The 218,199-nt window shown below is 39.8% G+C and overlaps 2 protein-coding genes and 1 pseudogene across 8 annotated transcripts; 2 read left to right on the plus strand and 1 right to left on the minus strand.

Annotated features, from left to right (window-relative positions):
* Positions 1–13,614: 13,614 nt before the first annotated feature.
* man1a2 (mannosidase, alpha, class 1A, member 2) lies at positions 13,615–161,231 on the plus strand. Of its 6 annotated transcripts, none has more exons than XR_010930680.1 (15): positions 13,617–13,928; positions 15,396–15,928; positions 50,681–50,942; positions 71,012–71,108; positions 93,022–93,140; positions 103,975–104,055; positions 126,474–126,568; positions 128,423–128,546; positions 131,109–131,202; positions 143,596–143,711; positions 144,948–145,167; positions 146,821–146,993; positions 152,350–152,465; positions 156,832–158,295; positions 158,893–161,231. XR_010930680.1 is itself a non-coding variant. In XM_067604299.1 (15 exons), the coding sequence occupies exons 3-15, from the start codon at positions 15,615–15,617 to the stop codon at positions 156,965–156,967; spliced, it is 1,947 nt and encodes a 648-aa protein (XP_067460400.1). In that variant the 5' UTR covers positions 13,938–14,078; positions 15,099–15,249; positions 15,396–15,614; the 3' UTR covers positions 156,968–161,231. The 6 variants fall into 6 exon arrangements, 5 of the variants coding, with proteins under 5 accessions (XP_067460401.1, XP_067460402.1, XP_067460398.1 ...); XM_067604299.1 differs by lacking the exon at positions 13,617–13,928 and adding exons at positions 13,938–14,078; positions 15,099–15,249 and having other exon boundaries at positions 156,832–161,231; XM_067604300.1 differs by lacking the exon at positions 156,832–158,295 and having other exon boundaries at positions 13,615–13,928.
* An 18,309-nt stretch (positions 161,232–179,540) lies between these two features.
* Positions 179,541–183,669, minus strand: LOC137193102 (acireductone dioxygenase-like; annotated as a pseudogene).
* A 7,530-nt stretch (positions 183,670–191,199) lies between these two features.
* On the plus strand, positions 191,200–198,587 carry tent5c (terminal nucleotidyltransferase 5C). 2 transcript variants are annotated; one of them, XM_067604303.1, is made up of 2 exons: positions 191,200–191,302; positions 192,853–198,587. In XM_067604303.1, the coding sequence occupies exon 2, from the start codon at positions 192,875–192,877 to the stop codon at positions 194,021–194,023; it is 1,149 nt and encodes a 382-aa protein (XP_067460404.1). In that variant the 5' UTR covers positions 191,200–191,302; positions 192,853–192,874; the 3' UTR covers positions 194,024–198,587. The 2 variants fall into 2 exon arrangements, with proteins under 2 accessions (XP_067460404.1, XP_067460403.1); XM_067604302.1 differs by lacking the exon at positions 191,200–191,302 and adding an exon at positions 191,311–191,625.
* Positions 198,588–218,199: the final 19,612 nt, after the last annotated feature.

Consider the following 218,199-nt stretch of genomic DNA (forward strand, 5'->3'; position numbering starts at 1 on the left):
AAAAAATATGGATGCCTGGTAATTAAAGATAGATTGTGATTTAGCGATTCTTTTATAAGAGCATAGCCCTTTACTCCCTGATCTTTGATTCATTTTCCAGTTTGTTTATAGGATAATATTATACATTTTAACTGTAATTTTAAAATGTTGATTAAATCGTTTTCCCCAAAAAAACATGCAGAATAGATGGTAGTAGTTTTTTCCACCCTGAGTGGTGTAACAACTGAAGTCTATTCAGATGAGCACATCAGCATTTTTTCTCATCAGAATAATGAAGGCTGGACATTCAGAGAACACTTAAGAGATATTTTAATTAGTTAAGTAAAAGAAAGACAAAAATTACATTTTTAAATGTGAGGAAACTCAAATCCACACTCAATTATTGCATATTTAAAACATCATGGAAATGTTTTTACAGTTCATCAAGCCTGATAGTTCCTCTACAAACCACCAGGTGACAGTAGAGAGCTAGTTTTCCCTGCCTGCTCATCCAGAACTAATGATCATGTCCCTTTGACTGTGCCATTAAGTTTTCTGTGCTTGTTCCTACAAATCATTCATAATCAGCGTTCTCAAAAGCCGTCTTTACCAGAGCCAGCCTAATCTAAGAGGCTGCTGATGAATACTGCATTATCATGAGAAATGTCTTAAGCGGTTTAAGATTGACTCTCTTAGTATGAATGTTTGATGAATGGGGACCTGTTCCACTAAAGCCCATCACAGAGGAAGTTACATCAGCAATGTCAATGGTGACATTGCTTAATCACACAGTAATTGTTCAGTTACAGCAAATTGGAAAATGAGTGATTACTTGATGACCATTCAAGTGGAAGTCAATATTTGGAGGAGAGGGGTTTCAGACAGGAAGTGGAGGTCACAGAGGGCAAAGACACACACTTACTCACACACACATTTCCATTAGCTGAGGGCAGGTGTGGGTTAAAGATGACGGAGTAGTTCAAAAGCTGTCTTTATTATTGATTTCTCACTTCCTTCACTCCCTCCCTTACTTACTTTGGACTCAGCCCAGTAGTAACTGAGCCATCTGACACACACACCAAACTGAACAAAGACAGTGCACTGCAAATGGCGCAATGCTCACCGCGGCTGTGAACCCAAGAGAGAAGGACTAATGCCAGACTTCATAAACCTTCACCTGCCATTGAGCTCACGAGTAATGTACCTTGTAATTGGGAGAACCAACGATCATGATACAATATTGTCTCCCAGGCGCGAGACATCTTTTCTTATGTTTAATCTTTTACATTTGGTGCATTTTATGTTTTCATGGTTTACGTGTCATGCTTAACCAGAGAGAGTTACAGGATGTGCAGCATTAAAATAAGCCTCAATTTCTCCATCTTAACAGGCAACCAGATGAAAGACAAGCAAAGATTTTTTTTAAAAACATGCCCTGTGACAACATATAATAATCATAATCATAATAATACCTAACAATAAAGCACATAACACATTTCAACTGTAATATCACATGAAACACATTTCACAAGTAAAGATCAAATAAAAGACAATATACTGTATAAAGGTGTTAAGATGACTGTGTAGCAGATGGATTTTCAATGCAGGAGGCTTGAGTCAGAGTTGAGTTGCAGACCAACCAGGTATTTATTTCTCCATCAATGATCATATAAATGGAGAACAGACATTGTTCTTGAATCTGTTGACCACAAGCAGCATGTGGCTCTGACAGCAGCAGAGCTTGATGGGAACTAGGAGCCTTGTATATCTTGACATTGACATCGACATCACAGTATATTGAACCCTGGCCTTTACCTTACATCAAAAACCTATTAAACACAACAAATACATACAAATCTACATTCACATTTATTCACATTCAACACCCCTCACTAATCTAGTACTAGATGACACAAAGCTAGAAGCTTGACATGTATATGTATGGCTCAGTTATGGAATTAGTTGATTGATATGGAAGAAAGTAGGTTGACAAAACAGATATTTATCTGGGATAAACAAATTATTGGTTTTTGGTCAAAAGATGTGTGCACATTATTCTGCAACTCTGGGTTTGATGAGGCTTTTTTTTGATAACAAAAAGCTTAACATTTGTTTGTTCAGAGGAAAGGGCAGTGGGCTGAAGATATATGGACTAAACCAAAGCTGTATATTTACGATATTTACGACCAACATGGAATCTTACAACAAACCACATCAAACTATATCATTGTCCCACCTGATGAAATCGGAGGGGTGGGGGGCAATTTTATATGCCAGTAAAACAATTTGCTTGAGTGGTGAAAAGGCTGCTTCTTTAAAGACATTTAGCATATACGTATTGTCTCTAAACAAAGAAGTGCTCATTTTAGCCATGGAGTGGATCAAATGTGTCATTTTACCGACAAAGTGATATTCAAATTTATAGTATTGTTCTATTGTGACAACAAATTTATGTTCTCATCAAAAACAGACAAGATATCACATGATTTACACATGTTTCCTATGTATTTTCTTAGTATACAGAAATATATAAAGTGGCACAAAGCTTATAATATGATACAGGTTCAGATCAGTGCTGAACACTAGAAGGATTGAACACTAAAAACATTCACAGATCTAAAAGTGTGGGTTCACATCAGAAAGTATTAATGCATGTATCAAATACACGACTTACACACTCTTTTCTATATGTACGACATACAAAATATAATCTAAAAAGCTGACATGTTAACACTAGGGGTGTTAACATGAACACAAAACTCACGGTTCGGATCGTATCATGGATTTGAGTCGCGGATCAGATCATTATTAGGATCAGTGGGAAAAAAGAGGGGAGACAAATAAAACTTTATTTTCCATTTATTCTGTAACACACTTACAGCCAGAAACAGCAAGGAACTTTTGCCCATGGTCTTAAATGAAAACAACATTTAAGATGTCCAATGTTTAAATAAAATAAAATAAAATATTCAATGCTCAGTTATTGCAATATGATGCATTCTTCTTTTAAACAGTGAATGAAACAGCCTCTGTCCACATCATCAAAACTTGATGATAACAATCATTCACCGCTAACGTCAGTTAGCAGCTAGATGCTAATACGCTGCTCAGCTGCAGCACATTAAACAGCAGGTAAACATAACTCAAATGTCACATCGGACCCAAATTAGATGCTGGTTTGATCGTTGCTCCTCAAAATCCCTGTTAGCGACAGGCTGTCTGTCCATGACTTGTACTTAGAGTAGTTTGTTTACTTTGTCTTAAATGAGACATTAAATTTTGCAACTAATCTGCAGTTCATATGCCTGCCGAACCATGGGGGGCGATCCCTACGGATCATGGATCAACTACAATCCGTTACACCACTAGTTAACACTTGTTATTCTAGTTACTTTAAGCTTATTACTCAATATACGGCTCAGCTTAAAAACGAACTAAAGAAACTGTCAGAAGCAAGCAGCCAGACCTCCTGCACTCATTCACTAATCACATAACATCAACAGGTGACTGAACAACCACTCAATTAAAAACGAATGAATGAGTCCAGACAGCTCACTGTAACTTCAACAAGCAAACTAATGTTACCCACAACACATTATATGATCTCTACTGCATTCTTATTAAGGAGATAAATTCACACAACAGCCACAGAGAGAGACATTTAACCATCAGAGATGAAATTAGCGACCAGAGAGACAGAGAGAGAGAAGCTGTATCTGACTCATGTTATCTGACATCTTCTCTCTTTCATGGAGATGAAGTATTTATGTCATAACATCCATTTGTGACTGTTGGTCATCTTGTATGTTAGTCAACAGAACTTTATGACTGCTGCTTAACCAGTCTGATATCATTAGCAACAATGACAAACAAGCTAACTCTCCTGGTTGTTTCTCCGGTTGCTTCTCTCTCCAGCCTCCCCAGCAGCGTCCTGCTGCTGCTGCACTGCACAGTCCAGATAATTTCTCCCATTAGCTTAACAACAGTCCTTAACAGTCCTTCCATGGATGTATAAAGAGTCTTTTAGGCTGCTACAACAAGCCAGCTGTTGCATTGGCTAACGTAAGGAGCTATCTACTGCTGCTACTCTGCCTTACAGTGGAGAGAATTTAAGGTGAAATCTGGAAACTATCATTGGACCAACTTGATGTCAATATTGCATTCTGGTTGTTGATTGGTAAGGGAGGACAGCCTCCCTTGGAACGTCATTTTACGTGTCATGGCCAATCACAGATTAGCATGAAGAAAAATGAAATACATTAAGTCCAATGTAAGAGATCTCGCCCTGCAGAGGTCAGCAGGCACCCGTCCTCCTCTGTCCCCCACTCCACCTCCACCAATTGCACCGGAAGATGCATATTTTGTGAAAGTGTGGTGTCTTGTTAGCCCATGTGAAATGGGCTCAATGTTTGGCATGACATAGAAATATTTTTTTTAAACTAGGTACATCCTGGAAACTTTGGATGAGTGTTCAAACACCTTGGGGACTCTTTAAACCCGAACACCCTGGAGAAGAGACGTGACAGCAGAGGTAAGTGATTTGAACAAAGACTCTACTTTGCACTATTATCTTTAATTAGTGCACAACCTATAGCAACAGTTAAACATTTGATTCCATCATTTTGCCAAGACTGTAAACTCCAAACTGTGTTTTCCTCCACAGGGCAGTTAGATCCAGCTACACTGTCTACAAAGCACACCACAAATATAGTGCATATAAAAATGTGAACTTAGTAGATTGCATTCTACCCCATAAGTTTGTGCAATGATTTCCTTTGCCAATGAAGAATGAAATATATTGATTTGACTTATATGTCAATGACAAATTTATACTATATACTGATTTTTGTAATGATCCTTATTTGGGAAAAGTAGCATTAAATCAGTGATTGGACATGGTGCTCCCAATTGAGGGTGGGAGAAAAATAATCCCAAGATATTTGAGTCTAAGATATCTGAGTTTAACATTTATGGTTAAGTGAGCTGATTAGATTTGAGTAACTGAGTTGTCACACCATTTCACTGCTCATCCATCCTGTGTCAGAAAGTGATGAGACTGGGTTTTCTGCTTTGACAAAAAATGACAAAATCTAAAAAATGGGTGAGGTGTACCTTTTTAACTTGATGATGATGATGGTGGCATATATTTATTCAAAATTCAAGCTGCTACTTATATTAAACTTGTCTAAACAAAGAGTGATCAAAATGTTAGTGATAAAACAAAATCCTTGGAGCTTAGCGTGCAGTCATCCTCTCTTTGTAAAATCTAAAAACTGACTTAAGTTTCAAAACCAGACGAAGACACAACACTTATAAAGAGGAGAACATAAAGGAAAATAAACTCTGGTTGAGGACGGAGGCACAGGTAACCTACCACAGCATCATGTCACCTTAAATCCAATGTTTTGACAGCACTTGACATGGTTCTCTGAGAGACACTTTATCTCTGGGCTGCAAGAGAGTAGCACTGGCTTCTATCATTGTCAAGATGGCACACACACACTCTGTACATCGAAGGTCACCTGAAATGCACTGAGGGAAAAGCTGCTCTAGGATTGTGAACACGCTGTTACAGAATTCCCTGCTGGAGAATTCCTTTGTGTTAAATTGTGAATAATTCATCTTGATTTGTTAAAATTAGTGTGGTGTCAATAATTCATAGGTATCACAAAATCTAGTTTCCAGGGCAAGTTATGCAACAAATGAAGCAGCCCCATCATTCAGACTTGCCCCCCAAAAGCACTGAAGGCTACTCTATTGCTAGTCTGTCACATGAGCCTTAATATTGCTGACACAGAAATGCTTATAACATCAGAAATGTCCTTTCTTCTGTATGATGTGTGCGTGCATCGGCCTCTGAACAAGAGAAGCTGAGAGACAACAGGTCATTCAGGTTGAACACTGTGTAACCTGATTATAGACAAAGAGGTTAGGCCACAGTCATGACAGTAATACACTTACTGGGCTCTAAATGGAGCCTAACCTGCTTCAACTGGAAGGTAGTGGAGTTGGTAAAAGCCAATAATGCTTGTGTGTTTGGAGCTGCTGCTTTCTAACTGCATGGACACAATAACGCCGATGTAGCCATGTTAAGACAGTGGTTTTCAAATCACACATACACCATTTGAAAACAGTTACATGAATTCAGTAAATATTCTTGATTTACTAAAAGGTACATTGTTTACTGCTATACATACTGAACATTGTAATATGATCCAATACATAAAGGCTGACCATATCCTGGAACATGACTATGAATTCTGACTCTTCTAGATGTGTCCGTTCAACATATGACTGTTGTAAAAGTGTTTCATCTATGGTGCAGGTATAAAATGAGCGGTATGGAGACACTTACAAAGATCACTATGATGTTGTGTTGATGCTGTTGTGTGACTGTCTGTCTGAAAATGATTTTAAAAGTTCTTTTTCCTCTATGGACTTGATACTTTATGGTACCTTTTCAAACTAGTTACAAAGTGCTTTACAAGGTTATATGAAAAGTCAAAACCATACAAGAGAACAATTTCAGGGAATGTACAAAAACAGAAAATTAAAACAAAGTAAAGTTTCAAAAGAAAACATGTAAAAACCATTGCAGTAATAACTTATGAGTGAAAAGTTTTTCATAAAGTGTCTCTGACTCAGCTGACCTAATTCCTAATTCCTTAATACGCTCCACCCCCACCCCTCCGCCCCCTCCCCGCCTTAATAATGGAATTTTTAACAGCATTGGGTTTCCAGACCTGAGCAGCCCTGGTGTAGAAAATGGGGTTAAAAGATGAGAAATATACACGGGTCAAACAATGGAGAGTTTAAAACTAACTGAAATGATCTTTAGCTGTATTCTAAAACACACAAACAATATAACAAGAAGATGTCTGCATGTCTGATGTCTGCGGAATGCTGTTGTAATAAAATTGTAAAAACCTTCACATTTATTCAATCTGTAATGAAGAAATCCTTGCATCATCAAGGTTTCTTATGGGATTAGCGACCCACTGAAACAACAGCCAGGCTAACACACGTACAGAACTGAAACTGTGTGGATTACTTTTTGGCGTAAATTGCATAGTATAATAAGATTAAGTGTAATTTGTCATTCCACCTTTGCCAGCCCATAAAGCCATAAGTCACTGACATCATGAAACTGGATCTTCTATATTTTAAAGATATTTAATAATGATATTATGGTTAACCATGTGTTTTCAATTGGATATGTACTGTTTTCCAATAACACCCTAGAAATGATTGATCACACTCACTGTGCTGTGGGATGCAGAGTCACAGAACAACAACAGACTTGAAATACTTTAATAAGACTGAAAAACACAATATATAATGATGTAATACTGTAAGAGGATCTGTGTGGGACAAGGAACAGACATATATTGATCAGTGTAGATCAATGACAAATAAATAAATACATTACAGTACTTATCAGTAGACAGAGAGGTTGGAAATATAATAATACCGTAAAAAGAGCATGTTTGTGTTCAAATCATAGACTACAGTATGTTGCACTACTTTGCATACTGAACAAAATAACAAAATACTGAAATGTACAGTGGTTGTAACCAGAAATCATCATTTTGTAAACATGTGTATGAGTATAATGCGGCTTAATGGTACAATTTATTAAAAGTGACACAGAAAGTAAGTGAAATAATGCTTTAATGTCCCCAAAAATTAGACTCTTTATCAGAGATACAGTCTGCTGTCTTGTCTTTTTGTTTAATATTGGAAACATTGGGTTTGGGTAGTTAACAGTCTTTCTTTCAGTTAAACCTACACCTAAAATTGTAGCCTAATAATTCTTGTGAAGGTTTGGTACAGTCTGTCCCACAATGAGCGAGATGGGACCACCGCTCGTTATCCATACACTACTTCATGGAGAGGACGCAGCCATGTGGACAGACCTCTGTTTATCTACCCATAATGCCACATTCTCCGCAGAGGCTCACAATCACTGTTCTTTGTGGTGTAGGAAGACACCCTGCTGTGCCGCACCATTAACTGGAATGTCAAAAATCAGGAGTGGCGTTGAGCCCCCCCTGCACTAAATGCAGTTATCGCCACTAGAGCGTGGGATTGACAGGTCCGACACACACACATTTCCTCTACAGACACACACTCGTACACATACACTTGACACTGTCCACCAGAGCCAGGGGTTGCGGTTGACCTTGCCCATTCGCTGACAGCCAGGTTCCCTCAGGTGTGCTGGTGCTGCACGTCATTCACAGGGTCGAAACTGTTATAATTCATCATGCCGTCCTGTCAAGCTAGGCGCTGATGGACGGGCAGATTTTGGTTTACCAGCTGAAATATAGCATCTCATGTCATGCCAGGGCCTCCTGTAAACAGCTACTTTTGTTTTGTTTTCTGATTATTCTTCCTCATTTCCGCTAAGGGTATGGAATGAGTGTTTTGTCTTTGCAGCATTGTTCTTTGTGGGTGTGAAACGTGTGATAAATCCCTCCCAGTCCAGCGATCCATCCCTCTGACAATGATAATCAGAGATGCGTTGAAGCAAAGGACACCTTAGCTTACCACACACCCTCCTTCCCTGCAACTTGGCTCTGATTTGGAAACTGTCAGTCTATTTGTGTCTGCTCAGCTCTTTTGGGGTTTTTTTGTGTGTCTCCTCGCACCCACACCAAACCTGGTGTCAAGCCTAACCGGCTGTCCTCGCTGAGCGGAAAGGGTACTCATGGTGATGCCTCTCCAAAGGGAGGACTTCACAGTGATTACGACGCTGCACACCGCAGCACTGCCACTAATTCACACACTGAGGGGTGTCCTGTAAATCAACTGCCCCAGTGGGCCTGTTGTTGCTGCGGAGAGTGAGGCCGGGGCTGGTGGCAGCTCAAGGACCAGCTGATGGACACAGTGGCTGGATGTCTCCACACTCAGCAAAACGCTAGCACTGTCTTTATGGTTGGACTTTATACATGAATAGATTACCTGTCAGAGAAAAGCTCACTTTGGTATGTGGCCTGACAGAGTCACAGTGCAGACTAATTGCCTGCTAACCTCTACTTCAATATGGAGCAGTGAAATTCTATCTATCTATCTATCTATCTATCTATCTATCTATCTATCTATCTATCTATCTATCTATCTATCTTAATGAATGACTTCGGTGATCCCCTGACTTTTCATCTAGCTCCATCATGAGGTCAAAATTCAAAAATTTGTTCATGAGCAAATAGCTGCATCCTCAGCTGCACTTGTATTTAGTGCTAATTAGCAAATGTTAGCATGGTAGCACGCTAAAGTAAGACGCAATTTCACTGTCAGCATGTTAGCATTTAGCTGAAAGCACCACTTGTGCTAAGAGCCGCTAGCATGGTTGTAGATTCGTAGTCTTCCTAGTTCTTTTATTTGATCAGGTTTTGAAACATCCATCTCTTAGATTTCTGTCTCTGCCCCAGTACAATAGAGGTGAATGGAATTTTATTTGTGGTTCTCATAGTTTTTTAATTAACAGCAGAAACTATTTTTTATCCACTCTGGACACTCATTGTGGATTTTAGGTCTCACAAATCTCATTGTGGATTTGTTTTTATTGGACCTATTTTATATGTAAACGAGTCCCTATAAAAACTGTTGAATGTGTGTTTTGTGGATTATCCAGAATAATGGACACATTTCAACACATCAAAATCTGGACAAATTAAACTTAAATCATCTGCAAGGCTAGATAACATTAGAGTTATGTGAGAAAATATGTGTTCCAATAATGTGTGTGAACTGACCCTTTAAGTTACACTTAATGCTTTTTCTTTTTTTCTTTTTTTTTGCACACCACTTATGCTTTCAATCATCCCTTTCCGTGTAATACGCACTTATGTTGAAATGGTGGCTTGTATGTTTATATGACCGCCTTGTTCTCTCCTCTTGTGCAGGTTCTCTACCAGAGGGAGATACTAAAGTTCAGTTCTCCAAGACTCAACGGAGTGGAACAAATCATGGCCACCTCTGTCCATGGCATGTCTTTGAGAGTCTGAGGTTCAGCCAGGTTTGTGGCCTTCACCCAAGTCACACCACAGGACAGCCAGCTATTCAGCAGCAGGAGAAGTGTCATCGCTGAGGTTTCTAACAAATTACACCCTTCACTTGCGCAGAAAGCCAAGCAAGCTCTTGGCTGGGAGTGTGTTCTTGGCCAGGGTAAAGGGAAAACTGCTCTGAGAGTGGAAGAAACGCTCCTGAAAGCAAAGTGACACCTGTCTCATATTCAGCAGTGTCTCTCTGCTGAGACAGAAGACAGAGCACTCATTGTCAAGGCCAGAAAAGGAAAGAAAGTTCTCAGCATTCGCTGATATGATAAACTGTGTCCTTCCCAGCAACACAACTTGTGTTGCTTTTGATAAAGCAGAGTGCATTTGATAAGATTATTCAATTTTGTGAGGGGAGCATTTATGATGTATAGATCCAGGCAGTGTTGTGAACAGATCACTGTGCTTCTGCGTGTAACTGCCAAAACAGGATTAAGACATCAGCTTAATTTCTCTCTCTGATGTCTAATTTTCCTTTTTGATCATTATTTGTATTATAATCTTTTTAATTATTATTCTAGGGTTACACTCTGCAGGTCTTAAGACCATACATGGCTGTGGATGATATTTGCTAGTGCATACGCATGCCCTCCACTTCAACCTGGTGGTAAAGTCTTCACTCCTCATGTCTCTTATATGTAAGGATGTGATGGTTCTCTTTAATGGAGGGAGGGGAACTGCATTTATCAAGGATCTACTTAAAAAAACATCTTTATGCTTTCTTCCTGCTCAGAGGACACAGTTTTTTACAACATGTACAACATGCTTACTATGACTTTGGTTATATTAGTTTTAAATACTATAATCCTTGCACTATTTTTGACTTTAAAAAACACTTGTACTTAAAGGGGGTGCTCCAGTGATATTGTATTGATCTTCCACCAAGTTGGGGGGCTCAATGCAGCAGAGGATGAGATATCTTCACTTTTAGTGCCTAGTGTGGGTTAAGCTCCAAAAACACTGGATCCTACATTTTCCATAATGCAACCACATAGCATCTTTTCATTAGACCCGCCTTGCCAGGTAAATGCCCCATCTTTCAAACTCCTCATCCTCAGTTTGTAACGCATCACAATGACATCATCAGGGTCCTTTCCTCACACTAGTCAAAGCTTCTTCAGAGCCACAGAGGACATAATACAAGTATTTTCAAAGGCTGAGTGGTATTGAACATGACGAGTGAACTGGCCATGACAGTATGTGTGAAATCGTTTGAAGATTGTATAACTTTATGTCCACATCTTGGCTTTGGACGTAATTGCCCATTGTGTATGTTTACTGTGTGTTTGAGAGAAAATCCTTATCTGTTTAAGAATCCTGATCTCTCTAAGACTACCTATTTAAATACGAGGTGGACTAACTAACTGACTAACTGTAGATAATTTCACCCTGCTTAAGCAAATTGCTCCTCGGGGATATAAACATAATCTACATCTCTTTACTTAATTATTATAGGAATACAGTTTGGACTTTTAACTCACGAGTCACCAGCTCTCAGATGACCTTTTCATTGCCGTCTGCACAATGAAACTCGGTGAACTCAGTGTTCATCTTTAGAGCTTAGTCAAATAAGAGCTCAGAAGGTTGAGGAAAGTACCAGAAGACATTTTGTACTCTGTTGCTCCATAAAATCTCTTTAAGCGTGTTAGAGGGAAGTGCTGAGATATGCCTATTAGTCTAATGATGGCAACAAAGACCTCTCTATTTTATGCTGTCTTGTTTTGCTCTATATAGTTGAGTGATTCATAATTTACAGAAAATCCATGCAAAGAAAATGTTTCAAGGATTAGCAGTGGTGCTGCCAAATGTGAAGCCTGTAAACAAAATCTGACACCGCCATCTTCCCCTCTTAGTCCATCTAGTAGCCTCCCAGGATGAAATGGGTAAGATTATGGATCTTTTCTCTCCTGTTAGTTTGCTCGGACGCTCATTGCATACAATATGAATGTGATTGGATTTTCACAGATCTTGGCAGTATGAGTGATTTAGCCATTTATCATCTAAGGGGACAAACTATACAGTTCAGGTCAAAACAAGTGACAGTCTTGGAGGGGATGTGCATCATTTTCACACATCATCTCCAAATTATTTATAACAGTGACATTGTTGTGAGTGTTTTTTCTCTTACAGTGAAATTGAGGGAAGTATTGAATATTAATTGAATCAAGTTAGAATAGCAGTGTGCAAATCCACAAAATCTCTGTGGGACAAGCACTAGATACAAAAAAAATCAATTAAATTGAAATACAAGGAGTACCTGCATACTGGAATCACAGCTCCTTTTAGGTTTTGGATCAACCCTGATCCATCCCTCTGTCATGCATAATATCATAATGGGTGGCATTAACTGGATTTTGACAGAACGTAAGGGAACTGTGTCATTGATCAATTCTACCACCGTCAAAATTACACTAGTTGGTCTATGGGGGGCACTACTAGACCTGCAACTGACCGATTTTTTTTCACAATCTATTAATCTGCAAATTATTTTCACAATTAATTTGGCCAATAAAATGTCAGTATATTGTAAACAAATACCCATCACAATTTCCCAGAAGCCAATGTGATTTCTTTAAATTGCTTGTTTTGTCCAACTAACAGCCAAAACCCAATTTAAACCCATATTAAATTTACAATGATTTACAACTGAGAAAAGCAAAGCAAATCCTCACGACCGAGAAGCTGTAACCAGCAAATATTTGGCATTTTTGCTTGAAAATGTATTTGAATGATTAAACAACTATACAAACTGTTGCCAATTCATTTTCTGTTGATTAATGGCTGAAGTTCTGCGCTACATCAATAGTTTGACTGTAGTTATGAACAGTATTTCAGATGTCAGTATTTCCAGTGGTTTAAAGTGACATTACTAAAGTACTTTGCTTAGCACAATTTTAAGGTAATTATAATTTACATGAGTATTTCCATTTCATAGTACTTTATACTTCTATTCCACCACTTTTCAGAAGTACTTTTTAATTCACATTTATTTGACATAAGGTAGCCTATATGGTCACTAATTATTTAAGATTTTACATACACTGAGATTTTATATGCAGTGCTTATGATCAAGGATTCACAGGATTACACAAGCAATATGTGTAGTGAAAAGCAATGTGGCATATGCTCCTAATGCTGTGGCAAAACACTACTGTGAAAAATAAGATTAAAAAAAACAATATGGGGATCATAATTCAAAATTAAAGGTTATAAAAAAACTTGGCCAAATACGATATTAAAATACTACTTACACCATAATGCGCCAGTAATAATCATTTCATATAAGTTAATGCTGATAATAATTCTGTACTTTTTACTCAAATATAATTAGGAATGCAATACTTCATCCTGAAAAAATCTAACAAAGTGTAATTGGGATTTTGCACAATCGGGTGAATGATGCATCTCACCATGTCTCACCAATTGTGGATTGCACAGCTGCATTCCAGCATTACAAATTACTATCACAGCTTCGAGAGGAAATTGGTCCCAAAGCAAAGTAAAAGTAAAAGTTTCCATGTTAGAATTCTTTTTATCCTTTTTTTTTTTTTTTTTTTTTTTTTACAGTATCTCTACTAAATGAAATTGTCATACGGTCCCTAACGCGGTCAGGCTGAGTAGTTGATGCTGGATCGACGAGCAGCAGCGGTGGCGGCAGCGGCAGCTCCAGTCGGTTCAGTCCGTCGCTGCAGTCTGACAGAGCGGCTGCTCATCATCCTTCACTCCGGCAGTATGTGGCTCTGAACTGACGGTGAACGGTGCAACCCGGGGCGGGTTACGTTACGACAGTGTATCATTCGTGGACATGAGGACACCTGCTACAGCGACTGCTTCGAAAAGACGGACCGGGAATCCTGACTGGCGTCGATTTTCACCGAGCAAATGAGAAAGGTGGTGATGCAGCAGAGCGGCTCCTCACACAAGAGACGACCGCCTCTGTCAGTTGATAACCAGCTAGCTCGCGTTAGCAACGTAGCCACATAGCTAGCATCTGCTCGGCTGCAAAGCGCAGTCTTTTACCACCCACGGGAGCCTAAACGCGTATGTCGGAATCTTTTTTATTCTTTAATCCAATGTTTCTGCTCAAGCATTGCCTGGCAGTTCATTCTCCGCTGTTCGTTTTTCAACCAACGTTAGCTAGCTGGGTAAGGTAGCCGTCTGTACGCTTGTTAGCTAGCATTTTGTATCGGCTAACCACCTCACCCAGACTGGCACTGTCGGAGAATGAACTTGGTATTCTGCGTGGAGACATCAGACCTCCACACAGACCCGATGGAAAACTACTGGATTAAATAAACAGGCTCAGATAAATATTTCTGCTAACATTAGCTGGCTTGACCCGTCGGGGATTATCATGAACGCTTATGTTTGTGTTTTAAAGGGGCTACTCTCCATCCATCCTTCACATTAGCACTTGAAGCAGTTGCTGAGCGGAACCAAACATTTGCACCACATCTTCTCTCTACATATAACTGTCACATGGGAATTGATTAAGCGTATGCCTCTTTAAAATCGTTACGTGCTACAGAGGTATTTGCCTGATTGATTCAAGTTCAGATGTGATACGTGCATGCAGTGTATTTAGCTTGCATGTCCTGCCCCTCTTGCAAAGGGCTGCCACACAACTGGGATTTGTCATTCCAGTCGACTCCGTTGGAAGCAAAGGATGTCTGATGGCAAGCTATATGCTATGCAGTAAAACAGTTAAATAGAAAGCTGGGGTTCATTCTGTAATGTAAGTCCTGACAGAGATACCAGTATGTGCAAAGGGAAGCTGTTTGGTGATGGTCTCACAGATATTACACATCATCTTGATGCCTTAAGCCTGCAGAAAATATGTTGTCGTTTTTCCCATGGTCACAGGATTATGTGTTTTCTATGTGTGTGTGTGAGAGAGAGAGAGGGGGACAGAGAGATTCATTCTCTGACATGACATCTATATTCCCCACAGCATGTGAGAGGATTGTTTATTACTCTGATATTTCAGCTATCACTTGATTTATGACATAGCCCGTTTCTTGAGTTTTCACCACGTGTTTGATTATAATTCTGTGCTGTTAGGCTCAGTGGAAGTCTGTCAGAGAGTGCCAGGTGAGATGATGCTAGTGGTTACAAGGGACATGCTGCCATAGTGGAGAAATGACAACTAAAGGAAAGACTATAAAGAGCATCAGCTAACAGAACACAGAGAATACTGGCTGTCTGTGTGGAGGTAGGGTGATTAAAACGAAGGGAGGAAAAGATCAGATTTTTCTAAAATGGTGGTAAATCTCTAGTAAGCAACCTGTACAACAAAGCGTTAACTTGCCAACTCATTATTTGATGCTAACTCAGTGTTTGTAATTTCCCTTTTTCCAGAATCGTCATGACTATTTTCCTGCTGACCAGTCACTCCTTCACTGAGGGACCTTGGCATTTTTTGGTTTCTGGACTTACCAACGCGGGGATGAGATAATAAAGTCAACCAGCCGGTGCATGCTGCTACAACTCCACCTGTGGCACTTGTAAACCCACCCTACTCTGCCCCCCCCTCCCCCCAACGCTTCCCCAGGTGAAGTTCAGTTCAGCAGTAGAAACATGACGACGCCGGCTCTCCTGCCGCTGTCAGGCCGCAGGATACCCACTCTGTCGCCGGGCGCCTCGTCCTTCCCGCACCACAGGGCTACGTTGAGGCTCTCCGAGAAGTTCATCCTCCTCCTCATTCTCAGTGCCTTCATCACCTTATGCTTCGGGGCCTTCTTTTTCCTCCCGGACAATTCCAAGCACAAGCGCTTTGACCTAGGCTTGGAGGATGTGCTCATCCCCCACATTGACTCACCCAAAGAGGGCAAGCATGCCTCTGGACAAGTGGTCATACATGGACAAGGAGCACATGATGAGCACAGACACAGGTAAGAACCAGCAAAAGTGTTATTTTTTTTTGAGCGTGTTTGGTGTGTGACACAACCCTGTCACTTCTTAAAGAGACTCTGTTTTTTCCTTCTTCTTCTGAAGGATTAAGAAAACTTATTTTTACAGTTAAGATCTTTTAAGTTCTAGTGTTTCTGTTTATTTTTGGTTCCTTACCCAATTTACATCATACATATTTCCTTTTAGGCCATTAAAAGCAGGTGAACTGACACTCATGACTTCTGTCTATTGTGACACCCAGGGATGTGGCAAAGTTTGTAGAGTGATACACTCTCCTGAACATTTAGGTACACGTCAGCATAAGTGTTCCCAAGTCTTCCCTCTTCTTTTTCTACATCCTTTTGTGCAGCTGGGGTTGAAAACTCTCACCTTTTGTGTCTCCATTGGGTGCAATCGTTTGTTAAGCTCTTGTACAACAGAAATTTTATCACCTTGTCGTACTGTCCCATGGGTAGAAGTGGGTGAACTTGATGAGCTAGAACACACAGGCAGTTTAAGAAACTTTAGTAACTGCTTAAACAGCCTCGGAAATGACTGACTCACATGAGCCAAACGCTGGTAAATTTGGGCTGCAGCTTTTACATTTTGTCGTTCGGTTTGTCCACCCTCTTTGGCTGGTCGCCAGCCATCAATTTGACGTGTTTTTTCCCCCTCTTAAATCAAATTCATGTTTGGCTACTCTAAGTGGCTTTTGCTATTTGGAATCCACTGTGCTGGACATGTTTCATGCCCTGCCACCAGACGTTATTCTCAACGGACTAAATTTACTTTCAAGGGTATTCCACCATATTGACATTTCAATACATGCTTTTAGGCCAGAAAACCAGTGCTGAAGGCTATTTTGTAATGTAATGCTTAAGTTAATGTGGTGTATTTTTTTCACAAACATCTAGTTGGCTGTAATGTTAACATTTGGCGCCAAAGTAAGGATACAATTCTTACATTACATTTTAAATGTCAGGCTCAGTGAGTTGTCAGAGTCTCTATTTATTTATAAGTGGTGCACTACCTACCCACAGAATAATCACAAATTAGAATGATTTCTTTCTAATTCTAAAAATAAAAATACCACTTGGATGGCATAACTCATATACATATGAATCATACTGCACTTAAATCTGCATTATGTTATGACAAGAGACCTATGGCTAAAATAAAATGCACAAAATGCCAAACAGTAGGTGGAAAGGGTAATTTTATAGGAAAGGTCTCCTCCATGCTGGTGCAGGAGGTCATTAGTTTTACTGAGTGCTGGGTGAGGTGTTAAAAGCAATTTCTCAAACAGTTTCACAGTGGGGACCATTGCGTGTCGCCTCCCTGTCCCCTGTGGAGCCTTTTCATTTTTCCATCCTGAAAAAGCCTGGGATACTGCCTGCTTGAAATAACGTCATTATTGTCGTCCAGCGACAGTAGCAGACAGAATTGGGCTCAAGTGGTGCCGTGTGTCATGGTCGGACCGTTAAGGGCTTATGGAAACATGAAGGTAGGAGGCTTGGAGATGTTCATGGTTCTCCTGCTGCGGCGGTTTATAACGGGGATGTTAAGTGACTCTGTGATGGAATACAGGAGCAGTTGGAGGAAAACGTGACTAGGTTGCATTTTTGGGCACTTTCTGTCGTCCGCTACCATGTTGCTGCAGTTTTTGACTTGATACATGTCAGTTTTCAGTAGATCCCAGTCAATGTCCTCTGCAAATTTTGAGCAAGCTTTTATCGTTATCGGCTAATACATTCTGATTTGTTTAAATGATGTACAAATTGGTTTTTGGCACAGAGACCCTCCTCAGGGTGCAGAAACAGATAACTGAAGGTATTCCTTCCTCTGTGATGAGCTGAATAATGTTCAATTGGCTCATTGACTCATATTAAAACCCCTGTTCAGCTTTGCTTCCATGTTTTTTTTAATTGCAGGTTGTGGCTAAAGCTCACCTCAATGGGATAAATGACATAGGTATCATGGAGTTTAACCTATACAGTCATAAATAAATGAACATGTCTTTACTGAAATATGTATAGATATTCATTTACTAGCATGATCACTGAAGTGTTCAAGAGCAGGATCAAAGCTGGTAGAATTCTTCTTGTTTTTAGGTTTTATGCTGTGCCAATATGTATCTTGTGAGATAGCCAAACTGAAAAATGAAACTGTTGGTTCTTATCTGGTAAAAACTGATTGCAACCCACTGTCAGTCTGTAAGCTTGGCCAAAGATGTTTTTTAGGGAGTGAAATGGCACTCTGTCATTTTGATATATAAAAACTAAGCAGGGATTGCATGCCATCGCTGTTCACAATTACCAACAGAATGATGAGTCTGTCAGTCAATAAAGTAGTGTTAGCAACCTCTGCATGTTGAGCGGTCGAGCACTGATGGGTAGCTAATGCTAACAGATGGCAAACAACAGCCAGAACTCCACAGTAATGGTTTAAGTGCATCACATTAATATTTTTAATCACCATAATCAGGATCCCTGGACATGCTCAGAGTTGATTAGCAATTTGCTCTGTCACTCTGTGACGTTAGCTAGCATTAGCTAACATAACTTTAGCTCAGCAAACCAAGTGGAGACTGAGAGCTGTCAGCAGAATCAATTTGGATGATATCTGATATCTTCGACTTTAATCATCAGATGTGATTTACCGGCAGTTTGTCATTATATCCATAAGTGGAGAACTATACAGCAGTCTTCATTAGATATAATGGCACTTTGGAATGTAATGACTGAACTACAGTAAGTTGACTTCAAGTAAAATACTGATAAAACATGTGTCAGTGGCATGGTTAAGCCCTAATGATTTTCACCCAAATTAGTTATATCTCTAATGTACAACCACTGAGAAACTCTCAGACTTTTGGACCCTACTGTATGTTTAATATTCATACATAATAAAATTGTATTTTTATATTATTTTTTAGCAATCACTGGATGTACAGCATTCACAGTATTGTTTATTGTCCCACTTGGATGGATTAGTGACCCCTTAAAAAAAATTACTAATGGGCCCATTTGACTCCAGTTTAAGAGTTATGGACCAAAGTGGCTTGTTAATGTAAGATGAAAGAAGCAGCAACTGGAATATCCATTGGATGACAATTTAAGGTTTTAAAGAAGGAGAGAAATAGCTTGAAGATATCTTGACATTAGTTTTATGCAAAGTTGAAGTTTCAAAAATGCATTTAACCTTACCAAAAAAGCATTCATGTGACATGATGTTTAGGCCTGGGCGAGTGATAGACACTTCATCAATAGCAATAAGAAACTGGATCAGTAGTTTCATTAAATGCAACTTGCCACGAAAGCACGTTTGGTTGCGTGGACAAACCCCGAACGTTCAAAACCAGGGTCCGACATAACCGATGGACCGGGGCCAGTAGAACTTTATGCAGGGCAAGCTGATTGGCCAGTCACTGGCCCGTCATGGGTAAGTGAAGTCCTAGAAGCGCTGTGGGCGGCTCGAGCCTTCTCCCAATGCAGGAAGAGGTAGCTCATGTGCCCGCTAATGTTAGACTGCTAGCTTTGGGAGATAACAGAAAATATAGTGGGTGTGTGTAACGTTACTGGCACTAGATAGTCACCTCAGCTTGTGTTGTTTTCTGGTGACGTACCAGCTGTGAGTGTGGCTATGATGCTGCTGCTGTGGGACATAAGCGCATTATTACACCAAATTCTGCTGCGGTTGGATCTTATTTGTGCCGTGTACCTGGCTAACGTAGCGTGTTGTGTAACCAGCTTTTGTAGAGCTACTGTTCCATGAACATAATCGTAATTTAATTGCTGTGTGTAGCTCTGTGTTTCCGTTGCTGCTCTGAATAACTCTTTTTGTCCTTAGCTCATATACACTGGACAGCCAGCTGTGGGACTCTTTGCATTGTTATTTCAAACACAACGTCTCTGCGTTCGTGTGTCTCAAATGCTCTTTACAATTTTGACAGGGTTACTGAAACGTAATTCTTTGTTGATGCAGGGGAACTTCACTGTTGTACATATTATGTATACAATGCATAAATCACCAAAATTATGGGAAAAAAGGAGTTCATTTTCATTTTTTAGCTGCTGGGTCCATGGGGCCAGTAAAACTTATCTACTGGCCAAGTAGGCTAGTGGGGAAAAAATGTTACTTTGGACCCTGTAAACAGCCTATCATCCCTTGATAATAGAGAACGGGTGCTACAAGTGACACGCACAAGCAAACGGCGCGGAGTGAGAAAATGAGTACAGACGTTGAGGAAATTGTTGATTTTTAAAAAAGGACAGGTCAGCTCGCCAGCATGGCAGTTAGTGGGTTAAATTCAAAATAAAGTGGTGAAAGCCAACTTTTTTTCTCCTGGTCTGTATTAAAAATTGGTCATTTAAAAAAATATATTGATATTAACTGAAATGAAACGTTTTATCATGATAAATTTTTCAGCTATATCTCCCAGCCCTAATGATGTTACTTTTTTTTTTGGTAAGGCTGCCTCAGCTGTTCCTCAAATCATTTTTGTGTGCTCCAGAGGACCAGGGTTCAAACAGCCCCTGGAAAATGAGGCACTGTAGCATTTAAAGAGACCCTCAGGAATACAGACAGGCTTGTAATAATTTCACCTTTTACTTTATTTGGTCACAGAAAACCTCACAGAGAACCAGTTCTATGTTCACAAGTCAATGCTGTTAATAGTCTTGTAAAAGCTTTTGAGGGAGCAAAAGTTATTATTAAATTTTCCTTACAGTAATCCATCTGTTGTGGTGAATTTTTGAGATATTGACAGTAATTCAAAATGCCAGACAATATAGGTAAAGGTCTACATGGCTTTACTCACATCTGGCCTGTACCATTATATTGTTCTTCAGTAGGTAAACATCGTTTTTGTGTTATGGTCTTATGTCTTTATAAGGATTCCGCAACTCTTGCAGTTTGTAACACTACTTATATATATATATATATATATATATATAGTAATTAATGCAACCATTCCAGTATAATGGAGGATCATGTTATTTGGTTTGTGCATTTGAAAAAAAACCATTTACAGTAGTTGGGATAATCCTATTCCATGCCAACCACCTTCATTCATAACTATTTTTTACTGAAGTCTGAACACCATCTGACTTTCCGTGCAGGAGGAGGCGTACGAGGAGTGTGTGCAGAGATCGTTTCCACTGGTTAGACCCATATTGTCTGCGTCTCTCTCTTTTGGAGTGGTGGCAGAAGTCTCGTATACCTTTCAGACAGCAGATGCGTGTACAGCGTGGGTCTACTAAATGTGTGTTTGACCTGTGTCGGACCCATTCACGTGAGACAGCTGTCACTCTGCTTCTCAGCAGGCAAAATGATAATATCCATGGACGATGGCATCGCCAGTGGCTGACAGTTATTGATCGCTGAGCCCTTCGTGAGCAGTATACGCACCATCGTAACATTGTAATTTAAAAGGCCTTCCCCAGTCCACACCAACACCGGGGCGCACACACACACACACTACCGGCCAATTCACATAGAAAGAGTTTTTAGAGTCTTTCTGTTGCGTTTAGTGAAGCTTAATCCGCACAGACAGCCATTTAAATCACACGAATATTCTGCTGTGTATGTGTTTTGAACTTATTAACGATATCCTCATTGACTGATCAAGGCTTCCAGTCTGCCTGTGAGCTGCCTGTTTCACTAAAGGCAGATTCCCCTCACTTGCTACGCTTGGTGCGGAAATAAAATCAATGAATCAATAAATACAAACACTGTTGATTTCTTCTCGTGGAGCCGACATGAAAACTATTTTGGTTCGGTAAGTTTCTGCTGTCAGTCAGCCTGGTGAAGACAGTTTAGCAGGCCACTGTCCCCTTATTCAATCAGAAGTTACAGATATATAGTTGCTTTTACATAAGTCATACCTGTTACTTAATGCATACTCAATTACTATATCTTTACTCTATCTATCAGAAGGATCCGTCAAAGGGAACTGATTTGGGAAAAACCCGGGCTGTGCAATATATCAAATCAATTCCATTTTTTTGTTTTTGCACAATGTCTGAAGTATCTACATTGTGAAAATGTAATTATTATAATGTGTAAGATATTTGTTAAGTCAAAAAGTAAGAAAGAAAGTAGCTGCTGCATTAGGTGTTTTGAATCAGGACAGTAATTAGTTGCACTATATGTACACATGTGGCAGTTAATGGACTCTGGACTCTGGGTGTCTCCCTAACATATACAAGAGGGACAGACTGAAAAAGTCTATGACTGCACACCGATCTACGCTCTTGATTTGTGTTTGTTGGCAAGGCGTTATCTGGTCATGAGAGGTGAAGCCACGAGAATCAACTGAACACTATGCAGATTCTATTTTGTGCATTCTGTCCCTGCCACGTAGCCGGGTAGCTAACGTGAACTAGCAGCTGTCTGCAGTCATCAGGCTCGTGTCTTGTCGAAACACAAACAGCAGGAGCAGATGAAAATGTGTTATGGCTGAAACTGATTTTTCAGCCTGATGTCCTTAATCTACTTAGCTGAGGCATCTAGCACTAACAATCCATAGATGTATGGGCTAACCTGAATTTTTTGCTTATGCTTTAAGATATCATGAGATGATGCAGGTCTTTATCATTCTTGCTCAACTGTCTAGCACACAAAGTCCTACAAATAAAACTTTGCTTTCCATATATTCTGTAAAACACTTACAGCAAGGAACTTTTGCCCATGGTCTTCAATGAAAACAACATTCAAGATGTCCAGTGTTTAAATATTAAATGTCAATGTCGGATCAACTACGATCCAAAGTTTCTACTGTGTGTATAATGAGTGTGTACAGAAGGACTTATACCGTGGGTAGGGATAGACAGCTACGCTCCTATAGTCAACCACTTACAAGATGAAGTGGAACACCTTTGGGTGACTATCTGGAGTGCTAGAAATCATTTTAGTGTAATGGCCTGTCAAACATACCGTGAGGCCATTAATGATCCTGCCCTGGTTTGGTTTTGTTCTGACTCAAACAATACAGGACTAGCCAGGAGCAGTGCTCCATTTGTGAAGAGGGCGAGCGTACGTGTTGACAGAGGCACTGACATTTCAGCAGCAGAATAGCCACAGGCGGGTACAGTAGCAATATGGAAGGCAGAAAGAATCCTTATGATATGATCAGACATGTGGACATCATACATGGTATTTAGTTATAAATGTGGACTAAAAATAGTATTTCGAGAGAGGCAGTCTACCTTGCAGAACAGAACATAAATCTACACTACCAGGTGATGAATGACTTAAGACAAGCACATGTGAAGAAACATTTTCTCTGTTGCCTTCATGTAGGGCCGGGTGATAATTAGATGTGATTATCTTTTGCCAACATTCAGTGGAAATGAGTAATTCTGAACAAATTGGAATTTGAATCAATTAGAGTTATTAAAGTTTTACAGGTGTTGAAGTTATGTATGATGCATAACAGTGATGAATTACATCACTGCATGGATTATTGTATATTGATTATGATCTATGTTGGAAAATACGTTTGTTAATATAATTTCATTTTCAACCATATCACCCATCCTTACATTGTAGTTGGCCTGAAAATCCAAATGCAGTATAACATTAGGCTAATTCTTGCATCTCACAACAGAGGCTTGTCCATTTTGACTTACAGTAGCCAAGTTAAGATCTATTCTGTGTTACTCTGTTCAGGTTTGGAAATTACAACATGAGCAACGAGCAGTCATTCTGAGTACTGGCCAAAGTGCCCAGTAGGTTCGACAGGCTTACCATCTGCCACCAAAATTAACCAGTATTTGGCTGTGAACTAGTGCTTTTTAGTCGATATGCAGTTTTCAGTTAGTGTTGTGTAATCTTGAGTTTTGTCAGGACACCTTTTCCACCAGCAGAGGAAAATAAGCAGTTTCATTGAGAAGATTTAATTGATGAAGATTTTCTTTGCTGTGCAACTTCATTTACAGGCCAGGGATTTGATGCAGCAATGGAATACCAGTTTAGGATTCTGTTTCAAATGTCTCAACAACTGATAGGAAAAAATAAAAAATAGCCTCTTAGAGTTGAGTAAATGCTCAAGTGAATGCGACTCCTACTCAAGGCAACATCCTGTTTTCTGAGTGATTATTTGGCCCTACGGTCCAGTAAATATCAGATCATCTACTAAATGGCTCTTCCAGTGGCTGAGTGGATTTGCCTGGGCATCTGTGTGAGTATGAATTTCTCTTTTTCTATGCAAGATGTAATATTCCTCTCTACCCCTGCCTGTCTTTTGTCATAAAATGATATCTGAAAACTAATGAAGGAGACTCTTGTGTCTGGAGGGATTGAGAGTACCATCTGTGAAGACTGTTCCCATCTCACCCCCTCCCTTGAACCCTTCAATTATTCAACCCAAAACCTCTCTACAAAGGTCTAACCTATCACATCATACGGGGTCTGCCGACATGACACCCAACACCTTAGCTGCTGGCAGAAAGACACTGTGGAAGCCCGGTCTACCTGCTATTAGGTGACCAATTTGAGAAAACTGGCTTTGAGCAGTTTGACATTTGATACTGGAAAAAAAAGTTAAAAGATTTATTTAAATAGAAGCTGATGGCACTTTTACTGGAGTAGGCAGTTTGACACCACTGTCAGTGAAGATTATTGAGAGTGAGCAGCACCATCAAAAGAGACAAGTGGAACCATTGCTGATGACTCTGGATAACGTGCTGCTGCAGTTTCTGTGCATCCATGATGCTGATGCATAGATTGGTATGGTACAACATCGGCTTCTGTAGAATTCATACCATACTTTCGGGATTAGGGGTTAAATTTCCGACTGGGGTGAGCCATGTTGTAAGTTTGTGCACTATGATGTCGTTTGCTTGTTTGTGTATTTTGATGAAAATCACTCGACAAATGAATGATGTATAGTTTAACCCCGGGGTTCCCAACCTTTTGAAACTTAAAGCCCACTTCTGATTGTTAAAAAATTGCAAGGACCACCTTCCCAAATAAATAAGAAAAAAACAACATTAGAAAAATAGGAGAGAAACTAAACTGGGCTGTAACAATGTGTTATGCCACTGTCAGCTGTAATGACCAAAATAAATATTGTGTTTGCCCTCAGTGAGACACTCGGGCTTGCTTCTGGGAAATAATGAGATCAAGTCATGGTGGGATGGGTGAGAGGCTGACACACAGAATAGCATTCAAAGTTGCTTTAAGTTCGGTCCTTCCTTCTAGTTTTGTGACTGTCACAATGGAAAACGCTGACTCACATAAATAGGTGGTGGTGAAAGGCAACAGAAATTTGATTGCTGGTTTTGACAGTGAGGGATATTGACTGGCAGCCAGTATCCGGAATGAAGCAAGGTCATCTTGTGTGAGCTGAAGCTTCAGGCTGCTGTCTGCTGATAGTTCCATCAGTTCGTTTTCCAACACAGTGGACGGAGCCATGTCTTCTGGAACAGGATCCACAGAGAAAGTGTCCAAAATCTAAAGATTTCCATGTTGTGGGCTACTGGGAAGTAGTTTGGAACTTTCGTGACAATTTAGTCAAATGGTGGGTTATACCACTGGATATGTTGACATGAACGGGCTTCTGAAGTTTCACTTAGGAGTGAAAACATGTCAGATCGTCCCTCCTTGACTCTCATGTTCCAAAGAATAAGTTTTTTTCTTGAAGCCCTCAATTTTGTCTGAAACCAAAAAAACTGCTGTTTTTTTCCCCTGAATTGATATATTGAGCAGATTTAACTGGTCAAATATATCTGATAAGTAGGTCAGTTTTACACAGAAGTTACCATCAGTGTAATGCTCAGCATGAGGAGAGTGCTACTCTTTCAGAAATGTGTACACTTCTTTTCTCAGTTCAAAAAGGCGATTAAACACATGAAATCCACCTTACTTCACTCTGGCACCAGAGCTGCAAATGATCTGCATCCAGTCTTTCACAGATAGCAGCAAAACACCTTGAGTTGAGCGCATTTTTCTTAATATAGTTAAGTTTTCATTGCCAAGTCCATGACTTCATGCAGTTCTGGTGACATCTGCTTTGTTGCTTTACTTAAGTCTGGTGCCTTCTCTTGGATCTGTTTGACACCACCACACAATGTATTCCTGTCATTGATGCAGCAAAACATCTGCACAGTATTTCGTATCAAGACGTTTTTCTGTGAGGTAATCATTAAGGCAGCGCATTACATTATCTGCTGTTGTTCTGGTGGGAAGCTCTTTGCAAAACAGTAGATCCTCTTGAAGATTACAGTCCCTGCAGTATCTTACAAAAACAATAAAGCGGCATTGCTAACGTCAGTCGACTCGTCCAGCTGTACGGCAAAGTGTGGGCTTGACTTTATTCTCTCCACAAGTTGGCATTTGATGTCATCACTCATGCAGTTTTTCCCTTATGTTCATTCTGTAGCACCGCAGCTAAAGTTTCACACGATCATTAGTATCAGTGGGCTACTAATGATTTCCACTCGCACACTGTGCGAGCAGTATAACACCCTACGTTATAATGGAATTGTTTTGAGTTACCCCCCCGCCCCAAAGCAGTCCACCAAGGGGAAACACTGATCATGTCAACGATTCTTCTGCTCGTGTTGTCTTTGGAGTGGTATTGAGTGAGTTTGGCTGCAGCTGCTTCCCACAGTGACTCTCGTACATAGGCAAATCGTTCCCTAGGCAAAATAAGCTCCTCTGCGATCACACAGCAGCAACCATATAGCTAGCTTTCAAAGTGGTGTATGACTGACTTTTTAATGTTGTGATGACTTTCTTTTGTGTCTGAAGCCCATCCCTTTTCCTTAGGAAATATTCTTTTGGCTTCCCAACACATCCTGGGTGCTTTGTGTTTAAGTGTCTCTGGAACTTCGATGGTTTTAGTGCCTCATTTGACAGGATTTCACTGTAGTCAAAACACTGTGCTTTTGGCTCAGCAACACTGCCTGCCTTTAGGACATGCCAGCTACAGTAAAATGCAAACTTTTACTGTATGCTGATGACTCTTCCTTACTGGTTGCTGGGAAGGATATCCACCAAATTGAGGTCACACATAGCAGAGAGTTAGAAAATGTAAGAGACTGGCTTATAGACAGCAAGCTGTCATTGCACCTGGGCAAAACTGAGTCAGTTCTCTATGGCACTAAGCGTAGGCTGCAAGAGGCAAACAGAATGAAGGTTACATGCAATGGCAATAAAATTGTATCACAGCTTTGTGTAATATACCTTGGTATTGTGCTGGAATAGTCACTCTCAGTACTATACAAAAGTGGCTGTAAACTTAAGTTCCTGTATCACAGAATGAGGCAGTTTGACATTACAACATACAGAGCCTGGCCTGCATGGTACAGTGGCTTGACAACCAAACTAAGGAACAAGATCCAGGTTATGCAAAATAAGATCATTCGTTATTTACTAAATGTATCTTCCAGAACTTATGTAGGTGGGCCTTGTTTCCAGTGCAGCTCAGGGAGGAACAGCTGAAACTCTAAGCACATGTATAACATCATCAGTGGTGCTGCCCCTGACTAGCTGGGCTCATAGATAGTCACGGTCCATACTCAGCAGGGACCTTACTGTGGAACAGCCTTCCACTTAGCATCAAACTGTCAGAATCCAGAGGGCTTTTAGAGGTCAAGTCCGGGCTCATCTCTGTAATTAGATGACCAGTTATATAATGACAGGCAGGTCCTGTGCATATATTGTGTTTTTTCATCATGTTTTTATTTGTGAAATGCTTTCAGGACATATTGATTGTGAATAAAAGGAAAGATATTAGGACAGGGATTGAAGGTTCATATCTGTTGTTTTTATATAAAGGTTGTCTTTGGATTTTTGTTGCTGATTGTTCTAGAGGATTCTGTGGATGTTATGTGTTAGTGTCTGTCCTGTTTTTCTGACATCAGGGACCATGTTGGAAACAAATGTTCTCACTTTTACATGTTATCCCCTGGATTCATTGTCTTTAATATCCATAAGTACAATCAATCAATCAATAAATATGAATCCAAATTTAATGTATTCATAATCATAGAGATCCTCTTTTTGTGGGTCACAAAGAAAAGTCAGTACCCTGCTGTTCCAATACAGAATAATAAAGTATTAACACAACAGTATGAAAGCCCCACATTACAGCAACCGAACTTTAAACAAAACAGCAATAAACACAAAGTGTGTGGTCATAATTCTTCACCACACAGCTTTTACTGGCGCACGGTTGTCTCCCACATCACTTTTTCATTTGAAAAACTGATCCATTATGTGTCACTGCATCCGAGGGAACGTTAGCTAGCTAACAGTGGCAACACATTTGTCTACCTGATGATGTGCCATGATTGGCATGGTGATATTCAAATGTAACTGGTCATTGAAATTATTTATTTTAGTTTAAGGTTTTTTATTTATGTGAATTCTTTATCACATTTAGATAGAATAATAACTAGCTTTGTAAATTACCAAACAAAATAAAAAATGTAATTTTTATCTAAGCATTTGGCAGCACCACTGCCTCCGCAGCCCACTAGATGGCGCTCTGAGGCCCACTGGTTGAGAACGGCTGGTTTAAACACAGCTAAATGTAGAGAAAAATGTACAAGCACAACCTTTTCACACTTTTCCCTCTCATAATGGAGTTTAGTGCTGTGACCACAAGTAACCTGGTTTCACCACTTATTGCCTTGCCAGTTATTGTTAGCGTTGCAGGGCCATAACTTTGCTTTTGCGCTCTGATACGGCCATAAATCAGCATCACAGCCCGCCGGATCATATTTAAGGCCTGGGCCAACATCAAAGTGCACTTATTTATCATATTTAGTATGATCTTAGATATCATTTGTGTCTTCACGCTTCATTCGCCTGTCAGCCACAAAGTAAATCTCCGGTGGTGTGTGGTTTTGTTTGGTGTGTAAGAGACTCCATGCTACGTGCACCTTGCCCAAACACAAACACAAATACACACACACACATATAAGCTAGTTCAACCTGAAAAGGATACCAAGGTGCTTATGAAACAAATGCATACTGGTCTGTAGATTCAACATCTGTAGGCCTAAAGCTATTTTATAACAGCCTCTGTTGTTCAGAGCACATGGAGGGCAGATCGGCGCACATCACCTACATAAAATGGTCTGTTCATACATTCATCACTGCTGTTGAACTGTTTTCAATCTTACATCTTAAGCTAGGCTATGGGTGTGATCGTATGTTGGCGTTTGTGTTTTCATGAACTCTAAAATACAGCCTTAAAGACTACATTTAACATCACTGCAATCTTAGTTTTGTCAGGTTCACCACCATTGCTTAAAAAGTCGAACTATAGCAGTGCATTTTCCACATTCAGAAGCTTTGACTGTCCAGCTGCGATTTTTTCTTCCACTCTGAAAATCAAAAGGCACCTGGTGTTTCCCAAAAAAGTAGATGAAAAACTACATACTGCTGCCATGACGCATCATGACCTCTTCGTGTCGAACAGCTCGTAAAAACCGCTACAGCTGCGAGGACCATCCACGTTTGTAGTTCACTGTAGTTCATCGGGCAGACCATAAAAGAAACATATTTTTCCTCCCTGGGCTAGTCAATTATAAAAATGCATTGTCCTTTTTTTTTTTTTTTTTTTTTGCCTGTGTAACTTGGGAGTACAGACCCTCCAAATTATGTCTGGTTCCTTGCCCAAGTGGCTGGCAGGATACTATAAATTCCAAACTGCAACAAGGATTTGGCATAGGCATCGTTTTTTTGGCATAGGCATCGTTTTTCTCATCCTAATGTTGCTTTACTGTATTTTGTAGTAGAGATGTTCACTGCATTCACGTCTTGCAGCCAGTGAATTACTTTGTACCATCTTCAACATTGTCAACATACGCTCATAAATTGCCATTTGTTAGTCAAACATTTATTTATGTTAAATTTTAGTGACTGTCCTCAGATGTGACCCTCTAAACAGACACTTTAAAAAACCAATACAGAGTCAGATAAAAATATAAAGTGTGAGTTTGAGCTTTCACATAAAGAAACATATTGGCCTTTATAATTCAAGCAGCATAGATTTGACCAATTAACTGACAGAAATCGTACCTGTTGTGTATAATCAGTGTTGCATCGGAAGTGAAATGTTAAAGTATAATTGCTAAGGTTAAAACTTTCAGCATACAGGTGCTAATTTTACCAGTCCTTGTTGCGATGTACATTATAACTCCGTATCATGCTGGCTTCAGAATGGACATCACTACATGTGGAATAAGATATCAACTATAATTTTATCTTTCAGATCCTTGTTCATAGTAATTTCACCAAGACTCATCCCAATTAATTTGTGTGTTGTCATGAGATTTCATCTAGTACAGATGGTATTAGAGCGAGTAGCCTGAAGAATGCAGAGTGGACTTCCATCAAGCATAATCTCCTCATTAACACTGCTGCTTTTTTTTATCAGATCTGCACCCTGTGTGTCTCATTGCTTGTCTTTCCCTTTCATGTTTTGTTTCCTTCTTTCTCATGCGATCAGGATGATGTTCTCTCCGTAGAACACAGCTGCAGCCTCTCAGATTGGCTGAAGAGCTCTGTGTGTGTGTGTGTGTGTGTTAGTGAGAGTGCATGTCTTGGTGCGAGTGAGTTTGTGAACCAGGGTTTTTCCTCGTGCTTATGTTTCAGGCCCTACTACAGGTTGTCATCCTCTCTGTTTAATCAAAGGCTACAGCTTCTGGTTTCACTGATTGGCTTCCATCAAACAGACAGGAGGAACTAATCAGTAAAATCACCTGTTGGAGTGTTAAGTTCAAATAAAAGCTCGCACTCACTCAGTTCTGCATGACACATGGTTTGACACCTCTTGGATATGAAAGTATAATACTGACCCATTTGTGTCCGTTGCACTGCACATCAAAGCTGTGCATGGAATGCTTAGTGAGACTCAAAGTCTTGCTATTCTTTCCAGATATCACCTGATTGAAATCACAATTGTGTTTATTTTATGCATTGATGCGCTTTGTAAGCTTGACTTACACTATATTTGGAAATGAAAACAAAGAGCATTTGTGTCAGCAAAGTAAGGAATGAAAAAGGGTATACATCTGACATCAGAACCAAAACTAGAGTATCAAATTGGCACGAGAATGGAAAGAGTGAAAGAGTGAAAGGCACCTTTTTTGAAATTTAACCCTAAGCCAGAATGATAAAATAGTTTTGGATCCAGTCCAGTTCTCTATACGATGTCATTTTTATGTGATGATTCTGCTGTGTTTGTATTAAAATGGACATAAACTTGTGTAGTACAGAAAGCAGTATGTTTGGGCTGCAGTAGCCTTTGCCAGGGTTCAAATGAGCTCAACAGTCGTGTTGGCAAGCAACCAAATCCTGTTTGGTTTGAAAAAAGAAGATCACTGATGCCTCAGTTAATGACACAAAAAACACATTTGAAGATTTACCAGGAAGTGTTTCCAGAGGAAAGTAGAAATAATAATGTGTCTTTTCTTTTGTGTTTATGGCTGTTTTTGTATAAAGTTGGGTTGCTGTGATGTGGGGCTTTCATGTTGTTGTTCATAATGTATTATTCTGTATAAGAACAGCAGGGCACTGACTTTTATTTGTGACCTACAAAAAGAGGATCTCTTTCCTCTCTCAAACACACACCAGGCAAAAAGTAAGCTTCTTGTCAACGGGCCTCAGCATAAAATGTTAAACCCCAAAATAATCCAGTTAACTAACCGACTGTAATTTTCTAAGACAACTACCTTCAAATGAGTACTAGTTATCTCTCTGCATTTCACTTGCAATTTTACCATCTTTTTCACAACACCCACATGGACAGGCAGCACAGACATCAGCCTTTTCTCTGCTGGTTCTTAGATTACTTGTTGACTCTGAGGGAGCTGATCCAAGACCAAAATGATGACATGGTTATTTGATGGCTAACAGGAAGCTCATTAGTTTTTTTTTTTATGTTTCTGCTCTAGAAAGGGATGATTTTGGGACTGGATGTGGGACATCCCTGGAAAATAATGTGAAATAGAGTGACTATATCTAATGAGCCATTAACATTTAGCATTGTTCTCATTCTGCCCAACTGACATAATGGTTAATACATTTGCAACTTGCGTGTCAGTATGTGTTAGTACAGTTAATATGCAGGAAATATGCCTGATTTTCACTGGAGAAATCATAGTTTCTTTCCTAAATTGAAAGCCGAGGAAAAGCACCTTTTTGGAACTAATAATCCTCTTAACTAATGTCCGATCATCACATTCCAAAGCAGCTGGCTGGAACTGCTGATATTAGAGGGATTATTAGGTGGAAAAATACTAGAAATAACGTGTCAACATTGAGACAAGTAAATGAAAGCTGATGCCTCCCTCCCTCTTGTTTTTGTCTTGTTTCAGCTGCGTTTACTTTCAGTCACTGTTTACCGCATCATTAAAGATGGCATGTTTATAAGTGGCTTTTTTTTTAATCTGTTGACATAAAAAGTGGTTGGAAAATGCTTTCCTGTAGTTTGTATTGTATAGATAGAAACAGAAAGAGCTAAACTGGATAAATTAATACATAAAAATATAAGTCACTGTAATAATCAAACATTAATTTAGCCCAATAAATACCTATCATATCATTTGTTTTTGTCTATAAAGGGGAACTAGCCAATTACAAAGGATCCTAAAAATATTTGCTATGTATTTCTGTCAAAAAATAAACATCAGCCGATATATCTTTCTTATTTTTATTAGGTTGATATTATACATACAGCATATTGAAGCAGAGCCTTGTTGTTTATATTGACTTAACTTTATTTGCACATACAAATGGGAACATGATACAGCAACATCTTGTTTTATTTGTTGGATTTGTACAGATTTGTACATTCCGTATAAAATGTATTTTCACACAAATGTTAAAACATCAGTTAATGTGCACGGCCTGTACGTTTTGCTTTATTGTCTTACATTATCATCACAGAAGCAATGAAGTAGAGAATGACCCACAACAGAACAGAGCAGAGTAAGCGTCAGTCAGTACTGCAACATCCGTGAGGTCATCTTTACTGATAACTGCCTGTGTTGTGTGGGCATGTCTCAGTTCATTATCTGTGGTTAGTCAGAAGGTCGTGCCACACACACTCCACTCACCAGAGATACCAAATGTCAGTCCATTTGGGGGGAAAAAAAAAAGCTATGTTACATCAGCATATAAGGTACTGAAAAATAGATTCTATATGAAGATAATACATGAACACAAAAGATACTGACACAGAGGATTTGTTTAATTGGAAATTGTTGGTGGAAAATTGCTCTTTGTATTCCCGCTCAAATAGAATATAAGAAGAATCAAAGAGAACTGCAATGTGTGGGTGTGCTGCTTGTTACTGTATGTGTAGTAATTATATCAGCAATATTGTAGCTTCTCTTTCAGAATCATCCTCATATAGAATAAGTAAAACAGAGTCTTAAGAGAGATAACGGGACATTTAGTTGTGCTACTACATTTTTTTTTCTCCTTTTTTCTAACACAACTGTGGCAAAATTTTATAATGACAGTTCGACATCATCATCTTGTTTACTTTCAGCCCTACAAACCTTTCCCAGAATGCACCCTGAGGACTTCCAGTTTCACTAAAAATGTCTTTGACTGACCAGATAAATTAAAAGGGAATCTCATATTTTGTTTACAATATTCACCTTTTGGACAACTTCTGTCACATGTAGTGTTTTGGAAACACAGCCACCCCTTTAATTCCACAACCGTCAGCTGTTCTACTTTGCGAGTACCCAGTGCAGCGCCGTATATTTATGTCTTGACAGGAAACTCCTGTAGATATGCTGTCATTCTCTCTGAATTGACAGTGAATGATGATGTGTTGCAGCACTGCACTATGGGAAGGCTCTGAGGATTCTGAGCCATCCAGATGACGCCGAACTTGGCTTTAAATCTCTGCAATTAGTCTGCAGTTGCAATTATATCAAACATTGTGCCTTTCTGCAATAATCATCATACAGAAGATGTACTTTTGTAAACCATGGGCGCTTAGGTCTTTCAGGAGGTCAGGCAAAACCGCAGCAACACTCGATTAGACAGTAGGGGTGTTTGATTGTGGAAAATGTATTGGGTGGTTCAGATTTATACTTTTGAAAACCATGGGAGCTCATGACTTTCAGGAGGTCAGGCAGAACTGCAGCAACACTGGAATAGACAGTAGGGGTGTTTGATTGGTTGAGATTTATGGGCAATAACAATATGGAATTAATCAGACTAGCTATAGATGTTTGGGTGATTAAACTGAAACTCTTCTGCTATTTCAATGATGTCAACAAAACATTTTTTCTGATCTATTTTGATCATCTTTTGAACACCTGCAGTTCCCAGCAGCAGTCATATTAATACAGCAGAAGATCAAAAAGATTTAAAAGATTCTTATGCATACTTGCATGCAGATCTGCCCTGAATAGATTTTTTTTTTCTCTCTGCTGTGACATAGTTTTATTAATTAAACAATATGATTGAAAATGGCAACCATTAAGACTTTGCATTAGGTTGTGAGGATTTATGGTCTTCTAAAGTTTATGAAAATAAATGTAAGAACAAGAATGTCAGAATGAAGGAAAAAATCTTTAATATGACTCACATGAAACGTATCAACACAAGGACAATTCAGACGATTTAGCAGGATTTCCTGACTTAATAAGATGGCATGTCCAGGCTTGACACAATGTGTGGTATCAGTGGAGCCATATATTGATTAAACCAGTTTAATGTTCCCTACATTCGCTCTACTGTCATCTAGCTATATATAGAATAAACAGTTCTTCAGCAAGCCTCACCATGCAACCTCAGCACCAAAAGTCCAAGAAGGAGCATTGAAACTGAGGGCTTCAACATCCTCTAACTGTAAGGTTTAAATGTTATAATTTCAGTTTGGATAAAGTTGACGTTACTGCTACTTTAAATGAAGGCAGACAGGTAGAATCTCAAGCTGCCTGGTGAAAGGTGCAGGTTTGTGAGAGTTTGCAATGAGCTAATTGAAACTAGTTGAAGTTGTTTTCTAAATAAAAACGGACTTGAACACGCAACCAGTGTTGTGCTGTGTTACTGTTGCAAAGCTTCATCTTGGTCGGCAGTTTTACTGTGTGTGAAAGACATGAAGACATGTCTGTTTGTGATACCATTTGATTTGAAAGGTGCTCTGCAATCGCTCAAGGAGACATGCAGCGTAGAGAAACCTATCTAGAATTCTGGAGGTAATTGCCGTTTTAGCAAGGCGTAACGGGTTAGAGCACGATGTAATGAATCACTGCTACTTGTAAAATGACTTTTGTAATGAGTTACAACTAGTATGAAGGAAGGAAACTGCATGGATGGCTCTTTGACATTAGTCGGAAGTAGTGGCGTTGACACATGTATGAAGGATCCAAATTGGTTTTTGACAGCTGATCATTAGCTGGCTCAGCTGATTTTAGATTGATGATTGCTATCATTCCTAAAATCTTGATTGGAGCTTCACTAATAATCTCTGTAGCTCTCGAGATGGGATTGTTGCAGCATTTCTTCCTACATATTATCCGATAACCCCCGGAAAGCAGTGAATGAAGTAAGGAAGTGGGGATGAAGATGAGATGAATGGGAAGGATAACAGGAGGGATGGTGAAACTAGTCATTTCAGTCATTCAGTCATTTTTGACATTGCAAATTGAAACAATTGAAAGAATAAAGAAGCGAGTGTCTTTGGTGTTTAGCCGCTTGTAACAACACACGGGACTAATGTTGGTCTACATGCGTGCTTGTGTGTAAGAGAGAAAGTGCGTGGCACAGGTCAGTAGTGCACATTGAGAGTGTGCCTCACTCTCATTTGTCTTCTCTGAAGTGCTGCAATGGTGACAAGATCTTTTGAAAACCAGAGAAAGAGTAAGAGACACTTGTGTGAATTGGCTTGCATGACAAAGTTTTTAGTGACTGAAGCACAAGAAGAGACGCTGCTCACAAAAAGAGAAACAAGAACAAGAGAGTGGAAAATAGAATCAGAGAAAGGGAGATGGAGACAGAGAAAGACAGACTGAGAGAGGCTCCCAGGACGATGTGACCATGGTTAACTACAAAGCTTCTCACTAAATCCCATCCCTGCCAAACACTGGTGCTGCAGCCCAGCTCCACAATGCTTCCCTGTCAGTTAAAGAAATGGGATCAAAGTGTGACCACTCAACGCCAAATTAAGAATTGGCCCTCAGGTTTCCGAGGCTTCAATTTCAAATAAACCTGTCTGAATTCACATGTGAGTTCACCCCTCTGCTCCATAACCTGTACAATCACACACACTCTATCAGAGCCACACAGGCCTAATAATAAATGTGCCCTGTACCAGCTGTTGGATTTATGATTGGCCTAGTGATGGGGAATGGGGCCTCTGTTGTTATGGCGATTTTTCTCTCAGTGTCATGATTCTTTGGAAACCTTTTGAGGCAATGGAAATCCACAGGAATGCCTGCGTGATGACGATTGTACTAAACTGGGAATCAATGGGAATAAAAGAGTTGAGCTCCATGGTTTTGGCTTGATAATGTGACAGTCTTGGGAGCAGCGCTTTTTGACTGTTTTCACTTACATTTGTTCTGAATAATATTGAATGAAGTAATTTTGTATGTTTTTAAGCTGCCAAAGCATCTGATAATTGTTTAAACTCAAAAAACTTCAGTGTGATTATACATAGAATGATCAATTTGACGATCATTATAGGATTTTTTTTTTTTTTTTTTTGCAAGGAAGAACTTCTCTTTGCTACATCTTACAGTATGTCCTCCAGACAGAAGCTCTAGATGCTCCATAATTCACCATAAAGATAGCGGGCTTTCACTTTAGTTCCCATTTCCCCTCTGATGCCACTTTCAGGTTGTCCAGGCTCAACCCTACAATTACAGTTACCTTTTAGTCTGACAGTAATGCAAATAATTCGATTTTTAAAAAATGCTTGTGTGGAATTGTTTTTGTCAGGCCAAAAAATCAGAAAATGGGAGCATCTGTATGGATGTTTCTCGCCAACGGTTTGGTGACTGAACATCTCAATCATCAGGTTGTTTTCTACACTTATCTACTAAAATTCTTATCTAGCTGGGCAGCAACCAGCCAGGCTTAGTGTTTGTTTTATGGCTGGCCTGTGTTAGCTGCAGGAGATGGACTCCTGTGTATGCTATGCAGGCATTAGTCAGCCAGCCATGATGTAGGTCAGAAGGGCTGGATGTGAACACGGGTACAGCCTGAGTGCTGTCGGGGCTCAGGTGGCCACCTAAAACATACAGAGACATAGATGAATGGATCATGTATGTTTGTACCCATATGTGAGAGAGGAGGACACAGAAGCGAGGAGGGAAAAGCAAGAAACAAGGTCATCTCCTCTCTTCCGGAGATGGATTCATATAACGTTTTCCACTATTAAAGACACTGAGGATTATGTGTTTTAATGAGAAGTCATTCAGCTTAGTATTGTTAAGATTTGAGGTTTGGGTATTGTATTTTTGTAAACTGCCTTGACAGTGTTCAGGCTGATAAGGAATCATGAGGGTGGTGGGGGGGGGGGGGCTGCTGCTCGAGTGAAAACTAAATGATATGAACTGCAGCAGAGACTCGTTGACTGGTAATGTTACAGCACATCTGCTGCGGTTTTGAACTTGTTTAAACATTCATTTACCCACTTTATTTACTGGCAACATGTTGCACACCATTATCACAACCACCAACAGGCAGGGCTCAGACAGCGGCCTGAACATGGGCTACACCCGGTCTGCCCAAGATGGGACAGATAGTGAGTCGGTCCAGCCCAAAATAGCCTTTACATACATATATGTATATATATATATCACAGAGTTTACACGCTGGGACGTGTTCAGCTGTTCACACTGTCTGAAACCAGATGATTTTACCTTTTTAAGGAACAGTCTGACATTAATGTTTTATTGAACATCAACTGAGGTGTGACTCTGCTGTTCATACTGCTGCTGTTTTTCTTTATATTAAATTCACCTCTCATATTATCTGACTCTGACATGAATCCTGCTGTGTGTTTCAATCTGTATGGAAAAGTATAAAATAGTACATTTGAATTACTGCAGCTGATAAATATTATTAATCTAGATAAACAAATAAACAGAGCGGAATGAGAAAACTGTACACTAATTGAGAGAGTTGATAATATGAGTAATATAAGTAAAGCGCTTTTTGATTACACTAAAAAAGTTGATTTTTAGGAAATTACAATATATGAATGAAAAACAGGGTGGGAAAGTACTTTGTGGTCCCCACCAGGATTCATCTGCACTGCTGATAAATACTTTTATCAGTATTTTACTTTGAGTTCACTTCAGTGAACTTAAAACTTCATTATGTAGTTAGAAAACCAAATACTGTGTTCATGTTTTATGTTTTATATGAACATACAATTGAATTTTCCATTAAAGAAAAGGTACAAAATGTTTGTGTATGCTGTCAATTATAGTTCTCAGAAAGAAAGAAAATTGGAATCGGCAGGTCAGACTTTTAGAAGAACGTAATTCAGAATCGGTCAAGTAAATTGCAATCGGTGCATCCCTATAAAAAAGTTCAGCAGCACCCCCCTATGGCCATGATAGCAATGAAGGCAAATCCACAGTGGAGAGATGAGAAGAGATGCTGGAATTGTGAACTGAAAATAAAAGTCATTTGATCACATGTAGTTTCACTTTAACTAACTATATATATCTATGCAGTTTAAACATTTAATACGTTTTCTGCCTTGTACCAAGCAGATTTCTGGAAAAGCTATGAAATGCTATTCTGTGAATGTGCCTTTGCCAAACACATGCCCGTGTTAGGATATGCAAAGATGTATGAGGCAACTAAGAGGAAGAACTGAGAAAGAGAAAGCATGGTGTCTTCGGGTGTTTGTTACTGAGAAGTTGTAGCTAGAGGCAGGAAGTTGTTAGGGCCGAGAGAGAATTGGTAGAATAAAAGAGAGGATGCTATTACACACCCACAGTAAAGCTTGGGAGTGATCTTAGACATACAGCAATGCAGCTTCCATTTGAGCCAAGTGGGTCATGGGGAAAATCAGGGCGTTGAAGCTGTCTGATAGTCCATGTTAAAGGGAACTCCAGGAGCTACAGCTCACCAGAAACAAAAATTCTGCTTCCTTACCAACCTCGAACACGGACCTCTTCTCTTCATTTATGATGTTTTTGGGTGAGCATGAGACAGACATCACTTGAAACTCAGGGGGACTGTTCTAATGAGAGCTCTCTGGTTTAGAGATGCTTGAGAAGAAGCAAACACTCTAGGCTCATGTGTCAGAGATGGACTATGTAAACACTTCACAGAAAAAGGAAGAGACTGAAGAGATTCTTGACTTGAATAGCCCACACACAGGGGTAACGTGAATGGAACCCCATCTTCTTGCACTTCACCTCGTCTTTTAAGATGTATACAGTGGCAGTGTTTCTATAAACCCTCCTTCATGAATTTAGTTTTCCTGCATTCAAACTAAACACAGTGGGAGTCTTTTTGTAGAGTATCTCCTCAAGGACTGAGATGTCTACTATCTTTTCTGCATTACTACTTCTGACTCTTTTGTGAAAGGAGAGAGCAAAATTAGTTTCACCTCCTTAGGAAACTGCAAGACATCAAACACTGAACATTCTTTCAGATCAACGCTTTGCCGCCCTAAATGTTTGGTCAAATTTGATGTGCAACCTTACACATAGCTAATTAGCTTCCCACATGCATTGCACTTTGCCTTGTTGCTTTCATTAATAAAGTGAAGCCACACTTTTGAGTGTTTACAGCAGTCCATCTTTCACTGTTTGCCCTGCGTGCTCGTATCTAAACAAATCGATGTGCTGTTGTGTTGATGCATGACGTAGACGGGTCCTGGCAGACAGCCACGTCCTTGCACATATGTAAACTTTGTTTGCAATAATAAATAAAGGGTTATTGTGTTTAGGAACCGATAAGCAGAGTTGAAATTCAAATTTAACGGGTACCTGGTTCTTGGCATTTTGGATTTGGTTCCAATTTGGAACTGGTTTTCGGTTCACAACCCTAATCATCTCACTGCTGTATGTAGCAGTGATTGACAAGTGGGCATTTAGTATGGACAGTTATGATAACTATCACTTTTGTATGGCTGATTGTTGTTTCTGGTGCCAAGTTATTAAATGTGCTAGTAGTTGATCTAGTAAGTAGTTAGTAAGTAGTTAATCTAATATGGACGTGTGAAGTGTGACATAAAGGTTGCCCCAGATGTTACAGCTGACTGTGTCATTCTGCAAAATTAAGACCACATTAACTTCTTCCAGTCCTGCCCCCCTACCACAGACTCATTTTTTGGGGGGGACAAGGGATGTTTAGTGGGTGATAGCAGGTCAACGGTATATGACACATTAAAGTGGTATACATCATCTGAAAGCTTGGAGCCTGAACATTAATTTGAGATGCAGTTCAGCACTGTGTGTCAAGGTTTTCTAGCCATAAGTCTGTAATAAACATTGTGTTTTGGTTAGGCACCTATTCAAATTTTGAAAGTTCAGAGTTTATAAGGGATTAGAAAAATTCCAATGGTCAAAGGACCCCTTTGAAAATGGCCATGCCAATTTTTCCCTCGCCATCACTTTGGAGCGTTATTTATCATGCTTCCCGCTAGCATGACATGGTATTCATACCACTGGATTCCTTAGGTCTTCTAGTTTCATATGATACCAGTATCTTCACTGTACAAACACTGAGCCCGCTACAGCCTCTGAAAGACAGTAATGTCACCCGTGGACGCTGGGGTCCTCGGGGAATGGAAGAGGTTAAAGAGTGTACAGCCAAGAAAATGACTTGTTTGTTGACACACTTACGCCTACCTTCATGCTATTGTCACTTAACATTACAATTACCTCTGTAAAAGTCTAACCTGATTTTGTTTTTTTGCAAGCTCCTGCTAACTGCACATTTTTAAAATCTAGGACTAATGTTACACCTTCACAGCAGATAGTGGGAGGGATAGCATAAAAAGGATAAGACATATTAGTTAGTTGTGAATTAACTGGACAGAGGTTGGAGGGAGGGCCCTCTGTTTCCAGGGAGGAACCTCAGAAAAGGATCTTCCAAATGATTTTTAAAAAGATTGATCAATGGAATGTAAAAACAGTCATTAGTTTCAGAACTGCTGTCAAACAGTTAGGTAGCTGAGCATTATGTGTTACTTCTAGCAGCTGATGGGACAGTTAGAGCTGCAACGATTAGTCGATATATCGATTAGTCAATCAACAGAAAATTAATCAGCAACTATTTTGATAATGGAATAATCATTTTAGTCAATTTTAAAGCAGAAATGCCACATATTTGCTGGTTGCAACCCCTCAAATTTGAGGATGTGGAGCTTTTCTGTGTCATACATGATGTTAATAATGATAAGTTTCAAATTTTAGATTAGTTTATTTTCTTGACAGGTTATCTAATTGGATGGGAGTAGTTCAGCTGTTATGTTTTACATTGAGAACAGATATTGTAATGTAGTTTCAGGCAAATGGTTCTAGGCTGCAGATCTCTAAAATCAGGGATTTTTTTAACCTTCATTTAGCATGCGACATATTTGCACTGTTTGCCCCATACTAATTTCCATCTGCTGAGAAGTGGACACTAATTAGCCCGCAGAACACCTCTCAGCAATTTTAAGATGTCCGTCTGCACCACTAGATTGTATTCATGTATTCTCCTTTCAAGAGTATATATGACTCTTGTGTGCAGCTGGCACTATATCCAATCTACCTTTGCTCAAAAACGACTGATGCGTAAAGGAGTGAGCTGCAACTGTGAAGCCCATGATGACTCAGAGGAAATCAGCGGTTGATTTAGTTTTTCATGGGTTTGTCAAGGACATGAACACCTCAATGACAGTTAGGCAGTTCATTGACTTTATTAAATTATTTATCAGACTGATCCTCCGGGCACATTACGTTATTCCATGTTTTTCAGTAAGGCTCCTGTTTTGACAGGTCATTATGGCCTGATAGAGGACATGTGTAAAAATATCTGTTGTATACTAGTTAATATTGTTTTCAGAGGGCAGGTTAATGTCACCCACTCATTGACTTCATCAGCTAATTACCTGTTTTGAAAGTATTTTGCACCCACCACCACCACCAACAACGGCAGAATCAAGGTGAGCTGTTGTGTGAAAGGTGTGAACTATTTACTACTAATAGAAAAACTTTTCATTTTAGTATGGAAATTCAGTATGTGAATCATTGGGCAACTCAAACTACCATAATATGTTGCCTGTGATAATGACAGTATAACTAAGTTAATGTGTGATATATTGCAAGACAATTATCTCCGATATATTCTGAATGAAAAGGAAACATATCCCTAAAATGGAAAAAAACATTTTGTTCAAGGCTTGTTGCTCATGATCGCCTTGTGAGAGGGGTTGAACAGGGGAGAAAATATCACAAGCAACTGGAGGAGAAGGTGCAGCTGAAGAGCGAGAATAAGAATGACTGTAACAGGGTTGTAATGACACAGTCTGCTGTAGTTGGATATATTCAGAGGAGTGTTTCCCACAGGATATTGTGAGACTGTGGTGGGTGGATTAAAATGTACATCTTAAAGTTAAACGCATCAGTCTGGTACACTTTGAGAGCAAAATTAAGAAGCTAGATCTATGAAGAACTTTGTGCCTTTGTAAACAGTTTGATGGAGCCGACATGACAAACGTTTTGGGTTGAGTAAATTTCTGCTGTCAGTCAGCCTGCTGAAGACAGTTTAGCCAGCTGTTGTCCTCTCAGCTCCCCAGGAGCTGCTGCTGACAGACGGATGTAAGTCACGTCTCGCTTCCTACGTGGATTCCCAGTCAGCTTTGTTGAAACAAAACACAACGTTAGAGATCATTCATGTTATTATGAGAAGTGTAAAAATATTTCTGGTTCATTATGAAACTGTGGCGGGACAAATTAGACTGTGGCAGGCCTCCATGGTCTAGCTAATTAATGGGAAACACCAAGAGGCATAATTTACATTTAATAGATTGTTCTATATATGTGACAGATCAATTTTTTCTTCATAAATTTTGATTATAATTTTCTATTAATACAAAGGTAGATCTTTCTTTAAATGCTGACTTACATTGTGATTTGTCTGGTTTAACACATCCCATGTTTGTTCCTTTCAGTGTAAAGGTCTTCAATTTCTTATCTTTGTAGGAATTTTTATGTTGCCACTACCACCAGGTAGTGCCTGTGAGCGGGGTGCAAAATTAGCTTTTTTTCCCCACCGGCTAAATGGCTAAGAAACGTTCACATTTTACCAGCCACTCAATAGTCCATTGTTTTTTTGGCTGGTGAGTGAAGCAAACCTGCCAGCCACTTGCATGTTGTACCAGCATTTGGCTGGTGGCTGATGCTAATTTTTTCCCCCGCCTGTGAGTCAGCTAAGCAATGTCATGGTTTGTAGAGCAGCCCCTTAAAAGTCTGGGAGTCCCAAAATGAATCTTGCATTGCCAGTCAAAACATGCTTTTTCAAATTGCATCATTGTCTACAGAACAGAGAATAAAAGCATAAACAGGCTGCAAGGTTTTACAAACCTATCTTGTCTCAGAATGATATACCTGTCAACCCGACTGTAATGGAAATAGGGACACGGTTGATAGAAAAGTATAAACGTGTTGCACCGACACAGACCGCTGTGCTTTGCTTTTGTGCTCTGCTGCTTTCACATCCAAGGCTGAAGGTTTGAGAGGGAGCCTTACAACTCCTGGATCATATCAGACTCCTCAACTGCTTCTTCCACTCTTTTTTTTCTATTTTTCTACTTATTGTCTACTTATTTTACATCATGTAATTCTGTTTTTAGCCAGAGTCCAGACCCTGTGAAGGGTGACGACCAGAGATGAACCCTGTGACAGCGGTTTCACGAGGTTCAATGTGGGTTGAACACGCTTTGCTCAGAGTGTAAAGTGAGTCACTGTCACTTGAAGTAGCAATGAGGCTAGGAGACGATGGCGTTTCAGTTGAGAGAGTTTTTGTCATCTCTGCAGTGCAGGCAGGTTTATCAGTGCAGCAGTATGTGAACGAGGGATGATAGGGTTGTCCAGATCAAGTTTTTTTTGGACCAGATCCTGATCTGAGTCCTTTAATATTGGGTATCCGCTAATACTGTACTGGACATTGAAATAACTACTAAATTTGGCACACATTATTTTTCACACTTCTTGCAATGCTGAAGGTCCTGGTTCAAAACTATTGAGTTGATAAGTTTAAATTGTAGATATGATATGAATGTAAATGTAACTGGGAGAACGTGACTCCTGAAATTGACCTGGCATGATCAGCTAGAGAGAAGACGTATCACTCTGTTGGTGTTGTGAGAACCATAAGAAGACTCCATTTGCAGTTGCACAGTAGTGTTACTGAGTGGAGGTTCCACCCTCACAAATACTCTTTGGCTGAGTTGTAGTTTTGTAGTTACTCACAGAATTAACATTAATTAGCGACAGCTGCCGGCAACACTTTTCATAAGAAGGAAGGAAGAGTGATAAGAGACTTGATAACTGATTTTGTTAGCCGGAGTTTAGCAAATGTATTCTGACAATCCAGGTGTCAGAACTCAGTGTGTCCTTAATTTTCACCCATGTATATGTGGTGAAATAGTCGCACTGCAGGCTGTGAAAAAGGAGAGCAGCTATGCGACACTAGCAGGCTGAGAACTGTAGATTACAGTAAATGTGGTATCTGCTTTTGATTGGGTTTATTTTAGCCGATACGATCCATACAGTTCTTTGGCACATTTCACTGTGTATTGATAACTGCCTGGGTCAGCTATGATACTGATCCGTAGATGGATATTGAACGTGTGTGGCTCTATTGTGTTCATACGTTGCACTTCAACCCCACACAATTACAAAAAAATTAATATTTTCTGTGCACAATCTGTCTGTTGCCAAGGTAATAACTGATTAGGTTGAAATGCTCTGTGTGAGTCCTACACTGTGCCTGCTAACTCAGACCTTGTCTGAAAGGCAGCCTTTATGTTTGTATTTCCTCCTGCGGTTGGAGTACCACTACAATCAGATACTGTGCATTCAGCCCAGCGTAATGAGTAAATTAAGTAATTAAGACTTCACTTGCTGTCTACGACCTCTATGTGCTTATGTCTGTTTGTTGCCATGGTTACATGGCATCTAGCCTGTGCTGCTACCCCCAGAGTTTTGTGTTTCCACAGCTTAAAAAAAAAAACCCTCTCTAAGATACCCCACAATGCTGTCGTCCAACTGCTGCTTCTCTCCGGTTGCCATGGAAAGGGTCAGCCTTTGCTGAGCAGCAGATTTCATGACGCTCCTGAAGAAGAAATTCCAGAAACAGGCAGGAAGACTAATAGATTGAGGAAGTGATTAGCGGAGGCGGGACGTGACTGGAAAAAAACTAATCGGGGAGGTGTTTCAGTTAAGTTTTGGGGATGTGGGATGGTTGACATAGAAAGATGTAAGAAAGCCAAAAGAGTAGGCGAGGCACGGCGTGGTCACCTGGGCGCGCAGTGGTTCGGCCCATTGTCATCTTTCCAAGGTAATTGAGTCAGGCAGCTGTTGATGTGCTCTTAATTGCATGTTTGACATTATATGAGACTGGAAGGGAATCACCAGCAATGCTGAGCGGGTCTGATAATGGCTCGGAGGAAGAGAAAAGAGTGACGTGAGATAAAAGACTGAGGAGGGGCTTGTAGAGGGAGAGAGGAGAGGCTGCAGGAGGCTACTGCATGTTTGTGTGGGAATTAATTCTCACCAGAATTGCTGGTGTGCACTGTTTTGAAACCCGCACATTTGTGTAATTTGTATGACGGTGTTTTCCGTGACAATGTGCTGATTTTCCATGTATACATACAAAAAAAACGCAGCAGAATCAGAACCCATTAGAGCTGATGGTGTCTGCTTAAACTCCTCATTTTCTTTTGTAACGCTCCCTCGGATCACACACACACACACACACACACACACACACACACACACACACACACACATACACACACACACACACACACACACACACACACACACACACACACACACACGAACGCACATGCAGACATTAGCCAGTCATCTACCATCGGCGCCATCTAAATATCACATTTAAATGCATGTTGCTGAGGGCGCTTTTCACTCACAGAGGCACAGACGACGGCATACAGAGGAGGTGTGACCTCCCTCCCCATGGGTGTAGACACACACACACACACACACACAAACACACAAACACACCAAGACAGACACACCACACGCACAAATTGTAAGACTGCAGTCACTGGCACTCAGAAACCTCATTAAAGACCTGGAAATAGAACACACAAATACGTGTTCACAAGATGCGTTCAAAAGATGTATTGCACACACGCTCACACTCAGGCTGTAACACAGACTGGGAAATACAACACACACACACACATACAATCACCACATAAACAAATACAACACATTTGAGGTAATGTTACAGATGCATACATTCACTGACACATGCATACACACGGTAATGACCATCTCGGTGTTGTAAAATATGTTTCCATCAATTAAAGTCAGACATGCTGAGTTGCTGTATGAATATTTATGAGTTGTTTCCAGGGCGATGTTGCGTAACTCCGAAGCTGTTTATTTTGGTCTCTGTTGGCCCCACATTCAGCGTCATGATAGAATTATAAAATGGATGCATTGTGTTGTGTGAAGGATAATTAGTATAAAATGTCTGTCTCTTTACCGCTCGTCTCGCACACTCATTTCTCCGTCTCATCGGCTTTGTGTCTAAGTCTCGGTCCTTTATCTCATTTCTTTCTGTCATATTCTATTTCCTTGTTATTCTTCTGCATATTTTTCCTTTTTTGTGCTGGGGTCATCTCTCCTGTACACATTTTTTTTTCCTAGTTTTTAGCTCTACTGCCTCTCTTTCTCTTCCTGTTTTCTTTTTGCAACTTTACTTTCAGTCTGTTATATTCTTATTCTTCCTCATGTGCACCTGTTCCGTAGTTTTGTGACTCATTATGCACCAGCAACCAGTGTTAACTTTGGTACTTGATTTTGATTTAGTATTACTGCAGAGCATTCAGAAGCCAGATTCACTCACTTGTTCACTTATACAATGTTCGCTATCTGGGTTTAGCTTAAGAAGAAAAACTAAAATGTTGGATAACATAGTGATATTTCAGCGGTGAACATCTAGAGTCATCTTAGTTTTTGTTGGTGAAATGAATACAGCTTGAGATGTCGTCAAAGTTACTAAATCTCCTCTGCTTGTCTGTTCCACTTTCATTGTACACAAGATCCTTACTGTCATCTCACAATTGCTTGCATGCATGAAAGCCTTTACTCTCAGTTGATACAGTTAAGTTTTAATATTTTTTCAGGTGAAAAAGCAAACATGTTGATTCCCAATACGTGGTCAGTTTATCGTGTGTTTAGGAAATTTGCTCAGATGTTTTCGGAGATGTGAGGAGCTGCTGGCTGTCAGTCATGTGATACAGTCATGTGACTGCATTGGATGTGCGCCGGATGCATGCGAATAGGCGGGTGTTGAGAGAAAAAGAAATACTGGGAGAATTGCAGATCCTGCTTTTGATTTTGAAGGTCAAAATCGGAAACTCATTTCGATCGATTTTCAATTTAGAATCAAAATCGTGACACCCTTAATACTGATTGTACCTTTGTATGTGATTTCAAACACAGCCAAACTGCAAAGCATTTATAAAGAGAAAGTAAAGCTATGATGTAGTCCACCAATATTGTTGTGCTTAAAGTTCTTCTTTTTTCCGTTTTATTACAGGAGTCAACCAGCGTTAAGATGCATTACCGCCACCTACTATGTTGGAGTGTGAAGTGCTTTAGTTGATGTTAGCGTTGCTAGAAAACCGGAGGTGTGGACAGTTATGTAACGACTTGGCTCTCTAGCCTGTGGAAAAGCAATCTGGTTCTTAGAAGGTTTACTAGTTGAACCAACTGCAAACCAGCACTAGGTTCCAGTTGGTGGGAAGGCGTATCAGGGTTCCTCTTCAGAGAGCCCTGGAGGGTGTGGAAATGCCTCCCCTCTTTGTGAAGCTGGCTCAGGTTGTACCATTTAGTGTTATCATCCTGATCCTCAATAAAGACATCTGCTTTAATGTAGGATGACTCACACCTCACTCTGCCTCTCGCGCCCACCTTTTCCTGATCAGCAGTAGTCTTAGTCACACACTGTGTATAGATGCACATGTGCACATGTTAAACACCTGAGCTGAGGGAAAATATATATAAATCCTGACGTCATAGTGCCGCTGTGCAGGAAAAAATCTGAAGAAAATAAGATTCCTCTCAGGCTGAAAGCAGGATGATGAGAACATCATGAGTAGGGGTTAATAAATAAATACAACTGTGTTTCCAATTACAAGCACATCAGAAATGTACGCTTTTTGGAAGAGGACAGATACGCCATTTACACCTGGCATTAAAATGTGGTCTGTATCTGGATGTGTGATCTGGATATGGAAAAACTTACGTCAATGCAAGATGCACTCAGAACAGATTGTGATTGGAAGATGATCAGATCAGTTTGTCAGGCTTGCATTGTGATTGGATCTCAGCCAGGTGTAAATGTAATCCTTACAGCTTGACCACATTCATGAGAAAAAGTTGAAAAGTCACCTAGCTCCGCCTCTTCCTGCTAGCTAAACGAAGCCCCATGAATGACATCCATTCATAGCAGGTCTTTTCTAGACCTGGGACACATCATGTTTGTTTAGAAGTCCACCTAGCTAATTTGCATATCGAGATCTGATCACAGTGAATGCAAAATTGTGTAAACAAGGAAGCATTTTAATGCCAGGTGTAACACAAGAGTCATATCTCAAAGCCATGAATAGGTACATCAGAGTTAACATGACATCTTTCCCATCTGGCAGTTATTTATTGCAGGTATTGATAATATTTATACTAACTCAAACTCTTGTAGGGCTGCTTTTAAAATGAGATCTCAAGATCGTTTATCCATTAGTCTGTTTTAATACAGATAAAAATGCAGGCTAATGTACACACACACACGTACACGCATCATTCTCAGTACTGTTTTCTCATTTTCTCTGAGATGTAGAGCTGTGTTGCTCTGTGGAGGCCTGCAGCTGAGTCCACACGGATCACAGCAGGCCGTCAGTTCCTCCCACGTTTCCCTGGTTCGGAAGGTCATTAACAAACAGACCCATGTGCACTCTGATGACACGGTTAATCTCAAGATGTCTCATAGAGGTGCACCGATCGATCGGCTGGTGACCAAAATCGGCCGGTTTTCAGCTGACCGGTCATGACCAGTGACTGGCCGGTCAGTCTCATATCATACTATACATCTCTAGTTTCTCTTGTTTGTTAGCATGTTTACTACTAACAGCTAACACATTTAAATGAGGCGAACAGTGGCACAAACTCGCATGTAGATGTATTAGATAATCTAGCAGGGTCTGTGAACACATCACTGACTCATGTGTCAAGGGAATTTTTTCCTCTGTTTTTGTTGTCTTTCTTTTTTTTTTTTTTTTGCTGGTTTCCTGCTTCCCAAGTTGATTTGCATTATGTTGATGTTTGGGGATTTAGCATGTAGCCTAGTAAAAGACACAAATGGGTCAACACAAACATTCAAAAATTATTCACATGTTGATTTAAAACGTATTTAAAGCTTAAACAAAGCTGAATTTTCCACAGCTCAAAGCAAAGACCTACATTAATATTTCAAATGTCTAATAGTCTTTCTTTCACAAAGTAAAAAGCCATGTTTTGATTTCATATCTTCCTCCCACACTGCATATAATTAATACACAGAGTGTGAACTATACATGTGATGATAATTAGTGGGATATACAGTATTACCCAGCTGAAGCACAAAGGATTTGACACCTGATGTTTGTGTTTTCATGTAACAGACAGACAGGGTGTTGTATTTTCCACCTCCTGCCCTACAGCAAGCTGCCATTCTCCAGCTTTGATCACAGCTGTCACTGTGTATTATTTGGCTGCACTCGTATGCGTCTAACCCTACATAATGGCCAGGCAAGATTCAAAGATTATTTTTCAATTTCTCCTCCTTCAGTGACCGCAGAAGAGCAGTACAATGTCATCGTCCTCCTGTCACCTTTGCTTCAGCATCCCGCTGTGTTTGTTTTTCATTACTGACCCACATCCTCATGGGGTAGAGTTGTGTCAACACCCTGGGGCTCGTACCACCATGTGAAACCGCAGATAATGTTTCCTTCTCTTTCTGGCACTGCTTGCCTCCTCATGGTGTTCATCTACACCTGCCCTATTTCCTGGAGCTGCTGTAACTGCAGAGTAGTGGGGGTGGGGGGGGGGGATTCCCAGTAGAGACTGATGGTTTTGTCTTCACCATAATGATCTGAATCTGAGGTGGGTCTGGTTTTCTGCTGCTGTTTATCGCTGAGGCTGCTAAACCTGCAGATTTGATGACCACTTCTACTAACGTCATAAGAATTCAATATTATTTTATTATATAAAACCTTATAGACCTTCAGGGGGAAAATGGGCATGTTTCATCTCTAAAACAGTGGAGTATCAATTTCCCCAAGAATCAGTCATTGCTCATTTTTAATTAATTTCAAAAAGAGACCCCCACTGCACACCTGTCCTCCTCAGTCTTTCTATTCTTTTTGCGTCAGCCTCGGTTTAAATAAATCTTCGTATGTGCACCCCGGGTAGACCGGCTATCACTTTATGGAAGCTAATTGGGATCCAAACAAAGAATAATGAATGACAAAAAAGTTTTACCTCCTGCCTTTTTTTTCTTGCCTCCTACAGGGAGGAGGAGGAGAGCCTGCGGGACAAGATACGGGCAGACCACGAGCGAGCGCTGCAGGAGGCAAAGGAGAAGCTGCGAAAGTCACGTGAGGACCTGCAGGCGGAGATTCAGACAGAGAAGAACAAAGTAATGGAGGACCTGAAAAAGAAGGACGTGGGCCCTAAACCCTTGCCACCTGTCCCCATGCCCAAGGTGGTGGGCGTCAACGACGGCGAGCCGGTAGAGCCCGACGTCAAAGAGAAACGTGACAAGATTCGAGAGGTAAGACGACCGGATGTATATGTTTTTTTTTTAAATATTCACTTCAACTGATTGTATGCTGCTGTCTTGGAAGCTCTTCATGGGACCGATGCGAGTTATTTCAATGCGTCTCGTGTCACTGCAACACACTTAAGGAGCTTGTATAGCAGAACTGCAGCAACAGCCCATTTCTTAATATCCATATCCACCTGCGGCTGCAGTTTCTCCTTCATTTGAGTCTTTTTTTTTTTTTTTTCTCAGTCCAGGTTAGAACACATAATTATATTGCCTAAGACTTCTGGTGGAACAATTCGACTTATTTTTCAAGGGTTTCAAGGGTTAGTCGGCAGCCTGTCTGAGTGAATGAATTAATCAAACATAGCGATGTGACTGAAATTAGGTCGTTTAAAAAGTCATGTCTGCTTCAGTAACTTTTCAATGATTCGCCCAGCCCTAAGCTCGACTTATACTGTATACGTCTGAACACATTTCTGTTGCGTGCTGTCTGTTTTCGGCGCCAGCTCTTATTTAAGGCAACAGAGAGCCAGACGGACAGTGCCTGTGCAGAATGCAGATGGTGCTATCTGGTCCCGCTCTCTATAGACACTAAGCCAACCCCAAGCCTATCTCCCTCTCTGTGCTGCTCTCCTTCCTTTCTCCTCCTCTGCAAGTTCTCCTGCATAATTACCTCATATCATCTCTCTTGAAGCAGCACTTGGAATCAGAACGCTCGCCACGCATGGGAGCTGGCCCATTCACTCCAAACCCGCCTTTGTCTCTAAATGCCCCTTTTGTTCCCTTCATAATTACCATTCAGAGAGAATGCCATACACTCCCAAATGAGCAAGAAAGTAGCAGCTGTATGGGCTACAGCACAGTACATTCCCCTTTTCCTGATTGCCCATGATTCCAAGGAGAAATCATAATAGCACACTGCCATACAATTGCAACCACAAGACAGGCTTTTTTTTTCTCTCCCCCTTTTTAAAATCATGGCCACGAGGCAGCCATTCAGCCTGTATTTTGACGTTGTAAAGTCAAGTCCAAGAAGGAGCATCAGCATCCATCTTTGTGTCATCAATTGCGTTTCATGTAGACGGTAAGTAGTGTTTTGGGCCGTGACAGCTGTTGAACCAGTCTGTTACAACATTACTTTCCATGGGATTATACCATCTGTCTGACCTATGGTATTACTGTACATGAATTCTGACACTGTTTTAGGGTTATTTTGGTTTGGTTTAAAATCTGGTCCAGTGCAGAGTTCGTGACTGTGATGGATCAATGTTTGTACTCGTGTGCATGCTTCCGGTTATCATGACCGGAGGGGTTTAGATGATCATTTTCGATTACTTTCCATTCATCTAGCCGCGAGGGCTGTTATGTATGGTGGTGCAGTCAGGAAATACACACACTGATAACACCATTTAACAAAAAGACAGTAATTACTTTAATGCATTGTGTAGTGAAAAATAATCCTGTCAAACAAGATAGTAACTCCACTCTGCTTTTCTAAAATCTATGTAGTTATTGAGTGTTCAGAGCTGTCGGTGAGCAGAACTTGGAGAAATGTATAAATGCTGAGTCCAAAATGTACATATGTCCATGTTTATGTCTAATTCTCCATCTTAATTAGAAGACCCATATTAGGTCCACATCTGTACTTCTTAAGTATCCCAATCAGTTACTTTTAAAATAATCTGGTTTATTTAGCTTGATCAGGTGATCATGATAAATGATCACAACTTAATTTCACTACACCTTCGTGTCTCTAGATCAACATCTTGGAAGTGTTCATCTGCTCTGCGGTTTGTGAATGAAGTAATGTCTGGTTGCTGGTTATGTTACCTGTGGACACTGAAATTTTGAGCTTCTTCAGTTCAGCTGTGGGTGTGAAATTCTGGGAAATTGGTGAGATCCAGCAGAGTGCTTTTGCTGTGCTGTGGACCAGTCATACCACTCAGGCCCTTTTGTTCTTCCAGAAATAGAATGAACCTCAGTTTTATGCCTCTCAAATACATATTTCATTGACTGTTCAGAACACAAAAACCACCCCATTCCACGTTATCCATTAGCTCAGAGCTCTATGCTCTTTTGCTATTCTGCTAATTATGCGACCCAGACATTAGTGGCTATTAAACCTTTGTCAGGAGATGGAGAGAGCTTTAGGGCAATAAAAGAAAAGGAATGGGTTGAATTTGACTATTAACTGTTCCAGTACAATTCACCTGTCACATCATGAGGTATTGTTGGCCCAGAGCTGTTGAAATAAGCCGGCTGTTGCAGTTAATGGGCCATGGTACAAAGGCACAGTTCACTTTCAATAAGGTTTGTTCATCAATAATGTTGGAAAACACTAGTTAGGAAAGCCAATTTGTCCATAATGTAGAAATCAAAAGCATCTCTAATCTAATGGTAGAAGGTGATGCTTTTCCCCCTTTTCTTACTTTTCATGAAGAATTCTTAATATAAATAAGTTATTTATGTTTTGGAATCTAGTAAACATGCAAACGTGAAGAAGTTTCCCAAACAAGTCTCAGGGATACATTAAAGGTATAATCTGTTACTATTCTGCATTAAAATGTCTACGAACAACTAGACTTATGTTATATATTTTGTTGAATTGTGTACTTACATTATCCCAAATGTTTCCAAAAATTTTCAAACCCAGAGAAATCAGTCATTTTAATCAAAGAAATGGTCACACCCAATTTACCAAAGATCATACGCATACAAGATAATACGTCGGCGTTGTGGTTATTTGACTTTTATTCAGTTTTAAGCCACATTTTTATGATAAACTTTTTAGACCTTGGTTGTTTTTGACTGTATCGTTTAACCGAATGAAGATTTTTAGTTATTGGACGTCTGGATCTTAAGTAATCAGAGAAACAAGCTAAGCAAACGTTAGCAGCAGCTCGGCTAGCAGTCCCTCCCGGTGGTCCGGTGCCAGCCAAACAGTGTCAGAGAAACAGATTTTTATTTTAATGTGAAACTGTATTATTCAGTGTTTTCAGCTGTTTTAATCATCGGGTCTGTTTGTTCTGGAGAGGAGGAGACCTCTGCGGATATTCAGCTCCCAGTAAAAACATCCTGAACGATGAACACTTGAGTAATCCTAACCCGAAGAAGCCGGTTGTTTTAACAATGAAGACAACAACTCCCATGATCCCTCGCTACTTCACACCATCATCACACTCCGTCTTATTTTATTGTTTTGATTGAGAGACCCCTGGCAGCTGAAATTACATATTGTGCGTTTTAAGAATGGGAAGCCATGTAATACAACAAAAGCTCAATTGAATCTGCTTTGTGCACACAATGCAGGCACACGGAACACAAAAAGAACCACGAATCAAACTTGACGGTTGATGGACAGATGCTTTTGTGCAAGAGAGGATCATTTACTGACCTTGTCAACCATAATAAAGGGATTATTCTTTAACTTTGTCTTCTTAGGGAAAATGCTTAAAATACTGACTTCACAGACAAAGACTGAATATATCTATCATATATCATAAATGTCATGTATATGATCACTAAGATAGTGAAATTGTGTTCAATCATAATTATTTGGAAAACAAAACCTTAAATGAGATGTATGAATAAAATTGATTAATCTAAAGATACCGTTTATGATGACCTATGAGTAGGCCTTAACCTTTTTTTTTTATCAAACTAATAAATAAAAAACAAAATAACACGTAGTAATTTCCTCCCATTTTAAAATAAGTTTGTTTAGATACCTTTCATCATGTTATAATCCAGCAGTCATTCAACCTGTGTAGTTAGTCTGAGCAGCTACAGCCCTGACTTCAACCACCCTCAGAATCTCAAACATCATTAATGACTTATCAGAGGAAAATGACACAGCCAGCCTTCGATTGACAGATGGTTACCGGTGACTGCAGTGCAGAAACACTGCAGACTTGAAAAGAAGAGGAGAATCTGCTAGATCAAAGTCCTGCGGCCTACTTGAGCTCGTCGGGAGGCAGAACGAGGTGTTGTGAGCCGTAGAACTGATTGCTGAGTTGGCTCGCCAGTCACTCAGCTGTGACTGCTGAGTGAAAAGCAAACGATTATAGATTTGTGGGCTGGCATCGGGGAGGGTGCGTGTGTGTTTCCCTACAGATCTATGGACTGTGGCTGTAAAGCCCAGATAAATCGATGGGTAAAACAGTCTTCTTTAAGTGCGAATCTAAATGGCGCTGCTTTTCCAGATGTATCGGTCCATAAAGAGACAGTGAAGGTTTTCAGATAGAGATGTGGAATATCTGCAGAGATGGCAGCAAGTATCCCCCTCCTCCATGTCTTGTACTCTTTTTCTCTCAAGCATCCTTTCTCAGTCTCTCTCTCTCTCTCTCTCTCTCTTACTCTTTTCAGAGGCTTGACAGTGCTCGGCAGATGGCCTTGTATGTTGATTGCACACCAGGCCTTTACTGTATGACTGTGTGTGAGTGTGTTTGTAGCACAATCGCCTCCGGGGTAGGGCACGGCTGAGCTTTCATCATTCCCTCTCACTCCGTCTCTTTCTAATTCTTCCCCTGCTCTTGCTGTTTCTCCTATGTTTGTATTGAACTGTCTCTTCTTCTCACTTGCTCATTTTCTTATCATCTTTCTTGTTTTTACCTCGATATGTTTCTGACCATCACCCCCCCCCTCTTTTCTCACTTTGTGCAACAGTCTCACGCCCTCCGTCTCCCTTTCAAACTCAGCTCCTCCCTCCGTCAGCATCATTTGGCCGACTCCTTGTAGGAATCTCCCGCATCCAGCCACTGTTACACGGTTCATAAAATCATCCGTTGTCGCAACGATTGCCGTATTTTGTGCTGAACAATGAGTACTTCACAGCCACAGACAACACAGTATATTATTTTTTAACAGGATGAGCAAGATGAAAAAGAAGCAGACACTGTCACAGGGAGAGGAGGATGTTCTATCAATTCCTTGGCAGTATGTTGTTGATTATTTTTTGAATTCCTTTTGAACATGGATTGTGGCTGAGCTACAAATTATTTTTTGTGAGGCAATCATGTTTGGTTGTGTAATGCTCGATGCCCTCTTGTAAACCAGCCTTTTGTAGCGTGTGGTGGGGAAGTGACATTTGACAACCCGTCCCTTCTGCAGAAGTCATTATGTATAACCATACATTATGTATGGTTCCATATGTCAGAAGTGCTCCCAGCTCCTAAATGTATTCCTGATTATGGATATTAACCTTTAAAGAAAGTGGATTTCTATATGTGATCTATCCGGTGGCGGAGCACGTGTTATTGCCATTACGGTACAAAATGGGTGCATAAAGTTCTGCTGTTTAGGTACTGCTCATATTCACATAGTGTGATTGATTAGTGTGATTACACTAAATCTGCTTACACATCATATTGTTCACACCATAATTACAAGTAGCTCAGTGCAAAAAACTGTTGATGCCAGCCTCCTATTAAGGCAGGTAGCTCCATGTCTGAGAAATTGGAAGTGAAATACAGTAGTGCCAACAAACCTGTAGCAAAATGTCTGCAAAGCCACAATTGTTGGCAAAAACATCTAAATAAAATACTAATAAAATTGATTCTAATTACAAAGAAGCAACACACTGTTAGTATGTAGTTTTAAATCGTTACAAGTCTGGAACATCAGGGTTACCATCTTGGAATGATGCGTGAACACTTCCAAGTTGGTATAAAGAGGTTTTCCTGTTCTTCCCGTTCTACCAGCATTGTGTGAATGCAGCATAATGGCAGTGTTGGTGTTACTTCTAAGATAAACCATATCACAAGCAAACAAAAAAGATAATTGAAAGGTTCAGAGCCATAATTGGTGAAAACTCTCAGCACAGCTTCTCATCATTCAGTGACAGACTTGCATACGCCAGACACAAATTGAACAAAAGTCATGAAAGAATAAAGAAACAAAAGGAGCTAAGATGAGAGTGTAGAGTGTAGATTGAAATAAGACAAACTGCAGATCTCTTAAAACACATGGGTACAAAAAAGCTTTTTGAAGTCCTGAACTTTTTCAGCATCTTGTGAAACTGATTCCAAGAACTCAGAACCCATTCAGCAGTCTTAATAATTTATCATCTGACAGGCCTCTACAGTGCAAGTATTTCACTCGCATTGGAATATAAAAATTTTTGCAACAGACATGTGCAAACCGGAAAAATAATTTACGAGCACACTGTGCAAGTAAAGATTACAACGTACCATAATCCCCCCTCCGCTGCTAATCGTTTAAAAGCTAGTATTTAATAGTCAGATAATGTGCAATGTTTATTAACAGTACATTAGTTTCACAGGAAAGAAATGCTGCCAAGTATAAATATCAGCACACTGCTAACTGTAGCCTCAGCTTGTACCTCTCACACAGAGCTGCTGGTAGTGTTAGCAAGTCTGATAAGAGACAGCGGAGAGACGACGTCATGCCAATAAACCAAAGATATATTCCTTTTCTGTGGCAGTAAAAACAGCACATGACCCACCGATAACTAACTGTTATATTCAGAGTGTCACAAGATACTCAGGGCTGACCACGGTAGCGTTAAAATGATAAACGGTGGGGCTACGGCTACGTGCTGACATTCCCCTACAGACACACACACACACACACACACACACCGGAGAGCCTCGTAGTAGAGCCACTAGCTCAGCTACAACACAGGTACCAAACAGAGACTTTTACAACGGCCATGAATGTGCTTCTAGTGACTGTCAAAGCTCCAGCGGACTCTCTGTGTTTCCAGCACGTACACGCAGAGTCTGCCAGCAGCTGCTCATGGCTGGTTAGTTTGCTTGCATTTCTTCTTCATTGTCACCAATTGCTGTCCGTCTGACCGTCACCAGTCTGTTCAGCACCTCCATAAGGAGGCGGAGGGTAGTGGTGCTCTGGTAGTGGTAAGTCAAAGTAGCTGAATTAATTTAGTTGCAGCTGTAATTTAAAACACCCAATGAAGACTGTTCCTGATTAATGAATTCACTTCTTGACTGTGGCCCAGCACAAAAAACAGCAGCAGGTGATAGCTGGCAATGGGCTAAAGACAGTAAGACACAGTAATGACTTCCAGTAGTGTGAAAGAAAAACTGCAGAGAAGTCGGCCCATTACTGGCTTAATAAACTCTCTGTTACTTGGACGTTTTTCACTGTGCTCCTAAATTTCTTTGTGTGCTACTAAATTTTTTCATTTAGGAGCACATGTATTTCTTGGGAGAAAGGTTAGCACAAAGCCCTGTCTGTATGACTGAAACACAATGTTCCTCTTCCTTTTGTTCATTAGAGAAAATTATAAGTATAAAGAACTAGAAAGGTAGGTACCTGTAACTTCACATTCATCACAAAGTCTTAAAAAATTATGTTCATAGATTGTTTTTTTTTTTTGCTCCCGTATATCTTTCTTTTTGTTGAACATGTAAATGTGTAGCCCCAATCCTTATGTGCCATTTCTTGTTCAACATTTAATTAAACCCACTGCAGCAGCTGTTACTTCTCTGTTTTGGCAAAAGTTCCCTTTATTGTACAGAAAACTCTTCATTTATTAGCCTAACCCTATCAAATCCTCTCTCTCTGTCTGCATTTTTCTCAGATCCCTGCTTAAATAGAATCTTGTCGTGAAAAAAACAAACAAAAAACCTCCTTACTCCTTGCCCGGCTCTTTTCATACTTCCTTCACTAGTCTCTCTCACTTACAATTTTGTTACAGCTTGATTCAAGATCCTGTCGCTCTGACTCCTGAGACACCTTGGAATATAATGCAATCCAATGCAACAACACCTAAAATGTTTGCCAGAAAATACCATAAAGTGCAACAAAGTCAACACCTTACTTACATGGCCTAATGTAACACTGAAGTTGAATGGAGCCACTGTGAGAACGTTGATTGAGTAGGGTTTGTCACATGAGTACAGCAGCTTGAGTTGTCTTCCTCAGCTGACTCGTGTCTTTACTCCATTACAAGGAAGCTCATTTTTGGGATGAGACAGATCACACTTTGATGTACTGTCCCATTCCCTTGAATGAGAAAGTGTGTCCAAACTTTTGACTGCTACTGTTTTGTAAAATTTGTATATTTCCGAGTAAACCTCGCTCAGGATAAGTATAATTTTATAGATATCATACAATGAGAGGTGTTTCTAATATTTTGTCCATCCTGTTCAGCAGCACCTACAAACTAGAGTAGAGCCTCCAAAATGACAATATATAAAATTAGCTATGTTGAATAAGTTTCAAGTCTCTGTGAGTTGATTTTGATAGTGAGCTAAAGTGAACTGAAACCAGTGGGCCCCTGGAAGGTAGGAAACAGTAATTTAAAAATGACAGCACCACTTGCATTAATGTGGAAATGGCTGTCAGTAATCTAAGCACTTACTGGACTGATTGTACAAAATCACCGGAATGGTCCTTCAAACGCTTGAACGAGTAGGACATTCCTATCAGCCAAAGATAAGAGCCTAACTGGGTTTGACTGGTGAACTAGTGGCAAATTTCCTTATTGGGGGGGTAATGCAGAAGGCATACCGAGTACATTGTTTTAAGTATAGGACAGTCATAATGAGCTTCACCAACTAGAGCTCAGGTGATGGAGAGGGAGTGACAGTGTAGCCGGCAGAGGATCACCCTACAATAGCTCAAGCACTAATGCAACATACAAGACGAAATGAAACCAAGATCATCCTTTCTCTGCCTGATCAGCAAACAAGATTACAGGTAGCTACGTGTATGGATAGACCTTAAAGGGGGCTTGAACACCTGCCTGTTTGGCCTCCTAGAGAGAAAATATCCTTTTCAAGGGTGTTTTTTGAGTAAATAAATAAATTCCTGTTATTCCTGCCACATCCAGCGTAACACAACAATATGCTCAGTACCTCATCTTGTTTCTGAGTGTAGCTGACAGAGAATTTATATTGTTATATGTTAGTGTTGATAGTTAGCTGTGAGCTAAAGTGACTGTAGTTGACTGAACTCAGTAGTGTGGAACTAATGCTCTGGGGGACTATTATTGTCATCGCACATGGCATGCAAAGCGGGTATAGATACTGTCACAAGTTAGTTATAAAGTTGTGGGAAATGTTTGCATCTTTATCCCCCACAAGCTACATATAAGTTTTCCTCCCTTCTATAACAAGCAGCCAGTGAGGTGCATTCAGTGTTAGCAAAGTTAATCTGAGTTTCTAGCATCAAATTGTTCTGCATAACTGAAGTCAACAGTGATGTTGTCACTGTGTTTGTGTTATTAATGTCAGACAGTAAAGTAACACCTAATGTATGATTATATGAACAGTAAGCAGATGTATTTTATGTGTTATGTTTACTCATCAGGTGAATATGTGTCTCAGGACAGTGATACAGCCACATTTACATGAATGTTAACTGTTACCTAAATGTCACATATTTAGGCAAATTTAGGCACTTTTTTCAGTCATTTTTGGAGGGTGGGAGGAATGTTAACTGTTAAAATCTTACATTTTAATATCCCTTTAACAATGTCGCAAAAGTAGTCATTCCAGGCATATATTTATTCAATTATTTGCAAAAATCACCCTTTATGAATTTGGGCTCCTGCCCCTCTAACATCCTCTGCATGTCCCTGATGGCAGGACTGACAGGGAAATACGTTTCCACAGATTTTTCCCTCATATCTTTTGTGGTTACCTGTGTATCTGAGTGTTTGTCTGTATATCATGAATTTAATAGGATGGTCTGCCTGACTGCGTCTGTGCTGTACTGCATGAGATAAAGACGAAGCAACCCGTATGCAAGGGCATCATAGATCAAGCTACTTTTTTTTTTTTTTTTTTTTTCTAAAGAGCGAGATGGCAGGACTGAAAACATTCTGTGCTTTCAATAACTGTCATCTGGCATTTCAGATTCGGTTGCCAAAGAGCAAGTTGGAGAGCTGCAATTAGAAATGAGTTCTTACAGGTCCTAAGGGAACCAATAAAAATGTTTATATGTTGGATGCTTTAATTTGTATATGGTGGGAGCATGCTGTCACCATAACTCAGAGTTAACATAGGATTAGAAACTGAATGTAACACATGAAAAAAAGATATCTGTTAATGGCATAACCTGTTTGCACAAAGCTACTAGTAGGTGAAACTGCTGATGTTTGCACCTGCATTAAACAGTCACAGCTGGTTAGAAGAGTGAAGTTTAATAGAGGCCAAAATGTGTTTTAATGTCAGTATTAATCATGGTGTTGAATGTTTCCTACCACAACTCAGCCACTCCACACCCACTAATCTATATCAGCAATCAGGGAACATTACAACAACAAGCAAACTTGCGGTTTTCTCTCCCACTCTGGTCACAGCTTTAATCAAGCCTTTGCTTTTAAGCTTCTATTAATGGCAGTGTAACACTTCTGTTGCTACCTGTCCTGCTGCTTATTAAAATCTTCACATACTAACTATTGTGATGCAAATGCAGCTCTCTCTTGCCTTCATGAACAACGTTAGTGACAGCTAACTCTTTGCTGCTTAAAAATAGCAGAGGAAGGTTGTGGATAAACATTAAATCTCAAACACATCATTATGTTGACATCTTTAACTATAACTGTGTCGACCTTTGTGCCGCACTTTTGGATCTTTTGTACTGAAAGCACACTTCTTAACAACCCCCTGGTTTCTACAAATTTTCAGTTCCAATTGAGAAGTAATTTGGACTTAAATTGTATGGTCAGCTTGGGACTTAAAGCAAGACTCAAGCCCCCAGCTGCTCCAGTGAACAAAAGTGTTGGAAAAAGAACATTAAAGCTCTGCAAACCCTTCTACAGATTATATTTTGTTTGATAATATAATTCTTTAATCTATTACACTTTACAGTGACCTTTCACATTCATCAGCATCGGTGCCAGGAGTGGTCAGCAGGCCAAATTTGAATCAATCATTGTTCAGATAGAATAGGGAATATGTACACAAGCCATCAGCTAAGTGATTGTTGTATAATACAGTATGCATTAGGTAGTGTGTGTGCATGATTCTAGCTGTACCCTGCAGACATCTGCTTACTTGGACTTGGATCACCCATTTTCTAACTATAGTGGATAAGTAATTGCATGAATTTTAATATTTATTGAGCAGTTCTGTTCTAAGAGTATGTTGGCACTGTATTTTATTTTGAACAGGTTTATGACTCAACCTGCTTTTCCAAGTGCTGTGATTTCTTGCACTAAAAATGTACTTTCTGCCTCTTTTTAAATAAACAAAACGTGCTTATTGCACAACAAAACCTACTCTGAAAGACTTTCAACCTCCCACCCCCCCTATTTTTCAGCTTTTGAAAATAATAAAGAAAGATTGAGATGAGGATTGAATGATGGAGTGCAAGGTCACATGTTTGAAGAAGTTTTGTTCTCAAACCCAAAAGCATCAGACAAGGTTATGTTTTGAGTTGTGAAATATTACCAATTCATAGGATGTTCCTTGTCAGTTTCTACTCTTAAGATGGCTTTTTTGACTACGTTTTGCTTTGTCACTGTTAATTACAGCGCTCTAGAAATGCAGCATTCAGCTGATGACATCATTAAATGTGCTTCAATATGCTTGTAGTTGTTTTCATCAGCTTTTCTGAATGCAGACTTCTTTCACCAAAGATGTCTTTGACAAAAAGTATGTCGTTTGTATGGTGTTTCCATTAATTTAATAAGAGAAGGATACAACATCTCAGCCTTGTGGCTACCAGGCAAACAGCTTAAATGGGCACTGTAGGAGTATTTTGGATTTAGGAGATGTTAAAGAAAGCAGATTTGGAATTTGAACAAAACATGTTGGCCAAAGTCGTTTCCAGTGAGTTTTGCACATTTAAACTCTTAGAGCATCGTCTTTCTTTCCTGAGTTGAGGTGGTAACGTAAGTTGTAATGTTAGAGACATATTCAGCTTGTTGTTTGATTTAATTAAACATAAAGCAACAATTCCACTCTTTGCATGTTATCTTTTACATATTGTTCCCAGAGTACCCATTTGTTTGCAGTAGTGAAAGAAATTTAGAAAAACTAAACTCCAATTAGACAGAAGAAAACATCCCCCAAATGTAGCTGCCTGGTTAGTTATTGGCCCGAATATAAGACAATGATTTATTCTGAAAATTACATTTAAAAAAAAAATGGGGCTGTCCTTTATTCAAGGACTAGGACTTATATTCAGGGTCGTCTTATATTCAGGTCAATATGGTAATAGAGATAGTGAATAAAAATGGAAGGTGGTGGACAACAACTATTTTTCCACCTTAAGTATAAATTGCCACATTAAAAACATTTACAAAACCTTTCAAAGCAACACGTAGCACATTAAATTGGTACCTGTTATGAATGGTGTTTATGTAGGTTCCATATATTACACTGTGCTTACTGTATCTTAAGCCATTATTGTTTGAACTCGGGGCTGGGGAGCCGTATAAGAACAGCCCATCTAGACTCTTTTACTGTCCCGATTTCAAGGTGAATTTACTGCCACCCTCTGCCTAAGTGTCCTGAATGTATTTACCGCAAGAAGCATTTCAGATGTCACATTCTCACCACCCTCGTGCATCTTCTGAAAGGCCTTCTGTTAAGCCAGATAGGAAGCCTCCATGGGGTGTGTTGGAGGGAGATGAGAAAGACGAAGGGGGGCGGACGGATGCTTTAAATCAGTCAAACTGACTCTAGAGGTCACTCAGAGCAGCACATAACTCCAGCTCAGCGCTCCAGCTCCCCAAACCTCCAAAAGACAAAAGCTCGTCCTGTGTGCTTCTTCCGAGGGAGTTATGCTGATTTTAAAAAAAAAAAAAAAAATTCAAACAATGGCAAAAGTAATGACCTTCCTCTCAGCTTCTGGCTCTAAGGGGATTTATGAATATTTCAATGCCCTGTTGTTGTCCGTGTCCGTACATTGTAATTGTGAGTGTGTGTGTATGAGACCGTAGCACATCAGGGATAAGTGTGCACAAATGTCAGCTGTTTGTCCTTTGGGAAAGTGATGGCTCGGGGCAGATTGTGCTTCTTTTCTAGTGCAGGCAACTGGTGGGCAGGCAATTGACTGCATTTGTGAAGGTCACAGCTCTTAATAAAGTGTGCAATCTTGATGGAGGCAGAAGAAGTCAGCTTATTTTTTAAGTTGTATTAAAAGATTTTAGTGAATGAAAGAGGGTACAGTGCATTAATGCTGAATTTCATTTATGGGTTCTTGTGTATATCAGAATATGTTGTCAAACTCTGTCAAAACCATAGTTGAGGAGTCTTAATGAAGCCTGCCGTCAGTGTTTCCTACAGGTTGAGTGTTGTTGTTATTGTGGCTGACCCTGGAGCAGCATTAAGCATCAAGAGATTTCTGCAAAGCAACAGTAAATTCATGACCCGTCTCACATTACCATACTATTTCACCATTCTGGCAGACTTTTAAATCAGTCTGCACTTGGACTGCATTTGGAAATTTTCAAACTAATGAAATGGAGATACAAACTTCTTTTCGGTGGGCCGGCAAAATAAATTCATCAAATGAGAAACATCGCTGCCTTTCTCATCAAACCCAGCACCATATTTGAGGTTTCACTTTTCACTCTCAAGCTGGTCAGTCGATAGGAAAAGGGAGGGGAAGAGAGGTTTTTAATCTCCCTCAGACTCTGACCTTAATAACACGGGGCCACTCCTGGGCTGCCAGTCCCTTCCAAAGCAAGCTTGAGCAAATAATGTTGCATGATTAATAAAATTTACTGCAGCAATATAGAGACTGGGCTACATAGAAAAAAGCAAATCATTGTAAAAGGCGATAATGAACATCTACAGCGTCAGTCTTCCCAATCCTGTCAGGTAGGGCTGTCACTTTTTATTTGAAATTTGAACTGTAATGACCTGTTCAAATTCTAAATTTACAGTCTCTAAGCGCAACAGACCATTTGAAGTAGTTTGTCTTGTGATCTAGCGGAGGGCGCTGTAAAAATTCACTGTCAGCTTGACCTACTGACCTATCAGTAAATTAAGCTAGTAATGTTATGTTGTTTGCAACGGTGACAAGGTAAAATGGAGGACACTAGTGAGCAATACTGTCCTGAGTGGACAATCACAACACCAAAGCATGTGAGAAGCAGTGTGTGGAAGTATCTCGGGTTCTACACAAGCGGCAACCTACGGGGCTGAAAAATGAAGCCAATGTGGAAGTGCCAAAAACTGCAGTTCCTTGAATGGCCACTTGAGGCTGGCTCCAAAAGCGAGTCAATCCCCATAAACCCCCATGTTAAAATGCCCAACTTTACAGCAGAAATAAATATGTTTACAGCCTGGTACAAAAACGGTTTTGGTCTCTATGGCTAATTTCCCCTTTCATGATAACTGTACGGGGGGTGAATTTTTTATAACTCACCTATTTAAATTTTATTAAGCCGTAAAGTTATGCATAATGAGGGACATGGCTGCTTTGAGTGACAGGTCTGCCAGCCGCTAGGTGGCTTGTTTCAGCCATTCGGCCCGCCTCTTTGCCCATTTTTTATTGGTTGGGAGTTAGGCATAGTCACGCACTGCCAAGATGGCGACGGACGGAGTGGCTCACTTTGAGCTTCACAACTGCTCTTCAGAAACCAATGGATGATGTCACGGTAACTACGTTCATATTTTTATACAGTCTATGGTTCTACATCATAGATGGCAAAGGAAGTAATAAAGATAAGTAAAGAAAAATGACAGCCCTACTCTCAGGCACAGAATAGCACAAGGAATGATTTATGAAGTTGTCCTAACATCCTGAGACACAGATACCACATGTGATTTTGAGTGTAGTGTCTGAGCTGGGGACAGAACTGATTGAGTTAAGTGCGCTGATACAATGTACTGTTTGACCCTGGGGTCACCTTCACACACCAGAGAAGCCCTTAAAATCACATATAAAAATAACCAAGAGATTATGTCTCTTGTTGAGTCAATCCGACGTTCTATTTTGTCAATTACCATTTTCTTTATGCTATTTATTGTAAGGTAATAGAGCTAGCATTGGCTAACGTAGCTCTGCATCATTAAATAAGATCATTGGCTGACTGCACTTTATGGTTTCTTCCTGACCAGTTTAAGACATGCCCTGGTTGTCATATCGTTACGATGCAGCACACTTTGAGCACTTTAAAAATGTAATAATTTTTTGGAAACTGCAAAGTACATCATCATATACAATATCTTATTAGTATCAGTACGATATATATGAATTACCATTCATATATATCGTACTGATACTAATGTTGCTTGGCTATACCATTTGCACTGGTATGTTTCCCTTTTTATCAATAAAACAAACACACATGGAGCAAAAGATCAAGAAGAGTAAAGGAAAAGGGGTGATCCATACATGCATATAATTACATCTGCAGGTATAGTTATCTACAGACTATGCAGGGTGACAAATTTTGCTAGTGGTGGGAACCCGAGCAACCTCTATGATCACCTCAAAACGAGTATGTGAAATGTTTGACCAGATTCCCCAGCTTTAACACAAGTGGGTCTTGTGGTGGCCTAAAAAGAGAGAAGAAGAAAACATTCACAGGTAATAAGAAAAGCCTGCAGTGGCTTTACACAGCCAGGAACTATGTGTCTATGTAAAGACTTGGTGAGCTATCCAAACTTTTGAGAGAAATGCTTTAAGGCAAGAGTAAAAACACAGGTTCACCCTATGTAATACCAAGCCCCAAGTATTTTAGTTAAAACAGTATCTTCAAGTTGTACTGCAGAGGATTTGAGAAAGTAGAGATAAACAGAGCTCACACAAATATACATACACAGCAGCCATTAATGAAACTCTGCTTCTTCAACCCCAGTATACCCCAGTTAGTTAAATTGATAATGACTTTAACTCCAGGCTATTCCAGAGACTTGTGCCACATCTAAATTATATTCAACTGAAATTATGAGAGGAAAAAATCAGACAACGCAATATACAGTAAATTGTTAACATCCAGTCTTCAAAATGTACCGTTGTCAAATTTAGGTCATGCTGCTTATCCCTAGCATGGAAATTGTGGCATAATTTTTAAATCATTTATTTTAAGCTGTTTTGAATTTTCTGTGTTTTTCTAAAATCTTTGTGTTGATATTCCTAAAATCTTTTTTTCCCCCAACAGTGCTATCATCATTTCTCAGGTTTCAAAATACCCACTGCAGAAAAATGCAACAACAAAAACATTTGACAGTGTTTTACCAAAGTAAATGTTATGTATTTTCTGCATTTAAAGTAGTTCTTTCTTCAGGGATTGCAGACACTTGGAAGCAGTGGCATGTTTAGTAAATCAGGAAAGGTACTAATGAGTTCTTCAGACTGCACCAAGTTAAAGACTGTTGTAGTACAAAATGGTAAAATCAGTGGAGGAATGACACACATGGTGGTACTTGGATAAAATGAAAAACCTCTATATAAGTATTGGTATTGGCAAAAACGCCATTGCTGTGCATCCTCATTGTAAACTTAATTAAAGAAAACGCACACAAGGCTGTCCTTTGTATTGACAATATGTAGGGGACCATGCCATTGCAAATTGTTGAGTTCTGATTAGGAAGTAAAAAGGCTATTTTACTGTGCTTACTAATTACTATGAAGGTATTAAAGGAAGTGAATATAAAAGAAATGTATCATCAAAAGATTTCAGATGACTCTCAAACTTACCAAGCAGTTGCAACAGAAAAAAATGATGAATCATGCAAAGGAACAGACTGTGTTAGTCTGCCTGCATTACTTTAGAGAAATGTCAGGGTTGAACAGGCTTCTTCATCCTACACCACAAGCTGCTGGTTGCCGTCATGCTCCATAGTCTCAGATGTAGTAATTCACAGTGGGCACTAACTGACAAGAGGACATAACATCACTAGAACTCACTGGGAGTAACAGCTGAGAGTGACAGAGAAGCCATTGGAGCACAAAGTGAACATAAGGGATGCAGGATGGGAACCCTTGATATGATGTGGGTGGGACAAGGTTCATTAACTGCAAAAATCCTTCCTGGTTTAGTTCAAGTACTTAACTTGGGACATTTTTCTTGTATGAAATTGGGGACAATGATGGTTGCACAGTCTCATGGGGGTTTTAATTTTTCCAAAGTTCAGTTTTCCATGGAATACAGGATCTTGAATAACAGTAATAGGCAGACAGGCACTGAAATACTTAATCAAAAGCAATACAAATGAAGTCATGCCCATACTGTGAATGCAACTAATATCAACAAGTTCTTGAATCTAATATCATGTCTTCAATCAAACACTCAAAATAATGCTGCCAGTTAGGTTAGGTAATTTCAAGATAATGAGACATTCAGAATTCATTATTTGCTATTGCTTTGAGTCAAGATATTAAGATTTGTTTCCAGGAATATTTGCACCATGTAGTTCTATCTAGATCTTTATATCCGTGTGTGTGGGCTTTACCACATAGTGGTTTTGGGATTCTTTATTTTTGCCATCATGGTAATGTAAGCCTAATGTAAGCCACTTGAAAGAAAATGTAGCCACAGTGCTCTGTCCCATTACCCTTATGTTACTGGAAAATCTTGCTGTGTTAGTGTCACATTCTGAGATGTTTCTCCACTCATAACGTGATACCCTCATTGTCATCACTTCTGTTGAAAACTTGTCTGAGGGTAACCCCTTGTTAGCACTGTAATTCATGACTCGTATCTCAGAGTGCTTAGCGAGAAGATGCATTATTTAATACCTGCTCAGATTCAGCCTTACAGCAAAAGTTCTAGCTGTAAAAAAATATTGAGGCTACAACAGTTGGGTGATAATTGTCTATGATTTTGGCACTGCTAGTGACCCATTTGATATTACACAGACTTGGAGCCAGTTGATTCAGTGTTGATGTAAAAAATATTGATTGATGCAGACTTACTGTTCTTCAGAGATTACAAAAATGTTTTCTAAACAGCCTCAGCAGCCACTTCTTCAGTCAATGTTGATGAGGATCAGTTCAAATTGTGGAATGAACTAGCCACTTTGGCTAATGCAAACAAATTTTCCCCCTCCTTTCCCTGTGGCGCCCAAGATGCTGTGATGGCAAGAGGTAGCTGTCAGAATCAATCACAAAATTTTGTAGCGTAATGTCCAATTAGTATTCCAAGGTCCTTTCAAATAAGCAGGTTGTCAACATTGTCAGGCACCCTGCACTGTTGCGTTTGTCCTTGGCATATGGGCCAATCAAAATTTCATGAAGCATCCAACCAACACAGATCAGAGGGAGTCAGCCAACACTTAAGTGTCCATGTCACGGTGTGTATTAATTTGATTTATAGTCCATGGTGTGTGCATGGAGTGCGTCATGGAAAGCCACGAGGCCAAGAACACAATGAATCTTGGGCCTCTCGTCTTTATTAGCTTGGCTGCCTGCTGCTCCAAGGAGAGAGAGAGAGAGAGAGAGAGAGGGATGGAGGAGAGTCTGGACACTCGTCCTCGCATGGTGGCATAGAGAGGCAGGCAGGCAGGCATGCTGGCAGGTAGAGAAACAGACATGGCTTGGTAGCCAAGAAGCACAATGTTTCTGATTAGTAGATGTCACAAAGCTACTTCCTGGTATGTGATGCAGTTATCTAGCATCAATGTTTTGATGACTCATTTAGTCTCTTCTATCCTACCTGGTGCAGCACACACAATATCTCTCTTATACTGAGCTCTTAGGACAGAGAGGAATCTGGGCTGCAAGGAAAGATGGATTTATAGACATCTTAACTAAATCTAAAATGTCACAGATTGTTTAAAATAGACTCAGTATTTATAAGAATGAGTCAAAAAAGCCATAATACCAGATCTTTAAAGGTGAAGAAGCAGGGCCCCGTTGTATAATTGCCGGACTGGTTTTGCACCAAACACAATAAATTTCATCCATCATTATATCATATACTTGCATCTACACCCATGTGTTCTCTTTTACGAAGGTCGAAGTTAAACCTGAGGACAAACCCTCCAATATTAGACCCTCAAAATATTGATGACAAAATAGAGCATTAATATAAACACAAAAAAAACATTTTGACACAGAATACAAGGCTTAAACGTAGCTACCATCATCATTGTCATCATCAAGGACATCATGGAAGCGATATGACATGTTGACAGACATGTAGAGACAGAGAGGCTCAGACAGATGGGAAATCTGGCAGGAAGACAGACAGAGCAATATAGAGAAAGAAATCAACAGATGTCCACAGAACCAGATAGTGACTGATGTGACCACATAGACAGGCAATGTACTTTCCCTCTGAGATTTCGATGCCACTAGAGAAAGGGCTGTGGAGGAGTAAAAAATGTTTGAAATTGAATGCGAGCAGCAGTGATTCAGTTAAAAGCTGGCACTTCTTCCTTCCACGGCTGTGTCTTCTGCTCTGCTTGCCCTGGAGCACCTTTTCTCAGCATCAGCCCATGTCAGGGCTCATCTCACAATCTCTTGCTCTTTTTTTATCCTCGTCCCCTTCCCCGAGCCTATCTCTTGCAGCCTCCTTTCAAAGGTCATATGAAGAATAGAATCTTATTTTATTCTGACCGGTAGACAAATGTCTATAGATACAGGGAGGGGCAAGAAAGTAATGCACTAAAGCAAAATATGAAGAAAACACTTAAAAATACAACCTCAATTTGTCTGTGTGTGTGTGTGGAGGGACCTGCTGTTCAATGTAGAAGACTAGCTTGTCTTAACGTCACGCTGGGGGCAGAAGGACGATGTTTGATTTGGTCGGCATCATCTTCCAGATTAAAGTCTTTGGGGTCACACCCTCCCTTTAGCCCTGCTAAACTGCCAGTGATGCTGTGCGTGTGTGTGTGTGTGCGTGCGTGTGTGCGTGTGCGCGGTGGGGTGGGCTGGGCTGTGGTGATCAGAGCATTGTCCTATTAATTAAACAAAGGAGTTTTTTTTCTTTTTTTCCAGGAATTTTGTATCATGTTAATTTCTTTATCATCTTCAACCATCACATTACTAATTGTTAAAAAAACAAAATTACAATGCAAAATGAAACATCGTTTTTCTAGCCATCTATACCGATCTTTTATTTGGAGGTGTAATGACATGAATTGCAGGATTTTTGGTGTGACATCACAATCTTGGGATGCAAAGTCAATATCAGACTTCACATCTTCTAATTTTCTGTTTTGTTGTCATTTTTTTGCCAGATGATGAAGCATGCGTGGGACAGCTACAGACAGTACGGCTGGGGTCACAATGAGCTGAAGCCCCTCGCCAAGAAAGGACATTCCACGAATATCTTTGGTAAGCCAGATGAACCCCTTTCTCCCACTGCTGTCTGTTCCCATTGGCAGTTTGCTCACATGGTTATAAATCGAACAGATGTGTGCATGACTGCACACACACTCTATCTTGCTCACACCAAGTCACAAACACAGACAGCCTGTCTTTTCTCTTGTTGGACAAGGTTATATGATGATGCCTCCGGCAACATGCATATCACTTTGGTAAGTGTGTTTACGCACAGAAGCACAAGATCACTGAAACTGCAAGCAGAGAGCACAAATCACTGAAATGCCAGATAAAAGAAAGTCTGAGAATGTATTTGAAGTATCAGTAATATTTCAGCAGTCCTTATCTGTGGAGCAGTTATTTAGTCAAACTATAGAGCAGTGTTGTAAGCATGCAATGATACTGTGTTAGTCCCTAATACATAGGGAACAACTTTAATAGCTATAATTAAAATGATCACATACCCATGTTAACATGCTGAATAAATCCATCACACAGTAAAATGTTGTATTTTGATTACACAGTGGGAGTAAACACTTTGTGAGGTCTGTCAGTCTCCAGTCATAAGGGAAATTTGCTTTTTATAGAAAAGCTTTGCCTTTGGCAGTGATCTTTTTTTCCCCATAGACAGGTCCATCCAGTGCAGCCTCTCATCATCTGTGATTTGTGTTTTTTGAGGCTGTTTTTTGGTCTGCAGCTGCCTTCCATGATAACACAGATCACACAGCTTGGATTGCACTTGTCGCAGCGGGAGAATTTTCTCACCTTTGCAAGTTGTAGTATAGTCTCAGAACAACAACAGTGTTGCTAACCGATACAGCTGTTATAAACAATATGTTTTATATTAACAATAGATCACATGACTGCATGTATGTGGCAGGCAGTGACATGTTTTACACAGTTTTTTTTTTTTTACTATAATAAGAGATTACAAGAACAGTCAGGCACATTTGAATGGCTAAATGAATAGACTTCATATGTCTAGAATCAAATTTTAGACATTGGTGAGTATATATGTATTGAGGAAAGTGTAACACTGTATTACAAACAATAAATCCAAAACAACACCAGCGTCTCCGCCTCCCCCCTTTATTTCACGTTTAAACCCACCAACTGGCAGTGGTGAGGTACAAGTTTTCACACTTGCACCTCTCCTTAGCCTACTCTGTTATGGTGCCTTCTTGACAGGTCTTAGCATATCTTCCTCTGTGGTCTAGTAGCTGTCAGAGTGGATAAGGAAGCTGTACAAATATCCAGAAACATCTTTCCTGGCAAGCAGGAGTCGGAGAGATTGGCTGTGTGCTTGATTTTATTGTGTGCGCTCAGATTTCTAGCTATAATCCAGCTTCTAAATTGAATAGCAGAATACAGTACATACAGTACATATATATAAATTGATGTATTGGTTATGTGAAATTCAAATTCTGAATAATCAGCTTTGGTGCTGATGTCAAAAACACCATATTGGTCTTTGCTTAATGTGGATTTATGCTTGTGAAGATGTTGCTGTGTGCTTCTTCATGTTTACGAGTTGTCAGTTCGACTTGTGTGTTTTCCTAGCTTTCTGGATCTTTGTTTGCGCCTTAGGTTGCTGGATGTGTGTTTGTGTGGTGTGAGGATGCATGCTTATGAGGCTTTTGTGTCAAATTGGAATGTTCCGTCTGGCAAATTGGCCAGAGGCGCCTGTGTTATTTTATGAGCTGCTGCTAAATGGTAGATAGATGCTGCTTGTGTGTGTGTGTGTGTGTGTGTGTGTGTGTGTGTGTGTGTGTTTCCATTTGTTGGTGTTCTAGTGTGTGTGTGTGTTCTCTCTTGTCTCCTTGTAATGGTTGAGTCTGGGTATCTGCAGGTTATTAGTCACAGGACAGCCAGTAAAGCACAAGTAAAGCAGGAGGCAAAGAATCAAGCCTCAAACTCTTCACAAAACACACTACTGTTATTGATGAGGCATATCTTGTCCTCCTACAGAGCTTGGCTACATTGATTACATGTGTAATATGTCTGTGTGTTTGAAAGAGAAAGCGGCACATAAGAGAGAAAGCAATATATTGGAGATATAGCAGACTGTCGCTGTAACTACGGGGAGCACTGACAGGTTGCACCAAAGGGACACGCACATGCACGAAGGCTGGGAGATTGGATGAAAACAGGGTTTGTGATCGACTGTAAATTGCGGATTTAAATCACTTTGATGTCATTTAAAGTGGACCCTACAGGAAGACGCTGGGATGGTAAAGCCAATCCAAGACAAACATTTTCACTCTCATTTTCACTTGAGTTATGAAACTGACTCCAGGGACTGAAAGGAAATATGGTATGATTTCCCACTGCTGACCAAGTTTGTACAGTATTGTCTTGCATCAGGTCAGACTGGAGCAGTCTTCCAGCCTGACACAAGCATTACATATACACAGCAGTTTGCATATCATTTGCCTCTATTAAACATGTCTTCTAATGCGGTTGTTAAAGAAACAAAGAGTACAACTGTGTGTGTGTGCTTACTCCACGCCTTACAGCTCAGCGTTAATCTGTCCAAAGAGAAGAGGAAAGGAGGCAGAATGGTAACAAGAGGACCGGGACTCTTATTGTGACACCAGGCTCGGGTAACCTTAAGTTCAGTGCCTGGCCCTGTTTTGTCTTTTTTCTTTTTTCTTATTTTCTGTGGAGAGTGAGTAGAGCTGATTTTGAGCGCAGATACAAACACAGCCTTTGTCTCAAGGGTAAGCGGTTCATGCAAGGACAACGCAGGGCCTTGTAAAGGAAGCGCAGTTCAAGCTTGGTTAGGAAAAGGCACAGTTCAAGCAGCAGTGTCAGACACAGCCGGCAAGCTACCTTACGCTCATATAGGCTTTTTCCATACACATGTGCCCGCTTGGCTTGACTCAGTTTGACTTGGCGCGTTAGCTCAGCCCAGCACAGCAGGGATTTGCATATCCATTACAACAGGGCTACCCCCCTTGATGGTGTGTCTTTAGCTGATGACACGCTTGTCTTGAGTCGAAAGCAGTGGGCTGTTTACATCATGGCTGTGACTAGTGGTCAAAGTCGAGGCTGTAAAATGGCGGATAAACACATTTAATTTCCTATAAATTCTTCACAATAAAAATCCCCCGTCATTTTGTTATTTAAAAGCTTTTAATATGAAGCATCAGCAGCTGGAAATGTGTTTTCATTAGCAGTAACTTAACACTGCTCTGATATGGCTGAAAGCGGTCAGGAAACGGTAAAATAAAGCAGATATCTGAAAGTACAAACGGGTGCAGGAGAGAAACTAAACTTCAAACCACAGAGATTCAGGTAGAAGCTATAAAAGTACTGAGAGCTGAACACACAGAGACTTTAAAAAAACAGCTTTCTCTCTGGTCTCCAGCACAGACATGAGCTGAGTCTCGCAACACAGGCTTGTTTGAGGGGGTTAAGCAGGTGAAGGGGGGGGTTGTCACGGGCAGGCTGCCGGTGGTGAGACATCACCCCAACCTGCTTGGAGGTGAGTCGGGCGTGCTTTGACCGGAATCTGGAGATGGTCCATCTCGGGCACGACTTGGCACAACTCAGTGCGTTTAAAGTGGTAATGGAAACGCAAATCTGTCATGGTTTGCATCAGCGCAGTGAAATGTGCCAATGGAAAAACCCTAATACTCATTCATTCACTCACTCACTCACTCACATACTCACATAAACACACATGCTAGAAAAAGAACTAGCTCGTACGAAGAGTTGTCCGACCACATAGGAAATCAAGTGTTTATAATAGTTCGGAATGACCACATTCAAAGGTGGAGTGAAAAGCCGAGTGTCACAGAGAGGGGGGGCATTATAATTGTTAAATATGAGACAATGGCACGCATTTTCAGACATTCATAGTGTTGTATTCAATTGTACACATGAAAAGTGACAGAAATTGTTGTGTAACAAATGAAAAAAGAGAGCTAGGTCTCGGAAAGTTACAGAAATGATTGGGAGTCCTGCCTGCAGTTTCATCATTCAGTGGTTGGAGGGTGGCTTGAGGCTCTGCTTAAAAAAAAATTTTCAGCCAACAATAGAAGATCAGGAGTGTTGTCAGTTACCTGAGTTGCTTCTCTATAATCTCAATGGATTTCATCCATGTGGCTTCGGGTGACCTTATTGGAGTCATTTCAGTGGATTTAATCTTGTCTGTCAGCACGAGGGAATCCACTGATGGGTCGGAGGCCTGCCCTGTGTACTCTGCCTAGTGACTGTTATTGCTTTATTGGTTCTCCGAAAGCCGGCTGTCTGATGATTTTAATCTAACCTTGCAAGGGGAGAATCTCTCACTTTTCGGCTACATGGCTTTTTCCCACTGGCAGCTCGACATGCTCTCAGTAAGTGATATTACAGCCTGCCTCAGGCATGCAGTTGCTAGAGGCCTGTTAGGTAGGAGGAGGCGATGGAGATGATGCAAAACTGGGATGAAGTTTGGACACCTAGCCTCTCTCTTACCAGAGTTTACTCATTATTCATGGCACACACTTTGTCCATTATGAGATTACTTTGGTTGTTTGTGCACCATGTTGCCCATAGATATCAGTGTTTCCCCTAGGTTGAGTGGCTTGGCCTGGCAGGGGAGGGGTGGGGGGTGGTGGGTGTTGGTGGTGGTGGTGGTGATTAGCAGCCACACATTTCTCCTTCTCTATTTCTCTGTTTAGCATCGTCAGGTTAGGCTAACCCATTGTTGCTAACTTCGGAGCTAACCCGCTTCACTTTTCCAGCAGCTGGGGAAACAACAGATGTGTCTTTTCTTGGTCTTGACAAGCTGCAGCATTTATTAACTGACACACTGTAGTCTGTACTGTACATTTCCAAATGAATGGATATTTCAAGATATTTTCAGCATTTAAAAAAATATTTTTTGGCCTGGCGGGGGTTCTTGTTGGCCTGGTCTGCTATTATAGGGGAAACACTGGAGATGAATTATCGACTCATACTCAGTTTCAAGTAACATAAACATGCTGTTGTAAAGTCAAGTCTTTCAGTGTTTCCCATAGATTGACTGCTTTGGGGCAGCGGGGGGTGGCTGATCAAAAACTTGGAAGGCACTTGGAAGACATTTCTCTGTTCTCTGGTTAAGAGTGGCTGAGATTGACATTAAAATGAGAATTGCTGGTCCACCGTAAAAGTTAGTCCACCTTAAGTGAGCCTGGTCAGGTTAGGATAATGCATTGTCATTAACTTCAGGGCAAACCTCCTTCTATAGACAAGTCTTTTCTTGGTCTTGAGAAGCTGCAGCATTTATTAACTGAAGCACTGTAGTCTGTACTGTACATTTACTGCCATATTGGCAATTTACTGCTAACCTTTTCCTCTGCTCTGCTCACATTCACCATCACTTTTCTGCCACTTGCCCAACCACACACTCACTACGCACACACATCACATACTGCCCTATTCCTTAAAGCAGCTCCGCTACTCTTATAACAGTACCTTTCACATAGATGTCCTTTGAAGAATGAGGAGACAGAGGATAACTCAAACAATTCCACGGTAACATAGGGTGTTATTGTGCTCATCCAGTTTGTGATTTTAAATCATTAGTAGCCCATTGATATTTATGATCATGTGAAATTTAAGCAGCGGCACTCGTAATGTTGCAGCGCCAGTGTGCAGAATGAATATACAGGAAACACTGTCTTTCCTTGCTGCAACTTATTGTGCAATTTAAATGTCTTTCTTTTCACATAAGTTATCTAACGTATTCACTAACAAGAACATATTGTTTTAAAATCACAGTAAAACCATCAGACTCATCATGTTGGACCTGAGCAGAAATAATGTTAAAAAATGTTCGAGTCAATATTTTTGAGCAAGAATTTTCCTCTGTCTGACAATCTAGAAAACTTGTTGCTCTTGTGGTCAAAGGAGGCAGCTCAATATAGATTATGTTTGGGATAATGTGTCATCCAGAATCCCATCAAACCACAATATGAGATCAAACACTGCTTTGATTTCCAGCTTTTCTAATCAATAGACAGTGAGGAGTGTAATCTTCTGTGGAGCTATTAGTTCTGCAGGGTTTCTGTGGATACTGTGATAACCATGGAGCCAGAAGTCCAGTCTTGCTCACAGCCATGCAGTTATGCTTTTTTTTTTTTCCACAGCATCTAGGTCATGTCTTCACATGATTGGCTCCCAGAGCGAAACAGCACATTTCACCCTGGAAAAAGGTTGCATAGCGGCACCATGGCAATGCACCCATGGGTGAAGACCAAGTAGTCAGGCATGGCAGAGCGAAACAACACAAATGACATATTCATGTGTAGTTATATGCAATCCAGAATTCAGGATCTAAATATAGTGCTATAAACTAATGCCTTGTGTATGGTCATGCACCACCGTGTTGCTGTCTGAACTGACCAGCAGGATAGACTGGGAGAACTAATGCAGGGCCATATCAATCATACTGCTTCCTCTGCCCACTTTATGGTAGCAACAGTTTGTTTCATTATTTTGGATTCTAATATCAAGGGTGTTTACTGTAAGTGTCTTCATCATCTGCTGCATGTTCATATGATGTACGGAACATGAAAGCATCGTCCCATCCAGTAATGTCTCTGTGGTTTCTGTGGCCTCGATTGCGTCGTGGCATTTTTCCTGGCATGCATGGTGTGTTTGTAACCCCCTTTTGAAGCTCTGAAGGTGGTCGCAGTTTAAGTATATTAATCAGACCCAAGCATTCAGACACTGACTCTGAAGAAAAGTGAATAAACAAAATTTGAAAGGCTGGGTGAGTTGGAGTAGAATGGAAAGAATTATTTTCTCTCCCCAATGCAGTTATTATGTTGGAGAAAAAGAGAGTGTGAGAAAAAAAAGACAGAGGGGAAAAAAGTGAGTGAAAAATATGGAGTCTGCAGAGACACTGATGTGTCTGTTTATCTGCTTATTTGCAAATTAGCAGTGCAGTGAAATTCATAAAAGTTTAAATGCATGAGCATAACCACGCATTTTTTGGGGGGGGTCGTGTCTCCCCCAATACTAAGAAAATACCAATCTGCCCCCCCCAATATACAAATATAAATGTAACTAGATGCCTAAATAGGTAACATTAGCTTAGCAGATAAGGCAATAGCTAACGTTTCAGCTAACTGTTGCTATTGTATATTGTACACTGTTCTTTCTACACTTACTATATAGCTAGCTAAACAGCATGATAACACTAAAGCAAATCAAACTAATACAAGCAGAGTATTCAATGTAAAATGACCATCAAGGTCAGTCATTGTTCTTCTGGTAAAATAATGATATCTGGGAGAGGCCTGCTGAAAGCAGTGGTCAGGCAGGGACATGCAGATACAGATGATCAGGTGAGAAATTGGAATGCGAGACTAAACAGCTTGATAACATTAGTTTTAATCCAGGCCTACATGTCAGCAGTAAATAAAACTAGTGATAAAAGCAGAATATTCAAATGAAAATGATCATCAAGGTCAGTCATTGTTCTTCTGGTAAAATATCTGGTCACAATGCAGGCAGCACAGAGAGACAGGGGGCAGCCACTGTCTCAGAGAAATCAGACTATTCCTTTAAATATGAATTGAAATTCAGTCAATGTATCCTCAAAACTATGTTCTAAATGTGTGAATTTTCATACATGAATATCATAGAATTGTGGGGGAAAAAAAGAATTCTGAGGGAGGGCTCCCATATAGACCCCCCCCCAATGTCTATATGGTTACACCCTTGCTCACATGTATCAGATCAAGTACTGTATATCGGTCCATACTGATATAAAGTGCTCAACGTGTTAAATGTCAAGGCATTTCACATCAAAGTATTTCCTCAGTGATTATCTTGAACTTTATAAATGCAGCATGCTGTCAGCTGGATGCTTTTATACAAAGCACCTTGCAGTATTAATAGGTACATTTTCTTTTAATCACAGTTGATTTCAGTAAGGACTAAGCCTTGAACATCTTTTGCTCAAATGGAAGTCGGAAAAAGTGCCAAATTGGACTTGAAAGAAGTGTTCAAAATCATTGATCAGATCTACTGTTGGTATGTCACTTGACTGAGCCAGGAATCAGTTTTCTGTTGGAAGTTTTGGTTTATGTGGATGCTACTGAAAGAATTATAGCAAGTTGACAGCTTGTATCTCCTATGAGTGGAATTATGCCTCTAGTAGTTTTGTATACTAGTAATTAGTTTATTTTCTTTGATGTATAAAAAAATGAAAAAAAAAATGGTAGGTTTACCATCTACCATAATCTAATCTAGATCATCTGATCTATGAAAGTTAAAGTGATTCCTTTTTCCAACACCATTCGGGGATGTTGGCTTGATAAAGAGTAACTCCACCCCAGGAACATTTCCTCATCTACTTCATTTTCATAAGCTCATAAAAACAGCTCCCCCGTCAGCCCCCTGATTAAAATCTCCCATTACACAAATCTACATTTTCACAAGTAATGGCAAAATTCCGTTCCGCTGGTTAATATCCGCTTAATGAATGCAATGATTTCCCTTGTTGGATGAGATACAATGCGACATGCTCGACTGAAAACAATAAAGCACTTGGAAGAACCACAAATTTAGCTTTTTACTCTTTTTTTTTTTTTGCTTCTCCTGATTTGTAGACTTGAATGTCTTGATGAATGTGGCAGTAGGGGTGAGAGGTTATACTGATGATCACTTTATAATGACTGCCTGAGGTCCCTAAGCTGCCTCCTTTATGAGAGAAAGAGAAGATGATCTTGGGGAAGATAAAGAGAAGGAAACCCTTCACTAAGCCCTGCCCTGTTGCTAGTCTAGTACTGCATGTATACGGTTGATGTCAGACAGTAGACAAAAGCAGGCGTCTCAGTTTTTATAACAATCATTACTGCATTTACAACATCTATTGCATATCTGGCTTGTTGTGCATTTTCTCCTTATCCGAAGTTCGGTCTAATGATAGAGGGTGTTATATGTTGTGCAGATTGTTAAGCCTTCTAAGGCAAATCATTTGAAATTTGCAATTTTTGGCTGCATGAGTAAGACTTGACTTGAAAGATTTTATCAGCTGTATCTAGCTGGCTAATTAACTAGAACTGCAACAATTAATCAATTAGTTGATGGACAGAAAATCTATCTACAACTATTTTGATAATCAAATGAAAATGCCAAATATTTATATGGTATTTTTCATGTTATCAGAACCCTTGAAGCCCACTTCAGTTCAGATCTGCTACTGTTAAAAGTAATTTGGTGTTTCTCCAGTTTACATCAGTGAACCTATTACATTATTTCTAGCTTTGCAGACTTTGGTCGGCACATTTGCAGTGCAAAAAGAGACTGAGGAGAGAACTGAAGTCTGCTCCCGACAAAGATGTCAAATTTCCTTCAGAACTCCTCGGCTTGGCCTTCCCTTACTCCCCTCTTTCCTTTCAGATTAAACTTTCAGCAGGGCTGCGGCTGCCAAATTGGACAGCAGGAAACAGGAGGATTTGCCTGCTGCTGAGTCCAGCAGGAATGTGCATAAGCCCTTTAGACTATGTAGGAAAAGTGGGAAGTTTCATGAAAAACAATTCCCTTGTAAGTTAGTACCCACAGGCTTTAGATTAGTTTTGATGTCTACCATCTATGTGACCAGATGATGATAAAGGCTGAAATCTACAAAGTAGTGGCACTGAATAATTGGATGAGTCACTTTGGAACTATTACCCACAAAGCAGCTCTACATAAGTCTGAAACTATGAGGTTTTCTACTGATATAACAAGCCTGTTACAGACTCATGGGAGCAAAGTGCAGAGAGCTTTGGTGGCAGGGAAGTTGTGAAAAAAAAGAGTTCCCTTGTTCACCTGTTGGGTCCTTTTAGCTGTGTCATGTTTGTTACCACTGTGGAAGTTCAAGATTAGCGCTGACCAATATGTTTTTAATGCAATGTTATTGTTTCCATACGTGTTACATATGTAGATGCACATGCAGTGTTATCATGAGGTACTTCTTAAACAATAATCCTATAATTGTAACTGCAATATTCCTGCTAAACTGTTGGTTTTGAACATTGTGAGTCTGGTATATTTGGCTCTGATTGGTTGATGTAGTTCGGGCTCTGAAGGGTTCAGTGTATATACTGTCTTGAAGGATTTGCTGACCTTTCCCTGGCTTATGTTGGTGAGTGCACGAATCCCCATTACCTCCCCTCCACTTCATCACCCACACTTTACATCTTCACTTTCACTGTTCTCTCAAATGACTTTGCTCAAGTTACTCTTTCTATTAATCTGTCAGCTACATAGACGTGCTTTTAACATTTTGCACTAGATATTTTAATCTAAGCAGACAGGGGATACAAATTGGACACTTCAAAGACTAGATCGCAGTAACCCAGTGTACAAAGGGAAACAAGAAGGCAATTACCCTCGTAGTTACCAGCTCAAAGCCCATGTCTCTGTCACAGTTGGGCAGGTGGATAATTTAGATGGCTTTTTCTTTTCACAAAGAGTTAGAGAAGAGCGTACATGATGAAAATGATCCCATGTAGAATTTGACTTTCTTTGTGTCCTTGTAGGATATTGCTGCCTTGAAGAAATGTGTGATTTTTTTTTTTTTTGGTGATAACAGTAGTACTGAACTTTCTTTAAATACGATACACAATTATTTTATACCTTATTTTATAGTTAACCCTAAAGTGCCACATGGTGGGATGTTGCCACATAGAACAGTGCAAGGGCCAAAAGAGAACATTTTACTCAGAGGTGAAGGATATGAATAATATATCACTTTATGTATCATTTTATATCACCGTATCAATAAATATGGTGACATAGTAAGGTATATCAAGGATGATAGAAAAAAAAAAATCTGTAAATCCAATATAGTTGCAACCTTCATATACTTTGCTCAAGTGTACAACAGAGGAGAAGAAAACATTTCTGATTGATTTTCCTTATTCAAACTTTGTATAGCTGGGTTGATTGTCTCAGCTGTCGTCTGCCTTCTCATAAAGTGTTTCATCAGGAATGAAATGAGCAGAATCTGTTTTTGTTGTATATTTTCCATATTTAAACTCCTTTATTTTGATGATTTTTGGGGCGCTAGTGCAGTTCCTGTTCAAAATGTGCCTGTCCGAAACAGGAGAGTTGTGCCCATCCCCTAAACGCCTCTCATGCAGACTATTGGTAGATGCTCCAATTTACTGATGATCCCTAAACGCCTCTCATGCAGACTATTGGTAGACGCTCCAATTTACCGATGATCCCTAAACGCCTGAGATGCAGGCTATCGGCAGACTCTACAATTTATCGATGTTCCCTGAACGCCTCACACGCAGGCTATTGCTAGACACTACAATTTACCCATGCTTCCTAAACACCTCACATGCAGAATATCTGCAGATTACAATTTTGAGTTGAGTTGAAGTTGATCGTGGCTGACACATGCTGCACTATGTCTTCAACACACATACAAAGTTCCCACATGTGAGGAACAGGAATAGAGCTTAACTCTCTAAACTTTTTCAATTCATTCTCTGTGGTAGTTCTCATCACTACGGGTATAGTTCCACTTCCAACCACAATGTGGGTTGCAATGGCTGTCCGTATTTCTGCTTGTTGAATCCATGAACAGAAGAAGCAGCAGAAGCAACGTTGTTTATGAGGTATTTTTTATATATTTCTGAACGTGCTTGAGACATTCAGCACTCAGTCTTGAAAGTAAAAATGTAGTTGTTGTCAACCACACTTGTTAGGTTGTCGAGGACTTCACCTGGTTCACTGTCTCTACTGTGTGTGCCGCACACACACGGAGGGCTCAGCCCCACCCACAGTGAACCATAGAGAACAGAGGAGAGTAGTGTGACCATAAATGACAGAAAAACACAGGAGAGACTCTCACACTGAGCTGAAATTAAACGAGTGCACATAAATTTGGTAAATAACTTAAAAAAAAGACAGTCTCTACTGCATTTTGCTGTTATTTATGGTTGCCATCTCGCTGCTTCTCTCCTCTTCTCTGCTCTTTCTCACCCTGGTGGGGCTGCGCCCTCTGTGTGCAGCACAGCACAACAGAGACAGACAGCAGTGGAGAGTTGACAACAACTAAACTTGTTACGTTTCTGTAAGTGCAATAAAAGCTTCACGAGTAAAAAGCCAAGAAGAGTAATTTATCAATGTAATCCACGCAAAAGATGGACAGACTCCAAATGACAACAAATATTGCCATAAAAAGTGTGATTTGCATCACAACGAAATAAACGATAGAGCATCATATGAAATGATAGACGTTTTTCTATCGTCACACAATATATATCATCATATCACACAGCCCTAATAGGCTAGTTTGGGCTGGACCAGCTCACCGTCTGTCCCATCTTGAGCAAACCCAGGATGGTCTGCATGTAGACCGTGTTCAGTAAATTAATGTTTAAATAAGTTAAAAACTGCAGCAGACATGCTGTAATATTACCAGTCAACGGCCAGTCTCTGCTGCAGTTCACATCATCTAGTTTTAGTGTGTGTGTGTTTCTGTTGCTGTGACATTACTGTCCATGACATTACTGTCTGTGCCATTGTGTGTGTGACTTGAACCATTATGAGGTTATGTGTGGAACATGTGTGTAAATTTGATCGGCAAAATATCGGATGTATGAGACTGATCAGGGCCAGTCACCGGTCATTGCCAGTCAGCTGAAAACCAGCCGTATTTGATCGGTGGCCAATCGATTGGTGCATCTCTATCAAAAATACCATCTTTGCATCATGTTTTCTACATTACTTTTCCCATTCTAGGTTTGTCTGGTGCTCTTTTAATTGCATCATCTTGTTGCACCCTCTTCTGCAGTGGATTAATGGCCCACAACTGGAAAATTAGCACCAACAGCTGTTTATCTTGATGACCCAACTACAAATATTCTCTTAAGAGAAGTGGATGCAAACATGCATTCATTGGATTTTTGTTGTTGTTGTTGTTTTTGATTTTCTGGAAATTTGGTTAATTAGCACTACATTTGGATGGAAACTTGGCTATTGACTCTAATGGTGTTAAGAACTGTCGATTTGAGCGGCTGTTCTGTCTAAAATAAACCAGGACAAATCACAAAAGAAAATAGTGCCAGCAGGTCTGTTCCTACAATGTATTTAAGGTAGACTACAGTGAATAATGATAGGATCGCCAGTGCACTCTAAGCATTCCTGTAGCAATACTGTATTATAGGGAGTTACCCACTGTGTGTACAGCCTGTGGATTTAGTTCTGTGTAATTGGGTCTGATAAAACACAGTTTTAATATAGGCTACATGTATCACAGCTTGCTGCACTGTTGTTCATTTCCTTTTCTTTATACAGACAACGGAATGTCATCAAATGACTTTACAGCAACACCAGTGCCTCCTGAGGTCCTTTGGCACCAGGCCTGAAGACAGGCATTTGGGCAAGGGTTTTTAGTCAGGGAGCTCATGTTGAGTGGAAGGCCCAGTCTGACCAGTAACCCTGTGAGGCAGAAAACAGAACACAGCAGATGTTTCGGTCTGGTGCCAAATAAGTTGGTAACCAGTTGTTCACTGCCAGCCAGACTGGTCTGAATTGGCTTGGGGAGAAGTCTTGGCTTTGTTTATTGCCGCTGGGCTCATTACAAAACAGGCTGAAATGTCATGATGGACCTGAAGCAACAGAGGAGGAGGAGGAGGAGGAGGAGATGGGGTTGAAGCAACACAATTTAGTAAAACTTCTGTAGCTTCAACCCCATCAGTGGGAGCTGTGACATTGAGTGTAAACTCCGTAGTGTTACAAGGACTAACATGGTGAAACAAAGCCTCAAATACTGGGGCTAAGTACAAAACAACATGATATTCTTTCTTATTTATATAGAAGTTGTGTCCATTATTATTAATAATGACAGTTAACCTTTTTGATTTTGAGAGCAAAACTGCATTATCTTATTTAGCCTGACTGATATATTGAGTGACTGTTCTTTTCAGCTGACTTTGGCTTCTAATAGATACCTAAAATAGTGAGGTAATGTAGAAACAATGTCATTACTGCATGCTTTGTCCAGCGCACTTCATTGTTAACAATAATCTGTACCAGCTGAGTTGGCGGAGAAGCATGACAGCTGCACTGGCATCGATGCTACATCCAATTTTATGACCACTGTTTGATAACCAAACGAAGGTTCCCTGCTTAAGAGTGGTGTATCATGTAACCATTTAAAGGGCCAGTTTACCCAGATTACTAAACTATTTTCTTACTTACCTCTAGTGATACCTATGCATGCTCGCCATTCTCTGACGCACACACACACACACACACACACACACATCTGAGCTTTCCATCATCTCCCAGTCTCCCAGAGCTGACAGTTTACAAGACAGAGAGAGAGGAGACTGAATAATGACATCACATTTTCCTGCCTCGTGTGAATTCATACTGGAGAACTCCGAAACCTGTCGGCTAATGAAACTGGCACAGTGACCGAGCGAGGGAGCGCGAGTGTTTGAAAGAGAGAGATAATGGAAGAGGAGAAGGAGAGAGAGGTGTGTGAGATTGTGATGATAGATAGAGGAAGTTGGAGAGGGTGCAGTGAGAGTTCAGTCGAGTTAGGTAGAAAGGGGAGTGTACATGTATTTGTGCTGAGAGAAGAAGAGAGTTAGACTGTGTGTGTGTGTGTGTGTGAGTATTCAGCTGATGGAGTCTGTGTGTGCATGAGGCTGTGGCGATAATTCCCCAAATAAATAAACCTCTTCCTGGCCAATTTGTCTCAGATAAGCAGTGCCTGGCATCCCTAAACCTACTTCTTGGAAGTGCCAATTCAGCTTCATTTGATGCTGTTGGCATCATTTGAAAGGCTGCGCAGCACGGAAATGAAGGGAGGACGGCGGAAACTGACAGCAACAGACAGTGTTGTGTTGACAAGACCGACAGAGAAACAATACAAGCAGAGATATGAAAACTGACAACAGGTAAAGGCAGGACGGCGCCAGATTAACAAGGGAAAAAAGGATATTTAGCAAGGGGAGAATACTCAGCACTGCTCTGAGAAAGCCGGTTGACAAGACAGCAGTGAAAGGCACCTAAAGAAAGGTGAAAAGTGTACTTGTGCATCAGGGTTTAAATAGAACGATCAAGGAAAGATTAGGAAAAACACAGTAAGACAGTGATGGATGAGAACAAACAGATGGTTAGGTAGAAGAGGGAGCAGCAGATGAAAAGATGGAGGGTGTGTTGGAGCAGAAAGGAGATGGAGAGGGGAGACTGTTCAGGTGTGATCACAAGGTTATATCCAAACATGAAAGTAAACTGAAATTCTCAAGGTTAGGATAACATACACCGGACAAAGATAAGTGAATTGCAAGTTTAATTCTTTTTTTTTGATTTGAAGTTTTTACTGAAATTACAGATAGGAGAAATATTCTAGTTAGGCTGGACCAAGGGATGTCAGTCCTGGTTAATTTTGCTTTTCAATAGACTGACACCCATTATCAGCAACTAACCGTTTAATTTTTTAGAAAAGTTGTGATGTTGCTTTCATTTGTGAAAGCTGTCCAGCAGCCAGTGGTCAGAGCTAGCTTGTCTGCCCTGGCTAGCTTGAATCATCCCTCATCTTCTCAAAGTGTTTTCAATGCCACAAAGTCACAGTTGCTCTTGATGGCATAACTTACTGGGGCACATGGCAGCAAATCGGTCTCAATCATTCGGTACATCAACTGCGTGATGGCCTTGGACTGGCGCGCATCACACTTTTTCCCCACGGCTAGCATCGACGTGATCTTTGGCTGCGACTATGAGCCATCCTCGAACATGGCAGCCAGGTGCTTGTTCTTAATGTGGTACAGCATAGTGCTAGTACTACTGCTAAACTGAAGAGTAGCATCACACAATTTACATTTGACTTTGTTGCCTTACTGGAGGAAATGGTCCCACACCGAGCTTCATTTAGGGCCTTTCTTTTTTTTACCTCAGACTGCTAGCTATCAGCGAAGCCATTAGCAGAGTGTGTATGCAAATTAACCTATAGACCAACATGCATAACCAGTCAAAAATATTCTCGGTGGTTAACCATAATGGTTAACCATTGACATCCCTAGCTGGACCACAAACATAAATTAGTGAGTCCAACTGAAACTTTTTTTGGTCTACTACAATGTACATATCTGCTCTGTAAATCACTTGTCCTGTGTTCTTCTTTGAGAAAAAAATCTGATACCAAAAGGGGGAGATTTAGGACTCTTTGAATTCATAATGGTACCCCCTAGTTTTACATTATTTCAATTAAATACCATTACATTATCTGCTTAGGTAAAGGGAGACCATATTTCGATACAGTAAATGGTGTTCTTTCATAGGAAGAGTAGATGGTCACACTGAGCCTGATAGCATCCTGCTGCACAACACAAGAGCCACAGACTCTGAACCACAACCCACATAAGCTTTCCTGCTAAAGTCTCCTTCTTATCTAATCTACAAACATGAACACACAGCTTGTCCTGCACTGTAGCTTGTTAAATTAGCCACCAAACAAACATTCACCGGGGAAAAGTGCACTGCTAACATCAGGTAGCAGGCTAGATAGCTAATTAGCTGCTTAGCTGCAGAACGTTAAAAAGCATGTAAACATACCTGCAAATGTCACTTCAGTTCAGTTCGATGCTGGTTTTGTCTTTGCTTTTAAAATCCCTGTAAGTGAAACACTGTCTGTCCATGACTTGTAGCTACAGCAGTTTGTTTACTCTATCTCTGTTCTGTACAATGTAATACCAGGAACAAAAGACCTCTTTGTTTCACTTTAATAATACAAAACTATTAACATTAGATTTCAAAAACATGTTGTTTGTTTTTGACTGCAAAGGGAGATGATTTAATGTGATTTCAGTTTGACTTAGAGGTTAATTGTCATTTTTTAGGAGATTACATAACTTTTAGAATATATAGTCTTATTGAATAAAAATCTCATAACTTTGTTTGAGACACTACACGTAAATAATTTTATCTGTACAACCTCACTTAGGGTCCTTGTATGATCCACCACACAGGATTATCAAGTATGGAAGTATTGCTTGATTAATCATATTGAGGTAGCACATGTTACATAATTATTATATTATATTGATGTTATAATGAACCAATAATCATTGTTGAGGTAAGTTCTATAATAGCACACCAAAAAAAGTAATGCAAATGGCAGTTATTACATGTGATGATTGCAGGTTTTCTCCCACATTCAAAATGCATTTGACCAAGATATTAGTATCTTTTACCTCATTACCGGTTCAGAGTAAGCGTATTTCAAAAAATTTGAAACTATTGCTTTAAAACATCTAACATTAACCCAAACAACATAGACTGTGTGAAGCAATAAATAGAAGATATTAAAGGACAGCTTTAAAACTTTATTTTAATTCAACTGAGGAACATGTAGTGCAGCGGAAAAGGTTGTGTTGTTGTAATGTTTCAGCACAGCAGAGGAAAACAGTAGTTTAAGGTCACAGTCTGGGATATTGAATTATGAGACCTAGATACAGGCAACCCCTCTTGTATTAATAATGGCATCCAATGCACATATCAGAGCATTATATTTTCTGTAGTATTTTTAAGTTTGTGTTAAAGCCCTGCTCAGGTTGAGCAACTACAAAATGGATAGTTGCAGTGACCGTCATCCACATGTATGTGAATAAGTGATAATATATTAAATTATATATTCCTAGATTATACTGTTTGCATTCACAAGAAATCTTTAAGGATGTTCTGTGAGCTATATATATACATAGATTTTTTTCTTTTTCGTCAGAGTTGTTTATATGATATAATACCAGCCATAACAGAGCAGGGCTAGGTTGCTTATTGTAAATTTGCTTATAATGTCATTGAGACTGCCTGCTGAGGTATATAAATAATTCCAAAATAATTAGGATTGCACCTCCTGGTATTTTAGAAGGAAACATGGCTAAAATGCCAATAGTGTGAAGCTGCCATCTGTGGGTTAAATCACATTTCCATTTTTTTTCACAGAAGCGATGTTGATTTCCCACTCTGGTGTATCATTGTTGCAAACACAGAAGAAGCATTGTATTCAGGAGCTGTTATACAAAACCTTGACATCAAAGGAATATTCAACTCACTGAAGAAATTTGACAGGCCTCTATCTTTGCCTCAACGGCGTCACATTGCTATGACTGCCTAGAGCATACCTGTAGGTGATGAAAGTGACAGAAGGGAGGGAGATGGGGGTTGTTGGGTGCAGCAGAGGGGCTCTGCTTCACCAACAGTCGGGCCAATCTGTCAAGATCCGGCAGGCGGCCAGGGCATCTTGCTATCAGCCCTGCCTGCCTGACTGCAGTGTATTTTTAGAGTGATTTAGAGGTTCCTGTCTATAATGATAATAACACTGCAGCTCCTGCATGAAGCCAGACTCTCTCCTTTTGAATGGAGTCACAGATAAGAAGGGACAGTGGGGAGGCTCAGGAATTCCAGCAGCACACGCTGTAGCTGATATGAAATGAGCAAGGATTTAAAGGGCAGTGCCACTGACTTTAATCACAGGAATATGTTGTTAATGTATGTGCATTGAGCTGGACTGAATACAGCAAGCAGTAGTAGAGGGGGATCAAGATGATCTGATGAGATCTTAGAACACCTTGCTGCATTGTTTTACATATTAATGAGATTTCCTTGACTCTGCTGTTAGTCCTGAGTGCTTATAGGCATGAAGTTGTTTCTTTTTATGTGAAGGCAACTATGTTGACATCTCTCTACTAAAGGAAGGAATCTCTGTATCTCTGTCTGTATTTTGCGTATCTCCACAACCGTTCATCTGATCAACTTAACACTTGGCAGGTGTATGGCTGGGGACCCAAGGAAGTGCAGTGTCAAATTTGGTGCAGTTTGGACACGCAGTACGTTTTAATATTAATAAACTTTGAATAAACCAGAGATCAGCAAGCTGCTCCGCTCTGTGCAGGGGGCAGGGTGGAGCTTCAGGGCTCTGCCGATCGACTCCAGCGTGTCAGGGAGAGAGCAGAGACGAGGCGTGACAAGAGTCAGAAAAAAGTTCTCTAAAAAAGGAAAAAGTAGACAGCAAAAACAGAAATATTAATCAAGAATGGACACTACGACCTTGTGTCTAGACAGAAAGCATAGCGTTAGCAGCACGTTGAGCAGATCAGCAGCTAGTTTCTACACAGGAGGTGTTCAGGTACATGGTGGAGCGTAGGTCACCCACACTTTGGAAGCGCTCAGAGCCCAAAAGCAGTTTGTCTCATATGCTCTGAGACCACTCAAATCTGAACTGAAAGCACAGGAAAAAATGATCTAAGAGCCCAATATGATCAATCCACTTTATTTCAGGATGCAGCCCTTATTTTATTTAAAATGAGAAAAGAACATTGATTTAATATTGGAGTACTTATAATTTATAACATCTTTGTGTAATAGACTGTTGGTATAAATAGAAATAAACCAGTCAGAACTGAACTGAGAATTCTTGGCTTTTCTAAATGCAGATAACATTCCTGACTGCAGAAATGAGATGAGTATCTTTCTTTAATTATCTATCTCATTAGCATAACTGTATATCTTGACATGACGTTATCTGCCGCAGTAGTGTTAATACTAATATGGAGACCAGACACATGTAGATATTCACAACTAGGGTTAGATCAGCGGTGCAAAATGATAACGTGTAATGAAAATATATCAGCTCTTAAAGCAGGAAACTGTAATTATTAATATTCACCACTAGGGCTGTCCCTAACTCAGGATATTCACAGTCAACAGAGTTGGCGCCTCAAACAGATGCATTGACTCGGTCAAATCTGCACAGTCAGAGAAATAAAAAGTGTGCATCATGGTATTAGTTCAGTCCTAAAATCCAAGTGCAGCTGGGAGTGTCTCTCCTGCTGGCTGGAGAGGATAAAGACTGACTGACTTGGTGTTTGGGTGTGATGATCAAATCTCCCGTCCTCAGGGAATGTGATTGTGATAGCGCTTTCAACGCCTGGAGTTTAAAAAGCATAAGAGTAATGGCTTTGCATTATTCTGAGACAGCAGTCCCAAAACTGGAGTTCAAAACTTGCTGACCTGTGTAGTATTATATTGATGAGCATTATTAACTGTGAAATACAACAGTGAGTAGCACCAACAGTACTTGATGAGTCTCTTAAAGTGACAATAAGTAAGATTATTATTTCTGCGGTGCACAAAATAACTATAATATATTTGCTAGGCTTTATGGGGGTGGTTGATCAATGACCGCGACTCAACAGTTACTCAGCTGCTATCTGAGATTTTTTTGGCTTTCAAAACTGGCTCATACAGCATAACTCTTATTGACAGAGAACTGTGATTAAACATCAGTGACCAGAATCACAACGTTTTTCACTGTCCACAATATCTACAGCATGACTCTCAAGTGAATAGGGTAAATGATAGTCATTATCTTTTTACGGTGATGTGACACCTTTGATATTGGACTTCTGCATTAATTAGCTTTATGCTTCATCTCTGCTGTGAGTTATTAGCCTAATTGCGTCAGTTGCGGCGTGCTGCATTTCAGGTGGCACAGATTGGAGGCACAACAACGCTGGAATTCCTACTTTCCTCATTACAGGTGCTGGTTGATATAGGTCATACATCATCTAATGGCTGTAAGAATAATTAATTTGAACCTTTATCCAGTGTTAACTGAGCATACAAGCTGAGTGTGCTACATGCTACACCTGGAGGACACTGAACAGCCTCAGTGAAGCAGTTGGTGTCTCTGCAGTCCTGACGCTGCCTCTTCAACCTCCATATTAACAAGTATTGGCTCTAAGGAGCGGAGGAGTGGAGTGCACTCTGGGGATTTGAAATCTATGTGTAGCATATTGTTGAGATACATATGCATATTAATCATTTGAAATAGTCTCATTTGTTGATTTTTTTTTTTTTTTTTTTTTTTTTTCTTCTTCTTCTTCTTCATGGGGAATTCAATATTCCCCAGTCCCCTGGCTTGTCCAGCGTGTCTTAAAAGACAGCGATATCGATCAGACTAATTTATGAGTTGGAAAAAAAGAGAATAGAGGGCTGATAGCTATCTTTGGTATTGTTTGATGACTGACTAAAGTAGTCAGTAGCATAACAAGTTTTGAGTCTGTCTAATATCTCTTTTGCTCCTTTTAAATCACATTTTCTTTTTGTCTCAACTGTCTTTTTTTTCTTTTTCTCCCAATTTCTGTCTTATACCTCTTGTTCCTTTTGTGCTCCATATGTTATTTTTCTTCTCTATACTTTATTCTACCAGAACTTTCTAGTTCTCATTACAAACTCACACTGGTCTCCTTGTCCACCAGTTCTCTGCTGAGAGCAATGGATGGAGGGTTAGAAAGGGCAGACAGCTGTTACTTACTGAAGCGTCCTTCCAACCCCAGAGCAACTTTCTCTCCCTTTGTCCAGCCAGAGAGAAAAGGGAAGAAAGATTATTCAAAAAAAATGTATGAGAGAGCTGAAGAATCAAGTGTGGGTGTGTAAGGAGGACAACAGACTCATTTGCAGTCAGTGTCCAGTGTTCCTCCAGTCACCTCATGTCACAGTGCCTCACACTGGTCCGGGGATAACGTTGCACAAATTACTTGGAAAAAATGGTTTCACCGTCCTAAGTTTGGTTTAACATATTCTAATACCTTACTATCTTTCAGTGATTGTCACCTACTGGGCACAATTTACAGCTCTTTCTATTTGGAGTTTGCATTTACTCCCTATCTCCATGGGTCTGTCTCTGATGAATGTGCAGTCAAATCCAAGTTTTAATTGCATATATTAAAATGAATCTCAGTCATTTCTTATTTTTCACTGCAACTAAATGTGTTCTCCTTTACAAATTAGACCCATTGTGTTTTATGATTAGTTTTCCATGAGTTAATCCTAGAGGTGCATTTTTTTTTTTTATGAAACAAATTGCTTAGTGTGTGGCTGGACAAATGAATCTCATTTTCCTATCTGTTTTACTACGTGTCTTGTCCAGGTAACTCCCAACTGGGTGCGACCATTGTGGATGCCTTAGACACCCTGTACATCATGGGTCTGCATGACGAGTTCAAGGACGGCCAGGAGTGGATCGAACAGAATCTGGACTTCGGTGTGGTCTGTACCTACTTTGCTTTTATACACGTGCAAAATGTTTGGAACAGTGGTTTAACAATAACAATATAATCAGGAAACTCTGGACATAATGCACCAGAGTTTGGAAGGAGCCTCACATTTGACTCATTCACATTAGTTCAAATGGCATTATTCACTTAACACATGAGCCTTGCTTTTAGAGTGAACACTTTGTGATTTGATTACCTCTATATCCATTACTCTAAAGTTTTTATGTGAAAATGCTTTTAAAGTATATTAGGACTTTAAAGGACAGGTTCACTCATTTTTCAAGTTTGTCTTAAAACAACAGTCAGGTGTCTACATGGCTATTAAAAGATCCCCTTCAAATGTGCTTTCAATGGAAGTGATGGAGGCCAAAATCCACAGTGTGTCCACACAATCATTTTGTGAAGAAATGAGGCTTCAGCAGTCTGAGTTAGTCATATCAAGTGGATATCTGCCACATTTTCAGTCTTTTTAGCATCAGATTCCCTCTGTGTTTCCTCTGACAGTGTTTCCCTGTTGAGTTGTGGTGGAAGTATAGTAACAAAAAGAGGAACTTTGGCACTAAAAAGACTGAAACATTGAAAGATATCTACTTGATTTGACTCATTTTAACAGCCAAAGCATCATGTTAGCTTCAGATAAACTTTTAAATACATTTTTGCACAGAAGGAGGACTGCAGATTTTGGATCCAATCACTTACATTGTAAGTGCTTTATGAAGGGATCTTCTGATGGCTGGTATGAAAAGGAGGATTTATTATGGCAAGAAAAACAATGTCGATATGGGCACCTGACTGTTGTTTCAAGACAGACTTGAAAAACTGTAAACCCGTCCTTTAAGAATCAAATATCTCAATTTCCTATCAAGGTAGTTGGTACAGTACACTGACTTTCAAGGCAATGCTCAGCCAAGTATTCTTGAAAGTCTTCCCTGGCTGATATATTATGCTGAGCAGTGAGTGAGACCAAAATAATCATGTAGCATGGCAACATTTGACAATAGATAATTCACAGATGTTTCTCAAGTATAGAAGGATTCCAGTGCCTGATGATGGCACTGTTAACACCACACAATTTATATTGCAACCCATTCAAAATATAACAGATGCTACAGTCTGTTGTTTGTCATATTTTTTTAAAAGAATCACCTACATTTTTGCCTGAAATGAAAGCATTTGTCATTTGTCTCTCTTGTCATCTGTCTCACACATATACAGAACTTCTTTCTTTTCTCTATTAGGCTTTGTGTGTTTGGGGGGGGGGGGTGTTTGGACAATTAAGCATTTAGAATACCTGCTGAACAGTGAAGACGACTATATGAAATCAAAAGTAGTACTGAAAAACCTTTGGAACAGCATTCATGTTTAATAACATTCATCGTCACAATTATGTCAAGCAAAACAATCAGTTATATATTATTCAGCGTTATTTCTTCATTCTCTGCTAAATGTCTGTTTACATTCATAACCACCAACCCTCATCTCTTTCTTTCTGTCCATTTCTATCCATTTTTCATGCTACTCGTTCTCCTCTCACCCTCCTCTGTTAACACCCTCCTCTGTTTTGTCTGTCTTGTTCATCACATCTGTAGCTCTCCTCATTTATTTCTGTTTCAATCCTCACCTCCTATTACCCGCTTCCTTCCTCTCTTTTTCTCCTGTCAGTCACCTCCATCCACCCTCTTTTTTCCCCCCTTCTATTATTTTTTCCCGTGCTCTCTGCATGCTCTTATGACCCCCTCGTCTTCGTCCTACCGTACCTTTTTATTGTCCATTTTCTTTTTCTCTATTTGTTACTCTTTCAGTTTTCTTCTTTTCTTTCTTCTTCAATAACCTCCTAGCAGTCCCTGGACTGAGTCAGTTTATTGTGTTCAGTCTCCCCTCTTTCATTACATTCAACAATCAAATTTTATCTGTCCCTCTATCCATCATCTTCTATTTCAAATATAAAACAAATTTTATATTTGTTTTGATCCTTCTTTCCTTTCTATGATTTGTTTTTTTCTTCTATCCTTTGTTCTGCCCATATTTATTCACACCTAACTTGCCCTCTTTTCATTTATCACTACACATGTCATAGGTGCAGGGATCCCTCTTCTATCATTTTACTATCCCTACATATCCCTTAATCCTTTGTTCTACATAACCTCCTGTCTTCTCTTCCTTTTTCTCTCTGCTTCCCCATTAGGGTCAAGTTGTCATCTCCCATTTCTTCCCTTTTTTTCTGATCTTTCTCCTCCAGATTTGCCTTTAAATTATTATTCTGTCCCTGTATACTTTCCCTGTGCTTCCTTTCTTCTCTTTCTTTCCTTACTTTTCTGCCTGTTCCAATTTCTGACTTGTTAGTCTCCTACTGGGGCAATCACAGGGCAGCTAGCAGGTAGACAGAGGGGATCTAACAGTGTGACACTAAGAGGGCTAATTAAGCCTTGGATCACTGTGGTCATGGAAGTGGAAAGAGGGATAGAGGAAAGAATTGGGGATGGAGAATGGGGGAGAAAGGAAAATGAGAAAGGCTTAGATTGAATGGAGTACGAGGGAGAAATTTGGAGAGATGGAGGTAGAGAACCAAAGAGGCAGCAAGAGAAACATGAAGGAATAGGTATCGGGAGAGAAAGAGGCAGCAAGAGAAACATGAAGGAATAGGTATCGGGAGAGAAAGAGGGAGGAAGGAAAGAGGCAGACTAGTGAAAATCAATCAAAGACTGGAGACAGGGGTTAGATGGATAGACCAAGGAAAAGATGGGGGAAGAAAGATCAGCAGTGAAGACAAAATGAAGGGCATCCAAATCAAATGAGCAGTGGAGATGATTATGGGAAAGAAGTAAAGAAACAGAAAAAGGAAAGACAATTTGGAGAGGAGGAACAGGGGTCAACACCTTTTCCTCAATGGAACACCATTCTTCCAAAAGATATTCCCTCATTTGGTTCTTTGATGATGGTGGTGGACAGCGCTAACATGTCAGTCTCCCATAGGTGTTCAATTGGGTTGAGATCTGATGACTGCAAAAGTCATAGCATATGATTCACATCATTTTCATACAAACCGTTCACTGACCCCTGGTGCTTTATGGATGGGTCATCCTGGAAGAGACCACTCCCATCAGGATAGAAAGGTTTTATCATAGGGTAAAGGTGATGACTCAGAACAACTTTGTATTGGTTTGCAGTGACCCTTCCCTCTAAGGGGACAAGTGGATCCAAACCATGCCAGCAAAATGCGCCCCAAAGAATAACAGAACCACCGGATCCCCTCACTGTAGGGGTCCAGCATTCAGACCTGTACTGTTCTCTTGGTGTAAGCCAAACATTCACTCACCACTCGAGAATATGGTGAAGGATGACTCATCTGACCATATCACTTTTTTCCACATCTCTGTAGATCAGTACCTATGGTTTTTGCACCACTGAACTCTCAAATGTGCATTCATCTTTGTAATGAGGGGTTTATGCACTGCAACCCTATTGTAATATCCCTCTCTATGTAATTGTCAACAAACTCTTCTTGGTGACACAGTCTGATCACATCCTGCATTGATATTCTCAGTCACCCGGGGAAGAGTTGCTTTTTTGTTTTTCCTTACATATTGCATTAATGCACGAGCATCAAGGTCATCAAATGTGTACTCTTGACCAGAATTTCTGACCGTATTCACTGATGTCTCTCCCATAGATCTAAATGCAGATGTCACTTTAGTAACTGTTCTTGTTGAAACACCAGCCAGCTGAGCAGTCTTTGTGACTGAAGCTCCTGCCATCCATTGCCCCAACAATGAACCCTTTCAAGGTCACTTAGATCTTTTCCTCTTGACATCTTGATACAAAAGCAGAATCAACTGGGCCTGCTTAGCATTATTATACATGCATGATTGGATGTTAAGTGCTTAATTGTACCATGCAGTGCACCTGTGTGGAAGCATCTGCATTTGTTATGTTTCTCCGCTCATTTATTCATTTATTCATTTATATATATGAGATTGGATTTGCTAAATGTTTCTTCTAAGTGCATTAGGGGATGATATAACCTGACACATCAGATGGTTTGTTACACAGAGCCATCTGAGAAGTTATCCTTGGAAACTGTTTGGAAAAGGGCAGGCGCTTTAAAAAAAATACTGGACAGGTGACTGAATGAACCATCTGTCTATCACCATCTAACCTTGTGAGGCAGCTGGATTTGCAAGATATGGAGATCAGGTAAGAATCTTTATAGGACCCTGATTGGTCCGGACCACTGATGGACACAAGCGCATAACTTGAAGCCTGACTAGATGGATTCTTGTGTGAACTTGTGATCTTGTGATGTTGTGAATTGTCGTGAATCCAGCTGCCTCGCAAGGTAAGGGGTGATAGAATAAGGCAATTACAAATACAGGTAGAGGAAGGACATTTGGATGTGAAGCTGAGAGAGAGTGGAAAAGTAAATAAAAGTAGATCAGGTCAAACTAATTAACGCAGATAACATTTTCACCTGACAATGCAAATATTTAAACTCATCAAATACAAGTGTTCAAGTGAAAATTTTGCAAAAAAGTGTGTATTCTTGGAGAGAATGATATCCAAAATGACTGCAAGAGCAGCTGTTCTAATAAAACCTGCCATGGCAACAAACAATATGAGATTTATGCCTTCTGAAAAAGGTGGAGCATTATAAAAATGTATAACAAATGCAATAACAATGACAGGAATATGAGACAATGAGAAGATATTGCAAACGTGTTTGAGGTGAGTAATAAGAATCAGTGGCAGGAGAAGAGAGGAGAAGCCCTGCAGTTACACACGGGGAGACTGGAGAGAAGAGATTAGGGAGGAGAGAGAGAAGAGGGGATGAAACTTGAAGCTCCTGTTAACGAGTGAAAGAAAGAGGGAGGTGTGTCGCTAGGCTTTCATTAAGGACTTGGTTTGATGCTCTTATACCTGCATGCATTAGGCAACTGATTCAGGCATTAGCTTGCAGCTACTGTAACATTCATGAAATGTTAAGCTAGCTTAGTCTGAATCTCAGCAACATGGCCATGGCATTACTCTGGCTTTTGCTCAGGCCTTTTACAAAAACAGGTAATTCCCTAGCTCATGAGGAGCTATATTTTTCAAGCCTGCAGTGGCCTGGCACCCTTGTGAAAATTAAAGATTTGTTCAACCGAAAGGTGCAGACATAGCCAGCCTCTCTAGTCAGAGCTCTCAGGCTGGGAAAAGGGGATAGAATGGAATTCCAGAGATTTCCAGCATGGAGATATAAGACATCACTCTTAGTCGAGTTTAACCACTCACCTATGCATATGTGTGTGTCATCACTGTCAGGGCCTGTTTCACCTTTATAGTCAGAATGTTTTTGGACTTTGTCACTTTATCAATTAATAGTTTAAGATAAGGACTGACGTTTGATTAGTTATTTACTTATTTTTGTATTTATCAGTTATGATAACATACTCACCAAAGTGATTGCTGAGATCAAGGAACAAGGTGACATTGCTTCCACAGTGTCTGACGGATCAAGAAACAAAATAATCAACAGTTTAGCCAGATTATTCAAACCAGAGGTTCCCAGCCCCCAGGCCACAGACCCATACTGGGTCTTTGAACATTTGCTACCAGGCTGTGATGAAACCATATGATTTGTCAAAAAAAGCTGAATAATAATTATAACTTCATAGGCTATTTTTTTCTGTAAAGACCTTGAGCTTGGCACCATCTGTGCTGCGTTTTCCCCCATCACTCCCTGTCATGTCATTCCCCCCCTCTCTCTTTCCCTCTCTCTATTTCTGTCTCACAAGTTTTGGTACAGATCAGTTTATGGTTCCTGAACCATAACTTGTGAACAGGGTGATAATGATGATAGATTCATGACCAAGGTTTTGCTAACTGGGGTGTTTTGTTTACAACCTGTATGATTGTCTCCCGGTTTGTGTTTCTTGACCAGTTAGACTTCTGTTCCGTGACATTCCTGTTCCCAGAGCAGAGAAGTTATCATCACCAACAGAACTGATAGCCAAACTATGTAAATAAGATCCAAGTTGTAATTAACTGGATTTATGCTTTAAGCATGTTTGAAGTGTACTCCCACTTGTTTACACAAGCAAGAAACCAGAGACAGTTCAGCTTCAGAAGATGTAAGATCCTCGTTCTTAGGCTGGGAGAGTGTTTTATGATTGTGGTATCTGTGTGAGTGCAAGGTCTCGACATTATTTCACTTAGCTTTATCTTACATACATGCAGTCAAGTCTTTGTTGTTTGTAGTCTGGTGTTCTTGTGTGTGTGTCAAATATTCCTTTAACAACACAGTTTTATGGCTCTCATATACTTTTAACAAATGTATGCATCTTTTTATTGTGTGCACACACCTCCATCCACCACCTCTCAGTTCAGCTACCCACCTGCCACCACCACATCCACCAGCTCCACCACTAATGAATGATTAAATAGCTGCCATGTCAGATTGAGCCAAGCAGTGAGTCATTGTTGGACTCTCCAGTGTCCTGGTGGTGCCCCCGCACTGCAGCTTGCCCTCAGATGATGGATGTGTCTGCGTGAGGTCTGCATCTATCGCCACGCTCAAAGATCCACCAAATTAATGGACTTCATTCACTGACGCGTTAATAACCCTGTTTAAATTGAGGATTTGATCAGAGACGGTGCTGCAGAGATGTCAAGATAAATTACTGCTAGCTGTCAAAAATGGTGTTCCAGCTCAGTTTGATTAAGTGGATTTAATTACACAGGAGCAAGAGTTTCTTATTATATGTTTATTCTATGTTTGTGCCGATTTATTGTTGGTAGCAGTAGTAGTACCAGTTATTAGGGTTCAAACCCTGAAGGGATTAGAACCCTTCTAAGTTTGTCTTGGTTTATTGGTTTATTATTAGTATTTGTTTTATTCTGCCATCAAATTGCCGTGAACTGGAATGAGCTAAAACCATGAAACTTGGCACAATAATGTGCCAATAATGTGGAAATGATGTGCATGTGCTTCACAAGAAATATGAGTCCAGTCGGCAAGATGGTGGCGCTGTAATAAAGGTCAAAAAATTCAATTTTCAGAAGGCCACGCATCTCACACCGTAAGTCCGATTGACTTGAAATTTCACACACAAGTGTGTTCTACAAAAAAGCCTTTTGGACCATAAAAGCCCACCATGATGGATTTTTTGCTAAGCTGCATAAAATGAAAAACAGTAATGTGACATCTATTTTCAAATTTTGTATACAGCCTTGGGGAATTGAGATACACATTTCTACTGTAAATGAGAAAGATTGATCAAAAAACATGGCTGCCATCAACCCTAATATCTTCGCAAAGGACGGGGTTTAGGAAATATTGCCCATAACACATTAACCATTAGTCCAATCATTATAAATCTTGATAGGTAACTTCAGTCTGTGATTGGGAATAGGTCTATCAAAGCATCTTGAGCCCGACCCATAGGGGCCGCCACAAACGGGAGCAAAAGCTCTGGGAGCAAGTATTAACCAAAACCTGTAGTGCCATATTGATCCATGCTAGTGGGTGTGGCCTATCAGATATTTGCAATACTGATTAAACTCACTGGAGACATCCTGCGCTATCTCCTGAACATACACACTGAGTTTCATTCAATTCCGATGAAGAGGGGACGAATAGTGGAACTTTTAGTGCGCAATTATTAAAATGCTGCAGGCTCTGTGATGATGAAACAAGTGTGTGATTAGTCTCACTCCTTCCTTAAACAGAATAAAACTAGCTGAAGTCACTTAGCTCATCTTTGTGAAGCCTGAAACCCGCTTGTTGCTGCTCACGGCTTTAATTTTGGCCGATTGAGCTGCTTCCTTCTGTTGAGTGCGAAAAGGCCTGAACCCGTGAACTACCGCTTGCAGCTATATTTCTAATTCTATTATCGCAATTCACATGGTGAAAACATCACAGCTGTGTTTTCACCATGTTTCTGGTTAAAACGCAAAACTGTTAATTAGAAATGCGGAGTTATCTTTCACACTTTATTTCTGGAGAAGCCAAAGATGGCTTCATCAGTTACATTCTGTTGTTTATTTTCCATAATATGCCAAGTTTTCATGGTCTTATGCAGTGAAAACTGTCATTTTTGTCATGATCAGACACCCCTGACATCCCCTCCCCTTCCCCCTTAGTCTTTTGCTGAAAGACATCTGACAATGACTCCCCAGCTGATACCACTGTATGACGGATGAAAGCTGAAGGGTTTTTGTACTGTATGTATAGGCCTCCAATGTACCTGCACTTGTTCCTGTAAAGGCATTAATTACATAAAAACAGTTTATACTGGTGGATGGTGGATATTCATGGAGAATGAAGTAGAAAAGGTTGGAAAGTGGGATGTAATTGACAGGGTAAGAGTATACAGTATGTCTTTTAAGAGCTATCTTTATAATAGAAGATCAGAGAAGAAAGTGACTCCGCTGTCCTATTTTATAGTTTCAAAACATAACAATTCATTAGAATCAATCTTCTATTCCTGTGCTGCTTTCATGCGTCAGTGCACAACCTACAAGATTCCTCACCATCCTATCTATTTACTGCAGGCATTTTTAAATCAGGGCTGTTTCATTGCTCTTCTGCTCATGGGGTCTGAGCTCCAAAAGTACAGTTGTAAATGGCTAACAAGCGAGGCTGACTGGCAGATAGAAGGGGGAGGGGGGGGGTAGATAAATGGATGCTGCCAAACAAAGCTTGGCCTTCAGCTTTAAGAGAGCCTCCCATCACTTTATCACTCAGTTCAACACAACATCAACTCGGTACTGTATCCACCCCATGACTAGCAGTCCCTGCTGTTTTTCTGCCTGCTTCCTGATGTGCTGTTGCACTTTCAGTCTCCTGATAGATTGTGTGCTTCAAGAAAAAAATCAAGTCATTTTCTCTTTGACATCTTTGAATATTAAAAGGAATTGCCTGCTGACAAGTTGCTCCGAGCAAACACTTGTAAGTTGAATAGAGGTTTATAATGCGGCTTACGCCAATGTTGAAATGATGAATTGTGGCTGTGGCATCCATTGCTGCTCCATGCGTCATTAAAAAATTCTGGGCCTAAATATATTTTTGTTATTAACTGAATATAACAGTTTTAATATGATTATTTTGCCTATTATAATACAGTGTGAGCATTTTGTACTAGGTTCATTATTGACAGACAACCGTTCTATGATGTCCTAATTATGCTCCGCTGTTTAACTTTCAAGTAATAATTCTCTCTGTAGTACAAATGTAAGATATATGCAGGATAAATGCATATGTATGTAGGTGAGGGACCTTAAAGAGGAAGAAAAAAAGGAGGACGTACACTCAGGGGACTTGGACAAAGTGAGATACACTCAGGGGGAAGCTAACGTAGGCAGAGCTGTGGAGATGAGAGGCATTCTGCATCTCATTCCTCCCCAGCAGTCAGCACATGACACACACTCCTCACCAGCATTTCTGCACACATGGGATCTGAGGGTGGACCCAGCTGCAAGTCACACTGGCACATTATCACACATACTGACAGTATGTAAAAACCATTTTAACTCAAGGTCAATCGTAGGTGCCGCTACACTCTCACCGTCTTTTGCTGAAGCAGTAGATCGTGAGAGGTAGAACAAGCAGTTTCTACAGATGCAAGTGGAGGGAGTCAGACCTGTTTATGGCCAAGAAGCCAAAATCCAATCGTGTACAAACGCCTCACAGGTAATGAGGTATGAGGTTCAATGTTGGAAGGAAGCTCCCTTTTTCCAGACTTGATCCACACAACTCTATGCCTAGATATGGTGCTCTGGTCCCTAGAAGAAAAGCATTCTAGTGGAAATGATAGAGCTGTGCAAGGACGGCTGCCAAGAAGACTGGCTGTTTCCCATATCATTCTCTTACAAAGGCTTCCCAGCAGTAGAGATATGGCACTTAATGTCCACTTGGATGGATTAAGAGTAGGTTAGAGGTATCGGTGACTGGCTGAGTCCATTGCCTGTTGTTTTCTTTTAGGCGATTTGCACGATGTTAACTAACTTATACAAGTAGCGCAGCTCCTTTAAGGGATTGCTCAGTGTGTAGGTTGTTTGTGTAGCGGTGTGTGGTCGAGAGAGACATAGAGCATGTGTGTGACAGTGGCGACTGGAGCAGAGAGTTTGAAGTATAACGGTAAACGTAGCGGTGCAGTGTGTGTACAGTTTAGACTATTTGTCAGTGAATAAATACAACAACTCCTCCAGATCCAAGCCAAGTTCCTGTGTTCTTGCTTGCCATGTGTTGATTAAAGTGAAGGGGGTTAGCCCTGAAGTTAACCCTAACCTGACCAGGCTCACTTAAGGTGACTTTTAAGGCTATTCTCATTTTAGTGACAATCTCAGCTGCTCCACAAAAGAAAACGGAGAAATGTCTGGCTGCTGAGTCTCTACCAAGTTTTGTTCATGAGAAAGCAAAAACTCAGCAAAGATTACGTAAAGCCTTTTTATTAAGTATCAACTATTCAGCTCAATGAATTAATGCCAATGCGATCTGTTGGAACTAGAGCTGTCACTAAATAATGAACTATAAAAGTTAGTGATCCAATTTTGATTTGGCTTTGTTCCTCTGGATAGTCTATGTTTTGAAGAATGCAAGTCTCTCTCCTCTCTGCTTTTGTATTTTCTGTAGGAAAAGGAATGAAACAAAACAGAAGCCCCAAAAGAAAGAGGAAAAAACTGAAAATGATGAGTGACACAAATTAAATCAAAACTTACAATGAAAGAGAATGCTACAATCCAACAGATTTCCTATGTAAAAACATAAATAATAACTTAAGTGAATTTTATAAGTATAAGTTTGTATCATCCTATCTGATGTCTTTTTCTGTGCTTTCTTGTTTTCCCAGAATGCTGAGGTGTCCGTGTTCGAGGTCAACATTCGTTTCATAGGAGGACTGCTGGCTGCCTACTACCTCTCTGGACAGGAGGTAAGCACTCACCTGTGTGTGTGTGTGTGTGTGTGTGTGTGTGTGTGTGTGTGTGTGTAAGCCTGTGATTGAACAGTGTTTTGCAATTAACAGGAACTTTCTGAACCTCACAGAACAGCACAGAGATGGTGAGAATGAAAATTAGGGGTCTGAATAAGAAAGCAGAGATTGCAGATTGATGCTTTATGTTTTTATTGTCTAGTAAAGATGGAAGGAGGAAGACAGAGAGGAAATGACTTGCTCTTTTTCTTTCTCGTCTTTGCCCTATCATTCCTCCGTTTCCCTTTTTTCTTCTTCTTCTCCTCTACACATCCATCCCCTCCTCTGCTCCCATTAAGGTCAGTAGGCAGATTTCGATTCTTGGTTTAGGAGCCGGTGGAACTTAAATCTGGCCGTGTATCTCCTCTTCCTCTTCCTGTTCTGTTTCCCTCGCCCTGTCCGTCCCATCCACTCCAGCTTTCATGCCCAACCAAGCAGGGCTCCCTCTGTAATGGGAGCAAATGCGTCAAATATGTGCTCAGTATGACGTCCACTGTGCTCTCTATTATAATTTTATGTGGTCTGTGCAAGTACTGGCCAACAGATTTCTAAGAAACTTTATAGTCATTGTAGACGTTTTACTTAAAATACTGCCGGAAAACATTTTCCTGATTTTTGAGTATCGACTTTATGAAACCCAATCCATTTCTAATCATGTGTTTGTTAGCACATGGCACCACAGCTGTCAGAATGCCCTGTAGCTGCTGTTGTAGCATACAAAATAGACAAAGATTTCTGTGAATGATATGGAGAAGGTGTTTTCAACAGAGCACCACACCTGTAAATTAATGATGGAGTAGTTCAAACTGCATTTGAAGTATTTTGGTCTGGGGCTGAAAAGTTGTTTCACACCAGATCCTCACTGATGCTCCTCTCTCCTCGAACACTACACAAAATAAAACAAGATACAAAAAATCAAATATTAGAACAGCTGAGAGACATTTTCTTATTATTGTATGTCAAATTTATAATTTGAATAACTTAAATAATTTTAATGGTGTCCATAGACTATGTATGTACTGTGTAGATGTATTATGTAGGAGTAAATAATTAAATTTATTAAATATAATTGGAAGTCCTTGATACGAGTAGGAATCAACAGATACTCAGTATGAAAAGCTGTCAAACGAGATTGAGTATAAAACGTCCCAAAATCTTATTAGCATCTTATAAAGCTCCATTATTGAGTGTTGTCTTGATGTCTGTCATGGTGCTTTGGCTTTGACCTGCAATTTTTATACCATTTGTGTCCTGTTTTTATTTAGCCTAACAAATAAAAAGCTGATTGAAATGGCAGAATTTAATGACACTTTTTTCCCTGATATACTGAAACACATTCAAAGTGAAAAAGCTTCTTTCTTTATTAGGAGAAAACTAATAGAATAATATAAGCTTTGCACAATGTTTTTTCTTGTTTTGTTTTGTTTTGTTTTGTTTTGGGGTTTTTTTTAGTTTTTTTTTTAAGTTGTATGACCATTCAAGATTCTCCTGAGGAAACGTTCCCTGCTAGCAAAAGAACAAATGACATAAAAAATGAATAAAATGAAAACAAAAGGGAGAACCATATTTTTTGCAGGAGCTTAAAGGACTATTTCTGACCTCAAATATATTCACAATTTAATTTTGGTGGACAGTTGAGGAGAAATTAAACATTTTCAGAACAGCCACAGTGTTTTTCTGGTTTGAACAAAGACCAATAACGTACAGTCACAGTTTACCGCGAAATAACAAAGAAGAGAGCTTCATATGTCAGTTGATTAAAAACTGGTCAAATGACCCCCAAATTTCCTATCAAACTTTGCCAGGCCACAGTGAGTGGTGGAAATATACGTTCTGACTTTTTGAAACTGATGAAAAGTGATTATGATGAATCATTATGGATAACAACATACATCGCCTCACAAGCAAAACTTAATGTCACTCCTATTCACCAGTCCCTTGCTCGATCCGACCTCCTCCACCCAAATCAAACTCAGTCATTCATCAGAGCCCACTGGAGTGATAATAGAAGCGGTGGGTGGTGGGAAAGGAAGGAGACGGAGCTCGGGAGGGCCGAGAGGAAAGACAGTGATGGAGGGAGAGAAGGAGAGGGTGGAAAAATGATGGCAGAACAGTGAGGGTGTTTTGAGGGGATGGGTACAGATAAATAGAAGGGAGTGGAGAAAGAAGATGATGAATGGTGGAGCGGGAAGAAAAGCAAGTGGGAATCATTCTTCACTCTCGTTAGACATGTCCTTGAGCAAGGCACTTAACTCCCCCACTGCTCCAGTCAACCAACATCAGAATAAATGGTTGTTACTGGGTAGCTCCCTGGGGGGAAATTGTGTTTAACCGTGTGAATATGAAGCAGTGGTCACTCCATGCATAGAGGGAAGCTAAGAGAAAGCAAAGAAAAGGAGAGATGATGTGGGAGACTGTGGGTGAGGAAGCAAGAAATTAGAGCAGGAGGGTGAACTGGAGCTCGAGGGTGATATTTTCAGAGTTTATCAGCATCTACACCAGCTGGATGTTAGCATGTCACTGGGGGATGAAGCTGTGTTTGTGGGAGGGAGGGATGAAGGTAACTGAGTCACAAAGACACGGTGAGGAATGGGTTGGGGGAAGGAGATGGGGAAGAGGGAGGGGGTGGTAGGTAGAGGAAAAGAAGAAGGAGCAGGGCTGAAAGGAGACATTAATACCCAAGGAGACTGAAAGAGAGCAGGAAACAGGGAAGGAGATGAGACGGACAACATGAAAGGGGAAGAGACTTAGAGAGAGAATGAGAGTGAAACTGATGAGATGCAGGATAAAAGACGAGATGGTGAGAAATGAAAATAAACACAATACCAAAAAGAAAAGAGACACACAGATAGAAAGACTAATGCAGCCACTGTGTATATTTGTTACTTCTTGTACTTTCCAGAGTTGAAGACACACCTGTGCAGATAGAAGCCAGTGATGGGTTTCAAAACAGCTACCAAAAGACTGCAGTTGAAAATAAACCAGCTGGCTAACACTGAAATGTTGATGAATGTGTGTTGTCTTTATAAATAAATGAAAACCTGGATATGTGTGTTTACATGCCACAGTATCCCATTTTCTATAAGGGTCTATCCAGATGTCCTAGTAAAGTCTCGTAAGGATACTAAGATATTACAAGCAACCATAACAGATGCAGCATACATCTGCTATGCGTATATGCAAGAGCACATTAGCTACTTGCTAATATACATACAGATCTACACACATGCCACACATACAGGTGTGTTGCATACAAGAGAGAGTCCTATTCCATCTTTATGTAGTGCTCAGTTCATTGCAGGGATTTGGATAACTGTGTATAATGTCAATCAGTTCTTATCAGAATCAAGACAGTAGCCCAGATTAGATGGTGTTTATGCAATTAAGCAATAAAAGATCTGATGCGCTCTCTAGCACTATCTAGAAAATAAATATTATCATTTTAAGCAAAGCATAATTTTGCACTGGAACTTTCAAAACTCTATCCAGATTTCTGAAACCAGGATGTGACGTACACATGCACCAACATATAAACTGAAAATTCCTGGCGCGCCGCTGTAGTCTATTGGTTATGACGCATGCCATGTAAATGCACCGTCCGTGGTTCAATGCCAGCAGTGGACCTTTGTTGCATGTCATTCCCCTTCTCTCTCTCCTCTTGTTTGTCTCCTGTCATATCTCAACTGTTGCTGTCCAGTAAACGCATAAAAATGCCCCAAAAATATATTAAAAAATAAATAAAATAAAACTGGAATTTCTCTAAAACAAATAATAATTAGGACACAAAACACAGTCAACACAAACACAGAGAGCTGTTTGGTTAAAATCAACCTACATCAGACTGAAGTCAGCTTTGACTCAAATTGTTTTGAGTCTGTAATGCTGAGGTGGCGTTTTGAATACATGATCAATGAAAGGGAAATTTCCCCACATTGTTCATTTGTATATACTACCCACATTCTAATGATACAGTGATGGTTGAAAGTCAGCAAAGTTTCCCTTTAAGAGCCAGTTAGCTTTAATCAGATTTCCCAGCTGGCTTTCCATGCAGACCTACACTGTGTTTATACAGGAAGCGTTCCAACTGTATTTCATTCATTTGTCTCATGTGCTTCTGACTGAATGGATATGCTTCTGTTTTAATCAACGCAGCTGTCTTCATGGGCTGCATAACTGCTTGCATTTCACTCATGTTACACGCATGTAAATGCAACCTAAAGCGTATATTTCACGCTTCAAGTCTATTTTCCTTTGTTTTATCCGCATCACCACATTTATTGTGTGTTAAGCTCTGAGTGCTTCCCAGACATGGGTGGCCTACACTCAACATTGTGCCTGTGTAGACACACAAATGGAGCACTTGCTGCTGCTGCTGCTGCTGCTACACTGCTAATATGCTGCTCACACTGTGTCTCCTGTGTAGACACAGTGTCGAGAGCAAATGAGTGTCAAGAATGTCAAGTAAGAAAGTGACAGATTATTGCCAGGTTGGGCACATATTTTCAGACCCATGTACAAACACCTCCAGTAGAGAGCCGCAGTAAATGACAAAAACGTGGAGGTTATCAAAAATGGTGTCCTCCAAGGGAACAATCTTCTTATAAGACCAACAGGTGTAGGTGAGATGCACAGATAAAGCCAAAGACAGCCTCATTAGATGAGGTTTTCTAGCCATTTGATACAACCAAACACAGAATGAAAATAGAGGAAGAGAAAGATAAGGAGAGATCAGTGAGAGAAAACTCAAGGAGAAACAGGTAAAAACAGGCTTAGAGCAATGAAAGACCACATTTAAGGAGGAAACAACAGTGAGGGAATAGGACAGAAACACAGACTGAGCATGCAAACAGAAAAAGGAAAAAGTGATTTAGAGAAAGAGTCGAGAGAGTTTGAGATCAGCATTCAGGAGGAGGACGTATTGTTCCAGCAGAGTCAAGGCAGAGCAGCGGTGATGAATTGTTTACTACTGTCCTTCCCTAGTTTTATTCTTTCAGCCTCTCATTTTCTTTCTATGTCTTACTCTCATATCCTCTCCATCTTCTCTTCTCTTTCACACTTTCTTATCTTCTGCTCTCCTCACCACCTGTCTGCTCAGATCTAATCGGATCATCCTGCTGCCAATTCTCTCCTGTATGTCACTCCCCTCTTTCTTTTCTTTTTTACTTCTCTGCTTTGCCCTCTATATTCCTCCTCCCTGATTTGTTCTTGTCCTCTCCTCTCTTCCATCCTATTCCCACCTGTGCTTATTTTCTTGTGTTTCTCAGCTCTCCTCACCTCATCACATGCATCTCTTTTCTTTTCTCCTTGTTCATCTGCTCCTTTGTCCTCTATCTTTTATTTTTATATTGTCCATTGGCCCAATCCCCCTTCTTTCTGTTTTTTAAACCTTTTGTCCATCTTATCCTGCTTCTTTACTTTTTTCCTCCTTTAAGGCTTTTTTTTTTTTTTAGACTTTCTGCTGTGTCCTTACCTGGTCCATCTCCTACTCATATTTTTGTCCATTTTCCTCTGCATCATTTCCTCCTCTTTATTGTTTTTTTTGGTATCCCCATTAATTCCCTTGGCAACGACTGCTCTCTCTGGGGTCTGTATTACAAACAAAACAAACAAAAAGTGGTTCATACAGTGTTGGTAAATAGTGAAAAATGTCTATACCAAGTACCCAGAGCCCATCATTACTCTTCAAGATGTCAGTTTAGTCTGACAATAGTTCAAAACCGAAAGACGAGAAAAAACAGAACATATTTACATTTTGGAAGTTGGATATTAATTTTTAGCCATTTTTTTCTTAAAAAAAACCAAAAACTTGCTTGAACAATTATTCGATCATCAAATTAGTTGCCAATTAATTTTCTGTCAGTCGATGAATAGATTCACTGACTAATCTTTGCAGCTCTGTGTTCAACAATAAAACTACATACATTTACAAAACTTTAAAATGGAACAATTTAACGGTTTGACAGGTAAAACAAAAAATCTATAATAATCTCAGTTAAAGGGGACCTATTATGCTCTTTTCCAGCTCTATATTTTTATTCTAGGACTCCACTAGAGTAGCTTTGAATGATTCACAGTTCAAAAAACTCATTTATCTTATACTGGCCCTTTATGCAGCCCCTCATTTCAGCCTCTATCTCTAACAGGCAGTTTTAGCTCCTGTCTCTTTAAGGCCCCCCTCCCGATGAGCCCACTCTGTTCTGATTGGCCAGCTTTCTGGAAGCTCGTATCAGCTCGTCTCAGTCGTGTTAAGTTGCCACCGATGCAAACCCAACATTTCCTGCTTTATTGCTTCTTATTAAAAGCTTTTAAATGACTGAATAATGGGAGACTTTTATTGTGAGGAATTTACAGGAAGTGAAACGTGTTCCTCACCAAATTAGCAGAGCTTTGTTAGTGGTGCCAAAGACCAGTCAACACAACAAGATATGGAGATATTTGGAGCTCTTTGTTCAGCGGATCAGTTTGAAATAATGTGCGGAGGAATAGTACAAGCAGAAACAGCCACAGTGATGATGATGTTTGATGAAGAGCCGCAGACAACCAGCACACCTCCAACAAGTAAACTATTTATTTTACTTTGCAATACTGTGTAATGAAGTTATGGCTCGGCGTGACTACCCCCCCAAATATGGCAAATAATAATGTTAGCAGAGCGGAGCAGTGAAGTCATGCGCTGTGCGTGGAGCAAATGTCCATATAAAGAAATCCATCACAAGCCGACGTCAACTCAGGCTGAAAGTAGAAAAAAACAGTTGGAAACCGAGCGTTCAGAGCAGTCTGAAGTTGGTGCTTTTTGCTCACAGGGATTACTTCTACATACGTTTTTCTCATTATTTGACACTTTGGCCAGTTTTAACATGAACATCTGTCATTTATGTAAATCTACATTTTTTTATATATATACATATCAACATCTAACATTATATATATGACTGAAAATAAGGAAAAGCACACTAGGTCCCCTTTAAACATCCACACTGCAAAGAAATCTTTTATTTCCCCTTGGGATTAATAAAGTACTCTATCTGTTTAAAGAAAGCCTATTTTGCTTATTTATTTTTTCAGGCCTCTCTTGAGGAATGATATCTTCAGCTGTTTCTGAAAACCTTTTCAGTAGATTCTTGAGATATAAAGCATGGCAAACAGTTCCAGTAACATGTGTCTCTCTACATTACTGTTTTCCTTTCATACACATGCTCTTCTCTCCTAAATGTTCTATTAAGTTCTTTTCCTCCTCCTGTTTTTGTTCTTTTCCCACTTTTTTCTTGTGTATCTTGCTTTCATCTGCATTTTTTCTTTGCCCCTCCCCTCCTCTCCACCCTCCTACACCCTTTAACCCTTTACCTGCTTTTATCTAAAAAAAACAACAACTATTGCTTCCTCCAGCAAACCTTTCTCCTCTTCCTTGTCTTTCCCTCTCCTCTGTTCCATCTTCTCTTCCTCTAATCTCACTGATGTTGCCTCCTGCTCAGCCATCTTTCCTCTTAAGAGAGCTCACTGTTTGTCCTCTTCCCTTCTCTCCACCTGTTTGTATTCCATCATTTCTGTTTTTTTGTCCCTGTTCCTCCTGTCCCTCCTCCTCTTGATGCCTCCTTCACCTTCTTCACCACCCCTCATTTTTCACTGTTTTCTCAGCACATTGCACATTGTTTTGTTTTTCCTGCATTTTCTCTACTAATGAGCAGTTTCTGTGGAGGCAGATACACTAGACACAAGTTTGGTTTAAAGCTGGTTGGTCGTATTCGGCCAAATACTATATTAGAAAACATAATTTTAGTAATTAGTTATTTTTTCTTATCCTTATTGTCTTTGTCCACATATCACTGTATCACAAATCATCTCCCTTCATAAACCCCAAACATTTATCATTTTATAGTTCACATGTATGTGATACATGCAGTCAGTCTTTCCTGCAGTTAGTGAGACAACTGGCACTGCATGGAGGCAACAAGAGAGACTTATGCTGGAATCTATACACTTAAGTTCATTCCTATGGTCGGTCTTGTTCTGAATTTAGATTTCCTGACATTGATGTCAGAAAAAAACTGCTTCTGAAAGGTATGTTGACCCAATAAAGCAAACACTTTCAGGGCTGCTTGGTGAAGGTTCTTCTTCTGTTGATATGTTAGCTGGACATCATCTCCTTTCCAATTTTGTGGGTTTAACATGTTTAGAAGTAGAAAATTAGACACAATGCTTTGGCAGCTGTTAGATTGTGCTTCAAAAGTATTTCTTCACCAAAAGCAGCTCAGAGCAGCAACTTAAAACTACTATTGTTTCCAAGTGAAGTTGCCGACTTTGGACACTGTCTTTTTACTCTAAACAAAACCCAGGAGACTATTTCATGCACTGAAGCTTGCTAATAGGCTTTTCTTAGTATTTCATATTTTATTCCAAAACAAAGGACCTGTAGGCACTTTAAAGCCTTTTACCATCCTTTGTATGAGCTCTTAGTACAGACAGGAGCAGGGACGATTCAAGTGTAGCATGACAGCTGGTAAAAGACTTCAAGCCTCATGGCATGGTGAACAAAATCCACTATAGGCGATGAGCTGATACTGGCATTCATATTGAGCACATTTCTGTGATCTACTGGTAAGGAAGTGGCACCCACTAACAAGTGACTCTCTGACAGTTCAAACATTGGCTTGCTAAGAGTCTATTCAACCCACCTGTCTGGGTAGATTGAAGTGATGATGAACAGGGTTATCCTAGCTTGGGCTTACAAACTTTGGATCTTATAAGATCTGGACATAAGCAGGCAGGAAGTGCTTTATCAATAGACTGCCGAGTTGTACGTTGGGAAGTGTAGTGATACAAGGTTTTTGGACACCTTGGCCACACCAGGGACTTAAAGTCAGGATATCTTGGCCTTGCTTCAACAGTTATGTCCATTTGCTTTTTCAAGTCAAGTCAAATGTTTTTATAGAGCACATTTAAAACAACAGTTGATCAAAGTGCTTTACAGAAAAATATAAAAAATACAGTCGAAGAATTAAAATAAAACAAAATAAATGTACATAAATTGAAATAGACAAAATGAACAATTTTAATATTCTATAAAATATTTGATGAAAAGCGATTTTATAAAAGTGGGTCTTTATTTCATATGTTCCTTATGACTCCTCCGACTTCATGGAGGTTCAATAAATTGCTGGATCGCACCTTTAAATGTGAATCATCATCTGAGGTTTGAAGCACCAATGCAGCAGTGACTTTTAGAAAGGCGACATCTGTATGCCATGTTCACTGCTGTTAGTCATTCCTTTAATGCTGAAATGACTTTTTATTTTACACATTCTGCTCCATTCTCTCCCCCTTTATTATTCTTTTATTCCCCCCCTTTTTACCTGTATTAACTTCAAGGTCCATTTGCCCACATCTTTTTATCACTCCTCTTGCAAAAATCTTTCACTCTCTCTCTCAGTGTCTTCCCCATCCTTTTGCAGCCACAGTGCAGCAACAGTTAAGTGAGCATGTGGTGTAAAAAGTACATCACTGGCAATCATTCTGGTTACCTGACACGCTGAGATTTATTTTTGTACATACAGTAGATGTGTATGGATTTGTCACAGTGGGGTCAGACTTGGAGATGTCCCTCAGTTAGTTATTCTGTTGAGAGTTTCTGTTTCTGCATTTTCAAAACTGCTTTGATATTTTTTCTGGTTTACACACACTGTGCATGTGAAGAAGGAAAAACTGCAATGGACCTTTTCTCCTTGTTCTTTTAAACAACAAAGAAGAGGGACTGGAATGACGGGGATGATTTGAGCGAGGAACAGCAGATTGCGCCGAGATGCAAGGTCAGGGGAGCAAGCCAAGCCCTCTAATGTAGGATAATGAGATGAGAGCATCTAAGAGAAAAGCTGCAGACTCTGCAGGCATAAATGCTACAACCCAACCACCTTGTGGACAGATGGAGGGAGGGAGGGGAGAGATGGAGAATGACAGAAATTAAACATTAAATGAGGGGAAAGAGTGGTGGAGGGACAAAGGGACAGAGATAATGATGGTGACGGAAGAAAAAAAAAACCAGAGACGAAGAGAGGAAATTAGAGGGCGAGTGGGTATAACAGAAGGAAGGACTTCAAGGGCCAAGGAGCAAGAAGAGAAAGAAAAAAGTGGGAAGCAGAGACGGAGGGAAGTGCTTAGTTTTGGGGGCTTATGAGAGATGGAAAAGGTAAGAGAAGGAGATGAGAAAGCCTGAATCAAACAGAGGACGGATGAGATGGAGGAGAAATGTTTGGATGGCGGCAGAAACGAAACAAAAGGGAGGGAAGGAGGGGAGACAAGGAAACAGGAAGATGTTCAGAAGACAGATAGCGAAACAAAACGTGGTAAATAGCGAGAAAATAACAAGTCTGTTTATATCCATTCCTTTGTTTTGTCTCTGCCTTCAAAGTGCCACCAAGACTTGTGATTTGAAGCCTCTCCCTCTGAGGACATCCAGCATTTTTCTCTCAGCCATTTCCTCACAGTCCTGTCAGTCTTGCTTCTTCGTCCTCTCTGTTCTCTCCCTGTGTCTCTTTCATTACCCCAAACTTTACCTCTTTTTTTCCTCTCACTCTCTTTCTGTCTGTGCAGAGATATAGAGCTTAGCTGTCTGTTGTCCAGGGATTGGTGACTGCCGACTGCAGTATATCCACCGGCTGGCAGTTTCATCTCACCGGGGAGCATTTCACTCTATCTCATTTTTTGTCAAACACTGAATCCTTCAAACGAATGCAGGGCATCATACTCCCTCTTACTGTCGGCCGCTATGCCACTGCCCAGCAGGAGGGCAGGGAGTCATGTGGGATGAAGGAAAGAGAGAGATAAGCTAGCATTGTGATCGCCATGAATGAGCTGGTTTAGTGATCCTAAACGTTACTCTACGGAAATATGGCGAGAAAATTTCAAGACTACGCAAATTTCAAGTCTGTGTAAGAAGGTGAATATGCCAACACACACTCTGAGACAACGCAAGGAGATGTAATAGAATAAATATGAAATTGGCACAACGTTCTAAAAGCCTCTGTGCATCCAAACATCACATTGCAACAACTTGAAGCTTTCTACTTTGAGAGTTTGAGAGTTCAGACCTCATGAATAAGACTCACTCCATTCATTAGTTTTGAACATAGAGGGTCGGAGTAGATAATGCATGCTGCAAAACTAGAAAGAGAGTGTCTGTTGATGCTCTGGGAAATAAGACCCTTTGCATTGTTCTGATGCTTACAGCTTGTTAGGACAGCTGCATGAGAGTATTCTGCTTTAGTTGTCAGCAGTCACTGGCTAAAGCTTTTAGGGTGTTTGAGTGCACTGTGAAGAATTGTTTCAAGGAATGTAGAATGCCTCATGATCTCTCACTTGTAGAAAAAAAAAGTTAGATAACAGCCTCAAATCTTCTGGAAAGGCTTTCCACCAGATGTTGGATCTTGGCTGTAGGGATTCGCTCCCATTCAGCCACAGGAGCATCACTGATGGTTGGGCTATAAGGCCTGGCGTGGCAGTCCAGTTCATCTCAAAAGCGTTTGATGGGGATGAGGTCAGGGCTCTGTGCAGGCCAGTTAAGGTCCTCCACACCAAACCCAGATCCCTTTTTCATTTTGGATCTTGCTTTGCGCACAAAGGCATTTTCACATTGTGATAAGAAAGGGCCTTCCCTAAACTGTTGCCACAAAGTTGGAAGCACACTCAAGGCTCTACAGTGCAAGAATTTCACTCACATATGTGAGTGAAAATTATATGAATACAGAACTATTTATATGAATACAGAACTGGGAAAAACTGCATTCTCCTATTATTCTCCTTATAGGTGGAATAAGCTTCAGGACTCCCTTAAATTAGACACATTTTTATCCCTACATACATTTTAAGATTAGGTTGGATGATGTTTTATATAATGATATATAATTATAATTATAATGCTCCTGTTTTTCTTGATGTGTCTGGATAATGTACTTATATTACTGTCATTTTCTCTTTGTTCTTTTGTATTTTATAAGTCATTTATCTTGTGTTTGTGTTGTATTTATGTTTGGTATAAGATTGTTGGTTTTATACTTGTTATATGGCTTGTTTGGTTGTGTATTTGCAGGGCAACATTGTAAATGAGTGTGTTGCTCTCAATTGGTTTCCCCTGAGTAAATAAATAGAGGTACCTGTCTAAAATAAGAATGAGCAAATGTGAAAAGACTCAATCAGCATTTCATATGTTCTGCTGCCATGAACATTTATTTTACTGTTTTATCTCATTTCAAAGTTGTAGCTTCAGGTTGTGAACATTTATTAGTTTGCCACTCAAAACTGGTTCTGTCCTCTAAACCTTCAGGTTGCATCTGAATCTTTTGAGTTGTAGTTATTTATAACTTTAGTTTCCTCAAAAGTTGAATTCTAAAACTAAATCACTAAGGGATTTGAATGGATTCAGATGTGATACAATACTGAAGTCAGATTCATTAAGCAGAGTCATGACTGGATTCAGTTTGGATGAAATATTATCAAACCCCCAGCCTTGCTGCAAAACCTCAAAAGAATTAGGAGCCTCTACACAGTTTGAAAAGGGTTTTCATTAATCAAGGACAGTGTATTCACAGTGGAATCTTTTCTTTTGTCAGGTCCCCTTTACATCCTATATTTTGAAATTCTTTTGTAAGCTCTGTTAAATCAGCTCGCCCCTGTGCACTCCTAATGTTTAATATCTAAAAAGAGATGAAATAATGTTATTTCTCAAAACAAATTACTGTGCACAAGTGCCCCTGTAAGCCTAGAGCCCTGAAACTACTATTTAAATATCATTTGACGCTTTTGCATTAAGAAAATCCTAATTTGTATTAAACCATGGAAAACAGCCCTACACCAAAGAACATCAAAATTATGTTCATACATTTGGCTACATAGTCTACATACAGTGTGAAAAATTATAGTGGTAGAACATATGCTATGAAAATGAATTAATCTGTAGTGACATATGCAAAAGGAGAAAAAAAAGAATTGACAATATCAGTACAATTTTCACTATCTTTGACTTTGTTTCCAATAAGAGAGCAGCACATATTGAGGCCACCCCAGTTGTTTCTAGCAACAGTCAGTCTAACTTCCCCTGGGAATCCTTTTCCCCCGTTGCAGATATTGCTGTGATGACATGCTCAGTAACTGTCTGCTGCTGTGCCAGCAGGCAGGCCCACACTCACTGAGAGAAAGAAATGCCAAGATAGTGGAACAAACAGGAGAGAAATTTTAATTTCATCCCAGCTTTACAAATTCCACTGTGCAAACAAATGACTAACCACGGCCATACAAAGCTAATACAACAGGTAACTGTTGTAGATACATTTTAATGTGGATCCAAGGACACAATCATTTAATCTGATATATTGAGAATGCAAAGGTACAAACTCACATGGGGAGGAGAATTGGAAAGAGAAAGAGGTTAAAAGACAGTCCGAGAGGTGTGGAGTAGGGAGAGAAATGGATGTAGAGAGGGAGGAGGATGAGAGAAAGAGTGAGAGATTTTTGTAACAGAGATGACAAGTAGAAAGATGTGGGGAAATGGACCATACACTGAATACAGGAAAAGAGAAGAGATAAAGGCTAAGAAAATCAAGCTAGGAGGGAAAGAAGAGAATGATGTAGTGTGGGAAATGAAGGCAAAGATGTCTGTATGAATTAGTGAATACATGCAGGTGTCAATGTAAAAGTTCTGATTTTCATTAGCTGAAGAGCTGCTGCACTTCATCACCTTCCTCAAAAGAAAATGAACACTCAGCACTAATGAAGGATCATAATACAATTACAAAGATAAACTTCAACTCAACATCAAGCAGGCGTAACATCACATTGCTATTATTCATTACATTTTGTTGTGGATGCCACACAGTGTCGGAACTGTTTCTGACTTTGTAATCGCACTTTTGTGTGTAACTAACTTTTGTGTAACGTTTGTCTTGCTTTGGAAAACAAAACAAAAATGAATACACATTTTTCTCATAAAAATTATTAATAAAAAGTATTAATTTAATATTTATTCACTTATGGTTATCCATATTTAATTCTCTCTCTCTCTCACACACACACACACAGACCTGTCATGATAATTGTAACATCAACTTATTGTACGATATATTGACAGGACCTTGATCATTTTTGCCAACATCAATATTGCCCACTGTGTTTACATGCATGTTTGTTTACATAAGAATTTTAGCCAATATGATGCCAGAATAAACAGCAGTCAAAATAATCCAAATTAGATATTTTTTAAAAATCGTTCAGCCCTAATTTTGAGTCCGAACTTTAACAATATACCACACACACACACACACACACACACACACACACACACACACACACACACAGTGTAGTTCCCTCCTTGTGGCATTTGGAGGCTTCATGGTCCTTGATAGTTGCCAATTTTAAATTTTTGCTGCCGACAATAAAGCCTTTTGTTTGTCTTGCTGCTGGCTGAAGCATGTTGCAGGCAGTGGGAGCAATCCATTGACTGACTATTGTCATGAAAACTAGCCAGTCACGTAACTCCCCGCTGTCAGCTTTTTAACTCTTGGTTTGTGAGTTGTCTCATCTTGCCTAGATGTACCAACATCGGCCGCTCTCTTTACACCTGCAATGTAACGCCACATTGTTGTAAAATAGTACATAAGATTAGGCTAGAAGCTCTCGCTAGCGTTCTTCTTCTGCTGATGAAATGTGTGGCAGACTAGACACAGCAAAGCATCGCTGCCCTCCACAGGTCATTTGTAGAACAACTCCATTGAATGCCTAGCTGCCTCATCTGTCCACAGGGACAAAGATAGTTTGGTAACATGCAATAAAGTATTACCTAGAGAACTAATGCCACATACAGTAGAGACAATATAGGTGCCTCATGGGGGAGAACTAGCCTAATTTGTCTCAGGTTCAGGAGATCAACCACTAGATGCATCGCAAGTGCACCATTTCATGTAATGCTCAATAAAAAAATATCTGTCAAAGCTAACAGCAGTAATTCAGTATGATGGCAACAAATGAGCTAATTTGATGAGAGTGTCTGAGTTTACTCCATGGCAGCACATCTTTGTGTCTCCTACCTTTGATGCAGGGCCATTGAATACCAAACAATATGAACAATGGATCAGCTGATGGTGAAGTGGCATGACAAAGTATGAAAATGACATACAGTAACCACACAGACACAGCGGGTGACTTAATCCTGCTGGCCCTCGGGGCCCTTCTTACCAAGCAGGCGCATTCAGCACATTTCACAGTCTACCCCTTAATCCCTTTAGGAGGCTCCATTACATGTCAACAGTAGCCTACTCCTGTGTGTGTGTGTGTGTGTGTGTGTTGGTGCACTGTTTTGTGTGTATGTGTACATTCTTTATTGTGGTGTGAAAAATGCTGATCTTATTAAGTTATTTAGGCTACTGCTCAGTATTAGTCTTTTTAACATTTAATTTAATGAACATCATTTTTATTCATCTATGTATTCTTGGCCAGTAGTCCCCATCATGTGTTTATCCTCACTGGTTTTTTAACCCGTGGGGACAATAAATCAGTTCCTCCGAGGGATTTGGAATAAATTGTATTTGTGTTGGTGTAATGTTTCTATAAGTGACTTTTTGCACTTCTAAGCATTTTTGCTCTGTGTGTTTCTGTCTGGACTCTCATATCTATCAGTGCCTGCTTTGCGATTTCGGTCTCTACCAGCTGCTTGCAGTTTACAAATGATATCCTCATGTGTAATAACTGGATCACTGGCTGAGTTTAGGAAATGTTTGAGTGGCGGATTACAGCTCTCCCTGTCCCTGGGATGTAACATCAATGTACCATTTGGCAGACGCTTACATCCAAAGCGCCTTACAGGACCATTACACGCATTCTGAGCACGGCTGGTCCCAGTAGGAATCAAACCTCTAACCCTGGCAGTGATAATGTCATTCTCTATCAAGAGTGCCACAAAACCACCATCTCCCCCAACCCTGCCATACTCAAAATCTGCTGTCTGGGAATTTGGCCCATCGACACAAACAACTGTTAATCCTGAAAGAAGGAGAGAATGGAGAAAAGAGTGATATTAATAAAGTGATGGAGGGGGCTTAAAATGAGGAGAACGAGTACACTGCTAATAAGGTGAACAAAGAGATGAGCGGAACAAGAAAAATGGAGGAAGAGAAACGGGAGAGAGAGTTGGGGCGGAGAGATCAGACCAAAATTGCAGCCTGACCTTGTCTTGTGTCCCAGTGGTAAGAGTATATTCATGAAAAGGGTTTGTATGCATGTATGTGTGCATTGGTGTTCAGGGAAAGAGTACATCCTTCAGTGATCGATTTTGAGGTGTGCAGTAATGCATTTTAAAAGGCTGAACACTAAAACTGTCAGCCCTGGAGGGAGAATGATAGAAAACAAGTCAGGAAACGGAACCGTACAGACAACAAACTGTCTGAGCTCGTCCTCTCCAAGGATTTTTACCTCAAAGCTCTCAATATCCTATTCTCAACTTCTTGCTACAGTAAATGTGATGTCAACAAGATAGATGCATGTATCAGGTCATTGTGCTGCTTGACTTGGGGATTTTTCAGGGAGGAAGAGGACACAAACTGCACTAAATTTTTTTTGACAGCTTAACAGCGGTAAATAGCATGCACATTAGTAGAACAAGAAAGGTGAAGTGAAAGTTGAAAAACTTTGATCCGGTATGAAGAATGCAAAATAAGGAAGTATAATATATGTATATATAACTACACGGTGCCAGACCTTATTCCACCACTTGTGTCCAGGTTGTAATATTGCAACAAATATTGGATGGATTACTATGACTTTTTGTACAGACATTCATGATCCCCAGAAGATGAGTCCTTCTGACTTTGCTGATCCATTGACTTTTCATCCAGCACAACCATGAGGTTGACACTTGCTTTTAGTTAAATGTCTAGACAACTATTGGATGGATTGCCATCACATTTGGTACAGATACCAAGCTGCCAGGAACAGGGCAATGGTGGCACTAGCTACTCCAACAGGAAATGAGCTGGAATGGATCAGCGGAAATCTAGGACGTGCTTGCTCTCAACTGGCTTTATGGGCCCAAAAAATGCAGAAGCATGAGGAAGCACTGCCAAACAAAATTTTGACACAATCCTTAACTAAGAAGGCCTGGCTGCCTTTCCCTGAGAACAGCCTTTTCATTCATCGATGCCTTCAGATGAAAGCAGTGGAGGAAGATGATTATCATAAACTGTAGAGTTTTATCAGTGAAGGCGGCTGGTCATCTCCTCTGATGGGTCGTTGGGATCCTGTCCTTTCTCGATGACATCAGCAAAGGGATTGCCAATAAAATGCAATGGAGTTTGTTAAGGGTCTCAGTGCAGCCAGCAGGCAGGCCACCAATCAGTGGAAGGTTTATGATGCCTCGGCAGACATGAGTACACACACACAGGGCCTGACACATAACCTTATAGGCCAGTCACATGTACTTATTCGTGAGATGCAGGGGGTGATAACAAATAGATGTGTTCTGCATCAGTCTGCCACCAAAGCTTTAAGCAGAGGTGTGCCGTTATACAGGTTTTACTGTGTCCTGTGGTAAATCATACTGATGGTAACACTGCCAACATTTTCTCACCATTATTACCATAACTGCATTTTTTTTTTTTTCCAAAGGGCACCTTGAACACAGCACTCCTGCTTTCATTGCTCCTGCTAAGTTTTATTTAGCTTAGCCACAAAGGAGTCCCTTATTACTCAATCAGCACATCATCGTCTGTGTAGTTCTAGCTACTGTGGCAATGGCTTACTATGCTAACATTAGCATGTCAACCTACTGAAGCACAGATAGTGTAGGCAGAGAGAAGGAGCATGCATTTTACATAACAAAGTAAACCCGTTGAAACTGGCTAGCACATGACTGGTATTTTTACTTGAAAAATAACTAAATTATGATTCATCGTCGATTCATCAACCGATCATGTTACAGAAGGTTGATTGCCTATCGCACTTACCTAGTAGGTGTCAAACTTCATGTTAATGCGTGTGCATTGGGTAGACTTTAGATTAATTTGATGACCCCCACTGCTCTAAAATTATGCCATTAAGGATAAACCTGTGTAAATCACACAAAATATAATATTTACGCAATTATTTTTTTGTGTATTTATAACTGGATGCTGTTTTCCGGTTTCCTCAGCTGGTTTCTTTATGATTAGTTTATCAGTTTATGATGGACCCGCAAGGGATGAAAAACAGGTAGTGGAAAGCGATGTAGCTTGAGCTTGCGTATACTCTGCATGCAGTTTTCGGGAGTTAAGTAAGGCATTTACATATGTGTGAACAAACATTGTGTTACTGATGTGCTGAACATGAATTTTGTACGGGAAAACGTGCATGATTGACCTACAGGGTGAAAGCAAAGTAGTGTCTGAGAAAGACAAAGTCGGCAGTCAGCATGAATAGACTTTTATAATTAGTTCCTACATGCATTTGCACATGCAGTTTATCCATGAACAGTAATGACGTGATATAGCAAGGCTTGTGATTGACCCAAGGACAACGATACTCTTTCTAGAAAAGAAACTCATTTTTGTACTTCAGAGTGGAGAGCAAATCATGTGACTCACCACAGAAAGAAGTGAGAAAATGAATTTGATTCAGTAGACCACTGTGTTTGTGCGTCACAGTGTCCTAATAGCAGTCTAATAGGGAACACATCATTAACACAGCCTTCGGATACTTCAGGTAGATGGACAAGACTGAGCTGCTTTTAGAGGTAGACAGAGAAGGATGTAATTTGTTTTTTTTCCCATTTTCATAATTGGTTTGGTCAGAGGTGCTGCTGTGCTGTGGGTGCAGGGCTTTATGTTTTTCTCAGTTATACAAGGCCTATACAAGATAAGTGATACAGGATGTGTGGCATCGAAGTTTTTTATTAAAGGACAGGTTCACAATTTTTCAAGTCTTAAAACAGCAGTCAGGTGTTCTAATGAACATTGAAATAGGTTTTTCTCGCTGTAATCCTCCTGTTCATACTGACCATTAGAAGATCCCTTCATTGGGGCCAAAATCCACAAGACAACTTCTGTACAAAATTGTATTTAAAAGTTTGTCTGAAGGTAATATGAAGCTTCAGCTGTCCAAATGAGTCAAATCAAGTAGATATCTTTCAACGTTACAATTTATGTAATGTTTTAGTGCCAAAGTTTCTCTTTTTGTTACTATACTTCCACTGCAGCTCAACAGGGAAACACTGTCCGAGGAAACAGAGACTGATATCCACTTGATATGACTAACTCAGACTGCTGAACCCTCGACAAGCTTCACATCAACTTTTAAATGCATTTCTGCACAAAATGACTGTGTGGACACACTGTGGATTTTGGCCTCCATCACTTACACTGAAAGCACATTTGAAGGGGATCTTTTAATAGCCAGTATAAACAGGAGGAATGATTACAGCGGGGAAAAACCTCTTTCAGTGTTCATGTGGACACTTGACTGTTGTTTTAATACAGACTTGAAAAATGTGTGAACCTGTCCTTTAAGAGAGAGTCCCAAAGCTCACTGCAGGTCACTGCAGATATAAACGTGTTACTCTTGCTTTGTTTCAGAGTAAAACCTCAGTTACATGGTACAGAGTGAATTCTCTTATCCGCATTTATTACTTCTCATTCTGAATGATCTAATAAGGCAGAGGAATAATCTTTAAAATGGCACTTCCCCAGGGATGTATGTCGGATATTGAGAACATAAAGCAACGCTGCATAAATCTGTTGCCTCGCACATAAAGTTCCTTGTGGGCAGCTTCAGCTCTTCCTGTGGTTTTGTCAGTAGTAGAGCTGAGGTTGTGTGCAGAGGGTCAGGTGATGCTGGTGTCTTCTCAGAGTCCAGTTTAATCGCACTGTCCATCGCTATGATGTTCTGTGTGCTTTTACAAGCACAACAATGAAAACGTATGAAGACATGAACCAGTACACAGAATCTAAGAAACATTGACACTGAGCAGGAAGCAAAGTAATTGTCAATCATGCCAAACTTAACAACAGTCCTCCTTTTAATTGTGGTACTTTAGATGTGTTTGAGATTAGTACTTTTGTCTTGTAAAGTTGCAGTATACGGTTTGGTAGGTTTGGGCTAGAACATGGCAAACATGAAGTAAATTTACTATATTTCAGTTCTAATAGAAGTATTTCAGAAAAGTTTAAAGAATAATATTGTGATTCTGCTGTGGGTTGTGACATTTTTTAGAATGATAATTTGTTACTGACACATCACTATTTTCAAACATGTGTGTTGGCTGCGTGGACAACATCTATCCTCAGGAGTGATATGAGGTAGAGTCTTGTCTCAGTGTGTAGTCTCCTGTAGATATCAGGCTAATTTTTATCCCTCTCTCTCTCTTTGATCCCTTCTTATCCTCTTGACTTTTTTTTTTTTTTTGCCTTTTCCTTTTTAGCTCCTGCACTGTTCACACCGGATTATCTCGACATCTGTTTGACTGCCACGTTGTTCTTCACCTCCCCTCGTCTGTGTCTCATATGTGTCCCATGTTTTAGCTCTACAGTTTGACCTCCGAGTCATCTGTAAGATGTCCCACTGGCTGCTTAAGTATTCTGCAAATACCAGCATGTGTTAATTGCTCCCGCTTCTTTTGAGAGACAGCAGGAATTTTCCATAGATCTGGTTTCTCTATAAAACTGTTGGGCCCTGACAGATGGTGTCGATGAATCAGCCTCTATCTGCCCTGTGTTGAAGTGCTTTTCTCTGCGGCTCTGCTCCGCCCGACTGTTGTCTACAAGTTCATTTATTCCCATTTATCCCACCACTGGCCTTGATAAATAAAATGTACTTTGCAATACTGGGAATTGAAGATCTTTTAAAATAAAAAAAATAAAAAAAGGCAGTGGCCAACAGTCATTTTCTTTTAGCTTGTTGGCTTTTATAGCAGGTTTGTCATGATGCAGAAACAATTAAAAACATATCAGTGAGCCACATTGTTGCATATTCCTTCAACATGAAGAGTTTGGGGAAGGTAGTTTTAGTCTACAAAGTCACTTTTTACTACCATAATGATTTGGAAAACTCTGTAGCAACTTATCCACAGCATATTTGGTGTGTGTGTGTTTGTCAGCTCTGAGTAAAATGGTTCAATTGTTCATTGTCTCTAGGCAACAGTTGTGTCAATTGCTTAAATTGGATCAAGATTTTCTTCACCACATGGGTCATTAATGTCATGTTTTTATCAACTGTCAGAAGCCAGAATGTTCATACACCTTATATCTTGCTGTGTATGTCTGCAAATAATTGACTTTTTCTAAGAGCTTTTGTGTATTGTTTAAACATAAATGTGACAACTTTGTATGGTAACATTTTTGTGGGATTATTACACTCTTTTGAAGTTACACTTAAATGAAATTCCCACTTGAATAACTCAAAATATTCTGGAGCAATTTTTCCTCAATTCAGTATTTGCAAGCAAATGGTACTGTAATAAGAAAAGAAAAAACATGTCTGCTGGTGAAAATGGTGATGTAAGTTCAGCATGGTGATCTTTGATAGTTCTGTGAGGAAAACAAAGATTTAACAAAGACATGAAGTCTGATCTCTTATAGGGCAACATTTAAACTTTAAAAAGCAAACTGTTTGCTTTTACTATTATCCTGAAATGTTTCTCCTTGGAGCAGTTTTTTTTATTTTATTACCCCTTCTACAACAACATTTTCAGCCTTCAACAATGCCCATATCCAGTGAGTTCAGCAGCAGAATGACATTAGTTTGCTTTTATCTGTTTGATTGACATGCTGAGAAAAGAACAAGAGCTACAGCAGTTTTTTTTTTTTTTCTGGGCCTTCATCTGTCAAAAGAATGTAAGAATGTGTGTAATCTCAAAACCAACACATGTTCATTTCTCCACATCAGTCTGTATAAATTAGATGCCAGTCATGATAATAGAAATCCTTCTCTGACTGTGTACTTTGTACTTTTTTTCTCTCACTCTGCTCAGTCAATGTAGTTTGACCTCCAAGCTTTTCTTTGGGACATTTCAGAAATGTTTTATGTTACTGCGGCACAGTTTGAAGGGAGGTTTTCGCATTTATCAGGCTGCCAGTTTACTCTGTAAATCTGTTCAGCTCTGACACTCAGTGGCCATCATTTAGCAATCGTCTGTCTCCTGACATCTCACTCCTGCCTTATTTGCCTTCATCCTGCATTTGTTTTAGTCGGCAGTTGTTTTATGCTCGTACCTGTCAACTGTTTGACGAGAACATTAAGCAGGGAATGTGGATGGTCTGCAGAATATTCCGAGTTAACATGATAAAATGGAATTTTAAAGTGAACCAATCTTGAATTTAACACTCTCTTTTTCTCTTTTCCTCTCTCTCTCTCTCTCTCTCTCTCTCTCTCTCTAGGTATTCAAGCTGAAGGCGGTCCAGCTAGCTGAGAAGCTGCTTCCTGCCTTCAACACGCCCACAGGAATCCCCTGGGCCATGGTCAACCTTAAGAGGTCAGTGATGCTGCCAGTGAAAATCATCTCTGGTAGCTAACCTGAGATGACTAAAAAGTGTGATGTGTCACTTTAAATCACAAACAGTTGACAAAGCAGAGTGTGACTCCACGTGACTTGATTGACAGACTCTCTTCTGCATGAGTGGTGTGTCTGTAAACATTTTAGTTTTTTTTCTCTTTCCTCCTTTTTGGCTGGACCGGCCACGGACCAGCCCTATAACCAGTGATGAAGTTGCACCATTGGTCGGCCGGCTGAATATTGGAGTTTCCCTGTTGGCTGTTGCTCTTTCAAAATAAGTCAGCACGAGAATCAGCACTCACATATCTTGCATATCACTGCATTAAACACCGGAGCTGAGGGTCAGAGATTGGAGCAGGGAGGACAGTGGCTCTGCGTTGCGCTGCTGTCCTCCACGTCCATCATCTTGCGCTGATTCATTTTGAAAGAGCAACAGCCAATCACTGACTCTACCTTTAAATGTTACATTTTTGCCTGCCTAATGCATTCTCAGATATGTTCAACATTAGTTATCTCACATAGCCCTGGCACACTGCCCTGTGCTGTAAGGGCAGGACACCTTACGCCTCATCACTCTCATTATCACATAGTTTGATGACCTGGTGTTATTCCCAACGTAGCTACACTCAACCTCAACCTGAAAACATGTCAGAAACCTGTAGTCACCCTGGTAACCTCCAGTCCATAATAATTGTTTGGTTTTCTCGTCATCCCAGGCTGAAGTGTTAACATTACAAAAGCATTTCCATCCCTTTCTGTTCCTCTTTTCAGTTTCTACTGCCTTTAATTTCTTTAATTGTACCTGTGAGGAGAGTGGGAAGGTGTGTGTGTGTGTGCTCACTCCACCTCCCTCCACTCCCTGCTGTGCTCTGTGCGTTATCAATGTACTTATTCATCGAATGAAACAATGAAATGAAATAAAATTGCTTTATTAATCCGCTGGATACTTTGTTGCTAAGCACCCGCCTCTGTGTGCGAGATCAGCATCCTGTCATATGAATTGGCAAGTGGCTGTGGATGTGGGTAGAACAAGAGAGGGACTCCTACTCTCGAGGTAATTCTGATTCGTTAGGGAGCGGACGCTTTGTGTTTGACTTTTGTGTTCTTAATCTCCCACCGGACAAACACACACAGAAGAAAACTCATCAACACATGTTCATGCATACACAGATGCCGTCAGGAGCAATTGTTTGCAGAGACATTGAAAACAGGCACAAGTGACACATCTCTGTTTTTTTCCACTTGATTGGACAGACATAGTGCCTCACAGCATCATGCACACCCACGCTCTCTACACACACACACACACACACACACACACAGAGGCACAAACCCAGAAGTCACAACCTATTAATGTTCCATGCACTCATGTGTAAATATCACTGTGACCCAGAGAAAGTGCTGCACAGGTACACAACCTGTTACTGCAATCAATCCAAAATGGGTCTTTATTATTTACAGGACAGTCAAGGCACAATTTGTTTTTTTTTTTCTTCATTTCACATTTGTCTCTAGGTGCTCATCTCCGGGGATTCTTCATAGTCAAAATTACTATTCAAACTTTAAATGTATTTTTTTGTTTTTGCCTGATGTTCCATTGAGTTCAGACGGTTACAGGCTAGAATAAGGGATTTGAAATCTCAGAACCTGGAAAAGTATGTGTTGTCATAATGACATTATGAGCAGGTAAATATCTTTATTACTCCTTTATGTTGGGTGTATAGAATTTTAACGTGTTTGTTTGTTTGTTTGTCCACCCCACCTCTCTTTTTCTATATGCTCTCTCTCCTCTTGTGTTCACTCTGTCTTCACTCCTCTCTCTCCCTCCTCCAGCGGTGTTGGCCGTAACTGGGGTTGGGCGTCAGCTGGCAGCAGCATCCTGGCTGAGTTTGGGACTCTCCACATGGAGTTTGTTCACCTCACCTACCTGACAGGGAACCCCGCCTACTACCAGAAGGTAGCACTCTGAAGGAATATTGTTTATGTCTGTGTGTGTGTTTCGTCTGGGTGTGCGTAGTTCGTGTAAGCATCTACTGCAGCATGTCTGCATAGCTTTTTTTTTTTTTTTTGCATGAAATGCTCAATGCAGAAAAAAAAAATTGACTGAAGTAAAGTTTCATGCCATGATTTATTAATGTAGTAAGAATGGTGATGACATTTACTTTTCTTGCACTTTTAATACATTTTTAATAAAAGTTTGCATAGTGCTTTAGCATAAAAACAAAGAAAAGTAAGACGCAGGGATTAAAGTTCTCGTCGCTCAGTGTAGATCTGAGGGGAAAAAAGGGGGAGGGGTTGAGAGAGAGAGAGATAACTTCCTATTCATTCTCTCTCAATTGTGGACTTTGATGATGTAAAAAAAAAAAAACAGTGAGAGAGTTGTCACACTCATATATAAAGAACGTTTCTATATCTATGGTCACATTCACGAGCCAATGGGATTGTTTACAGCATGTGTGTGCGTGACACAGACCAGCACCGCATATCTAAACACAGAGCATCGCTCAACTTTAGCTCATAGTTTCAAGTGACAGTTCAAACAACGGAAGTCCACTTGATGGAATAACAACGTTAGGATTAATTTTATTGATGTTGAATGTTCAATCAGTGAAAATTAGTTCAAATAAACAATGGAGAGATACATAACAGTTTCCTACAGATGGTAGCTGGCCAGCCAACCTTTGCCTTGTGCAAGTTCTTGTTTAGCCTACTAATTGAAAGTAAAAAACACATTATTATTTTATTATTATGATTATTATTATTATTAAAAGAAAAGAACATGCAGATGGACGTTTCATTGTGTCCTGCAGGCTGTAGGACTAACTGTTAGCCTGTGTATGAAACAGTGAGATCTGAACAGGCTATCTCAGCACTCCTTGCACTCTTCACTTCTTTGCACTATTTGTATCCTGTTTACAGTTCACAGAAGTGGTTTCATCTGTATACAGTCATTCTTTGCATATATTTCTGAAGATTGTTGTGTTGTTATTCTGTGTAAGTACACTGAGAGCCACTAAACCGGGGTCAAATTCCTTATATGTGTAAACATACTTGACATGATTTAACATTACAGGTTATTTACTACTGAAGGCTGCAGCAATTTTGATTAAATGTTAATTCCAATTCTAATCTAATTAATATCCTCTAACGAAGCTGGAAGTTGTGCAGCTGTTTGCTGTGTTTAATACTTTGGATTTTGTTGGGCCAGTTGTTGAATAGTGACAGATGTGATTTTAAATTGTCATTATTCGTGTTATTTAATTTATCATTTAAGTAACTCAGTGTTTACTTGATCTTTTCTTTTAACTCCTAATGTATTCTGCTCTTATTTTGTGTCAAACATAGGGTTACAAGGACACATGGTTATGCACAGTATATACAGTAGTGAGTGAAATGTATTTCACTTTTGTATTTTAGACTAAAATAAATATATATAATTTGTAGGTATAGTGGGTATTATAGTGTTCTAATGTAAAACAGGTTACCTCAATCTCCCCACAACAGATTTCAGTCTGACTGGTTTATCTGCAGACCTGATCTTCATGATGGAGTGTGTTCACTCTAGCTAACGTTAGTCCAGCTGCTGGAAACAGCTGCTCAGCTGCAACAGACACACAAATGCTGTCGCTCCAACTTTATCAGCCCATTTAATGCTATCGTTAAAATGCATTTATACCCAGAGCAGGTGAGTGTTGCTTATACAGTTCATCACTTTTGTGTTGATTTTGTTGGGAGCATGTGTAATTAGAGTCCTGCTGTCTGGCACTCAGCTCTCAGCCTGCATTAATCGAGCAACTGCTTCTGTTCAAGATGCTAGTTTAGCATGAGCCTCAGATAGCTTGATTTTCACAACTTTATGCTTCAGAGTTCATCAACATGACACAGTAAGCAGATCTATTTTCTCTGTACTCGTCGGCCCAATTTGCAACAGAACCAAGCCGATGTGACATTTCTTAATAACCTAAACATGGGTGTGGATGTGTTTTTAAGGCCAGGCACCACAGTTGAATAGGGACAAAAATAAATCTTGTTCCTCTATCAGAATGAAACTGATTAATATAGACCCACTTACAGTATATTTCTGTATTATAACCTTTTATTTTTTTGTCATGAAATTATGCAAATTGGGTAAACTCATTAAATAGGTCAGAACAAATATAGCATTTTCAGGTGTGTTGTCTTCCCTTAGTCTTATGTTAATAATGAGAAGAATAAAAATAAAAATCTATTTACTGAAAAGTGATGTAGCTGTTTGATTATTTGAAAGAGTAAAAACTGACACAAGCTTTGCAAAAAAGAAAAAGTATCAGTTTCATTTCGTCGATTGAAAATAGCATTGAAATGACAAAAAAGAAAACTGTCAATAGAAAAGTTGTTCAAAAGCATCTTCTTCCCTTAAAACACTGTTGGTCCAGAGTATTTAAAGTGGATGGCTGCATTTGAGAACAGCAGCAATGGTTATGTGTGGAGTGGTGTGAAATCTCATAATGTTACATATTGTGTGTTGTTTTCATCACAGGTGATGCACATCCGGAAGCTGCTAGCCAAAATGGACCGCCCAAACGGGCTCTACCCGAACTACCTGAACCCCCGCACAGGCCGCTGGGGGCAACGTAAGTACATATCTTGGTTTAGATAATATGATGAGAGATGTGAAGAGTGGAAAACAGCAGAGCTTGTTTCAACCAGTCACTGTGCCATTAAATCACTGCCTTACTGTATATTACAGTGTTTACACAACTGCTGAGCTAAATACCTAAAATTTGTACTTTTATGCCCTTTTGTGATTATAAGGAAATAGAAATGTAGCTTAAATAGCACAAGCGGAGAAATGTAATGTTCAATTCAATTATTTGAAGTTATAGGAAGAATGCATTTATGTTTTTATCATTTAATTTGAAAAATTCTCTAGAATTCTATCACTGATTTACAAGCGGTCATTTGGGAAGTGTATCAAAATGTTCTTGTGAGCTCTAAATGACGGTGTACTCTGAGGTGCTATGAGGAGAAACAGGAGATATTAACATTAAGTGAAGGAAAGAGAAGGAGTAGAATGGATTCTCTTTAATGAGAACAAATTGAAGGGAGTAGAAGAAGATGGAAGAGAGGGAACACAGTATGCCCAGTATATTGATTACATTTTGGCGGTCTGCCCAGGGAAATTAACAGCTCACCGAATGAATGTAGATGTGCAATGACACACTATTCTTGCTCTGAAACCTGTCTTTTCTCATTAAAGTTGTTTTTGACAAATATATAATTAAAGCTGGTGAGACACCACATGTGTGGGTTAGCTACACCTACATCACTTCAGTCTTTCACCCTGCTTGACACATTCTGACGAACAAACAGTGTAATTGTGGTCACAAAAATGGAGAGGCAGAAAAAGCACAGCCTAAACAAACCTGCAGCAACCACAGGGATATTTCTGTTTCAAGACTTCTTGTGAATATCACAGTGTAGGTATTTGCCTGCTTACCTTGCTGGTAGAATAGATTAGTGCAAGTTACAGCCAAACTTTTATTATGAGACTTTCCTGTCTTGTGCTGCCTAACTTGTAACATGATGTCTGTCGTTTGAGTGTCCTTTGATCTTCCAAACATTTATTGTGAATATTTTACATTTTCTTTCATACGTGTACTCTAAACGCTTGTTCTTTTCTCCCTAATGTTACTTGGGAACTTTTCAAGTTATCATCCAAGCGTTCACCAGGGGAATATTAGGTATTCCTTTTTATTTTTGTTTATTTTTCAACATTTCAGTAGGGAGAGTTTTGAACCTGAGAAGGCGTTTAACAGAAACTAAGATGCTGGATGACAGATATATAGAGGGTTGCGGTTTGTTATCTTAACATTCCAACAGAATATTAAAACATTGTGGATATTAAAATATTCCTTTTTGTATGCACTTACCTTTTAGAGGTTGTTTTTTTTTATAAAATAAGCGCTATATTTTTTGCCCGTCGATCAGTTATGACTATCAGCTCTGGGTTTTCTCTTTTGTTCAGAGAAAGGAAATGAAAAGATGAAATCTGTTTAAAATTGACTATATTGTGTTGGTTTTATTTGTCCAGGGGGATGAGTTGCTACGGTAAGAGAGTACCAAATATTCAGTTTCACAACATTCCCAAGTAAATGTGAAATAGACGATGCACAAACGTAGACAAAGAAAATGGTAGCACTCTTAAAGCTAACTACAGATTTTTAAACAGCTACTGTGGTCCAGCAAGATGAAATCTCTGTTTTATTTGCTTTACTTGTCGACAAAACAAATGGATTGCACTCATGGAAGGATGGATGGATAAATCGAGGGGCTGATTAATGGATTGGTGGCTTGGCAGTCAGACGGATGTACTTGTAAGTGCACAGACTTTGGACCAACTTCAGGGAAAAATAAATGGATAGAAGATGGAAGGAGGGCGTACTGATTGATGGATGGATGACTGCATTAACAGATGGATAGTTAGCTGGCACCCCGCATGACTGGGCAGGTGATGACGGATGTTTTATGTTTGTTGCTGTGTGTGTGTGTGTGTGTATGATGGAGAGTGCCTGTCCTTCCTTGTGTATATATGTGAGTCATAAAATTAGCGTGTGTGTTATTATGTGTCTGCACCTGTCTTTGTGTGCACATACACCTCCTGCATATGTATTGATCTACTTGTGTGATGCCGTTTGTGTGTTGAGGTCTTCAGTGTGGACACAGTAATTAGCTGCCATTTTATCTTGTTGCCTTTAACGAGTTGCCTTAAAGCTCATAGCTACGCCAAAGCTAGCCTGAGCTACTGTAGTGTCCTCTGAGCACCGAGAGGCATGAAGAGACTGCATGATACTCTTAGGAGGGAGTAGGTTAGGTGAGAGGAATGTAATTAGTGTGAAACCCATATGGCTAGGAGCAAAAATGCCCTTGAATGTTGATAAATCCTTGCAAAATGACAAATGATGAGGCAAAGGTGCTCCTGATGATTGGGGAAAAAAAGCATTTTTTCCTCATTTCACCACAATTCCAGTTGATTTATTGAACTATGAAGTAATTATGTCTAATCATGCGACTACTGTACATTATACCTGGGTGACTCTTTGCAGTGCACTCTGGGAAAGAAAAATGGAGCTGTTTTTGATCAAAAAGCAGCTTGAAGCAGCCTTGGGCAAGGGGATAAAATGTTCGCACTATACTACCAGCAGATGAAAATGCAGAGCCAGAGTGTAAGATGTGCTGGTCAGTTTTTCTAGACTAAAAACAGAATTGTTCTTTTGAAACTGGACTTCACTTGTATTCACTCAAGAAAGACATCCAAGGCTTTGTCAGTTTTACTGTTGCCTTGATGAAAGGCAAAAAACTACCTTTTCTTTTTTTTTTTTACTTATTAATTTCTACATGTATGCAACAAAGCAGGCACCTCGATTTATTGAGGATTTCTTTCTCTCAAAATAACAATTCAGTCTGGACCAGGAACAAAATTTAACCTGACCACTGTGACACATCGCTATCACGTCACCTCAGCTGTCATCATTCAGCCGCCCACTAGTTGCCACAGTTAGCAAAGTTATTGTGGAATGTAGGAGCTTCAGTTGATAAAGTAAACTGGCTTGTTCAAAACTTGCCAATACAAAAAAAGAGGTTGACAGTGAAAAACACAAAACTATCCCAAAAACACGGAGGTAAGAACCACAAAACTGAACCAGCCTCCAGCAGAACAACTGTAAAATCAAACATTTTCAACAATGATGCAGTGCTCAGTCCCTTTCTCTTCTCAATATATACCACCTCACTTGGTGCCATCATCCGCTCCCATGGTTTCTCATACAATTACTATGCTGACGATAGCCAGCTCTTCCTATCATTCCCACCGGAAGATGTTGGCATGGATGAAGGAACGCCATCTTCATCTTAACCTCTTGGAGCTCATCATCCCAGCCAATCTCTCTATACAACAACAGATCAATATCCAGCTCGAATCAACCCAACTCATCCACGGTTCACATTTCTCCACTGGCAGTTGCTGCCTGCATCAAATTCAAAACCTTGATGCACGCTTACAAAACAGCAACTAAAATGGCTCCTGCCTACCTGACCTCTCTCATTCAGGTCTATGCTCCCTCCCGCTCACTATGTTCTGCCAATCAAAGAAGCCTGGTACTACCACCACAACAGGGCCCTAAGGCACTAGCTAGACTGTTCTCTTCCGTGGTTCCCCAGTGGTGGAAAGAGTTACTTAACTCCATTCAGTCCACAGAGTTCCTCTTGATCTTTAAGAAAAAACTAAAGACCCAGCACTTCCACGAATACCTCTGCATCTGATACACATCTGCCAAATGAAAGTGTAACATTGTAAGAATTCATACTGCGGCAGACTCATAAATGAACACTTACACCAGTGTCTCTGCCAGACTATCACACCTTTTTATGCTTAATTTTAAGGATTACACAAAGTTTATGGTTACACAACGAAGGTGTCACTCTTCCATTAATACAGAAAAGCTGTTTTTGTACTGAAATATCATCATTACTTGATGATGATATTTCCCTTACTGGACCTCTGATGTGGTGGAAATTTGTAAAGTGGACCTGTAAGACTTGTATTTGAGTACTCCGTCTATAGAGAACACACAAACTGTCCGGGTTACGGTCAGGGTTAAAACGCATATAACAGTTAAGTTTAATCGGTCACATGCATCATGGAGACTGTCAAGATTTTTTTTGTTGAAATAAAAAGGCAAACCAGTGTGCCGAGTTTGTGGGGAGGCGCTCGCAGTGATGAAAAAGGCTAACCTTGAGTGTCATTACAGCTTGAAACATGCTGAACTGGATGAGATTACTGCCGAGTTTGATACAAGGGAGGAATGGCTGTCTTTGAAAGCCATGCATGGCACTATCAAAGGTGAGGATTAGTTTTAGCAAGTTGTTTTGGCTATATACAAATTTGAACTACTACTTGAAAAATTAATTGGCCTTCCTACAGATGGAGGCCCAGCCATGGTTGCCTCACAAAAGGGATTAACTGCATTGGTCAAAAAGAAAAAAGAGTCGTCTCAGTCTCGATCCAAATGAATTAGTTGTATGCTACTGTATCATACATCAAGAGAGTCTGTGTGTGCATTCCCTGAAGTTCAACAATTCAATGACAACTGTTGTTTCCAACATAAATTTGATCAAAAGCAGAAGGCGAAACGGCCGCCAGTTGAAGAGCTACTGAGTGAGCTTCAAAACAAGTACAGAGATCTGGTTTACCATTATGAGGTGTGATGGCTGAGTTGCGGAAATATGCTCACACAATTTTACAAACTGAGGAAAGAAGTAAAACAATTCATGGAGATGAAGGGAAAACCTGTCATTGAACTCTTGCAGTAGCAAGTGGCTGTGTGATTTGGCCTTCATGGTGGACATTAAGAAGTACCTCTCAGAACTGAACGTCAAGCTCCAAAGTCCCAGCCAGCTTCTCAGCTCTCTGCTTTCAAATGTAAGTCATTTGAAGCAAAATTAAATCCGTGGCAAGTGCAACTGGAAAGGGGTAACACTGCATTTCCAATTCTACAAGAACAGAAGCCTGCTATGACATCTGAATATGCTGGTGCTGTGCAGAACTCCTTCAGGCATTTGGCGAGAGGTTTCAGGACATGAAAAGTAAACAAAAGGAACTGAGCATATTTGCTACGCCCTTTAATGTGGAACCAGCTGATGTGCCTGACAACCTACAACACGAAATCATTAAGCTGCAAAGCAACAATGAGCTCAAAGCTAGGTACAACAACCTCCCTCTGCTCGAGTTCTATAAACCGCATGTACGTCCTGAGGATTTTTCCATTATGAGGAGACATGCACGAAGTTTGCACCTCTATTTGGGACAACCTACTGCTGTGAACAGTTCTTTTCAAAACTGACTCTTGCAAAGACTCGGTTTCGTTCAAGACTGACTAAGCCAAACCTGGAAAACCAGCTGCGAGTAGCATCATCACGACTACCGTCTGACATCAGACACCTCACCAAAGACGAGCAGTTCCAGCCATCACATTAGAGAGGTTGATGTGAGGTTTGACCAATCAAAAGCATGTTCGTTTAACAGTTAAAGTTAAAATAATAGCCCTTGATAGGAGAAAGGTTCCCCACCCCTGCTCTACACCACCCAAAACCTAACCCTCCACCTACTGGAGGGTTTTTTTTACTGTATCAGCTGCTGTGGCAAGTAAACAACCATTATTCAGAGTCTTCGTTAAGTCAAACCAAAGTTTCTGTGGTTTGTAAAATGTTCATATTGAGAGTGCAGTTACAAGTATAAAACCAACTGTGACAGACAGAGTGAAAAAACTGTCTTTCACTCTGGTTATGATGTGTGGGTGTATGTGAGAGAGCCGCATGTGTGTGTCGAACATTAGGAACATTTGAATCGTGAATAATTGTCAATGTTGTGTGAAAAATATGTATGAACGTGTATGTTTGAGAGAATATCTGATGTGTTTGAAGGGTTGAAGCATGTGTCTAGAGTGTGTGCAAATGTGTCACTGTATAAACGTGTGTGTGTCCCTCATTGCGGAGTGTAGGTGTATAGACAGTAGTTAAGTCAGGCTAATGAGGAATATGGCTGAGCTCCTCTCTCTTAATGAGATCCTGCTGTGACTGACAGCCTTGTTACCACACACTCCTCTGTCTTACCATAACACTGTGCTGCCTACCCACACACACACACACACACCCACTCCCTTCTTGTAACCCACTCACACACAGTCTTTTTTGCTAACACACACACAGAGCAGACTGTCAAAACACTCGTTTCTTCATCACTGGATTTTCTATATAGAAAAATTAATTATTACTGAAACAAATAGAAATCTTTAATGTAACAATGTGTTTAGAGGTTCAGCTTTGATAATGATGGTAAAATACAGTATATTCACTTATGACTCAGACTATTCAATATCAAAAGTTAGTATTTGCTTTTGTTGTTTATGGAAGTCTTTTCATAGCCTGATAATCAGAATTTCCATTTTGTTTTGCTTCATTATTTAGTCTGACATTGTGTTCATGTTAACGGTTTTCTGTGTCGCTTTTATTTAGTCAGTTTTTAAGAGCTATCATTTCTGTCTGTCAACTTCAACACCTGTATACAGTAGCAAACTTGTCTCTAATTTTGTGGCAAATTTCAGTTGTCACTGTAAAAATCTAAGCCTTTTTGCATTTTTTCTATCCTGTTGTTGCCTTTTCCAGGTGGCATAAACCATTTCTGCAATAAGCCTGAATCCATTGTTAATCATAGTGGAAAATTTGTTTTGGATTTACTACGTATTCATACATAAAAAACACATGTGAAACAGTGTTACCTCAGCAGCCTGTGCCCTTGACCTGTGCTTTAAATCGCTATGTGTTTGAAGCTTTATGAAAACGTTTCCTTGTGTACATGCGTCTCTCTGTGTGTGGATTAGTGCTGCGTTTGAAGCTGCCTCCTCAGCAGACCTTGCCTTTGACTGACAGGCGTTCCCCGCATGACCCGGAACCTTTGATCGGCAGAAAAATGATGAAGAGGAGAGGAGTTGGGGGAGTGTACGGGTGGATGCTAAGTTGAAAGAATGTGGGAGGTGGTTGTGACACAAAGGAAGGTGGAACGATAAGGGAAAGATGCAAAAAGGATCAGACAGAACTTGGACGAGCACTTCTGCAGGCATCAATTTTTATCTTAATCTGCATTGCCTTGTTATTTTCCTCCTTACATTCAAAGCTGTCCTGTGTAAAGGGCAGTTGAAGCTGTGGGTGATGTATTATCTTCCTTCTGGTCTGATGGTTTGTTTTTCCAATTTCTGTGGTTTTACTCTTACTTGTTATGTGTGTTGTGCTCCTTCTGATACATCAGGGTTAATGTGCGAATCAAGTGGTTTTGCTTTCATGGGCCATCACCTCAGATGTGTTTTCACATATTTTTATTGTAAAAAAAATAACACCTTTGTCAGTCAAAGGAGACTGGCAACCGCAAGAGATAGCAAGACAGCACAAGATAAGCACAGCAAAAAATATTCAGTGCCTCTAAGGCTGCATCCACACTAATATGTTTTTGTTTTAAAATGCATAACTTTTGCTACTTTTACGCCAAGCGTCCACACTACTCCAGTGTTTTTGAACCCCTAAAACAGAGACTTCTGAAAACGCCGCCGACGGAAACTTTTGAAAACGATGATGCAGAAACCCATGTTCGCTTCCTGATTGGTCACAACACGATCAGTCACGACGTGTCCTTCCTTCCCTTCGACATAGCTACCCCGCCACCTGCTATTTATATGTTGATTGTATTGTCTTTGCTTGCTGTCTTCTTGTTGTTTTGCTTTTATCTTGTGGTGTGGTAGTGTATATGTCACACACAGGACACTGGTAATTGTGAAAAGTCTGGAAAAGTAAGAGTATTTGTAAAAGACGATCCACAGAGCTAGTCATTAGTCTCTTCAGCAATTTGTGATCTTTAGATTACAATAAAAGATGCACACCCAACCACTCTGCATATTGTTTGTGACATTTTGCAGTTTTGTCAAATCATGCTGTTGTCCATTAAGAAAAAAGAAAATATTTTTGTACAGCAATTTAGACATCAAGTACAAAGAAGAGCATTGAAGTATTCTGGGGATTTTAACCACATCTTACAGTCTTCATTAACAGAAGCAGTTTGCCCAGTTGTCTTGGAGATGACAGTCAAGCAGGACTGGTTTGTAATTGTAGCAGTGGCCCAAGATCTGTCTAGTTAATAAGATGGAAAAAAAACAAAAAAGGACTACTAGAGTGTGGATGTGTGTGACTGCTGTTAAGCGGGGGTGGCTGTGGCTCAGTTTGTAGGGAACACAGCCAAGAACAGCGACATCACCTGGGAGGAGCACCTTTTGTCATCGGCTCATTCAGTCGCTGCAAAGCAGAATTTGAAACCCTCAAAATTGCTGCAGATGATTAGGCTGGCACCTGCATGGTAACTCACTGCCGTTGGTGTGTGAATGGGTGAACGAGTGGCAAATTGTAAAGTACTTTGGATAAGAAGTGCTGTATAAATGTAGTCCATTTACCAAGATATTATCTAAAAATTATACCAAGTCCTGAAAAACATTATAACAGAGCTGATTCACATACAGTATCTACAAGTCTGTTTACATGTAATCTCAAATTTTAGAGTGACACTGCCTACAGGACATATTTCCCAGTCGCTGACAGCTCTGTTGTAATGATGTAGATCAAAATCTTTCAAATCTGTCAAGACGCTAAGATAAAATGGGCAAAGTATATATTTTTTAATTTTAAAATGTATGAAACCTGTTGGTACAATCGTCAGATTACCTCGGAAATGAAAATATGGTTAGTGAAAGCAGTGGGCGAATTATGGGATCGATCAGCGTTGTCCTCTTCACAAAAAATTAAATTCTTTACTTGACCTCGATAGCTGTCTGGATACATTAATCATCCTGTGAATGTGAATCTTGCATTTCAAGGTCTTTGTGATAAATAAAAATTGTCAAGCTACACAGAATCTCTGTCTTATGAAAATGAAATAACTTGTACTGAATATTAGGGATTCCGTGACACTCCGCTAGTTATGAATTATTCTGTGTGTGAACAGAAAGCTATCGACTTCCAATCCAAATCCACCGAGAATCATCGTCCTCTCCGAAGCTCTCTTTCCTTGAGTGAGAGAACTTCACAACAGCAAAATAATTTGACTTTGTAAAATGACATCTGTCATCCATACTAGGCTAACAGTTCATTTCCAAAGTTTCCCCAACAAAGTTTGATAAAAATCAAATTTTGATTGGTACTGTATATTTGCCTCACAGTCTATTGGTCACTCTCTTCACACTGCATCGGAGCCGTATTAAGCTACCGCGAATGCTGCCGCTGCTTCATTAAAAGCATTCAATTGGCAAAACATTGGATGACTTTTACTGTGAAGCATCACAGGAAAGTCAATTTGTTGATCACCTTGATTGTCAACAACAAGTCATCTATAAAACAAGAGCATAGCCATTTTTTGGCAGTAGATGAGTTTTAAATATTGCAGGTAGTACTGGTAGTAAAGCACAGTGAGCTGTTAGATGAAGAGCTGCAGGCGACAGGCTGCACACCTCCACCTCCTCAGCAAGGTAACCACCTCCACTGTGTCCTGCTGCTGTGTGGAAAACTACTTGCAGTGTGTGCAGCATGAAATCAGATCGAGGTCGCTGTTATTTGACCGACTTTATTGTTAACGTGACGTGAGTTTATTTGGCTGCATTGTAAATAGGCTCACCAGCTGCTCTTCTGTTGTATTTATGACAAAGGAACTGCCTTAAAAAGTGTTTCCTGCAGTATCAAACTGCACAGTAACCAGGACTGAAATCTTAGGGATTACAACTTAAATCGCAGTACAAATGATAATTGTTCATGGCATGTATCACTAGCTTGCACTCCCTGGGTGCACATGCCCAAAAATACCCTCTGAGGGAGGGGTCTGATCCTGTTTAGCCCTTCAAACCACTTCAAATGGCTCATTTCTGAGAAAAGAAACAGTGATTATTCACTGAGCTTCTTCAGATATGTGAGCTCCTCACTCTGCCCTGAAGGTGTACCCAGACACCCTGTGAAGAAAAGACATGTCAGCCGCTTCTTTAGTCACTATCTAAAGGTGAGGGCTGGAACATGTATTACATGGACTGATAAATTAAGAGCTTATAAGAGTAAAGAGCTGCTTTGCTCCTCCTTAATCTGAGTCTTAACAATTCATTTCCAGCACCCTGGCATGAGCTTTCCCTTTGATGTGTTCATAGAGGAAATAAAATAAGACAAATTATGTGTACTTGACCACATAATGATTATTTGACCGGTACTGTAGGTCATTTTCCCACCAAGAGGGTTAGACACTAAGGTGACCAAGGTGCAATAATGTTATTATCAAGATATCAATTTTTTTTTTTTTCAGCTGCCACATTCAAAAATACCCACATGCCACTTCCAGTTCACCAACCAAGTATGGTAATTTCGCATGGAAGAGAGCCACCAGAAGAGTGCTGGTGACCTGCCAGAGACTGGCATAGCAGAGAGACTCAAGAGGAATACAAAATATACCAGAATGAATCCAGGTCTGGTGGTTATTTCCCACCCTGCATGGAATAGCATGAATACTGTATTTGGAGTAGGGGAACATGAGGAACCATTGAAATATTTGTTTATGCAACACTAAAGAACACATTTCATTTTGAATATGTATTGTTAACTGACAGATAAAAGCCAAAACACCCCGGAGAAATTCAGTGACACTGAATGCTGCCAATGCTGCGTTAACACTCACTGGTTTTGTTATGGATATCATAAACACACGGAAAGAGAAATATCTATTACAGCAAAACACCAGTGTAATGTTTTCACAAACTCTTACTTCAGTAGCATTTCAGTTTCCATCACTAGTTTCTCTTTGCTTTGGTTCACAGTAAATGATTTCATGCCACCAAACTTTTTTTTTTTTTTTTTCAGATAACTTTAAAAATGTTTTTTTCTATACCTAGATGTGACTAAAATCTGTTCCAGTCAGTGAAAAGCTACGTGCATCAGACTTTCACTTTCAAAGTGTTAGTTAGCTTAATTTACAGTCGTTCAATGTCTGTTTAGCTACTTGCTGTCATTTTCTGAGTAACTATATAAACTCAGTCACCCATATGTACATTCACAGACATCAGTCAGCGCACTCTGCCCTCAGTAATGTCTCCAAGGTTTGTTTATGAGGTTTGTGCTTTCTCTTTGACAAAAGATGAATAATTCATTGTCTTGTGTTTTTTTTTTTCTTTGCCCTTATTTGCGTATCCCTCCATCTACCTAAGGGCATGTTAGTCAGATAGAGAAAAAAGATCTTAGATGAGACACAAAGAGTCTGCTCAGGTATAGAATATGATTACACAGGGCTGAGAATATAGTTATACATAGAGGTTTAGAAATATTTCCAGTTTCAGCCAGTGAAGTTAGAGCTAAATAAATGTCTTTTCTTCCAAGATCGCTTTCCCAACTTGGCTTTTGAGATACTAATGCCACAAGAGGAGCTTATAAGGAAATACGACTGTTCAGGAATTTAACTACTCATCTGCTACATTTGTTCAATCCAAAAGTAACTGCATACTGCTGTTCCTTCTCCATTTTGTCTTTTTTTTGTGTGGAAATGGAAATTTTATGTGACTGTCATTATTTCAACCATAACAGACTTCATCAGTGGTCTTCAGACATTGAATTTATGGATCAGACATCGTCTGATAAGAAAACAGAGCCAGCAGAACAAAAAGCCAATTTCACACAAACAACTCAGTCAATAAAAAGTAAAAAGTAAAGTAGTAAAGTAATTTGGCTATTTTGTTAATAATCTCTGCTAACAATTGTCATTCACAAAACCAAATTAACAAACACTATAAAGTAGATTTTCATTTTCAGGAAAGTTATGAAATGACATTATCTTGGATATGTACTGTCATGATGGTATACTATGACCAAACCTGGCTGCACACTCATCTTTTTTTCTTTTAGTATTGATAAATAAAAGGTAACTGGACTTGCTCTTGAAAAAGTGCACTGAAAAATTTGATCAAGTGTGCTCAAAATGTCCTCTGGAGAAAAGAAGTTATTTTCTTAGTGTGATCAGACTGAGTGATGGCAGCGTCCCATCTTCACTATGTGGCGTCCAGCAAATTAGGACAGTCATGAAAGCTGTGTAAACTTCCGATTGGGGACAATGAAATCCGAGCACATCAGGGAAAAAGTAAACAAAACAGAAAAATGAGTGGAAACCTGCTGCCAATGTATTGTGGGTGTTGAAAAGAAAAAAACACCCAGGGCTTTTAGAGATGCTTTTGATGCCATATGTTGCGCTCTGCCAAAGACTTTGAGGCAAAGTCGAAAAATGAATAATTCACTTTGTCTTCTTTATCCGTCTCTCGCTGTTTTTCCTCTTTCTCTCGCTCTGTCACGCTGTATCCCTTCCTCGTCTTCCACCCCGCTCTTTTAACTCCTTTCTCTTCCCTTCCTCTCTCCAGATCATACCTCAGTTGGAGGGCTGGGGGACAGTTTTTACGAGTACCTGCTGAAGGCATGGCTCATGTCGGACAAGACTGATACGGAAGCCCGAAAGACTTACGATGACGCCATTGAGGTACAGTCTTTATCTGCCTGTTAGACAGTTTGCTGACCATTTACTGAAGACACACTCCTTTTCCAGTAATCTGAAAAAGATCTAGTTTTTTATATATATATATATAAAATGGTTACACTGATTTCCTGCCCTCAAGGGCAACATTTGCAGCCATTTAATCTTGCGCTATATAATAACACTGCTTTAAAACACTGCAGAGTGAGATAAACCATCACAGTAAACACAAACTCAATTTTTCCTGTTGGTTGCATGGAAACCACAGGATGACAGTGCCCATCAGGAAGTAAAATCACATAAATGCATGTCTTTTTATCCACAGCGTCATGTAGGACAACAGTCGATTTCACTTTCAATGTACAAGTTGTAGTTTTTGTTCAAGGTTTTTTAAAGGACAAACCGAAATAATGAAGTGAAACTAAGTCCAGCTGCTAGTAAAATACGTAACACAAGAGCATCAGCTTTAGGAATTTTGCATCTAAACAAACTCATGCAGTAGGCAGTTGTTGCAGGAAAATTTAAAGCAGTCACTGACAAATCACAGCTGTAACTGTAATTGTCAGCAGCTACACTAATAACCAACACTCACTGCCCGCCGACTGTGTTTAACTGTTTACAAAGGAGACGTTGGGACACAGGACACTTTTTTCATACAACATGAGATTGGGTTTAGCAGGAAGCAGATGTTAGTGGACTGTAGCTGATGATGTCTGTCAATCATTAGTGTGTCAGAGATTGAGCAGAACAGATGCTACAGAGTGAAAGGTGAAGAATCTGGCTGCATTTCAAATTCTACACTCACCACTCTGTTCTATTTTCTTCTGTTTGACCCTTCTCACCCACATACACGTGCACTCAATGTCAATGCCCCATTCAACGTAACATCATTCACACATAAACACACATTTTTACTTCATATTCCATTTATACCTTCATACCACATTCTTACTGTAATCATTCTCCCTTTTTTCTGACCCAAACACATACATTTCACACATTTTACCATTTTGATGACTTACCGGAATCACAATCACACACCAACCCACACACACACACATAATATTCCACTGGTAACCTCTGTTCACACTCTCGCTATAATAAACACTGTGTCATTTCCCTTCTTTGGACACTTATCTCCTCATAAACATCCACACTTTCTCCCAAATACATACGTTTAATAAACCCTCATTCACTGTTTCAATTACTACCCGCACACACACAAACACTCCCTCCCTCCAGGCCATCGAGCGCCACCTGATCCGCAAATCCAACGGCGGTCTGACGTTCATCGGAGAATGGAAGAATGGCCACCTGGAGAGGAAGATGGGCCACCTGGCCTGCTTCGCCGGAGGCATGTTTGCTCTGGGCGCTGACGGCTCGCCCGACGACAAGGCCGGACACTACCTGCAGCTGGGTGCTGAGATTGCACACACCTGCCACGAGTCATACGACCGGACTGGTAAACAAACACTAACACACACAGGCACATAAATACTCACAGTATGAATAAAAAATGTCTGTAATGTTGTCAAATAACTGTCTTAAAGGACCATTGTGTAAGATTTAGCGGCATCTAGTGGAACAGACTTGGCAGAAATGGAATATGATATTCATAAGTATGTTTTAGTGAGTCCATAATCACCTGAAAATAAGAATCATGTTAACGTTACCTCAGAATGAGCAGTTTATATCGACATAGGGAGCAGGTCCTCTTCCACGGAGGCTGCCATGTTGCACCACCATGTTTGTACAGTAGCCCAGAATGGACAAACCAAACACTGACTGTTTTTCATGAGTTTGGCGGCCACCGTAGGTTCTCCTACATGCTTGGAAGGGAAGGGCTATTTAGTTGGCTGCCACCTCACTGCTAGATGCCACTAAATCTTACACACTGGTCCTTTAAACATTAACCAACAAAGAGACAACAAACTTACAATACCCGACTGAGGAATTTTTTAGACTTGATTGGCTGGTCATGTTTTTGCAGGTATTAGATTTTCAGTTGGCTGAAAGTGCAAATACATCATCCATTCCAATGAGACCTTTGAAAATAGTAGCCTGGATGTTTTCTGGCGAGGATCAATAGTTGTCAGCGAAGAAAAGCCAGTGTGTGATCTTGCATCATGATTATATGTGTGTGTGTGTGTGTGTGTGTGCGCGCGCGCGCGTGTGTGCGTGTGTCAGAAATTGTGAGGTTTCTCAAAGAAAGAGGAGAGGTTGCCATAGCAACAAATGAAGATAGAGTGACTGAGAGGAAGGGTGGTGGAGAGAGAGAGAGAACTTTCTGGTTAGGTGGCAGAGAGTTTGATAGCAGCGGTCAGGCTGTCTAGAGTTGGCCTGTTAGTTCTTAATGAGCAGTCATTCACAGCAACCATTGACTGTGTGTGTGTGTGTGTGTGTAAATGTGGCAGTGTGTTGTAATCCTGTCAGAGACAGTCCTGTCACTACCTCATCAGCTTCTCAGTAATTTTCCACGTTTAGACTCCTAATGTCTATCACACTTAATTGGCAGAAAACACTAGTTGTAAAAAACACGGAAAGCCAGAAAAATCAATGTTGGTTGGAAGCTTTTTATTGGTCTCACAAACACACACACACACACACACACACACACACACACACACACACACACACACACACACACACACACACACAAATTCACATCAGCTTTGACCTGTAATCACCAGCAACTGAACTATTAAGACAAATAAGGCGCTAAAGAAAATGTTCTTCTCCTCTCTCCTCTTTTCATCTCTTAATCATTCTTTCCCTCTTTGCCACCCTCCCTCCCTATCTGTCTTTCTCTCACCGGTCACCTTTTTCATTTACTCCTCCTTTTACATCTTTCTCTACTCCCTCCTCCCCCGTCTCTCTGTTTGCTCCCTTTCTTTCTTTCTTCTCTTTCTTTTCCTCATCATCCTCAAATCCCTCCCCGCCTCCCTCCCTTTCTTCCTGTTCTTCATGTCTGTCTTCCTTTACAAACTCCCCCTGTTTCTCTTCTTCCTCGCTTCTCTTCTTTTCCCTTTTTCATCGCCTCTCACCCTCTCCGCGCCCTCTTAATCTTCACTGTCACCTCTCTTCGTCCACCTACACCTTTCTCTCCTTCCTCAAGTGTTGAAGCTCGGCCCGGAGGCATTTAAGTTCGACAGCGGCCTGGAGGCGGTGGCCGTACGGCAGAATGAGAAGTACTACATCCTGCGGCCGGAGGTCATCGAGACCTACTGGTACATGTGGAGGTTCACCCACGATCCCAAGTACCGGCAGTGGGGCTGGGAAGCAGCACAGGTACAGTACAGACATTTGCTAAAACTATTTTAACAAAAGTAAATAAGTCCCATGTTCATTTTGAGTTTAATGATGGTGAGCAACTTTCAAGAGGACTGGCGGTGTCTGATGAACCCTGCACTGCTCTGTGCAGCATAAAGCACGTTAGGTGAAGCTTTGAGAGGAGATGGAAGAAGACCGACACTAAAATGAGACAGTTTCTATTAGACAGTTTAAATTAAAACCTGGGTGTATGATAATGAGCAGCAAAGTATAAAAAGTATTTTTATCTTTTATCTTGATGTTAAAGGAAATGTGAAGATCCTCTGTCTGCGAGTCCGACTTTCTCTTCCCCCACTCTGCTTTTCTACATTTTTTTAAACTAAGCATGATATTTATTAGGAATTTTGGATCTAGTTTTTGATGAGGCAGCGAGGTCCAAAGTAGAGAGTACTCATGTGAATACCTGGATGAACGGGTTAAGATATTACAGTCAGTGAAGTACAGCTTTGGGTGAGTACGGCACTGAACTCTGACACACTTAGAATTGAGAGAACATAAGTGTGATTTGTGGTATTTGCTATGTTGTTGCAATTGTGCAAACATAGATCATCAGAAATGAAAGAATATTATTAGCAGTTCATACTCTGCAAACCTTTGAATTATTGTAGTTATAGATAAAGATTAAAAATGTATTTCTTTGTACTATAAAACTCAGCTTTCATTGTAAAGGGGATGGTTGTCATCTAATCTTTTGGTAGATAATTTCACAGAGTTTTCTCCAAGGATTGTTTAATTAATTAGATTTCAGTAGTAGGATAAGGTCAAAACTTCTGAATATGTGTTTAAATATTATCTGCTTTGAGTCCAGTGGAAAGTGAAAGTATTTAAACAGTGAGTTTATCTTATATTACTGGAGCTGAAACTTTGATTTAATATGGACTTTTTCTTCTGTAGATAAGTGTGAGTCAGAAGGTCAAACTCTGCGTTATATGAGTCTTCATGTGTCTCTCTGCTAAAAGCATGACAACCGCAAAACAGAGAACTTTTTTCTCTATTTCCCCAATGCTTTATGCCTCTAACTGATCACTGACAACCTGTGGCAGAGAGTTGTTTTAAGCTTTATTTGAGCTCATGAAAGAGTGCAAGTGATACCCAGCTCCACACAGTGAAGTGAAGAGCAGAAGCACCTTCTATAGGTATCTCCCAGATCCTCCCAGATGCTTCGTCTCTTCAGGTCTTTGTATCCTGTAGACTGTGGCGGTGTTGTTAAGGGCACATATAGATTTCTCTCTGTAAAGATCACATTCGTGAATGTCTGTCAACCTGCAGGCTCTGTAGAAATCCACTATGTGTATGTTTGCATATATTTGAAACACGTAGGTGGATGTCAGAACTTGAGTTTTTAAGGTGCTATTACTTATTTATTCCTCTTTTTGTTTTAATATGAAAGGAGAACAGAAATGAAAGCCCTCGCTATCCTTTTCACTCCCCTGCTCCACTTCTTCTGACAGGATTAAAGAGCTTGTGTTCTATACAGCAGTCAACGTGTCGTCTCTTTCTAAATCTCAACCGGTCTGCTTGCCTTTTTCTTTTCTTTTTTTTACCCCACTCTATTCATACTTTCCTTTTCCTGCCAATCTTCAAGTCACCTCTTTTCTCAAGTTTTAAAAACTGAAACTACTTCTCTTTGTTTTCCTCTGAATAAGTGCATAGTTGCTCATTGAGTGTGTGTGTGTGTGATGTGTTATTGTACTGAGTATGAGTGACACTAAAGAGAGCTGGAGCTGAACAGCTTATCTTTGCCTGTCTTGCATTATTTAATATTGCTTACATACATACTAATGCATATGACACTTCCTGTATTCTGTGTGATTTAATTTTGCTTTTATAGTTTTATTCTAATTCTTCTGTTCTTTAAAAACGGAGAAAATAAATATTTTTTTCTTCATCTTCTTTTGCATGCACCTGTTGTACACACTGATTCCTCAGCATGGAGTGACTTTCCTGCAGTAATTACAGACACTGTAAACATGTATGTGACCAGTATGTGCAGTAGTGCAGTGCACTAGGTTCAAACATCACCATTCAGGAATCAAGACCCCTGAATTCTGTATACAGTATGTGTATACAGTATGTGTATACAGTATGTGCTGTACTAATCTTTATTATACTGCTTTATGCTGTTACAGTGCAGGGAATCAACATACTTCACCGTTTTATACTGACAGCAAAAGATACCATACATGCCCACATCAATCGAACTGTGACTTTCTGTAAGAACACCAATTTAACTTAAAAAAATAAAAGAAAGATGTTTTTTTAAATATTTAAAATTGTATTTTTTGTTTCCTGAGATCTTTCTGGAGCTGTCTCGCCCCCAACCAGAATTTATGCAGTTTTTTTTTTTTCCCAGCTGTAAGCAGGTCCCCCATTTCTATTTCCATTGCATTGTGTAAGAAAAGTGTACATTTACACCACACTCATAAGTGTTTTTCAGTCTGCATACTGAGCATATTTTTATGTTGTTTTATTAAAGCCTGCTTGGAATCAGTGTGTAGTATGGATTTAAGACAAAGCTTGTATCCGAGGATGTGCGTTCTCTTTGCCTGCCATCATTGAAGGCTCCACATACTTTCCACTTTCTCTTTTTCTTGTCTCTTTGTATTTTTCCATCTCTTCCATTTTTCCTCTTCTCCTTATTTTATTGTTCTTCATTTCTTTCACACACACACACAGAGAGACACACACACACACACACACACACGCAGCTTCTTCCTCACACAACACCCGAGGGTTCTTTGTTCACACGAAGCTCAACATCCTTCTGTCTTCCTTTCTTTATTCCCACACTTTCACATTCACACACTTCTCACAAACACCTGCGGTCTTCTCTGTCTCCTCATACATTCACTCCTTCCCATATTGCCCAGCTGCTTCCATCTGGTCCACCAAACCTGCCTCTGTTTGTCACACTTCCTCTTTTCCTCTTTGTGTGTTTGTGCTTGTGTGTGTCTCTTGTATGTGTGTGTGTGTGTGTGTGTGTGTGTGTTCAGCTTCACACATGTGTGTCAGAGTGTGTGAAGGTAAAGCACATCTGCTGTAATGAGAAATGTGTCCTCACTTAGCAGCTGCAGACACACCGCTCCTCCTCCTCCTACAGGTAGACTTTTTATCAGATCATTTATACATCACAGATGGTCATGTGTGTGTGTGTGTGTGTGTGTGTGCGTGTTCGTGTGCGTACAGATTTATATGTACAGTTACAAATTTGCTGGGTATATCCCATTACCAAGATAAGACTGTTGACCATTTGTTCGACTGCAAACATGCATTTGAATATATGTTTTCAGCAGCCAGACATGATGTAGGATACAATCTGTGTGTGTGTGTGTGTGTGTGTGTGTGTGTGTGTGTGTGTGTGTGTGTGTGTGTGTGTGTGTGTGTGTGTGTGTGTGTGTGTGTGTGTGTGTGTGTGTGTGTGTGTGTGTGTGTGTGTTGCTCGGGCTGTTGTGGGCACTGCAGTGTAGATCCAGAAGGGCAAATGTACGGCAGGCGCAGCAGTCCATGAATAACAGGAATTATGGTATATCCCATTACGAAGGAACTTTGCTGACAGCATAATGGTCACTCGAGGACAAGATGAAGGGAGAATATGTGTGTGTGTGAGTATGTGAGAGAGAGAGAGACAAGGACGGGTATAATGCGTTCAATTACATGCGTTAATAGCAGAAGTCGATAAGGTATACGCAGAAGTGTAATACAGCCAGATTTTTTTATAGAGGCACCACTTTCACTGTAACAAGTCTTCATTGCAAATCAATAGAGCACACAGGTAATAGCACAGTGTCACTATCAGCAGCTGGATGATCGCTGCATTTTTCATGAAGTAATGGCGGCTCATGTGTGAGAGTGCAGAAGAGGGAAACACCTGCTCACAATTATGAGTTCTTTTCAATTATAACATGAATTTTTAACAGTTTGGATTTTCCATTTTTTCTGAGATTGCTGTTTCACTGATTTGCACAAACTATTTTGGAGTAAAAACTAAATATTGAGGAGCATAATCATAATAGTGTGATCACTTAATTATCTGGATCAGCTGGTTTTGATGTTGAAATCATAATGAATCAACACACTCAGCTCCACTATGTATGTTCATGTGACAAATTCTAAAATATCATCATCAGCTGGTTACATTATTAATGCATAAATCATGTAATGGCAATGCTGTCCTTTTTATGTTAGGGTTGAAATCTGTACATATACATATATATATATACGGAGTCTCCAGTTGCTGTAATTGCAGCATTTGTTGCCATAGTAACACAGAGGAGACTAAAGTCTATTTTTCTGACTAACAACACTGGATGCAACAATCCAGTCACTTTGTAGTTTCAGTTACTTATTCTGGATGTTTCATGAGGTGTTGAATCATCGCTCCGCAGTTATCCGACTGCTTGTCCCAACATTTACATCTGTCATGTTTGTAGAATCAGAGATAAATCCTCAAAAGCCAAAGTGAACGGACAAAGGGGGGATTTACATCACAATTCAAACCACCTACAATTGAGTCTTAAATGTTTCATGGAAAGACCAGACACTTAGAGATGATCAAATCCATCTCTGACGTCCAAAGAAATCAGATTCAAGCTCTGTATAGATGGAGCTTAAATCATACACGGATGACACATTCAAATGCTGTTGTTTTCTAAATCACAGACAGCTAGTAAAAAAAAAAAAAAGAGCTAAGACATGTTTAGAATACAACATCTCAGACTAGCTAATCAGCCCCTATTTTCCCCCCCATTCATTGTAGAGCAACAGCAGACAAAGGTGACAAAGACAAGCTGATCAACAGCGTGTAAAGACAACCCCTGTGAGACCGCCACAGGCTCTGCCTCTCTAAAAGGGAATCTTTTACTTTGCCATTACGCGGCAGCTCCCTCAGATTCAGCATAACATGAAACAGATGAGTGTGTACCCTCATTATGAAGCCGCTCCGTGCGGAGGGACAAAAGCAGAATGAAATGTAAATGCAGGGGGAGGCAGGTGGTAATCTTCTTTTCCTCTGGTTTTCTACAGTTGCTGTTTCCTGTATGCGTCTCCCCAGGACTCGCTCTAATCTGTCACAAGCAAAGAAATTAATTATAGCATGCTTTTGTAAGCTTATTAAAATTGTGCTCTTCTTTCCCCCCCCCCTTCACCTTTTTTCTCTGCCCCTTGTGTCTCTCCTCCTATTCTTCCCCCTCTCCGTTCCCTTCACTCCTGCCCTTTCCTTTCACCTCTCTTTCTCCCACCCGCCCCTCCCGTCTTCTCTCCTCCTATCCTCTTTCTTCTCATCCTCCTCTCTTCCTTCCCTCACTGTCTCCTCCAGGCCATTGATAAGTACTGCAGGGTGAGCGGAGGTTTCTCAGGGGTGAAGGACGTCTACTCTTCCAACCCAACCTACGATGACGTGCAGCAGAGCTTCTTCCTGGCCGAGACCCTCAAGTAAGCCAACGCTGATATGTTGATTCATCAGCTCGATCTATGAATCATCAGCACGCTTCTTAATTAATTAATCACTTTTGTAATTAATGCCATGATTCGGTGGGTGGGTGGTGGGTTTGGCTGATTTAAAGGGCTTGTCAGCGAAAATGATATAAACGATTATTTGCTCAACTCATTTTTCTAAAAAATAAATGAGCAGAAAACTCTGCAAACATAAAGCCAACAACATGTCAGTCAGAGACCCACATGAGGTTCTTTTTTAAGGATAAGCTTTGTTCAAGTCTGTCTTATAAGAACACTCAGGTTTAACACGCTGTAATCACTCTTCCTGTTCATACTGGCCATTTGAAGATGCCTCCAAATGCACAATGGAAGTGATGATTTTGTGCAAAAAGTTTATCCGAAGGTAATATGAGGCTTCAGCCATCTGCCTTGTCTAATAAAGTGGAAACTTTTGTTACTGTCCTTCCACTAGAACTGCACAGGAACATACTGTCCACCAAGACACACAAATAATTCTTCACTTTGGTATCCACTTTATTAGACTCAGATGGCTGATGTGACATATTAGCTTCAGATAAACTTTTAAATATATTTTTTCTCAAAACAAGGACTGGGGATCTTGTCTCCCATCACTTACATTGTAAGAGCATTTGGAGGGAATCTTCTAATGGTCAGTAAGAAGAAGAAAAAACTCATTTCATTGTTCATTTGGGCTCCTGACTGTTGTTTTGAGAATAGACTTGGAAAAACTGTGAACTTATCCTTTAAGTTCAGCTGAAGCTTATGAGTCTGAATCCTACAAAATCACAGTCTTGTTAGTTTAAAATTCCGTTTGTTTCTCCCCGGTCAGTGTTTCCTTGCTGAGCGGCAGCAGAGAAACACTGAATTGATAGTTTAGTAGGACAGCCTCATGAACTTCTACGCAGTGAGGACAGAACATTTTTCATGCTTCAATAATTCTACATTTACACTCCATAGAAGAATGAAGGCATATAACATGTTAATCTGACTGGATACTTCAGTGGACAGGCATCAAGCTTTGTACGCAGTCACACAATATTACAAGGCAGCTCTCATCTCTCTGTGGTACATCATCATCACTTAAGGATGAAGGGAGGAAAGGTTCTGAGTGCAGACTGTGACCCAGAGGGAAATGTGAAGCCTAATGCGGCTCTCTGATTCCCCCTGCTGGCAGCTCTGTGAACGTTTTTCTCTTCCTGGTAATACAGTTTATACTAGTTAGATTGACCAGAGTGAATACAGTGTGCAAAGACGTGACTGTCAATCAAACAGTCCGACAGATCAAAGATAACAATAAAGCACAGCAACCCGGGCTGATTTCAGGGTGTCAGAAGGGAGCTGCTTAGAATTTTTTTACTTTAATGTGTCTGAAATTAACACCCACAAAGCCTCAAATGCCAGTAAAATGTGTCTTTGGTGTATATGTCTAAAAGGTCAGCTGCCACGCTGGCTGCTAACTTTCTGAGATGATGACATTTGAATGTCTCAGTGTTATGCAGCCTTTGGTGTCTATTTGTTCTCAGTCTTTGTCCCCACTGGCTGCAAGCCAATCACGTCAAAACAAAGCAGCAGCTCTTTGTCACACAGGCTGCTCATTGGCTACAAGTTACAACACTCTGCACAAAGACTTAGCATTTGAACTTCTCTATGTCAGCTGTGGGGATCGTAAGTTAGGCTCAGCTAACATCAGTTAAAGACTGTTGTTAAAATATGAAACTCTCTGACTTCAGCAGTCTGTCAGATTTATTTAAATGTTAAATATATTTCACAATGAATTACACAACCTGTTAGAAATGAATGTAGAGTTTAAATAAAAGGTGTAAATGTCCTGATTACACTTAATACTGTGCACAAAATGCATAAAACGGGTAGATTTTTCTATTCTTCCCCAAATTTTTATGTTTTAGCTGATAAACTAAGCTGACACTGTGGCCAGTTGACCAGACTTATTAAGATCATGGCAAATAGTTGCATTTATAAAGCTTTTGTCATAAGCACTTCAGTGTTTTTGCCCATCATTCCCACTCATACACTGAAGGAAGCTACCATGCAGAGTGCTGGCCTGACCATGGAGAGCAATTTGGGGTTCTTTATCTTGCTCAAGGATGCTTCCACATGCAGACAGGAGGAGGTTGGGATCAACCCGCCAACCCTGTGATTAGTGGACGACCCACTCTACCTGCTGAGCCGAAGCCGCCCAGCTGTAACACAAACGTGCACTGTAGTTTTCAGTGAATTTGTGGCTTCAATATGCATGTGTTTAGCTCCTGATTTACTAAAGGAGCAGCTTATTGCACATTCAGCTTCTCGACTGCGCCTGCAAGTCCAAGTTCATCTTGCAAGTGAAGCAGAGCTCATAAGTGCAGGTTAGTGATAGGATTTCTATAAAATCACAAGCCCAGAAAAGAAAAAAATAGGTAGTCTACTTGATTACAAAACATTTACTTTTGCTGCGGTTTGAGTCCACTTGAGAAAAACTGTTACTATTACTCAAGATATTACTCATAAAATTAAAATGTTATTATCTTTATGTTAGTTATTGATGCTGTAGGAAGCATTAAACATGTTCATGGGAAACAAAAAGAAGATGGAGTGACATAAGATGAATCAAAGAGACACAAAATATGCACAAGCCACCACAACAGGTGGAGAGAGAGAGAGAGAGAGGTGGAGGTGGTGTTGATGAGGCTGATGTTAATACAGAGTAAAACACTTATGTGTGCAGTTGGTAACTTTTAGTGATTTCACAGTTCATTGATGGTCAAGTTTAAATGCAGGTTTAATGAACACAAACCACAACTGTCCTTGTCTACTGTTTGTTTGCTGTGACAGCTCTGAGATATTAATGAAACTAGTGCAGTGCCTGTTCACAATGGGTCCATTGCTCGGCCTCCAGCTGCTGCTTCAACCCATAGAAAAATAAATAGAGTTGATGTGAGGGATGAATGAGTATATACACCAACAACATGATGGAAACTAACATACATACATAGATGTTATAAATTATAAGTACTCTAATAGGAAATAAATGTTCTTTTCTCATTTAAAGTAAAATAAAGGCTGCATTTAAAAATAAAATAATGTGCATCCTAAAATAAAGTGGATCGATCATATTGGGCTCTTAGATCGTTTATTTTCTGTGCCTTCAGTTCATATTCGAGTGAGTATGTTTGCTCCAAAGATTTGTGCTTTGTCTGTTGTGTCGCTTCACATGAGACAAACTGGTTTTGAGCTGCCTGTGGGCAGTATTTCCTTCATTTTACGTGTCCATAATTGTGTATTGGGCTGTGAGCGCTTCCAAAACGCGGGTGACCTACACTCAACAATGTACCTGAACGCCTCCTGTGTAGACACAACAGTTCACGCACTGCTGCTGCTGATGATCTGCTAAATGTGCTGCTCACGCTATGTTTGCCCACAAGATTTGTGCTTTGTCTGTAGCGGTGCTTCACAATCACCTCATCTCGGAACATATGACACAAACTGGTTTTGAACTGCTTGTGGGAGATATTTGCTCTGTTTTACACACGTTACTACAGTAATTGTGTGTTGGGCTCTGAGTGCTCCTAAAACCCAGGTGACCTATGCCCGACAATGTACCTTAACACCTCCCGTGTTGTCACTCGCTGTTGCTGATCTGCTAACACTATGCTTTCTGTCTAGACACAGGGTACGAGTGTCCATTCTTGATAAAAAAAAAAAAAAAAAAATTCTGTTTTCACCGTCTAATTTTCTCTTTTTAGAGCACTTTTTTTCTTGTCACGCCTTGTCTCTCTCTGACATGCTGGTATCAGTTGGCAGAGCACCTGAAGCTCTACCCTGCCCCTGCACAGAGCAGAGCAGATCATTGATCGCTGTTTATTCAAAGTTTATTAAAATTGAACCTATCACATGTCCAAATTGCACCAAATTCAACACTGCCAGACAGAGATTCCTTCCTTTAGTAGATAGATAGTCATTGTTCTGTTTTTCTTTCTAAGAATCAGTTTTTAGTTATGCGTAAGACTTTATTTAATTTACATTCATTTTTCCCTCCACAACCTTGTTAGAGGTTTGTGTAAACCTCATCTGCACTATTTTTACACTTGGTCTTCAAAAGCAGAGATTTCTCCTCACAAAACTGACCTTTGCCATTTGTGTGACCTCTTAGTAAATCTGATGCTGTGCAAGACTGGTGTTGTGTTATCTATTCACAAAAACACCTCTCTTCTTTCTCATCTTTTCCTTCCTTTCCCAATCCTTCCCATCCTCACCCCCTTTCCCTCCCTCCGTTATCCATGGTACCCCCCCCTCTCCCCTCCACCCACCCACCACCCCCACCATCCACCCACCCACTCCTCAGGTATCTGTACCTGTTGTTCTCCAGCGACGACCTGATGCCGTTGGAAAACTGGGTCTTCAACACGGAGGCTCACCCACTTCCTGTCCTCCACCTGGGTAACATCACCCTGCCCGGCAGCGAGCCGGCTCAGCGGTAGACAGACAGGCCCTCTTCCTCCACCACAGCACCAGGAGGGCACCACCTGTCTTCTCGCCTGCCTTCCCACCCGAAAACCCACCCATGAACACTGGACAAACTTACATTCAAATCTAAAGACTCTCTACTGCTTTTGGACTGCAGACATGAACCAGAGGAGATGGAGAGAGAGCATCTTGCACACACAGACCACTGCAGAGCGGAGAGGACTTTTGAAACACTGTTGAATCTCCCTCTCTTCTTCGTTTTACTCTTTGACTCTCTCTGTCTTCTCTGCTTAAATCAGAAGGACAGCGGGTGTGCTGCTCAGCCTCACAACTGGCTTGAATGAACTCTTTGCTCTGAAGGACTGAGCTCCAAACCGGAGGCTTGATAATAGTTTTTGTTATTATTTTTAGTGTTTATTTGAGGTTTGACCAAACTTTCCCCCCCATACAGACTCAAGCCAAGACATTGAGAGTACATATGGGGTTTTGTTGAAGGATCACGCACTCAGACAGTGTGACGGATTATTTTTCAGGCAGACATACTTGAGGACTTTACAGGGTCTGTTGATAAGGTGTGTTTTTTTTTCGTTTATCTACTGGACAAATCGTAAAATGGGGATACAGGGTTGAATCAAAGCCCTCCGCTTCTCCCTGACCCAACACCCGCCCCCTCCCCTCCCCTCCCCATCCTCTTCCTGTTTAATCTTCATCAGATGAACTTTGACCTGGAACTCTTAGCAGCTCGTCAAATCAAAAGAGCGAGGGAGGGTACAGTCCCCACCTCCCCATCTAATCCTCCTTTTTTCAGAAAAGTGGACCATTGTAAGTGGAACAGTAATTACACAGAGACAGCGGCAGACCTCCCCACCTTGACATTTTTCCAGTTTCTCTCCCACTTAGAGACGTCACAGAGCCACAACATTTTCCCAAACCATTATGCTGCTACTCAATTGGATGCTGCTTTTTTATCTCTCTCCTCCACCTTTTTCTCATGGCACAGTTTTTGTCCTTTCCTCACCTCACCTCTCCTCTCTCCTCTGTTTTTGGCTCTCATTTTCCTCCTTTTCATAAACTCACTCCAAATCATTTTTTTTTTTTTTTTTGGGATACGCATTGTGAGACGAGGCTGGAACCCAACCAGGCTCGTCTATGAGTGTGCGGTGGTTGAAATAACCCCTGCTGTAAATCATTTGTTCGTGCACTTTGTATGGGAAGACTAATGAAGAGGAGAGTAAAGCTGTAGCACTGAAAGCGCTGAATAAACGAAGACCTTCCTGTGTCTCCCTGCTCCCATGCCACATTTTCTCTGTACAACCTCATATCATCTGTTGGACTCCTAAATGTAAGTTTCACAAACTCAGTGTGGTGTTTGAATTTTCATCATTTTTCTCCACGACTTGTTCCACAATTTGTCATTTTTTCTGCTTTTATCTTTAATTTTTGATGCCTTCTCCTCCTCCCTCCATCTTGACCTCTACCTCTCCTGTCCAGCAGAAAGAGTCTAAATACTTGGAGGCTTTTTGTCTCAGGGTCTCCACACAGCTCTGAAAACTCTTGTAAAGTGTGAAACTTTAATTTTTGAAGATCTTCGGGTCGATAATATCTTGAGAATCCCCTTCGCTTGGGAATTCCAAAAAAACTTCAGATACACATTTGGCTGTTAAATCTACAATTTGTCCCCCTTGTCTGAATTTGGTAGGTGAACAATCCTGACCAGCTATTGTAAGATTTTTTTTTTTGACCTTGTTCATCATATTGTCTAACTACTAAATGCCAACATATCAAACAATCATCAGACATTAAAATCTTCAAATCTATCAAGAAACTGAGATTTGGGGAAAAGTCTGGAATTCTGAAACGAAGCAAATCTACAAAAAATGAACTTCAAAGTCTTTTACCGAGTCTTAATAATTTCCTCTCTCTGTAATGATTTGATCAGCACGAACATTCAACTCTATCGATGGCAGACACAGGAGCTTCCTCCTTCCGTATGGTGTGACATATCGAGAACTCGGCCTTGTTGACAGAAGTCGTTGTCCACTCACCACGCAGTCTGCTCAGCTCCCAGCATGGTTTCGCCTCCAGTTATCGCTCCTGACACAACTGTCTCAGCCTGAGAGGTTTATTACTCGAGTTGCACAGATTGCACTGTCTATAAAAACATGTTTTGTTAGCAAACAGACGACTGTCCCCGGTGACATTCAGTACAAATACGCTGAACACTGAACATTGGCTAAAGAGGTTACACCATCATTTCTATGTTGCCTACTGAGAATGATTTTCATATTAAAATCCTTTTGTTTTACTGGCCCAAAGTGGGGCTGCTGAATCTGTCAGGATAATTTCAGGTGAATTCCCAACCCCGTTAAAAATCCTAAATTTAGCAACTCCGACAGCATATTAGAACCAGGCCTGCTCCTCCTGTTTTATTCAGTTTTCACACACTTCAAGTGAAGAGTAATCATTCAGATTTAAAAGATAACAGCAGAATTAGCAGCCATTTTCCACTTTTATGTGGACATGTGACCTCAAAAAATATGATTTTAATCATCCAGCATCAAATTAAAACAAGTGCAACTAACATTTTCTGTGAGTCATGTTAAATCTGTAGGTAAATTTTTAACCAGGAGAGAGCCGCAGCAGCAGAGGGGAGGACATCATGTGGAGTAAAGACTAATTATACATTAACCAAACCAACCAGCGTAACATCTCTTCTGTTGTAATGCGGGACTTTAAAGAGTCCCGTTACGACCACAGATTTCATTATAAAATCTACTAATCTACTTGGTTGTTAAAACCAGTGTCAACATTTGTCTATGATACCCTAAAACAAGTCTGTCTAATCCACCATCATTTAGTCATGATTTCCAACCATTCTCTCTATAAAAAAACACATGTAGTTTATTAAAATACAGACATTTGGCTTAATGATCGGGTCAGTAATCCTGTGTGAGAGAGTCTGTGTTAAATGCCAGGATATTTTCTCTCAGTGTGTCTGTGAGCTCATTAATAAGCCTGTTGGCTGCCAGTGTGTATGAAATGAATCCCCAGTGTGTCCAAAACTACGTATCAGCTTACTGGTTTAGGTGGAGGAGAAGGAAACTGAGAAGGGTTTGACTACTAAAGATCATTTTTTATGCAGGCATTAAAGCTGAAGAGCAGGAATTGCACTAAACCAGGAAGATATTTTTTTTCTGTTTTTGACTTTGATTCTTTTCAAGCCTTATTGTCAAATTCGATGCTTCAGCCAATACTGTGCTCTTTCACTTTGTAATATATCGTTATGATATATGTTCATTTTCAGTGTTTTTCTTTGCATAAACATTGTCTGACTTGCAGAAGTGTGATGGTGTAAAACAGAAGTTAACATTGGCTACAAGAGCAAAAGATAACCGATCAGAACTTCAAAATGACCGTTTGTTTACTGCCCAGCCACACAACTCACAAGTTCTTCATACGTGTCGATGTGCTAACAGCTATATCCTCGTGTCCTGCTCAAACGTAAATTTAGTTGACAAAAAATGTCATAGGCTAAATTTAAATTTGCCCTTGTTGGCTAGAAAATCAGCTGCTCATCTTTCAATAAAGCCATAGTGTGTATGCAGAGGGCAAAGTGTGACACTACTGCTAAGCAACAGCTCAGCATACATGCATCTGTTTTTAGCAGGAGATGATCATCATCACTGACTGCAGGGATGGAAATGGGTAAGAGGTCAAATGGAAGCGACTTGAGATATTGTGAAGCTGTAGCTGCTGTCGTGACTCTTTACCTTTGCCTCAAAATGCTGCTTATGTAGAATAACATGAGCTGCATTTTGACTAATACAGGAAGAAGTGAAATTAATGCCAAATGAGCACAAAATGTTGAGTCTAACATGAAGATGAGGCGAAAATAAATATTTAAACTTCAATCTGAAATATTTAGCTTCTGATTGTCAAAGCAGTGTAGGAAGCTATTACAAACTATTTTCAATTGCCAACTGTTTAATTTGAACTTGTTAGAGACCAAACCTCTGGCTAATGGTCAGGTCAAGATTTGGTTGAGCTCATGTTAATTCAAACAACTTTCAACCAGTCTCTGTTCAACACACGTTTTATTTCCTCCACTCTTCTTCCCATCATCCATCCAGTATCATCTCTACCTCCCTCTTTCATCTGAACTCTAGTGGCAGGTGTCATTAACAGCCCATTGACGCAGTACAGTCTTGCCTCTCAGCCTCTGTCCCCCAGTCTCTGACATCACACTGACATCATCACCACCTGTATCTGATAGGGAGGGAGCCCAGGAAAAAAAACAAAACAACCTGAGCTGCCATTGAGTCGCTGGGAGCGATGTGGATTTTGAAAATTGAGTGTTCTGTATTTGTATTTTTACTGAACTAAAAAAAGTGAAATTAAAGTATCTGTAAATATGTTTAAAACTGAGACACAAATTCAATAAAGATGTTATGAAAAGTGATCAGAAATTAAGAGTATGATTTCATTTTTTAATTGCTTATGAAGCTTTTTGTTGCAGTTGCTTTGACAGTGGACTCTGATGAGATTTGCTTTTAAGTTTGTTTTGCTTGAGCTCAAGTTTAAAGCCAAGTGCACATCAATAAATTACTTTTCTCAGGAGTCACACTTATCTTTATTTTGTATAAATCTCCTCTATTTTGGTTTCAATAGTTAAAAATACTTTATCTTGTTTTTGCTTTTCTCAAAATAAATGTTTTAACCACACTAGCAGCGTTGTTGTACGGATGGCAGTGTCGTCGGCCTGTTGGATGGATTACCATGAACCTCCTCACTCAGGATGAATTGTAACAACCTTCTTGGTCCTCTGGCTTTTCATCAAGTGAAAATATGAATTTGTCCAGCCACTGCTGTTTGTGTTTAGTGCTAATTAGTAAATGTTATGCAAGCTAAGCTAAGATGGGTGATAAATACCTGCTAAACATCAGCATGTACAGGACTTAACACACTGATGACGTGATGAATAAACGACACAAAAATGCAAAATTCTGTGGCAGCGATATGAATTTGCGACAGAAACATGAATTTGCGAAAGAATTTGAGACGGCTCATTCTTCCAAAAAAATGATGGATTCAACATCATCCAGTTATGATGATCTCTGACCTGCGTTCAGCGTCTCTGTCCACAGAAGCAGTCGTCTGTCAGCTGCAGCTCCTGGGTAGCTGAGAGGACAGCAGCCAGTGAGACTGTCTTCACCAGTCTGACTGACAGCAGAAATTTACTCAACCAAAATTGTTTTCATGTCAGCTCCACGGGAAGAAATTGATAGTGTTTGTTTGAATTTATATCCCACCCACCGTAGTGGAGTAAGTGGGAATCTGCCTGTAGTGAAACAGACGGACTGGGAGCCTTGATCGATGTAGATACAATAAATAAGTTTAAAACACATAAACAGCAGGATGTTGATTGTGTGATTTAAACAGCTGTCTGCAGATTATGCTTCACTAAATGCAACAGAAACAGACTTGGAGAGTAAAAAAACACAGGGGGTCTCTGTATCCTTTGTCATACAATACAGGTTGATGAGAAATACAAACAATCAACAAGTCCACTATAGTCAGTAGGAGTTTTCATGACGTCCGTTTCACACAATGTGATTGGTCGATGCCTTTATTCTCGATACAAAAGCTCAGAAAAATTATTCCAAAAAAGAATTGTCGCTTTTTCACTGCGTAATATTTGCTTTCTGTGTGAAAGTACTCATGACAAAAACAACAGTTTGAAAAAATGTGTGAAGTAATTGCACGAAAAAAAAAAATGCCCCCGGTGTGTAAAGGCCTTTAGAAGTGTCATTGTTAGCTAAATGCTAACATCAGCATGCTCAGGCGCTAGCCTGCAGCATCACACAAGGTATAAATGCAGAATATTTACTTACTGCACTCACTGTACTTTGACTCAGGTGTTGAAGTACACCTGTGGAATCAACATTACGTACTGGGGAGATAATTTGTGGGAAAAACAACACATTCTAGGTGTTTTTCCCTCCAGAATTGTGTTTTTATCAGGGTGGGAAATGCCAGCTCTTTCACACATAGTGACTTGCCATATTCAGAGAGATTAAGTCAATATTTAGCAACTTTTTACTGCCAGGCTAACCTTTTTATAGTATTGGAGGCAAATGGCACTGGCTGAGATATTTAATAGCTATTAAAAGCTATTAAATATCAGCCTGCATCAGCCTACACTTAATCAGTTTTTTTTTTCAATTTTCCACATGTAATATGCTGTATAATGAAAAGCGTAAGGTCACTTCACAATTAAGTGATAGTGCTTTCTTGCCTTAGATAATAGAAAGATATCCATGGGAATCCACCATAACATGGTGTCTATGAGCGTACACATCATAGTGGTTTAAAATGGAGGAATTACAAGAGGACAGGGCTACATGAATGAAAAAAAGCAATTTTCTATTTTGATGGTGGTATAGCTTCTAATAGAAAATGACACACCAGAGGCTTTCATTAAATAAAATAAAACTATATCATTTCTTGAGAGGAGACAGACAATGATAGTTCACATGTTAATCTAAATTAAATTTCCACATTCTTCAATTTCTTTCGGTTCTTTCCATTTCACAGTCCTGCTACATGAAGGGGCAGTCGGCACAAATACTGGCAGGGACAGGGGTCACTCATGTTAAGAAAAAAAAAAACACACCTGGGATGAAACTGTCCTGCACGCTGGTGACCTGATTTTTAGCCACACTAGCAGCATAGCTCTAGAGATGGCAATGGCAGTCTGTCCATCAGTTGGTCCTCCACTTTGATCCAGACTGAAATATCTCACTGATTATTGGAATGATTGATGTGAAATTTTGTACAGACATTCATTGTCACCTGAGAATTCCCCAACCTTCCTTTTAGAACCACCAGCAGGTTGACATTTTAAAGTAACTATAATAACCACATGTATAAGCATCTTGAACTCTTTACCTCACCCCCAATACCAGAACTCCAAACTTATTGGATTTTGATCTCATCGATGTCGTGTACATGCTGAGCCTGCAGAGCTGCTCTGTGGTGTTTTGTTTTTTTTTAAGTCTCCCTCCACTCAAAAAAAATATATGTAATAGATATATGTTTGAAACTAGAAGGCTGTTTTCACATTCATCTGCTGAAAATGGAAAGTTTCTGTTTCCCTGAAAAATCTGATTTTAAGGGGTGGGCCTACGAGCATTATTTGTGACATCACAACTAGTTTGGAAGCCAATCATGGCTCACTATTGAAATGAATACTGTACATTTGCATATTTAAGTTTTTTTAATGTGATAATAATACTTTTTTTATGTTATTATTCATGTTGAGTATTTTTATGTCTTAATAGCTGACTGGAGGGGATCCTTAAAAACTGCCAGATCTGTAGTATGTTTCACTGCACTGTGAACAGACTGTGATGGTCTAATCCCTGTTAGACGCCTGCCTGATGCTTTGAATTTCATTTATTAATGAAGGCAAATATTTGGCCTGACAGGTTCTTGTGTTCATCTTGCTGTGTGTGTGTGTGCGCGCGTTTGTGGTTGTCCTACCAGAAGGTGTTATTTTATATTCATGAGAGAATATAAAATAACACCTGAGAATGTTCTGTGGGTATTTTTTTTCCTCTTGACCCACTACACTAAAAATGAAACCAAGGTGACATCTGTTGGTAACCTTTAGTTCCACCACAAACACCTGATCTTTCACACCAAACATCATCTCTGCTCTCCAACACAACAGCATATTGAGTCTCGCAACACACAGCTTGTTTGAGAGATGCATTAATCATAATGCAACTTAACAACAAATTTCACGTTTCAAGTTTCTTAATTTGTTTGGTGTTTGGTGTGTTCTCTTCAGATCACCAATTTATTTCAGTGTTATTTTGCTGTATTTCATGATCTTTTTTTTTTTTTTTTTTTTTTTTTTTTTTTTTTTTTTTTTTTAAATGTCTTCATACCCTGTTGTAGTTTAATTTGTGAGTGTGTGGTTGAGGAAGTGGCAGAACAGTGACGGTGAATGTGAGCAGAGGAAAAGGTTAGCAGTAAGTTGTCAGTCTGGCAGTAAATGTACAGTACAGACTACAGAGTGTCAGTTAATAAAATGCCTCTCAAGACCAAGAAAAGTCACATCTATTGTTTTCCCAACTGCTGGAAAAGTGAAGGAGGTTAGCCCTGAAGTTAGCGACAATAGGTTAGCCTAACCTGACCACGATCACTTAAGGTGGACTGACCTTTAAGGTGGACCAGCTATTTTCATTTTAGTGCCAATCTCAGCCGCTCTTAAACAGAGAACATAAGAGACATAAGTTGTTGTATTTGTGTTCTTCTCGGCTGAATTCAATCCCTTTGCTGTTGCAGTGACCTGGATCCACTGAAACTGTAAAAGCTTTGTCTTATTTTAAATCTGTCCTCATATCAAGTAGATTTTAGGTTTACGGGAGACCGGGCACATTTTAAATTATTCATTATCAAGGTTGTATATTCATGTTTTTCATTTTGAAAATTTTAATTGTATGCAATTATATTATAATTTATATTCTCATACATATGTTATTTTTTAATTAAACATCATTTTAAATTAAAAATTATAATTTAATATAAAAATAGAATCTGTTTATATAACTCATAGAGATACCATGCTAATATTACGCTATACCACATAATATGCATACAATACTACACTGGCTTGTGGAGTAATGACTGGCAGTAACAGATCTAGTACTAACATGTGTTTCAGTTAATCCAAGGTAATATGAAATCATTTTTTGTATTCAGAACCAAGGTGTACAGGTGTTTCCAACAATCACAAGAAATTTCTCATAGCTAAACATTAATGTCAGCAAATTAAACCAGTTACTTTCTCAACAACAATTAGCTTCTCGCCATGTTTGTACCCAAATGAGAGATGTGACATGGTGATGCAGAACATTAAATACTCGGTTTGCTGTCAATCAATGTCGTCCTGCCTCTGTAATCCTCTTCATACGCATGTTCGCTGTGTTAACGCGGTGAAGCTGATTTTTAGACATTTTAGCCTGCTGACACAGAGCTGTTCTGTTTATAAAATTACTCATACCCTTGTTTTATTTGGCCCTGCTGAGGCCAACAATGAATGGCCTCAGTATGTTCCGACAGAGAATAGAGGAGACAGGAGGAGGGGAAAGAGAGGTTTTACCATAATCCTGGATTAGCTGAACTGTTTACATGAAGAAAGAAAGCAAGAAAGGAACAATCAGTCCTCAAAGTGAGAGGGGAATGATGTGGTGATGACTCAGGGGCAGTTTCCAAAAGTCTGAATTAAATTGTGATATTTTGGGATTTTTTCGTTTCTGTGCTGCACCATCAAACACTGATGCCACCAAGTCCTCCAACCTTATAGGTAGTTTTTCATCACCTTCCAAGACAACCCATATGAGCATTTTAACATTTGGTGCCAGTGCAACAAGCCATTGATGAAAATGATTCATATCACCATTTTCTGATTACTACCTGGTTAAGGTTTGATTTACAAGTAAAAAAAAAAAAAATCATGGTCATGGCCATGATTCAAGAAAACAACACTGACCTATGATGATAATTTTCTGATGCAGAAACATTGCCTGCTAGTGCTGCCACCAGTGGCTGGAAGCTGTGTTACAACAAAACCAATGTTGCAGTGCTGAGTGCATTGCTTCGGCATACCAATCAATGACCGGGGAAGAAATGATGTGCTACATTGGATTTTACTCAGCAGGCTTTTATGAGCTGGAAATAAATTGAATCATGTGTGTTACATGAAAGCTAGTGCAGACAACCAGGCTAAATTTCAGAATTGCTGTACTGCTTACGCTGCAAAACATTTTTGTCCCAGACTGTTTTCGTCTGTTTTTTGCCCCTGGTTTCCTCTTACGCTCTTGGATACTGGTACGGATATCTGTCATCGACTTGTCTCCAAGCTGCTCCAACTACAAGAGCATCTTCATTTTGGCTACAATGGAATCACGCATGCACAAGTATGGATTCTCAGCTATTGGTTTCTGTCTCCAGTTAAAAAACAGAATAGTCTGCTCTAGTCTTAAATCGGTGATAGAGAGTAACAAAGCACACATGTTTTAAATATTAAACTGTGGCAGATTGTAACTTTAGACTGTCTAATTTTTCTATGTACCACATTGTAATGACACAACTGAGTCACAGACCTGTTTCCATTGTGTTCTTGATGTTTGAAGTTTTTAAAAATAGGGGAAAAAATGGATTGAGTCCATCTATTCTGGTGACAGATCCCTCTCTGTTTCTTTGTCATCCAGACGGACAGAGAGAGGTTATTGGAAAAAGAGATTGTTTGGTGGTTGCTGAAGTAAATACAAGTCTGCCGACACACAGACAAATCTTCTAAACATTGGTAACATGGTGCTGAGATCAATAAAATCTTTGTCATCTTTCTCGTGTATCTCTTTCCATCCATCCCCCATGAAGTCCGGCCTGTGGACGGTGATGTATTGACCTAACTACTGTCAACAGATTTCCTCCTCTTTGAGACAGAGCAAAAAATCAAAACTGCCCAAAACTGTTCTTAAATCTTAAATAGATACTTATACTGACGCATCTAATTGATTGCTAAGAAATTATCTTTACTTGCATGCGGGATGGAAGGACTCTTCCCCACATACACAAATTCCATCTGTAGAACATTCTGTTATCTTTTTCACTGAAAGGAGGAACACCACGTAAAGTACACGTCTGTTTATTCAAATTTGAGTCAGTCCCAAAGCTTCTTTTTATTATTTACTTACACATAATAAATCATTTGGGAAGTGAGCTCTTGGATTCTGCAGGCCAGCGTGACTTAAATCACTATTACAGAGAGAAAGAAAAGGAAACTTTTTTCTTCTCATGGGTTTCTTTTAAGAATATAGTAAAAGTGCAGCAGCAAGCTACATCCATGGAGCAGAATTTGACCTTTAAATGAGGTTTGACCATGTAATAATGAATAAATCAGGAAGGGGGAGGAAGATAGTAACGTGTCCTCTGATAAGCAACAACAACTAAATGATGTCAGAGGAAGTGCAGGGCTTTTAACCGTCCAAATGAGTCACTCTGAAAAGATTAGCACATGCTTTCGTCAACAGGCGTAGTGGAACCTTTAATGGCACTCTAGTGTGTGTGTGTCTGTTTGCTTACATTGGTACAATGAGTGCATCCAGGTACATGCAAATCAATTTTGTTTGTGTGTCTCAGTGTGTTTAATGTGTTAATGGCCAGGGCTGCTTACCCATCCGTGGCCTCGACACGTTGAGCCCCTTCTCAGATGGCACAGCGCCCAAGAGAAGCAGGTGGCCGAGCTCTTGCTGCACAACAGGATCAACACACGCACACACACAAACACACACACATTGCATGGTTCAGGTAGACTGAGCCATGTACTCAGTCACAGAAACTGCACACCTTACAAACCCCCTGCAATTCATCCCTAAACAAGAGTACCCTGATAACATTCATCATCACCTAAGAGATACTTTATTCAGAGTCCTTATATGTGCCAGAGGGTGTAGTTCCATACATACTGTATATTTTCACAGTCAGGTAGCAGATGGCTCAGCACAGTCAGCAAAAAATAATAACACCTAATACATAGACACATTAATATTTTGTTCTGTCAACAGAGATCCTGAATTTCCAGTAAATACATGGAGGTTCAGTGGAAAATTGGCTGAACTACTATATCTGGCCCAGATACCTCAGATACCTGAAAAAGATTGTCGTTTGTGTGGTTTAGTTCATGAAGTAAAGTAAAATGAGCTGCATAGATACATTTATTTCATAAAAATAAATTGTGAGAACAGTCTAAAGGCAAAAGTGTTTTTAGACTGTTTTTCAATGACCGCACCTGAAGGAGGAGCAAAAACACCATCATAAAGAGGGGCGAGATACAGTCTATCATATGGACAGGGATAATATCTGCACACTTTGAGACAGTCTCTCAAAGGAATTCATGCTGTTGAACTTGGTTTTACACCAAGCAGGTAGTTCTGGGTCTGAGAAGTGAAGCCAATGCAAAAGTGCCTTGAACCTGATTTCTCTCTAATGGCCAGCAGGGGGCGACTCCATTGGCTCCAAAAAGAAGCCCGTTTGTATAAAAATCTATTAGAAAATGACCCTACTTCTCGCTTGATTTATTACCTCAGTAAACACTTTCCTAATGAGTGTATTGTCTAGTTTCAAGTCTTCAATACAACATGTTCATTTTCATTTTGTAAATTATGGTGCAATTTAATTTAACCTGGATGATAAAGCAAGGTATGCTTTAGGGCGTAATCCCAGATTCACACATAATAGGTGTAGCTGTAGTCATCACTATTTCAGTGTGTTTTCAGTTCGTGAAAGTTAATTGTAACACTTTGGTCACCTAAAAAAGTCGTGTTCAGCGTTTGGTTGTACTAAAGGAAGTTGGATGTTCAGTTTTTCCAGTAAGTACATTTTGTTTTAATGGTTTTAAGCCCATTTTTTGCTAGCGAAAATTAGCAGTAGCATTATCACAGTTAAACATAGACTGTAAATGCGCTGTGCTAACCAAGCTAGCAAATAGCGTTAGGATCAGCCCCACCCTTTTGACCAAATATGGTCACTTCTCATCACTTCTAGCTTCAAAAAACCAAGATGATGGCAGTCAAAATGCCAAACTCACATTTTGGCTACAGGCTTCAAAACTAGGGTCCACAAACCAATGGGTGACGTCATGGCGGCTACATCCATTATATTTATACAGTTTATGTTTTACACACAAAAGTTACTGAGGTAGTTGTGTGAAGAATGAAAATAGAGTTTGAGAGGGGTTCAAACCCTGCCGGCTTTCACACCTCTGCACACCTGTCCAATCACTGCATGTTGGATCGTCAAATGTAGAACCCTCCAATGCTGATGCTGGAAAGCTGTTAGGTGAGCAAGTGTGTGACACTATTAGATGATCTGACAAGCACCCAGTTTGACGCATTCCCTAAAGCAAACCCTTAATCAAGTATAATCAGAACTGACTGCTAGTGTAGTCAGCGCATGCAAAAGCATGGTATAGTAGCCCCCTTGTATTCGTACATTGGTTTTAGTTGGAATCAATGCAGGTCAATATAAAAGCTCTCACAAGTATGGCAAAACCAATTGTGTTTAAAATTCTGGCAAACTAGGCCCTCTGATAGCCAAGTGGTTAAGGGTCATACCGTATAACTGCAATGTCTTGTTCATCATCTGTCTTTCTCCCTGCATTAAGATTAAGATTTTCTGTCTGGATTGCTACTGTCTATCAAATAAAGACAAAAATGCCCCCCCCAAAAAAAAGTTTAAAAAAAAGAGAAAAAAAATCTGGCAAACTAAGCAGCACTTTCCAAATGAAATTCCAATGACTCCGTTTCATTCCAGGTTGTTTCATTCCTTACAGGAACTAGGGTGACCAGATGAGAAGGGGTGAAATTCGAGAGTTGGCGGTGGCCGTGGTCATGTGGCCTCATTGGGCGAGGCCTCCAGTACATTACATTCAGAGGCGAATTCACAAAAGGATTGTGTGGTTTTTGCGCCACTAAACCTGCGCAAATGAGACACAAAAAACCTTGTAATTCACAAAGCACCCACAAAGGGTAGAATGCACCTCAAGCTGCACTGCCAAGCAAATAGTCTTGGTGCTCCTTTGCTATTTGCATGTATGTAAATTAGATAATATGCATACATGTGGTGCAAAATTGCAAAATTTCTATGCAAATGAGCCTCAATGCAAACAGTCCAATTCACAAAGACCAGGTCCAGCACTAATAGCCATGCGCAGTTAGAGTGAAATTATTAGGGTCCTCAGAGAGTTGGTGGTATGTGAAACTCACTCACTCTCTCTCTCTCTTTCTTCAAATCTCAAGCTTGTCAGGCATTGAATGATATTGAACTGAACTGAATGATATCAAGGGCAAAATCAATCAAGTTGGTATGGAGTGGTAGGCTTATCTTGGACTTTCGGCTTCTTAAAAAAAAAAAGTCCTGACAGCTCTGATGGAGCTCAGGATTCATCCATAAGTGCTGCTTTTTTACAAACAATTTCACCATATAAAGCTTGAATCTGTGTGTAACAGCTGATCTGTGTAGATGTGTCACAGAACACAGAACATGAATTACTGTCAGATCCTGACTGATCCGGTGTTAATGAAGTTACTGCTGCTCTGCCACGTACATAAATGCACACAGCCTCTTTCTCAGTTTGGAGACGCACTTATTGTTTCAGCTGCTGTGTGATGCTGCAGCCAGCTGTGACACACAGCCAGCTGTGGACAACAAACAGAACATCAATGCTGATGTTTCTGCGAAATCCCAGATACATTCAGTGACACCTGAACGACATTATTGTAAGATTCAGACATCAATCTAACACGTTTCAGACCTGCCTGAGTCACATTAGCTGTATTAGCTGTATTTTGACATTTGACATTTCAGTAGATCACGTATAAATGCAAAATACTAGAGAGGTAAAAGAAACAAAATACTTGAAAGTTGGTTTGTGGCTGTAGAGAACTCTGTGTGTGTGCATCTCTGTTAGATAAAGACATGCAATTTGAGGCTTTTGTGCTCTCTGCAGTTTACTATGGACTATTATGGACTATGAAATGTGGAGAAAAGTCTGAAACACTGGAAACAGCCCTGCTCTCTCAATCAGAGGCAAAACAAGGGCAAATTGCACTCAGCTGCAAAATTTTATGCAATATCTTTTGTGAATCAGACCTTGAGACGGGGCAGATAGCGGTTGCAAACAATGCACAATTCACATTGCTGAATTTGCCCTTCAGTATCAACGAACAGTAAAACACGTGAAAGTCAAAACTCAATGCTAAAATGAAGTCAACTGTCTATCATTAGGAAAAAGGAATACAATGACTGTGTTGTATTTAATAGTGTGTAAATCATTATCCGTTACAAAAAATAAATTTGATTTTATTCGTTTCATCAGTGCGGTGCTTATCACATCTGCCTGCATGACGCGCATGTCAGATCACCACTTATCCATGGCTACCTGCAGCTACACTTCCCCTGTCCTCGTGACTGAAACTTCTCTATCTTTATCCCACAATACTTGGCTCCATGTCAGCCATGGATGGTTTAATTTCCCTCCGTAAATGTTTTAATTTGACAACACCATAGCTTTATGTCACCTCTGTGCATAGTTGTTTATCAATTCGCAGCACTACTGTACACAGCTTAAAAAAAAAAAAAACTCCAACAGCCATAATTCATGCAGGCTATGGACATAACAGTGGCCGTCTGTGGGCAACACCAAAAGAATGTGTCACAATGATTAGTATTTAATGTTTTATTTGGCTATAACTAATCAAAACTCGTGTTTAGTCTAATTTTCAGGACAAACAGGTAAGGATTCGGGACAACTGCTCGTGATTCGGGACTGTCCTGAATTTTTCGGGACATCTGGTCACCGTAACTGGAACATATAATGTGGGGAGAGGAAGTGTTACAATCACACCTGTGTTGGGTAATAACTCTTAGTGTAGCACATTTCCTAGCTGGCAATCTCTCCCAGTTGTAGACGAGTGGTTCTTCAGAAACACATAATGAACTGTCTGTAACTCCCCACTGTGTAATTTCAGTGTAGGTGCTTTTCCTGTCAACAGTAACTGCGTAGTCCACCATGCCCTCACTCTCAGTCTCTAGTTATCATTATTTGCTCTGTCCAGCCCCATACTCCTCCACTGCCTCTTATTACACAGTCCCTCCATTATGATACCAAATCATTAAAAGGTCATTGCACCAAAATTACAGACACACATGTTTTTTTGACTTACTTAACCTCTAGAGGTATCTAGGCATGCAGAAAGTTTCAGTTATATCTCATGAGTTTTTGAAGATATCAGACTGTTAAAGGGGCCGTTATATACTCTCACCTTTTAGACATCTGATTAGGGGGGCCTGTGGTGAGGCAGTTGTAACTTTCAAAAACTGATGAGCCAACACTCACACACCTTTCACGTCATGATTGGTCAGCTTTGTGGAGGTGAGAAAGGAGCCAGGGTTTGAACTTCTCTCTCAGCTCTCTTTTTCATTCTTGACACAACTAATTTTGTCACTTTTTGTACTTAAGGAGTGCAAAACTAAGACTACCATACAGGAGAGACTCTCTGAAAATATGCACTGAATCCCTGTATTAAAACAATATCATGTCTTCCCGTTGTCTGTAACATCAGTTCTGAACAACAATAAACACTTTTTGTTTCTGACATGGTCTGACAACACGTCATACAAACCAGTTCTGATTGACCATAAACTAACCCTAATGGTGTGTTTGGACAGACCGCAAAGCGAAGTTTTGTGTCATTTGCTCAAGTTTGACCGCTGGACCGTTTGTGTTTATTTGCCCCAAACTCTCAATGTACCAATGACTATATGAGCTTTAAGCTAGCAAGCAATGGACACACTGACTATGTTTATGGGAGGGTGCCTGTGTGTTTGTGTTCAGTTCAGCCTCTGATTGAACTCAGAACTCACCAAACACTCCAGTTCTGTCATTTAACTCCAATCTCTTTCCTTTTCCCTCTCACCTCTGTATGTTTATGAAGCAGACTGATAAAGCCCTGGGACAGGCACAAATACTTTGCTCTAGATGAAAGATTTTCAACTCACATGGATGCGTCTTTGCGTCAATTCACGGTGTCCCGTGCAAATCCGTGTCCAAGTACCAAGTACTCATACTTGAAATAAAACAAGAATGTGGGAATATATTCCCAAACAGAAGAGACATAAAGTGTACTCTAAGTATTTTCGTAAATACTGGGTTCCAACAGGATACAGTGCCGAAAATCTTTTGAACTTCAGATGGAGGGGTTACTGAAGAACATATGGACATATATAAGTAAATATGGTAAATATATGGGTTACATTCCCAAAAGTATGACAGGGGTACTCACCAATCCTGGGGTACAGTTTTGGTACAAATTAGGGGTGTTGTGATATACTGGTATTGATTATAACCGTGATATTTAAAAAATTAAATGTTGATATGTTAATAATACACATATGATAAATGTAAATAATCCAGTGCCTCTCAAAACCCCTTAACGTTCCGATGTCACATTGTTAAGTACACAACTATGCTATGTACACAACTCCTGTCTTTAACTGGGTACTCATGCAACACATCTTTGGAAAGCTAAGATTCTTGTGATTCGATTGATGCAAATCATTACAAGATACAATCACAACAGCGTGTACAACCAATGCCTCTGTCAGACTGCCAACAAACAGACAAACAATTACAAACTTCACTCTTCTCACCTATGAAGCCTCATATTACTCCACTGACTGATACAACTCCAACAAAAACAGGCTTGTTACATTGGCAAAGGTCCAGTCGATCCAATCCAGTAAAATATTTAGTCCAAAACACATCATTACATCAATAAATATCCATGAACAGCTGTTGCATCATTTCAAATTAGCCGGCGGATGTCCTAATCTTCCAATGTATTCTCTCTCCGACCTTTCGATAGACACCTCGCTTGACCCAGTAGGAGCTTCCATATCCTGTCTATAGCCTACAATAGCCAACGAGAGTCCATGTTGAAAACCTGGTGACCTGGGAGAGCCTTCCCCTCTTCTTTTGTGTACAGACGGAGCCAATAGGAACAGAATCTGCCAATGACTGGCGTTTCAAATAGCCAATGAAATTCTAAAAATGACCATATGCTGCTTTATTGCTTTTTATAAAGCCACAACATGGAAATTATGTAAATATAGTATGCTGTGATTTACTTTTTATATGAGCTGCTTTTCAGCTTTAGCACTTCTTTTGACTTAAGGAAGTTTAGTTTCAACAGGGGAACAAAGCACTATAATATGTTTACGCTTCAGTTACTCTGAAGCAGGGGTTATTTGGTGTCTCTAAATGGCCTTTTTTTGGAATACATGCTTAGAAAAACGTGTAAAATATTTGTTTTCTGTGGTATTGTTATTAGATTTGAACTTAGGTAAGGCTCCATGCTGTGATCCCATTGTGTTTTCCAGCTAATAAGTCACAGCTATAGGTCATCTGCAGGCATCTGTTTGCAAAAAAAATATTCAGGCAGAAATAAAAACCTTATACTTCAGTGTGTTCAAACTTCTTTCAAACTCTGCACAGTTATGGTTTCTGACTCTCTCTCCACCTCCCTACACTCATATTTTGAGTATAATTCATTTGCCAGAAAAGAGGCAAAACACAATAAACAAAGTTAAAGATGATTTGACTGACAGCATTTTTTTTTTCAAAGTTCTATAGATACTGGGATAATATTGTTATCATGAAGAATCTCAACCAGGAATTATAGCCAAGAGTATGTCCTAGGCTTAATAAGCTAGTACAGTAATTATGTGGTAAGTGTCATAGAGCTGTCTAGTGTTATATACTTTTTGCTTTTATGAAAGACTGAGTAGAGAGTTTCATGTTTCCAATATACTGATAACAAGTGGAAAAAACAACACTATGATCCTATGACATCCTGCAACGTCAAAACTACCTGCAGACTCACCAGTAGCGCATCTGGAGAACTGTAGCATTGATTTTAATGGTTAGCAGGCTAATTTGCTAGCTAACAAGTTATGCTAACAACAAAGTGCATACCTGTTTGTACTATCATGCAAGATAGAATGTTACTAGAACTCCACTTACTGAAACACCATGAGCCGAAGAACCTGTCAGGCAGTTTACAGTCTAACACACAGCAAGTCATATTATTTGTAGTCTGATACTGGCATTAAAAGTCACCAAAAGCAGGAACAACAGCTGCAGCCAGAGCTCTGATTCATTTCTCGGTTAGCTGAAGTGCACGGCTAGCCAGCCAGAGGAACCTGACCCACCTGTCACTCAAAGCAGACATGCCAGTTCGGTCCAATCACAAAGAGCAAGTGTGAAATATTTTCAATCCTTTAAGCAACACCAAAATTGCAATTGCCTGCAATTACACACTATGAACAAATACAGGTTGATTTGACAACAGCAAGAATCCAATACAACATTTTCATTTTTTGACATATTTGTCATTTGAAAAGGTTAACAGCTGACAGTTATAGTACCAGTCAAAAGTCTGGGCACAATTTCCAATTCAAGTGAATGGGAACGTGTGTTCAAACTTTTGACTGGTACTGTATGCCTGTACTGTAGCTTAACTGACTTGTTGCAGTTAACAATGACCAGAACATTTTTACTTTCTGCTGCACAGATTCTATGTCAGACCACATCCACCTGTTTCTACTTGCCACCTTCATGCTGTCTTCTCATGTTGGGAAAAACTTACAGGACCTCTTGCACATTTCATGCACAGGAACATGCACATGCAAGGAAACTGATGCAAAAGTGCCTTTAACCTGCATTCTCTCTAATGGCCAGCAGGGCGCGACTCCATTGGCTCCAAATAGAAGTCCATTTGTATAGAAATCTATATCTGGGAAAATGACCCTACTTCTCACTTGATTTATTACCTCAGTAAACAGTTTCCTAATGACTTTATGGTCTCAATCACTAGTCTTCTTTAACACAGAATGATGTTCATTTTGTAAATTATGGCTCCATTTAGAGTAAAATAGACAATAAAGCAGGATATTCTTTAGGACGTGGCTACCTCGTGGTTGACAAGTTGCTACCACAGTTGTGCCTGAGGTTGGACCCTGGGGACCAATGGGCGATATCATAGTAGCTACGTCCATTATTTCTATACAGTCTATGCTGCACATGATGGAAGCCATTAAAATAATAACTCTACCTTCAGCCTCATTAACCGTTACAGTAGATTTACAGTAATCATTTCAGGGGTGTGTTAGCTTCTTACTACTCGCAAAATCAGACATGAAGAATTTTTTTGTTATGTTTTGTTTTTTTAATAAATGTGCATGATGCCATCAGGGAAAGGAAAATCTTCATGCTACAGAATACAATTATATTTTAGAGGATAGTGTGCTTCACACTTTGTGGCAACAGTTTGGGGAAGACCCTTTTCAAAGGACATAAAGAAATGGGTCTTCCCAAGAAAGTTTTTCCCAGTTTGGTGTGGAAGAAAATGAAATTTGGAATGAACTGGCCAACTGTATGTATATATAGCAAATGCCTGCAGCCAGGTTCCTTAATCTTGTGGAAAGTCTTCCTAGGAGAGTGGAGGCTGTTATGTCAGCAGATTTTCGCTCAAGATGTTCAACAATCACACATGGGCGCAATATTTGGGTGTCCACATACTTTTGACCATACATATATCAGCAGAGCTAACAAGAATTTTTTCATTTCAGAGTTCTCTGATGATTCAAGACTGCAAATGATAATCTAAACATATATATTTAAAAAATGAAGAAAAAAAAACAAAACAGTAAAGCTGAGTCGAGGCTGTCTTGTTTTTTTAAGCTGGTAGTTTCACCTCTCACTTTTCACTTTGTTAGGAGGGTTTTTTTCCTAAAATTTTTAGATTCTACTAGGGGGCAGCGAATGTCAGAGCATTATTATTCATTATTGTTAAGAATAAAACTCTGGAGCTGCAGCCATGGCCCTAGACTCCCCAAATGGGTACAGACGGAGGCTCATTCATGTGTAAAGAGTCCACTGTCAGCACTTCTCTTTTTTTTCATTAATTGTCCCAGTTTGTTATGATCATAATTTCATCTCCTCTTTTAATGATAATGTGTTCCATGAATGGAAAGAAAAAGGGCTGAAGGTCATCAGAGATTTGTTCATCGGACAAGAATTTTGATCTTTTGCTAATCTTGAAGTTACATTGGCCTGCCCAAATCTTTTTCATTTCATGACCTTACAAAATTTTTGTTTACCGTAAAAATATTACCCTAATTTTCCTAGTTTATCAATGAGCAGTTTCTGTCAGTTTTCAAGAAGGCAATATCTCAATTGGTATCATTTCTCTCAACTTGTCCATCTTAAATTGGCATGAAACACAGAGTTAGGTTTAAGAAATATCTCAGTGTGTATGAGACGGAGGTTTGATTTTCAGTAAGTGTTTGAGCTCGATGCATCCATTTCAAAGTAATTCATCATTATTTTCCCCCCCAGAAAAGACCTCTCACCTCTTTTTAACTCATCCATGCTTGGTTAAATGTTGGGAGGACATTTTTTACTGGTTTATAGAGGTAGATTATGAACTGGCTTTTTTGGCTACTCACAGATCACAAAGATCACAGCCAAAAGATTTATCTTGAAGAATTGGAAATCCACTTTTCCGCCTGCTTTCAAACCCTGGCTGGATGAACTGACTTCCTCACTAAACTTGGATAAAATTCATCATGACGTAACTGGCTCTGGTGAAAAGATTTAAGGACCATTTTTAAGTGGCCTGGATAAGGATATGGACTCTCTAAAAACAAGTCACTATCTTTCCTTTATCTCACCATATTCTGCAAAGATTGTGAATATCAAAGGCAAATGCATTAATTTGTGAGCTTCAGATGTGCTGGTAGGCAGATTTTGTTGTCTTCAGAGGGAGCCAAGCTAGCTGTTTCCTCCTTTCCAGTCTTTATGCTCAGCTAAGCTAACAGGCTGCTTGCTGTGGTGTTATATTTATCAAACAGATATGAGGGTGGTTGTTATGTCCTGTGTTGTGTGTTCTGTGTACCTGCCCTTTGTTTCAGGGAGCTGAGACCAATCATTGGTCCCGTCCAACTGGTGGCAGCTGAGCAACCTACAAAAAAGCCCTTCCTCCATCTTCTTGGCTCTCTCTCAGCCAGCAGTCTCCTCCACACCACATTGTTATTTGTTTTCCTTTCTTTGCTTAATTAATAAACTGAAATTTGTTTTATATAATTCAGTTTTCCTCGTTCATGTTACTTCCCCCCTGAGCCAGGGTCGTAACAGTGGCATTGTTCGAACATTCTGACAGTATCAATTCGCCCGCTGCACATGAGGGCGTCTCTTATCTTCCAGGCTATGCGTGGTGTGCGTTACTGTGTCCGATTGTAGTTTGTTGTAGTGGTTGTGAGGAGAATTGCGAGAAGACCTGGATGGCAATAACAATCATGAGTGTTTTTAAGATTGAGGAGAAACAATTAACATATCAACAGCAAGAGAAGAAAACGGCTCTACATTGTCGTGTGCCTCCATGTGCTAATTTGTCAAGATTAGCTTTCATCAGTCTCCTGTTGATCCTGAGGTACGGACTCAGTGGCTCATTAAGATCCATAGAGACAACTTCAATCAGGGGGCAGAGAAGACTCAACAAAGGAGTCTAAGTACTCATGCAGAATGACCCCTTTCAAAATGTTACATATTATTAAATGATCATTACGGATGGATTAATCTGTAAGCAGCATTTAAATCTAGATAGCTGAGATGAAGCTATTTTAAACGTACTTATATGTGCATAATATGTTTTTATCTGATCATATGTTTTGTATGTAGAATCTAAATCTAACCAGGAACGATAGTAACGGAGAAGAAGTGTAGCATAAAATGGAAATACTAAATAATAAATTGTGACTTGAGTAAATGTACTTATTTTCTACTATGAGACAGTCTACATGTGAGCTACATAATTTCATTTACCACTAAAAAGCATCTTAGTACATAACATGACTTCTTTGCTACAGGAGATCTGTCTTCAACATTCTATCTTAAAACCTGGCACAATAACATCAGAAGTTCTGCATCTAGTGTGAACAGTGTTCACATGGAGTTGAGTTTGTAGTTGATGTAGTCTGCTGCAGCCTTCTCTCAGGACCCCTGCAGAGAAGCCATGTACTTCTCATGGATGTCAAAGTCATTCAGCAGGTCAGTTGTGAGTTTTCTACACCGGCTCCCCCACAAACAGTCTTATGGCTTTTGTGTAGTTCTGTGGAAACAAACACATATTTTCATTATCGATTAATCTGTCAATTATTTTCTCAATTAATGCATTAGTTGTTTGATCATAAAATGTCAGAAAGTAGTAAATTGGTCTGTCACTTCTTCTCGAAGCTCAAGGCAACGTCCTCAAATGTCTTGTTTTGTCCAAGCCAATGCTGAAGTGCCAAAAACTGCAGTTCCTCGAATGGCCACTTGAGGCTGGCTCCAAAAGTGAGTCACTCCCCATAGACCCCCATGTTAAAATGTCCAACTTTACATCAGAAATAAACATGTTTACAGCCTGGTACAAAAAACGGTTTTGGTCTCTGTAGCTAATTTCCCCTTCCATGACAACTGTATGGGGGGTGAATTTTTTTATAACTCAACCCTTTAAATTTTATTAAGCTGTAAAGTTATGCATAATTAAGGATGTGGCTGCTTTGAGTGCCTGCCTCAGCTCCACCTCTTTGCCCATTTTGGATTAGCCGGGAGTTAGATGGAGTCAGGCACTGCCAAGATGGCAGTACTTTGAGCTTCAAAACCGATCTTCAGAAATCAATGGGTGACGTTACGGTGGCTACGTCCATATTTTTTACAGTCTGTGGTCCCGACCAACAGTCCACAACCCAATATTTACTACCTTAAAGGTCTAAGGACATCAGAAAATATTCACATTTTAGAAGCTGGAATCTTTCCTCTTAAAAAAATGACTCAATTAATCACTTATCAGAATAGTTGAAGATTAATTTTATAGTTGGCAACTACTGGTTAATCATTGCCGCTCTACACTCTTTTAATATGTTAATGTAACTGTCACTTTGTGCTGTCAAGCTGCTCTAGTCTCATTCAAATATTCTTTTCTGCAGCAACAAACCCCCTCAGGCATCATTTAAATTTCATCTCATCTAATCCAGTATGATGAGGCACTGTGAAACTGTCAGTGTTGAGCATCTACACTAAGATAGACGAGATAGCCAAAAAGTGTTTAACTACTTCCAGGTTTTTCAAAGGAATGTGCTGTCATATCAATAAAAAATCACTAACATGTATCCTTATGAATTATTTAATCCAGCTGTGAAGATTTTATCATTTATACTAGTTGATTCTTGTATCTGTGGGGTCAGTAATATTCAGAGTCTATTTGTCTGCCTATTTTCATGTAATTAGCTGTCAGACGTCCAGTCTTGTCTGGGGTAAAGCGGTGGTAGATGTCGGCTGACAGGGTGATCAGGTCACCCTTGCTCATAGCAATTCTGATCCATCTAACCTCCTTGTCCCTGATATTGAAGTGGGCCCCGCTGTCTCGGATGTACCAGATCTCATTGTCCAAGTGCAAATGTTCCCCTAAGAACATCTTCAGGTGAGTGGACAGAAATGAGAAGACTAATGGTTTTCTTCATTTAATTATAAGTCTTCATATCCAGTACATATGGTAACTGTCATTGTCTTCACCACAGACTGCTGTCATAAACCTCTGTAGAGCATAATTTTACTTCACTCCAGTTTGCCAACAAAGTGACAGTGTCTCAGAATTTCCTCAGAGTTAGGCAGTGTGTCTTTGTGAATAGTTATGGAGTCCATATGGTCATATGTAGTATAGTAGCCTTGGTCCTTTCGGATCTGCTGCAGTTCTGAGTCTGTTTCATAGTTATCAGCATTCAGCTGCAACAACAGCACAACAGCTCTGATCAGGAAACAAACTGTTGAAACTTACTTAAATTTGTTTGGTAATTTAATAATTTGTTACACGTCACAACAGTAAATCCCATTCAAGCAGTTTGCCCCTGATAGTGCTTTTTATGTACAGTATGTAATGAGAATACATTAGAGTGTAGCAGTCACCCATTTGTGGGACTTGCTATCATTTCCCTGTTCCAAATTCGTGTATCCCTGTTCCAAATTCGTATTGTATGTCGAAATCCATCTGGGTTGATTAGAGGGTTATTCAGATTACCTGTTGTGCAGGATGTGGGGACTGGCTTCCAAATAGTAATTGAGAGCAGCTGGGTGCATTCCCCTCTTGGCCAATCAAGGTGTGACGACGCCCTTTTTCTGGGGTTTAAGAGAGGAGAGAAACTGCACTCTCTGGTCACTCAGTTCTTTCCTCAACTGGTTGCAGACCTCATTTGTAGAGATAGTCAGACAGAAACTCTGGTCTGTTCAGGCCCTTTTGAGTCTTCTTTCTGGTCTTTTGCCTTTCTGGTTTGAGGGTACCTTTGAGGAACACTACAAAATAAATCTTTCAACCAATTGACCTGCGTTGGGTCTCTCCTAGTGTTATTTGTGCAAGAGGTTGTGCTTGCTGCACAATAGCCAGACACCTTCAAGCTTTATTTTGTTTATTTATTATACATATTAAAGAGGCATTTGTTTATACCTATCAAAGTAGATACTTATCGCATTTTTTCATTATAATTATCGAAGAGGCATTTTTTCATTAATACTGTTGAGGAGGCATTTGTTTAGTAAGGGGACGTTTCCCATTGTACGGAACGTTATGAGGTTCTGTAAGTGAATATTATTTGTTTTTGTTTTTTCTTTTTTTAATGTGGCTGGGAGCTGGTTCTCAGGCTTCTTCCTGATCAGTTGTGTTCAGGGAGAATCAGTACCACCACAAGAGGCACAAACTGGGGCTTAACTGGCAGTAAAAAAATCCACTAAAAATTGTAACTCACTTTCTAATTTGTGTGTTTATTTCCACGTCCCCAAGCTTAAACACAGGTTTTTACTCATAACATTTCCTTCCAACAACTTAACTATAAGCTTAACAACTTAAGAACTACACACTAAACGTTGACATATGTGTCGTACTTTTTCAGTTTTGACGTTCTCATTAGTTATGTAACACAAAGAAGTGTTAAATGAAGCTTTGTAACTTAAAGGTGCAGTGTGTAGAATTTAGTGGCATCTAGTGGAACGGAATGGGAAGAAATGGAATTTAATATTCATAAGTATATTTTAATTAGTGTGTTTTAGTTACCTTAGAATGAGCACTTTATATCTACATAGGGAGCGGGTCCTCTTCCATGGAGCCCACCATGTTGCACTGCTATGTTTCTATAGGAGCCCAGAATGGACAAACCAAACACTGGCTCTAGAGAGGGCCTTTCATGTTTTTTTTGCAAGTTTCGCAGCCTAGGTTCTCCTACATGCTTGGAAGGGGAGGGGGGTGGGGGGGTATTCAGTTGGTTGCAATCTGCAACCTCAACGCTAGATGCCACTAAATCCTAAACCTTGTTCCTTTAATATTGTACATATACATAAAGCACAATTTTGACTTTAGCTATTCAGAATATAAATGTTTATCATGGTTAAGCTTTTATATAGAAACTTTAAGGCAGCAGCTTGCTGTGGCTGTAATTTACCTTCCAGTTTAAAACTCCAATCAAATACTAGGGAAACAGGCTGATTCGGGTTCAGTTTGTGTAGCTTCATCAGAGCTGTCAATGTACCAAGCCTCTATCCCCATTCGGTTTTTGGAACATTGTAAGGAAATTAAAATAGATAAGTCTGAGTAGTCTATAATGTTAGTGTCTTAATTTACTCAAACCTACATTCAAACATAGTTTGTACAACAGTTAATACTGAACAGCATGCAGATAAATGAAAGTGAACATACAGCAAAGAACAACAGCCACCACAGCCAGTTTCTGGTTTCTTCATGAAGGCAGGTAACATTTATGTTACCTACTTCAGATGTTGATGATATAGAGTTACAGAACCTATCCTAGCCACATCAAATCCCCAGAAAATAATTAGCACAGAACTGGCTTGAAACTGATGAACAACTGAACTATCTTCCTTCCTACTCTGAGCTTGTGAGGTTTCTCATATTTCCTCACAGACCTTTGGCAGCTAGCTCGGATGCTCACTGTCCCTGTTCGTTGATCTTTGTTTGATACTGGGGACGATATCACCTTATCATCAACACACCTAAAACTTGGTCATATTTGTCAAATTGTTGTCAAATTATCCAATGTTAGATAGCAAAGTAAGCTGGTTAGCAAGATAGCTAATCCTCTGTGGCTGTTTATGTTAGTTAGCTATCAAGCTAGCAAGTTAACTTACCTTTGTATTTATTCATGTAACTGGAGACATAAAGTTACATCTTGAAGCTTCTCTCACTTATTCCTTGGTGCTGATGTTGCAGCTTGAATGATGTGGTGAACATCATTGTTAGTTATCTTTGGAATATCTTGAAGACATCGCATGTAGAAAGTCATTTTGTTGTCTACAAACTGACCAGCATCGGAAAGCGAAAATGCTTGTGCTCACCATCCTCAAACCAGAAATCGTACAACGTCATCTTACGCAACCAGCCAATACTGCCAAGTATTTCCATTACCATGATTATTGTTGTTTTCAGAGGGCACCATGAACACAGAGCGACAGTCAGTACTAGTGGCCTGTAAGAGCCCAGTATAACTGTTATGTCCTGTGTGCTTTTACAAACTTCTCTGCCTTTTAAAAAAGAATGTAACTGTTAACAGCCAGTAGATAACACTTAATACAAAGTTCTTGGACTCCAGAAATCAATCAATCAATCAATTTCATCAGGAAAAATTCATGAACTATGCCATATGCCACAAACACAAGCTGTATTTAAGTTATTTCCAAGCATCTGTCTCAATCTGTGAGCAACCTACTTCTGTTTAAAGTGTTTAAATTGTTTTTGATATTATTTCTTTTTCCAGAGTCCAACAAAGCTACAATATACAGACCACTGTTCACTGAATAGAATCCAAGGCAATCATGGCATGAAGTAATTTAACTATATTTTAGCACTAATAGTGGGATATCAGGAAGCGCTGATGATTATTGTGATCATGAATACTATTTACTGTGATATTTAACAGTTGAAATATAAATTAAAGCTGCAAGCAGCAATGATCACCCCTCGCACCTTTGCACATGTCATCGTGGGCCACAGTCAAAGGGCTTTTATTGTGTGTCTTCAGGTCTGGGCTCTTACTGGATGTTGCACGTTAAATTTGAAATATGAAGTTAAATTTTACTTCTTGTGTCCACTATGTGGCGCTAGAGAGCACCCACAATTATACATGATGTCGCTGTATATCATGTGTAGACCGCACCATGTGAATTCCATGTAAAGCGGATGATGTTTCTCATATCAGCCTGACTTCCTGTTGTCAGTAGGTGGCGCTATGACTATGATTCAGTATTTACATGTAGATGTTTTCAGGCCAGAACTCTTATTAAGCATGAGAAACGTGATTTAGGTTAGCCGATTTACATTGAAGTTACAATAACTTCCTGCTTCATGGCGAAACATCGAAGTTTGCTGCACTGCCAGGGCGTTCGATGAAAATTCAAGATTTTGATAACTTTTCATCACAAAGGACTTTAGATGACACTGACCAAATTTGAAGTCGCTCGGGTTAATTTTCTAGGAGGAGTTTGTTAAAATACAATGCCTACAAATGGCAAAAACTGCACAAAAATTGCACAGTATATTCAAAATGGCTGACTTCCTGTTGGACTTAGGGTTTTTTATGCGTCTGGATGATACATGTGCCTTACAAATTTTGTTCATCCACGTCAAATTTAAAAGCTTTTAATTTGAAATTTTCTAGGGAGCACCCTTGAGCCATTTTGGAACACCCAAGCCAAAGACCCATATCAGATATCAAGTTGCGCCACTTCTGACGAATGTGCAAAGTTTTGTGAGTTTTCAAGCATTCCTAGCACCTCAAAAATGCCCAAAGTAATTGGGGGGCACGATACAGCTGCTGTACAACACCAAAGCCCATTTGTGATAATAAATCAAACTACTTACTAATTCAAACAAGTGTGCAAAGGTTTGTGAGTTTGTGTGCATCCAAAAGGCCTCAAATATGTGTTTGTGAAATGAAAATTGACACACAAAATCCAAAATGGCTGACTTCCTGTTGGGCAAAAACATTCCAAAAAAGAAATTTCCAGGTATAATGATGAGAGCAGTGATCTTACCGAATTTTATGAACATCAAAGAAACTTTTTCCAAAATGGACCCGCGTTTGGTTGTGCTAAGTTTTGTGAGTTTTCGAGCAAATTTAGCCCTTCAAAAATGCAATTCATTGCAGAGAAGAGGAAGAGGAAGAGGAAGAAGAATGCCCTCAGATCAAATAGGGCCTTCATGCTGCTGGGTGCTCGGGCTCTAATAAGTTTGTCAAAATATGTAACAGCAATGCTGTTTTTAAATTATCCCAAACATTTCTTTGCCAATCACTGCAATTTCTTCTCTGCTCATATATGGTAATATATGTCATGTCAGTATGAAGGTAAAATTGACCAATACAATACTAATATTAGTCGGACTCACTGAGGGTAATACTGGGTTAATCAATGAGCAGGATAGCAAAATTTCATCTGTGTGTGATAACTGATTAAATGTTTTGATAATTTAAGAAAAATGCCAAACATTTGCCAGCTCCAGCCTCTGAAATGTGAATATTTGCAGCTTTTGTCTGTTTTGTGTTTTTGGATTTTGTTTGGATTTTGAACTTGAAAGCAATTTAATGATATCATCATGGGCTCTGAGAAAAATAGTCATTTTTAACTATTTTTTGACATTTTATTGAAACACTGAATCAAATGTATTATTATTGGAAGAGGGACCAAGTGTTCTCACATCCAGGCAAATTATTCAGGTGCAAGACAATTGTTTTTTATTTTAGGATACAAAGGAGTGAGATCTGCACACTGTTAAGCTCCCAATAAATAATTTTATTCTCTTTTTCAAGGCCTCAAAAAAGAGAATAAAATGATTAACAGTGTGCAGACCTCACTCCTTTGTACTCTCAAATGTAGAGAGATTCATGAATAGTCAGAATTTGTAGGTGTTTCTGGATCATTGTACTTTGATGACAGTATCAAAGCTGCATGTCTTATTTGTAAATGACAGATTAATATCAGCTTTCAATAAGAGTATGATGCACACACACACACACACACACACAGAGGGAATCCCCTCCCTGCACTACTAGTTTCCTTTCAGCGCTGCTGACTCACCGACAATGATTTAATGTATAACCCACTCCCATGGGGACTCCCCCGCAACACCCACACACAACCAGCACAGTACAGCTGACATGGCCCTCCACGCTGTCAGTCAGCGGTTTCGTCTCACCTTGTTTTCTCACCACTGATACAGCAGAGAAAAGTAAAAAGCTCTTTTGTGAGAAACTGTAACTCAACTCACATCTGTTCCCTGTAAACCTCAACTGTCATCATCCCTGACTCATTTATTGATATGTGTTGAGTGTTTGTTATCCATCTAATCTCGTTTTCCAATCAAACTGAAAGTGCCCGTCAAGATTCGGCTTTAGAGAACATGACATTCTAACAAAACTCTGAACAAAACTTCTAAAAGAATTTAGCCTTGGGGGAAAACTTAGGTGACGACATATTTAACTCTCACATTAAACAGGCAGGTTTGACAGATTCATGTGAACACTTCTTAAAGGACCAGTTAACACAGAGATAAATGTGAGCTCAGTGAAATATAAAAAACGACATAAAAGTATTATCTAAATAATGACTGTGAGCCCAAAACCAAGAAAAATAATTCCATAAATAAAAAACTATTTAAAAACAAGAAAACTCAAAGCTGCAGGCGTGTAATCATTGTAATTCCAAAAATGGAAGTATCTCATTGTTTCGCTGGTTTTACTGTACGTGTGTTGTCTTCCTTTGTTGTCAGTCCTCGGTTTTGTTTTCAGTTCAGTTTTCTGTTTTCTCTCTGCTGAGCCTGTTGTCGTGGGGGCAGGCTTACAGCCTGTAGACCACCTAGCAAGTGAGAGGGCAGTGTGAAACAACTAACAACCAAAACAACAATGGTGTGGTGAAACGGAAGCGCTAATGTAACTGTACTGTTCCTAACTGCTCTAACATTAAACAGAAACATGCTTACCTACGATTTCATGACTTTTTCATCTCCGTTGCTCTGGCACTCTGGCCCATACTTAACACAGTTTGTTGTTAATCATTTAAATATTTTAGAAATAAAATTTGCCTGTGCTTAGCCACTTACACACCTGACATCATATCCAACATAGCATGAACTAGTAACATTAACATTAGCTTGATGCAGTCGTTGATTTTAGCAAGCCGGATGAGTGGAATTTTGAAATGGCTACAAGGTCCAAAAAACATTTGAGAGGGAAGTGACAACACTGGCCCTGACAGGTCAGACGAACCTTTCAATGCTGAAGAGGAGTCGGAGTTGGCACTTGAACTGAGTGAGAGAGAGAGATAGAGAGAAAACAGCCAAACAGCTGTTTCTACAGCTGCTGATTTTGAATCATTTTTATGAGTGCTTGGATAATTAAATGTATCCTTTGATTTTGAAACACTAGCCTTATGTTGTTGTTATTTAGCCATTTGAGCTGTTGCATGGTTAGATCAGTGAATTTTATTTTGTGAAAAAAATTGCCCCCTTGCAATTTTTAACAGCCCCCCATCATCCTGGCGCCAGGCCTGAGTAGTAGTAGTAGTACTTAAAATGCAAATGGTATCTTTTCAGAATTTCAAGCTGAAATCACTTATTCAAGATTCAAGATCCTTTTATTGTCATTCAGCAAAACATCAGTGATGCAAAGCAGAATGAATTTACAAGCATGGTCCTGTCAAACTGTCATATTTGTTAAACTGTCATAATCTATATATTTACATGGTTAAACAAGTAGAAGGCCAAAGTAGCTTTGTGTGTTAACAGTTTAGTCTCAGATGTAAACAAAAGAGAGAAGGATGAAATTCTATGGATCAACATTTCAACACATCTTGTCTTTCTCAGGAAGTTTAACTAGTCAAAATAAATCAGCTGAGAACAGCACATGTCCATCTGTGTAAACCAACCATGTGTATGTCTTTGGCAGGAACTGAGTGATGAATCATTGAATATTTCATTGATGGAGTTACAGTTGGATTTAAGTTAATCCAACATTCTAAACAACTAAATATCCTCCACAACATGAATGACAGAGCTTTAAAGTCACACTGTAATATTTATCAGTCAGACCAGCTATAATCATCTGAGCAGGCTGGAAATCTGTTAACAGGCAGCTAACAGACAGTGTTGAAGTCCATATAATTGGAGGATAAATGATTACATGACTGCTTCAGCTGTTACATATGTTTCAGCTTTCTGGTTTTCATTTATGGAATTATTTTTCCTGCTTTGTTAATGTTTTTTTATGTTAACATTTCATTGAGTTCATATTGATGCTATATATGAAACTTCCTGTTTCAGTGCAAAAAGACAAATTGAAGTCATCTTTTGTGAACATTTGAGCGGAGGACACTAAGAACAAACACCAAAATATAAATTTAATTAACTATTTTAAAATAGTTATAAAAAAAAACACTGGTCTTGGTTGTGGTCAGAAAGTGAGAATGAGGGTAAAAACAAGTGAGAGACAGGGAGTGAGTAAAGTCAAATGTACCCATTGATAATGAATTGTGATATCACAGCATTGTATTTGTACTGCTGGGAATCATGTTTCACTAATTCCACTCCATTGATTGTGCTTTAATTTTTCAATAACCTGCTAAAATGTCAAATTTTAGCTGTTCAACAATTTCTGAATGCTCTATTTTGAAATAAACATCTGTATTACAAGGAAAAACACCTTTCAATGTTACAGGGAATTCTGTTGTCTATGTTTTTTAATTTCCAAAGAATCACTACCGTTACAACCCCTCAGTGGTTTCCTTGCGTCTTTCACAATAACACATCTCAGGCTTAGTGAGGAGTGTCACAGGGGTTTCTGCAATGCAGAAGTTCTGTTTTTCAACATACAGTGTGTATGTGTATGTGTGTGTGTGTGTGTGTGAGAGAGAGAGAAAACAGAAAGAGATATGGTGAATTATGTTTTTATGTGTTCTAGTGAAATACTGAATTAAATGTCTTCCATGGAAAGTTCCCAGTGCTGTGTCAGTGGCATTCACCCAGATTACATCTGCCAAGAAAGTTTCTTGTGTAGTAGAAAAGCCTATCAGGACCATCAGCAGACCGCAAGATTTTTACCGCTCTAACCCAATGCAACAGACTCCACAATGAACAACTAATTACAGTTGTACACAAGCACAAGGTTGTTTGATGACAACTCATACAGGATTGTCAGATAACTGATAAAAATCAGACTTACAATGATTATGGCTGTGCTCAGTACATGATAATGTCTTGGTACCTGTGCAGACCACTGTGCACTACATAATCCCAACCCACACTGTCTAGTTGCTTCCACTGAAGAACTTATGATTCAAGAGGTCATCAGTCACTTGAACTAGACTAATAAAAAATGAATTCACTGTTTGTTCTTTAAAGCAGCCTGGAGCCTGGAGTGTAGTTTGTGGTGCTGATATTTTGTCCACCTTACAACTCACAACTGTGTGTTTTTAGTGTTATATGGATACCTCCATCATTTGAACTTTTCATGATTGAATTTAGAAAGTATTTTGAGTCTATCCAACTTATAAATAATAAGAAATGTGCACATACACTTAGTATGCTCTATTTTTTGTTAAGAATCTGATTTTGTCTACCTTTTGTTAATTTATAATCTCATATTTTTATTGTTATTACTTATGTCCTGTTACCACGTTAAATGTATCAACCAATTGAAAGTGAAGTCATGCCTGTTATGTTATCTTTATTTCATTATGATGCCTAAGTGTTTTCTGTTATTGTTTTAATGTCACATGCTGTAAGTGATGGTTTGTATAAATAAAGAGATGAAAAAAAGTGGTATATGGATACAATTTTCATTAATGATAACCATTAATCTACCATGTCAACCATGTGTTGAAGATAATCAGGGGTCATACCTACTTTAAAGATCTAGTTGGTCACTGGTATTGACACTGTTGGTCGTTTGAGCTCCTGGTGGAACTTAGAATTATTAATTCAGTTCAATTCAATGGGCTGTCTTGGCAAAGCATCAAAATACAATTTGTCCAAATACAGTATTTGTAAAAAAACAACAACAACAACAAAAAAACCCCAATAATATGAACATTAATACATTAAGATTGATGTATATGTGTGTGTGTGTGTGTGTCTAGGTCATTCACTGTCCCTCAGGTTGTGGCATGTTGATACATATTTGGCAGCAAGATACGCCCTGTCTCCTTCTCTAAGGAGTGTTCTTAATTTTAAGAGGCCATTAAGCTCTTTGAAATCTGAAATTACAGAGTTGAACTTGTTAAAGTTTAACGTCACTAAGAGGTACGTGTCATGTGTCTGTGAGTGTTTTTGTTTTTTTAACGAAACTTTACTTACTATTTATATATTATATATATATATATATATTGGGGCAATACAAAATATTCATTATGTGTCACAAGAAAATGTAAAAGTGTGACTGAATCAGAGCTGTAAGTACCTGCCTGTGGACCTAGATACAGAGAACGTCGCCTGCCTGGAGACGCTCTTGGTTACCTGGCAACGCAAAAACCTCGTTGACCAATCAGACACTTCGCTCGGCGCATTGGTACAACCAAACTGAACGATTGCACGATCTGTGTGATCTGCTGATGATTAATGCTAGACCTTTGGGTAAATATATCAAGTTAATGTCTTTACTTTAATTTTTGCACCTTCACATACTAGTCATGTAGTACTTCATAAACCTAAAAGCCACGCTACGTGGACAGAGGGACTGTGTCGTGCTTCGGCTGTGCATCAGTTTCAGTGGGTCGTTCTTCGGCTGTATAAATGAGGCGTGTCTTCTGAGGGGAGAGTGGTTCAAAGACCGGTGTAAAAGCGGTGCCGTGTGTCTCTTTCTGGCAGTGGATTATGTTGGTGGTGTCTGCACGAATGTCAAGTTAACATCTTCTTTTTGGACGTTGAATGCTTTCGGAATATACGCCTTTGGAAATGTATGTACTACTTTCACCAGTTTGGAAGACTTTAACATAAAAACGTTGATTAGTTGTTTTTTTTTTTTTTTCCCCTGAAACGTGTGTTAGGCAACCGTGCTAAAATTACGGTGGGATTCAGTTCAACCGAAGTTCAGCTCAGCATAACTAACGTTTGCTAGTTTGTCAACGTAACGGTAATTCATGGTAGCGTCTTGTACTTGTTTAAAATGTTAACGTTAGTCAGTACCTTGGTGGGTAAATTAGAGCAAAAACTCATATTGCCTCGTCACTGGTAGCTAACGTTAAATTGATAAGTCAGCCGGAACGCTTTCTGTACCGGTGATGTTTCGACAAAATGCGTGTAATGTTAATTTGCAGTTTTTTTAAAGGTTAATGTCGGACGTGGTTATGTATTTAGGAAAACTCGGTGTTTAGTGCACTTTAAGCGAGCTTGGTGTTTGTCTCTCAGCGGTTCTGGAATAAAAAGCGAAGCTCGCACGGTGAGCTGTTCTAGAAACCTCACGGGCTCTGTCCTTTGCTGCGTGTGTGTGTGTGTGTGTGTGTGTGTGTGTGTGTGTGTGTGTGTGTGTGTGTGTGTGTGTGTGTGTGTGTGTGTGTGTGTGTGCGCGCGCGCGCGCGCGCGTGTAACGGAGAGTGAGCAGGTTGTCTCGTGCTGAAAGGGGCCATGTTGCTGCTACTGTTTCATCAGATCTTTTTAAAAGCTACAGAGCCAATTGTTGTAATCGCATGTATTTGTGATTTATATTGAACTTAGAGTTTCACAATCTCCATAACAACTGTACTACTGCCATATGTTTACAATGCCATTCGCACAGCTCTACTACAAATACTTTCAGATATAATGCGAGTTTGCACATATGTTGACATTTTTTTAGTGTGATTTTACTATTTCCTACTATATTATATTACTATATATTTTAATATATTTTGCCTCACTGTCTATTTTTATGTTTATGCAATATGTGCCCCCCCCCCCCCCCCCCCCCCCCAACACACACACACACACACACACACTCCCACACAGCAGCCCTCCTTTAATGGCATGTGCCTGCACAATGTGTAATGACAAAAATTGCATTTGAGTTGAACAAGGTCAAATCTCCTCTTTAGTACTTTGTATTGTTGTGAAGGGAAATGGCTTTAAAATGGTTTAAATGTAAAGTTTGCTTGGTTTGTGTCACAGTTGGAGCCCTATCTAAAATCTCTTTTTCCCTCCCATCTTAGTAAATCTGAACTTTGTGAGAAGATGGATAACAAGGAAGCAAAGAGTTGTGCCAGCAGTGTCCTCTCCTGGGAGCAGGTGAGCCGGCTGAATGAAGTCCTGACAGAGGTTGTGCCTGTTCATGGCCGGGGGAACTTCCCTACTTTAGAGGTACGATTGAAAGACATTGTGGCGCGGGTGCGCTCCCGTCTGGAGCAGAGTGGTATCAGAGTAAAGGACGTACGGCTCAACGGCTCGACAGCCAGCCATGTGCTGGTGCAGGATATCGGCTGGAGCTACAAGGATCTGGACGTCATCTTCCGGGTGGACCTGCCGCATGAAGCAGAGTTCAGGCTCATTAAGGACGTGGTGCTGGGTACCCTGCTGGACTTTCTGCCTGAGGGTGTGAACAAAGAGAAAATCACACCCATGACTCTCAAAGAGGCCTATGTCCAGAAGCTGGTGAAGGTTAACACAGAGCAGGACCGCTGGAGTCTCATCTCCCTCTCCAACAACAACGGCCGCAATGTGGAGCTGAAGTTTGTGGACTCGATACGCCGGCAGTTTGAGTTCAGTGTGGACTCCTTTCAGATTGTGCTGGACTCTGTACTTGCCTATTATGAACTGGCAAAGACACCCATGTCGCAGGCCTTTCACCCTACTGTGAGTGGGGAGAGCATGTATGGAGACTTCAGCATGGCACTTAGCCACCTGCGGAACAAGCTCATCGCCACCAAGCGGCCCGAGGAGATCCGAGGTGGCGGCCTGCTGAAATACTGCAATCTTCTGGTGCGAGACTTTCGACCTGCCAGCGAGGAGGAGTTCAAGGGCCTGGAGCGGTACATGTGTTCACGCTTCTTCATTGACTTCCCTGACATCGGTGAGCAGCAGCGCAAAGTTGAAGCCTACCTCCAGAGCCACTTTATAGGTGAGGAGAAGAGCAAGTACGACTACCTCATGATCCTGCGGCGAGTGGTCAACGAGAGCACAGTGTGCCTCATGGGCCACGAGCGACGGCAGACCCTCCACCTCATCTCACTGATGGCCTTCCGAGTGCTGGCAGAGCAGAATGCCATCCCCGATGCGTCCTGTGTCACCTGCTACTATCAGCCAGCGCCCTATGTCCGAGACCACAACTTCAGCAACTACTATGTGGCTAACCAGAACATTCCAACATGGCTGCCGTGTAACTGACAAAACAAACAAGTGGAAGGACGTACAAGAGAGGACTGCCGCTGCTGCTTTTGAGCAGAGAGAAGGAATAAAATAAAAACAAAAACTCCCAAAAAATTTAATATTAAGGCAATAAATGATTTGTTCCTCACAAGGCACAAATGACTATATTTAAGTGGACAAGTGTTTTGCTTTGTTTTTTGGAATCCTTTCTCATTCCTTATCTACAGAGGCGTCTAGGTCATTGAATAGAAAGTGATATTTTTAAGTGTTATTTAGATTTTTTTTTTTTCTCATCTTTGTTTGTTTCCTTGTTTATCAGCCTTACTCTTAAAGAAGTTGTGTTTTGTGCCTTAACCTCCAGGTTTACCCCCCCCTCCTCCCCATAAGTTATAAGTAAGTAATGGGCTATGTTTTGAAGAAAGGGAAGAAAATGATATAGCCTTCAATTTGGTTTTCTCCTGTTATTTAAAAATGTAAAAAGGCAGAAAAAAAACATTAAAATATGTAAAAATGGTATTATTGGGGAAGAGGTAATGTAATAGGTGATGGCCAAAAAAAAAAAAAAAAGCAGAGCACAGGTGTTTAAAAGTTTAGTTCGCTGGGCAGGGAAGAGTGGTGGTACACTAATAACTTTAGTCATATCAGCAATGAAGGGCAAACGAGAAGAGTCAATTTGTTTTAATTCATTTTGACATGTAAATATCTCTCACAGGCATTTGTGCTCTCCATAATATGCCGGCAGTGCCTGTGATTTGTACTCAATGCAAGAGAAAATGTGTGTATTTTTATTTCATTTTCCACTGTGAATTTCAGTGTAGGACGAGCCCCCCCCTCACCCACTTTATATCCATTTTGCTCAGTCCTGTACTGTTATGTCAAGACTGGCTTCGAGTGGAAATCTGCAGTGAGGCAGTTTAGGCTTCAGATAGACTGCCTCTGAGGAGTTTACTTTCCCTGTTTTTAAGTCCCTTCCGAAGCCTCACCAGTGACCACCAGATGTCACAGTCTTCTGGCTATTGTGGGAGGCTGACAAACAGGACAGAATGGACACGAGCCCATTGAGAGAATGTGGCTAGCCTCGTTGCCTGGAGAGAGAGCTGGCTGGGAGTCCTGGAGTGACAGGCTTACTGGACTGGCTGTCCATTCCTTAAAAGGAGCAGCACATGGTGGGCCCACAGGGTCATCCCTCACAACCATTGTAGGCTCGACAGCAGCCCTGAAATGGGATCCTCCTCTGACGCAGCTCAGCGACTGGCTCTCAACTACAGGCTGTCTATAATTATCCTTTTTCTTTTTTCCTGGGGGAGGTACTGTCAGGGCGGGGAACTAGGGACGGGTGTGCAAGCAGCAGCAGCGCCGCCACCTTACATGTGTGGGAGCTGAATCACTTCCTGTACTCTCCTATCCAGTGCAGCGGACCACGCAGTGTTTGAACCCCATTTGTGGTCATGGAAGGATAGACACCAGGGAGCGCGAGTGGTATGTTAAGAGAAATGCCAGCATGTCTGCTAGAGGGATACCACTCCCCTTTCAGACTTGGATTCTGATTTATCACTGAAGCTACAAATGACTTGAGCCACAAGGCCATCACCCCCCCACCCACCCTCCACTAGTGGTGACAGCGTTGCCCCCAAACCTATGAATTTCTAATTTCAGCCAAGCCTATTATTAGCTGTTAATTTTGAACATTTGCAGTGTGGCATTACTAGCAGATGGGCTAAGCTGTGATTTAGACCCGTCATCTCTCCTCTCCTCTTTTGCTGACATCATAGCATCCATGTTTGAGAGGAGAAAAGTTGCTCTTAAATTTCTTATGCAAGTGGCAGCTGCTGTGCTTACCCCCCTCACCCCTCTGTTTCTCAGAAGCCTTCACCATTTCCTTCTCACTACATTGCTGCTGCTGCTCATCTCACTGTGGCTCGTGTTTGTACCAGATAACCAGAAATGTCTCTTATCTGGCTGGCTCACAGCTCCTGGCTGGTTAGAGAATTGTTAGAGGAAGGTCAGCTCGGCCTCTTCTGCAGGTCACACCCCGTGGTCAGGCCATGTTGTGCTGGCTCAGCTGCTGAGCTTTGGTATTGGAACTGCTTTAGTGTTTTTAACAACTGAGGTGCCACACACTGTCTCTCTCTGGACCAAAGTATGCTATAAAACCAGCAACTGAAGCACTCAAGTGCCTTTCACTTTTTGGAGAGTGAGTTAGCTTTTTAAAGGTTTTTTTAAATTGTGATCAGGAGGGAAAGGGTTAGCATAATTCTTTTCTTTTCAGCCCCTTTAAACCCTGTGAAACTGACTTGATACAACACGCTGTATTGGAAAGTAGTTTATGGGAGAATTCATACAGTCTTCGGTGGGGGAGCAAAATACTTTTGGTTTGAATTCAAAATGAGTTTATTTATTTTATTTTTCTTTTATCATATTTTTTCCCTTTAGTTTTTTTTTCTTTTAGTTTCAGTCCCAAACAATATTTTTCCTTGAAACCCATCTGTCTAGTCATTCCTGTAACAGTCTCAGTCGTTTCATTATACTCCTTTCTTGTCTTTTCCTGCCATCAGTATTGGCCTTGTCGTCATGTTGACTTCAGTCTCCCCCGAACGCCTTTTGAAATCCAACTGATTTATTCCGATTTTCTCATCATACTCTATGTATTTATACCGTCAATTTAAATGGGCTGCCTAGCTCTACCTGCTCCAAAGTAACCAGGCTAAATTTGTTGTGCTGACAGTTCTGTCCCCATCCAAACCAAAATACTACCTGAAGTTCACTGACGAGCTGTACTGTGGCACAGTAGCTGGAGGTCACCCAGTACAGACCCCATAATAACAGAAGCACTTTAAAGAGGCCTTGTTTTACTCCAAACCCAGCCACCTGAGAGGAATGTAAATAAGCTAATGTGGTCAATTGCTGAATGGAGTTGAGCTGGTTCTCAGGGATATAATGTGTTTTTGAGGGCTTTGTTTTTTTTTCCCTTTTTTTTTTTTTTTTTTTTTTTTTTTTTGGGAAGGTGAATTGGTTTAAACTGCCCTTGACACTGAGACGTCTCCTCCTGATAGTTGCCTTAATTTAGTCTTTTCTTCACTCTGTATTGTAACTCTGACTCTCCCTCTTCACGCCCGTACTACAGGTTCTTATTAGATCATGCCTTAAGTTGGAGGTAGCCAGCAGGCTTCAGCTTGCTACAGCATTACAGCAGCGCTGGGTTTTTATCTGTGCATCCATTTGTTCTGAGACTTTTATCATCACTCAATGAATAGCCCCCTCCAAGTTTAGTGCTGACAACTGGATTTATCTCCATACTCTTACCCTAAGATGATCTTTGCCTTGTTTAAAAGCCAAGGGACAAAACTTTGTCCAAGTGCTAAAAGCCCAAAAAAATGGCAGCCTCAAGTCTCTCAATCATTCCCCAGTTTGTTTATGTTCTCTGAGTGATGATAACTTGGTTTCTGGAGCTTGGAGGCACATTCAAAGCCAGCAGCCCGGCGATGCTGCCGCTCACAGTTGCAGGATGAAGTCTGCTGACCACGGTGAGGACTAGTCTCTTCTTGGGCTTCTTTTTGGCATCGCCCGCTAAAAGTAGTTGCGAGCGAGGTCAAAGAAAACGCAGCAAACAGAAGTTTGCGTTTTCTAGACTTAGTTTATGGTGAATGTAGCCTGGCATGTAAATCCTCTGCATGTTTGCTTCCGTTCACCTTAACCCTACCTTCACGTGTTTACGGTTATTGTGGCTTTTTTTTCTGACGACTGAAAACATGTGCCTGTTAACGAAAGCTTTACCGTCCCCATGATGATGAGAGTGGGGTACAGCAGGGCTCAGGCTAAATCACTTCCTTCGTCAGGGTTGATGTATGTATGAGATGTATGAACTTTTTTTGTGAAGAACAATGTGGAGAAAAAAAAAAGTGAGGATGAAGTGTATTTTGCCTTTTTTTTTTTTTTTTTCTTTCTTTCTTTCTCGCCCCCACTTTTTTTCTGCTGTAAACTTGTCAGTGTTATGATCCTCCTGCTTCTCTCATTCACCTTGCCTTTGGTCGTCCCATTTGTTTGGGCCTTTGTTTATTAGTGCATGGTGTTTTTATTTATGACACCTGTAGATGTATTCTTTGCTCGGGGGGGTGCAGAGAAAGCAGAGGATTAGTTATTTAGTGGTTATGCTTGTCTTAAGTACAAGTCTTACATCATGGGAATGTGATGGAGGCCGTCTGGAAGTTCTCCTGCAGTTTCTATATGAAGAGTTGTGAATTTTTTTTTTTTTTTGCAGCAGATTTGTGTTTACGTTAATGCGTGGAGGTGTGTGTGCTCGTTTGCATGTGTGTATGAGGGGATGCCTGTGGATACAACTTTAAAAAGTGGGGAGAAATATGAAATTTGTCGCACTATACATTATTTTTGAAATAGTTAATACATAAGAGCTTTTTTGTCAGCTTCGTGATTGTGACGATGATTTTGATGGTTACAACCATTGTACTATTTCATTTTTCAGCACTTTTACCTCACTTGAGTTTTTCCTTTTGAATGGAAATGTACATGTACATCAGGAAAATGTGTTTGAAGAGGAAATAATGAATAAAGACATTAAATGCAATATCTGCTTCAGCCTTTTTGTTGTTAAAATTTCACACAGCACATTCTGCTTTACAGATTTATCCCAAACTGGCATTTGAAAGATTTTTATGAGACTGTTTGTACAGATAATATTTTGTATGTCTGGCTTGTAATGCTGCACTGCCAGACTTGTACTGTTGGAACAGACAAAGAGTGAAAGATCATTCTTGTCCTTTGAAACAGTCTGGACTGTTTATGGAAGCCTCACAAAGCAGGATTATTGAGTCTGTATAGTGGTGATAATTTAAAAAAGTGCAAAACCTAACAATTTAGAGAAGATAGAAGTAAATTTTTATCGTGAAAGTTTTCATGTACACAGTAGAATGAAATTAATTCCTCCAGGATCACAGTGCAACAGTAAAAATAAAACAGTGCAGTATAAAGGACTACATCACAGTGTGAAACAAGTACAAAGCAGTGCAGCAATATACAAGACAATAATACAACACAGTAAAACATCACAGATGTATATGCTAATAAAATACAGACTCAATAAAATGTCTCTATACAAACTGAGCTGCACAGAGCAGCAGGAGTGAAGGGCCGTAGTTTGCAGGAGCTGACCAGGAACTGTGAAATTAAAATCCAAATTTGATTGTTAACTTACTGCAAAGGTCATGAGGCCCACGGGCTCAGAGGGGCCCCTAAGCCAGAGCTTCTGTGAGACATTACTCTTATTAACATTTCTTGTTTGAGAATGAAAGGGCTCAGTCAGCAGTCCTGCTGTGAGCGGCGGTTGCTGGGACAGGGGCCTCTGTGTCCATCATCTCCTTTCATATGAATATAGTAACAGAAGATGTAGATAGCTACATAAAGTACTGTCCAGAAGATAGAACATTTCTTTTCAGGGGGGTTGAGCAGTGTTGATCTGGCTCAGTTGTGCATATAGAGGATTCATAATGGCAAATAAAGGTTTAGAAAATGTTTCATGTTTTTTGATATTCAACTAACTCACTGATGTCAAACTCAGATCTTTTATCCCACTTTGATATCTTTTTTTTTTTCTTTTTAATCTTCCATTTTGTTGTTTTTTGTGCCCTGATCCTGAAGAAACAATGTTTCATCTCAGGTGTAACTGAACTTGATCTTGAACTTAAAGGGTCAAGTAAAACAAAAAAACTGACATATTTTTTTACCCAAATGGAATCTTGTATGTGGCGCTCACCGCATTGAAAAATGACATTTTATAAATTCAACAGCAGGTTCACATTAGTCCACATTACTGTGAATGATCCACAAAACACAACAGTTTTCTCAGGGACAATTTCCTCAGTAGAGGGCACAGGGATCTTTGAGAATGTCAGGTGTTTTTTGTCCTTGAGGAACCAACCCTTTAAAGGTATAATATGTAACTATTCCACATTAAAATGTCTAAAAACAACTAGACCTATATTTTAGACAACAACTCCCATGATCCCATGCTACTTCACAACATCATCAAACTCCTTCTAGCTGCAGAAGTTACATATTGTGCATTTAAAGGATGGATTCATTTTTTTTTAAGTCTGTCTTTAAATACTGGATTCCTCCCTAAAGCAAATTGATTCAATATAAATTATTTATTAAGTCTTTACTTCTAAAACACACAGATCCACATGCAACATGCATCAGGAACCAGAATATCAGGTCATACATTTGTCAGTCTTGTTTTGATATTGATAGACCTATCCTTTAATAAAATAACCTGCAGGTCGTGCCTCTCGGTACATCCTCTGTGTCACTGATGTCTGCATTAGGCCTGCACTCACTGACTAATATATTGAATCTACAGTAAAGGTGGTTTGCTGATACATTAACCTCATTGCATTGTAGTTAAAAAGACTATCAAATGTCTGAATGTACTGTCGGATTTTGGTAGCAACACATTTCTGATGGCTTTAGCCTCCAGCCTTTACAACTTTGACTTCCTAACATCTTCACTTCAGTCTAGTGGGCATCCTGATGGTGATTTTAACCAGAGATGTTTTCCATCTCCATCACTGGGGAAGCGGTTAGCATTCAAAACTTGAAGCCCTGTTCTTTCTGATCTGGAAAACTCTACCCATGCCAGTGTTTTTTATTGGGTAATAACTGCCTGGACGTTGCTTTTGTGAACATGATGCTTTAAGAATATTTAAAAGCGTTTAAGTCTATTGACCTTCAGTCTCAACATGCATTTGCATCACTGCACGTCACCCTGAACCACCAGCTGCCATTCATAAAACACTGACTTATCTGCAGAGAATGACTCACTCTGTAGACTTAGGTGACGCAGCAACCTGCCCTCACCAACCTCTTTTTCCATTCCTCTCTGTCCACGTGTTGATGCTGCTTCACAGACCATATTAACCTTTACATGCTTCACTCCATGCCTCCTCCTCTCCCTCCACTTCCTCTCCACTGTGGTTTATGGTTTCATGTGAATAAAACTGCAAAAACCATATAAATTCTTATCTTCATGGTTAAATACTGTAAATAGTTGCTTTTTGTAAAATTAAAATTAAAAATTCTTGTATTTGGGTAAAATTCTTTAAATACAGTGCACCAAGCATGCTTCAATGTCTCTTTAACAGTACAGCAGCTGCACTACTCACCTGAAAACACTGTTTTCCCAACCAGCAGTTATTATTATAACTTGCAAAGCAGCACCTGGCCCCTCAGTGCTCCCAACTGTCTGGCAAAGCTGCAATGCTTCAGCCATGCAGCCACTCCTCCCATCTCAAGCGTGGTTTATGAAACTAGCCTTCAGGGCCACAACATGCAATGACTCAACTGGTTCACACCCAAACACCAGAGGATCATCGTGCTGCTTAGTTTTATACCCAGATCATTTTAGTCCAAGTGTGGTAAGATTTTTGTTGAGTTTAGAATTGGGAAGGTTTGCTTAAAGGTAATAAACTGATGCATTGACACAAGCAAATGATCAACCAAAATGAAATAAAACAGGACATGGGAACAGGAAGGGATGTCTATAGAAAAGCTTGTCGATATAAATGGGTTTTAAGGCGTTGTTTAAAACAGTCCAAGGACTCAGCCGATCTAACAGATTGTGGAAGATGATTCCACATGAGGTGGGGCTAAGAATACAAATGTGCAATCACCTTTTGATTTGCAGTTTGTGCGGGGGATAGATAGAAGGCCAAGACTTGAGGATCGAAGAGGTCGTGGACTGGGGAAAAAGGAAAGGGGAAAAGTGCTTTATGTGTAATCAGCAGGATCTTGTAGTTTATTCTGAATTTCACCGGAAGCCAATGGAGGGATGCAAGAACAGGGGTAATGTGGGACTTACGGCTAGTTCTGGTTAGAAGTCTAGCTGCTGTATTTTGGATTAACTGTAAATGTTTTAGAGAAGACTGACTGAGGCAGGTGTAGAGGGAGTTACAGTAGTCTAACCAGGAGAAAATGAATGTGTGGATTAATTTTTCAAGAACAGTAGGAGGCAATATAGGTCTTATTTTTGCAATATTTCTTAACTGAAGAAAACAGGACTGGAAAAGCTTATTAACATGATGGTCAAATGTCATATACTGGTCAAAGATGATACTAAGATTCTTAGCAGTGGATTTAATGTTCGGGTGAAGTGGGCCAATAAACTGAGTAGCAGCAGTGACAAAGATTTCAGTACTAATTAAAAGAACTTCAGTTTTATCAGGGTTTAGATGGAGAAAAATTTGAGTCATCCACTCTTTGGTAGTAGCTAAACAATCATGGAGGGAGGACAGTTGGTTCAAGTTATTGGGTTTGGCAGAGAAATAGATCTGATTATCATCTGCATAACAGTGATATGACATTTCATGAAAGTGGCTGAACTGACCCAGAGGGAGCATGTACAATGAAAACCGGATTGGACCAAGGATGGAACCCTGAGGGACTCCGCACTGGAGGGGAGCTAAGGAGGATACATGATTATTAACACAGACATTAAAAAATCTATTTGTTAAGTATGAATTAAACCAGTTTAAAGCTGTACCAGAAATGCCCACCCAGTTATGAGAGTAGTGCAGTGTCTGTTCAAAATGTGCCTGTTCGGAACAGGCTGATTTCTCAATACCTAGAGAGAGTTGTGGCCATCCCCTAAATGCCTCTCATGCAGACTATCAGTAGACACTACAATTTACCGATGCTCCCTATACGCCTCACATGCTTACAATCAGTAGATCTACAGTTTGCCAATGTTCCCTAATCACCTCACATGCAGAATATCTGGAGACTACAATTTTGAGTTGAGGTGAAGTTGATCGAATGAACTGTAGTGCCTGTTCAAAACGTACCTGAGACATTCTGCATTATGTAATGAACACACATACAAAGTTCCCATGCCTGAGGAATGGGAATAGAGTTTAACTCTCTAAACTTTTTCAATTCTTCTCTACAGTAGTTCTCATCACTACAGATGTAATCCCACCTCTGACCACAGTGTGAGTTGCAAGAGTGACCCTGTCTGTATTTCTGCTCGTTGAATCCACAAGCAGAAGAAGAAGCAGAAGCAATGTTGTTAGTGAGGTATTTTTATATATTTCTGAACATGCCTTAGACATCCAACACTAAGTCTTGAACATAAATGCCAAGTTTCATTCACAGCACACAGTTCAATAGTAAAGCTTAAGTCTCTTAAATGTTTTCAAGTCATTAACACTATGGATGTAATCCCACCTCCGACCACAATATGGATCACAGTGGCAGAGTGGCGCTGTCCGTATTTCCACTCATTGACTCCACGGGCAGAAGAGGAAGTAAATCAACGTTGTCTATGAGGTATTTTTTATATATTTCTTAAGAACCACTCATCCAAACAACTTCACACTCGACATTACACTTCCTTGATTCTCCAGCAATACATCCACCAGGCATGAGGTAGATCAGATGAACGGTTTTCGAAATATGTGAAGGACAAACATACATGCATACAGACAGACAGAGATTCCTTGATTTATACAGAGAGATTAAACTTCTTCCACACTGCATGGCTGTATCTTATAGTTCTGCTTGTTCCACAGATATGTTGCTGGAACCATAATGTGGTGCATGAGTTTGTAAAGATGGAGCCACTGGTGAGTTCATCAGAGTTTAAGAGGTTAAATCTCACTGTCACGAGGCACTAGAAATATTCCTTTCTATTGTTGTCCATATCTTAGGGCTTAGTTACTTTTAAATGGTTGGTTTAGGAGATATAGACTAAACTGCAGCACTTATCTGTTATCACCTTGTGTAAATTGTTCAGAAGAAAAGACTTATATGATAAGTCATTTTCTTTGTTGCTTTGAATACCAACTTAGAAAGACACACTTCCTTGTGATTGTTATTTGCTTACATTTTAACCGACAGTTGCTCTGAATCAGGTGAGAATTATCGTAAGATTTTTACTTCCTTAATGCAATCAGAGTCACGGTTTCACCTGATTTCATTATTTACAATCTAATTTCATAATACTTAAAATATGAAGCACTTTGAGTGACAAACAGATGTTAATTGTCTGGGTTTTTTTTAAAATAAAACATTTCAAGCTTTATTATTTCTGACATCAAAGCAAAATGTTGAGGCAGTATAGTAACTCAACAGTGACTTCAAATACCTGTTCCATCAGTACTTGGAGACTTAGTCTGAGTGTTCAGGTGAGGGATGAGCCGCTAATTTCACATCTGGAAACACATCGACACAACTGCTAAAAAGTGAAGGGGACCTTTGGCCCAGACTCTCGATTCTGCCACACACACACACACATACAATGTCACTGCTGAGGCTCTAAATGCAATTAAGATGTGCAGGAAACCAAGCATCCTGTCAAGCAGCACTGAAGCCTCAGACTCAAGCTCACATAGTTAAAATCATCAATTTATAACTATTCCTACTTTAAACAGGAAAACGTTAACATTTCTCAGTTTCTATGAGCTTGTCAAGACAGATCAAATTGCTGTTTTTATCATTATAAATACAAAAACCAACAAAACAGAGCAGTTTGTATACAGTATATAGTAGGTATTTACACATATTTACCCACAACTAATTTTCTTTTCTTTTTATTGAGTTGTCACCTTTTGAGCTGTCACTCTTAGGTGTCTTGTTTCTTGAGTTTCAGAGGCAGAAACACAGAGCGAGATGACAACTGGTCTCCATGAGGGAGTTTCAGGCCCACAACAAAACCACACAAACCTCTTCCTCTGTACACAAAAACAGACACAGATCCCCCACCCCCACCCCACCCACCCTCCCCCCAGCAGTGTTTGGCCAGGTCAAACAATGCATGATTTCTGGAAAAATACTGATAGAAGTATACTGGGGACAGAGAGACAATGGACAGTTAACACAGAGCAGAGAATTCACCTACCTGCCTCTGGTCTCTAACAGCTGCTGAAATGGTTCTTCTTTTATGAGTTTTTATTGTCTGACTGTGGTCATTTTATGTTTTTTACCACCTGTTTTATGTCATCAGTGTTGAATCTTGAATCTAAATCTTTTTCAGCAAGGGTGGAGGGGAACTAAGGACAAGTAGTCCTAACTGAGTGGCTTTAGTGTACCTGTACTATGCTGAGTATCCTGTAAACTCAGAGATTACGTCAATGCTTTAATTTTTGATGAAGTACCATGCTGTGGTAGTACCATGCAGAGTGGTTTTGGCTGGTGTAAGATCATTTTCTGTTTCAGTTTACTTTATAAAGAAACGATGCTGAGAGATCTGTTGTTTTCATATTGAAACAGTTACAGTCAGACATTTGTCCTTTCAGCCATTAACTTAGAGTAGTCTCTATAAAAGTGCTTCTGCTGTACTTTTACTTATAAGATCGGTTCGCTCAAATATCTTAAAAACTGTTCTCACTTACCTCTAGTTGTATTCCGGTGTGCCGATATTTGGTTTTATGTGCCCAGATTTTGAGATATCTGTTGCCATAAATGTTTGTACCAAGTTTTATGGTAATCCATCCAATAGTTCATGAGATATTTAAGGCTATAACAAACTGATGGACCAACAGAGCGACTTACTAGCCGTTATTACGATTCCTAGAGTCATGCCGCTAGCATGGCTAAAAAACATATTTTTCACTCATCTCTTGTTAAGTTTATTTACAGAAAAAAAAGTTTTCAGAGAAGCTACTTTAAAGCCCCAATGGAAACTGTAGACAGTGGGTCTGTGGGTTACTCAGAGTAAAGTCTGACACATTCTGGAAAGAGATGATGCCTTCATTTCCATTTTATTGAGTTCATTTGTCTTGTTTGTAGTTTGGGTGAACTAAGCCTTTAAGTATTTTTTAGCACAAGTAATCTTACTTATGCTTGACTGATATTTAAATCAGGTAACTGAGTATGATATTTAAGTTTATCTACAGTACATATTACAATACTTTGTGTACATATTAAGCATTCTTTAATCCAAAACCTACTGTGTTGACCTGCAGTCTGGTCGCATCTACTGAGAGAACTTAAAATATTTCTTATTGTCATGGGACTTTATTGAGAACATTCCTCCGCAAAGTCTACAGAAATAACTTTGTGGCTTTCAAAGATCAAAGTTAGTGACTCACGTTTAGCTATCTGCTTGGGCACCAGTGATATTTACTGGTGGGAGGCGATTTTTGTTTCTGCTTCACATCGCCCACTGCTGTGCGTCTGCGTGGGGCAGAATAAAGTTAGCATGATTAGTCATTACTAGAATTGCTTTTGTCTCAGGAATAATTAAATTGCGATGCTATTGTGAGTCAAAGTATTCTAAAAGGTTGTGAGAAGCAGAAACACAGTGGAGTATTTCAGCAGGGTGTTGTGTTTTGAAACACTTGAACAGGCACTAAATGTTTTGCAGCTGCTGAGCCTTCACATTGACCTCGCAGCTGAAGAGTTTATTGCCACCAGTTAAATGGAACGCATTTGTGTGGTAATTAATGTTGAAAAATGCTTTCATATCCTTGCTGTTCCTTCCTGTTTTCAGTGCGACTGTGCGGGGTCCTTGGGGTCAGGGCAGATTAATTAGTACTTGGCTTGATTAAGGCTGATGCACTGTAGATCCCTGAGAAACCTCATTAGTATCCATGCGAAACATCCAAGAGTAATGAGCTGTGGCACTGATAGCATCTGTTTTCTGGGATGATGATTTTGCTGATTATTTGTCGTGTGTGTTTTGTTCATTTGTGTGTTTGTGTGTGAGAGTTGGTGAATTATGGTGCAGACAGGGGAGCATGTTGACAAACCTGCCTACTCATGTCTGGTTGTCCTGGCAGATGATAAGCTGCTGAGACACTGGGGTGTCTTTTGGCTGAGCAGGACAAGCACATGTTCACCTAACAATTGTGTTTCTGCCCATTCTGGTGCCCTGAGCTACTCATCCACTGGCACACTTGAGAGCTTTGATCTCCTCAAAGCCAAATCACTTTCATGATAGGTTAGTTTGATTTGGTTTGTTTGTGATTGTCATTCATGATCCATCAGTTAGTTAAACCCACATGAGAAGTTTTGTTAGATGTCATATACATACATATTCTACCATTCTTCCAAAAGATATTCCCTCATCTGGTGTTGTGATGGTGGTGGAGGAGAGTGCTGTGCAACATATCCATCCAAAATCTCCCATAGATGGTCAGTTCTGGTCAACATCTGGTGACAGTGAAAGCCATAGCGTGTGATTTCCATACTCCAGTGTTTTTGTTTCTGCTTATGTTTCTCCATTTATTTATTCAGGTTTTTCCTTCATTTTTCTCCAGTCTTCATGTGCATGATTGGAACTCATAGTTGTGTGAGTGAACCGTGGAGCCACAAAATAAATAAGCAGGAGCCAGCAGTTTCAATTAATGACATGACAGTGAGCGCAAGACTACAGTGCAGCACATCAGTGTGAAGCAGTGCTTAACGTCGGTTCAAGCTCATCTCACAAATTTCATATTATCTCGTGTTGTTTCACTCCCCAGAGCAGAAATCCTTCAAAGCATGATAGTTTTTAGTAGTTTCAGCCCATTAACAACACATTGCATTTACTTAACATTACTGCCGCCCATTTACCAGTTTACATTCCTACCACCCAGACAGCCCCTGGTTGTTTTTCAAATCTCATGTCTTTGATTTTAATGATGTTTAATGATGTTATAGATTTATATTATGTACCTGTACTAATAAATATGTTCAGATGGATGCAGTGAGTTCAAGCAAACAACTCAAGTTGCACTGCTACATTCAGACATGACAAGCTTTTTGCAACGTGTATTCAAAACAGTTACAAGTTGGAGCTTTGTATACTGTAAGCTTTCAAAATGCCCGGCTCTCCCTCTGCTCTGCGAGTATATTCACAGCTATCATTGCTGCAGCTTGCTTAACTTTAATCAGCCCCGCCACCACCAACAGCATATACCCACAGACTCTGACTCTGGTCTCTGGATATCTTTTATCACAACAGCCAGATCTCTCTCTCTCTCTCTGTGCATGCTTAAATGTATACTTTAGAGGCTCATGAAGTCAGAGCCGACATTAACGATACTGCTGTGCTCTGTTCTTATGTAACTAAACTTCTAGGTTAACTGACTTGACTGAATTTAGTATCTGACCAAATCTGGTATCCAAATAATTAATTTCAATCCCCAATTAATGCTGAAATGTGAAAGTTTGTGTGTTATATCCCTTTAAAGTTGCACTAATCATATTGTAAGTGTGTGGCTGGAAAGTGATGAGTGTCAAACCCTCACAAACTGAAACTCCACATTCACTGTGTGTGCTTATGGTGTTGAGATATGTAAAGTACACTCCTCTGCCAACAGGACAAATAAAATCTAAAGTACAAACTAGCCTGCGATATAAAGACTCACAGACCAGCTGGCCTGTTTTCTGGGTGAGTCGTGAGGTCAAACCCTTTCAATAGGCATTTCTTGCCATTAGGAGCTGCCATAATTTAAAGCTGCTTACTCTAAACTTCTCTGGAGTCATAAAACAAATGTAAACATTATGAGACATTTGTTTTATGAAGATATGATGTCCTTTATACTGCTATAAATCTTTGATGTGCTTGTCAAATGCAGAAGAAAACAAGATAACAATATCATCTCAATTCACTAAACATAGTACTACACTATATAGCTCAAAGTATGTGGACAAATGTGATTGTTGTACATTTCATTCTGAAACTATGTGCATTAATCTGCTGCTATACCAGCCTCCACTCTGCTGGGAAATCTTTCAACAAGATTTACAAACTTGGCTGTAAGGTAATTTTTACTAAAGTTAAGTCAGATACATAAAATATATAGCATCTTGGATTCAATACCTTACAATCTGTGTTACATTACATGAAAACACTAAAAACACTAAGATCCCCCAATGGAAAGGACAAGGATTTAAAGCAACACCTAAGAACAATCCATCATAGCCTGAAGGACCCAATAAACTTCCTCCTTGTGTGGCGGATGCCTGGACTTTAACCTGTGAAGGAAACCAACGTGAGAAGTTGAGCAGCTCATGTAAACCTTCCACCCTTGTCAGGAATTGTGCAAGCTGCGCAAATATGAAAAGCCTCTTCACTACCACCATGCAGAGGGGTGCCACCTACAGGAGTACAACAAGGTCCCGAGAAACAGGTGGAGATTAAGTGGGGGGCTGTGGCTGAAACAGAGAAAGAAAAAAAAAGAAAGAGAGAGGACTCAGCATTTCTCATGTACCTTTTCATGCACTGGTGGTTTGTTTCCCAGAAAGACTTGCATCAAACCCCTCCAGCACACGCACACATCCTCTACTTGTCAATCTATATATAACATAAACCTCACAGATCCTGTGCCAAGTATGATGGATGGGCGTGCCTGCATATTCATCTCCTAAGGATTTATGTATATCTTACTACCAGACTCACTTGACAGAGCGTATGTGAGCTCGGCGTCCAACATATTTCCAGCAGTGAGGCCAGCGCAGCATGTGTTTGGCTGTAAATGCTGAAGAACTTCAGCATCTGTCTCACTGCGCCTGTGTCGTCTCCTCTAAACTCTGTGAATGGTTGTCGGCAGAGAGCTCGCCTCTGTACTTTTAATGTACTCTGACATGCTGTTCCCATTATATTGCTTTCAGATAGAACTCTATTCTTTCAGGGTGTCTGATCCTCTTCCAGGCAATTATGAAAATGCACTTTCTTCTGTGCGCTCTGTCCAACAGCCCATCCCTCTGCCTGGACTGCAGAGTGAAGAGGAGGTTAGATAAGGTCACAATTGCCTTTAAACTATCTGGCCATCATTACATCACCATGACAAAGAACATGTTTGTTTTAATGCATCAAGAAGTGAATTTTCTTGTAAATTTGAACTGCGCAGTTTATGTAATAACTGACTCACATCACCAGTCTAACTTGTGAAGTGGGATCATAGTGGAGAAGACTGTTGCATCTTCTTTAAGTGTGATGATTTGATGACAAGCATCTTGGCAACCTTAACATCTCAATGATTTGTTTCCTCCTGTTTTTTATTTTTGTGGCAGTTGTATTTGCTGAGTTCAGGTGCAAGTTCAGTACCAAGATCAGACAGGAAATATGAGCTAACAACTGGCTTTCACAGTCTCTTTCTTTCTTTATTCTTTTTCAGGTTTCGACAACTACCTCTGAAAATACATTGAACTGAGTGACAGAACTGAGTTGTGTTCTATTTTGGCACTGGGAACATTTTGAAAAAGTAAATCAGAGAAGCTAAACTTAAAATAAGAAAAGTGTTGTTGTTGTGTGGTGTAAGCTAAATCGATGCCAACCATCAACCTCGTTCACAGTTCTTTAGTTAATTTGATAGACATCTAGACATCTGTCACTTTTAGCCAGAGGAAGCTGAAATGACTGCGCAGTTTTTTTTTCTCACTTAGTCTGTTAGTAAGATTGAACCTTTCAGTTGAGCTGTTCTGCATAGCTGCACTTTTACTTTATTAAAATAGCAATATAGTTGAACTGCATTAAGATAGCTGCTGTCATGTTCTCGAAATGTTGAAATGTTCTGCATGATTCATTTGTGACCAATCAGTGATGTGAAGTGTTCTCCAAACTTTGAGCCAACCAAATCTTCCATCTTCTCATGGATTACTTTCATCACAGTTTTAGGAAACCAATATGTCATAAGAGATGTATTACTTTCTCAGGCAAAATCAAAGATTCTTTTTTTTGAATCTAGTAAAAGTGTTTTCTGGTAGATGGAAATAATCAAGGCAATTTGATAAAGTACTTTTTTTTTTTTACAAGTAAACTCAAAAACCCACCCAAACCACATGAGTTAAGTTCCCCAGATGTCATTCAGTGTATTTGTTCTTAACAGAGAGGGAAGCGTCTGCATTAGTCTATTAAACTGCAGGTTTCTTGGGCAGGTCAGCTGATCAGGGCACTGTGGGACTTCCTGTCGTACAGCTGGTGAAGTTACTGTGTGTTGGACATTGTTGGTCATTCACTGTTTCACAGGAAGTAACTGTACATCAGCACTCTCCCTGCTCTCAGTCTGGGGCGGCTGTAGCTCACATTAACCGGCTTTTAATCACAGCTCCTCCTGTCCAAGTGTTGAAGTGTCCTTGACCAAGACACTAAACTGCTCCCATAACATGTAAATCATTTTGGACAAATGAGTCTGCCACATCAATGTTATGTAATTTTAGCTGTTGCTGTAAAAGACCTTAAGAATAACAGTGAGTCCCCTGAGCCCCAAAACCTCAGGAATTTACATAATGGAAAACAAAACCTGTACTGGGGAAAGAGTTTGCACCGCTGATTAACTTTGCATGCTCACAAATATGATGCTTTACAGCTAAAAGACCAGTTACTTTTAATGGTTGTGCTTATTGTGATGAAGAAATGTCTCACACAGATGCAACAGTATAACAGTATTTATTTATTTAATATATCAGACTGCAGATGTGATAGTACAATCAACTCAGTGTTGGTTTGTGGTCTCTTTAAATTTTATTTAAATTATTTTTTAATTTTTTTTATTTTAATTTTTTTTTTAAATTAAATTATTAATCTTATAATTAATTAAATTTAATAATTAAATTAAAATACAATCATTCAATAAAATATTATATTACATTACATTTAGTTATCAAATTAAATTAAATTAAATTAAATTAAATTAAATTAAATTAAATTAAATTAAATTAAATTAAATTAAATTGGTACATTTACAGCAGTGCGGAAAAAACTGAGCTCTGAAAATCACCTTGGTGTGATGAATAATTCTGACAAAGTGAATCAGGCCTGTGAACTGTATTTTTCCAAGACCTGTGCAAACTCTTCCATCCGGTGTTACTGAATTGTTTCGACATGTTGGTGAGATGATTAACTTGAGCGCCATCTAAATGTGGGCGGCAAAAGCCTTTGTGAGTCCCAAGTATAATATACAGGGGAAAATATGAATCAGCTCCATATGTATTATTAATATAAGTTATACAGGGCCATTTTTCAAGGGTGGGGTCCCCCTGCCTCACAGGCGCTGTGGGGTTCCAGCAGTGTGTGACAGTAGCAGGCAGTGTAATAGTGATAATTTGCTGTTTGAATTATTAGGTTGACAGCTGTGGCAACAACAACTAAAAAACAAAAATTGTATTATTAACAGTTACAATAATCTGGAAAATATATATTTATTACAGTAATTTGGTCAAGAGGGGCACTTCAGCCAAAGAGGGTAAAAAGACAACAGATTGAGTCACTTTAGCCACTACGTGTTCACATCCCTGTTGTTGCATGTGGTCCCATAACCTTTAGTAGTTAAACAGGGTATTTGTCCTCTTTTCTAATTATTTTGAGTAAGACTATACTGGGGAAGGAGGTTGTATATTTATAATTGGTAGTCTGTTATATTTATAGGCTGCAAAAAGCTCATCTGCAGAGAGATATATACACACACACACACACACAAACACACACACACACAATATATATATATATATATATATATATATATATATGTATATATGTATATGTATATATATATATATACACAGTAGCTTGACAGGGATAATGTGTTTATATTCCTCAATGTCTCAGCTAGTATCTATATACCACAGCTGTTGTACTGGAGCTTCTTATTATCAGAACAACTGCTTATCTGCACTATTGATATTGTGTGCTGCACGAGTGCAACGTGCCTGAGTATCCTGAATGAATACAGGTCTGCACGTGGACACAGTCAGTATTCATACACTAACACGATGCATATCTTAATATAACTATAGTAATAGGACTTTTATAAAGCACTTGTCCAAAACAATTTACAAATGGTTTCACAAAAAGAAATAAAACCAAGAAAAACAGATAGAAGCCATCAGTGCTCTCTGTACAGTACATCAGCTCAGCCCGCCCCCCTAGTGGCCACATGTCCTCACTGCGCTCTGACCCCGTCCTGCCCCTTCATCATTAGACAGCATTCAGAGAGGCAGACCCAGAGCGTGCGCACAGTTCTAATCAGGCCAGCACATGCTCAGTTTGAAACACTGCCACATAGCTGGGCTGTGATATAAGACAGACTGGACAACTCAGTTGACCAAGGCACATTCACACACAGAGATGCCAGCAGAGAGCCGGTTCAACTCTCAACTCATGTGTTCCATGAAATTGTTTTTTGTGATAAAATATTGCCTCCAGATGCAGCTTAAAATCAATTAATTTTGTTTATTTTCCATAAGTAATCTGGAGTGGTGAAGTGGACTGTAGTCTTCAGGACTAAGTGGAGGTTATTTTGGGGGCTATTTTTGCTATGTTACTAATCCTCCATCTTGGGGATGGATGCCAAAATGTAGTTTCACTACTTTCTAGGGCATATATAGATCCCTATCCAGAGTCCCTGCTTAAAACCAGAGGGGACAGAACCTTTGCAGCCAGGGCCCTGAGGCTCTGGGATGATATACCAGAAGAAACATCTTTAGGATTTCTTCTTAAAACATACTTTTACCAGAAAGCTTATCCTGATTTTACAAGTTTTTAAAAAAAATCTTATCACTGAAATTGTTTTTTATTATAACATCTAATCCATTTGATTAGATTATTTGATTATTCCTCAAAGTAACAACAAAAATGTCCCACTTTTTCACAACTTTCTGACTCTTTTAAATGATTGATCAATTAATTTAGAAAATAATTGGCAGATTCTTTGATAATGAAAATAATTGTTTGCTGCAGTCCAAGATTAAATTTTGTACCTGAATTTAGAATTTGTTGATTTAAATTTGCTCTCGTGTGAAGCGCTAAAGATTATTATAATAATATGATATTCTTTGCTGAAGTGTGAAGACATCAGGTAAAATGTGTGACATTAACGAGTGAAGTGTCTGGTTCCTTCAAAATGATCAGAATCACAAGTTTAAAGGAAGAACAGAAATCTTATTCTCTGTTATTGCGCTCTCGTGTCCAACCAGTGAGCTATGCATCACATTTTCCTCTGGTTTTTGTGCTATTTGCCTGTGTAGACATTCAAATTTGTTCTGACTCTGTGTGTATTCTCCTTCCCTTTATTATATAAAAGACTGGATAGCTCAGACAAATACAGGCCGGTTTTTGGGTTCACAAATGCTTGCAGTGTGGTTACCAGTGGTTAAAAGGGACAAACCACCGCATTGGATGGGTGACAGTGAATAAAACGCACAACCAAAGAAAATGACTCATTTCTCTACAGCAGTATCTGTGTTTAAATCAGAGTATAAAACAGGAGGGAAACATATCAGCAGGGGAAGAGGTAATGACATTGGAAACAACTCAACCTCTCAGCGTTCCCTAGGAGGTCTCATTAGTGCACCCGCACACATTTTATGGGAACAATTGTGATCTTGACCCAACACACGCTTGACAAACAGGTCACATTGTCACACGTTCACTTCAACATTCCCCTCTTGCTGTGTGTACTGCTACTAATTACTAATATGGACAGTTTTTAATTATTCTTGATCTGGAGACCTGGATCTCAGACCTGGTTTTATTGATCAAGGGGTCACTCAGCACTGTCTCATAGCTTCGAAGGCAATGCTGAGATCTGATGGCTATGAGCACATGTTGGTCATGAAAACTCTGCATCCACACATGGGTGCTGACTGTGTGTTTAGAAGTTTATTATTTTTTATCTTCGTTCATTGAAGTCTGTGTTTGATCCCATGTTGCTGTTTGGCTCATCGTTATTAATCTGATCATCTTTCATTTGAATATGTGCAGATGTGTGAACCTTCTGTTGTACAAGGAGTCTGCAGATGAATCATTCTGATTCATAGTTTTCCCTTTCTATCACACACCCTGCAGGAACCCATGCTGGTGTGAGAGGTTAGAGTGGATTATGGGAAACATTATCATGTAAAACAGCTGCACACCAGTATACTGAAAATGACCTAAAGGCTCAGATTAGTAATCAGGCTCTGGGGATGCATTAACATGAGGCATGCTTGGAGGAATTTGGTTTGACTTCTGGAGTGCTTGCACCTTCAGTCACTTTGTTTGACCAGATGAACTCTAGTGGTCCAGCTTTAAGAAATAGTTGACATTCTGGGATTTAGCAGTCAGCAGCCAGCTAACTTAGCTTAGCATAAAGACTGGAAACAGGTTAACAACTAGCATGACTCTATCCAAATGAAACAAAATCCACCTACAGTACTAACACTATTGTTTAATCTGCACGAAAAACCAAATGGCAAAAATTATGTTTGTTTGTTTTTTTATGGGGGGTTATGTGTGACTATTTCCTGGCCAAGAGCAGTAGCTTATTTTTTTACATGACTTGCAGACAAGTTAGATAAACCCTCTCACTTTTGAGAAGTTATGAACTCATAGAAAAGTTGCTCTTTCTGTAGTTTGTCCTCTTTGTGTTCTTGTGATTTATCAACTATTTTTAGAAGCAGTCTAGTGTAGTAACCTGATCCACACCAGAGTTTAACTGGCAGTGTTAAGCTTGCCTAAACAAACTGGATTAAACTGGTAAATTGTTGTTTAAACTGCACTAGATGAGTTAGGCGTGAACACAGTATTAGTCCTCTTCCTTGCAGATCTAGGGGGAATGTTCCTGTAGGAGTTTGTAAGAAATACTGCATTTTTCCTGGACTTCTAAACCAACATGCCTTGAAATGCCATGCAAAACGCTTATGTTTTTAAAGAAAGGTTAGAACCAAAAACAAGTTTAAAGTGACATTTACCTAATTCAAATGACATTTACATATGATTTAAGGATACAATTGTTGTTGCTGGGCAGCCTCACTGAACAGACATGGCCTTGTTCAGTGGATCATTTTGTGTGTCTTGGATGTTTCAGAAAAATGTCTCTAAAAAGGTAAAGTTCTATTGTTTGACAGCCTGGGCACAGAATGACTTTCTCAAACTGCTTTACTCTGAACCTCACAGTTTCTCTCAGTCTCTCCTCCACTACAGGCTGCTGCCCAGAAGACAGTGGAGCAGAGCAGTTTATCATGCTGGTTATATGTAGTTAACAGCTGTACTGAACTGCAGTCCATTCACTTTATACCAGCAATATATCGTACACTGAAGACCATTTGAGAATAACTTTTACACAGTTCCGCTTGTCCTCTCACAGAGTGCAAGTGGAAATGGGAAGGTGGAGCCATACACCACCTGAACAACATGTGTGTTGCGTAAGACTGGCATACAAAACAAACACATACTCGTGTTCCCTCACACACAGGATATCCGTGTGAATTATGGACATGAGTCCACTGAACTGAGCTCACTCTTTGTTGACACTGATTATGTTACATGCTTATCTTGCGCTATGGGGGATTTTGTGTTGTTAATTGTATTATCTTTCAATATTAATGGGTTTATTGTATATATGACTTTTCTGTATATTGTTTGGACCCAAATGTTTTATCTAATTGTGTCGATAAAATAACTAACTAGATACCACTGCAACGCTGGACAGATGTATTGTACATGATTAGGCTGTATTGAGCTGTAACTACATCCCTCAAAGTAATTGTGTTTACATTTACGTTGCAACAGGTAATCCAGGTAACAGCTATTTCATCTTGTCTCAATCCTGAATAGGAGGCTTCTTCTGTGCAGTTACTGTGTTTAATGCTACATGCTTTCATTCACTGTGATAGAGCAGCAATTACAGTGAGCAGAAGTCTGTGTTAGATGTGTGTTACTGAAAAGGAGCTGATTACTGAACTTTTCTTTTTTTCTCAGATTAGTAATCAGGCTCTGGGGATGCATTAACATGAGGCATGCTTAGAGGAATTTGGTTTGACCTCTGGAGTGCTTGCACCTTCAGTCACTTTGTTTGACCAGATGAACTCTAGTGGTCCAGCTTTAAGAAATAGTTGACATTCTGGGATATAGCAGTCAGCAGCTAGCTAACTTAGCTTAGCATAAAGACTGGAAACAGGTTAACAACTAGCGTGACTCTATCCAAATGAAACAAAATCCACCTACAGTACTAGCACTATTGTTTAATCTGCACGAAAAACCAAATGGCAAAAATTATGTTTGTTTTTTTATGGGGACTATTTCCTGGCCAGGAGCAGTAGCGTATTTTTTTACATGACTTGCAGACAAGTTAGATAAACCCTCTCACTTTTGAGAAGTTATGAACTCATAGAAAAGTTGCTCTTTCTATAGTTTGTCCTCTTTGTGTTCTTGTGATTTATCAACTATTTTTAGAAGCAGTCTAGTGTAGTAACCTGATCCACACCAGAGTTTGACTGGCAGTGTTAAGGTTGCCTAAACAACCTGGATTAATATTTCTTTAATATTTCTTACAACAGGGACATATTATGCTTTTTGTGATTTTCTGTCATTCATATACTATTATATATTACTATACTGTATATTTTACAATGTCGGATACCCATGTTAAACATGGTCAAAGCTCAAAAACGTGAGGTGAATGTATGTAAAAATGCTCCCTGCAAGTCAAAAGCTAGGGCTGCAGCCAATCTGAATGCTCCATTTGCAATGTTACCTCTGCGTCCCCATCAAACTGATGTCAGATCATTCATGCATGCCAACAAATGGCAGTGCGGTCCATAGCCTTTGTTGCTAACGTTGTTCCATGGGTTGTCTACTCGCATATTTCAGATTGTATATCAGCTTGAACATGTGCGGATGTATTTTAGAAGTTTATGTTTTGAGTAAAGAATGAGAAAACAAAGTGAAATCCTGCTGCTATTGTAGCGGAGCTAAAACAGCCTGTTTCAGACAGAGGCTGATCTGAGGGGCTGCATAAAGGGTCAATATGAGCTAAATAGGGAGTTTTTTAAAACTGTAAATCATGCAAAGATATTCCAGTAGAGCCCTAGAATAAAAATATAGATCTGTAAACATGTATAATGCATCCCCTTTAATGTTGTATTCACTGTCAAAAAATCTCCACTAGCATCAGAAACCTGTAGAACACACAACGAGCCCATGCTGATCAATCACAGTGCTTGCGCAGTATCTCCCTGGCTGTCCTTGCCCTGTCGTGGTTATTTGAAGAGGAGCCCGTCAGCTGTGACAGCTACATACAAAGGCCAAAAGCTTCACTGTTTTTCTTTTTTTTTTTTTATTGTCCCAGGATTTTATGTTGTTTAAATTTCAGACTTGAATGTTGCCTTCAAGTCTCACAGGTAAGTCCAAGTCAAGTTTCAAGTGTAAAACTCTGCAGTACGTCTTCTGTTCCTCTCGTGATGTTAGTTAATGGTCCCTGTCTATGTGTCTGATAAAGACA

Source organism: Thunnus thynnus, chromosome 11 (assembly GCF_963924715.1).
Source record: "Thunnus thynnus chromosome 11, fThuThy2.1, whole genome shotgun sequence".
In the NCBI taxonomy this organism is placed as follows: Eukaryota; Metazoa; Chordata; class Actinopteri; order Scombriformes; family Scombridae; genus Thunnus; species Thunnus thynnus.

Bases quoted from the DNA above. Each gene is read 5' to 3' on its own strand.
- man1a2 (XM_067604297.1), top strand. From the start codon at position 15,615: ATGACGACGCCGGCTCTCCTGCCGCTGTCAGGCCGCAGGATACCCACT. The intron at 50,943-71,011 runs GTAAGACGACCG...TTTTTTTGCCAG, and splicing joins AACGTGACAAGATTCGAGAG to ATGATGAAGCATGCGTGGGA. The intron at 131,203-143,595 runs GTAAGTACATAT...TCCTCTCTCCAG, and splicing joins CACAGGCCGCTGGGGGCAAC to ATCATACCTCAGTTGGAGGG.
- tent5c (XM_067604302.1), top strand. From the start codon at position 191,597: ATGCTTTCGGAATATACGCCTTTGGAAAT. The intron at 191,626-192,852 runs GTATGTACTACT...CTCCCATCTTAG, and splicing joins GAATATACGCCTTTGGAAAT to TAAATCTGAACTTTGTGAGA.